The sequence below is a fragment of the Podarcis melisellensis genome, assembly GCF_964234715.1.
Source record: "Podarcis melisellensis genome assembly, chromosome: 3".
Classification (NCBI taxonomy): Eukaryota; Metazoa; Chordata; class Lepidosauria; order Squamata; family Lacertidae; genus Podarcis; species Podarcis melisellensis.
This window is the reverse complement of record NC_138530.1, coordinates 72,417,023-72,705,380: the sequence shown is the minus strand read 5'-3', so window position 1 is coordinate 72,705,380 and position 288,358 is coordinate 72,417,023. Positions and strand designations below refer to the sequence as shown.

The window sequence follows — 288,358 nt, the reverse complement described above, 5'->3', positions numbered from 1 at the left end:
GCTATCAAACTCCCCCCAATCTGGCTTTCTTTGCTCCAGGTTAAACATGCCCAGTTCCTTCACATGACATGTTTTTTATGCTGTTGACCATTTTTGTTGCCCTTCTCGAAACCTGTTTCAATTAGTCTATATCCTTCTTTGGAGCCTCGGATGACTTTATATTTATTTTGGATTGGCTTGGCAATGGTGTTATTATTTCTGAAACTAGTGGAGGATATTTGACACTCTTCCTTTCCCTGGACTTTTGTTTTTAAGGGAAGTGCATTCCTGAGATGGGCACAGGCAGCATTACTAAAGGGAAAATCAACTCTGCGTCACCTCACCACATCTCAGCATGTGAATCTTATTTAAGTAACTATTTTTTATTTAAAAAATCCCCTATGATTTTAACTTCCCCCGATGGATGGGCTGTATTCTTCTGACTAGGTCTGACTAGGATATGCTTTCAGAGATCTGATTATCTCTGTCACACACATACTGCTTACTTGGGCATCTCCTGGAATTTGAGCAGCAAAACTGTAGAGAATTTTGTCAAGAAGGACTGTCATTTTCGCAGTTGCTCATAAACAATAATATTCATGATGCAGATTAACAGCTCTGCTTAGCTGCTAGGCTAATGGGTTTGGTTGAAATGTGAGATAACAATAATTCTCTAGTACAATCATTTCACCTGCTATTTCCTGGGTGCCAATAGATTCCCCCCCCCCTTGATCTCCCTTTGTTTTCACATGGCCTAGTATGTGACCAGGTGACAAGTGACAAAAGTCTCCTGCAATGGAACTGCATTATAATACAGGTGAATGAATGAATGAATCTTTATTTGCATCAGCCATTGGCCGTAGCAACAAAACAGCAATGCAATATACAAAGAACAGAAATAAAAAGTTGATTATATAAAACACACTTTAGGGTCCTAAATCAGCAGTCAAATTGTGGACCTTATTCTGATTGCCCCAGCTAAAAAACTTGCAACCTTTGCTGTCATCTGCTACTCTTGATCTGCCAAGAGAAAGGACACTGTGGCAGTGGTTGAGTGACCCAGAATGGACAATAAGAGAGGGGCAATAATCTCATTCTTTAAGTCTTTATAAAGAGTGCAAGCCAAAAGGGCATGCACCACTGATTCGGTACTGCCATCTCCACAGGGACATAAGTGCTTTTCGTGTGGAATCTGTTGGAATCGTCCCTCAAGTACAGCCAAGGGCAATACATTCAATCTTGCGAGGGTAAAAGCATATCTATATTTTTGGATTGCTAGGTTATGGAGATAGGGTGCCAGGGAGTCGAAATGGGAAGGTGGAAAATAGTCATACCATGGGCAAAATTTCCTTATTGAGGCTAAGTTGTTCTGACACTCAATATTATTTAAAGGTAAAGGTAAAGGTACCCCTGCCCGTACGGGCCAGTCTTGACAGACTCTGGGGTTGTGCGCCCATCTCACTTAAGAGGCCAGGGGCCAGCGCTGTCCGGAGACACTTCCGGGTCACGTGGCCAGTGTGACAAAGCTGCATCTGGTGAGCCAGCGCAGCACACAGAAATGCCGTTTACCTTCCCACCAGTAAGCAGTCCCTATTTATCTACTTGCACCTGGGGGTGCTTTCGAACTGCTAGGTTGGCAGGCGCTGGGACCGAGTAACGGGAGCGCACCCCGCCGCGGGGATTCGAACCACCGACCTTTCGATCGGCAAGCCCTAGGCGCTGAGGCTTTAACCCACAGCGCCACCCATGTCCCTCAATATCATTTAGGCGCTGACAAATTAGACTGTTTGCTTTACTAAAACCCAAGGTGAATAGCTGTTGTGGTGATAAACCACAAGAGTGAAGTTTTTGATAGACAATTTTAGTCCAGGCACTCTTGTGACAATCTTGCATCACTAAGGATATTAGGCCAGGGGGATTTGAGTTTAGGCAAAGCCAAAAGTTAAGTGTCTTACGCCAGATCCATAATTCTGCCAAGAGAAGATTAGTCTCTAGGTGCAATGATGGGACACAGGGTGGTACAGAAAAAAATTGCCTTAAGAACTTTGATTGGACAGCTTCCGTAGATCCAAGGTAAGTGCCTGTCCAAATTTGAGCCCCATATAACAACTGTGCTAGGGGTTTAGCTTGGAACACTTGCAGGACTGAGGGTATATGTCTGGACACATGCCCCGTCTGTTTCCTACATCTGCATTATAATACAGGTGTAGGAAACAGATGGAGCATGTGTCTAGTAAATCCATTAAACATGCAGAATTAAATTTCCAGGTTTCTGGATATACTATAAATATACAGCAAAGACCATGGTGTGCCCTTCAGGCTCTTAATCAAACCCTTTGAAACACCCCCACTGCAAAACAAGATGGAGGGATCCTGCTTGGTCCCCATTCACAGCCTTGAAGCTGCAACAAGTTCTCCATGCCTAGACTATGACAATGATATCATTGCAGGTCTTTCAAGTATAAGGAGCCCAGCCCAGAGCTAATATAGAGTTGGGATGACTGATTTTTAAAAGTAACATTTGAAATCATTTTTAGTATGGACCTGTCTTTCCTTACTTAAAGTTTACACACGCAAATGGAGGACACACACATATGCAATGCTGCAAGAGGCTGAATTCCACCTAGCATCTGTACAACACCTGCAACACCATAGGCGCTATGGCTAAATAAATGAGTAGTAATAATAGGAAGAAAAGGAGGAGGAGGAGCAACTCCAAATTTGATGGGACCCTCAGCAAAGTGATCTCTGAAGGGCGCATTCTTATAATGATGGAACCATTCAGGCTTACCCAACTATGACAGCAGCTGGGAGCTACCACTTTAATTTCCCACAATGCCCTGGAGTGTTTAACATGGGGGTGTTGGGAAAATTAAAATAGGGGCTCACAGACCCAGCTTCCTGATGTGGAGGACCTGGGACATGTGTCCTGCGGGGGCCCAAGGAACAACCCTAGGATGGCAGGTGTTGGTGACCAGCAGGAAGAGGAGAAAGTGCTTCTATTTTCAGCTTTGCTATCAGATTTCAGTGATATTTATAGGAATTACATGAAAGGATGAAAGAGAGCATATTAACCTAGAAGGCAACTATTTTTATTGTAAAGGGAAAGGGACCCCTGACCATTAGGTCCAGTCGTGACCGACTCAGGGGTTGCGGCACTCATCTCGCTTTATTGGCCAAGGGAGCCGGCGTACAGCTTCCGGGTCATGTGGCCATCATGACTAAGCCGCTTCTGGCGAACCAGAGCAGCGCACGGAAACACCATTTACCTTCCCACTGGAGCAGTACCTATTTATCTACTTGCACTTTGACATGCTTTCGAACTGCTAGGTTGGCAGGAGCAGGGACCGAGCAATGGGAACTCACCCCATCACAGGGATTAGAACCGCCAACCTTCTGATTGGCAAGTCCTAGGCTCTGTGGTTTAACCCACAGCACCACCTGCGTCCCTATTTTTATTGTATGAAGCATAATTAGCTAGCAACCAGTAACGTGTGCTTTTAGCCAATGATTGCAGGTAATTCTATCCTAGGCAAAACAGTCAGACTTGCATGTTGAGACCCCGTGTCCACCCCCTCATTGATGAATAAGACACAAGGACACAGATATTAGGTTAATGTTATTGGGGTAATTTAGGCCACAACTTTAATGGTTACAGAATGTGAGCGGTATTGGCTTAGGCATTGGAATTGACCTGACTATATCTGACTCCTGCCCATCATGCAGGGAGTCCAGTAAGGGTCAACCACTGGTAGGGGGAGCCCCGTCGATGCAAACCAACTCGAGCTCCCCCTGGGTTCCCAACGGGGTCGTGGCATGGCCCTAGCCCAGCCCCGGACTTAGGACAAGATCCACACCCCCGGATTCCTTTAATGGAATATCCTTAAGCTTGGAGGGGCAGGTGATGGCCACATCTCCCGCCACAAGAGCCCAAGGCTCGCCGCCAAATACCTCACACCTGCAACCAATCCTTCATGCCCTCTGCAATATCGGCCAACCAGACATCGTTCCCCCAATCAGAAAATGTAAGCCATCATCTCAAAATAGGGTCATCTTGTTGTAAACAATGGTGGGGTTTGTAATCACCCAACCATCTAGCATGAGCACCTTCTGTGCCACCGCATGATTCAAGCGTTTCCTGGTATAATCAGTTGCAGCTGGGCACTTTCTGGTTGAGATCAAGTAAGTCTCTGGCTCAGGTTCCTTTCTGAACTACTAGTATTTGGTTTGCGAATGAACCCTGAGGATGATGGATGTGGACTGTATGGTGGATCTGTTGGGCAAATTCCATGAGACACAGTGGTCTGGTCCACATAGCAATAGCCATCACTTGATGGCAAGCGATGCCCTGTACATTTGTATATTCCATTATATGCTGTAAATGCAGTTAAAGACAACAACTAGAACTTTCATATTATGTCACATATTCCAAACGTATTCCTTTTAAACTTGAAATTTAAACCAGGTTAAATGGTTTAAGGTCTCACACTGTGATGCAGGTCATCATGTCAAGGGTAGAGAAATCACATGAGAAGCAAGTGAAGTACATGAGCATGGATGTGACCAAGCCTACAGCTGAAGTTGCAGTGATCAAGTGTGTCAGTTCATCCAAAGTTTAACCATCTATAGCTGATCAGAATGAATAGCAGTGGCCTATAGTGATGCCGTTTCACAGTCACCTCAGGGTGCCTTTTAGCTTCATTATAGGCAAATGTGACTTTGGCACAGTGTCATTTTTTAGTAAGATAACTGTCTTTAGACCTCCATGCACATTGTGCTAAATCATTCCCTGCTGTTTCATCAGACTCCATCAGATTACTCAACGCTGTATAAAAGATATTAGTCACTGCTGCCATCAGACTTTCTGTGGGATAACCTCTGTTCTCTACGTCATAATCCCCATTTTATAGAATGATCTGGAAGCTTGTTTTTGCTTGAAGAGCCCTGAACAACCCCTTCCTCACTGTTCAACAGTGTAAAAAAATCTAGTATTTCACCACCTCAAGGTTATGCATTCCAGACAAAAAAGTAATCCGTATTTACAGGAAACTGAATAGTTTAATGTTCCCCACTTTGATGCAAAAAGGTTACTCAAAAGAAAAGTTTAGTGTTTCTTTCTATGATGCTGCTCATGTCTTCACTGGATGCCACTGGATGTCAAACTTAGTTGATATCTTTTGTCAGCTTCTAGGGTCATACTGTTCAATAAAGACACTCTGGCCCCAACCCTTTTATTTCATCTCTGTGCAAGGTCTTCTTCCCGCTTCTAACAGGAAGTAATGAAGCTATTTGTTCCTAAGTGGGTAGGGAAAAGACTCCCAAACTGTTTTTCTGAACCTTCAGGGGGAAATTATCTTGAGTTCTACCATTTTTTTTTTTTAAGAACTTCAATACCTTTTGAGTTAACCCAAGGGATGTTTTGGGAAGCTTACCCATTTCCAGTGTATAGCATGAAAGAGAACCATAGCTTTTTCCTTGTGGATAAACTGCTTTGTTAACTCAGTTGTCAAAGTAGCTTGCTGTCAGGCTTCAGTGAATCTGATCCCTCACACGGTGGGCCGCCAAGAATCAGATAAACAAGAAGAGTTCTTACCAAGTCTTTGATTCAATATTCACAGAGAGAGGCTTAGTAAGGTGCCTCTATTTCAGTAATTGCGTTGCTCCGAGTAAAGCCCCATCCCCGCCGTCTCTCCTATTATACACCATCCCTGTGCTGGCTGATCTGTGCTTTCTGCCTCTGAGCTTTCTGTTCTCCTACTTTCAATGCCCACTGGGGTTCTGGGAGGAGGGGGGTCTGGAATGCTTTTAAAGACACTGAGTCTGTCAGCTGTCTCTCCCCTGGTGCTTCTTGCACGCCTGGAAAAAGTGGACCATTTGGATCCCTTCCATTCAGGATTCAGGCCTCATCTTGGGACTGAAACTGCCTTGGTCGCACTGGTCGATGATCTCCGGTAGGCTAGAGACAAAGGTGAGAGCTGTTTCCTAGTTCTGCTGGATCTCTCAGCGGCTTTTGACACCATCAACCATAACATCCTTCTGGACCATCTAGAGGGGCTGGGAGCTAGGGGCACTGTTATGCAGTGGTTCCGCTCCTTCCTCCTAGGCCGTGTTCAGAAAGTGGTGGTAGGGGATGAGTGTTCAGACCCCTGGGCTCTCACTTGTGGGGTGCCTCAGGGTTCTGTCCTCTCCCCCATGCTTTTCAACATCTACATGCGACCGCTGGCAGAGATCATCAGGGGGTTTGGGCTGGGTGTTCATCAGGATGTGGATGATACCCAGCTCTACCTCTCTTTCAAATCAGAACCAGTGAAGGTCCTGTGTGAGTGTCTGGAGGTGATTGGAGGATGGATGGCAGCTAACAGATTGAGACTGAATCCTGACAAGACAGAAGTACTGTTTTGGGGGGATAGGAGGCAGGCAGGTGTAGAGGACTCCCTGGTCCAGAATGGGGTAACTGTGCCCCTGAAGGACCAGGTGCGCAGCCTGGGAGTCATTTTGGACTCACAGCTGTCCATGGAGGTGCAGGTCAATTCTGTGTCCAGGGCAGCTGTTTATCAGCCCCATCTGGTACGCAGGCTGAGACCCTACCTGCGCACAGACTGTTTCACCATAGTTGTGCATGCTCTAGTTATCTCCCACTTGGACTACTGCAATGCTCTCTATGTGGGGCTACCTTTGAAGGTGACCCGGAAACTACAATTAATCCAGAATGCGGCAGCTAGACTGGTGACTGGGAGTGGCCACTGAGACCACATAACACTGGTCTTGAAAGACCTACATTGGCTCCCAATACATTTCCGGGCACAATTCAAAGTGTTGGTGCTGACCTTTAAAGCCCTAAATGGCCACGGTCCAGTATACCTGAAGGAGCATCTCCACCCCCATCATTCTGCCCGGACACTGAGGTCCAGCGCCAAGGGCCTTCTGGCGGTTCCCTCACTGAGAGAAGTGAAGTTACAGGGAACCAGGCAGAGGGCCTTCTCGATAGTGGCACCCGCCCTGTGGAATGCCCTCCCACCAGATGTCAAAGAGAAAAACAACTACCAGACTTTTAGAAGACATCTGAAGGCAGCCCTGTTTAAGGAAGCTTTTAATGTTTAATAGCCTATTGTATTTTAATATTTTGTTGGAAGCTGCCCAGAGTGTCTGGGGAAACCCAACCAGATGGGTGGGGTATAAATAATAAATTATTATTATTATTATTATTATTATTATTATTATTATTATTATTATTATTCCTGCTCTCCTCCCAATATTTCTCAGCTTCTCGCCTCTGAGCTGTGACCTCCCGTAAACCTCTGTTGTAAATCTATATTGTCTCCCTCTTCTCTGGCCCAGTCTCTGACTCTTGCTCAGAAGATAGAAGATCCTTGAAATGAGTGCTCATGTGCCATTTGAGTAAGTGTGGCTTCAGGCTTTGTAGATTATATGTGTATCCTAGTAGTGGGAGGTGGGGAGCACCATGGCAAACCACAGTTGTGCCTTTAAGGCTGGCTCCTTGTTTGCAACCAATCAAAGGGCCACCAGCAATTTCCAGAATCCCTAGTAAACCCTTCACAGTGGGTTTTGAGAATTGTAGTTTTCTTGGGCAGGAGCCAGAAGGAGAATTAATGGTAGCCTGTGGAGCTGAGAACAACAACTCTAACAATGCAAGGCAGCCACCAGGACCCCATTTGCTTGCCCAGGCAACTTTGAAGGTGCTGGCCATGGTTTGAAGAAGCTGCTGGAGGCTGGAGACCATGAGGGAGTGAGGCAGTGGAGAACAGGAGTCAGATAGCAAGCTCTCCTCTTTTTCTTCCCTCTCTGGGAGCCCTATTGTCTGTTCCAAAGAGGAAGGAGTAGAGTCAATTTGCAAAGAAAGATGAATGGAGTTGGGAAAGAGGCATCTGCAAATTTTTATACATTGCTTTTTCTGGGGGTATGCAGGGGTACACATACCCCTAAACATTTTGTGAATCTTTGTACTTTTGTCCATTTACTGTATTTATTTTCCCTGATTTGAACTAGAAAATTGTGATATATATTTTTAGTCATAATGAGAGTACCCCTAAACATTTTTCTTTAGAAAAAAGCACTGTATTTATATCCCTTAACAAACTATGAATCTCAGGTGGAGATGCCATTTTCTGATTTGCCTCAGATACCAAAATATCTTGGGCCAGCCCTGAGGACAGCAATTGGATGGCAATGTCTTGTGGGTGCCCCATAATAAGCGAATGACTAAAACATATCAATTCCACACTAATATGGAAGTAGCTAGTAATGTTATGCATTGTACCGACAATACTTGTTCTCCAAAATCACTGAACTAAATTGAGGAAGTCATTTTCCTCTTGTTTAAGCTATATTTAACATTTCTCCAACTGTTTACTTCAATAGTCTCATCATGCTGGGCCCTAACCAACCAACAAAGAAGAAGAGGGGGGAGCACATATAACCCACACTCAACATCCTCCTACATTTAAATGAGTGAAAACTTTCAGAAGGTCTCTCCGTCATGGTTCATGACTGAGGAGCCACAGAATGTATTTCCTCAGGAACAAAGACACTTCCTTGATCAACAGGAACAAATAAACAAAGTGAGTCAGCTATAATTGGAAACAAAGGTTATGGTCTTCAATTAAAGCTGATTATCATTCATAAACTCTGATTCAGTTTGCCTGAGCTTGTGTTCTATAAATGCTTTTCAAGTCCTTCCATCTAGTTAAATTTTTTTCAAAGGAGAATGATTAAGAAGGCTGAAATATTGCTTCACCTCACACTGTTACCATACAAATCTCTTTAGTCAGGATAATGACAGAAACTATTCAGGGACAATCATACCCTTAAAAGTTGCAAATGATGGCGGTACAACTTGACTATCAAGTTTTGATGCTTCTTAGGGTATGGCAGTTGTATCACAAGATTGCTCAGAGTTTCCCTTTAGCTACCATCTCCTACCTACAGCAATCTGGTTTTATGGACAGCAGTACCTCAGGCTACCATATGCTGGTGTTTGGACCTGAACCAGGGATTCTGTATGAAAAGGAAGTGTATCTGAAGTCTGTATGAGAAGGAAGGGAGAGAGAAAAGAGGTTTCTTTAAAAAATAATGGTGTTCTTGGTATAATTGTGGCAATGTGATAAGATCATTGGGCAACTATGAAAACTCGTGGAATAGCAGAAGCAAAGACAGCAATAGGAGAGGAAGATTTCCCTTCTTAGGTCCTGCTTACTCCTCTTCCTCATGATCTGATAGTATCAGTGCAGCCTCTCAATGGTAATATATGTAAACCTAGACCTCTTGTTTCAAGAGGAAGATTCTGTTGTTGTGCAAAAACCCGTCTTGGGGAGTAGCCAAAACCCAATCTGGAGTGTCATAAAGAATAATTATAGAATAAGGATGGAGAACCTGTGGCCCTCCAGATGTTGATGGACTTCACCACCAACCATTCCCAACTAGTATGGCCAAGCATTAGGGGTGATGAGCATTATAGTCTAATAACATCTGGAGGACTTCAGGTTCTCCATCCTTGTTGGAGGACTTACCTGCTTGGGCCAATCCTGCCTGGCTTACTTCCAGTATCAGAACTGAGCTTGGTAGGGGGACTTCTTAATAGCAGTGGAACATAGCAAGCTAGAAGCAGCTCTTCCTGCTTCTTCTTTGTACTATTTCTTGCCTAATGAATGGACTTTCCTACCCCCATTTATATCTAGGCAAGGAAAGCATTTAAGATAGAGGTGATTGTCCCATATATCTGCTGTGACCCCTTGTATGGTATGGCATCAATACAAATAACATTTTCTCATGTACTGTTGAAGATTATCCATTCTTCTGCACATGTCCATGGTAAACACTTGCTTAATATCATTACATCAAGCTGACTAAATAGTTGTGAGGGGGGAAACCCATCAAAAGAAATGAATAAAGAAATGAAAACGTTGGCTTTGATACTCAAAATATTCTCACCACAAGACGCATCAGCTGGAATCCTGAAAGTGCATACACATTTGTCATTCCCATTGACTTTAGCACACAATTAGTGGACTATTAAGTATTTTTGGAGAATTTTCTTAGCCTCCAACTGATAAAACAAATCAGTGTTGCAAGATGTGCTTCTAATGTTTATTTCTTTTCTTTTTTTAAAAAAGAAGCATATGCACAGTGGTTGGAACAACTGGATCTGGTTTCCCACAGTGCTTGCCATGTAATTAGACCAGCAGTTTCATTGCATTGCTTGCTTGTCTTCATATGATGTGGTGATGTGCTCTTTCACTTTGTTTTGTTGGGTGGCCTGGTGGGATTGCCACCCCAGGATTTCCCATCTGTCTTGCTGTTGCAGAGTTCATGTTGTCTACCAAAATATAAGCGATTAAGAATTTGTATTCTTGGAGTCATTGACATCCAAAGAAAAACTGTGCATGCTGAAATCCAGTAGGGTTAGTCATGCTCTTTCAGAATACCAGGAAGAGTCAGGTACTGTGTTCATATTTTTCAGGCCTGATACAGTAACAAGAAACATCCACGCAAGGTGCATAGAAGCAAGTGTATAAATAACAGCTGAGCTTTTATATTCATTCATTCATTACATATAAAATTTCAATCTAAGAAACACAGTAAAACCAAGAAAGGAGAAAGTAAAAGCTGATTGGCAAAGAAACTCAGTTTTGCAACATCTGTCTGGATAATACAGCTTTTTGATGATGTCTAAAAATGGGCAACGATGACTACTGCCAGACTTCTATTGGCAATGAGTTTCACAGGGCAGAGATTGCCACACTAAAGGCTCAGCCTCTGGTAAAGGCCAGGCATGTGGGACCACCAAAAGTGCCCTATCAGAAGACCTCAGGGACTGAAGCAGAACATAAAGAATCAGGCAGCCCTTCAGGTATTTTGGGCCCAAATTGTATGGGCATTCAAGGTGTCAGTTTGCTGGACCTGCACCATCATTTCAGGTAGTCCTGGCTCCATTATTGTGGGACTTCTAGGCATCAAGGAAAGAGGATACAGGTGAATGTTATTTTCAACAACAGCATTGCCATTGAAAAGTATATTCATGTTTCAAATGTGGCTTTCGCCTTTGTCCTTTTGATCCATAGATAGGATTTACCCTGTTTCTTACTTCATTACTGAAATCCAAGCTGTAAGTGCAGAGATCTGCTGCCATCATGTTTAGTTTTGCTCTGAAAATTCAGAGCATTGCTTTGGGTTTTTCTTACTACTTATTTAGCTTTTTTTCTGCACTGAAGTGGAATATCTGCCACTTCAGACAGTTTACATTTGAATCATCTTTCAAAGCAGAACTATCCTTTGAAAAGCTGGCTGAGGTGGAACAGGGGTGAGGAAAATAGAGCACAATAATGTCAATGAACACAGAGACCTGATACATTTCTTTTTATTACACGTAACCAGAATGGAAAGAGTGAAAAAAGACCCACTTAGGACGAGTGACAGCCATGTGTGGCACAAACGTTCTCTGGGGCTGAAATGTCTGTGCTGGGGGAGGAGTGCATAGGAGACATTGTGCCCTATTGTTGGAGACATTGTTGGACTTCAATTCCCATCGTGTGTGATTATTGACTATGCTGGGTGAGGGTGATGGGAGTTTGAGTTCAACGTTAGGAAGGGCAAAAGTTCCACACTGGTGGAGGGAACTGTCATTGTGGCAGAAGGCAGTTGCACAATCCTTAAAATGGCTGTAAAAAGTCCTGCATGTATATCTGAATGTGGGTACAGATCTCTTGGTGATTATTAGGAACTCTGTTTTTAAAACTTTTTTAAAAAGTCAAGAGTCATTTCACTGTATTCCTGATGTGTCAGGTATTTATCTGACAAAAGCTCTTAAGAAACAAAAGAGTGAGCGCCTAGCCTGCTTAGGAATGGGTTTGGTGAGCCATGAACCTAGACCTTCTCCATTGATTTTAAGAATGATTTTATTTGTGTGATAAAATTGATAAATATGTGTCACATGAATCCTTGCTATTCTTTTTATTTGGAGCCTAGCTGGAGACAGCTAAACACTGGAAATTATTGGCAGTGTTTACAAATGATGCTTGGCTGCATATATTATGGAATATAGCAATGGCAGATAAAGGTATTTTTGCACTGAAAGGAGCCAAGGGAAAGCTAAACGACTGGACTTTCACACAGTCTGGCATCCATTTATGGATTATATCCAAACACCTGGACAACAACTGAGTATATCACAAGCTTTACTTTAACTGTGCTTGTCTTGCATTGCTACATACAAAACTCAATTTTCTATTCATATCCAGGTTGGCAAAATAGACATTACATTACATTTCATTACATTACATTACATTATATGAATCATTTAGAATGAGGGCTGCTGCTGGTGGGGTGTTACCTTAGTTTGTATTATACAGTTGTTCTTTTTACCCTTGTCTATGTATTTTTAAAGTAAATTTTTATAATACAGTTTATTTAATTTGATTTTTTTTAAAAAAATGTTATTATATACAAAAAGGATTTGACTAGGGAGCTGTCAGATTTATTGTCATTAGATCATGATAGTGCAGTTTCCTTTGACCTTTCTTATGAAGATACAGGAAAAGTATTCAAAAGACATGCTAACATTAGTGATGCTTTACACCTAGTCATAGACAAGAGAGGTGCCTTGTAAATAATTACCTGTTTCCTTCAATGTACACATAGCTTCATATGCCACAGCAGGAAAAGGGGGTGGAGACTCACGATGCATCAAGAGGCTTAATACTGAATCATCTGGTCCCAACCCTAGAGCAATTCAGCACCTAATAAAATTATTAACACCTAATAAAGAGACTTACTTGAGCTTTAAAGCTAATGATTGCTTTTTAATCACATATTTCTTCCAATTTTATAAGGCAGTAAATATTTCCTTCATCTCTCTTTAAAGGGAACATGCGTCTTGCATTTCAGTGGAATCTAAGAGTTTTCTTTGGTGATCACTCGTAGCCGAGTAAGATTGTCTTCCATGAATATGGTCTTAATGGTGTGTCCATAAGTGACTTTGGACGCCAATCCTGGATCCACACATCCTTCCACAGTCGGGACATAGGTTTCCGGGTGAGAGTTGATCTCAATGAGGATTTGCCAAACTTGCCTTCCTCTTAGCTTGTTTCTCCCTTTCATCCTGAATTCGTGCTTCTTTAAAGTCCATGACACTTTTGGTAGAGGCTATTCTCCAATTGGGGACGCGGGTGGTGCTGTGGGTAAAACCTCAGTGCCTAGGACTTGCCAATCGTATGGTTGGCGGTTCGAATCCCCACGGCGGAGTGAGCTCCCGTTGTTCGGTCCCAGTTCCTGCCTACCTAGAAGTTCGAAAGCACCCTTAAGTGAAAGTAGATAAATAGGTACCGCTTTATAGCGGGAAAGTAAACAGCGTTTCTGTGTGCTGCGCTGGTGCTGGCTCACCAGAGCAGCTTCGTCACGCTGGCCACGTGACCCGGAAGTGTCTCCGGACAGCGCTGGCCCCCGGCCTCTTAAGCGAGATGGGCGCGCAACCCCAGAGTTGGTCACGACTGGCCCGTACGGGCAGGGGTACCTTTATTCTCCAATTGGAGCGCTTGGAGGCCAGCGTTTCCCAATTAGCCATGCTTATACTGCATTTTTAAAGATTTGCCTTGAGAGTGTCTTCAAATGTCTTTTGTTGTCCAGCAGCATTTCACTTTCAATTCTTAAGTTTGGAATAGAGCAGTTGCTTTGGAAGACAATAATCAGGCATCCAAACAACATGACCAGTCCAATGAAGTTGATGTTGAAGAATCATTTTTTTTTTTTTTATAAAATTTTTTATTCATTTTAAACAGTATAGAAAACAAAATAGACAATAAAATAGAAAAAGAAAAAGAAAAACATACAAACAAACATACATGACTTCCCCAAACCTTCCCATCACTGCACCCTTATTTTTTAAATTAGCTTTAAGCAATCCTTCTTTCAATTTTAAAAGAACAACTTTCTTTAAATTTTCTTAAGTTTAGATTTTAACAGCTATAAATTCTCTAATTTCATAGCCCTTGACATCTTCTCATTCCAAAATTTTACAAAAATTCTTAAGATACACTTTAAATTTTTTCCAGTCCTCTTCCACCGTCTCTCTCCTCTGGTCGCGGATTCTGCCGGTCATCTCTGCTAGTCCCATATATTCAATCACCTTGATCTGCCATTCTTCCAGAGTAGGTAGCTCTTGAGTCTTCCAATACTTTGCTAGAAGAATTCTTGCTGCCGTGGTTGCGTACATGAAAAAAGTTCTATCTTTCTTTGGAATCGTTTGATCGACCATGCCCAGGAGAAAGGCCTCCGGCTTCTTTGCAAATGTCCACTTTAGGACCTTCTTAATTTCATTATAGATCATTTCCCAGTAGGCCTTAATTCTTGGACAGGTCCACCAAAGATGATAAAAGGTTCCTTCACATTCATTACACTTCCAGCACTTGTTATTGGGCAGATGATATATCTTTGCAAGCTTGACTGGGGTCATGTACCACCTATAGATCATTTTCATTATGTTCTCTTTTAAGGCACTACATGCCGTAAATTTGATGCCTGTGGTCCATAACTGTTCCCAGTCTGCAAACATAATATCATGTCCGATATCCTGTGCCCACTTAATCATTGCTGACTTTACTGTTTCATCTTGAGTGTTCCATTTCAGCAACAAATTATACATTTTAGACAAATTCTTAGTATTGGATTCCAATAGCTCTGTTTCTAACTTTGACCTCTCCTTCTGAAATCCTAGTCTCCTGTCTTGCTTAAATGTCTCATTAATTTGATGATAATGTAACCAGTCTCGAACTTTAGATTTTAATTTCTCAAAGCTCTGTAATTTAGGCTTTTCACCATCGTATTCTATAATTTCATAATATTTTGGCCAATCTGATTCCATATTAAGTTTTTTTACCGCCTTGGCTTCCATGGGTGACAACCACCTGGGGGTTTTATTTTCCAACAAATCCTTATAACGAATCCATACATTATATAATGCTTTTCTGACAATGTGGTTTTTAAAGCCTCTATGAACCTTTACCTTGTCATACCACAAGTATGCATGCCAGCCGAAGTTATTATCATATCCCTCCAAATCCAAGACATCTGTATTCTCAAGAAGTAGCCATTGTTTCAGCCAGCAAAATGCTGCTGCCTCATAGTAAAGTCTTAAGTCCGGCAGAGCAAAGCCCCCTCTATCCTTTGAGTCAGTTAAAATCTTAAATTTTATTCTGGGTTTTTTGCCCTGCCAGACAAATTTAGATATATCTTTCTGCCACTTCTTGAAACAGTCCATCTTGTCCAAAATTTGTAGTGTCTGGAACAGAAACAACACTCTCGGCAATACGTTCATCTTAATAACAGCAATTCGGCCTAACAAGGAGAGTCTTAGTCTAGACCAAATGTCAAGATCTTTCTTCACTTCCAACCAACATTTCTCATAATTGTCCTTAAACAGATTCATATTCTTAGATGTTAAATTCACCCCCAGATATTTCACTTTTTTTGTTATTTCCAAACCCGTTTCCCTTTGGAAGCTATCTTTTTCCTCCATTGTTAAATTTTTTCCCAACACCTTTGTCTTCTGTTTGTTTAATTTAAAACCTGCCACTTGACCAAATTTTTCAATAAGTTCCAATACCCTTTTTGTACTGGCTTCTGGTTTTTGCAAAGTCAAAACTAAGTCATCTGCAAGATGTTGAAGAATCATTGCTTCAACACTGGTGATCTTTGCTTCTTCCAGGTATGTGTGGATATGTGCGCTTGCTTATTAATAAAATATTCACACTAAGTTACTACTTTGAATCTGGAACTTCATATAGAAGACAACACAGTGTAGTTGTTATAATGTTGAACTATCTAGTCTCTTAGCCTACCCCACAAGGTTGTTGTGATGATAAAATGAGGAAAGAGAGAATCATGTATGCCACCTTAGCCTCCTTGGAGGTCATAATAAATTGTATTTCCTTTATACAGCAGCAACTCTGAAGGCCTGTAACAGCTTTATTGTTTTGATTTTTCTGGGACTGGTGCAGGTTGTAAAGTAGGGAGTAACAGGGTTTATTTTCCCTCTCCCAAAAGATTATGTCAAGCCCTAAAATTAAATTGTGAGCAATGTGGACATAAGGAAAGCAAACGCAGAGGGAACCAACATTCCTCTTCATGTGCAAAACGGGGCAAAATGCTTTTCCTTTTAAATATTCACACATGGCTTCAGTGCTGCTCTGTGGTCCATATGCTAAGGGAATCCTTTGTGCGCAAACATCACCCTTTATTTGCTGTAGAGAAGGAAGTGAGGGGCAGCCTTCACAGAACAGCCACCCTCTTCCTCAGATTTTATAGTGAATTTATGTGGTATGGGAAGATATCCAGTGTGGAGAAAATGGGGTTGAGGAAATGTGCACTACACACACACACAAACACACTTTCAATATCTGGAAGACATTTGTGCATCTTGAGACTGGTTGTTCACACATCCAAGACCAAGTGCTATCCCTCAAATAAAACAAAGATGCTCTGAGTCTTGAGGAGGAGGAAATCCCACAGATGTTTCTCATGCATTTCCCACAGAAATCTGAAATTGAACTTACAGTTGCAGATTGGAATATTACCATCTCTGTTTTGCACATGACAGAAAAGAGAGACCATGGTCCAGGGGCTCTAGTTTGTGACTTCACTACTGATAAATGGCTTGATCCACTTTGTAAACTATTGGGTGTGCAAATGCATTGGTTTCACTTACTGATTTATACAAATGGCTTCTGAATTTGCAAGGGAAGGGGCTAAAGAAATACTGTATTGATCAAGAAATGTAGCAAGCAAAGTTACTTCACATCGTCTTAACTCTGCAGTGGGTCAAACTGAGGTTATTTGAATTCTGTTTGGAACACATGAGGCATTTTACATGGTCCAAATACTAATAGAACATATTTACTCAATTAGCTGGACAAATAAAATATGTCATCCATTCCTTCCCTATCTAGAAAAAGATGTCATCAGTAATGTTGGGTTTTGAAACAGGAGACCCAAGTTCATATCCTTCCTAATTCAGGAAGCTTTTTGGGTGGCTTTGAGTGTTTTGCTGATTGACAGTCTGATATACCTGACAGGATTGTCATGAGGCTAAAATAAGATACAGGTGTATTGTTGCATGCTTTGACACTATGGGACAGAGAGGAATAATAGTAAATAAAATGTATTTGTCCCTTACTCTGTGGGAAAGTTATGCCAAAGAACACTTTAGTTTATTTATGCTTTCAAGGAACTTCACATTCTGAGTTTGATCTGCTTGGTCCATTTTGTACCTTGCTGAGTATGGGGTACAAAGAAGTTTGTTTATGTGGTGGGCTTAGTCCATGACCAGTCTGGAGGTGTGGGTTGTTGAGCTGCATCAGCCTGTCCACGGAGGACTCCAAGGCTCTCTGAGCAGGCATAGTAAGAACATAAGCAAAGCTCTGCTAGATCAGACCAAAAGCCCATCAAGTCCAGTTTCCACAGTGGCCAACCAGATGCCTATGGGATGTCCCCAATTAGAATCTGAGTGCAACATCAATCTCCTCATTTGTGTGTCCCAGCCATTGGCATTCAGAAGAATAATGGCTTCATCACTATGAACTGAGAACCTACCTGCAAGAATAAGATAGCAGTGAATGAGCCTCTGAATTATGTTTAAGATATCCCTCCATTGGGCTGTAATCCTGTATTGAGTTTCCTGGGAGTTAACCCTACTGGATTCAATGTTACGTCGTTTGGGATAGGCACTGGAGTGAATACATTGTAAGAGACTGTTAATCTAGTAATTGAGACTTGCTTCCACATAAGATTGCATCTTGGGTATGGTACTGCTTGGATATGGTTTATGTTTATTTCTTTTCTTCCATCCCCAGCTTGCTGTCTTCCCTGAGATTAAGCCTATATTTACAGGATTAATATGATCAATCCTATATTAATTTGACCTCCTTCCCCCTTCTGTTCAAGCCCCACCTCCTGCTACCCTGCTTTCACATTGATGCCCCAGTTTCCTGCCCTGGGAACTCTTAGGTCAGTTAGTAATGTCAGCTGTTATATTGGAAATAAAACTAACAATTTGTCTATCTGAGCTTTAACTTTCATTTCAGGATTTTAAAATAACATGTCTGGCCCAGTCTGTTAGTCCATTGTAGCATTGGTTTTCAGGATATATTGCAGAAGAGTGGAAGCAAAAGGTGGAATATGTAGTGGAGATGGCAAGTATAGGAAGGGATTTTCCATTTCCCTGAGCTCCCCTATCAAGCTTGATGGTCCCAGGGTATGGTCTGAAGCTAAGCTCAGTCTGGTCAGTGCCTAGATTGGAAACACAAGTGTGACACATTGGATAGCATGATGGAACAAAACTGTATGAAAATAAATACTGCTGGTGTTCAATAAAAGATAGAAAAAAGAAGGGGTGGGAAATAGAAAGAGAAAGAAATTTCAGAATCTCATGTACTTCTTCTCTGGATTTTAAAAGCAACAGATGCATAAGAAGAAAATGCATTCTATGAAATCTTGATTAATAAGTTATTGTAGACCTAGACCAGGGGCCCGATCTACTGCTGGCATGATTATTTACTGATTTGAGTGGGAACATGCCCTTTTGAGTTAACCCTTTGAGGCAATGCTGTACTGGCATCTTCTTCTTTGCAGGAATGCCTGCCCCACATGATGTTGGTGCTCAGCCAACACTGAAGTTGACAGAGAAGCCGGTTTACACAAAGCAGTGGATTTGGCCCCGCATTCTTTCTGGCTGATTCAGAAATCCTGGTCTTACAAATAAACAACATGTTTTTTGTTTGTTCTTTTATCGATATCTGGCTGCAACATATGGCGACGTTGTTTTCCTCTTGCTGGGCTGCCAACATGCCATGAAAAATGCGCTCGTTGAAATGACAGAAGAGGCAAGATGTACAGCAGAAATGGTGTGGTCTGTTGCAATAAATTACAGGTTTCCTTTTCATGTACAGCACGAAAGGCGGCACTGATGCAATTAGCTACAGCTGGTTACAGAATGAAAACATGCATCTGTAGCTGGGGCAGGGATACTGGAGGGAACAAACTTGTACTTTCTGGAATGTATCACCGTAAAAAGGATGATAGAGTGGGGTGGGGTAGAAAGAACTGTTCTTTTCATTCCTGGGCACAACAAGCCTTTAATAACCTTGATTTCTCCTCATGGAATTCCAGGGCTGTGAAACCTCCATGCCCTAATAAACACTTTTACTTTATTGCCTAGCAATTAGCAGGTACGATCAGGTTGCAGCCGTTCCGTTTAAGGGGGGGGGTGGCGGGAAAGTGGGGAATAAGTCATTTCATAGAACAAGACTAGCAGCTGGAATAATGGCAAGATGTTACAATGTGTTTGTTTCGTACCTTGGGGCTGAAACAATGTGTTTCCGTTTGTATTCTGTGTGAAGCACGTAACAAAGAAATGGAGCGACCTTACAATAGTCCAAAGAGTATATAGAAGGGAGAGCACCAGGAAGCAAACAATTCAGATGTTCTCAAATGAAAAGCTGAACTATATAGGTGTGTCTGGATACAGACAATGGTTTTCAAGAACAGTTAGAAGTGTTTAGAGAGAGGCATGTATTTCTTTTGTTCAACCTTTGTTAAACAGGTACTGATGCTTTGGGGAGGAAAATATGAAACCCTGCAAAACCTGTTTACCAAAGGCAAAAGTAAGGTGATGGTTCACACAATCCGCTGTCCTTCTTCACATCTGAAAAACTGACATTTCCTTTCTTTATTGTTAGTGTCATTCCCATATAACACGACTATCCCATTTTCTGCTTTGCATAAATTAATTCCATGATGTAGAATCTTAGGTTTTCCATGCAGTGTGGCCTGATTCATAAGTGGCCTGGTGAAACGTTATTTTGTAATGATTCTCGGGAAACCACACTCTTCTCATTGCTGTCTCCAGTAAATAGTCTTTGTGTCTTATTTGATATTTCAAAATCTGCCACACCCCTTTTACCAGAAGCAACAGGGGAACAAACCAAAGGTGTGTAGATCATAGGAAGTGATACTTCCTTTTGATCACTTTTAGCTTTCTTAAAAACTATTGTCTTTTTTTCCATTCGTGAATTATCTTCATGGATACTGATGGTTCAGAACCCAAAGAGACATATAACCAGTTCAATGCTTTTAAAGAGTCACAATTATTACACTTTTATGAGCTGAGGAGACAAGTTTAGCCCAGGGCCTTATTTTTCCACATATCATTGTGCTATTTTATTAAGCCCTGCACTAAGTCACTGTGATCCCAGTAAATGTCAAGATTTCCTAACCTGACAGTTCAATACTAGCATATAGACCTTTGCTGGAGTGCTTCAAGAGCAAACATTTGCACATCAGTTTGGACTTAACTAATGAGGCTGCATGGGTGCCCTCAGATTAAATATCAGGTGTGGCCACTGACAATGGGAGGTTGTGGAAATGGGAGACCAACAACATATGGAAGGCCACAGATTCCATAGCTCTAATTTAGGCCTAATATACATTGCTTCCGGGGGAGAGTAAGGTAAATGGAGGTTCTTCCTCCTTTGCCTTCCTTGTCACTGCTCCCACACTTGCAGCAAACAGGTGAACAGGATGTGAGAGCAAGGAGGAGAAACAGGCTCGCCAGGTTTGCAGGGGACCCTCTACTGTGATGTCGGTCTCAGCAGGTGACTGACAATGCTCACTCCTGGCGCCAGTTCTGACACCAAGGGCAATCATATCACTCCTCACTCTCTTAAAAACAATTGTCAACTCCAGTCCTGGCTGACTCACACAGTACAAACATATAAACAAAATGCTGCTTGGTGCCAAACCAGCAAGTTCTGTTCAGGAGGAACAAAATCATTTCTGCATTTTTATTGGGTCTTTCTCCTCAGCTGAACTAAATAGCCAACAATAAATTACCTTCATCCTCTGGCAAGTGATTTTGTTGCAACTTGCCATATTCCACCTGAACAGAGGCTAGCATGATTAATGTTTTCCTGTGTGTTTTGTTTTTGTTAGACCAAGACAAGTTACCAGCTAATTTGGGTGGTTCATGTTGTTTTCTTCTTAGGAATTTAGAGCTAAATCCTTTAATCCATGTCTGGGCTTCTCAAGCTTAGAGAGGGAAAGAGAGAGAGAGAAACATGCATGGTTAGATCTTGGTAAGAGGGCCCTTGAAAGGCATTTAAACAAATATATGTTGGTTATTTGGCTTTCCTCAAAGTACAGAGCTTTCTCACTTAATCATTGACTCTCCCATGACTAGCAGATGTAAATAGCTACCTGTGGAATGAAGTAAATGAAAGATGAAAATGTTAAGGACCAAAGACCCTGAAACCAAAAACATTTTCCTCCCTTGCTTACAAAAAAAAAAAAAAAAAGTTAGGAAGGTCTGCATTGAGATTTCAGCTACAGATCCAAGTCACAAATCCACATACAGTGGTACCTCGGGTTAAGAACTTAATTTATTCTGGAGGCCCGCTCTTAGCCTGAAACTGAGGTACCACTTTAGCTAATGAGGCCTCCTGCTGCCGCCTCGCCGCTGCTGTGTGTTTTCTGTTCTCATCCTGAAGCAAAGTTCTTAACCCGAGGTACTATTTCTGGATTAGCGGAGTCTGTAACCTGAAGCGTCTGTAACCCGAGGTATCACTGTAAGTTAAATGGGCTTCAGATCGTTTGAAGGATTAGGGTCCTACTTCACTATAGTACTTGATTGTATAGCTCTGCAATATTTGATTCATTGGTTGATTGTTTGACTGGAATTCCCAAAGCAGCCTACAATATTTTTAGATTCATATAACAAATGCAATATAAAATACAACGCTTTGATACAATATTAAATGTTTAATACAACATTAAACATTTTTAAAGTAGTAAAACTAAGCTGGCGTAAAAACTTCATGAGAGAAAACATTTAAGACAGAATAATTCCCGGTAGCCGGTAATTTGCAAGCACATTGAAAGGGACCTGAGGCCACCATCAAAAAAGTCCAGGGTGGTGTTCAACTAAGTCCTAGTCAGAAGAGGACCACTGAAATTAAGGAGCCTCAATTAGCCATGTCTATTAATTTCAGAAGTGGTGATGGGTTCTAGGATAGTGGTTGTGACCCCACAGGGACCTGACACACATGGGGAAAGGCTTAAAGTATGGGCCAGTTAACAACTCCAGTACAGGTCCATCTTCCCCTGTGTCTCATCATATTCTCAAATTTAATTTCAGATAAACAGCACCCCCTCACAAATGTCCCAGGAATGTGCAGAAACTGACACATGGCTCATAACTTGCTGGCACTTAAGTGAACTTGGCAGCACTCATTGTGCACATCAGAGTTCCAATGCATGCAGCCTCAAAATTACCATTTATGTCACTGCCATGCAACTTAGTGCATGTGTACTACTGGATCTCTCTCTCTCTCTTTCTCTCTTTCTCTCTCCTTTTTTCTTAATTTAATTCAATGGCTAAAACCCGTGCTCATGCACTTTCCATCTGAGGACCGCAGATGTCTTGATCAGAGCATATGCCTGCAATGAAACACCCTGGAACAGGATTAACTTGAAATAAGCTAAAGTTACTTCATAGGTTCAAACTATCTTTGTTATTCAGGGTCCTGTGGTCTTCCTTCATCCATGACATATACCTGTGGCAGTTGTATGTGATGGCCTGAGGACCAAACGGCAGAGGAAGCAAGCAATATACTAAAGATGGAAGCAAGGAATAACTCTGATACTAAGAACACACAAAGCTACCTTATACCACGTCCAACCCATCTTGCCCACTATTGTCTACTCTGATAGGCACTGGCTCTCCATAGCTTCAGAATAAGAACATGACTGGCTCAGAACTCTGAAGCATCACAACATACTTTCCTGCTGTGATTCACATGAAAGAGATATTTCAGTACAAGTAGCTTGGGCTGCTTTTCACAAACTCAGTGTGCTTTTCCAGTGAGATGGCTACCTTGGATCTACTTTTCCTCTATGGAAGGTGCTTTTGAAATTATTCTTACATATATGGAAAACACAATGCAAGAACTGGTCATTTCTTTTCCGGAAGGGATGAACAGAAGCTGGCAGGAATAGAGTATCCTGTCCACATACCTTTCCTGCAAAACCTGTTCATATTCCATCGCAGGAATCCGTCCAAAAACACTTCTGCGGAGGAAGATAGTGCATTGAAACCAGCCTGTTGTCTTTGTAAATATGTCGTTCCTAATGACAGCCAATCTTTAAACAATCAGGGCCACTTCATACATTACATTTTTTCCTACCCAGAAATAATCTCAATGTAGGAAAAACTATGGAGACAAATGAGGGAAATGGACAGCATACTTTACCAGAATTCCTGTCACGGTGATATATGACCAGTTTTCTTCACTGAGTGATGAATGGTGGAGAATTTTTCTCTTTCCGTGGGCGTTCCACTGCTTTTCTTATATCTGTATGTTGCTCCCTCCTTTCACCTAAGCCATCATGTCTGAAATGCAGTTCAGGAGCTACTTTGCCATGTGAACATGCAGCTGGGTTGGATAAGACCCCACAGATACTGTCTCCATGTGGGGGGAAATATCATGTGTTCATTGGCCTTCACTGAATAAATTTAAGAATAGAGCATGGATGTTTTACAAACAAACAAACAAACAAACTTTTCTTCTTCTTCTTCTTCTTCTTCTTCTTCTTCTTCTTCTTCTTCTTCTTCTTCTTCTTCTCATCTCCTGCTCTTTGGATTTTGTTTTGTAGGTAGTTGGAGATCTGGTTTACTTTAAAACAGTGAAAGAGACAGAATCCCCCGAGGTAATTCATTGAGTACTGGGAGGTCTTGGTGACACAATTGAACTGGCACCAAATCAATAAAAACAGAACAGAAGAGAGAGAGAGAGAAAGAGAAAGAAATGTAATTAAAACATTATGTTAAAAAGAAACCAAAGACATAATTAAAAGATGCAAACTGTTGTTTTGCTACACTAATTGTGTTTTAATTCCACAATAGTTAGCTGAATGGCATAAAAGCTGAATGGTACAAAACCCTCCAGAATTCCCATCTCATCGGACTCCTGCAACTAGCGTGATAGCGGTTGATGTTTATGTTCTAGAGCAGAATGCACTCTGTGCTTTCATCTCTGTGTGGGCAACAGAAACTTCCTTGTAAGATAACATGAGCGGGGGGACATTTTATTGGTTCCTCTTCTGGTGAGGTCAGCTATAAACTGATGTGTGCATGTGCACAGAGACATGTACATCTGGATTCTAAATTCACCCAACTTGAGAAGCTTGCATTCATTTTGGTAGACATTTTTAAAACACTAGTTCTAGGTGTACTCTGCTATCTTCAGGGCTACTTTCAACCTAACCTTCTGCCATACACAGAGTAGCACATTTGCAGAACAGGATGAGCAGACTGTGAATTATGCCAGTCTACTCACCTGGAATGAGAAGATACTTCTTAGAGAATCAGAACTAGAGAAAAACTGTAAGTCACCATGGATGTATTTAATGCTATTAAGTCTCTGGATCCCTTTTGAATGGAATTGGTCATGCCAGGTACAAAAAGAAGACAACCTTATTTGTTTTTGTTTTTTAAAAAAACCTTTTGGTTTCTCATGCATGGAAAACATTCACACCCAATTAATTAAATGCTGGAGTAGCATGGAAGCCAAGTGATGTGGGCATTTGAAGTGACTATGTCACCCAGAGGTTCCTTCCAATAGAGGTTCCTCAAGGAGCATGGGATTGATCACTCTGGCAATGTAGAAACCAGGCCTCAATTAATTAATATACTAAAATAACAAATGGACAATTCACTACGTCCATTACCAAACTGGAACTAGATGTTCTCTCTCTCTCTCTCTCTCTCTCTCTCTCTCTCTCTCTCTCACACACACACACACACACACACACACACACACACACACACCTGCTGATGGCAATAGCAGCTTTAAATCTAGTTCATCTTCCCTCTCCAACTTCATAATATACTGCAACCTGCCCATGTCATCATTAATAATGATTCTTCATAAAATGCGAAAAAAGCAAGACACTGGACAAAATAAGAGCAACAGTAGGCCCCACCTAATGGACTTACAATATTGACGTCTAGACATAGTGCATTTACTCATTGCCTGGCAGTTAAAGCCAATGATGTGGGGTGGGAATATAAAACCAATTATGTAAAAATAAACCAACTTAGTGGCATAGGTAACTAGTTCTAAACCAGGGGTAGCAAATGTGGGGTCTTCCAGATGTTGCTGAAAGTACAGCTCTAATCATCCCTGACCATAGGCCATGTTGGCTGGAATGTATGGGAGTTGGGATCTAATCATATTTTGAAGGCAGCAGGTTAACTATCCCTCTTCTAGACATTACACATCGAAAAGGGGGAAATAGGCTGGTGTCTCCTGGTGTTTGGGGAGCTGCCTTTCATCTGAATTTAGTTTGTAAGGTCAGGAGCAGGCCTCAAATCCTGTGCAGGTTTGTGCTGATAATAGGCATATCATTGTGGAAGCTTTTGCTGCAGGCCACCGAGAGGACATCTCGTCCTTGCTTTCACACAGAGGAACATTGCGAACAAATGCATTGTCTTAAGAACACAGACATTTGCTAATGATGCTACAATAGGGCAGAGAGATTCAATTAACAATAAAGGTTACACAGTAAATAAATGGCAGAACCAGCCCCAGAACCCAAATCTCTTGTTCTTGCATCCAGATCTGGTAGATTCCCACAGTCTCAACAAAGACTTCAATTAGGACTAACAACAACAAAGAGAAAATGTCCTCTCCATTATTTAGAGGGGAGGGGGTGTCCCTGCAGCAGATTGTGTCCTTTAGCATTTACTATAATTAATAACATTACTGACTTCCTAGCACTTCAACTTCTACATCTGTGATGAAGTGGGATACTAGTAGCATATTAATAGGAGTCAAATAGTAATATTGATTACAAGTTGGGCCCTGGAACAAAATTTTGCCAAGTGGAATTCTTCTCCAAGTTCTCAGGTAGGCATCACCTTTTCTTCCATGGAAAGGTCAGATCAGCTTACATGGGCACCCACTAGTTTCCTGTCCAAGCAGTGATTAGATCCACACTTATTTAGTGAGTGCTAAAGAATCAGGTATTCCTACATCATCCTCTGGACTATCTGAAACGCAGCCGATTTTCTCTCTGAAAAAGGCATTCTGTGAAAGATTATTCCCAGAGCACAGATACTTAAAAGTCCAACCGTTTAAACTTCTCTAACACTGAAAAGTGGTCTAAGTTACTCTTCTGTCTCACAATTGGGGGGGGGACATATTTTTCTCAGTTCCAACTAAGCTGTGCCTCTGTTTTGTGGATGTCTGATTTGGTTAATGTATGTTGTCTCGTAAAGGAAATGTCACGCTCTTAAAGAAACTAGCAATCTACCATATGCCATGAGGGACAAAATGTCTTTCCCTTTAAGTGTTTTGGAAATGAGAAAGGGGTTTATAAGTGCAGCTTTTTTCACAGAGCCAAGGCATTGCTAGGCACTTAAAAGACTCAGGGTGCAGGTACCTTTTACTTATAACATTTGCTACTGCTAATTTACATGTTTAAATTAGCTCTGCAGATCGTGAGTGGACTCTGCACTTTGCAGCATGCCCAGTAGTCCTGTAAGTAGAGTTGGTAAAGTTTTTTAAAAAGGAGTGGAAGGGACAAGCAATCTGATGCATAGCTAAACATTGGGCGGGGGGAGAGATTCAATTCAATTATCGTTTAAAGGCGAACCCTATCAAACCTACACTTTCTAAAACAATATGCGCACAGCTGTCCTTTGAAATCTGCAAATTTTCCAATGCAGTTCTCCAACCAATACTTATATTGGGAACGCATGCATAAAAATTTATATATTTGTGAAAATAACATATATGCATCGTATCAAGGGGAATTGCTTGCAAAGATGTGTACCTTAGTCAAAACTACATACGAAACTGTGTTTATCGGTGGGAAAGTCACACTAAAATGTTAATGAATTTTCATCATGAATGGCAAATAGCTCCAGAAATATGAAGAACTGAATATAAGATTTGAAATACGAGTAAATGAGAGCAGTGGTGGAGGAAGCCGCTTGGGCGCCTGGGTGGCGTACCCAGGGGTGGGGAGAGCCACCCAGAGGGGTGGGGCGCACCACGGGGCCTCTGGAGTCTGCCTGCCCCCTCCCACTCAGCTGTCCTACAGCTGGGGAGGAGGCAATGGGCAGACCATTTGGGCGGCGCAGAGCCTGCACACGCACAAGCCACCACATATCTCCCAGGAGAGATGTGTGGCTCGGGCGCGCTGCAGGCCCTGGGGTGAGTGCCACCCGGCATTTTGTCACTCCCCTCAGTGGTGACACCTGGGGTGGACCACACCCACCGCACACACCCCTTCCTCCACCCCTGAGTGGGAGAACTGAAATCCTTCCATTCCTATGTGCAGCACACACAAAAACCCAGGGCTTGGGTCCCCAGTCCACCCCCTAACAATGCCCCTGCACTGGTGTGTTGCAGTGGCCAGGAAGCTGCCCCTCAAATATCCTGTTTTGTGCCTCCCAAAAAGTTGTAAGCCCTGCCCCCTGTTGGACTATGGTTACCTTACCAGACTAGATAAGGCATTGCGTGCAGAAACCAACTTGCCCATAATTCATCCCCATGACAGCAGTACACTTAGTGCTCAACGTAGAATGATTTCTCAAATACAAAATATTTCAAATTTGGAAATATATCTCGGTGTTTCCTGGATCTGCATGATGAATGGGCCAACACTGTTCTGTGGCAACCTGAGCTATAACATTTATGTCCAAGGAAATGTCACAAAGTCATGGGATTACCAGGAATGATCATCAACATTCCAAGATCTTGACCTGGCACTCAGATATCAAGACAGCACATCTAACTAGTATGAACATCTTTCTAAATTTAGTAATAGTCTTAGTTACGCCACTTGCTGACATGTATGATCCACTCCCATTAGTTCTATAGAAGTCATATTTGAAGATGTGCAGTTTGGCCAAGAGCAAAACACACACACAATCCATGTTGCAGCAGCAGATACTGTATTATCAGAAGTAAAACAATACTTGGCATGACATATGTGGATTTTATTTTTAATTATTTATAAGCTGCTGTTCATAAAATATATCAGAGGAATTTTCCAATTTAAAATCCAATTAAAACAATAAAATAGCATTTCATTGACACCAATCCAAAGAAAAAAGGACGTCAACAAGTTTAGGGTGCATTAGTGCTGGGGGAAATGTGCTTGTTTCTTTTTCAGTGCAAAGTTCATGCAAAAAGCAAAGGCACTTAACTTTCAAGGAACTATGACTAGGTTTTTATAGATCTGATGGGGACCTAATTGGCTTTGCTATTTTCACAACTGGTAAGAATTATTTTGCCCAGTTCTGCTGCCAGTGTAGATGTGAACATCTGTCCTCTAGAATTTATTGTACTGAAATACTGTGAATGAACACTGAGCAATGCAGAAGCCATCATATAATGGATGCTTTCTATCTTTAAATTTCTGGAGGCATGACGGGCGTTTATTAAGCAATTTAGTGTGTTTAGAAAAGAACAACCATGAAAACAATGTAGCAGCTCCAGACCATGTTCTCTCCCTGTAGCAATTTCATTGCTAGTTTAGCAGATTTTCTCATACTGCTATGGACCTGTTAATGGTAGCTACCATGGCTGGACAAATGCTTACAGGTTCCAGGTTGACCCTAAACAATCCCTCTGGCTAAGAGCTACCCTTCCCTCCAAGACATCATGGTTCCTCCAAATAAACAAAAATCAGTGTATTCACCTTTGGTTTTGAAAGATGCTCCTGGGACATGGCAAGGAAAGCTTCATACTTGTGAAAAAATATACCTGTGTTACTGTAGTAGCAAAAAAAAAGGGAGGCTAAGTTTTCGGCAGAGAGAAAAAGCTGGTATGTAGGTTGCATATGCAATGGGGAGTGCAACTAAGTCTGGGGCTCCAACACTTTCCTTCCCATGCATACAGCCATCAGTGTGAACTGGGCTTCCGCCTGTAGGCCATGCTCACGAGAACATTTTGTGCACAGTATTCATTTATATGAATACATAAAACTTTCTTATTCTGAGTTAATTCATTGGTCTATCTAGCCCAGTATTCTCTACGCTGATTTCAGTGGCTCCCAGGGTCTCATCTCAGGTGGAGGTTGTTCTCACCACCGACTATTTGATTCTTTTAGCCAGGGGTGGGGAATGCGTGACCCTCCAGATCTTAGACTGCATCTGACATTTTCTCTGACCATTGGCCATGCTGGCTGGGAGCTGGAGTCCAGCAACATTTGGAGAGCAACAGGTTAATTACCCATGTTTCAGGGGACGGTGCTAAGGACTGACCTTGGCAAGGTCTTCTGCATGGAAACCAGGTGAGCTTGACCTGTGGCTCTCCAGATATCGTTGGCCTCCATCAGCCCCAGCCAATATGGCCCCTGGGATACAGCCCTGGGATACAGTCATTCCCTACATAATGTGAAGGCTTAATCTGTGTCCTCTGCCATGTGCATGGGAAGCAGCCTGAAGTCCAACTTGTTCACATCCGATTCATATCAAAGGCAACGAATACTGTAGACCTTGACTTTTTCTTCTTCTTCAGTTCCTTCCAAAGCACGCTTTTCTGTCCCTGCCACGCATGGGGACTTTAATTGTTTTTTTAAGGCCCACCCCCTCCTCCCTGCAGCTGTCAGATGGTAACCATTTTCATCTGCTGTTGATGTCAGTTGGTTTTGAACTTTTAATGCAAACAATGTCTGCATTGGGGAGGCAAACACTTTGTTCGCTAGGGAAACTTCAAAGGGTTTCAAAAACAACTCCACGCTTGATAAAGGAGCATAAAACAAAACAAAAAACAAACAAACAAACAAAGCTGGGGAAAGTGAAAGCCAAGCAGAGAACAACTGCAGCAGCGGTAAAACTAAAAGAGTGTGGTGAGCGTGTTCAGAGAACAGAAGGCGAGCCCAGTCATAATGTTGGTCTGCTGTGCCTAAGAATTGTTCTTGCAGATGAAGTTAGCTATGGAGTTAAGAGATATTCGTATCAGTATTAGAACCCTGGAAAAATCAGGCGGCCAGGCTAGACAAACAGGACCTATGAATATAGCAAGATTCAGAGGCACGGCCACAGGCTAACAGAAGCCTGAAAAGCCCTTTGACCTGGTCTGAATACTTACACTTTGCCAGAAAAGAGGACACCGACCTGGGTAAATATGACCATTTATATGTATAGATGTAAATTACTACAATTTACATAGAAATGCAATAGGTCTGACCTTAGCGAGGAAGATTTTGTGCCTGGTCAGGATACTGTCCATGCGTTAACTGTTGATGAGAAAGCTCAAAGCCTTTGCTCTGCCTTGTTTTGATTCCTTACCTTGAAATGGACAATCCCTCAAATACAGAATATCTTCCAAGAGATGGTGTCCCTTCAAACAGAGGACTTTTCTCTGTTTGACAGGGTGCAGGGCCACCCTCTTGGTTTTACTCATGAACCCCAATGATAGCTTTCTGGGCACGCTTAGACATGACACAGGAGAGTGGCAATTTGCTTTTAACTAATTAGTGGCTCTGTGCAGTTGCTTTGAAGGGTGGGTAATTGGCACTCTGGGAGAGGGCATTTAACCCTTCTCTCCTCAATCATCCACAGGGGCAAAAAGAGAAGTTAGGCCACCCTCCATCCCAAACTAATTGTAGCTGGTGGTGCAATTTAGACCAGGAAAAGGATATGGGAGGAAAGGGTTAAACACCCCCTCCCAGCACACCACCTCCCTGATCTTCAAAGCAGCCACACCATCCTGGCCATTAAGTATAAACACACACAGCCTAAAAAGTGGGAGAGCCTAATCACATCGTCCTGCAAAATTTCTACTTTGACTTTTATAATGCTGGCCAAGTTGGATACATAACATTTGGAGTTCACGGGATGTCTTTTCAAAAGTGACATATATGGGTGAATATTACAGGAGAGCTGGCTATCTATGCAAGATTTCTGGGAGCGGAATTCAAAAGTTGGCACCCGAAAGGTTCTTACCAGAGCACACAAACAATGCACTGGATGCTTTAACTAGCAATTAAACAGATCTTCAGATGAACCATGGCAAGGGAAGCAGAACACTGAAACCCTTTTGCCGTTTGGGAATCCCCGGGATGGCTGACTCATTGGGATGAAAATAAATTGCTTGACAGGCTGAATTACAAGAAACTAAATGCACTGGATTTGTTAACTACAGTCCTTAGGAATTTACAGAAATTGCGCAGATTGATAACAATCTCTGAATAGACTGCTCCGCTCCCATCCACCCCCGGGTTCCTCAGGAGCTTGTCCTGTCAGCTTCAAGTGAATCCATGACTCGGTATTGACTGTAGTGAAATTAACATAATCAGCCCCTAAAAGGAGAAAGTATGACACATTGGGCTTCTTTCGCTCTTGCAATATTTGTTAGCTCTGTGCCAGGCAGACTTTTCATCTCAATCAATTTAAAAGGGTGGCCATTTTGGGTGCAATTTGTGTAGGCGTATGAAACCCAGTTGCTTTCACAGAAAGGAAAGTTTCTGAGACATATTCCCTCTCAGAGTGGAGGCCATGGAGAACTGGCCTGCTATCTTCTGCCTTCTCCTCAGAGACAGCCTTGAGTGGACCTAGTTGCTGGCCATAAACTTGGGGTGAGACAGTGAAATAAACAGAAGTGATAATGTTTGCATTTCATTTCAGGCTCTTGCGGTGGGGAAGAGTGGATGGCAGCAATTTCCCAGGCTCCACAAATGGAAGGCCACTTCAACATAGCACAAACAGTACTAGACACCTTCTAAGGCCCACTATCCAGCAGATTGGCCTAGCATTATGAATCAGCTGCAAGCTTATCTCCCATTTCTGTGGTGCATCTGAAGTGCCCATAGGCAATGTTGCCATTTTCCCCCTGGAATCCCACTGACTTCAGGTCAGAAAGTCATTAACTAATGGGGAAAATCACTACATGCAGTAATCAGGTGGCAATATCCATTTGTCATGAAATAAGTTAACCCTTTGAAAACACAGATTGCAGTCGATCGTGGATGCATCTCAAGTTGGAGTCACACTTTGTTAGTAGAATCAGCTACTTCTATACACCAGCAAAACATTTCTTTAGAAGAAGAAAAATTGGTTTCTCCTATCTCCACTTTTTCAGGGATGAACAAGGTAGCCGCAGAATCTGAAAGATCATACCACAATAAACTCTGGCATAGCCTGCTTTTGACTTACTCTCTGATTATTTTTATCTAGGGGCTGGCCCAGCTGTGAGTTTAGCTTCTGAATAAAATTGATTATTCTAATCACTTCCAATTCAGAAATCCAACGAAAATAAACAAACAAACTAGCCATTGTTAGAAAAACCACTGCATTCCTAATGGGCCACTGGAGAGGAATTTAATGTGCTAAAGAACTACTGAATTGAATGAAAAAGCTGCCAATTTTGCAAAAAGCACATCAGCATAGGGTGCAATGAAATGGGAAGGAAGCCTCAAGTGGATATTTGTCTCCTTGACCTCTCAGAATGTTAAAAAGGCTGATTTGAATTTGAACATCTATTCGATGTTCATTAATATTTATATGTACTATGGCTTGGATCCAAAATTGCCATAGTCGGCACACCACTCATTAAATGTTCCTGCCAGAGGAAAAGGGGGGTGGTGATTTTTTGCCAATTGTTCCTCTTCCATTCAGTGCCTTGAAAAGCTGCTCCAGATGGTTTTGGGATTTTAATTTAGCAGGATCCTCCGCTGGATCTCAATCTCTTCTGTGTATGAAAGGACCCTTTCTGTAAATGGAAAGAGCCCTTACCAATTATAATTTTAAACCCTTTGCCTCAGTCTTAAGTTTTGGGGTTGTTTGTTATATTGCATTTTGCCCTGGGTTTCAGTGTTATTCAACAGAAGCCAGCTCAAGATGTTGCAATGCTTTTGAGATATCACCATGTTCTGATTCTCAGAGGAGGTGCTTGGCAAGCATCCCTGGGCAACATCCCTTAGGCGTGGTTTTATCTTGCAGTATCACCACACCCGAAACTTTCTTACAGGGAGACTCAGAATGGGCATAGTGGTCCATTCCTGCCACTCTTACTAATTATGAGTAAGATCTGGGGACCAAATGTGTAATGATGCAGTATCTACAACCTAGTTACACCAATGAAAATCTCTTCAATCACCGATTTGGAAATAAGGAAACAATTGCTATATTCAAGCTTAGATCTACACAGGAGAGTGCAATTAGTTACCAGGAGTCCAACTGCACTTTAGGGCATACTCCTTAGATTTCAAAGTGGATATGAACAAGAAGGGGGGAAGATACTCAAGGCTAGAGTTGCCTAAGGCATCTGTAATTTGCTTAAACCAATTAAAATTTGGATTTGGATTCCCCCAGAATACAACACTTCTGGGTGTGAACCTGCAAAGTGATTGTCACACAATATGGTTAACTAGCAACTGCTAGAGTTAAATGTGAAGATTTGAGTTATACTTACTCTCCTTCAACTGATACCTATGGCCTCCACTACACTATAGCTATGTTGCTGCCACTTTTAACATTTACTGACATGAGCATGCATGTGTGATCATTATGACATTTTACTAGAGTGCAAGAATTTGGGGCAACAGTATTATGAGAAATTGATAAGATCTTAAACTACCACATTATCCCAACTTCTCAATTAGCCTTTTCATCTATATTTAATGAGGGAAATCAAAATGAATGTGCACAATAAATTTGCACCTGTTTATAGCAGTAAGAATGACCATCACACAGTTTGGGAGGTGGAAATAGATCCTACTACTTGGTAAACTAAAGTGTGAGATATTGCCCTGCTGGAAAAACTAATGATCTGAGAATTTTTAGGCAACGAAGAAATAGGACGATTTCATACCTGTTTGGTCTGAATTTATTTCATTTGTAAGCAAGGAGGAGCATGGCCAAAGACACCCTCAGGCTACAAATTAATATGGCTACTTCAACGAATCAGGGCATCTGAATACTTTATTTGCTCTCCTTTGGTATAATAGGGTCCTTGTTTTGTAACCCTGTCTTATTTAACTATTATGTCTATGTTGTTTCCAGTCCACATTCTCAAATACTCACTTCTGAAACCGCAGAAGGGGACAGTGCTCTTGTGCTCAAGTCCTGCCTGCGGGTTTCCCACAGGCATCTGGCTGACCACTGAAAACAGGATGCTGGACTAAATGAGCCACTGGCCTGGTCCAGCAGGCTCTTCTTCTGTTAACATTTTTTATTGAATGCATTTCAATAATAAAGAAGAATTAAGGATATTTACAGCATAATCAAATGCATGTCTATGCAGAAGAAACCCTCAGTGAGTTGAAATTCTTGTATCCAATTGAGTTCCTGCTCTCCTGGAAGGCTTTCCAATCTAGTGAAGCCTTCTGTTAATGAAGGAGAAAGGTGATTTTCACTGATTCTCTCTTCCTTCTGCGGTCTGCCAAATCTGCTTCTAGGAGATTGAAGAATGCCTTTTGATACCAAGCCGTGTTATCTCTGACTGTTTATGTACTTCTTGTCTGCAGTTAGTATTCTTTCAAGCTATGTCTGATCCTCTCTTGCTCAGACAGTTTAATGTTAAATAGGTCTGTCTCTTGCAAGATTTTCAAAGCTTCCTGGGATTTACATATCTGTGAATTACAACAAAGAGATTCCCTCTCCACCTGTCTACACAATCTGTCTGGGGTATAATTAGATCAACGATAACCTGTCGAGCCCTTTCATTTTTTATTCTGCTATGTATTGAGCTGTCTCTTTAACTCATAAACATTATCCCATTGATGTCAGTATGAACAGAAATAGAAATAAATCTATTTAAAACCAATGTTTACATTATTCCCTCTGGTCTATTTTTGTTGTTGTTATACACAGGATAATAAACTTCCTTCCCTGAAACTGGACAAAGTTGTGCTATTGATTCAATTGACTAAGCTTTTGTCCGTAGCCTTTGGCAGAACTGACACTCATTCCATCCACTACCATTGGGAGACACCATAGGCCTGGCTTGTTCTGCCAGACAATTTGCATTTCTTCCACATTAAGGAACATGGTCATGCAGCTGCCTGTGGACAGTTTGTTAGAATGAAGCAACAGCAGGACAATGATGAAACACAGGGTGAAACCATTGCTAGTAAGTAGACTGCTGCAGTAAAAGATATTGTTATGAGTTTGTTGATGCCAGATTCCCCTGTGTTCCATATTTCAGACCCCCCTGTGCTATGAGTTTCTGGGGGCCAGACACTGAACCCTTGGTTTCAGCAAATGTTAAAATATAAGCCAGGCCAGTTTCCTGATGAGGAAATTGCCTGGGAGATGAGCCATTAGGAAAACAAAAGGAAGGTGATGAGCCAAAGAGAGGGGACTCTGTGCCAGGCAGAAAATAGGAATGGCCCCTCTCTCAGCTCAGGGTTAGTTAGAAGACAAAGGTAGAGTTTGAATGAGAGCTTTACGGTTGACCGGGACATGACATGGAGGGGGAGAAAGGTAGCAGACTGGTCAAGTCAGCAAGCTGGAGAGAGAGTCAGAGCACGATGGTTGATTTCTGTCTGGAGTCAAAGCTGTGCCTATGGGAAAAGCAAGACCCTATTAGAGTGTTAATGCTGTGAACCCCTCCATTGTATGCTCAGGTTGTATATATGTGTAAATAAACTATATATCCTAAAGACACCACAGACTCCACTGTACCTCATTTCCAGAAGGAAACACAATCCCTGGGTAAGCGCCTAGAAGCCCTGGAATCTTGCACCACTCAGAGACTGGGGTGGCATGCAGTTAGGCCAACCGCCTCAAGGCTCTGCTGAACACAAGGATAGGTTTTCCTCATGCCCATCAGGACTTGGGAATATTACATTTGCACAATAACAAAAGTCCACACATGAAACAATGTTAAAATTCCACAGTTTAGCCCAGAGCCTAAAAGGTAGGTGGGTGTCTGTCTACATGCATGCATGTACTTGCATGTTTTGCATGGTGTAAATGTGGCGTCACCCACTACCAACTGGCATGTGGTCCTTAGAGAATGTAGTTCTTGGGGCTCAGAAAGGTTCGCCATCACTGGCTTTAAGGAAACTACCTAGTCTGCAGCATGCGAATACATAGGACTAGGTTCAACTACCTTCCATTCTGCTAGTAGAAGGCAGCATAGGGACTCCCAGTCACCTTGGGCCAGTCACACTTCTTTGAAGTCTCTCAGCCCCACTCACCTCACAGAGTGTTTGTTGTGGGGGAGGAAGGGAAAGGAGAATGTTAGCCGCTTTGAGACTCCTGAAGGGGAGTGAAAGGCGGGATATCAAATCCAAACTCTTCTTCTTCTTCTTCTTCTTCTCCCACCAGTGCAACAGAGCTTCCCCCTTTTCATCCTCCCAGGCCCCCTCACACCTCCCCCAAATCTGCTCTGGAGGTGGAACAACCTCCTTAGCGCTACGTTGAATTCCACCCAATACATTCCTTGTACCCTTTGCTGGAAGACAAGCAATTCAGTTGATTAAAGCTGTGTATCTGGCTTTATGTTATTCAATTCAATATGCACGAGTGATGCAATTATGGAAAGTTACAGGGCAAAGGAGAGAGCATGCCAATGGATGGACAAAGAAGGCACAATAGTTGAGTCAGTGGAAGGTCTGTGATTAGATCTCTCACATTGTGTCTTTTTTTAAAATAGCAAATGCAAGGGGGAAGAGATTGGGATGATAATCCTGGGAAAGGCACAGTTAAAAGCTTTTCCCAGGGCCATTTTCCTAGTGGAAGTCCTCTCTCCCCAAGGGATTTGTTCAATGCAGCCAAAAAAGCACCTATGTTTTGTGCTACGAAACAAATAGCATCTGAAGCAGGAGACCATTTTTAGCCACAAAAACTGGAGCTGGGTAAGGTCAACACACCCATTCCTCTGTCTCAGTGTTGTGGTCCCAATTCAAATCAGCTTTCCACCACCAGTGGCTGCATTTGCTCGATTCTTTGAGGTCGTGTGCTTTGTGTATGTATGGTGTGTGCACAGCCACAGGCACAGATATCCCTCCATTTAGTTTTATTTGAATGAACAAAAGCTCATCAATAAGACTGAAGTTGCTTCCCAGTTAAGCCAAATCTCCCTGAAGAGGGAGAACACAGTCCCTCAGAAACCCTTAAAGGAATTATAGGAACTTACATTTGTCCCTATTGAAATTCATTTTGTTAGGAACACATTTCTTGTTTGAGTCTCAGCTGTCAACCAAAAGGTCTAAATGCGGATTTAGGGCTCTGACCGGGTCCTAGAGTCCTCCTTCCCAAAGTCAGGCAAGCGCTTACCAGGCTTTAGGAAGGAGGTGGGAGGGCTCTAGGACCCTGCCAAAGCCTTGTGCCTCCTCCCCCAAACCCACCGCTTTGTTTACCTGGCTTAAGCTGGCACCATGAGGGCTGGAGGGAGGGCATCAAATGTTGGCCTCACACAGGGTGACATATTTCCAAAGGCCGTCCCTGAAAGGTCTGATTTGAAATAGCTGGAACCAAGATGGCTGTCAATTGCAGTAGGCCTGCCTCCATGATAATGAGAGGTGTACAATTTTTATACAAATCTCGCAAACTGTAAATGCATTTAGCCTCCCAATCCACATAATGGTGAAAATTTTCCACATTTTTGAAGTTCTTATGTTCTAATGTGCGTTTTAGTGTAGAGTCATATGAAACTTATTGTTCAGCCCAGCATCTCCCATACCCTAAGCAATGGATTTTCAATGGCCAGGATGCTGTTCTTGCTAATCTTTTTGGAAGGGTGGTGCTCTCAAACCAGAGGTATCATTGTATATTGTAGCACCCACCCAGGGAATTGGAAAGTCCCCTTGAAGAACACATCACTTTCTCTGAACTGACAGTGTAAACTTGAGCATTGTTTTTTAGCAGCCTCTGTTTACATGGATTCATGGTTTGTAGATCTGCTTCTCATCATCGGTTAGCATTTCTAGTTGTTCTAAGGTTAGGAAGCTCTGTGGCCTTAAATTTTTACAAATATTACCCCACCACGGCTCTTGTATTTATGAAACCATATGTCTTATAGTAATGAAGATAACTGCTCACATCATGAAATCATTAGTTTTCTTTGAAAAGAGATTGACTCTTTTTTATTTGAGAGGCTTGGATTTTTGCTTTACTTTTATTTTTTGCATATTCGGTGTTCTGGTGAGACTTTTTTCTTTTTCTTTTCTGTTGCACTTATAAAAGCATATTGTTTTTTTATTGAGAGTCTTGTAAATGCTTCCACAATTTACCTCCCTGGTTGTAACAATACAAAAGATACTTGAAAGTAAACCTCCGCCCCCCCCCAATAGATGAATTTGTTCTTCCAAAGTCTCACGTGTGTAGGCCCAAATGAAGAGTGTGCACATTTAGAAAAGTGCGAATGGGGAAAAAACACACACACAACCTGATAGCTCCTGACTGAAGTCAAATTCTACCAAGAACTTTCTAGCTCATAACAACTATTTGACTTTTAGAAGACATCTGAAGGCAGTGCTGTTCAGGGAAGTTTTTAATGGTTGATGTTTTATTATGTTTTTAATATTTTGTTGGGAGCTGCTCAGAGTGGCTGGGGCAACCCAGTCAGCTGGGCAGCATATAATAATAATAATAATAATAATAATAATAATAATAATAATAATAATAATTCCTTCTCTCAACCGCTATATTATACCACATCTCTAATATTAGCTGTGTTCTATAGATTTACATAGATTTCTGCATTGCAAAGCTCTGCTGAAGACACAGAACTAAGGCTGGGGTATTGTTTTAATACCAAGTGGTGAACTTCTGGCCCACAGGCCTAAATTAGGTCAACCAGGTCACTCCATTTGGCCCATAAGGCCATTTTGGCAAAGCCATGGTCACTACACCTGAAGTAAAATATGATGTCAGGTATGAAACAAGCCTCAGCCAAAAGCATGTTTGCAAGCACCATCAGTCAGCTAAACGGAGGTGCCTGCAAAGCCGCATTCAAAGCTCTGTGAAAACTAGTGCTTCAAAAAAGATTTGTGAAGACTTTTGGCACCTGATGTCATAGTGACTCCACCCACCTGTCAAACCTGACCCATTAGGGTTGGACTGAAAAGGTTGCCCACCCCTGTTTTAATTGTCCGCCCTGAATAAGCAACACAATCTTCTTCGTAAATACCTGCAGCAGCCTGGGAACCCTTCCCTGTGATGTAATCTGACACTAGAGAGCGTATGAATATTGCAATTGCCTGGCTTGAGCCAATCACGTGAGTCTTTACTCCCAGCACCATTCTGACCAAGTGGGAAATAGCAATGCATTTTCTGCCACATCAAAATCCCACTCCTTTAAAAGGGTTGCAGGAGTAGCCCTAAAGGCTCCTTACACCTGTGAATATTGCGCTACTCTTCTGCTCTTCTGGGTGGGGATATCTGAGAAAAGATAGAAGAACCACAAGGAAAATACAGAAGGACCATGATTGCAAGGCAGTGCTGTCTGAGTGCCCCATAAGAAGTGAATGAATGAAACATGGAAATTCTACACTAAATTCCCAGTGTGATGCACCCCAAATGATGGGGCACTGAGTGATGAATATACATGTGTGAATCAGCCTTCAGATAATAGAGGCTTCTGTTGTAAGTTTACGGAACAATGTGCTCGAAACTGACGCAAAGATGTGATGAAACAGATGCAGGAAATATAGCGCTTTTAGCAAAGCAGACTTTTGAGGCCAATTCAGTTTATTAATGGCTTGTATTATGGAATAACAAGTTGCAGATGATCATTAAAAACAAAAACTTATCCTTAACAGACATTCATCGTACATTCATCTTTTGTTGTTTCCAGAGTAGGGGTGGAAGAACCTCATGGAGCTTGTGGTTTTGAAAACTTCACTCACTATTCTTGTGTTCCCAGAGTTCAAGCTCACAAACCTTCTTTATCCTGTAATTAAAGCCCTTTGAAAAAAGGATGACATAACATTTTAAAAGGGGGTTCTTTATTGTTTTTGCTAAAAAGGAAATCCTGTGGCCTATTTCACAGAGAAGTACCCTCTGGACAAATCTCTTCCTCATCTACCCAACTCTCCATCTTCCCTTCCCTTACTTAATTCCTTGCTACTTCTTTGGGGATATAAAAGCAAGCATAGGAAGGTTGTTTTAACAATCAAGTTTACTGGCTTTAATCAAGGATGCTGAAAGAAATTCACTGATTTTAGTATTCTAAGGGAATGATCTAAATAAAGGTAGGACTGTTTAACTCTTCCATTGACACTGATGGTACTTAAATATGCTTTATCATCAAATAGTGGATGAGCCTTACTGAGTAAACAATCTTGGGAACAGAGAAAGAGCCCTGTTGGATTAGACCAAGGGCTATCTAGTTTGACATCCTGTTTCCAACAGTGGCTAGCACGATCCCTCTGGAAAGCTCCAATGACTGTCCTGAGCAGGGATAGGAAATCTGTGGCCCATCAGATGCTGTTGAACTCCAGCTTCCATTATTCCTGACCAGCCATTGACCAGGCTGACAGGAGCTGATGGGAGTTGCAATCCAACAACTTCCCTGATTTAGAAGTATACTGTCCATGAGACCCCTTGGCATAGGCGGTATATAAATTCAAATAATAATAATAATAATAATAATAATAATAATAATAGTTTAGCTGTCACAACTTAGCTAACATGGCTGATTACCTTTGATTATTATTAGATATATACTCCAGATTTGTCCAATCCCTTTCAAAGCTAGCTTAGCTAGTGGCAGCAAAATACATAAAATAACTGGGCATTGTGTAAAATAGCACTTTCTTTTGTCTGTTCTGAGCTTATTACTTATCAGTTACCCTGAAAGTGTTAGTACAGAGGAAGGAAACTGCCTCTCTTTCCACTTTCTCCAAGCCATACATAACTTTATAACCTCTCTTATGTGCTGCTTTAGACGTCCCCCACCCCCCAAACTAAAAGTTCCAAACACTTTAGGCTTTCTTCCTAAGGGAAGTCTTCCAGACCCTTGTTCAGTTTGATTGCCTTTTTGTGTACTTTTCCCGGTGCCAAGCTACCCTTTTTTGAGATGAAAGGTAAGCAGAACTCTACACAGAATTCCAAATGCAGCTTGCAAAGTTATATAAAGGCATCATGTTACTAGGGGAACTTCTAGTCCTTCTGAAAGCCCCAGAAGAAACTAAGCAACTACTTGCCACAGCCCCTCATAAATACTCATTTCCAGAAAGAAGCACAACTGCTGAAGAATGGCTTAAGGAATTCATGCCAGGTCCTACTGACTCTGTGCCAACTGATCATGATAAACCAAGTTTACAGCTACTGGAAGACCTGGTGGGTGTGCCTGAGATTGTTCAGTGGCCGCTCATTCAGTAATCTTTCCCAAATTGGAAATATTTGAATTAGCCCTTAAGGTTTATATCTGTCATAGAAAGGTCACACATGAGATTTTCATTCTGAGCAGGGAGCATATCTGGCATCCTGAACTTCCATAAAGTAATGCTATTTGTCCACCCAGTCCAGATCCAAGTTCAAGTTGGATAAAAAAAATGAGTTGTTTGACTTGTGAAGTGAGTCACGGAGTCATTGGGTGGGCAGAAAATGACTCCAGATGGCAAGAGCTCTGCTCCCCAAGCCATTATTCACCCTTAACAGCTTCAACAGGCAACTCTATATCAATCAGAGGTGGGTAACCCACAGCCCAAGGGCCACAGATACATCATGGATGGGGACATAGGCAAAAGTGGATGTGACACATACTTTGGAACACTCCAGGCTACATTCCAGGCACATGAAAATCAGATGCTTCTTCTCACCCACAACCTTCTCTCCATTCAGGCAATGAAGAGGCATTGTAACAGTTCAAAGCCACCTTCCAGATAAGCAAAAACAATCTAGGAGTGCATCAAGCAAGGCCAGTAAGGGACATAGCCTCCAAGTTAGGTCTGGTAAGGGCATGGCTTTGTGAGAGTCCCAAGGGCTCTCTCAAGCCCTAGGCCTCAGGCCTAAAATTCCCCATCCCTGACATAAATGCTACAGCAACAGTGAGGAAACATCTGGGATCAATTGGTTGATTTCAGTGCAAGTAGTGTACCCCTCGAATGTTAATAGTCTATTCTCCTACCTCAGCATTCTCACAGTCTCTCTAAACCTGAAAAACAGCTATCTCTGCCAATAAAGGCGCAGGAGAGGGCAGAGGACTGCAACAGCCAAGGAAAGTATATCTTTCCTTCACTCATTTCTGGTATTTCATGTCCAACATCCTGAGAGCAGAAGGATAGACCTCTGTTGGTCAAGAGCCAACCTTGGGAGCAGGCCTCTGTGTACTGTTTACATTTAAGTCCCATGGAACAAGAAGTCTGGATGGGGTCAGCACTACCTTGGGACTGTATCTCTGGCTACTTTCATGGAATAGGAACCTCTGTAGCATGACTCCATCTGGAGAAGACCAAACGGTGGCACCTTTCCTCATCAGTGTTGCCCAAGTTTCCAGGAAGGACACCCATCACTGAGAAGACCTACAGTAAGACTGGGGAACCTGTGGCCCTCCAGATGTTGCTGAACTACAACTCACATCATCCCTGACCATTGACCAGGGCAGCTGGGGTTGATGGGCATTGGAGCTCAGCAACATCTGGAAGGCCACAGGTTCCTCATCCCTGACCTGGCCTAGGACATATGATATTACCAATGGAGGAAAGTGTGCAGCAGCCCCTAACTCTACGCAGGTGACCCTTGTTCCTTAAGTATTTTAAGTAATCTGAATATGGCACATATACACTTCCACTGAAACTGTATCTCATCAGTTTCACTTTATACACTGCCAGTTTCTCCCAGGAGGTTTCTCTGCCTTGTCACGAGGGTTGCCACCCACCCAGAATTTTACAGGCCTGAGCAGTATTTTATCCTCTTGGCTGGTTGCCGGAGCAAAGGGCGTAGAGCCAGGGATCCTTGTCATTGGTACCCATGTGTTTGCTATCATAACACATGTCTGTGCACTAAGGCATCACATGGCTGTAGCTGCTGCATCTGTATCACAGTGCAGATGTGAAAGCTGCACGTTGCGAATTCACAACACATGTAGGCGATGCCACACATGGAGTTCCATCCTTAAAGGGTGGCAAGTGTTTCGTTGAGTGCATTTGGTAAGACCGCCTTTGAGTGGAGACGTCAGCCCACTCTGAAAAGTTCCAGCAGCTCTACAGGATGCTTAAGTAAATAAATCTTTGTGAATTCTGATACAGACTGATCTGATCTATATGTCCCAGTATAATGTGCAGATCAAAACTTACCTATCTACTAATGTTTGCACTTTCTGAATGTACCAACACAGTTCTCGGCTCAAAAAAATAAATAAATCATGATTCTTCTTAAAATGCATGCTCTGAGGAGGGGAAAATGTTATTTAAAATTAATAATTTTCACACAGATTGCTCCAGGCACACTAAATTAATGAACCCCATGTTCTTCATGGCAAAGGAAGAAAGGAAGGGAAGAAGGAGCTTTCAGCTACCCCACATATATTGACTTTTTATCAGGCTTGTCAGTTCACGCTGATCTATGTGGGTTCTTTTGCTTTCCATTTCTTTAAAGGTAAAGGTAAAGGGACCCCTGACCATTAGATCCAGTCGTGGCCGACTCTGGGGTTGCAGCGCTCATCTTGCTTTATTGGCTGAGGGAGCCGGCATACAGCTTCCGGGTCATGTGGCCAGCATGACTAAGCTGCTTCTGGTGAACCAATGCTGTTTACCTTCCCGCCGGAGTGGTACCTATTTATCTACTTGCACTTTGACATGCTTTCGAACTGCTAGGTTGGCAGGAGCTGGGACCAAACAGCAGGAGCTCACCCCGTCGCAGGGATTGCCAACCTTCTGATCAGCAAGTCCTAGGCTCTGTGGTTTAACCCGCACCCTAATCTGGTTTACACAAAATGCAATGGTGGACTGTTGTGGCAGGTTCCTGGGCTGTGCCATTTAAGACTGCATTTTTTAACTGGGTGGCAGGGAGATTGCCTGCATGTAGTAATCTATAGCACATTAGAGAAAACTTCCAAGTGAAGATGGCGATGAATAAGGCTGCTTGTCTTTGAGCTCCGTGATCTGTTTTAATTTCTTTTTACTTAGAATAGTTTTAAATTCTGTTGGCTCACCTGATAATGTTAATTGCAACATACAGGCAAAGAATAGATCTGTTTTACTTTTACTTTTGCATGGGCTGAAAAGCCATGTGTTTTAATTGAAGGACAGGTGCTCCGAGAGCAGCTGTTTTGACTCAGTGTTTTGCTGATAAGGAATGTTTAGAAGTTCATCTTGACCGAAGGAGGCTCTGCAGTTTTAACAGTTTTAATATGGGTACCACACGAGCACAGACATGCAGTGCTTCAGATAAGTTGTACGGAATTCCATTGCCAAATTTAATCCAAAAATCTATGCTGGACCATTGTGAATCAGCAGCTGGAGCAAAGAAAGTGAAGGTAACTGCAAAACAACTACAGCAAGATGCAATTTGTCTTATATGGGCAGCTCTGGTTCTTTACATGACAAGTATGCAAGAAATGAGGCTGGAGATGCCTTATCATAAGAGGTTTTGCTATATATTGCTCTAGTGAAAGCTCAGCTAACTGGTCAATTGAACTGGACTGTTAGGAGCTGATGCATATGCTCCTATAGCACATAAGAGAGAAAAAAAGGTTCAGCACTAGAGACAAGATCCTCTACTCACCTGAGGCAGTGAACCAGAGCAGGGTCCCTCAGGAGCAGCCATGTGGCAACAAAGAAAAATGGCTGTTCAGGAGAAACAAGTGGAGGCTGATGCTACTGCCCCTTGCCACCTGTTATGGTTTTCTTACTCTACATAATCTTAGGGCTTTCCTTGCTTTGTATGTTTATGGTAACCATTTTTATACTAATGATACTATACTAATGATGCTGAGTTTCCAATCACTTCATGCTGGCTACTCCCACAATCTGATTATTTCATTATTATTATTTTATCTTTTTAAAAATCAGTTTCCTTGTGAGATAGCACACTTGCTACCACCCCACATTTCCATATGTTCCAGATTCTTTTCCAGTTAGGCCAGCTAGCGTTCCTGTCTTTGGGAAATCTGATTTGCACTGGCATCCAGTACATTCTTTTATTGCAAAAAGACTTGGCACTTACACTCTGGGTGTCCTCGTTCTGGGGGGAAATGAATTCCACTGCTCTGTGGTGTCGTGCTAGATGAAGGTTTGCCAGATGTCAGATTCTGACTTGGAGAGTGTGGTTTTGTCTGGTTTTCTCTAAGGTCGGGTGCTAACTATACAGGACTGAATCTGGCAGAATCCAGCAAAGTCAGGCAATTATTGGTTCTAATGGAAGAGGTGGAGGCCAGCTCTTTTGAAATCAGGATGTTATTCCTTTATAAGAACTATAACTGGCACGGTATCCATTGCAACACAGAGGACATGTAGAAATCACTACTTTTATTTTCCTGAACTTTGCCACATAGGTCATAGGGCAACATAAGCCTGAATGGCAGGTTGGCCAAGCAGCGCAGTGTTCTTAACAATGGCCCATTGCACCATGTGCATCGCTGTGATGGAATCCTATCCAGAAACACCATGGGAAATGCAGTTTTGTACCATTTTTGTTGATGAATAGAAACAGATGTCTTGCGTTTCTTTTCCATGATATCCCAAGCCCCCTGTCCTTTTATTATGTGTGACATATGTTTGCAGTACGTTATGTCTCTATATCACAGGCAAATAAAAGGCAACTTTCACCATTTGTGTGGGATTCATTGATAATGAGGACCTTACTGCCCTGCTATGTGGTGCTGCCTTCTGCAGATGTTGACTGTAGGTTTGCAGGAACCATCTGGAGTCATGTGCTAAATTGCTGTTACGTTGCACATGTGTGAGTCTCTGGCATGTGCATGGGCTGAGTAATAAGGAAAGGCAACAGCTTCAAGCATCTCAGCTGTGTCAGCTAATGTAAAAAAAATCAGGGCACAATCCAGAAAAGGGATAGTTGCAGTGAAGTCGCCTTAGAAGCAGTACTTCAGATTTCAGTGGCTCTTCAGCCTCTTTCAATTGTTATGGCTCTTTTCCATTTGTACAATGAATGTGCAGATAGTGAGTGGATTTGACTCCCTGCTGTCCATACATTAAAATGCATTTTCATGGTTTCCATCACATGAAGTTGTGCTACCATGCATATACTTGTATAAATATAGCTTTACTTGCAGAATGAATTTCAACATGCACACTGAGGAGAAGAGAGGACTTTAGGGTCTGTAGTAGAGCTTCTACTTGCAGAAGATCCCAGGTTCAATACTTGGCACCTCCAGGTAGGGCTAGGAGAGACCCCTGTCTGAAATCCCAGAGAGTCACTGCCAGCCATAGAAAACCAGGTCTAGGCAGTATGGTGGCGTCCAAGTGTTGTAAGACTACAACTCCCATCATCTGGAGTTGCAGTCCAACAACATCTGAGGGAGCTCCATGTTGGCTGTTGTTGACTGAGCAATTATTGGACTCCATATGCAGCAGCTTCCTATGTTCCTAAGAAGTCTATCACCACCCACTCATACATTGTACATATGAAGTCCCTGAATTAGGCTCGAGTCAGAGCTATACTTTGACTTCCTGTATATGTGATCTGTAGAATGAAGCCAGGAATAGTGTGTGTGTGTGTGTGTGCGCGCGCGCGCGCGCGCACGTGCGTGTCAGTCAGTCAGTCAATCAGTCAGTCCTGGTTAAGGTAACAGCCAAATTTTGGAAGGGGAGATGGGGGTGGCAGTATTCATCCTCCTTCACAAAAATAACTGTTTCCCATCGGCTTGCTCAGAATTAAGGCCCTAGTGAGTGGGGACAGGGGGCTTGACCTGCAACAAACCAACCCACCCCACAGTCCTGATTAAAATCTATGCCTCTTAATTGTATCGAGAGCATCTTTCCCAGCAGTAAAACAGGCACAACCCTCCATTGATAAGCTGCATAGCCCCAAAATCATTGTTACGGTATTTATTTTACGAATCTAAAGCCCAGAGGTCTGTCGAGTTATCTGAGCATGTGACTAATAACTTGGTGCCTGATATTCCATGAGACCACACACATGTATTTGTGTGGTTTGCTAAGCTAAAACAAAAATAGGCACAGGACAGTATGAGATTACAGCTCTGTTAGCGGAATAAAGGAGAAACTTAATGAGGGCTGGCTCACACATGTATGTTCATCGTTTAATGATTGCTACATCAAGTAGTGACTTGCCTGTGAATAAATAAGCCATCACAGATCAAGCACCGCTGATAAAAGATTAACATGGTGCATAATTTTATACGCCCCTACAATGTCCCTCTTACTCACCTTTTGCATAAACTGAAAAGCCCCAAATGTTGTAACCATTCTTCATAGGGCCATTGCTCATGCCCCTTGATCATATTGCTTGCCCTTTTCTGGACTGTTTCCAGCTGTAGAATATCCTTTTGGAGATTTGGTGACAAGAACCACACAAAGCAGATGTTTTCAACCTTTTTGAGTCCACGGCTCCCTTGACCAACTACATTCTTTTTGTGGCACTCTTGTGGAGCCCAGGTATGTCAACACTTGCCTGCAGAGCTGGCAGCCTCTTACCCAGGGGTCTGCAAATTTTATCAGCAGGGGGCCAGTCCATGGTCCCTCAGACCTTGTGGGGGGCCAGACTATATTTTTGGGGGGAGAATGAACGAATTCCTATGCCCCACAAATAACCCAGAGATGCATTTTAAATAAAAGGACACATTCTACTCATGTAAAAACAAGCTGATTCCTGGACCATCCGTGGGCCAGATTGAGAAGGTGATTGGGCCAGATCCAGCCCTCATGCCTTAGTTTGCCTACCCATGCTCTTACCTTTTCTTGAACCCCCTCCCTTGTGGAGTGTTCCCTCAGCCTCCTCTCCTCTCCCCTCTCCTTGGCAGTCCTCTGGGCTTCCACTGCTGCTGCCCCTGGTCTCTGAGCTCCCCCCCCCCCCGCCGCCCCAAAGAGTGGTGCCTCCTCACGCTGTCCCACAGGGGCCTAGGATTTGTTTGTCCATTTCCAACAGCAAGGGCTGGCAGACTAGCTGGCTGGGCTCCCTTTCCTCCTTGCTTGCTTGCTTACTCTGAGGCTGCTTCAGCTCATGCCAACCAGCATCCCCTGGCCAGCCCCAGAGGCGCAACTTAACTACGGAACTTGTAGCTAGGGCTGCTGCCAGAAACAGCTGTGCAAGTCTTTGGGAGGCAGAGACGCAAGAGGGCATCAGAGGAGGGAGGCAAGGAAAGAGGGACAGAGGCCAGTGATGCCTGCAGCACCACTGGCCACCATTCAAGGCACCCCAGGGGTGCCACAGCACACTGGTTGAAAACCACTGGCACAAAGTATTCCAAGTGTGCTCGCACCATAGATTTGTATCAAGTCCTTGTAATTTTGGAAGTTTTGATGCCTTTCCTAACACAGAATTTTTCACTGGGAGCAGATCCACAGCACACATTTAAAGCACATTACTTCTCCCAAAGAATTCTGGGAATTGCAGTTTGCTAAGGACGCTGGGAATTGTAACACTGTGGAGGGAAACTACAGTTCCCAGTATTCTTTGGGAGAAGTCATGTGAGCTGGATGTGCCCACACCCTCTCAGTGGCTTCTAGCCACTGAGGCACACTCACAGACAGTATACCTCTGAGTACCAGATGATGGCGACAAAGAACAGGAAGCTTGCTGCTATTTCACCATGCTTGTAGGCTTCCTAGGTAGGTTGGTTGGCTAGCTGTTGTCACAAACACTAGTGGTGAGCCTTTGTTTAGCTCTACAAGGTTCTTCTTATGCCCTCTGAATTCCTCCTTATGAGTAGTTTCTTTGATCCAGTGTATCAGTTTTTTGTTCTCCTTCTTCAGTGGAAACTAGACTGCTGACCTGAAAGTAACCTGAAATGAACTGGCAGGCTGGATTGCCAAACATGCTCTGATATGATGTAGAAGTGTATGGCCCTCTGGGCAATGCCATGTGTCTTCCTGTTCTCCTGAATGCAATGCATTCTTCGGGATTTTCAAAGGACAACACAGAAACAAAACAAAAAGCACTTTCGTTCATTCCATGATTCACATTGTGGTCAGTAGCCAAGCCCATTCTGAGGGTAGATAATTAGCATGAGGCAGATTGTTTTCATCTTTAATAATACATTTGTATGTAGAAAAGGGTGTGGATATTTACGGCAGTCACTATCGTGCTAGAGTAATCGCCTCATGGGTTTCACTATAAGTGCAGGTAATTTCCAGAATGTCTATTATTAGGTTCAATAAGGCATAGTCATGGGCATAATTACAAAATATCAGAAGGAAGGCAGTGACAAAGTTCTAGTGCATGCTGTAAACAAAGAGAAGGAGGGCTGTCTTGCCTCAGCAAGGTGCAAGTCAAGCAAAATCTTTTGGGATTCCTCACTTCCCCCTTTGCACAATACCCTTTGTTACACAAATGTAGCCAAATATGTTGTTGCCTGCAATGTGGCTTTTTACAAAACAAACAGAAAAATGCCTACTGTGTGGGGCTCCAACAGGATCAGATAGCACTGAGCCTGCTGTCCCATGACTGCAAAGATTTCTTCCTGCACAACAGAATGTTCTCACCCCCTCAACACTCTTTGTGCCCCCTCTTTTTCTAGGATGCAGGGTGTACGCAGGGGAAGGGGGGATTTCTGCTACACAAGCAGAAAGCCTTGCGTTGATGGGACACAGTAGTTGAATACCACCCACAGCTTCAGCTGTGCAGCAGTAAAAACAGTTCAAAGTAAGTTCCTAAATGAATCACAGGTTAAAGACGATGTCTGAACAAAAGTGCAACCTGTTCCTTTTGCTGTTGGAAAGCATTTTTGCCATATCTTGAGGAACCCTCTTGTTTCAGGCAGAATTAGTTACAAGTTAGCATTCTTAACAAGTGGCTTCAAGTTGAACATTCTAGCTATCCCTAAAAACATTACCTACCTAGTAGAACATTTATCCCCAAAGGATAGCTGGGTAAAAGTCAGGAAGCTAATGTCTTACCACTTGTCTTTTATTGGCAAGCCCTGCTAAGAATAAGGGACACGGGTGGCACTGTGGTCTAAACCATTGAACCTCTTGGGCTTGCCGATCAGAAGGTCGGCGGTTCAAATCTGCACAATGGGGTGAGCTCCCGTTGCTCTGTCCCAGCTTCTGCCAACCTAGCAGTTCGAAAGCATGCCAGTGCGAGTAGATAAATAGGTACCAGCGTGGCGGGAAGGTAAACGGCATTTCTGTGTGCTCTGGCTTCCATCACGGTGTTCCATGTGCCAGAAGCAGTTTAGTCTTGCTGGCCACATGACCCAGAAAAGCCATCTGCGGTCAAACACCGGCTTCTTCGACCTGAAAGCAGAGATGAGTGCTGCACCTCTCCATAGTCAAATTCGACTGGACTTAACCATCCAGGGGTCCTTTACATTTTAGCTTTTCACCTGCTAAGAATATGACTGAAGGTTAACATAGCAGCAGCCCAGCTCAAGACCCTTTTCTCTAAATTTAGCAGGGGATCAAATACTTTCCCCCCTCACCATAGATAATTCATTTTTTGTATTTATTCTTCTTATGCCTCACTAGATACATTACTGAGTAGAGGAGCAGAACCTTTTCAGCCCAAAGGTGACATTTCCTTCTGAGGGCCGCATGCCAGTGATGGGCAGTGCCAGAGGCAAAACTGGTTGGAGTAACAAATGTATTTTGTGGTTTCTGCACACACCCCTCTGCATTCTCCATCCAGACATTGCAAGAGACATTATCAGAGTTCAAGGGCACATTCCAGCTTGGGGGGGGGGGACACTCAGGCTGCAAAGCAAGACCACTGGGGAAAATTCCAAGGGCCAGGCAGAAGCCTTGGGGGCCACAATTGAGTCCTGGCCTGAGGTTTACATACTCCTGCATTACAGTACAGGAGAGTAAGATTGACTTCAGCACATCCCTGTGGAAAGCAGCTCATTCACTTCTGTTGCCACACACATGGGTGACCTGCGTCTCATTCTAATTGGGAAATGCAATCTGCCTTTGTTGCCAGACCGGTACTTAGAATTTGAGATAATTTCCGAAAGCAGATCAGAAGCAGGTTTTCAGCTTGACATCCAAGAGTGCTCAATCTTCCAGGATGTTGCATAACCGACATTTCAGTCACCAGACAAGATTTTACTGTATGCAAATCTACAGAACAGATATATGATGAGTAAACTTAATGCAACCAACCAGCTTCATTCCATGTGTTGTTGCTGCCATTATCAACATGACTGAATTCTGCTTGTAAATAATTAAAGGACTTGCCCCCACCCTGTCATCAGGGTGTGTCTAGAGTTGGTGTATCCCACTATAAATTGCATATTATCTGGACGTGAAGAAAATGAGCCGGTGCAATCTTGGTCTATGGATGTGCAAACTAGATTGTGCAAAATGAGTATGGAATGACAAAAATCTATAACGTCACAATTTCTGGGCTTACTTAAATCCTATCCTATGGATTCACACTGAGCTGTGGAGGAAGAACATTGCTCCGGTATTAAAGGACAGGACAAATTGTACAAAACTAGTTCAACCAGATCAGGGCAGAAATTTACCTCAGTCCAATGTGCATAAACACAACACCATATCTATATATAAAAACATGTTATGCCTCACCTAGAGCAACCCAGAGACATTTCACAGAGTGATTGCATAACTTATTAATTATGTCGAAGGGCCAGGCTTTGGTTATGCCCTATTTCTTAAAAAATGGCTGTAAAAAAGATTTGCAGTGTTGTGCAAATCACTACCTGTAAACAACCTAAAGCTGTCCTTTATTTCTTTTGCAACACATGTAAATTAAAATTCCCAGCAGTATCTTAGCATATAATGACCTTTATAACTATGGCACATTAACAATTCAGCCATAGGCATGCTCACTTAGAAACAAGTTTCTTACATTCAGATGAGTTTACTTTCCAGGTATGTGTGCTCCGGATTGCATTTGAAATAATCTAGAGATGGGTGAGTGGCAATAGTGTTCTTGTTTGTCTTTTCCGTTGTCAGTAATGCACACTCTTGTGCTCCACATTTGTTGACTTGAACTGCACATTACTCTCAAATTCCTGACACACCATCACTAACATAGGGCTAGTCTACACTTGAGCATTATTTAGCTTTTAATCCATGTTTTCCTCATTTGAATTAGACCAGAGTTGTCCACACCCAAACATATTTGAATCTGTATATGAGGAACAACCTTGGCCATCTCCTTTAATACCAGTAGATTTTCCCTTTTGTGTTTCCCCTTGCCTTCTCATTTGTTGATTTTATTATGCTAATTAAGTACCAAGAGGGCATGCAGGTAGATAGTTGTGTGCACACCTTGTTGTTGCTGTTTGAAAAAATCCACACCCAAGAAGCTTGCAAAAGCACACAGTCAGGCAATTGTAAATGTGCTTGTGCAGTTTTGTGGGTTTGTGCAAATCTGAGATATAAAAAGAAAAAGAAATAGATAAAAGGCTCAGCTCCTGACGCATTCTTGCAAGCACGCTGGAAAGAAATGAAGGCAACTATATATTCTCATCACACACTTTTCACATTGCTGCTCAATGTATCTGGTGCAGAAATTTCTAATGTGATTTGCTTGTGGAGTTTTCCTGATTTTGTGGAAATCTGAGGGATCAAAGCAGGAAGGGAACACCCTCCATTGAGAAGCACACCACAAATAGTTATGAGCACAGCCAGAAAAGAAATGAAAACACTGGGGAAGTAGTGGGCATGGAAAGGGGAGTAGCAGAAAGTGATAATAGTTACACCCACCCAGGGCTTTTTTTCAGCTGGAACTTGCAGAAGTTCAGTTCTGGCACCTCTCAGGTGGGTGCCATTGCCATTATAAGAGAACAAGGGATACATTCATGGTGAATTCTGGCACCCCTTTTTCTAGAAAAATAGCACTGCATCCACCCAAAAAGACTGAAATAAAAGTCATCTGCTACCCCAAGTGGAGCAGTTTGGAGCCGGATATTCCCCAGTTTGGAGCCAGATATTCCCCAAGTGGCGGACCTTGGCATCTCAAATTTCAGCAGCAACATGTACAACACCAAATTCCTTCCCACTGCCTCTTGCCTTCCCCTGGACTTCATAGTTGCAAGGCCTGCTGTAGTGCCCCAGCAGCTCCATCAATTGAAGTCGTTAAGCTACCCTAGATCCACCTTTGCAGGTAAACAAAGGGAACAGCATTGAGATTGGTGTTTGACTGTAGTGTCATGTGGACTGTGCAAATTAAATAGGAAAACCAACAAGTGCAAACACACTGCAGACTTTGGCCCAGAAGTTGGTATTCCTTATTCACCCACGTATGAGCATCACTGGAGGGGATGATTTCAAAAGTGAAGACATTTGGTCCTTCTCCAGAACACTAACAGGTAGGGTGGTCCCTTAAGTATCATCCCCAATGAGGAAATGTATCACATAAAAGAGCAAAAGATGGCACAGATATATACTAACGTAGACAAATAGATCCAAATTTAGAAAAAATGGCTATAATTTAAATATAAATACAGTGGTACCTCAGGTTACATACGCTTCAGGTTACATACGCTTCAGGTTACAGACTCCACTAACCCAGAAATAGTACCTCAGGTTAAGAACTTTGCTGCAGGATGAGAACAGAAATTGTGCTCCGGCGGCACAGCGGCAGCAGCAGGAGACCCCCATTAGCTAAAGTGGTGCTTCAGGTTAAGAACAGTTTCAGATTAAGTACGGACCTCTAGAATGAATTAAGTACTTAACCCGAGGTACCACTGTACATCTCACTGTAGTGAGAAAGCCTGTGACCAGGTAATGTGTGTGTCTTGTTCAACTTGCTATCCGGGCACAAATTGTTGATCCACAACGTCAAGGTCTCTGCTCTCCCTTCTTATTTTCCTTTGTTTTTAAACTGGACAGCCCTTTGCAGTATTCGGATCTGAGCTCCTTAGGAGGAAAGGCAGGATATGAATTTGATCCATCCATTCATGCATCAGGATTGTCATCTAAAGCTTTTGGAGTGGGAGCCCCAGGAAGCCCATACCCCTCGATTGCTCTGATAAAAACAGGACATCCCATTTGGGGAGGCTGCGCTCTCAAAAGTATGGTGCCCCCAAAAGCAAGGTTTAGGGGTCATGCGGATCACTTAACTTTCCTGGGAGCACAGCCCAGAAGGTGTGTGGCCTGTTTTTTGGCCTGGACCTGTTGGAGGTTATGGAAGCCCAGTGTGCAAAAAGAGAGAACTAGGAACTTTGTGTAATGTACCACCCTCATAGTAACCCAAATATAGCACTTGAAACTAGAAGGACTGAATTATAACTACATCTCTGCCTTGCTGGTTGCAAACCTGTCACCTTGCAAAAGCTAGGCCTTTTTAGCCAGAATGAAGAGTCTTTGCGAAAGTGAAACCAACAGCTAATCATCCTGTTTACACATGCTGGATCTTTCCCCCTGACTAATTTCTCTTGTAGTGGGAGTAATTAGGTTTATTAGTAACAGTGAGTGCATTGTTACCTCCAGGCAAACACTGGAGGAGTTGGTAACTAACAGAGCGTCACTTGACTTATCTTGCACTGTTAACTCCAATCTTTGCTCTACAATTAAATTTCTGCCAAATATCATCTGTACTGTCTTGTTTCCTTTTGAAAGCAACACTATGGTATGTTAGCTGTGCAAAATTTTCTGCCACACTGTTGGAGGGCTGGTACACCTGTGGGTGAACCTGTCAACACTCTACATGTGTTCAGTCACAAGGGTGCATTGACAATGAAATACAGTGCAAAGGAAGTGATGTGCAATGCCCATAGAGCCAGTGCAGAATAGGGGTTAGAGTGCTAGACTAGGGCCTGGGAGACCAGGGTTCAAATCCCCATTCAGCCATAAAGCTCACTGGATATCATTGGGCCAATCACGATATCGCTCAGCCTAGTCTACCTCCCAGGATTTTTGTGAAGATAAAATGGGGAGGGGAAGAACCACCTATGCCACCTTGGGTTACTTGGAGGATATAAAAGATGGGATATAGATGTAATAATAATTACATCTATAACACATCTATATGTAATAATACATCTTAATCCTCACCTGAATCAAAGGAAATAAACCAGGATGTGCCGGCAAATGTGAGACTTTCAGTTAGCATTGGAAGATACACTTTTAGTTCTGTGTAAAAAGTAACAGTATAGAAGTCAACAGGTAAAGACAGGTAAGGAACCACCATTTTCAGTGTGCTTCCAACTAACTACAGTACAAAGAAATAATAACGCAGCAACACTAAAGGCTCAAGTGAGAGGCAACCTAGGTCTGGTTTGAGAGAGCTGCATACTTGGAACAGCAGCTCATATCCAAAAGTCCTCAAAATGACCACAAGACTGTGTAGGCAGAAAAGATGAGAGTTATGTCTGTGACCTAATATCTGTGGCAAGTGCTTTCAACACTTTGGCAACCACCATCATACTGATCACATTAAAAATGATTGGGGATGTAAAAATTCTGTGGGAGGCATAAGCATGTTCAGTGCAAAATATGAGTTTTGTAGCCCTCAAAATATCATTCAAAGGCCACACACAACTTCTCCTTAATCTAATTCATTGTCTTTCTCCACAGCTACTTTGGTACTATTTTTAAACTAGTGTTCTTCCAGAGGATTTCATCCTGTGCAAGAAAGGATCACATAGCTAGGATTATTATTTCATAATGCAATATAACTAATTTGATTTGGCTATATTGTGACATTAAAAAGCCAAATCAGAGTGAGGGCAATGTTCTCTGACATCTCTCTTAATAGGTAAGCACTTTTGTCTCTGTTCACAGATCCCTCTCCCCTCAGTAACACACACAAACACTGAAAGAAGAGGTGTTTTTCATGGAGGATATTCTTAAGGGACAGCTTAGAAAGTATAATAATAAGAGTGCTTGCCTGTGGGATAGGAATCATTTTCTTGGCAGTAACATATTGCCCTTTTGTGATCCAGGGTGAATCAGAAAAGAAACGCTACCTGGAGAGATGACATGTGAGCAATATCAAAGCCTTTGCTGTGCAAGAAACTTATAATCTGGAAAAGACCCTTGGCTCTGTTGCAACCATACTTATTCATGTAGCTAACCAGACATGCCTATAAAGCTACTGTGTAAACAAGTCAATGTCTGCAGGAGAGCTTGAACAATCGTTGCGGACTTTTCTCATCTGTTCCCTCCACCCCCAACTGAAAGCATTAAATCAGAATCTGTTGAGCCAGTGAAGGAATATGCTCCTTCCAAGTTGATATCAACATCCAAAGTACTTTCTCCCATTAACACGGAACACAATAGAAAACTGGATCTCTTGGGGATGAGGAAATATGCATACAGGAAATGGGGTCACATACCCAATTATTACTTGGAATTACAGTATACCAAGTGCAGCAATATTTCCTTTAGATCCAATCAGAGGAAAATAGTCAGGGGTGATGTAAGTATTTGTGAACTTATTCTGTAGGAGGAAGGGCTTGGCTGCCACATGAAAGACAGCTTAGAGGAGGTGGTAAAAGAAGACAAGGGAAAGGAGGGAAAGGCTTTCGTTAGGGTGTCTCATCCAATGCAGTCATTGCCCTTGTTTCACTGCAACCTCCACTCGTTTCAATGAGGCTTCTGCAAAACTAGTAGGTGGTGTGCTTGCGCATGTGCAATGAATCCCCGTTGCGTCCCTTCTTTGGATGAAGCAGGAATGAAATGCAGTAGATATTTCCTGTTTCTATTTGTTTAAGAAAGCAAACGCTCTAGAAGTTACTGTTGCACAGTTCGTTTGGTGGTGGATTTTTCTTTTCTTTTTTGCATTGAGTCATAGAGTTGTAGAATTGGAAAGGATGCAAAGGGTCCTCTAGTCTAACCCCCTGAGATGCAGGAACCACAGCTGGGCTATCCAACCTCCATAGGCGCCGACTCCATGGGGCTTGAGGGGGCCCGAGCCCCCTCAAAAATTCGTTTGGGGGGGCTCTGCCCCCCCAATAATCTCCGGCGCCCCTCCAGCAGAGCGCCATCGCCGCCCCTTCCCCAGCCCAAAATGCACAGGGAGGGGCGGGCTGCATGCCTCCTGCCCTCCCTCCCGAGCAAAAGCTCCACCCAATTTCCTTAGGAGCTGATTAATAGGCGCAGCACACTCTCCCCTATTCGCTCACGAGGAGGCGGTGCCACTTTATTTGCATATTCATGAGCTTATTTATTATTCATGAGCTTTCCCGGGCCCCCCCAATATTTTTTATAGGTCCGCGTCCCTGCCAACCTCTGTTTAAAAACCTCCAGTGAAGGATAGTTCGTGACCTTCCAAGCAGTCCATTCCACGGATGAACATCTCTTACCATCAAAAGATAATTTCTAATGTTTGGTTGGAATCTCCTTTCTTGTAATTTGAATCCCTTGATTTGGGCCCTACCCTCTGGAGAAACAGAAAACAAGCTTGCTGCATCCTCCATATGACAGCCCTTTAGATACCCACAAAAGGCAGTACCTCTCCCCTAACACCCCACCCAGGCAGAATAGAGTGGTACTATTACTTCCCTTGATCTGGACACTATACTGCTGTTGATGCAGTCTAGAATTGCACTAGCATTTTTTGCTGCTGCTGCAACACACTGTTGACTCATGTTAAGCTTGTGGTCTACTAAGACCCCTAGATTTTTTTCACATATTCTCCTGTCAAGCCAGGTGTCCCCCATTCTATATTCTGAGGCAGGAATAATCAGATGCACAAGAATAGAATGGGGGACACCTGGCTTTGGTCCATTTGAGCTAATGACAATAATACTGAACCTTCAGTTTGTAAAGGGACACCCCACCCCCCTCATTCCTCCTCTCCTACACACAGTTTTTTGTTTTTTGTTTTAATATTCAAAGGGATTGGTCCTGGTGCATTACATAAAATCATTGCAGGGTTGTCAGGTTGCAATCCAGAGATTTACTTGTTACCTTTAAGTACACCAATGAAGCAGGAAGCAAAGCATTCCCCACCAATCCTTTCATCGGCATTTTTTATCCTTCCTAGGCAACATACCAGAAGATCTGATCACTACAGTAGGTGGAGAGGGTGGGACAAGGAAAAGGAGCAGGGCATACATGGAGAAGGAGCTGTGGCTCTTTTCTCTCCCAATTAGATGGTGGATTTAGTAGTAAAGAATGATTCACCAGGTGCAACCAGGAAACCTTGCTTGTTTATTTTGGATATAACTTCCAAAGCTGCCCCCCTCACACTAACCTGAGAAAGGGGCAGACCTAGAGGAAATACTGAAGGTAAGAAACACTTTCAAAACACCTTCCCCTGGTTCCTCCCAATGTAAGGACAAAATTATCTGGCCTTCTACAGATTCGGGAGATGTAATCCCAATAAGATCCCTATCCCCTCCACTGTGTAGGAATCGGTACCTGCAGAACCAGGCAAGGGTTCTTCAAATCACTACAACTCATCTCTCGAGGAGGTAAGGCTTCAGATGCTTTCAGTTCTTGTCTGAGATAATATCCTTCATACCTCAGCCAAGAGGGCCCACTGAGAGCTGACCAGGGTCCTGACCTCCTGAGAGAGACTTACCGGTACCTTTTCTGGATCTGCCTTTACTAGGCCTGCTCGGAAAAAAAGCTCTAGTTTATTTCTTCCCAAGCCCAGCGGAACCTGCCTGGCCTTCCTCTGTTGTTTTCTCTCTGATGAATATTGACTTCAGTATGGTGTGAAATGTGCTAAATATGCTTTCATGCTTGCAATCAGGTCTTTACTGCCTTTATCAACCTTCCCCTGAAACCATTTCGCACCAGATACCATTATCTGCAATATGACAATGTAGGGCGCAAATTTGGGAGAAAACAAGTGGGGAAATATTCACCACATTTTTCAAGGCCCAAGGGCTTTGGGATTGGCTAGGTGCATCACAGGAAAACTATGACAGAAATGTGCATATGTTAATTTATATGCAAATGCAGAAATAATTACCAGAATTTATTTTTTTACAGAATGCAATCCAATTAATTTCTCCTAAAAATAATTCTCCATTCAATAAATCTACTTAATTACCCACACAGATCACACCATATACATTCTTCAGATCACCAGATTAATAACCAGATCAGTTCTGCAACTATTTTATATCCGTTGATATTCTACCCAGATCCTGCTGCCGATCAGTTATCCCATTCATCATTAAAGCTCAAATCATCTCTAAGAAAATCCCTCTTAAATTACATCATCTCTCCTCCCCACCCCACAAAAAAATCAACATCCTGCCCAAATGATGGGAACTTTCAAAGGGAAAGAAGAAAGCAGAATGATTTTAGGGAAGAGATAGAGTCTCTAAAGTGTTTATTTTTGTAGTTTATTTTACATACTTCCTTTACTTTCAGCAATATAAAATGTTATATTGTATATTTTTTCCTGTATGTGTATTCTTTTCTGATTAAATGACTGTTACTTATCATTTTAGGGTGCAGTGCTGCTGTGCACCTTGAAAATGGACCACAAATGTCCCTGGGAAATAATGGTACTTGATGGTGTACTGTGATTTCCAAAGCCATTGTTTGGGAACTGATGGCTTCTTTTCTTTCCCAAGGGAATACAAGGGAGTAGCAGAACAGAAAATAAAAAATTCAGCTAAAGTCTTGCTAGTGCAGCATATAAATCATAAACAACCATTTCCCACCCAGCACAATCCAAGTTATGAAACTGCAAGTTATATAATTAACTTTCCACATCATTTGACTTTCCTGTTCTGGAATCTTTGGTCTCTTGTTCCTACTTTTATACGACATAACCTCAAATTAGCTCTTTGGTGAGCAGGATAGACAGCTACTTAAGTGTTTCACAATTTCAGTATCAGACAACAGTGCTTACCTGTGCCAGGTTTTATAAGCCGAGTCTGACAGCTGAAATTCATTGTTTTGTATTTTAAAATTGCCAGACATAATCATGGTGTAATCGCAATGCTACTTTTGGCAATTCATTTTGTAACACCTAATTCTAGACATGTCTGCTCAGAAGTCCCAGTGAGTTCAATGAGATTTACTCCCCGGTAGATGTATTCCAAGCTTGCATAAACTTTGTATCCCTGGCTAAGTACTTGTTTCAATTTGGCAAAGGTGAGCTAATTTCAAAGAAAAATAATCTAAATCAAAAGCTAGCCCAGTTCCCTATGAGATGTGCAGTTGAGCCTTACCATGTACCCCCAGAAAAGAGTCCCATGTTTAGGATTTCAGCCTAGGATCATTTTGGATGAGAAAACTATGCTTATTATTTATTTGTGGTTCCTTTGTTAAATCTGTTTCCCACCTTTCCACCAAATATGGTTGATTCTGGAGCTTGATAATACAGTACGGTTGAGCAAAGTGAGATAAAGCTTAGGATTCCTCACAAAATAACAAGGAAGCTGCTTGAACACTATCCAGCACCATATAATTATCTCTCTCTATATATGCAGTGGGTTGCACATGGATTCAAGTACCATATCTTGATTTGTTTCTTTTCTGCCTGAAAGATTCCTATTGGCAGCTTAACCAAAACCTCATGAATGTGGCAGATCTCATAGTTATCCACTGTGTACAAACAGGTCATTGTCTGAAGCGGTCATCATCAGATGTAATTTCAACATGTAATTTCAACATGCATCAGATTTGGGCAAAACCTGAGGTGAAGAGAGATGCCTTGTGAAGTATCTGGGGCTGGTCACAGGTGAAGTAGGATTTCTATGAGGTGGGCACATCAAATCATAGATTCCTGAAGTAATTTGTGGCACCTCGGTGATCAAGACATCAAAATAATGCTGCATACAAGCATCTGTTGAAAAATAAAGTCATGCCTCTAAATTTACCATGGTGGGATGGTGGGGTAAGGAACAGAAAACACCAAAGTGGGAAGATGGCGTGGAAGAAGAGGTTCATTGTGACTGACAGGTCTAGCTTGAATCAGAAGAACTTATGTTACCAATATTGTTCAAACCCAGCACTTTTGGAAAGGGGACAGAGAGTGAAACCTACATCTCTAAGCTTAAGGATGGAGGAAAAGAGAGCTTCTTCATGACTAGCAGGTCTAGATTGTCACATGGGTGAAGCCAGCTAATCAGGATTCATGTAATGAAAGGATGATATCATACAGCCAATCAGCTCTGGCTGTGTGGTGACAACTCTAAGAACAGGTAAAGTCAATTGAGAGTGAGAGCAAGAGAGAAAAGTAAATGAAGTAAATTGAAAGAGTAGCATTTGTTTTACTGTGTTAATGATTTTTGAAAAATAACAGTGAATAGTCAAAGTTCAGCCACAGTTGGAAGTCACTTTAAAGCCTATCCCTGGAATCATGCAACAATACAGGGAGGCCTAATATTAAGAACTAACCATAACAAGACAACTGTAATTTAACATGGTGGTTTGTTAGCAATGCAGATTTTGAACTAATGCATAATGATGTTATAAGTTGGCCTTTGCCCATCCCCTCACCTGCACTAATTCCATCAGTGTGGCACCAGGAGAAAAGTGAGATGATCAAAGTGCACAGGCATGGTGCCAGATTTGGTTGCAGGCATGCCATGTATAATCAGTCAGGTCATGCCGGCCCCTTCTTAATTGGCTACACACCCACAAATCTGGTATAAATTAATGTATGGCCATCTGAAGAAATGTCATTCTGTTCTGGGTCAAGGCAGTCATTTACTTCATAGCATTCGGTATACTAATTTGCTTGATGGACTTGTTTACCTTCCCAAAGCATTCTTCAAATATCTGTTTCATTCACAATGATGCAACTTCTGACCATGCTGAAATACAACTTACCCACCATTTATGATAGCGCACCAAGGACTCAATAAACCTACTTTTTCTGCCTTTGCCTAACTAGTGGGTTGTTATTCTTTATTTGATTTCTTATCCACCCTTCACCATAAGGTTTCAGGGCAGGTTACAGCAATTAAAAATACAATATTAAAAACAGTTAAAAGAGAGTATAGTCATATCATATTGTTGTATTCAGTAAACCAAGCCTCCTGTAGCCTGGGAGGGGCTGCAAGAGGCATATATTATTTTAGATAAAGTTATTTTAGTTATCAGCATCTATGTGAATCTTGCTTTCAATAATAAAGATGCAACAGACAAGAAACCTGAGAGGAATTGCCATATGTCTGAAAACAACTTCTTGAGTCACAGGTTGTACAGACTTGGTTAGCTGGAAGCCATTTGTAGCACTCTAGGAACTGGTAACTTTTGACCCAGGGATCTTATGCCACGTCAGCAACTTTTGGCTCTCTTCTTGCTAGATAACTGGAAAATGGAAATGTGGTGAACAACTTCATAAAGCAGGCTACAGAATCCTCCTTCTTGTTCATCACATTAAGCAGCTCTGCCTTTCCAGATAGGGATACTTCATTTCCTTCTTGAAGCATATATTTCTATGATAGAAGTATGCACATGCATATAGGTGCTTGCATACATGTAATGATATGGTATGCATAAATTTAGGAAGATATTCAAAACAGGACTAGAGGTATATTATGCATCAACTCAGGCTATTATTGCTACACAGCCTACTTATTTCAGGAGGAAATGACCCCACACTAAGGCATAAATATATATAAAATTATGCATTGTATACATTATAGAGTATATTTTGGATAACTGACTGGTAGGGTGGCCAGGTTCAAGAGAGGACAGGACTCCTCCTGGCTGTGTATAAGAGGATATTTCAGCAGGTATCATTAACATGACACACTTTGCCAGAGAGAGCTTTGCCAGATGAGCAGCACAGGCTCACTTCAGGCGCCAGGTGGGACCATAGATAGCTGTGGAGTATGAATCCACTGCTGACAGTTTTTTCACCGGTTTCAGGCCCTGGTAGCAAGCCAGTGGTGAGATCTTCTAATCAGAAAAATCCTAGGGTCACCCCTTCCTCAGTTTTATAACTTGAACAAAGTTGTGCTTTTAATGCATTTGCTTCTTGTCCTGTGAGTTTAGCATGGGTCAGATCAGTAAAAACTTTACGAATATGATTCTAATGGTATATTCTCAGTTCAGTAAACCAATAAAGAAGCATCCACTCTTTGAAACTTTCAATGTATCAGAGTGCTCTCCTGAGAATTAGATGAAGATATTTGCTCGTATTCACCCTCCTCTTCATAAATATAACCTCATTATATTCCCAAATGGGCAGGCAAGGGAGTCCTGAGGAGAGGGGGGAAAGAGATGCTTTGAACATCACCAAAATTCTTGAGGTGTTTTTATTCAATTCTTGAGAACATGACATAGTCCTGGTTATCTCTTGCTGCAATGTAGCTTCACATCAACCAGAGCCAGGGCCTTTTCAACACTGGCTCCGGCCTGGTGGAACGCTCTGTCTCATGAGACCAGGGCCCTGCGGGATCTGATTTCTTTCTGCAGGGCCTGTAAGACAGAGTTGTTCCACCTGGCCTTTGGCTTAGAATCAATTTGAAATTAATCCACAGCAGTAGGGATCAAAGTGCGTTATTGGACAAGGCTTGAGTCCCATTGGAACCTGACAACCCACATTAACTGAGGGGACTATTTACCTGTCATAGCTGTTCAGCCTATTTTTTTATTATTATTTATGAGAGTGAATGGAGTGTAGTGGTTAGAGTGTTGGATGAGGACCTGTTCAAATCCTCACACATCCATGCAGCTCACTGGGTGATTGTGGGTTGCCTTTAATCGCTTCTACATTTGTTTTGTTTTAAGCTGTTTTAATGGAATTTTATTGTTGTGGATTGCCCTGCACACCCTTTTGGAAGGATGGGCAGGTTATAAATGTGAAGCAGAATAGCAGTGCCTAATCTTCCTGGCAGGGTTGTTGTGAGGATAAAATATGGGGGAAAGGGAAGAGAGCTATGCATGACACTTTCAGCACTTTGGTGGAAGAAGAGTTATAAACTTAACAAACAAACAAGCAAATACATAATAATGATGGGTACATAACTGCTATAATCAATTGTATTTTATTCAAAATACATTCATATTTCATATGGCTTCATATTTGTACATGTATAACTTACATATACAGCCGTACCTTGGATCCCAAAAACTTTGGTAGTCAGATGTTTTGGCTCCCGAACACCACAAACCCAGAAGTGAGTGTTCCAGTTTGTGAACGTTCTTTGTAACTCCAACATCCGATGGGGCTTCTGCAGCTTCTGATTGGCTGCAGGCGCTTCCTGCAGCCAATCAGAAGTTGCAATTTGGTTTTCGAATGTCTTGGAAGTCGAATGGACTTCTGGAACAGATTCTGTTCGACTTCTAAGGTACAACTGTATAATGGACATCTACAGAGGGTCTGTTCATAAAGTGTATCACTTATTATTATTATTATTATTATTATTATTATTATTATTATTACTGCTACTACTATTACTATTCTTATTTATTACCTGTCATTCACCATAAGGACTGGACTGACCCAGCAGGGCTCACCTTATATAATTCACAATTCTTTAGTTTACTTTATCAAATTTGTTGATTGTTTTCCACAACCAGAGAAAATCCCAAAATAACTTACAGAACAAGAATCAAAAAGAAAAAGAAAGAAAATACAGTATGCTGTTTGCAGAATATTCCTCTACTGTTGGTGGCCTTGGACTTATGAGGATCTTGAATGCCAAAAGGTGGCAGGGAATTGGCAGAACACAATGTGCTAAGGAGATTACAGTTCCTGGTCACAGGTTCCAAGGTAACAGGCTAATTCTTAGAAGAAACCAGAGTTGCAGTTTCTCTAGTCCAGCTAATTCAAATATGTCAATGTTGTCATCATAATCGTCATTTCTCAGTGTTTTCCAGGTAAATGATGTACATTTTCTAGTTAAAAATAGTTTGCCAATGAGTCTGTACATGAAAACTCACTGTGGAATCTGGGAGTCAACATGTGTTGCTTGTTTCCCTGTTGAATGCCATCCACAAGGTTATCTGGAACAGGTTGCACCTAGCTAGATGCATGTACAGTTTTAGGCTTCTGGCCTTTCCTCTTAAGGCATTACCACACTTCATTGCAACCTAGATTGGGCAGTGACCTTTCTGCTTCCTCTTCTCTGACTGGTGTTTCTTCAAAATTAATCTCCAGGCTTACTGATACCGTCACATCCCTACATGTTGCCTTCTCTCCTTTTTGCCTTTCCAGAAGCCCATTAGATTTGACACTTTGTTCCCAAATTTCAAAAAGTAATGTGGGCACCTGTTTTAATCATGTTGGAGCCCCATTTAGCTGTTGTTATTGCAACTGACGAAAATGCCTTGTGTGTTGTGTCATTCCCCTTTCAGCCATAATGCATATGGGCTGCAATAGGAACTAAGAAGGACCCAGGAATGCTGCAGCCACACCCTACCTGGAGAGCTGAGGGCATCTCAGTCCACTTCTTAGTAAAGATATATCTCTAAGAGTATATCTCACAATCTCTTGCATCCTTTGCAAGCTCTGTTGTCTTTTGAGCATTGCATGCTCCACCCATCTGGTTTGTTCTCTCAGTCTATGTATTATTTTAGCATTATAAACCCCTCAAGGCAGGGTTCTGGCTTATTAGTTGTTCTAAATAGCACAGTTCAGCATTTTCCACCAGCATTCAAATCACTGGGAGGATTCCAGTGTGTATTTCTACATGCTGCCCAAGATCAGCCCAAGAGATCTGTTGTTGCGGCTGTTGATTCCTGTCATTTTCGCTTGCAAAGAATTACTCTCAGCCAAAAAGTCAACAGCTTGGAGTTTTCCTATTACCTTCCTGTTACCTTTTGAAAATGCGATCCTGTCTGTATTTTACACCCTCAGTTGTTGGAGACTGGTCTATTGGAGAAAATGGCGTACAGCCCTACCAGCTCCACGCTGCCTGTCTTGCTACTTGCAGCCAGTCCAGGGGGCCCTGGCTCTCAGCTTTCTCCACCTTAGTCTCAATGTTGCCATTATAGAACTCAACAGGGAGGAAGATGGGGACAGAACTAGAATTCGTTGGATCATTTGCTCATCACTGGCTCTGGCTCCACCTACTGCTGACCTGTCTTTCACCCTGCCAGTCCCGATGGGCACTAGCCACCGCTGCCCAAAGCCTGGGCATCTTTCATTAATCTTACACTGGCAGAGCACCATGTCACCCAGGCAGGGTAGCAGCAGTTCCTTTGTGCTGGCTTCTGTTGCAGGCCTAAGCCTTATGTCCATGAGACTTTGCTTTCAATTAGAGGGTGGTGGAGGGGTGTAATGGGGGAGGAGTATGCCTTAAACAGACTCTTCACTCTGCAGAAGAGGTGGTCTAAGTTAGCACACGTCCATTGAACTAAGTGGAGAACCAAAGGGTTGTGCCCCAAGCTCTACTTCAGACACAACAGAAAACGGGGTTCTGATAAAAGCCCTCATCAGGCATTTCCCCCGTACATACCCTGTTTCCCCAAAAATAAGACAGTGCTTTATATTAATTTTTGTTCCCAAAGATGCGCTAGGTCTTACTTTCAGGGGATGTCTTATCTTTCCATGAAGAAGAATACGGTACACATACTGGTATTCCGGGGAGGCCTTATGTTCGGGGGAGGCCTTATTATCGGGGAAGTCTTCTTTTCGGGGAATGCCTTATATTACAGTGAGAGGCAAAACTGGAAGTAGGTCTTATTTTCGGGGGATGTCTTACTTTCGGGGAAACAGGGTATACATGTATATAATGAATGCATTGCCCACAATGATGACACAGCCCCTTGCTATCAGTGTGTTTTTCACCGGTCTATAGGGAGGAGAGAACTGGGGGGATGCAGTTGTTCCCATACTGTGTTGTGACAGATTCACCTGTCCATATCAAAACCAAGATGAAAATGTAGCTGCACCTGTGGGCATTGTGCTGTTCTTCCAATCTTCTCAAGAAAGTGGGACTTGCTGCAGCAATAAGAAAGACAGAAGCAATTGAAAGACAAATGGATGATGATACCCCACCCCCACCCCATGACAAAATGCGACTGAATGAGGCATAGTGATTCCACACTGAATGTCCAGTGTGGAAGCAGCCTACACTGGAAATTATTTCTGCAGCTGTTGTGCTGTTGACGCTGCAGCAGGTTGAGCATAAGTTTGCAACAATGTTATGCCAGCAGAAGTCCTAGCATAGCAGCCGCCTGACATACTGGAACTATAGGGTTACCCTGCCTATCAGTTTGCCAGTCACTATTAACTCCTGCTCTATTCTGCCTCCAGAGTTGCTATGTAGGTGTCGCTGATCATTGTCGATGTGTTTGTACAGTGCCTCGTGCGGCCATCTCCATTCTAAGCAAGGCTAGTAATCTCGCATATTTATGTGACCGACTGCTATAATAATTATAGGGTGTTTTGAGTTTCACTTTAATTAATGGTTGTGAGCGACTTTGGATTACTTGCAAAAAGAGAGCTATGTGAACATGAAAGTCCTGAAGGGCAGACCTTCCAGAGTGTAAGGGGAGGCTACTCCAAAGAAGGGGGAAGTCTTTGCGAGAGTTCATGCAAACCTCTCCCTGAGCCCCCCCCCCAACTCCTTTTAGTGGTTCCCTTTTAGACCTGATTGGCCAAAGCGGGTTGGGGAGAAGATACCCATCCATTCCTTTCTAGTCAATCAGTGGGGGGCAGAAGCCCCAGCTCCTTAGAACCACTCTTACTGCCTTGGAGCTGTTAAAACAGCAGAGTTTTACCATCTTATTATGATCCTTCCCTTAAAAAGATTTGGGTGGCTTTGCCATCACATTTTAGTTTTCCAGGATAACATTTGTTCCAGGAAAACTGACAAAACATCTGTACAGCTTTCTCCTCCACAGAAGGGAAGGGAAGGGTTAAACTATAGGTAGGCAAATTAAGGCCTGGGGGCCGGATCCAGCCCAATTGCCTTCTAAATCCAGCCCACAGACGGTCCGGAAATCAGCGTGTTTTTACATGAGTAGAATGTGTGCTTTTATTTAAAATGCATCTCTGGGTTATTTGTGGAGCCTGCCTGGTGTTTTTACAAGAGTAGACTGTGTGCTTTTATTTAAAATGCATCTCTGGGTTATTTGTGGGGCATAGGAATTCGTTCATTTTTTTATTCTTCAAAATATAGTCCAGCTCCCCACAAGGTCTGAGGGAGTTTGCTGACCCCTGGGTTAAACTCACCTCTCTTCACCCACTGTGATCCTGGTAATGTTCAGTGTCTCCCACTATGCCATGAACATTTGCAAATATATGTTATAGGGAAGTTTTTAATGTTTGATGTCTTAGTGTGCTTTGATTTGTTGGAAGCTGCCCAGAGTGGCTGGGGCAACCCAGCCAGATGGGCGGCATAATAATAATAATAATAATAATAATAATAATAATAATAATAATAATAATAATAAAAACACCTAGTTTGACCTTTCACTATACTGGGGATGCCTGAATAGTTTCTTTTTATTTGGAGTGGCTCACACTGTCAATGTTTATGAATTCCTACTATAGAAGTTTCCCATGCAACCATCCTTTCCACGTGGATTTGAATCAAGTGTGGCGAGAAGGTGACAAATCAATAATACCAGTTCCTACAACATGAAATGGATTTGGCAAGAAGCCAAAGCTTTAAGCTGTACATCCCAGAGAGTAGGAGTTCATTGATTCTTATTGACAGGTTATAGAGGAAAATTGGCCGAAGGACCGGAATGCTATTTTTGCTTTCTACATCCCTTGAAAGCTTTGGACCACAGGTGAGATGGATAGTGCAAGTATTTTCTCCTTGCAGCTCAGCTCACCCTTCATCAAAATAGATTTCAGGGTGGAGTACAACACAAATTACATAAAAAGTGTCACGGGTCCAGCTAAGTCATACTTGGAGTTGATTTCAGTGGATGTAATCTGAGTATAAACTGCACTCATGAACTATAAAACAATACAACCAATAAGAGCAAATAAAAATTACAAAGTAGGTTCTTTCAATCCACAAAAAGCCACAAATCTTCACTTAGCACCAAAATGCTACATGTGTTGGCATGCAAGCATCCTTCCACAAATGGATGTCTCATGTCTTTGTATAAGGCACGTCCCCTGAGAATGGTACATGGAGTCAAGCCTCCTTTGAAGATCTAAAGCCATAGTAGGGCATGGCAAGATGACCTTTAAAGATCATAACATGTTTATAATGCAAAGCATATTGGATGGTTACTTCCTCAAATACTTTTCTTCCATTGTCATAAATAAGAATCATCAACAGTACACTAACCACTGGAGTTTAAATTTGGATTGAGGTGCTGTTGTTTTTGCTTACACCCAAACTAAAATGCATGTTGACCTGTTTCTGACCCCAAGAAAAAGGAGGATTATTTTTTTCATTATGCAACACTTTCGACCAGCTTACATAATCTGAATTAAAAGTATCAATGCTCAGCAAGGCAGTTCATTAAGTGCTCTAAAGCAATGCCTTGGCTGTTTCCAGTGTTTTCACTTCCAGAAATGTGAAATTTCTGTGCTGAATATAGCTGCAGTTCTAGGCAGCTAAAGTACCGGTATATAGAAGCCTTCCACACCAACTGCGATGCTGATTTGCTATTTCTTTGACTTAAGACACTAGCATTGTAGGCTTTCCATGTATTTGCATAATCAGAAGAGAAAAGAAAGGAAAGGAAAAGAAATATTTTAATAGGTTAGTTTCACAGTACTGCTATTTACTCAGTATTCCAATACCATTAGTCATTTAATCATAGGTCCTAGGGTAAAAAAAATAACAAAAGACTATGGCTCTGCTCCAAGGCGTTTAACACACACACAAAAACCTTTATATATAAAACTACTCTTGGTCTTCTAGGATAGTGATTGCTTTCTGAGAACATTTCTCTTCTAATAGAAATGATGGGAAAGCATATAGTGGAGACTGAGTGTCACAATGCCCAGGGTCGCCCTTACCACTGCAAGCAACACCACAGAGGGATATACTGTAGGAGCAAAGGCCTGCCCAGAAAATTTTTGTCATGGCCATAACAGTATGGCTGGGGTCCATACTGGTATGCTAGGGCAGCCACTAAGGCCCCAGTCTTTTGCAAGGAGCTGGTGTTGAGATCTTCCCAACATTTCCCCCCAGTCCAAGACTATGAGCAATGCAAGGATCTGACCTCCTTTTTCCGACATTTCCAACCTAGTGTTACTTTGGAGCATTATGGGAAATTTAAAAGGTGGTTAGACCCAGCTGCCCACAGCTGCTTGGAGTGCCACCACTGCAGTTCGGCCTACCGACAGAGCAGAGGCCCACCACTTTGACCCAAGCTCCTTCAGATCCAGAGGCAGCCCCACAGAGCAGAGTTCCATTCCCAGCCTTGTTTATCTTGACAACTGCCTAGAACAAGCCTCCATTGGATAATATCAGTGGTTGATGAGTGACGTTTCCTGCATTCAGGATGGTAGCTTTATGCTTGTTGGACTTTAACTCTCATCAGCCTCTACCAGCATAACCAATGGTTGGGGATGATGAGAACTATAGCCCAGTAACATCTGGAGAACCAGAGGTCCCCACATCCCTGAACTACATGCTACCTCAATTCCAGCCAGTCAAAATGGGTTCCTCTCAATGCCTTCTGAAAGCAGCTAGTTTTCAGATGGCAGATTTCAGACTGGCTTTCCCCGCTCTCAGTTCCACCTCTCTGTCTCATAAATAAACAGGCATAGACATTGGCATTTTGATTTTTTCCTTTAGGTCCTAAAGAGCCAAAGTGCATGTTACCCTAAATGCTTCTTACACTGCAGGTGTGGGTGTGTTTTAACTGCAGCTCATTCATTCATAATTTTATTATGATCAAAGACCAGCTCTCAGGAGGCTATCCAATCCAGATCTAAAGACCAGTGGTGTGGAAGAGGATTCGATCCTTTGTCCCCACACCTTGATTTCAGTAAAATCCTTCCTGCCATTTCACACCCCCAAATAACAGCTTCCCTTACAGGTCACATGATAGCTTTGGGGAAGAAATTTCCATCAGAACCATGATATGGGCATAGACTGCTAAGTTCAAACCACTTCCCCCACATGGGTGGTTGCTTTGAAAAACAAACACACAGGCGCAATTACAAAGACACATTTAATGTGATGAATAGTTTGGTGAGATCTATACTGTGACTGCCACATAGATGCCACATAGTGAAATCCTCCCTGCCACACAGACTGTTGTAAGTATAGCTGGATAAGGCAAACTGCATGTAGTATAGAGGAAAAGATAGGTGTCCACTTTATATTAGTACGTACTCTGTCTAGCACCTACAGCATTCTCTAAATGTCATAAAGGTAGCCAATAATCAAACTGTCCTCTTATCCCAAATCTCCTGCCTTTAAAAGTAACAACATCAAATTCACCTCTGTATTGGGCTAATACCCAGCCAATGTTTTGACATTCAGAAGTGCTCTGTGATGAAGGTAGACTACTCCCATGCTTTGATGAAACTCCATCACCCTGTGGATAGCATCAACAGTATCACAATAGATACAGCGAACTGAAATGGGTTCCATTTTATTGAGTAGCCAGTGTAAGTAAATAAATGCAACCAGCCCTTCCATGGAACTTCACTCTTTATGTAGCAAGAAATAAACATCCAAGGTCACTTCCAGAAAACCTGTTTATTGAGTATTCATCCTAATTTGTTTGCACAAAGTTTGCAGGGACTGTTGGCTATTTATTGAGCATTGATTGTAGTTTGTTTGTGAAGCAGTTAAATGAAATTGCTTCAGCTAATGTTATCCCACACTTTCCAGTGCGTTTCCCCATCACTTTCCTTATCAGAAAGGCTTGGAGGGAAGCAGGATCATTGTGCAAAAGCTCCAAGTCAACTTTAATTACACAACCTGTATTGGCTGGTGTGTCGTTAAATGCGCCCCACCTGAAAATGACAAGACTCCAGCAAGGAGACCCTGAGAAACATGAACCCAAGCAAGCAGATTCACTCTTCCAGCTCTTCTGGCAGAACTGCAAGGCCCGTAAAGAGAAACAGCTGGCCCTCCAGATGCTGCTGGACTGCACTCCCATCCTTGCTGATCACTGGCCCTGCAGGCTGGGGCTGATGGGAGTCCAACAACAATGGGAAAGCCGCAAGCTCCCTATCGCTTCTCTATAGTTTACCACCAGGTCTTTTTAAAGCTGCATTGGATTATAGTGGACACCATGACTGAGGCTGCATTGAAGCAGCATTTTATTCTGTTTTCCTAATGTTTCCTTGGCCTGATAATTTCCATGTTTTATGTGATCTTTCACAGAATGTAAAAGTCACTTTTGGAAATCTAGTGGAAATTTAGCACTCGTTTCTGTGCTAATTGTTTGCAAGCCAGTTAACCCAGAAAATTGTGAGAGTTTTAAACTGTGATTTTCATAGTCTTCAAGGATCATCCCATGTGGTAAAACAAATAAAAAAGCCGCTGTTCCATAATGCAGCAAGTATTGCAGTTAAAAGTAATGTTAGAAACCAGGACAGAAATGCTATCTTTATAACCAGGAAAACTAATGCAATAATCCCTGTATCTGAATGCACCCTGAGTGCAGTAATCACCTACCTTTCTGCAGGGGGTAGTTTACAATGGACTTGTGCAAAATCTTGCACAATTGTTTCTTTTGTTGATTACAAAGAGGGTTAGCTGTAACCTCCTCCATAGGAAAAAGAAGAAGCAGTTTTGCTAGTGCTACTATCCCACTGTAGATGCAGAAAGTATCACTGGGCCATTCACTAGTGATTTGCTGAGGAAAAAAATTATCTGGGGCACATTGCAAAACAGGACAAAGACACTGGGCTAAATCAATAAGAGGAATGCTAAGCAAGGGAATTCCCTTCCATAACCAGGAAAAAGCAAATCTTAATGCCTCTTCCTGCTAGAGCTGGAAAGACTACATCATTCACCTGTCTATCATGCTAATGCTTTTTATATACTCCTTATAAATCAGCTCTAAAAGCTTTCTATAAATGCCAATTAGCAGTTAAGGCAGAGCACAAATTAATCCTAGCTTGAGGACAGCATAGGGAAAGTCAGAGCATGTTCACATTATTACATTTTTTTCTACACGCCTTTGAAATGCATCTTTGTGAATATGCACTCACAGCCAGTGCAGCCAACATTCATAATATAAAGGTGCTGGTACCCTTGCATCACAGTGTTTGAATCCATCCCAGTTTTCAGTGAAATAGAAAGGGTTGACTGGCTAAAAAGCAAGTGAAGTAAGAAACACTAAAGGCTCAACCAGATATGATGACGAAGATCTGTGGTCCAGATCTACTCCGTTTTGTTTAAGAAGCTAATAGCCTTCCCCAGCCAGGTCCCCTCCATACATTTAGGGCTACATCTTCCATATTCCCCAACCATTGGCTATGCTGGCCGAGACTGATGGGAGATGTAGTGCAAAACATAAAAAGTGAACAAGCTCAAAAGCTCACTCTGAAACTCACCTACAGGTGGTACCTAACACCAAGAAAACTAGCACTAATACGCCCAGGAACCTCACCAAAATGCTGGAGAGGGTGCACCTCCACAGGCACATACCTCCACATGTGGTGGGAGTGACCCAAAATCCAACTATTCTGGACAACAGCCATACAAGAAATATGTAAAATAACTAGGCAAGTATTAGACATCACCCCAGAATTGGCCCTACTAGACATCTTCCAAGACGACAATGCCCATTTACACCACAAAGAACCCATAACCCACCTACTTTCAGCAGCCAGAAACACCATAACCAGACAGTGGAGAGACCTGTCAGGAGTTAGCATGGACCAATGGTAACAAATAGTATGGGAAACTGCCCTACTAGAAAAATTAACCAATAAACTGAAACTGACATGGGGACAAACAGAAGAAGACGCCTTTACCCCAGTATGGCTACCCTTTATCACATACAGAGCCCAACAAGACAATGACAATAATCCACCAACAGCATACAAATCAATATGGCTAACCTGATCCAAAACACCTACCCACCCCATTCACACATGAAAACAAAGGGACAGCCAATCACAAACAAACAACCACACCCTAGGCCAACCCCAACCTCTCTCACCACCAAAGAAACACAAATGAACAGCAAGAGCAATGCTGACACCAAACCCTACATACATTAAGCAAAATAGAAACATTGCCACCTGACCCCACCCCCCCACCCATCTTCCCCCCTCCACCCCTTCCCCCCCCAATGTCTCAACAAATGAAACTGATTTGTAAAAAAAGACCAATATGAGGACTAACTGGGCCACATACGAACAACTGTTAATGAAAGAGGAAGGAAAGTGGAAAATGAGGCCGTATGAGCAGGTCAAAGACCAAGTTTATGATTGGCTCCATTACTTCCAGACAAATGATATGTTTAGGAAAGATTTCAAAGATAAAGGATACGTTGACAAAAACTCTAGATTCCAAACTGAGATCCTGGAAAATAATACAAAAACTCTGTCTAAAATGTACAATCAGTTACTGGACTGGAACCTAATTGACGAGGAAGTTAAGTCGGTAATGACACACTGGGCCAAAGATTTTGGCCGTAACATCTATTTTGAAGAGTGGGAAAAACTATGGAAACAACATCTTAAGTTTACGGCTTGTGTGTCACTTAAGGAAAATTTAATGAAAATGTTTTACCGCTGGTATATGACTCCCATCAAACTAGCCAGAATGTACGGATCCTGTAACAAATGCTGGAAGTGCAAGGAAAGGGAGGGGACATTCTACCATATGTGGTGGGAATGCCAAAAGGTTAAAGGGTTTTGGGAGAGTGTGTATAATGAAATAAAGAAAATCTTAAGTTATACTTTTGTTAAAAAACCCGAGGCATTCCTGCTGGGATTGGTAGGAAAGGAGATAAAAAGGAAAGACTATAAGCTGTTCCAGTACGCAACAACGGCAGCAAGGGTCCTGTTAGCCAAAAACTGGAAATTAGAGGGTTTGCCGACAATAGAGGAATGGAGATCAAAATTATTAGACTACGTGGAGATGGATAGGATGACAGGGAAAATCAGATATATAAAAGACCAGAGGTTTATAAAAGATTGGGAAAGTTTTACGGAATATCTGGAAAATCTAAGCGATGGTCAGATAACACTAGTGGGTTTTAAGGGAGCTCTGTAAGAAGCAAAGGGTACTGTCTAAAGGAAAACAGAGGAACCAGAATGATCAACGGCACTACAAAAGAAGAAATGCGGAACTATTGGCTTTTATTAACACGGATGATTTGTGGAAAGGTTGAAGGAAGTCACTTTGTAAACTATGTAAACATTAAGTGGAATATTATAGTTTTGTTTTGTATTTTGATCCATGCAAATCAATAAAAATTATGTTGAAAAAAAAAAAGAAACTGATTTGTAAAAATGTTACATGGAAAAAATACGACATTACACATACTTCTGTAAAACAAGAAAACCTTTAATAAAAAAACAGAGCTCTGAGGAGGAAAGAAGAGCCCTGATGCTGAAGGTGAAAAAAAATAAAAATAAAAATAAAGAGTGAACAAGGTTATAGTGCTGGATTTATGTATAGGCTAAGTAGGCTGAAACCCAGGGCCTCTAAATCTAGGGGGCCTCACCAGCCCTCCCGCTCCCCAGCGAGCAGTCTCCCCTCTCCCAAAATTGCAAACCCAAGACTTCATGCGAGGGCAGGGCAACTCGGGCCTCTAAGTCTAGGGGGCCTCACCAGCCTGTCCTCTCCCCAGTGCTGCAGTCTCCCCTCTCCCAAAACTGTAAGCCCAAGACTTCGGGCAAGGGCAGGGCAACTCAGGCCCAGCAACTAGACTCAGGGCTAGCCTTTGGGGACAGTTTGAAGCAGTGGGGCACAATTAATGTCTCCCCTCAGTCCCTCCCCGCAGTCTCCCCTCTCCCAAAACTGTAAGCCCAAGACTTCGGGCAAGGGCAGGGCAACTCAGGCCCAGCAACTAGACTTCAGGGCTAGCAATTAGACTCAGGGCTAGCCTTTGGGGACAGTTTGAAGCAGTGGGGCGCAACCTGATTTTTATTTTTATTTTGTAGGGCCTCAGTTCACAGCCAAAGTCTGCAAAATCTTATAGATATAAATAAAATCCATCTAGATTGCCCTGGTGCAACCTAGGGCAATTGCCCTGGGCCCCCCTTATGAGAGGCCCGTGGAGCCCAATTGCTCCAATTGCCTTAAGGTCAGCCCTGATGAGACTGCACAAGGGTTGGACTGACACTACACTACAGCATGGCCATAAACTTGTACGTTCAACCGCTGAAATATACACCCAATATGTAGCAATGGAGATTTCTGTTACTGCTCCAATCCAAGATAGCCCTCTCTCTGATACAGAAATCTGTGGGTGCAGAGGCAAGCTGTATACCTACTTTTAAGCTCACGAAGCCCATCACTTCACCCTAAATAATTGGGGCAATGGGGTGGGGAGTTGGCTGTAATAGTGCAGCTGAACTATATGCAGTGGTGGAACAGATTTTGAAGAATACATTACAGATGAAGCCCTAACCCAATCAACTCCAAGGCAGCTTTGCTGTCAACTTGAAAAGAACATGAATTATAACCGAGACAAGCAATGTGGCCAAGCAAGCGCTGCTGGAGGCAATTCCATTTTCAAATCAGAGAGCAATTTTTTAATTAAGCAGCTTCAAGGTTGCATTAGCATGTTTATTATACTGCTTGAGCAACATCACGCATTTTTAAAAAATGCTTTTCCTTTCCAGAAGCTTGAACAGAATGCATAACATCCTGTCTCCTTGTTTCCCTTTTTCTTTCTGTTCCTCTCCAGTCTCTACACTTGAGCTCCTTCCAAAGAATCCTGCATAGCATTTGAAGTCCCAGCAACCAACTGGCTGTTGGAGCCTCAAAGTACTGCATCACCTGATGTCATTGTGACCTCAGGTAATGGACAGGTGAGGTGCCATGCCCACCTATCAAATTCTGATGAGGTTGAGTGAGATAAGGATGTGGCCCACTGGCAATATCCAATCCCCACACCCCACTCTACAGGATTGTTCCCCACATTGGATTATTTGTATTATGCAAAGGCACATATGACCATCCTGGTGCCTTATTTTTGTGTGTGTGTTTTTGTTTGTTTGTTTAATGCTCCTTCAGGAAAAGGCAGTTGAGATGAAAAGGCTGGGGAACAGCATAATGCTTGTTCATAATTTTCACAGCTCAAATACCACCTGGCTTCAGGACTTCTTCTGCAGAGTTTGTAAACACATGCAAGCAAGTGAAATCCTCTGGGGGGAGGGAGGCAATCTGGAGAGAGGAAATCTCAGGTGGGGAAAGGGATAAGCTCCTGAACCCCCACCCCACCCACCCCACATACTTTCAAGTCAACCTGTTCTGAAGGTTTCTTTGGTACGTATTGTCATGTGCAGTCAGCTCTTAACTCAAGACCAGCCAGTCTGAAGCATTAATACCACTGGACAGGGTGTAAATCTTAGAAATAATGTATCTTAGGACATTAGCCAGTTACTTTTATCACTGTAATTTCAAAGCTTATATTGGCATTTTGCAATACTTTGAAAGCAATTGTTTAATATTAAGCATCAGTCCTCAGAGTTTAAACAGTTGCCATTGATCACTAATATGGAAGGCTAACGGCCTTAGATTCACACATAAGAACATAAGAAGAGCCTGCAGGATCAGGCCAGTGACTCATTTGCAGATAAACTACATCTGTGATGGCTGTGTTGTACTGGTTAAGAGCGATAGACTCGTAATCTGGGGAACCGGGTTCGCGTCTCCGCTCCTCCACATGCAGCTGCTGGGTGACCTTGGGCTAGTCACACTTCTCTGAAGTCTCTCAGCCCCACTCACCTCACAGAGTGTTTGTTGTTGGGGAGGAAGGGAAAGGAGAATGTGAGCCACTTTGAGACTCCCTAGGGTAGTGATAAAGCGGGATATCAAATCCAAACTCCTCTTCTTCTTCTGTTGGATGCTGTTCTCAGAGTGCCAACCAGATGCCAAAGACAAGTCCACAATCAGGACATGAGCTCAAAAGCACTCCCTCTTCCCACTGTTTCCAGCAACTAGTATTGAAATCCCCCAGGGATCTGTCCCCCAGTGAAATGTTTCGTGTCATTGCCAGCCAGGTATCTTTACTAGACTATGACACTTACCTTCTGTCTGGCTGAAAATGGGAGCACAGGTAATCACAGGCAGTTAACATGGACAAACAACAAGTGGCTTTCCCCTGTGATTATTCCTTGTAGAGATAACTGTGTTATCTGTTTTTGGAAAATGAACTAAGCTACAAAAGAAAAGTGGCTTCTCAAATGAGAACCAAAAAACCCCCCAACCCTGCTGGATATCGTTTCGTGTCACCCGTACCAGTAAAAGTTTGAATGAAGACAAAACAAGAGTTTTTACAGCATTCCTTGTTTTTATTCTAACATTTGTGGTGCCATGGAGTCTGCACACCCATCTCTCCCCCAGGGCTTTTGCAACACTTAATGAGAGTTCTGAACTCACAAATGATATGTACCTGTGATGCAAATGGATTCCAATTGGTTCAGCATCAAATTATCTCCACTTAGGTCCTCGAGAGGAGGATTGTAAATATGCATCAACTCAAAACATGTAAACAGAACCAGTAGTTCAATATGCTTGTCATCTGATATTTTAAGAGAGGTGAGGCGGACCCTCATTTCTCGGTGCATACTTGCTCAAAACTCCTCTGAAGACAAACTGTGCCATGCATCATGTATCATTTATGGTGCCTGTAGTTCTCATGTTCCTCAGCAATTCTGCACGTAAAGAAATGTCAAATATCTAAGGCCTCCATGTCAGGAATCTGGCCTTCCCTTTCACTGCAGCCATCGCTGATAAACAGTACATGTGCCACAAAAGGCCTATTGGAGAGAACACTGGACATGATCATACATGGGTACATTCAACACATGTACAGCTGTCCACCCAATCTGTACCCCACATCAACTTTTAAATCCACCATGCGTTCACATTATTATTTCTATGGACTCTTTGTACACGTGCAAAGCATAGCATTGGAGCAGCCTTATGCACTCCTTTTATATGGATGAAGTAGAGAAGAAAGCAGGTGTCACATGTTCCCTTCTCCACCCTTGAGTAGCAGCCTGTGAGGCAGGTTGGTGCTGCTCACCTGGCTTCCCAATGCAGACTTCACTGCTGGTATCCAAAGAGGGGGTAGGGAGGTGGCAGGGAAGTCAGTGTGGGCAGAGCAGCAGATACAGTCCACTGCTCCTGCCACTGCACCTGTGCCACACTGACCTCCCCACCACCTCATCACTACCCCTCTCAGTTACCAGCAGTGGCTTCCACAATAAGAAGTAATGCAGTCCCACCATGGTCTACCGGCCACTACTGACTCTTTGAACCTTGTGGGGTGAGGGTTCTGAAATACACAAAGAGTCTATACAAAAAGAGCAGACTCTCCACTGCACAGAGTCACCCTCCAACTTGGGATGGGAGAGGGAGCGGGTGGGGCTGGCATGCTCATCTTCACTTACTTTTCCATACATCCATGCATCCAATTTAGTTAGTTAGTTAGTACACCAAACTTTATCCGAAGATCTCAGGGTGGTTCACAGTGTAAAAATACAATATAAAAACACAAAATACATAATGAACACAAGAACAATACAAACCAACAACCCTCCCTCCCACAAACACGTGGCTCTGACCAAACCAATTCCTGCATAGCTTCTCCAAGGATGTTGCAACCTATGTGCCTCCATGTGACCCACGGGGGTTCTCTGCAGCATGGAAATCTGATTCTTAGTTTGCTACACACATTGCTCTACACACACACACACACACACAGACAGACACACACACACACACACACACACACAGCTCTGTTGATATCATTTTAGTTAAAATGGGAGCCTAACTCTCCACCTCTTTTAAGAACTGGATATGCGGAAATAGCCACAGGCTGGGGCATTTTGGCATTGTAATCCTGTCAATCCATTTGCACTTTCCAAACATAGCTTTATTGTGAAAGTTAACAAACAAAGCAGGCAAGATGGGGAGGGGAAAGTATGAGCAAGAATAGAAGATTTCAGCAGGCAAACAAAGAAACAATGAAAGGGTGTGTTCTCCCTCCTGAAAAAAGTCCTTCAAAGGGTGTTAGCTGCAAAGATAATAACACCAATGCCTCCCCTTTAAGGTAGTAAGTCCTTTTGTTCAGCAAATAACATGGAGATAACTCATCCCTCAGTGTCACTGTTTCAAACACATTTAAATTAACCCTTCTAATGCCACCATCACCTCAGAAGTGTCTGTGGAGGGCATATATTGATAGAAAATGTATTGTACTGTAACTGTATGAATAAAAGTTTTCTGAATTTTTTATTTAAAAAATTAACCCTTTAAAGGCATCAAATTGCTCTCATATTCACAATTCATCAGTTGCAACTCCTATATCATCACCATTAGTTATAACAAAAAAAAAATTCCTTCCAGTAGCACCTTAAAGACCAACTAAGTTAGTTCTTGGTATGAGCTTTCGTGTGCATGCACACTTCTTCAGATACACTGGTATCTGAAGTGTATCTGAAGAAGTGTGCATGCACACGAAAGCTCATACCAAGAACTAACTTAGTTGGTCTTTAAGGTGCTACTGGAAGGATTTTTTGTTTGTTTTGACTATGGCAGACCAACACGGCTACCTATCTGTAACCATTAGTTATAATCACAATTAGTTATAATAATAGTTTATTTTATTACATTTATATCCTGCTTGATTGTAAAAAAAGAAAAAGCAACCTCATAGCAGTTTACAAAAATATAAAGCAATAAAATTGATAAAAACTTAGAACAATACTTTAAAACATACCAAATTTAAAACAGATAAAAATTATCTCAGTTCAATAATAATAAACACTTGGTTGTCACCTTTGTACAGAAATCCTATACTCGGTAAAAGGTAAAGGGACCCCTGACCATTAGTCTAGTCGTGGACGACTCTGGGGTTGCGGCGCTCATCTCGCTTTACTGCCCGAGGGAGCCGGCGCTTGTCTGCAGACAGCTTCCGAGTCATGTGACCAGCATGACTAAGCCGCTTCTGGCGAACCAGAGCAGCGCACGGAAACACCATTTACCTTCCCACCGGAGCAGGACCTATTTATCTACTTGCACTTTGTGGTGCTTTCAAACTGCTAGGTTGGCAGGAGCAGAGACTGAGCAATGGGAGCTCACCCCATCACAGGGATTCGAGCCGCCAACCTTCTGATCGGCAAGTGTTACGTATATAGATCAGGTCATCAGACTATGATTCCTACTGGATTTGATAGGAGGAAAACACGGTGCTGTAAAAGCAGCAGGATTTGTGCTTGGGGAGTGATTCGACTTTTGCTGTAGTCATCTTTTCCTAGTTTTTCAGTGATTATTACGTGGAATACTCTCAGCTCACATCCTTAGGATGAAATGGCTGACTCATGTTCTTATTTATCTGAGTGTCTGAAGAAGGGAGCATTGTGGGAGGATGGGAGTCTAGTCTCCTTGCTGGGTTAGCATTGTCTGAGGAGCTCATATGTCTTTCCCTGTCACAAATACGTTAAACAGCAAATCCAGGACCAGATGCCCATCACCAGACCCTGAGTCTATAAGAGGACCATTTTATCTGTATAGTTGCATTCTTAGGTTTTCATTGATTGGTTGCTATACCTGGTTTTGTTTTTGTAAATCCTTTTTGTGAGGAAAGTGACTAATATATTATTGCTGTTGCTGGTGTTATGAGAAGAGGAGGCAGAGCAAAGCACTAGCCCCTTCTTCCATCTCCCAGAGTAGATTGCCATTAAGTCCTGTTCAATCCCCTACAATGCAGGAATCTTTTGCCCAATGTGGGGCTCAAACCCACAACCCTGAGATTAAGAGTCTACCAGCTGAGCTAGCCACAGAATGTTGAGTCATCCTAGATGTAGGGCAGTGCAGAGCTTGCCCTATGTCTATCACTGTCACTGCATTTTCCATTGTTTCCTCATTCCTTAGTCATTTTGGGCCTCACTGAGGAGCTGCTTAAGAGATCTCAGTTGTCTACATGTGTAGCTCATCAACTGCTTTGTTTTTAATCTGTTGGCAATCTCAGTCCTTTTTGCTTTGATGTGACAGTACACAGAACAGCTCAACCAATGTAACTAGCTCCAGGTTCTGTTCTTGGGAGTAGCCAGTGTGCTACCCTCCAGATGTTTCGGACTACAATTCCAATAAGCCCCAGCCAGCATGGTCAATAGAGAGGGATGATGGGAGTTGTAGTACAGTAACCCCTGGAGGAGGTTGCACTGGCTACCCTTGGCTTCCCTACTATGCTGGCTTGTGGGTGTATTCTTAGCATATTAGGAGCATAGGACTATTATCAACATAGCTGACTGTAAAGTACATTTGGGATGGGAGACAGATAAAAAAAATAATCTGAATAAACTATCTTCCATCTTCATCATGCTTCCATATTCAATTCTACACTGTGTGCATTGTTGTACACAGATTCTTTTACAGAAGCAGGCTGCCAGGGCTTAATTTATGACCCAGAAACATTGTGTTAAAAAAGGGGTGTGTGGCAGAGTTGTGAAATGCTGCTAAGAATGAGCCTTGTTGGCCTCCCATGACCCCCATGAATCTCCTAGCAGGGTTGCTTAAGGTCATCTCATGATGTGTCATTGTCTTAGGAATTCATATTTCTCTCAGGTCACAACCCTTCCCCCCTCTACTGTTGACTGTCACAGACCTAAGTAAGGTGAATCTGCACTGTATGCCTCCAAACCTTTTCATAGCTTGCCTTGTTCTCTTGCCTAGGAGAAGTGGAGCAGCTCAGCTCACTGGTAGAACACAAACACTTAGCATGCAAGAGGGCCCAGGTTCAATCTCTAAGCTTCGGTCTGCAGCCATGGAGACCTTTTGCTGTTTGCTGTTGACAATACTGACCTAGATGCATCTGTTCCATGAATTCCAGAGATGACCGTAGATTAGCAGTAATTATTTAATTGTCTAAAAGTGACTGCATATAACAGCCCTAACAAACTCGCTAATGCTGACCTTTCTTGTGTTTCAGTTCTACATGTAGGTTCACTTTCTATGCCATACTATACTATATAAGGCATCATCTATATATGCAGGATCATATCTTACTGCAGCACTATTGGTCTAACTTCTTTTTTCAGACAGGAAGCTATGTCCCTAAGCCTTCCATGGAGCATGCGGAGGAGGTTAAGGAATGGGTGGGTGGATCCAACTCTATTTTGTATGTTGTTGTTGCTGCTGCTGCTGCTGCTGCTGCAAGGGCTCTAGCATATTTCATGAACCCAGGAAGATACCGAGAGGTAATTTGACCCAGATAGGCTTTGTTGAAATAGGCCCAATGCAAACTGGAAAGGTTGCACCATGAGGCTACCATGATCTTCCATTGTTGCCTGACCAGGTCCAGCCTGAGGAAGAAGCTTGTGCAACTGGTAGAACATGGGCTGAAACTGTTCCAGATTCCTTCACATTAAAAATAGGCCTGCACTGTGTTTTCACCAATTAAAAACAACAACCACATCCTCATTTGCTTATGATTTTCATGCATTGTTCACCATTTCTTTTTCCAACATGCTGCTTGTTGCACTATACGTTTCAAACACTGGCTCCTACCAGAGGTGATCCCATCCAGCCTGGGGTCCTCATAGCTGTGTCCATACTTTGTGTGAGAATAATTAACAATGTGTTCACATGCTTCAAATATGTTGATAACCCCAGCTGAGACTGTTGGATTTCCCCTGGTAAGTAGTTTATAAGTACACAAGGACGACCTTAAAGGGCAGGCACTAGCAAAATACACTGAATACTGTACTTACTATTGTACTGTACATTCAAAACATCAGGTCATATAGACAACTTCCAGAACAGTTAGCCCTAAAAATTTAATAGTCTAGTCAAACATATAGTGTTCAGTGCAAAACGACAAGTGTCTAGATTAATCTAGAAGCTGTCTAGATTAACTTTATACCAAGGAACTTATTTTTAAACTATATCTCTCCTTGTGAATGCTTAGAAGAATATATATACATCACACACACACACACACACACACACACACACACACACACGATGACGTGTAACCTCTGGGAAGGTGATACAAAAAATAAATAAATCTTTTGAATGACTCATTATATTTCAGACAATCCAATTAGCATTCTGTACTGTCTTTAATATTTCTTATTAACTCATTCATTCAGTTCTGAAAGATTATCTGCTCATCCTACCAGCTACTACTTTTAAATTAGTTCTGCAATCTCATACACATGTGCTCATAACCCTAGTCATGATTTTCAGGAGGAAACCGTCATTTTGCTGCTAATATGCTTGTCCATACCTGCCACAGAATTTCCCATAAATTCCACTCACTAAATGTTTATGCCATTCTGACTCCAATTTCACAGCATATTTGTTCATTTTCCAACACTTACATTTTTGTTTTCAGGCAGACAGACGTCTCACTTACCAGAAATTAAACGCTTCATTTCCCTGTTTTTCATTTAATAGGCATGTGTGACAACTGGCCAGTTTTTGAAATGCAAAACATAATGTCAGCAAAAAGAAAGGATATGTCTGATGCTGCTGTTGGTCTGACTTGGATTAACTGCTCTTCCACCTCCCCCACTACATGTTGTGAGAATGAATGTCCACAGTCATATTTTCTGACCTATATACACATTTACTTCTTGTAGGCAATAGATGAATTTGTCAAATTTTGGTTGATCTCAGTTTCTCATTTTTTACAATCTTAAATTCAGTTTGCAATTATTGTTATTTTTAGGTCCTCATGAAAACCCATCAGCATTTTAGTGCAAATTCCAAATCCAAAAATATTTCCACCCACTGCTAAAAAATGTACAGGTTTTTTTGTATGTAGTTTTCACCAATATGCAAATTTTTGCAAATATATATCTGTATCTCCCAAAACCAGCATCCATGGGTTGAAAAAACTGCTCAGAGAGAGGAAATGCCACAAAAAATCTTACATAGGGGAAGTGAGTGGCAGCCTCTCCTGTGGCCTTGAATGAACTTTCAGGCCAGATTGCTTCCTGTAGTTATTTGGGGAGGTTGACATTACTGGGCAGTTTGACCCTCAGTGGTGACAATCCTGCCAAAAACTATTTACTTTCCTTTTAGGAGGAGCTTTGACAGGTAAGAACTTCACGCCTTTCATAGTTCAGAAGTGGAGAGAATGTTATAATTTGTGAGACTGTCATTATATGAAATTATAACCTGACAGACCTGTTGTGACATTAAAATGACTGGCAGAGCTTGTTTTGCTTCTTTTGCAAAGAGCAATTTCACTTCTCTGTCCCTACATGATCTATAAATCTCACTTTGCGAGATTCTTCAGTACCACACTGTTCACTGTGTTAAACAATAACAAACTCAGGAGCAAGAAAAACTGATTGCTATCACCTATAAACATTAGGTACACATGGCATGAACTTCTTTATTCTACATAATTTCTTCTTCTACTGCTAGTTATTAGGAAGGGAAGCATATGAAGACTAGGCTCTCAGCTGATGGAAATGCAGCTTAGCTTCTCCACCACCCTGCATGCAATCTCTAAAGTTTTAGCTGGTATTGCCCATCTTCTCAACCAAAATGATATGAAATTCCTTTAACAACAGATTTGTAAGGCTGCTGAATTCTGCATCCAAGTATCGGATTTTGTGGCTGTCCAGCACAAGCACAGAACTGCATGGAATAAAATACAAATTTTGGTAATACGGGGTTCATGAAGCTAGATGGAGATTGCTCTCCTCAGATCACTTCCTGTGCATACCTAGTTAATTACTGCGGGTGGTGTTTGTTAGTAGCAAACTTACAAACCGGCACCTTGCTTTGCTTATTCTGAGCTCCCATTTCTTCCCTGGGAAAGGAGAAGAGGCAACATACAATTCTAACTAGTTTTCATGCTGGGTTTGAAAGGGTGACATGCGACGTCAGAGTCTCTCTCCACACAGACAAAGGGAGTGGCCACAGGGACGGCATTCTCACTTTGTTCAGAAACACACAAGAAGATCAGAAGCAGTGTTCGTAGATATAATCCAACAAGCAGGACTCGTACCTAGGAAACTATTAATTAACAGCAAAAAGAGCATTTGCTGAAGAGCTGTAAATAAATAAATAAATAAAATCTGGAGATTTTCAAATCCCCCTCCTCAACTTTCAGTCTTAAAAAGGGTCTCCAATGTGGTTTACGGGGGGAAAGAGAAAAATACCACAAAACAAAGTATTAAAAAGCAAAAAGAGCAGAATTTTAAAACCCAATCTAAAATAAAGAACCATTAGAAGCCAAGCAAAATAAAAATGCTTTTGCTAACTGCCTAAAAGGAATGGGGTCAACCTAACCTCCTTAGGGAGGGAATACCATAATGGGGTACTGCCACACTTTGTAACCTATTCTCCAAACCCTAAACTGTGGCTAACGGTATCTACAGTTTGTTTAAACAAGACAGCTTCGTACTCCATGGATTGAAGTTGACTCATTTCAGACAAACCATAGTTATCATTCACCACAGTTTGTTAAGTGCAGATAACACAATCAGCTTTGGCATATTTAAAAATGGATACAAAAGATTCCAAAGTTTGGCTCTGCTAGAGTGTGAGGTATCGCCCTGCTTTAGCATGACTTCTGACCCAAGGCACTGTCTCGTCATGTCCTGTTTTTAATGACATAGTGAGCTGTACTCCAGCTGGGTCTTGGGGAAAACATGCACCGTTTGTAACCCAAAGGCAGCTAACTAGCTATGCATAGGGGCCAACTAAAGGCTCGATAACCCATGGCTGTGTTGCTTGACTGGAATTGCCAAAACAGGGGTGCATCTATCAGGCTTGTGGGCAACATTCAGTCTCATGGGGCCACAAGTTATTCAGGCATGTGTGAGATAGTTGAGTTCAAAGTGCTCCAAGTCCCCCATGCAAACTAGCTAGTGGTGACTTTGATAGATTTCTTCTTTTATCAATGGCTACATCAAGAAACAATTAAGCTTAGGTGTGTGGGTATTTTACTCTCAGTTTCCATGTGATCAAAAGTTAAGCACATCTTTGCCAAAGGCGCTTCTAACCAGGGCCTTTTCTACTGCTGTTCCCAGGTTGTGGAACTCTTTCCCTAGATAAGTTCACCTGGCTCCCCCTCTCTGAAGCTTCAGGGGAGCTCAGAGCTGCTAAGACCTTTTTATTTCACCACGCTTTTACTACAGGTTAAAGTCCTGTCTATTTGGTGTTTTTTATGCTGAATTGTTTTGTCCTGCTCTTGGTTTTATTGCATGAAATTGATTTTCATGATTTGGACTGTGTTTTAGGTATTTTATGAACTTTTCCTATGGACTACTTTGAGTTTCTTTTATAAAGGAAAACAGAGTGCGATTAAAAAAACAAATCTCACATAGTGGTCACATCCACACCATGCATTTAAAGCACAAGGCATCCCCTAAAGGATCCTGGGAACTGTAGTTAATCCCTCACAGAGCTACAATTCCAAGCACTCCTAACAAACTATAGTTTCCCGGGATTCTTTTGGGGAAGTTGTGTACTTTAAATGTGTCTTAAGTGTACGGTGTGAATGTAGCCAGTATTTGCAGAAAAACTCAGTTTTCCTCTTGCAAGTGGGAATTTAAGGTTCCCTGCAACATCTCACTTCATGTATCCGGCATTATTCTCAAAGATAACTGTGGAAATTAGCAATTTAAGCTTTGAAGATTCTGAGTTTTCTGCTTGCTGTTCTTGAATTTGAGGTGATTAACTTGTTTGTGTAACTTGTGGTTGGCTGTCTGCACATCACATGAGCTACAGGAGAGGAAAGAAAACATCTGCTTCTATTTTAGTCAAAGCTGCCAAAGCAAATGAGGCAAAATGTAAAGTCTATTGTCAGTATTCATTGGCAGGTGTGTGTGTGTGTGTGTGTGTGTGTGTGTGTGTGTGTGTGTGTAATATTCAAACTTGGCACAAGAATATGAAAATACTTGGTTGCTTTACACCAAGGATGGGGATCCTGTGGCCCTCCAGATGTTATCAGAGTCCACCTTCCAGCAGCTCCAGTAAGCCTGGCCGATGGTGAGAGCTGGAGAAAGTGGAGGGCCACAGCATTTGGAGGACAGCAGGTTCCCAATCCTCACCTTTCACTTGTAAACAGGGATGCATAAGAATAGCACTAGACAAACATTTTCAAGAATAAATTTGGTGGCATTGTACGGATGAAACACACTGCCTTTCTGACAAGACTACACTTGCTCAAGTTATACCAAGACAGGAAAGGTGAAATATGGGCAGTGCAGATTTCCTGGATGTTATTATGCTAGGAAGGTTTCTTGAACAGGAATTCTATTGTTCTGTGGCACCTTTAAAATGCAAACACTCACATCTTTCTGTGAGGATATATTTTACTATATTGTCCCTACCTTGCGGATCATAGACACCATGAATCAGTGTGTTTGCTTTGCTTGCATCCTTGCCTGTACATGCAGTGTGGTAAACACCTGCTTTTCTTGCATAAGGTCCAGTGTCAGGCATCTTAAAAGAACTTGGGTAGGAGGGGTGAGATTCAGCCCTTGGAAAGATACTGCTTGTCAATGGTGCACAGTTTTGGGATACACAGACCGATTGTCTGAGCAAAGAACATAAGGACTGTCTAGTCAAGAATCAAGTTTCCTACAATGGACAGCCACATGAAAAGCCCACATGAGGACACAATGCATTTTTGCATTCCCCTAGGCACATTTCCAATGTCCTCGTGAAGAATATGGAAACATCCTTCAGTTCTGTCTTTGGAGAAATACTGATATGGGATCAATCCCCCAGTTTTGTTCCGGCCACGGTAAAATGCAGTCTAGCTTGGTTGCTTCAGCAAACTGGCTAGCTTATTATTCCTTTACCTGCAGCCATGTGTGTGAGAGAGAGGGACTGACTTGTCTCCTCTTCCTTCTGCGCCCTGTAACAGATATAATGTAAGCTGATAAATTAGATATTCAGGTCCTTTGCCAATGCAGGTCCACATTCATTCAAACTTTATATTTCTATGGACCACTGCGCATGAGCTTTTAAAAATAATTTTATTTATATAATTAATTTTACAACATACAAAAAAAATTAAAAAGATAAGCTTGAAAAGCAAACAATTTATCATATATATCTTATTTCGACTCCCCTCCCCCTCTTTCTGTGGTTCCTTGTTTATGCAATACTTTACTGCATTTCCAAATTAAACCAATTTATTATTTATACCCTATGTTCCATGTAGATATTTTTTTTACTAACATGCTTATTTTTAATGCGATAATTTGTACACCCAAATGTCTGTATCTGCAGTGGCATCTTGTAACATTTTGACTTGGTAGTGCTGCAATTTTTAACTTTGCTGTTTTTATCACAGAAGGACTTGTACAGCACTTTTTTTAGGAAGGTGGATAGATTTCTCAATGGCTGTTAGCACTGGTAGCTAACTGGAAAAGTCCTGAAGCATTATGCCAGGGAAAAGAAACCTATGGCCTTCCATCTGTTTTTGGACTTCCCCTTCCATCACTGGCAATACTGGCATGGGCTGATGGAAGATGGATTTCAATAATTTTTGGAAGGCCACAAGATATTCACCGCCTTTGACTACTGGACACAAACATGGCATGACCATGCTGGGAGGTACTAAAAGCATCTATTTGGACATTGTGTGACAGAGAATTTTGGTCCTGGTAGGCCTTGTTCTAATCCAACAAACTAGTGTTTGTAGTCATTGTGCTTGAATTGCTCTAAGCAGAGTTATATAAATGTACCAAGTAAATCAAATTATATCTTTGTGTGTAGCTGCAATTTTGCTGTTGCTTGCTAGAGTCAAAGAAGACAATGTCATGTCAAGGGCGAAAATTGTTACTGAATTTGGCAGCAAGATAAAAGCATCAACAGGCCTCATTCCTAAAATAGTCAAAACATTTCCATCATTATAAGTCACCAGACTTATTTGTCAATGGAAAGAATGTGTTCCTGCACAGATGAGAGAGAAATAGAGGAAGCTAAATGCAGGAAGGCACAGGGATTTCAGTAAAAAAACATTCCAGACAGTGTCTGTTCCTTATGGTTCCCTCAAAAGGCAAGACCTTACAAGTCATTGCCATAAAGTAAGAGATGGAAGGACATACTGTGCAGTCCATAACTTGGGTCAAACTACTAAACAAACATTTATCCTTCGAGTCCAGTGGGACAAAACACATACCTGGGGAAAAGAGGTGCTTCCCCACTCAACTGCAGTGGAGACTGCTTGGTCCATGCTGTCCCCATCATCTGAACCAGTATGTATACTGGTTGCACACTGAACACCCTTCAGAAATATTGTGCAGGTATGCCAGTAATGTTTGATCCTATCTTGTGTCATGCATGCTGATAGCAATGGGACTATTTCCCTAGTTCCTTAGTGCACATGCACCCACAGATGTTTCCCCTAACATCCACAGGGCCCTTTCCCTCTACTGAAGTTCATCTTGAAAGAAGTGTCCTATTGTAGCCAATAGAATAGGTTGTGGTGTGTGCTTGGGGTGGGGGGTTGGTGCCCACAACAGTTTCTCCGGTTTGTAAATGTGCCCACAGGCCCCCAAAGGTTGGCAACCTCTGCTTTTGTATCTGTCATGTGTTGTATCCACAGAATATAAGACTGTAATCAAAGCAAGTAGAAATATTACTTCCTTTGCCTCGGTAGTACATACCAGTATGTGCAGGTATTCCTAACCTTGTCAATAAACCAGGACACTGAACACAATGAGAGAGAGTTCAGGGTCATTTCAGGTAAACAGGGTTCTTCTTGGTTTGCTATAGGCTTTTGTGCCATAGGACATAAATTATTTCCATAGAGGAGGAACCTTTAAGTGAGGCTGTCTGCCAAAAAAATGATCATTGTAAAAAAAACAAAAAACTTATGTTCCTGGGTGCTCCTTAAATAGCCCTTCATTGCTGTCTCACTTGAGCTTGAAACTGTGAGAAACAATCTGTATGGTCTTCACAGCCATCGTTTACAAGGAACTTAATGAGTCACTGTCTCAGGCTGCTCCCTTGCATGCAAGCATTTGTTCTTTTCAACTTCCTTCTTTTTGGGGGGGGAAATTCTTAGACACGTATTCCAAAATGTACTACTTTCCTTATGGAGAAATAAACATTTCTGGGGCATTAATGAGGTACACGTATCCAAGTCAAAAAAGTTTACTGATGATGTCTCAATAGACAAACACAAATGAAGTAACTCCATGCAGAATGAAGATGTGTAGCCACGTGTCCCTGTTCAAATGTCCCATACTTATTATTCAATAGCATAGAATCATAGAATTGTAGAGTTGGAAGGGACCCTGGGGATCATCTAGTCCCACCCCCTGCAATGCAGGAATGTGCAGCTGCCCCATACAGGAATTGAACCTGCAACCTTAGTGTTATCAGCAAGAGGGAATAGTTTCAACAAAAGTTTGTGTTCCATTTATGAATATTATGTGGATGTATGAGATGGGAAAATTCAGAGAGATAGTCATTTTAGTCTGCTGCTACAGAAGCAGCAAGAACAAAATGTTGCATCCAACTAGGTTTTAATCAGAGTAAACCCCTAAAATTGATGGACCTAATTTATTCAAGCCCATTAATTTCAGTGGGTTGTATTCAAAGCAGCTAAGGCCATTGGTGCAAGCATTTCTCTTTGTACAACAGGATATTCTCCCTCTCTCCTCCCTCTAAATCCCTTCTGGGGTTTTCCCCAACTCTCCAGAGAATTTTTGGGGACAGTGAAAGGGAGTGGAGAGGGGGAAATCCCCTTGCGTAAGGATTAATCCTTGTGCTAGCATAAAAACTAGTTGAATACCACCCAGTGGGTTTACTCTGAGCATGACTAATGTTGGATACGAGCTAAAAGAAGATTGTGGCACCTTAAAGACCAACACATTTATTATGAAGCAGATTAGAGTCCAGTTGTTTTTTAAGTAAGAAGAGTACAGCTCTTGTAGATAGGAATTTCAATCCAGCAAGGGTTGTTTTGTGTGCGTCACCCTGTTGGATGCAATCTATGCTGCATGCAAAGAACTGTGAAAGTCCACATAGCAGTTGTGGGGAACATGTGACCATCCAGATGTTGCAGGACTGCAACTCACATCATCCCTGATCATTGGACATGCTGGCTGGGGTTGATGGATATTGAAGTCCAATAATATCTGGAGGACCACAGTTTAGCTCCTTAGTGACAGAGAAATCATCAGGAGTGAGAGTAGCTCAGTCAGTAGAGCATGAGCCTCTTAAGCTCAGAATAGTGGGTTCGAGCCCCACGTTGGGCAAAATATTCCTGCACTGCAAGGATTTGAACTAGATGACCCTCATAGTCCCTTCCAAATCCACAATTCTATGATACCTCATTATTCATGTGCATATTTCACATATGAATAGAGCCATATTATGGAAGCCACTATGCTAGGGTTAATGAACACCAACTACCACTCCTACAGCACCTCTGAAAATATGTTGCTACGCACTAATCACAATGTTGCCAACAACACCCCCAAAATAAGTATGCACCAGTTAATGCCTGGCAACTACTCCATCTCAGTATACATATACACAGCATCCAATGAGGCAGCCAGTCAAAACCCCCAAGACTACCTCGAGAATCAGCTACTATAGTGCTGAGGGTGGAAGGCCTGCACAGATATCCCAAAAGCTTTCCATAAGAAGGAGGCTTGCTGTGAAAACAATGGCTCTGTGGCAATCCACATTCCACAAAACACATTTGTATCACTGTCTCAGTAAAAGGAAGAAGTTTTCACAAGCAAGTGCAATAAGGGATATGAAAAAATGGGCACCGCCACAATGGTTCCCATTCAGTGAGGGAAAGGCAACACAACAGAAAGCAGAAGGTGTGGGTTTGAGTGGGATATGTATGGGATGTGGCAACTGTTACAGAGAGTAACATGCCAGCCAAAGACAGGGCAGGAAAGAGCAATGCTAAGAGCATCCACAGTCACCAGGGGCCAAGTAGTGAAGGTGCTAAAACAAATAATGCATTGCAGGATCCGTGCATGGGGGTTGGGAGGACACCAAGAACAAGACATGGAGGGAAGCAAGGGGCATAATTCAGTCTGGCAAGCTGATATAATTGCTCAGATGGAACACTTGAAACAGCATGATAGCAATTTCCACCCATAAAGTCCTGGCAAAGAAAACATAAAGGTCAGGAAGATTCTTGTAAGTCCACATGCACTGTTGTAAATACACATTATCAGCTTTAGATTTCATGAAGTGTCAAAGTTCCTTCTCCCACCTGCTCAGTCTTTCCATAGATGTTTATGGCAGGGAAAAAGGTATAATTGGGAAGAAGCAAATGGATCTGAAAACAATGATTGGCTGAGTAGCAACAATAATTCTTTGGCCATTATTCATCTGATGGAAGCCTATACTTGCAGTTCATAACATATCTGAATTGCCCTGCTGACCCAGCTGTTTGATCTATCTAGCCATTGTTCTGCATTTAACAATTACCAGAAAATGTTGGTGCAATTTCTGCCTAAAGCAGTAACAGAAATGAACAGGTTACCATTGTTCTAAAGTCTGTCTTCTCAGTAGATATGATGTTGAAAACATTGACATCATGACACAACATATTTCTATTTTAAAAATTGAATGAGTCTTTTCATATTGTGATCTGAAAACAATCTGAAGACATGCACAAATTTTAATCTGGGAAAAGTAACCATATGAATCTATCTGTGTTACTGAGCAGTATTTAATATTTATACTACCTTCTCATTATTCAACAGGGTGGTATCCAACAAAGTAGATCCGCTAGAACAAGGATTTCCATTTGCACAACAGAAGGATCCCACCCTCTCTTCTCCCCATGTGCCCTCATGGCCTCCCCAAATCTGCTCTAGAGGTGTTGGGGGAACCAGCATGGTGGGGCGGGGAGAGGAAACAGGAGAGAAGTTCTGTTTTCATTTTTGACCAATTAATAATCATTTTTGCAATGAACAAGTGGTGGGAATCTATTAAAATGTTGTTCTCCAAACACATGATGGATTTTGCAACCATTTTTTAAATTACACACAGCTAACCAAACCTTTGCATCTTGTGCAAATTATAGTAGCTATATGTCGGACTACTTCCTTTGTTTTCCACCATTTTGTCACTGAAAAATCATTGCTCATTGAGGGAAATATTGGTTGCATGAAATATCCACCCACACTTCACCCACAGCGATCTTTAAAAGTATTTATTTCAATATAAGAAACTGCACTCTTCCCTAATTCCCAGGAAAAAATGCATACATGTGCTACTGCTTATTACTGTATATGACTAAAAGTGACAACACGGGTGAATTACTAGTATAGTTTGTGAAGCCTGAGTGTCAGTTTTTGTTTCAGTTTTCCCTTATGTTTTCAAATCTACTCTTTACTTATTTAAAATAAAATTTAAAACAAAACAAACATAATTCTAAAAACAAATCTGAATAAAGCAATAGGAACAATTATTTTATGCATTACTTTGGGCATCCATATAGTTAGTGAGAAACATTCTGAAAAATTGCAGAATGCACAACTGGAAAGACCTCTTCCATACATTCAGTTTTTGCTCTAGTCATTAAAACATGAATTGATAGAGCACATAATCCACTGAGGCTGCCCCTGCCTCTTAATTCATGCTGGCAGTATGTGGAAGTTCATATTTTGCTTTCGTACAGCCTGCAGCTCTCTTCTTTCGCTGTCAGTGATATCACTACTGCAGGTCTTCACCACTGAGCAAACTGGGGTCACCCAAACTGCACAAAAGATGGAGTGAGAGCCAGTTCCCATGGCAAATTTGCCAGGAATGGAGACTGAGCATTTGACTTGGGGCAAAGATGTGGCAACTTTGGACTTATCCACACCTCCATTTGCCTTACTGCTTTCCTCCGAGGAAACCCAATCTTTAGGGTTCCTGCCTAATTGCTGTTTGTTCTGATTTAGCACTAAAGAGTGGGTTTTCTAGGGGAAAGCAGCAGGGCAAAAGTAAAACCTTTTGGACCCATGCCTAGAAAGTGCAAGACAAGCGGGAAACCACTCAGACCTGTGCTTTCTAGGCATGGAATAAGCAGGTGAGCTCTTGGTTTCAGAAAGGGAACAGTGTAGAAAGCAGCCCAAACTTTATCATGCCTCCACAAATGTAAGCCAAGTGGGTCATATGCTGCAGCATTCAGATGGCATCTACAGTCTGTACTAAACTCTGCACAGATTCCCTTTAACTGCATTCCAGCCACAACTATTTTGGGCAAAACTAAATCCAAGTTCAATTATTTGTGTCTTGCAGTTTGGCAAGGTACCGTAAATAAGATTAGGACTCTGATCAAAATCAGTAAGCCTTAAAAGTACTATGGTGGATCATGTGCAGTGTCATATGTGAGCCTAAACCTCTATTAGTTGAATTCTGATTTTGCATGTTCACACGCTTAAATCAGCAGGAAAGAGCTCAGCTTTGGCTTGAGTCTACATAATCATTATGATCATCATCATTATTAAACGTAGGTGAGTGACCAAACATTTTATTTAAAAAATCTTCCCATACATTTCTCAACACCCTCAAATTAAAGAGCTTGCTGGATCAGGCCAATGGCTTATCTAGTGCAGCATGCTGTTCTCACAGTGGTCTGCCATATGGTATTGCTTCTCCCATAGCCTCAGCCTTGGATTCCAACAGAAAATCAGGCATGGCTCTGACTCCCTGGCTTCTGCCTGCTTCTAGCCTGCACTCTATTTTGGCCTTAAAGGTAAAGGTAAAGGGACCCCTGACCATTAGGTCCAGTCGTGACTAACTCTGGGGTTGCGGCGCTCATCTCGCTTTATTGGCCGAGGGAGCTGGCGTACAGCTTCCGGGTCTTGTGGCCAGCATGACTAAGCCACTTCTAGCGAACCAGAGCAGCGCACGGAAACGCCGTTTACCTTCCCACCAGAGCGGTACCTATTTATCTACTTGCACTTTGACGTGCTTTTGAACTGCTAGTTTGGCAGGAGCTGGGACCGAGCAACAGGAGCTCACCCCATCACGGGGATTCGAACTGCCGACCTTCTGATCAGCAAGTCCTAGGCTCTGTGGTTTAACCCACAGCGCCACCCGCGTCTCTTACTTAAGGGCCCTTACTTAAGGCCATTACAGTACCAAGAAGTTGACCTGGCTACTTCAACAATTGAATCCTCTGTTAGATTTTAACCATTGCCAGATCCAGAACTCCAGGGATTAGAAGGGATTAGGGCATCATACAAAGTACCGTAAACCCCACTCCCAGCAAGATCACAACAATATATATAATTTGTATGTGCTCCTTGAAGTAAGGCTTGGGGTACAAGAGTGGCTATTGAATTACTGCACTTTAAAATCAACCACTACACCACTGGTAGCACCTGGGAAGCAGGCCTTGAGAAGTCAGAAGAAATGTCCTTAAAATGGAACCGGGCAGGATTTTTGCAGCGTTTCTGCATCCTTTCCTGATAGTTTTCCCTGTGGTTTCTTCAGAAGAAAATGTGTCCAAGCATAATCACCCACATAAAGACACTAAGTGCCCTGAGGTTAGATTAGCCCTACATGCACATGTGAAATTGATGAGGCTGTTTGGCAAGAAAACAGAAAGTTTGGTTTCCTGTCTTCTCAAAGCCGTGTCCTCTGGTATTTACGGAACTAATAATGCTTGACTTTGGCTGGCGGGAATCAAGAAGGGGTGGGTCAGTTTTCACATGCAAATCCTGGCAGTTCTTTGAAAGCTTGCACCACAGAGTCATCTGGTCTGGCTGGTATCTTGTGTGTGACTGAACAGAGATAGGACCAGCTTGATAGCAATTGTGCTGGATCAACCAATCAGGGACATCCTGCAGGTCAAGTTAGATAGGACACATGATCTCTGTGAACAGAATCATACACACACCCACACCACTTGATTGCCTTGCCACATTTCAAAGGAAACATGAATCCTGGATCAGTGCCTAGAACTCCTGGAATCTCATACTGTTCAGAGATTGGGGTGGCATGTAACACTATGAAATGCATTAATGGACTGAAGTGACTAGAAACCCTTTGGGCTTTCAGAAACTTTAAGAAGAGTCAACATTTATTGTAAATTATGCTCAAAATTCATGTGTCACAAATTAATTATTCACACTTGCGCAATCTGACAGGAAGCTTGTGAAAAGTAAGAGGAGATCATGCCCACTCCATGGCAACTTCTCAGGAAGCACTGCACTTAACTCGCAAGCTTGCTGTTCTTGTGAAACAGCATGAACACAAGGAAATATGGACAGCAGAACGCAGTCAGCACAGAATGGAAAGGCCCTGTTGTTTTTGTTGTTTGTTTGTTTTGTTTCTTTGGGTTTTGTTTTTAGAATAACATGTACTAACACAGGATAGGAACAAGCTTCTAAGTGACCCTCTTGGAAGAGCCTGTAGGGCAGGACAAACTGTTCTAGCGCAATAGGCACAAGCCACCACCCATCTTAAGTGCAGTTATAAACTGTCGATATAAGAAGACCACAGGTCCAAGCTAAAGACTAATCTCAGCCAGTTCAAAGCCATGAATAGGCTTTCTTCAGCTTTTACAGACTTCCAAAGAAAGTGCTGAAAGCTTTGCTTTTGCAGCCACAACTTCAAAGGCCTGAGAATAAGCCTGATCCATAAACCTCTAGGCGCATTTCCAGCAGTGCTTTGCCTGAATCTGCTCCTGCTCTGGTCTATCCAGTTCACTGGTGCTGCTCCTTCCTCTTCCTTCTCCCACCATATATGTCCGAGTAGCACCTGGGAGGCAGTCAGCTGGCCACATCTGAATGTTGGTGAATATGCCTAGTAGGCAGAGTTAGAACAGATGGCACCAGGGCTTCGCAACTTTCCCTTCCCCCACCCTGGGCCTTGATTGCCTAGGCCTCTGCTACTAAAATCTGTTAAGTCTAAATAGCTCTCACTCCTCACTTATCTTTTCCTAATATTTGCAGATGCCTTGTCTGTGCACTTTGACCTTATTTTGAAATCTCAACAAGGACTTAAGTGGTACAATTGAACTGGCTTTCGTGCAAAGGAGTGGAGTCAGTGAGTCAGAAGGATGACTCATAATACAGACCCGATTTTTCATTTACGCCAGTTTAAGAATGAATAACTTCATTTTGTTCCTTTGGCTTTAAGGGTACTATTAAGAACATGAGGAGAGCTTTCTGGATCAGGGCAATGGTCTATCTAGTTCAGCATGCTGTTCTCACAGTGGCCAACCAGATGACTATGGGATGCCTGAAAGCAGAACTTGAGCACAACAGCCCTCTTCCCACTTGTAATTTCTAGCAACTGGCCTTTTGAGGCATATTGCATCCAATGGTGGAGATATTTTGCATATTTTTTATTCAGCATGTTATGTGCTACATGTGAGAGAGGAGACTGATGTTGCTGTAGTAACCCTGTGCAAAAGTGTCCTGGCAGGATTGTTGCATCAATCTAGTGATTTCTCATTCAGATACACAAATGAAGCTTCTTCAGTAGTAAATATTATTAAACTAGAAGTGCTTGCAGACAAAAGGGAAGGATTGTGGGAACAGGGGAATTGGGAGGGGAAGGTCTTTCTACCATTCTGAGAGTTCAGCAGCGCGAAACCGGAGGCTCTCCAGATGTTGGACTCCAACTCCCATCAGCCTCAGCAGCTTGAACAATGCTCAGGGATGATGGGAAATGGAATCCAGCAATGCTTGGAAGTCTGCAGGATTACCCATTCCTGGGAAATTGAGTGTAAGAGCAAAGTGTGCCTTCTATTTTTAATTCAAAGGGAAAACAGGGGCCCAGGTATCAAAGCATTGGGGAAGGGTGCTCTAGAATTTAGAACAAGATCAGCTTGCCTTCAGCTGTGTGTTGATCCTATCTATCCAAGGGCTTAATCTGCTTTTCAAAGCTTTACAGCCAAATGACTGGAATAGGGCTTCCATACATAGTTGATTCAGGTTGAGCTGGCTATTTTTGTTGTTATTTTAAAGTTTTGTGTGGTTCTTGTTGTGCATTTATTATATGTTCATAGATTAGCTTTGAGGGCTGTTGTCAAAAAGTGAGACACAACCACTATGCAAGTCAGAAAACAAACACAAATGCTATTACCATAGTAAAAATACAGACAACAGGAAATCTAATATCATGAAAGTAGTCTGTCACCCACCCACATTCTTTTCTCTATATTCAATAACGTAGCATTGTAAGAATTAAGGAAATACCATCCTTATCAAAATGAACTAGATTCATTCTCCGTAATCCCCATTGATAATCTTTTGTATTAGCTGTTGAAGACTCTTGCAACATTATGATTCATCATCAGTGTGACATTTATCTACCACAGAGGAAGACCTGTTACAGATAGGTAGCCGTGTTGGTCTGCCATAGTCAAAACAAAAAAAAATCCTTCCAGTAGCACCTTAAAGACCAACTAAGTTAGTTCTTGGTATGAGCTTTCGTGTGCATGCACACTTCTTCAGATACACTCCTGTATATGCATGGATAGCTGAGTTGCTGCATGTATTTTTCAGGAAGCAGCTCCAAACAGGATTCTAGGTTCTTTCCAACTTCTGTTCAAAGTCTGTGTATTTCTCCTTGGAGAGAACTGCAGAGTCTCACAAGGTCTGTCAGTAGCTCCGGAATCTAATATGAAAATTATATGTGAGCTGAGAAATCAAGTGTTAAGAGAATGGCTCCACTTACTGTCAATCAGAAACTTTCAGTGCCCCTGTACTCTTGTAAAATGAACCTACCCCATCCATCTGCACTGTCTGTGTATCAGTGCCTTAGTTACTTCCCTCTGAATTGTGTTTAACTATTCAGTTAGCCATGCTAATGCATTGCCTTTCCACTATTTTAGTCAGTTGAGGTGGGTTAAGTTAGACTTCTTCAGGAGCTTCCATCTCTACCCACATTTTCTGCCCCTATATTGCAACATAGATTAGCGACTACTACTGGGCTTTCATTTTGCCTCATAACTGACCAGGCTGCAGTTAATCCAGCCATACCACTGCCATGAAAAGCGCCAAGCAAGAGGCACTATCAGTGTTCAAGAGCACATTCCAAGCAGGCAAAAATACCCAAGGAGGTGTGAAGTGGAGATGGTGAAAGTGCGGCCTAAGGAGAGGGGATGTGGCTGGAAAAGGACTGTGGTGTGAGCAAGAACAAGGTAGGGAAGCCTGGAGATCCACATTTGGTTCCTGGATCCATCCCTGATTTTCAGATTCCACCAACCCTGCTTCTCCATTTATACCACTATTCCAGCACAGACAACACTGAGACAGATTCTTCATTCTGACCCAAATGCTTCATGGAGCATGAATCTGACTGCTTTGCCCTTCTCAGCCACATACAGGTAGAGAAGAAGGAAGTGGCATGTCTTACAGGCCCCTGCACCTGCAAAACGATTTTGGAAGAAATTGGAAGAGAAGGAGAAAGAGGTCATGGTTGATGAATCCAAGCAAGATAGCAAAATGTGACAGAAGGAAAGAGTATGCCTGAGAGCTCTCATCACCAGAGGACACTGGGGACCATAGAACTGGGGTTTTGAGACATGGCTGGGGATTTGGGCAGCAGGTGAGGCTTGTGAAATAAATGGTCAACGTGATTATGAAGGTCGTGATGGAGCCAGAGAGTGCTTTGGGCACATTTGTGACTGAGGCAACATATTCGGTTATATGGAGTATATGAAACCTATATGTTTTGGGAGACAGGAAGATATCAAAGTATTACTTACCATGTAATACTACCCTTGATGTCAAGTAGCTATTGAATGTGATGGCGATGGTTTTGATTGCATGCTGTTAAATAGGATTGGACACACTGCTATGTCCCGTCCATCTAATTTTGAAAGTCCAAGTGAAAGAAAGTAAGAAAGATTCAGCTAAATAGTTGCCCTAGCAGGAGCCAGCACAATAAGTCCTGCTAGCACAACAGGGCTTTTCTTCCTTCTTGTCTCCACCATAGCCCACACAACCCCAATCTTCTCTGGGGAATCAGGAAAACCCTCCGAACAGTTGTGGGGAGGAGAGAGGAACTCATTCCATCAGGCAAGCAAAAATGCTTGCACTGATGGAACGATGTCTTGAATTCCATCCTTTCTGTTGTACCCAGTGTTAGTCCCACTCAGAGGAGACCTGTTGAAATCAATGGGCATGTTTAGTGCTTTAGAGCTATTACTTTCAGTGGTTCTACTTGGAGTATGACTTAATTGGCTATAACCCTTTAAGAACAATTCATTGTATGTATGACATTAGCTTTATTTATTTTTTAAATCCAATAGTTACACCTGTCTTACAAAAACAATTATGACACTAGAGGAAAATGTCATGGGAATGGAAGTTTGGCTGGATACATATTACAAAACCCTTTGGACTTCCCGAAAGTATTCTGCTTTACATAATTCGCAACAGATTTTTAGATTTACAGGAAACATTCTTCTAAAACACATCAGATTGCAATATTTTTCCATGTCGACAATTTAGCGTATTCCCCAAAGAGCCCTCGCTTTGCCCACCACCCCTTCCTTCAAGTCGTCTTCTCCCAGTTGCTCATAGGATTCCATTATAATTGGCACTGAACTGCCTTTTGCTTCAAACCACTTTCCCCTCTGGCAGTGAAATCGTTTTGTGAAGTTGACAAAAATGGAATTTGATCTGCCACAGTGTGTCTGCATTTTCCTAATGCATTCTGGTAAAGCAAGCAATTGCATCATTACAAACCTGCAGTCAATTCAAATGGATTTTCTCAGCTCTACTTTACACTTTGAGACTTCCTGAAAAAACACAGGGCAAGTTCATGTACAGTACATGCCAGAATTTCCCTGAAAGTCCTATTACTTTCATAATTCCAAAGTGGAATTAAAAACACTTGGCCAAGCTAGGCTAACAGACAGCTGCTTGCAATTAGATGAGACATTACATGCAGTCTCCTAACCAGCTTCCCAACCTGAAAAACTATACCAGGAACAATAAAGGATTATAATTTCGAATTATATTTTAGCATAACCTCTTTTATCATGCTGCATACTCCCATAGGTCTTTCTTTATAGGTAACTCACAGACCACTTACATTAGAATAACCACATTCATGTCACAAAACTATTCTCCCAAAAGATACAACATAGAAAATTCCTATAATACAATCAGAAGAAAAATTGCTTGTACTGAACTTGTTTGTACTCATTTCCATGAACATAGGATGGATTTCTGGTCAATTGGAGATGATAAAATAAACTTTGAAAAGATTATCCCTCCTGTATCCTGTGAAAATCACTTAGAGTGAACATTACCATTCTTTTAGGGGAAGTGCTGATGTGGGACTCTGAAAAGGATGACTTTGGACATAAGACATATCACTCCAAAGTCTTCAGTTTTTATATGATAGCTTCTGCAGATACAACTGTATCTCTACTATAAGCCCAACCCACTCCATAACACACCAACAACCGCATCTAATGACATTAGTTTTTATCCCTTCAGAAAAGGAACCTACAATCTATGTTTTGCAGTTTAGCCAAGCCTGGGTAGGATCTGTGAACAGTGCGATTCCTGTCACAAAAGCCTTTCTCTACCTTAGATGCATCAATGACATATTTGTCATCTGAAGTTATGGCTTCAAAGAAACACTTGAGCAAGCCCACCATTACTTCAATTACTTTTACCCCATCATCAACCTGAGCCTGGTCCACACAAGGGTTTCATTTTCTGGATACTTCAATGAAACTTCAATAACAGACATATAAAATAACCATATACTGTACGTAGGAAACAGACTGATACACATCCTTCCAGCTTCCATCCCCTATGCACTTCTAAATCTATTGTCTACAGCCAAGCCCTATAATGCAGTCTGGTCAGACACATCAAACAGAGGTTCACAACTTAAGAATCTGTACCAGGCATTCCTCAAACTACAATACCCACCCAATGAAGAGGGGGACACACCAGCAAGGTCAGACTAGTGCAAGAGCAAGCTATAAACAAATTTTATAAATATTTCAGGGCAGACACAGGGGAAAAATGACTGGCCGCTTGTCACTTATCCTTCCCAACTGAATCTATTCAAATATATCATCCATAGCCCATCCTGAGTAATGTTACTTGCCTCTCACGCACCTTGGGTGATAGGCCTGTAGTTGCTTACAGAGAATCTCTTAACCTAAAAGAGCTACTCATCAGCAACAACAGGACACATAGCAGGGAAATGGACACTTGGAGAAACCCCTGCAGAAGACCCAAGTGCCAACTCTGTTCCCATGTCTATTCTGGCATACCAGAATAATGCCTTCCACAGCTTCCAATGTTTGTTCACCTGTTCACCTTCCAGTGTGATATGCACGCAACATCTACAGTCCCACAGGGAACACACTGGCAAAGCAGACCCCTTCAGCCAGCAGGATTGAGCCTTGTGTTCGCCAGCTGGTAAGCAGAACATACAATCCTGCTGGATGCTCCTTGCCAACTTGTTCCCTGCAGGGGATCCTGAATAAAATAGTAGATTCTCTCAGACCTCTAACCAGCACTGCACATGCCAAAGCAGCAAGCTTTTTACATGGTAAGAACCAAACTAGGCAAGACACTAATGTGGAATCAAGTCAGGGTTAAATAAATAAATAGTAAGGGGGTGGTATATGAGACATTTGAGACACTTGAGGATGATTTGATTATGGATCACAGCACACAAGAAAGGTGGGTTTGACTCCTTCCTTTTCTACCATGACTCTGATTAAAATTGTCCCCTGAAGCCAATCTTATCCCCAGGAACTTTCTTTGGTTTCTAGTTCAGCCCTAATTTGCACACCAAAAGTTGTCCTAGACCTAGAAATTTATCTTACTAGTAATCTGATTTTTTTTAATGCCTTGGTTTTAAATATATTCCTTTGAACCTGCATGAGCTTTCAAATAATGCTAAAGAATAAAACATACATGGGCATAGCCGGGGGGGGGGGGTAGGGGGCAGTTGCCCAGCCAAATCAATAAAAATACATAACAAACTAACTAACATAAACAAGTTATTTAAAATGAATGTGGAAATGGCTATCAATTTGTGGCCTCAGCAATCCAATGGATGTGGTCTTTGGATAGGCAATATAAAAAGATGACACTTGTTCATATCTATGGATGCCATTCAGCTATGTTATACTCTGAGCAGGTCCATTAAAAATAATTAGCATGACCAAGTTAGGTCCATCAATTTCAATAGGACTACTCTGAGCAAAACTTCACTGAACAGTTACCCTAGGACTTGATTTCAATGTGAAGGGTCAAGTGACCTTGAAGTATTGTTTGAAGAAATCTTTTTCTGCACCAGACTTCAGACCTTACCACAAAACATGATCTGTGGTAGCATTGGACTTTTCATCTGATGCAACAAAGACTTGGTTCCCAGACAAAGGCCTGGTTTCAGCTAACATCGACACCACTTTCACCTTCCACTTTTTAAAGAAAGTGCTGATCGGCCAAGTTTCATTTCACACACAAAAAAGCCACTTTCCTTTAAGGGTGGAGTAGGGTAGATGGCAGAATTGAAGAGGATTTGAGATTCAAACAAGCTGGGCTTGTTGCAGCCTTTGTAAAGTGAAGCTGTTCACTTCCCTAATTCAAACAAAACCACAAGATGATATCAGCAAAGCAGTAATGTAAGCAAATCCACAGTTCAAAAATCATACTTGCTTTCAAAAATACAATGTCACCCTAAGGTCTTGTCTTCTCTTTCTTTGTAGTAACCAATTCAGATCTCGTGTACACAGAATTATAAACAACACATGGTCTTGTGGCACCATAAAAACAAATAGATCCATTGTGGACTCAGCTTTCATAGACTAGAGCACACTTTATCAGCTGCATAAAATGTTATTCTTATTTATTTATAGAATTTTTATCCTGCTTGTCTTCATTTTTTTGTTTTGTTTTTTCAAAAGGCTCCCAGCTCACTAAAAATCACAGGCTTACAATCTTAAAAAATTACACAAAGGAAAATGTATTGGGAGGTAGGAGGGAAAAACTGACAGTAAGAATTGTTCAACAGTGGAACAGTCTCCCTTGGGTTTCTGCCTTTGAAGGTGTTTTGTTTTTGATTTTTTTGATGTTGAAAACTAGTATCAATGAAGATAGCATTTTTAGTTTGTAAAACATGATATTTGAATAGAAAACTAAAAATTAATTAAGTGACCTTCCCCTAATGAAAGTTGTATAAATATTTCATATATAGATAGCTGTGCATTAATAATTGGAGACTACAGTACTTAGTTAATTGGAGTAAACTGTAATTTTTATATTCAGTTGTTTTAATTGAAAATGCATTGGTTATGCTGGAAATATTAGCAGTTTGCCTATGTTTCTAGCATCTCTGCTGGAAAAAAGTATTTCCTAATGGTATATCTGTAACTCCTTAAAGCAAATTCCCAGGGGGCTTTTTATGTTACTCCAAATGTGGATACTAAAAAGATGTTTATCAAGTTCAAAGCTAAGCTAGATACTCTCTCTCTCTTGTCATGATGTTCAGGGTATGAACCACAACATCTGATTTTGATTTTTTTAAGCTGATAAGTTTTTTCACATCTTTGTAAATGAAATTGCCACTCCAGATATCTCAATTTGGGGGTGGGGATGGGGATTTGTAGCCCTTTCAGAGAAGGAAAAACACCGATAGCTTATTCAAAAAGCTTAGCCCCCAAAGCCAGTCTAGCTAACTAGGGCCTTAGAACCTAATCCTTGAAAACTCCATCTGGAAAATGTCCTAATTCCATTACTTACTCTTCGCAAGCATCCGTCTTTTCATTTTCCCTATAACCATTAACTGTCCTCCTTGGCTTTCCAACTGTTTGACCCCAATATGTTTACACCAAATTAAGCCTCATTGGTTTCAGTGGGACTCACTTTCAAGTACTGTTAAATGTGTCATGTACTTCACTTCCTGAATTGTCTCTTAAGGCCCAAACTAGACATTATGTGTGCAATTTGTCATCTTCCCACATAATTTTACTCTCCTGATGTGGGGAAGAAGTCTGATGTGCATCAGGGCTGCAGCACAGACAGCATATACCGTGGCCCCAATCCAAATCCCCTCCTTTGAGCTGTTAAACACAGATAGAGAAACAAAGAGGTACGATGCTAGCAAGAATTATCTACTAGGAGCAGAGGAATGTGCCATAGAATGTTAGGCCATAACATACTTAGCTCAATTTATCTATGCTAACTAGAACTCCTGGGACGCAGGTGGCGCTGTGGGTTAAAGCCTCAGCGCCTAGGGCTTGCCGATTGAAAGGTTGGCGGTTCGAATCCCTGCGGCGGGGTGCGCTCCCGCTGCTCGGTCCCAGCGCCTGCCAACCTAGCAGTTCGAAAGCACCTCCGGGTGCAAGTAGATAAATAGGGACCGCTTACCAGCAGGAAGGTAAATGGCGTTTCCGTGTGCGGCTCTGGCTCGCCAGAGCAGCGATGTCACGCTGGCCACGTGACCCGGAAGTGTCTCCGGACAGCGCTGGCCCCTGGCCTCTTAAGTGAGATGGGCGCACAACCCCAGAGTCTGTCAAGACTGGCCCGTACGGGCAGGGGTACCTTTACCTTTACCTTTTAACTAGAACTCCAGGATTTCAGGCAGGAATCTTTTCTTAGCCAACCTGGTTGAACCTGGGGGATGAAGCAGAGACTTTTTGTGTGTGATTGGCCACTAAGTTTAGTGGAGAACCTGCGGGGCCCAATGTGGCCTCTCCAGCCACACCCTAGAACTTGGCCCAAGCCATCTATTTCACACACACACCCAAGTTCTTTTGCCTGGTTAGAACATAGCTTTGAGCTCTGGTGATGCTTCCTGCAATGGGGGATTGAGAGGGGTATGTAACTGAGTGTAGAAACTAGCCTCCCGTACAAAGGTAAAATTTACTTGTGTTGCTTTGCCCACTTTCACCTCAGGCCCTGCCCGCCACTAGCATGTGGCCCTCAGAAGATGGCTCAGAAGGGAATGTGGCATTGGGGCTGGGGAGGAAATCCCTACCCCTAGACTGAGCAAATGCTTATAAACCATAGTTATACTGAGGACAGTCCTCACTCCTGGCTTATATTGCTTGCCAGCCCCACCTATGTTCCTCCATCCCTACTTTACCCAAATCTCTGCTGTTGTCTAAAACCACCATTTGAAAACCTGCCTTCTCTTTTGCTCCCCTCCTCCACCCTGATGTCATGCAAATCCAGGATTGGGATGAGGCACTATAAATCCTCCAGTTCTCTGACTTCATCTAAATCAAGCTTTGTGACATAGCGCAACAAATGCTCCAATGGGGGCTGTGGAATGCAAGTCTTACATTTTTATGTCAATAGGAATACAAGTTTATGGAGAGTAGGAACCACAATATTCAGTAACAGTATACAGTATCTTTGGAGAGCATATGCTGTCCACAAATTACAGGGGAGCACTGCTTGTCAGCTTCCATACCCTGAGGCCTCTGAGTCACCTTTTGTCAGATTTAGCAAGGCAGTCCTTCTGTTTGGGCAGCATACAACATGTCTGTTTTCTTGTGTGCGGATGTTCCCTCAAAGCACTTCCAAAGCTTGACAACAAGAAGGAATGATATTTGGGTATATTCATGAGTCAAGGGCTTATGGAGCTGAGCAGGTGCTTAGGATTTCTCAGCATACCCATGTTTGACTAGCAAACAAGAGATGGATACAGATTTTACCCATATTGAGATCTCGGTCCTGGGACAGTGTGGCAGTGGTACCACTTCTGTAAATGAATGTTGTTACATTGGAATTCCCCTGAAAATACTTCCCTGTTGAGTAGGATGTTGTTGTTGTTAGTGTTTTATTCTAAGGGGATATTTTGTATATGCTATTTCTACAAGGTAAGAGTGGTGGAGGGAGCCTCCATTGCTCAAGGCACAATCCTACACCGAAATACACCAAAGTGTATTCACTAGAATTCTCTCTCTAATAAGTAAATTTCGGTTTGCAACAGCTAAGACAAATCTTGCACTCTCACGGGGTGAAACTAATTGAAACTTGCAACAAATGTTGTCAAGTAGACTGTGAAGTCAACAATGCCCTTGTGGCAATGACACAGTCACCCATGGCTGTCAACCATATAAGGCCCAGTTTATTTATCAGGACTTTGGGGGTCCCCAGTGCAGCTCTCATCGCCCCAACCATATTTCATACAAGTTACTAAACATGTAATACAGAGGCAAAAGCTAACTTAGCAAATGGTTGACACTACATGTCCCAGCATTCCCTGCTGTTAAATATTAATCAGGCACCACCTCTGCTGTCTTTTTGGTCCCTACTGAAGGCCATCATTTTTCAACAAGCCTTTTCTAATACCTCTCTTAATAATTCAGTACTGGGGGACTCAGCAACTGAAACCCCTAGTGTGGCAGACTGATAAAATAAATACAGACATGCTGCTTCAAAACAGAGAAACTAATGAACCATAGTGGTTTTCCCCCCATTTCCCAAGGGCACTTTTTAAGCCTAGTGAAAGTTGCACAGGAATGCACACAAATCAGATTCCAAGTCCCTGCCAATTCTCTTGACTGTTCACTTTTCCAAGTAACTTATGACTAAGTGTTTGGTTTTCATTTGATAATAGAAGATGAACATACAACTGTTTCTCTGGTTAGGAATCTGTTCCAACAGAGTTCTTAAAACACAAAATATTAAATTGTTGCTCTTCTTAGAGCACATTAGTCTTTAGTTAAAATAAAGTGTAATTTACAACTAAAATCCTCCTTCTTTTTTTTTGAGAATTCAAAAGAGGGCCACACTTAAAGAAACAACAACCAGGTAGATATTGAATAAATGACAGAGCTATCATCTTAGCCACTGTTACAGCTAATGACAGTAAGCCTTTCTGAGCAATATCCAGCATATCTTCTTCACAAGGGAATCTTATCTCGCCATACTTTTCAAACCCTTTGAGACTGTCAGCAAACATGTCATTATGACTAATCCATTAAAGAAGCCATTATATACCGTACTAAATTTTCACCAAAGGCTCATAAGAAAACTTAGCACTCATGGGATAAGAGGACGGATTCTGTTATGGATCAGTAACGAATAGAAATGTTGAAGGTAGTCAGAACAGAAAGTGAGTGAGCATAAAATGTTTGGCTTTAAGGCTACCATTCTTCTTTATGAATGCAGACTTCAGTGGTGGGGTTTTATATGCAGGGGGCAGGGGACACAGAATATAAAAATGCAGAAAATCAGGAATTACATTGAGACACTAAATAAAGATAAATTATTTTGTCACGCTCCAAACAGTAGAGATTTCAGATTATCTAATGAAATTTGCAAAAGGTTCAGGGCTCAGAGAAATGACAATTCATGTTGTACACCAACTTACAGAATTTGGTGCTAAAGCGCCACCAGCAGAGTTCATTTCCTAAAAATCTTTTGACAAATTGTATGCTATAAATGTCCACACAGCTATAGCAGCTCCAAATAAAACTTCCACAAACTGTGCATAAATTATATCTCTGATTACCAGAAACTGAGGACTATATGGAGCTTTGCTAATTTGCTATGACATCCTGATGTCCTTGTGGGCACTTTGCCATGTAAATAGGGAAACTGGATTGAGTGGTTTGAAGCTGGAGACCCCACGAAGTGCCCCCATCACCTTTCTCCAGGTGCAATTTGCTTTTGTGTACAAACCATCTGAGCCATAAATCAAACCTAGTGGAAAGTTTAAAATGTATTACTATTTCTAAATGAGCAGATTAGAATAGCTCAAAGCATTAAATTAATCTTACAGTGACTATCATTCTTTATTTAAAAAAAAACTAAATAAATGAGAGGTGCCAATTTAGACATGAACTTTACTGACAGGCTTGAGAAACAGCAATCAAGCTAACCATGTTTCTAGCTAAATCAAAGTTCAGTATAAATTCCTATTGACCTATACATTTGCAATCAATCTGGCCAAGATTGTTACCAATGCACAGCTGTTTATAGCTGGTTTATAATGATTGGTTGGCCACTCCCTATGTTGTTATTCTAATGGGGGGGACACAAATTACAGTTTCAATAGCTTGAATATGAGTTCATCTGAAGTTCCGACTGGTTCAAATGAGCATTGTGGATTTTATTACACTGACAGCTACATTTGTATCTATTAGCAAATAACAACCCAAAAATAGAGATCAAGGTCTATTATTTTTTTCCAGTTAGTGGCCATCCTTATACTGGGCCTATTTTGGAAATGAGTCATCTTTTCTGCTTCACGCAAGTGTAAATTTAGTATTGCTTTGGCCTAAATTTCCAGTAATTTTAAATATGAAACTGATTCTATTATGCATGGGAGGTGTTCTTCATTTGAAAACAATGAAAAATTATCTCCCTGACACCCAAAATGCCACTTGCTTTAGTACCTATATAGGTGTCTCTGTCTTTATCATCACAGCAAAAGCACAATGAATTGCAGCATACATTTCTAAGAAGGTTGAAGTAGATATCTCAGGCCACAGGGCCTTGAAAGAACTTCAGATCTGGCAGTCCTTCTTTCAGGAACCATTGATCTCTGGCATAACTCCCATAAATTATATTATGATATACACGTTATGATGGAAATGTAAGATGTAATAAGATAAAATTAATTTGTCTATACAGTACCTTTAGTGATGTATGGAAGAGGAAGTGAAAGCTGGACCATAAAGAAGGCTGATCGCCGAAGAATTGATGCTTTTGAATTATGGTGCTGGAGGAGACTCTTGAGAGTCCCATGGACTGCAAGAAGATCAAACCTCTCCATTCTTAAAGAAATCAGCCCTGAGTGCTCACTGGAAGGACAGATCATGAAGCTGAGGCTCCAATACTTTGGTCACCTCATGAGAAGAGAAGACTCCCTGGAAAAGATCCTGATGTTGGGAAAGATGGAGGGCACAAGGAGAAGGGGACGACAGAGGACGAGATGGTTGGACAGTGTTCTCGAAGCTACCAGCATGAGTTTGACCAAACTGCGGGAGGCAGTGGAAGAAAGAAGTGCCTGGCATGCTCTGGTCCATGGGGTAACGAAGAGTCAGACATGACTAAACGACTAAACAACAACAACATACAGTACAGTACCTTATAAGGTATTCCTGGATGGAACACCTTTGGGCAGGGACAGCCACTTAGAAACAACTATGCTGCCATTTTGAGTTCTAGAAAATTTTCTGTATTATAATAAACCTAATGAATGATCTTTCTCTCCAAAGATGCCTGTTCCATGCATCTCTGTTTAGATGTCCTGAGAACATTCCCCAATACATTTTTGAAGGTAAATGTTCCTTGGGCCTGTTACAAATGGACAAATGCTTATGGTAGTTTGGTAATCTTGTTGCAAATAGCTTTATAACATCCTGTGAAATAATGCCTGTGCTACTTTAACTCGCGTTGTTTTGAGGCATATTTACAACTATTCATATCCCTACTGTCATACACAAACAACATTCAGGTAGGCCAAACTTGCCTTAGCACATTCTAAAATAATTCCACCTTCAAATGAACTTAATGACAAGTATTGTGCAGCTTCAGTAGTATCACAGATCTCCAAAAACTGCTGCATTCTGAAAGTAAAATGTTGGTTTACACAACTAGACAGTTATGTTTACACACTGAAATGTTAAGAAACTTAGCTATGTCAGAGTTTAAAATGTCAAATGGCAGGTAACCTGGGAATCTACTTATTAATTTATCAATAGCTTAACTGTTTAGGGGTAAAAAGAACTTGTAAATGTAAACAAACAGTTGCTTTAACTTAAGTGAGAGCCTCCTTTGCCCCCAGGATCAGCTTCAGGACATTTGCTGGGAAGCTTTCTTTATCTCCTGACAGTGTGAAACACTTTACCTGCAAATTGACTTGTGTGTAAAAGGAAGCCATCATTCATGCTAATGGACCCCCATCAGCTTGCTTTCACTATATCATGATACCCTAGAGCAGAATTGTGAAGCCTTTTAAGCCTAGGGCTTAGCAAAGGTTTTAACAACTCCAAAATGCTAACCTTCATTTCCATACACATTTCAAGCCACTATACAACACACTTCTGTGTAAACTATTTTTTAAAGAGTTTCTGTTGCAGGCTTGTTTATGACTAATGCATTGTTCATGTCTTTTAATAGCCAAAACTCAAGAAAATGCAGATATGTTTGTTTTATATAAAATGTGTTGGAGTTTTCTAGAATTTGGCACCTTTATACTTGTTCATACTAACCATTTATCAGAGGAAACCTTTAAAAAGGTGTACTGTCATGTGTAGTTTTTAAGGATTATGCAAAGAAATCATCCTGAATTTTAACAATTAGAGACAGGGTAGTTCTAACTTCCATGATGCTTTCTACTATAGTTAAAATATTTCAAGGCAGATTGTTATTTAAAAATGGGTAGTATTAGAAACTGATTAATATCTGGAAAGGTAAATATTCAGCTTCTTTCAGTTCGTAGTGTACTAATTTAGAAATCTGATGCAGTGGTCAGAATCAAATGTAAATCACAGCCTGCAGTGCAGTTTTCCAAGAACAAAGAGTAGCAAGAACTTTTGCAATGGCAAAACATATAAAAAAATTGTCCAGTAGCACCTTAGAGACCAACTAAGTTTTGTGTGCATGCACACTTCTTCAGATACCAAGCAATGGCAGACAAACAAGATCACCTTTCATTCCAGAGGAATTAATCTGAATAATGTCCCACAATAAACACAGAAATAATGGGTGTATTCAGCTATACTCTACTCAGGGTAGACCCACTGAATTTAATGGACTTAACTTAGCAATGTTCATTAATTCAACAGGTCTACTCTGTTGAAATTAATGAACAACTGGTTAATTACTTTCAACAAGCTGTGTTCCCTGGGGAGAATCGCAGGTCAGACAGAGAGCACTGGGGGGCTGCATTCTGCCTGTGGGCCCGAGACTCTCCACAAATCCAGATTGGGGGGATGCAGGTGCCTTGGGGAGCAGGTGAGGCAGCAAACAGACTTAATTGGCCAGCAAATTTTAAAACCTTTTTGAATTGGGTTGCATTTAAAATATTTATATGCTACTCTCCCACTTGGAAATCTACATGGTGGTTTTGCAAACAAACTGCAGATTTAAATAAGCTGCAAATGAGAAGTGCCAACTTAAAAAAAAATCCATTTCCTTCTGTAGAAAATAAAGAATGCACTTTCTACCATGATACTTGTTTGCAACATCTGCCTGCATCATATAATGACAGAGTATGCCTCCCTGGTGCTAGTTTTGTAAAAGGTTGTGTCAAAGTTTATTTACAATTGGAATGGGGACAGTGCAGACTTTCATCCCCTATGGCATTGGTTGCTGTAGAAGAACCCAGATTCAATTCCCTGCATCTCCAGAAAAGGCGAGGAAAGAATATGAAACTCTGGAGACCTCCTGCAGGTCAGTTCCAACAGTACTTACCTAGATGAACCACTAGCCAGCTTCCTATTTTGCTGTATGAAGAAAGTGAACAACATGTGAACATGGCTTTGCATGGTCATTGTGAAGGAAAGCAGACATCACAAAAAGTATATTTTGCAAATTACAAAAGTAGTAGTAGTTTGTATCTATGCTATTTGTCTTAATAAACTCCAAAGTAAATGAGTCATGGACTGCAACCCAAAACTATGCATTTTGTCCTTTTCTATACAATGAGTCATTTTATTTTTATTGGTTTGGGCACTACAGAACTGCTGTCATGGATTAATTTATTCCAGAAGTGTACTTCTTAGATTCATTTTCCAGAATGAGAGTTACTTAAGCCACTGTTGGTGCAATCCACGTGTCTATTCAGAAGCAAGCCTCACTGAATTCAGTGGGACTTATTTCCAGAACGTATGCAAACAAAGCCAGTAATGGTTACTAACATGGTAAAATATGGTCTGTTTTCCAATAAGTTGTGAAGATGGACCTGTGCAATAGCAACAACAACTGGGATGATAAGGAACATTTGGGATTTAGCTTTGAGCTTATTGCACCTGTATACTAAAGTACAAATCACCAAATGGTTGCAAAATCAGATAAGGGCTTAAAAACAGTGTATTTTAATAGTTTACTGTCTAGAAATTGTGTCAGAAAATAAAATGTGATATGGCAAAGGGAAATACAAATCCTACAGGGGGAACATGCAATTAATTCCCTGTATTGACTTTCATATGGTTTTTAACATTACTGGAAGCTTACACTAGAACTCTTTTTTCCCCTTTGTAAGCTTTGGTTTTCATATTTGCCTTGATTAAATAGTCCCTGTGTTTTCTTTTGCATCTAATCTCCATGTCATAATTCTCTTAGTAATATATCTCTGGTTTCAGTTTTCCTATTACAGCATATGGATTTATCTTGTGAGAGCAATAGCTACTTCAGATGTGAATTATGTTGACCTGAATTTCAAAACCAGGCAGTGCACAGTAGAGACGTGTTTGCACTGTGTCTCTGGAATACTGTGAGGACACTATTCTCCATGGGTGGAATCCAATGTTGCCAATCAAAAGTTTGCATAACAGCTTTTGATCCCAGATAAGCTGATGCCTCCACTAACATAAGAGGAGAGGAAGTGATTTCTGCCGTTTCCCCCTTCTCTCTATAGGCCTGCTGCAGCACCCAGAAAACTATTCTAGAGGATCAAGTCCTCCAGAACGTGGAAGGTGGCTGCAGGAGGGAAAGCAAACCAGAGAACGTTGCCTCTCCAACATTATGATGGCATAACCGCCCACTGATCAAAAGCCATTATGCAAGTAAAAAAACAGCATTAGATTCCACCCAATTGGACAAGCCCAAAGATCAACGACTTTGCCATTGACAATGGCAGTGATTGACCCAGGTCCTTCTAGCAAGAAAACAATGCAACCTGGCAAAATTCTGGGTCAGCTGCCAACATGCTGTAGGTGTTGCTTGAAAAGGTTTCCCACCATTCAGGGCTTAGTGAACTGTAGCTCAGGTAGGTTTGTCATATATCCATTTGTGGCATATGATAGACAACAAGATTCCTACCTACAGTAAAAGGTAAAGGTAAAGTGATCCCTGACCATTAGGTCCAGTCGTGACCGACTCTGGAGTTGCTCATCTCACTTTATTGGCCGAGGGAGCCAGCGTACAGCTTCCGGGTCATGTGGCCAGCATGACTAAGCCACTTCTAGCGAACCAGAGCAGCATATGGAAATGCCGTTTACCTTCCTGCTGGAGTGGTACCTATTTATCTACTTGCACTTTGACGTGCCTTCGAACTGCTAGGTTGGCAGGAGCTGGGACCGAGCAACAGGGATTCGAACCACCAACCTTCTGATCAGCAAGTCCTAGGCTCTGTGGTTTAACCCACAGCGCCACCTGCGTCCCTCCTACTTACAGTAGTACATGTTAAAAGAAAATTGTGTTGCTTTTATTAGACCTCTTTACATGCTCATGTCAAAAGCAGGTAGTACACAAGAAGTATGACACCACTGAAGGAAATCTAGGGCATTTTCACATCTGAACCTTAACTTGAATTGTCTATTAAAGGTCCACTGTACACTATAATTTGTGTGGCTTAGAGTGTTAAGCTAAATTTGGTTTAGAATATAGCTTTGATTTGAGAAGCCCAAATGCTATTTGTAATATTATGGCTGAAAATTGTCCACAGTATAGACAGTTCTATAGCATAGTTGCACACTACCCTGTTTGATAGTGCATCAGTCACCATTTGATCAATGGGAAGCTGAGGTTGGGAGAGAATGACCTGTGTGATACGCTGAAATGAATAAATAGCCAAAGTGCAAATTATATTCCATTTGCATCCAAAGTTCTCCTGCTGGAACAAGCTGACTCTTACCTACTAAAAGTCCAATTATGGTGGACAAAATGGATGGGGGGGGGGGAATACTACGGTATATGAGTGAAGGTTGGTACCAAAAGCAAAGTAGGAAAGGAAACATTTGAATAGCTATCTAAACATAAATCATGCAATGAATTCAGAACACAAAATTTATATTTAACTAGAACCAGTATCATACAGTATCATGGGGAGAGCATACTAACAATATGTGCATTCAGAATCCTGGTCACCCATGAAGCCTAATAGATTACCCTGAGCAAATCAATGTCTGTGATTTTCTTGACAATCTGTGAGGTAGGTTAGAATGAGAGATAAAGATTTGGCCAAGGTCACCCAATGACCTTTATGGCAGAATTAAGGATTTGAAAAGGAATGAACACCCAAGTTCTATCTTTCACACTCCAATGACTCTAGTTGTAACTCTGAGAACAGCATATTTGGAGTGATCCCATTTGACAATATGTGAGGTAGGTTAGAGAGAAATTAGGTAATACCTTATATGCTGCTTTTTTTAGTTCCTTGGATGAAGGGTGAGATACAAAGGGGATGAATAAAATATAGTGGGACCATTATATTGTAAATTTGAAGGATACATGAAGATAGTCACCAAACGGTTAGGATTTTTCCCCTACCAAAGAAATAATACACTTTAGGTACATATATTTACTACTGTAAATGCAACATGGATTCGTTCTCAGTTTTTTAAAAAACAGGGACATATGGCTGGATGTTAATGCTGGGATGAACCCTATTTAATATCAGCATTAACTCTTTAGAAGCAGTTGCTATTGTAGTGACATCTGGAAGAAACCTTTAAATAGATTATTTTCTAACCTGGATGAAGGATTCATCCAGCATTTGTATCCAATACAAATATTGTAGTTGTTGTTGTTTTTAAAAAAAGCATTAGTTTTGTGAATATAAATAAAAACCATAAACAACCATTCAGGGAGTAAATAGTCCATAAGTAAGTAGCAGAAAGCTACTTACATAAATGCCATCTTTATTCATACAAGATTGGTTGGCATCCATCTGGAAGAGTACATCTTCGGGGGTGAAGTCAAACTGTTGGAGTTACAGTGCTTTCTGTGGCTGTAGAGAATGATCCGGGAGAGACCTGTTTTGTTGCAGCTGGGCAGGTGAAGGCATCCAGTTCTGATGATCCCAGTGTACCACGGTGTTTCTTCTTTCTGCACTCCTCCCAGCGGTCATTCTTCCTCACACTGCTGTGGTTACATGACCTGACTGGTTGTCTCTAGGTGCTGCAGTTGTCACCAAGGGATTCCCAGCCTTCATATCACATCTGCAGACATCTCTGTAATACAGAGTTGGTCTGCCAATTGGCCTGTTGCCTGAGGCTAGCATGTGCTTGGGGATCCTGCCATCTTCCGTTCTGTAGACATGACCAAGCCAGCCTAGACGTCACTGTGACAGGAGTGCAAACATGCTGGGAATGTGTGCTTGGGAGGCACATCTGTGTTTGAGACTCCATCCTGCCATTAGATGCAGTGCAGGTGGAAGGCACTGATACGTCACTCCTGGCAAGTGTAAGTTGCCCACGACTCACTTCCACAAAGCAGTGTGCTTGACATTCAAGCCTGGTAGACCTTCATCTTGGTATTGGTCATTGGCATTGCAGTCTCTCATACGCTTTTGGAGAGACTAGCCATAAATTCCCATGAGGGAAAGACAGGTGAAAATTATATTCCGTTCTTGCAGGAGAGGTAATAAAGCTACTCCAGACATAAGATATTACCACCTGAATTCAACATATATCAGTGGCTTCATTTGGGAACATCACAATAGAAAACAAGAGGAATTAGTTGGGGGGGGGGGAATTATGAATTATATGTTCATTGGAACCATTAGAAAGTTTAATTAAAATGTCTTGGCGAGAATATGCCAGAAATCCAGAAAATGAATATCACACACAAGAAGCCAAGATCAGCCATTGTCTGACAAGGAACAGTTTGTGCTCTCAGTTCTTTGTCTTTTAGAGCTGACAGTGGCCACAATCAAACACAGAGATGCTTAACCTCAATAGTTTTCTTTGACTTAAGAGTGCTTAACTCTGTGTTGGATTGCGGCCAATGCAGCCTCGCAATTCACATTCTTCTGTGAGTTAAAAACTGTGCCCATGCTTTTAAGAAGGAAAAGTTCCAGTGCAAACTGGATGCATGTTCCAGTTTCCCTTTCTATAGGCAATTAGATATGATGGTCTCTCAAACAGCAATAGGTTCTGGAACTATATGGAGCTAGACCAGGGGGTAGCCAGATATTACTGGACTACAACTCCTGTCATTGCTCACCATTGAATCCATGTTATATGGGTTGCTATACCACCTGGGGCTGGTGGGAATTATAGTCCAACAACTTCTGAAGAGTACCATGTTTGCTACCACTGGACTATACTGTATTTGCATGTCACAAAGACAACTTCTTCTGAACAAGAAAAAATAGATAAAAACTATTTTCAGCTACTGCTCAGCATTTCTTTGTGGCATGTACAGAAAATGTGGGTATTCGTCTTACACATTACATCAATGAGTGTATATTTGAGAACTGCAGTGAACTTCAAGAGGTGACAATGGCCTGCAGTACTGAAGACCTTACCATCTAAAGTGAGGATCCAAGGCGTGTCTGGCATCAGGGGTGGGCACAGGGAGGTAACGGCTGAGGCCAATAGCCCAGTAGAGGGCTCACTACCAAAACTGGATCCTGGATTTGCCACTGCTCCTCAAGGCTGTTGCAGCCTCTCCAATTGCTCTCTCCGAGTAATCTCTACACACTTTGTCCACCCTCTGTGTGTGTGTGTGTGTGTGTGTGTGTGTGTGTGTGTGAGTAATATCTACACACTTTGTCCAGCCTCTCTCTCTCTCTCTCTCTCTCTCTCTCTCTCTCTCTCTGTGTGTGTGTGTGTGTGTGTGTGTGTGGACTGAGCCTAGAGGGAGAGGCAATAGGCAGCAGAAATTTTAATGAGTAGGAGGTGTGTGCCCCTGGGTTAGAAGGCCATGAGAGCAGCTTGATGAAGCTCCCCCTCCTCTCCCCCCAAAAACTGGAATTGGGAATGATCCCCCAAACCATGCACTAGTTATGTGGTCCCAAGGGGGTTTATATTTCTTTTCCTTTAAGAGGGTGTTTCGGAAATTATTTGCGAAATCTTAAGTCCAAAATCCCATTGAGTTATTGCAGGTGCCTTGCAGGAGTCTAAAGAGCTCTTGGGATCCTGGCCCAAGTACTTTTTCCTGTTAATAACTGTGTGTACTGAAAACGCCTTGCTATCATCAGCCATCTTCAAAGCATAGGATCCTTTCACACCATTTCATAGGTTTCCCCTTTCCAGCAATAAAAAAAGGATGCTATAAAAGTCATGATTTAAATGATATATCACAATTTTATAGACTTGAAAGTTAATTTTGCCTAGAAACATTTTATGGATGTTGGAAACAAAGAGCAGGGGGAAGTAAGGTTTGCTGAGATCAAAAACTTTCTTTCCCTAGAGATTTAAAGCTCCCTCCTCTCCTCCCTCCCCCCCCCTTCTTTGCTATGGTATGTTGTGAGCACAATCACCCCAAGATGAAGTCTACAATATCGAAAGATTAACAGGGGGGGGAATGCTTGTAAAGGGATGGATTTTAGCTTTTCCGTGAATAAAAGAGATTATGTTCAGTTTCTACTAGAAGGGAAGTATAGGAGCAGCTAGCCGAGCTGTTTTGCTTAATTAGTTTCATTACAAGATGCACTAAGACTATTAGGTGAATATTAGGCTGTTTCCAGGTTTGAAATGGACAGATGTTAGCAAGATTAAATCAAAATGCTCTTCACTCCCATAAAGGCTTTTATATGCTCAAAGGAGCTCAACACTTCATTTTCTCTAGACATTCCCCGGTTTCTAAACATCACTATAAATCTCTCTTACTGGGAGTTAAATTGTGCTGCTCATCTCATTGACTTAAAAGGCCTCGTTGGTCTCATTAGTCCAACAAACAGGATTTGCTCCCCCTTGTCTCACTCTTAAAGTCTGGTCATTTCTCCTCTTGAAATGTTTATTTACCTAGTTCCCTGCTAAATGCCAATCTGATTTTCATCCTAGCTGAACTGTGGCTATTGCATAAACATTACAGTAAAATATTTGCTACACTCCATAGAAAGCGGAAGATGATTGCTAAAATAAACATGAACCATATGAAGTTGTGAAGGTTGCTCTTTGTATTTTTCCCTCCCTGAGGAAGATGGAATTACAAATGTAGAAAAACTCCTGAACTTAAGAGGTCAAAAAAGAAGAAAAAGAAGAAGTAATCAATAGTAGAACTGACAAGAATAAATATGTTCCTTAGAATTATGATATTACAACATATAAGGAGTTTAGCTTAATATGCCTTCTTATCACTACCTCATCAACTTTCAGAAAGGTAGCTCTTCAATGAAGTATCAGCATATCAGCATTGTGAAATACTGAAAGCTTGAGGTGTCAACAGGAGAAGTAACTCAAATACAATGTAATCACTGAAACATTAACTGTAAGCAATTATATGCATAAAGTTATTGTATCGTACATGCCGCTTTTTGCCATTATGTGCAATTATAAGTAGCCTTAACCAAACAAAAGTTGGCAAGTATTTGCTATAACTAAACACCATACACATTTGAGTGAATATGTATAGGATTGTTTTGTAAATGTGCAATCCTAAACACACCTAATAACACCATGAGACATGTGTTTAGAAGACGTCTCTATTCAGAAGAGACAAGCAAACAACTTTGCTGCATGGGTCTTCTTTAGCAATTCTTTCTTCTTTTTTATCATGGCTGCTGTTTTTCCCTCGTGTTAGGAATAATCAAAGAACAGTAAAACAAACCACCGCCACCCCAAGAATGGGTAGATTACTGTGAAGCCAGCAACCCTTAGAGCAACACAATTCTAATCACTTATCCAAATGAATAAACAAATAGGTTTTTTTAAAAAAAAATAAGCAGAGGTTGGTTGGCCATCTGTCATGTATGAGATTCCTGCAGGGGTTTGGACTAGATGACCCTTGGGGTTCCTTCCAACTCTACGATTCTATGAAATTTACATTAGTTAGAAAATACTGTAGTGTGAGGGAGCTTCTATCACATCTTCTTTAGCTGTATACATAATAAATATATACCAATCTGTTTTAAATGTTGATCGTTTCATTTCAAACCCCTCTCAAACTTTAGTTTGTTAGTCATTTTTTCTATCAAAGCTAACTGCCTTACAGTATTTTTTTTAATGTCATCTGGCAATGAATGCTGCTTTTACCTTTACCCAATGCTGCTTCCAGAAATGTCCAAATACCTTTCTACTACTAACCTAGCTGCCAACAATAGCTGGCCAATAAGATGTTGGTAGCCATGGTGAAAAATGAAGCAGGCTAGTTTTTATTTCAGATAAATTAATCCAGAATACCTTTTTTCTTTGTTACCACCCATCATGAGCTCTAGCTGCACCAGCAACTGGCATGCAGCTCATGACAGACTATTCCTAAGATAATGTGGCCCTCAACAGACAAAAATGCTGCCCTTGCCTTTGCTAGAAAATACAGATTTTAAGTTTCAATACATTATTGCATTGGAATGTAAGAAATCTCTTAACTAAACTGAGTCTTCTTTTCAGCTCACCCTAGAAATAGAGATGGATTTTGGATCAGGACTTAGGGTTGAGTAGATTTGTATTTAGTGAGTATTTGGCTTTCAAGAATGTTTCAAGTGTAAGGTGACCGAATAACACCTTGTGGTCTTGGGGTGCAAAGCAGCAAAACAAATAAACCCAACTGGTAGCAGCTAAAATGATTATTAACCTATTATTAACCAGCTGTCATTCACATGAAAACAAAACAAGAGGAGACACTAGCATATTGTAAGATAATTGCCTTGAAAAGTAAGCAAATGAAAGATGTGGAATTATCAGGCATGTTTCTTTTCCTTTTTTGCATGTTTACACACACACACGGCACATTCAAAATCCTCCAGTGAAATACACCATAAAAAGCTTAAAAATAATTTATGTCTGTGCATTTTAATAAAATATAATGCTTTGAAAGGATTGGTTACATTTTGCCTAGCAGAGAGTGTGGTGCAGTGACCATCAGGTTTTGTTAAATGATTAATGCTATTAAATGATTAAATCTTTTGAAGTACCAATTCCTGCTGAGTATAAACAGAAGGTGAAACACTTTTAAATCAATTACCTGATGATAGTGGAATAATCTTCTTACTTTAATCAAAGCAATTACTGTATGTCAAGGCTATTCATTTAAAAGGTTTCCAGGATCAGACCCTCTCTTCCTCGGGTGCTCAAACTCACACTTTCAGTGATAAAATAAACATTTTCTGTACATTTTCTACATTATGTCTGAAAATAATAAGTGATATATTACAGGGAATAGGATATCAAATGTATGAGTTCATCCACCACTAGCCTGGTTGAAAGTATTTTAGCCAGTGTCAAAAGAACTGTGAAATTAGTGCCTTAAGCCCAAGGGGGATTTTGACACGATGACATCCACCCACATGCCACAGGAAAGACTGATTGTGAAACTGAAATAAGTTTCAAAAGCACTTTTGAATGTGGCATAAGTGGAATAAACTGGTGCATTGAGAAGACTGCAAGGCTGCATACAGCAGCTCACCCACTCATACTTGGGTCAAGTTACCAACAAAATTCTGGCACTCTAGACAGTTTTCTGTGAGCACAATCAAATGATTAAATATCCTAATCAAAATAAGAAAGTTTTTTCCTAAAAAACTGAGCCCAAGCAGTTCTTTATTATAGGTATTCCATACATCAGTGCACGTAAAGCAGAGGTGTAGAATCAAGTGGTGCTGCTGATGCAGTTTAAGAGTGAGAGCACAATGCAAGAATTACCAGCAATGAATTGCTCATTAGGTGATATGTAGGTGGGAAGCACAAACCAAAATATCATGATGCTCCTACCACTTTTCCATAACTATACATAATGACTTATAATGCAACTGGAAAATTAGCGTAGAGCACTGAGCACATTATGAAGTTCTTATTGCTTGCAATAAATTGCTAACTAACTTTCCCCTGTTGATCTCTTTTTCTTTCTCCCAGGGATCTTGACAAATATTGCCGAGAGTGTTCCTGTTGCTAACTTGTGCTATGGGTTTCTACAGGGCACTGTTTTGCCTCCAAGTATATTTAGCAATTTATAAAACAATTTAATCCTCTGTGAAAAGGCTCACCTCGAAAGCATCATCATTAGTGTCTCTTCAATATGACCCCAGTATTTTCTTTAAAAAGCAACTCCTTTAAAAAAAAAATAAAACCATGAAGTGAAGAGATTCGCAAGTGCTGAAACTCCCTGATCTGCCTGCTCTCGCTCATCATCACCTGTTATAGCCTGAAGCATTTGTAACATTCACTAGGATTCTCCCCTCCCCCCCCCCACACACACACTGCCAATTACTTACAGGCCAGGCCAGTTTAATAACCACCTGAAAAGAGAAGCGGCCTGCCAGAGAGGCCAGTAACCTTTCACCTGCAGAGCCCTTGCTCCCCTGTCCACCCTGAACCATTAGCTCTCCTTAGCAGAAGAAAACACAGGGGTATATTGTATTCTCCCGAATCCATTCATCAAAGGCAAGGTGGGTTCTCCTCTGAGAAGTGAGGTGATCTATTCTTCTTTCCTATCTCTTACTGTAACCATAGGAACTGCTGAAGAAGTTATTGCGGCAGTAAAATGGCAGGAGGGAAGGACGGGAGTTTCAGTTTCCCAGTTCCTATAATAAGAGACTGAGATCACTGAGAAAAGCAGAGGCCAAACATTTCAAGATCTGTATCTGAACTACCAGTGGTTTCTTGGCTGTTTGCAATTAAAATACTGTAAACCTCTTCACTTGCTCCTTCTTCCTTATTTGCAAGCTTGCTTCTGCCGGCACCTGGATTGCTCTTTGTGGCAGATGGCAGGTGGAAGTTCCTGCCTCACTATGTGAGAATGTGGTGGCTTTGACAATCTTCCAGTCCCTTCCAACTCTATAAACACCACGCTATACATAGTGTGTATAGGCCTGTAGCTTCAGTTTGCTATTTTATCCTTCTGTCCAACCAGCTTCCTAAAATCATTCCATATTTTATTAACATTCACTCTCTTCCCTTTAATTACTCTGCACATTCACCCAAATGAATGACAATGCACTGAGAGCAAGATGCAGCACTCTCTGTTTCAAGAGCTGGGACTGACAAGTTGGCTAGCAGCATGTAATGCACTTTTACAGCTGAAAATATTTTGGAAGTTAACAATCATATGACAAAAATGTACAAGTCTATGAAGTTGTCTGGAAATTCTTTGGCAGGACACATTAGCAGACATGTCAGAAATTCTTTGGGTTTTCTTTGCCAATGGACTTGCTCACTTAACATGCAAATCAGGCCCTTTTTACACAGGTTTGAGATGTCTGAACAATTTGGATTTACATTGCAATATTCATGCAGGGAAATTGCTATCAGGAACATGTACTCTATTTGCTTAGACTGCTATTTACTACATCGTCCAAAATGAGTTTTTAAAATGGTATAGGCAAACCACTCTTTCTCATAAAAAGTAATGCCCATCAGCTGGATCCAGAGGTTGGAGGGCAGATTCCACATCAAGTGTTGACTTGTAAAAAAAATATAAACAATCATTTTCTCAATGACAATCTACTTACCAATGGTATGGATGTAGCCATATGGTAAGCCAGACATCTGCAGTCTCCTACAAGTGCTAAGGAACAGCTCACCACACTTCGACACCTGATTTTAAATTCAGGGAAGCAAGGGAAGTGGCAAGGCAAGGTTTTCTCCCTACTTGGCAGAACAAAACAGTAGTAAAATACTGTAGTAGTAGTAAAATAGTTAGGCGTACACATGGCTCCATCTGTATGGTTGCCTGTATTCATTCACCCTTCTTTGTGGGTGATAAATATTCTCCCAGAGCCAATTCACACCACAGAATTGCAGACAAAAGTACGTGGGTTCAGTAGACTGGGGTGAAGGCAAGGTTGGCAAGGCTGCGAAGTGATGCTCAATAAAGGACCCATGATAGCGGTCTGCCTCAAAGGTTTGTTATGGATGAAAAACATAATAAAGAAGACTGACTTTCTCTAGCCATAGCTCTGTCAAGAGTGCACATCTGATGTGTGTTTGAGGTTTTTAATAGTGAATTCTGTACTGTATGTTCAAAATGAGTAAAATCCTATGGTTGTGCAACTAATGGGGAGGGAGGGGAGCTCCTCACGCTCCTTTAGCGAAAAGGCGCGATCCCAAGACTAAGCATGGCAATCTCTCCGCTCTCCACCGCCTCCGCTCCCTCTAATCCTTGTGAGGTGACAGCGCGCCTTTTCCCGCCTGATTAAACCAAGCGTTCAACTCGCGTTGTCCTTTATAAGGGGGACCCGCGTGCTCTTAAGGCCCCTCAAGTCCGATTTCCCTCCAGGCAGCGAGGCGCCCCTTGATTGGCCGCCCTCGACCAAGTTAACAAACCTTCATGCCGCTTAGCAGAGCCGTTCGCGTCGAATCCCTCTCGGCTCTGCCACTTACGTTTCGCGCGAAAAGGTGAAAGGGATTCTCGTCAGCAGCAGGCGGTGAGCGCTATAAACGCGGCGGCAGCTCTTCCCGCCTCCCACAGAAATCGCCCCGGGTCGAGCGGGTCTTTCTTTCCACCCCACGAGCGTAGAATTTTGGCCGCTTCGTGTTTGCTCGCCCCCTCCCTAACACTATTGGTATGAATGACACGGGGCGCGTATTTTCCGTCGGAGGTTTGGACCTTCCTCCGTTTACCAAGCGCGCCTCGCTGTGTTCGCGCGTCTTTTTCCCGCCTGTTCTTAGGAAGGTACGCGGGAAGATTTTCTCGCTTGGCAGGCAATCGCTAGATCAACTTTTCATTGAAAACAGCAACTGCTACCAAGCCAAAAGGCGTTCAAATAAAGCTATTAAAATGATGATGATGATGAAGATTGGGGGAGGTGCACCGCCCTTTCGAAGCCAATAAAACACCAGAAGCACCACCGGGCTGTGGCCCCTCAGGCGCTAAACAGGCACCATGTGATGTCAAGGCTGGATTATAATGATGCAACCGAAGAAAATGGACCAGGCCTGGGTGTGCCAGCGGCCCTCGATCATCGTTGTTTCTGTTCAGTAGTGGGTAGACATGGCAGACGACACAGCGATTTCTCCAAGCAGCTCTTTATTTTGTAAACTGGAATAGAAACTGAACAGCAAACAGCTCAGCCGGCCTGCTTTTATAGGCAGCCGGCTGTCAACAATGTAGCAACAACAACCCAGCGTTTCCCGCCTAAAATAACTGACGTGGACCTGAGTGAAAACTACATATACAATACTCCTGGTGGCCAGGGTGAGAACTTCAATACATAACACCCCTCCCCACCGAGATAAGGCGTTAGTTACAATCGTAATTGTGTCCTTATATACAGCACTACACCAGTTTCACCCTCCGGTGTCTCAACCGCGGGTGGGTTGGCCGGAAAAATAGCCCTTGCCACCTCACTGACAGAGGAAGGGCTGGTGTTCAGTCTACCAGATGAGATGACCCTAAAGGCTGCGCCCCACTTGTCCCGGAGCAGCGCCGCTGCGATCCTTCTGGCGTTAGACTTGAGGAGATTCCAGGCTTCGGAGATAGAAACACCGCGTGGCCGGCGCGCAGAGGCGACAGTGGACCTGGGGAGACGGTGGACCAAAGAGGAGGCGGCTTCATCAGAGCACTGCCAATACACTTGCGGGGAAGGGGGGACCTACCGCGGATGTAAAGCAACTTTCAGGCTTGTTTCCTCATCCCCTGGCGCATCCCGGCCACGAGGCTGAACCAAGGACCACGGAGCCTGGGCGAATCATTCCCACTGAGCAATATCGTAGGTCCGAGCACGGGCCTGGGGGTGGGCGCAGGCGCGCCCCCTAAATCAAGTAAATAATAAATTAAATCAAGTTAAATAAAAATACTTAACTAACTGACCAGTCGCGTGGCAGATAGCTCGGTTCTGCCCCCTCCCCATACCCTGGCTACGCCCATGGGTCGGCCGGCGTCCCTTGAAATAGACGGGCTTCTCTCTTCATTTCGGTCCCCTTTAAGAAGTGACATTTCAATGACAACCGTTGGAGTCGTCAGATTGCAAGGGCTTTTGTATTCGCCACATGTTTATCGAGCGCTGTCGTTTCTGTTGCCTTTTAATTAGACGCCAAAGAGCAGGCTGATAGAATGGAGTGAGCTCCTTTTCCCCTTCTCCGCCTCTTTATTTATCTATTGTATATGGGCGGGGGGAGTAAAGAACGCGATATAAATATCCAGGTTTCACCCACCCTCCTAAAGGCGCCCCAAGTTTCTGGTTGATTTCAGTGGAAAAGGTTTAAGCAGGTGCTCCGCTCTCTTGTGAATGGGCCGCTGTGCTTGTGCTGCAAACATTTAAGCTTCACGTTGAATAATCCCAAACTGCACCTTGCACATTTCGTAGCCGCGCTATTTAACCCCCACCCTGTATATAAGGGGGATGGGGACGAGAATAGTATGCACATTTCAGGCATCAGATAAACTGATACATACTGCGAAACTTTTGGCATAATACATAATTTAAGAAACCACAAAACACTTTCAGTGCAATTCTAGATATGTCTACTTAGAAGTAAGCCACAGTGAATTCCGTGGGAATTACTCTCAAGTAAGCGTGTGTAGCGTTGGTTTAACTCTCATTGAAACTGATGGGACCCCACCTTCTCACTATATAGAAGGGTCTGGAAACTTCTGTTTCAGTGTATCTGAAGAAGTGTGCATGCACACGAAAGCTCATACCAAGAACTAACTTAGTTGGTCTTTAAGGTGCTACTGGAAGGAATTTTTTTTGTTTTGACTATGGCAGGCCAACACGGCTACCTATCTGTGATGGGACTTTAAAGTGCTTCAGTTTGACAGGATGCCCCAGATGTAATATTTATTATTTTAAATATATATGCCACAACATATGAGAAGGAATAGCCCTACCAATGACTACTCTCCCCGTCCAACTTTCCCATCTTGCGCCAGACACCTGCAGGCCATGAGGACGTTTTTTCTATATCGCTGGCAGTGAAATGGCATCCTTTCTGTCCTCTTCGGAGCAAGGCAAGAAGTACAACAGCGCAGATTAAGTGGCTGTAGCTTTCTTGATGTTCAACTCCTCATCTGGCAGGCAGAATGGGTTTATTCTCGGCTATATCTGGGGAATACTGTAGTTGTCCCCAAGTGAAATATGTTAGCCTGCTACTTGTGTCCATGGAACTATCTAGCAAAAACCGCTGTAATAGTTACATTAAAAGACATTTCGCTTGGATTTTCTTTTGCTGATGCAGAGTTCTGTCTGTGCCACTCCGGAGTATGTGTATCCCAAATCTTTAAAATTTAAAAGATGATCCGTGAAAAGATTAACCCTCCCCAGTTCTCTCTCAGCCTGCTTCTGGCGAAATAGTTTTTTTCCCCTTCCCCACTTGAACCTAAGGCATATTTGTTTTTCTCCTAAAATTGTTTTAGTATAATCAGGGAAGTTTATAGGATGGGTGGTTCTGCCCTTTCAAAGCATGTTTACGGGAGAAGGGAGGGTTTTAATCCGGTTTAGCAGGGAAGTGGGATACGCGGGGCTTCTTCTGGGTTATTAAGCAATGCAGAGTCCCAGGATGTGATCCAGTAACAGGGATGGAGAATCTCTGAAGAATAAACGCGAACGGCAGAACGACCGTCTGAGTGAAGCGACAAGCAGATACTGCGAGGAGGAGATCCCAGCAAAATAAAAACCAACCCACGCTTTGAAGTTTATCGTATTCCCTCTAAAGTGCTGCCACTCAGCATTCAAGAATGTTAGCAGTTTAAATGGAAACCGTTTCTGCCCGTTATTCTGTTATTAAATCGAGGTGGGGAGACGCTTTGCAATTTCAATAGAAAGGAAGATTGAAATGGCGGGGGTGGGGAGAATCTCGTAATACTGATAAAATTATTAGATAGAATTATTTGTGTGGAGCATCTACTCGCGTTGCAGGGGGTTGGACTAGATGAGCCTTGAGGTCCCTTCCAACTCTGCAGTTCTATGGTTTAGAATTTAAATTCTATAGCACTTACAGTGCAAAACGGCTACCTAGAATTTGAGGAAAGGGGGTGAGTATTTGTGTAAATTTATACGTACGGTATTGAATTAAGGAATGGAGCTGTGTATGGGCTAAATATATTTAGAATAAATCTTTAAAGAAGGTTAGAAGCTGCAGTATATGTAAACTTTATCGGGAATAAATCCCACGGAAGTAAAGATTAAGATACAGTATTTATGGAACGGGCGGGGGGGGGGGTAAATTATGCGGTCGCTTATGGAATTGAGTGTGTTCCTACCTAGTTTAGTAGTAAGATTACCTTCTCAACTTCCTTTGGATGGGGTCCCTTTAAGTCATTACGTGCTTAATTACAAGTTACGGAGCTGTAAATTTTGAACAGTGTCTGCAGCAAGAGAGACGGAGAGAGAATGTGTCAGATCACATGACTGGATGGAATCCCAGAAGATCCTGATGGAGGTCGGAGTCCCGGGAGAAGCCAGGAAAATCCAGTTTTTGGATGCTGTTGCTGCCAGTACCAAGTGGGGGAGGGGGGAGAGACTGCATTCAGCAAATCGAAGGGAAGAAAAGAAATCCAAAATCTTATTCCTGTCTGCATAATTAAATAAATAAGATGCACAGAAAATCAAACCAGGCAGCTTCCCTGTGCGCGCAACTGCAGCATTGTGAACTGGTTTATAAGCACTTTTTAGGAAAGGCGAACGTGCATCTACGTCTACGATGACTGTATTACAATTAATGGTGTGTGTGTGTGTGTGCGCGCGCGTATGTTTTGGGTTGTAATTCCCTTTTCAGCCACGGACCTTTAGGACAAAGAATTACATTCTGGCTTCATCTTCTCTGTAAAATGGAAATTTGCTATTGTTAAATAAGAAACAGGTGCGCCGATTAAAATAAACAAATAAAAACCAAGGCACTGTTCGCACAGCTGTGTAGGAAGCATTATTAGGAATACTACGCTGGGAGAGAGAGAGAGAGATCGCATTCTTGTGAGATTAAAGATATTGTCCCAGCTAAGTAGAAAGATTAGCCTGAATAGGACGGGAAATGTGGGGAGAGAAAAGGCGTTAAAAGGTGGGAAGTCCCGAACCTCGCCTCCGCCCATGTGTTGGGTCTTCCTCTAGTCAACTGATCCCTACGAATGGTGCGCGCCATCCTGTCCCCTCCGTCCAGGACACGCGCCGAGCAGCTGTCTGCAGGTTACCTGGGAAGTGGGCAGCGGCTGGTGTCATAGCAGTGACGTTATTCCATTCCTCTCTGGGAGCTCCTTGCCATTCTTTGCAGGCTAGATAAGCTTTTTGCTCAGAGAAAAACGGGGGGGGGTTGGGGTTGGGGGGGCAGAGACTTCAGCAGAGGAAGAGAGAGGTTTGCTAAGAATTGCGAGGCTACAGGTTAGCGGTCGCTCTTCTCTTTGGAAAAAGGCCTTTTTATTGCGACTAAAGGAAATGTCACCAACTGGTAAGCAAGCTTTCGAGTCCAGCAGAACTCTTAAACCGTTTGAGTGCTGAGCATCAAGCTGAGCGGGACAGCTGGGTTGGCATTGAAGCCACAAGTTCTACGGTGCCGGATGGGGCCTGGCGATGGAGGTTGCGATGAACTGTACCTGGAGCTTCAGACTTTAGGACTGGGAATATTCCCCACCCCAACCCCCTGTTAACCCCCTGGGGCTGCACTTTGCCTGGGCTCCCATCAATGGAATGCACAGTCAAGTATTTACCTACACCATATTAAACCCACTCTTTAGTGTATATATAATAAACTGCTTGCAGAGTGGCTTACAAAAACCAGCAGTGACATCCCCTGCCCTCTGGCTTGAAATCGAAAAGGCACAAGAAGTGGGGAGGAAACAAGCTGAGGCCACAGTTCTTTAAAAGCTGCGGCTTTTATAAGGACTGGCTGGGGTGGAGACTGCATACTGGACCATCCATCACTGGTCTAGGGAGGTGCATCTGTCAGAGTAATGTGTGAACACTTTCTCTAAGTTACCCGTGACAGTTTCAACAGGGCCAGCCACACTGCTGCTTTGATCCTGTGCCCTCTCGGATAAGTCTTACAGTGCTCAATGGGGCTTCCTCCCAAGTTCGTGTGCATATGGTGGCAGCTCCGACACTTAAGCTGATTTCATCTGGCGCGAAACCGGCTTTAACTCTACGCAGCTTCTGCGATTCGAATCGAGAGAAGAGTCAGGTATAAGAGATCCCCCGCCGTACCCACCACAGTGGAATTTAGCAGATGCTGCTTCTGCTGCCTGCAGAGCACGCTGTTCACGGCATAGTTGTAAAAGCTGAACTGTAACTGGCGCCAATTTCCCATTGTAAAGGCTGTTATGGCAGTGGCCTTTTTTTTCCCCCTTCCTCCTCCCCCCCCCCCCATTTACTGGTAGAGGAGCGGAGCTGTCCTGCAAAAGTTTTATGCGTTTATGGTTCTGGAATGGCAGACCGCAAAGAAATTTCTCTCTTGGTCTGGCTGGTGAATCAACCAGTTTCTATTGCAGAAAGAAACAAACCGGCGCTGATGTCGGGAAGGTATATAAGAAGGAATCCCTTTCCTTCTTTGAGGTTTTGCTTTAAAGTTTTTTTTTTTTTTTTAAATCTCTTTAAACTTCTATCAAAAGTGCATTGCTATTAACCGGGAGAAAGAGAGGGAGGGAAGAAGCAATCAAACAATACCTTCTTTCAGGGGTAAATGTGGTCAGTTAAGCAGTCAAATAGAGTAAGTAAAATGGAGCTGGAGGAAGAAAGTCCATTCATCGCATTCACTCTGAGTCCATATGACATATTATACAAATCCAATTCCCCGCCCAGGAGCAAAAGTTTTTGAAAGCTATGGACTGTGTTGACCTATTTTTCAAGGCAAGACTTCATCAGGAAGAACTTCACACAGTTATTTTCCTACAAGTGCTTTGCAGGATTCCTAATACTCTGTGCCACTTTTACTAATGCAACATTAGAGCCTCCTTTATTTAAATGTACAGAATAATAGCAGCATGGGCAAATGACTTTAAAATGCAATGGAGGAGGTGTGAATGGCAGCCAAATGTCTGTAAGCTGACTAGCATCTCTGTCAATGCACACCTGTGAACTCCTCACCTCAGAAAGGGGCTGCAAAAAAGTGCAATCCAAATCATCAAGGGGGTGCAGCAACACCCGTATGTGGAAAAAGTTTACAGTGTTTGGAACTCTTTGGTTCAAAGAAAAGGCAAGTAAGATGTAACATTATGGAAGTTCATAAAACCATGCATGGCATGGAGAAAATGGATAGAGGAATATTTTCTCACTTTCATGCCCCACTAGAACCCATGGACATCCAAGGAAATGTTGGAAAATTCAGGACAGAAAACAGAAATTACTTCTTCACACAGCACGTAGTTAAACCATGGTACTGTGAAACTATGAGGATTTGTGGAGGACAAGGCAATCAATGGCTACTGGCAAGGAAGGCTAAGTTCCATCACTGCAGTGGTGGAACTTCATGCTCCGGCACCGGGGGGTGGGGCAGAGAGCAGGCGGGGTGGGCCTGGTGCACGCCCTGGAGGCGTGGCATGCATCCTGGGGGCGGAGTGTGCCGCCTGTGGGGGCTTGGCGCCCAGTGCGGGCAGGGGGGCAGCCGTGATGGCACCCCACCAGGATCATGCTGCCAGGGGTGGTGCGCTCCCCCCGCACTCCTCTTTCTCCACCAGTGCACCACTGCTGTTAGCAGTGTTCGAAACTCCCATTGTTCTAGGTGCATTTTGCAACAGGGAATTTAATTAGCGCAAGCAGTTTCTGAGCTCTGGGCGCAGTACTGCACCTAAGATTTCAGATTAAAACTGGAAGGAAAGGAGGACTTATTTTCTGCCTCCTCACTTCCAGCTACTGTCTGAAGACTGGAGAAGAGGCCCTCCTAAGAATATTATCGGGATGGACAGGGGAAGGACTACACCATGTGAAAAATGAGCATAATATTTTAGCTGCAGGTCATTCATTTTCAGCTTTGTATTCTTGTTATAAAAAAAGCGTGCCTAGACATTCCATTGTTGCGCTCGTAACCTTGGTTTAAGGTGCCATTTAGCTCCTAGCTTTCATATCTGTTTCTAACACTGGCTGTCAGAGACATTGTGCCTCTGAATGTCAGTTGCTGGGAACTGCAGATGGACAGAGTGCTGTTGGGCTCATGTCCAGCTTGCAGGCTTCTCAGAGGCAACTGGTTGGCCACTGTGAGAACAGGGTGCTGGACTAGACGAGACACTGGCCCGATCCAGCAGGCTCATCATGTTCTTCTGCCATGAAGTCACTTGCTTGTTGAATCTAAGAGAATTGTACTTCTAAAGGGAACTACTGTAAATTGATTTAAGCAGAGGTATTCTTGTATGATTTAACTTGTTAAAGGTTTTTCTGTGAATCCCAGTCGTAATTGCTTAGCAGATCTGAAATGAGAGGCAGTGTTTATACTGTTCTAGTTTTTCTCTTCTCAGACTTTCCCTTAAATTATACAGAACAGGCAGAGCTTCATTTATCACTCCTGAAAATACCATCATCCTTGCCATAAGCCCTAAGGGAAGTGTTAAAACAGCAAGTGTGTTTCCTCAGAGTTGAGGTACATGACCTTCTGAGTTGCAAAGCTTAAATGGGCCACTTTAGCAAAACAAGATGAAACTTGTTTTTTTTTAAAAAAAAACCTACTTGCTCATAGAACCACAATTCCTTAGAGTTGCACCATTTTGCTGCATCCACACTCCTCTGCTGGATATAGAGCATTTTAACTGCCATAATAAGTGCACACACGAACCTCTGCTCACTCCCTTAAGAGGGGTTTTGCTGAGAGTCCTAGCTTTTCGGAGGGCAGCTGAGATGTCTGTCTTGTTTTATTTCTCCAGATGGGACAAACGCTTTGGAATATTTTGCGAGAACCATTTCCTGTCTTCCCTCACACACAAATATGTATTTTATAACCGTTTAACGGCAGATACTCTGGACACTCTGTATGCTGATGCAACACCTTAAATCTGGGAAACAGATAGCTCAGCTAGGCTTGATTACTTTATTGGAGAATTTTCCACTCGTCCCACCTTGATCTGTTTTTGCTCCTCAGCAAAAACCTCCCCCCCCCACCACTTTTTACAAGCTGTCAGGTATTACACTAGCAGCTCAGCTCTCCATGGGAAACACCATATTTGCTGAAAAATCACTTCGTATCTATTATTCAATGATGTTTTGTATTAGTATTTAAACAGTGTTTACCGCTTTAACACTAATCCAGAAGGAAAGTTGTCTTGTGTTTATCAGGAAATCAAATGATGGCGGCAAATAGTATTTAGAGCTACTTCAAGTTAATTTCATAATAAGTAAATGGGTGATCTTAAAAGAGATGGTGAAGGGAGAGAAGTAGACCCTATCTTTTCCTCTGTGACAAATGGTGACCAGCAGACTATGGTGGATAAAATATTGGTCAAAACTGAACACTCTGCCCTGAAATTCCACTCATTCAACAATCAGCCTGTTGGCCAGGAGGACCAATTTGCTAATCCATCAGAGCCCTGCCCACTTCAACACTTAGTCTACTTAATTTTATTTTTGATGCAGCCACAAAAATGTTCTGAGAGGCTGAATCAGGCACCCAAACTGTGGGTTAGCCACCCCTAGTTTAAAATACTTTAAGGGGTGTAAAAGGCCCCTTAGGGTATCCTCCTGATATCATAAATTTGTTGCTCACATGATTACTTTTTGAACTGCCCCCCTTCAAGTGTGCACACATGGAAAAGTTATGTCATAGCTGGTTATTCATATGCTGAACCAGAATGTGGAATGCAGAATGACTGTAATCTAGGAACAAAATTCAACAGGATCGTCCAAATCCAACAAAAAATTCTACATGATCCTGTTTATGGTTGGGAGTGATTCACTGAATTCCAGCTGTTAGTGTAGCATCAACATTAGCCTAAAGATTTTTGGACAAACACAATGATAGTATTTCTTTTTTAAAACAAGGTTTTCTTGCACTCATTGTGATAAAACTAAAAAAGACATTGGGATTCTATCCATACAGAAAGCAGTCGTTCTGTACACAACCAGCAATGGAAGTGATTCAGCATCTCTTTCTTCCTGTTACACAAAACTCTGAAGCTCACAAATATTGCATTAGCATTCATGCTTTGAAATGGTTATCCACAGATATAGTTGTAAATGTATTCTAGCAGGGGTCAGCAAACTTTTTCAGCAGAAGGCTGGTCCACTGCCCCTCAGACCTTGTGGGGGGCCAGACTATATTTGGGGGGGAGGGGGGAATGAATGAATTCCTATGCCCCACAAATAACCCAGAGATGCATTTTAAATAAAAGCACATGTTCTACTCATGTAAAAACACCAGGCAGGCCCCACAAATAACACAGATATGCATTTTAAATAAGAGGACACATTCTGCTCATGTAAAAACACGCTGATTCCCGGACAGTCTGCAGGCTGGATTTAGAAGGCGATTGGGCTGGATCCAGCCCCCGGGCCTTAGTTTGCCTACCCATGTATTACAGGGGCAGAGCTACTTCTAAGATACTTATTGCTATCAGCATGTGGCAATTTCAGAGTGAACTGGTCCTGAAATGTACCTGAACCAGCAAAGCTTTTTACCTCTGAGGGGATTTCTTGGTTGTAGTGATCCCTGTTCTGGTAACCTGCAGACTGGACTACTGTAAGATATTTTATGTACAGCTTCCCTTAAAGACAATTTGAAAGCTGCAACTGGTGCAGAATGTAGAGGCTGGCATCAGCGGACAGGCAAATATTACACTAATTGTTAAAGGTCTGTACTGGTTGCCTGTGTGCTCTGAGGCCAATTCAAGGTGCTTACATTGACATGTAAAGCCCTACATTAAATTAAAAAGATAATGTCATGTCTTGACTTTGCATTGGCATCAGTGCTAACCTTAAGCATCTTTGCAGTTTAAAAGGCAAAATATCAAAAATTAAACACAAATAAATTGTTGAGGTGAGGAAAATTCTGTTCTTCTGAGGTCTGCCTGCAGATGTGTCACTTTTCTCCATGCTGAGAAGCTAACCCTGAACCAGTGGAACTGGTTAAGCATGAGGGAAATTTGTTCCAATTAGCAGTCTGGAAACATTTTTTTTTTAGTCTCTAGTGGTCCTAATTCATCTGCTGTGAATTGCCCTGGAATCTTTAGATGAAGGGCGGAAAACAAATTTAAGAAATAAAAATAAAATAAAATAAAGAATACCCAAATCAACTAAACATTACTTTCGCTGGGTATCGCCCACAGTGTGAAAAGTCCATCCAATATCAATGGTAAGGCAACCTCTGATAAACAACTACATTTCAATTTAACATTTCCAGTCTCCTGTTTTCCTAACTACACGCAAACACACACACACACACACACACACACACAAAGTCAATTGTAAAAGTTAGTCCATAAAGCATTCTGACAAGTATAAAATGGTGTGCTCGCCACATCTGAGAGGAGTCAAACTTTCAGTGTGACAGCACCTGTATCTTGGACCTCCGTGCCTATTAACATTAGGCAGGCATTGTCACTGGATTGTTTCAGATACCTGCTAACCCCCTGTTTGTTTCGGCAAGACTATCTGGATATATAATCTAGCTAGGTTTAATTATTTTTAAAACTTCTTGTTTTTATTTGTTTTATATTATTTTTACGTGCATTGCTAAGAGATTTTTTTTTAATTAAGTGGTCTAAATAAATAAAAATTATTATTTTCCAGATTTTTTCAGAAAAAAAGCCTAGAAAAATTCTGTTCCTATCAGTGCTGGAGTGTTCTGTCTTTTCCTGTCTCAGGCATTACAGAACATGCCTAGACAGATTCATATACTACGTTATCAAATAATGTAAGCCAAGGTTCTCTATTGTTATAACCAGGTGTCAGTTCTCCTGAAAGTCACTCCTCATTATATTTTGTAGAAACAAACACTTTTAACTTTTACCATATGGAGAGCTCCCACTGAGACTTTTAAAAGAATATCCTATGTATAATAATCCAGTGTGAATAGTTTTTTTAAAAAAATCTAGCCCTTCTTTCTCCAGTGCTAGAGCCCTAAAATATATTAAACCACCCCCAAACTCTTCACATGATGCCAAACACCCAGCACTTTCGCAGGTTTTGGAAAATAAGGGATTTACTTTCATTCTGCACATCCAGAATCAATGTAACAAGCTGTGAACTGAACAGCCTTCCTTCCACCCACCGTGTGTGTGCACCACAAAAGCTACAGGCTTTCTTTGATGTAATCCCTGCATTACACACTCTTCCTAAAAGATACATGCAGAGAAATCCTGTGTAAGTGAGCAGTGGTGCAGTGGAGCACTGGAGCAGGGAGGAGAAAGTATGAAGAACCACCACTGATTTCAAAGCAGCGACAATGCTATCATCTCCTAGGGCATTTTTTGCCAATCTTTCGCATGCAAACTAAACCCTTCTCACCAGATAAGCTAAGCAGAGAGAGAAGCAGGGTTAACATGCCGCTTTTATTTTGAAAAATTCTAAAGTCTCTTTATTATGACCAACCCAAAAGTCAGAAAATAGGAAGCAAGCTTTTGATTCACTAGAACTCTTCATTAGGCTGGATATTAAGCAAGGGGCAGCGGGGAGGAGAGGGTTTCTGGAGGGGAGGGTAGAATCTGGCATGGTACTGAAACCATAAAGTCTGGATTGGTTAGAAAAATATATCCATTTTTGTTGCATTGTCTTAGAAGGGGTCTGTCATGAAGAATGCCTGCACTTCAGAATTTACAGCACTGCTGGTCTGCACAATGTAATGGACTGTTTTTGGCTGAAATCAATAAGGAACATCATCACTTGTTTTGAGTTGTCCTGGCTTATGCAGATCTAAGATTCCAACATCTACTCAATCATAATCTATGCCTTGGCCTGAAAAATATTTCAGATAGCAGTGTATAAACACTTAATACAAACTGGCATTCATACCTGGTAATATGTGGCCATACCTGGTATTTTTGGCACCAGGTGCGGAAACCCTGAGATGGGATGGGCTAAATCTGAAAATCTGTTCTTTTGCTCTTGTTGTTTTTGTCTGCTGTTTTAAGATTTTATTTTTAATTTTTAAAGGATCTCCTTAATAGCTTGGGTCCAGGGTACTTATAGGACTGCCTTCTCCCAAATGATTCTGCCCATGCCTTAAGGGTCTGATCGAGAGGCCCTTCCTTTTATGAGCAAATGCTAGTTCAGTTGCGTTACATGAAACTGTCCTTTGAGTTGTGAACCTCCACACATGGAGGTGTGTCTGGCACTGCTCTTAACTTTCACTGCTAGACTTTTTCCTAACCTTTATAGTTTAATCTGCTTCTTTTTAGTTAACTAATAACCAAGCCATTTCTTTGGTTTGGTTTTGCTTGGGTTTTTTTTAACATCGTGAAGCAGCCTGGGGCACTACTTTGTTAAGTGGGTGAGTGGAATATAAATTATTCTGATAAATAAGTAATTGCAGTAAACCACTGGGAAGTGTTCTCAGTGAAAGGAGTGTATACATTTAATAAAGAAATAAATCACATGCGTGCATTTCTACCATTGAAATGAGTGAAACCTAGAAGAGTTTAACTTTGCCTGGATCATGCCCTTTACATTTAGACATGAGAAATATAGGAAAAGGTGCAATGGCTCAGCAAACACCATAAAGCTGGCCTACTGGGCACTTGTATTTAAGGGTGTACTTTTATATAACAAAAGGACATTTGAGAATGTTCAAGTTAATGGACAAATTAACAGTTTAAAGGGAATTCTTGTTCATGCAAGACATAATTATTGTGTGGCACTCCCTGCCACAGGAGACTGTTGGAACACTATAGAATCAAAAAGAAATTAAAAACATTTATGGGTAGGACTTTTTAACTGCAGTTTCAATAACTACAGGATATAATTTAAGTCCATCAAGCCTCAGCATTCCTGACTTCAGAATGGCCAGAAAAATTATTCTATAATAAAGCATTACAAAACGTATGTTGGCTTTTCTCTCTCCCCCCTTTTAACATGTTACCAGAAGCGCTATTGCTGGCAGCTATCACAGAAACGGGCAATTTAAAAATCCTCTCCTTGTTGAGAGCCAAGGCTTTTTACTGCCTTTGTGTGTTGTACACTACTCTTTTATGTAATGTTTGTGGAACCTCAGAGATGTCTTATTAGCTGGCATTATGATTGCCTAGTGTCGCTTTAAAAAGTAAGGAGAGGGGAAATGAGCCACACTTTCTTATGTGTCATCTCTGTGCTGTTTTGCAACATCCATAAGCCATGCTTAGCAAGAGATGACGCAGGCTCCTTCTGACTATAACTGCTGTTTTTATTATGAGATCCCTGGGGAATGTATGTTGCTGCATGAAGTCCCGTTAAAACCAGAATCGTGAGAGGTGCCATGCCTGACCAATGCTATTTTGACAGAAGGCTAAGGCTTATTGAAGCAACTCATACTCATGTAATTGTACCCGTTCTCATTGAACAAGTGAACCTTGGCATCATTCAATTCATTCTTCAGCCAGAATCTTGCAGGGCGGAATTAGACCAGCCCCAGCTCACTATCTGTAACATGGGGACCATGATACTGGCCTTATGTACAGTTTGGCTTTCAGGACAAAGGCCTGTCTAAATTTGATGGCTGCCATCGAAAAGTCTTCAGAGACGATCTAGTCTTCAAAGTCTAACCACAGAGAAGACCAAATGTACTTCAGATGTTGGCAGAGAAGACAGAAGGATCTTACAATACAGGCAAGCACTTACTGGAAAATGCAGTCTTCCAGATAACTTGGGCTGAAGCTGTGTAGATCAAAATCGGCTCTTTGAGCTGTGCCCAGAAGTCACTACTGTATAGTGTTGTGGGATCTATTCAATATAATAATATTGTTTTTCCTAGCCACTCTGGGCGGCTTCCAACAAAATATTAAAATACAATAATATACTGGCTTTCATTTCTGAAGTGCAAGTCATGTTGTTTGGAACTATGATGTTGAAACCCTTTAAAATTGGGTCTTTTTCAAAAATAAAATAAAATGCGGAAATCTTTTGAAAAAGTTAGCAGTTTGTAAAAACAACTTAGATGGAGCAATGATTTCATTAGTTATATAAGGTAGCACCCTTGCATTCTGTGTGATTTTTTAAGCGTATCTCATGCAATCCAGCAAGGCACTTCAGCTTCTAAATTACTGTATATTTATCACACCCTTAGGGCATATTGTTTGATAAATTACTCTCCAAAGGTAAAGGAAGCCTTATCCCTATCTGAAGTGTGCATGCACACAAAAGCTCGTACCAGTAACAAACTTAGTTGGCATCTAAGGTGCTACTGGAAGGAATTTTTTAAAATTTTGTTATCCCTATCAAGTTGGTCTTATTTAAAAGAATTAATTAAACTTCCCACTACTAACTTGTCCGTCCCCCTAGCATTTACAATTACTGTCTACCAGGCTCTAAGCCTGGGTTTTTAAATGTTCATTTTCTGTCTGCATTTGGAATACAGAACATTCAGCCTCACATATTGACACTGAGTAAAAATGCACACATGCAATCACGCTGGCTGGCTCAAGGATCCTAAGTAGAAATTTCAGAGGCATTGTGGAATATATGTACTATCCTGCTTCACACAGGTACACTTCTATAAGGTGGGAAGTCCCTGCAAAATCTGAAGCCTTTTCCAGAGCAGGCAGGACTATATACATCTTAGCTGTATACCTTGTAAAAACCCACAAGGAAAAGGAGGGGAGGGGAGATACAGAGATATGGGAGAAGGCCTAAACTATTTCTGACACACACACACGTTTGTCAGTCGACCAGGACAAGGGGTTGGGGCACCTCGTGAGGAAAGCCGCTGCGTGCCCAGCGGGGGTGAAGTAGTTCCCCAAATACAAGGCGAGCGGGTCACAAATGTCTCAGGCCTGAATGAAGGCTTCGCTCCTCAACAGCCTTGGCAACCAAAGCTCACCTCGACGTACCACAGATAGCATTGAGGCTTATTATGTAAACGAAGACCTTCCCCACGCCCGTTTCTTTCCCAAGGAAAAAAAAAAACTGCAGTGTCATTTCCCCAGCGAAGGAAACCAACCCACGCCCCCTCCCCCCCTTCCCCCTGTCTGAATTCCCTCAGGATCAAGCCTGACGAACCAAAGTGAAAGTGAATGAATCAAGTAGCTCTCCCCCCCTTGCTTCCCCTAAACAGGAAAGCGGGGGGGGGGGGTTGAAGAGAGTGGCACGTGACAAACGGGAAACTGCCCAATCAGAGGGGGTATGGGGAAGGAATGTGGGGAGTGTTTTTAAACTAAAAGGCGAAAGAAAAAAACCCAACAACAACAACACCACACACACACACTGTCAATGTTAAGCTGCCGGGGCGAATAGCTAGCTAGCTGGGCGCGTGGCTGGTGCTGCGCGAGCTCGTCCGCCAAGGCTCGCAGCTGCGCCTCTGCCCCTCTTTCCCACACCCCCCGCGCGCACCAAAAGGCGGCTTTGAAGTGCCCCGCTTGTGTGCGTCGCCTCGCTCTTCTCTTCGCCACGCACCCACCCAGCCACCCACGAGGCTGACGCTCGCAGGGGTCCTCTCACGCACGCGAGCACACGGGGGCGGCGGCGGCGGGGGGGGGGGTCTTGTGTGTACGAGCGAGAAAACCCGCCTCGTCAACTCGGGAAGCAGAAGGCATGAGAGGGAGCCGCCGCTCGGAGGGAAGCTGCCCCTTCCTCTGAGGAGTTAGAAGGAGGACGCCTCATGTTCTCCACACAAGTCTGACTGGGGCTTCTTCCAGCCACTCTATAACCCTCAATAGCCCAGCAGGGAAGCGTAGGGGCAGCACGGTGCCCACCTCCTGCTTCTCCTCAGCTTCGCCCTTCCCGGCCCGCGCGCGCGCGCCCACCCTCCGCCTCTCTCCTCGCGCGCCCCGGTCCCCGTCTGCGAGCGCGGCGGGCTGCGGGAGAGCAGCGGCTGCCGGCGTCTTGGCGCGCTTTGTGCGCGATGCTGCGTTTGCCTGCTAGGGAGATGGGGCCGGGGCTTCCTGCTCTTGGGACACAGCCTAGTGGGAAGAGTCGGGTAAGTCGCCCCGGGGGCTGCTCGTGTGGATGCGTGGTGATGCTGGCATTGCGGAGTGGGGGGTTGGGGGGGTTGTCCAGCGCGTCTGATCCTGAAGTTAATCGGGAACGGAGTGGGGTGGAAAGGCATGGGGCTCTGGGTGGAAGATGCGTGTTTATTAGACTTCCTGTTCGCACGTGCCTGGGAGTTCCATCAGGTTCACTCCCGAGTTTTACGGACGGGCTGCAAGAATTGTGAACTTAAATACTTTCTGCGCACGTGTGCCTTTTACTTAATTTACCTGGGAATAAGAGGCTTGCTTCCAATGGCGCACGCTTAAGATCACAGCCTTCCTTTTTATTTTCACGTTTTTGGATCATCAGGCTGGGTGTGGGGGGGGGTTGGTTTTTGGTTTTTAAACATTTTCCCAAAAACTTTTCCTCCCAGTATGTTTTCGCGTAAAATCAGCACTAAACCTGTCCAGGGTTTATGGAAGTGCCTCTTTCCTTCCCTCATCTTTGTCTTTTCTGATTTTTTGGTTTCTAAGGAACCTCTCTCCAACCTGAGTGAAGGTGTGTTTGTGTAACCAGACACTGAGACTTGCTGTCTGATAGAGAATTAACTCAGACCCCACCAAAGCTTACTTTGAATTCAATAGAGGTGTTTGTTTTTCAGGTTTAAAGCTCCAGACCGAAGGGGGGGAGGCGTCCAAAGAATTCACCTGAAGAAGAAACCACCGGGAAGATCTTTAATTCCTTTCTTGAAATCCTACTGCATTTTGGAGCAGGTGGGATGTTTTCTACTGGAGGTGGGGAGCAGGGAAGGGTTATTTTTGTTAAAAAGAAAAAGAAAGATTGATTCAAATGTATTTCACGTATCAGATCTGTTAGCTTAGGGCAGTCAATCTCTCTAGGATTAACGTGAGATTTTTGAGGAACCGCTGTTGCTCAACCCGTAAATAAAAGTGGAGTTGGTGACACTTTCGTCTGGCTTCTGGTAAAAAGAGAACAAAAACATTTAATTCCTTCAAGGCACCATCCATTCCTGCAGGAGGGTGGAGCATGTGGGAGAGACAAGGAGTTTAACTATTAACCTTTATTGGGAATTTATAAATGAATTTGAGACTTCTCTGGCTTTTCCCATTTTTGTTTGCTCTCCTTGTAAGATTATGGCAGATAAAATTAGTGGCCGTGCTATTTAGGAAATGGAAGACTTTACTGTTGACCAGTAAAAATAATATGTCAACAGGAAACATCCTGTTTGTATTGTTCAAACAGTAGGGAATTAACTGGTTTGAAATGTGAAGTGGGGGCAGGGGGGGACGGACTGCAAAAGAAAGTGGCTGAGTGAAAATTATATTCTGTTCTATTAGGATTCTGTTTGCTTTTCCCCTTAGATCATTTGCTTGAAAGCACTAAAAAGAAGATTTGGAAAAGGTAAGAAATGCTTTAACCAAAGATTAAAAATCAAGGCCATGTCATGTGGCTACTTACTATCACTGTTAACTTTCTCTGTTTGTTTAGCTGATCTCCTGAACAAGATGATGCATTTCATAAGAACAAATTAGCTACAATGTATTTAGCAAATATGTCATTTCCTTTATTTATACACATTTTAACACAGTCTATGAGTGCTACCCTTTTCCATTTTTTTTTAAGAAGGACATAATTGACAAATGGAATGAAAAAGAACACATATTGATTATTGGCATCTTAATTAAAGTGTCCATCTTGACACGTAGTAGTTGAAGTGAAATAAACTTTTCGTTGTGGTGAAAACTTACATGCTCACTGTCTTCAGTATCAGAACTACTGAAAGCTCTAGAGCTGTTCATCAGGGACCAATAAATCATACTTAATATATTTTAATACGAGAGTACTTAAAATAGTTGTTTCTAATGGATTATTCAATGGCTGCAGGCTTGTGTGTAGTTAAGCTGCTATTGTCTGTCAGTGCATAGGACTGTAGCCAAAAATAAAGTGTCTAGAAAGGTTCTTTAGTAGCTCCTTTGTGTCCTAGTGTGGCAAATCATAACAAATTACATTGTTTATTGTCAGTATATACTGTAAAGATTATCTGTTACATTTTGTTCAGCTGCAGTTAAGTTTCATTCATTTAATTTTGCCTTTACATGGCTGTAGCTGCCAACAAGTGGACTCATTTATTGAGCTGAATCAGATGGATAATATTATCTATCAAGTCTTTATCATACAGTAGTTGACTTTAATAAGCTGAGGCTGCAGCCCTGCCACACTTCCTTGAAAGTTAGTTCCATTTAACATAGTGGGACATCCTTCTGAATATATATGTGCAAGATTGGGCTGTATGTGACCTACAATCCTATGTGTGCTTACTCATAAGTAAGTCTTAAGAGTTCAATGGGGCTTACCGATTCATGAGTAGGCTGCAATCCTATGTACAATTGAGACATTAGCTCAGTTCTAAACTGTCTGCTCAAGAGAATTCAGCTGTAGGTGAGAGAGAAAATAAATTTAGTCTTGGTGCTGTAGCAGAAGATTGCAAAATTATTTGACAAATATGATCTACATGTGATAGTCAAAAAGTAATTTATACTGATGTCAATTTGATTCATTATATTTCTATGCCAATTTTCATTAAAATTAATACCATTTTCAACACTTTTTCATATTTTAAAAATTATTGTTCATACCTTTATAAATATTTGCTTTTGGAAACATTTCCTCCCCCTCAAAACACTATCCTTAATAGACCGATATAGAATAGAGCAAACAATTGAATATTTATTAATTTGACAACTTGGTGAATGGTGCAGAATATATAATGGTATAAATCTTATTTAACTGGAATGAATAGCAAAATTCCACTGTTTCAGGTTTTCAGAAATTAAGCATTATTTAGGACTGTTTTAATACAGGAATGCATGCTACAGAAATGTTACCTAAAACGATTATATAAAAGTTTCTAAGTCACACTTTGACTGAAAAAAAATGTAATGAATTACCTGCTCAGTTTCATTGAATACATAGCTCAGTTCCCTGCAAGAAGAACATTAAAAAAGTTGTTGTTTTTCTAAATTCATCTGAGTAAACACAATCAATTTTAATAGTTGTAAATCTTTCAACATTGCTCTAGAGATTGTATTACGTGTGCAAATGTGCATTAACTTGAACAGATTACTAGCAAGTTGCAATGAGCCAATACTGGGCTAAATGTCCCATTATTAATCTTTGATGTGACTAGGAAGTAATTTTATTACCACCCAACTCAATATGATGTGGTCAATCAAACGTAACAATATTTAGTCTAACACACAAGAGTGAAAACTTATCAAAGATCTGCTTGTAATAGAGTACAAATAAATGAAGATGTATAGCTGCTTAACAGGTTTACAGTAGATTTTTATAGTAGGCCTGGGAGTAAAAATGTTTTTTTTTTGTTTTGCTCTTGTTGTTGTTTTTTAACAAACTCATATACAGTGCCTGATGTAATTGGCACTGAAATGCAACCATGTAATCACCAAGGCAAACAACAACAAAAATCCATACAGGGAAATGTAATTGGTATCGTATAGCAGAAGTATTAATTTCAGACCCTGGTGCTACAGATTAAGAGGTGCAATCCATCTAATTTGGACAAGGCTCCAGCATAAGCCCCTTTGAAATGAACAGAGTTTGTGGTCGGTAGACTTTTCTCTAAGTGATTCCATCTGATATGAATATAAATATCTGATAACTGTGAGTGTAAGCATTGTAAATCAACATAATTTATTTTCTTGGCACTGGAAGGTTTAAATAGCATGTCGATTATTTTCCATCGTTTTCGCTACTTAAAAATAAAAGAGAAGTAACCTGTGGTAAATTGCTGTCACTGAGTATTGGTTTTACAAGTTGAGCAGTGCTTACTGCTCTGTATCTCTTTTTTCCCCGCAGCCTGCCCACCCACCTCCTTTCCTTTTTCTGCTAGTAATCATCTCAGTTTCTTTAAAATTGGTGCCTTTTCCTTCTTGGTTTGAATGCTAAACAAATGTTTGCTTCTCCAATTATTCTGTGTTTGGGTTGCCTTTTCAGTCCACAAGAGATGTGCCTAAGCATGAAACAAGATAGGTGCTGCAGTAGTACTGATCCTTTGCCACAAGCCCTAATAATATTTAAACAGAAGTACAATATACTTCCAGATGATCATGTTAATGGTCTCTGCCATAACAACTTATTAGATTAGCATTGCTCTTAGGAAAGCATTCCTATAAAATAAATTATGCTACACTTGATTTTTCAATTGCAGTGTAGAGATTACACATTACAGTACATAGCAGACTTTTTTGGTCTCATCACAAACTGCTTTTGATGCTCCCGTTTGAATTTCAAAAGCAAGTTGGTACCAAACAAAACGAAAATGCCCCGTAGATCACACAGGGCTGATTTTTACAAGACATGGGAAATGCAGAGGTAAAATCCATAAGTGTACATGATTCCATGTGGCTGATGTAAAATGTTCTTAATTGTGGTGCTAGCCCATTGGTTCCCAAACAGTTTATCCCATTATCACTTGAAAATTGCTGAGACTCTTGGCAAACCACGTAATGATTTTTCTGCCTGTTGCAGCAATTGTAATGTGCTGTGCAAAATGCTGTATGATTTTTAATAGTATTATTATTGCTTTTCATTCCTGATATTGAATTCAAATAGCAACACAATAAAATACCATCTAAGAAGCAAAAGAAGTAATACAGTTTTAAATCCATAGGAATATTTAATGCCAACATGTGCCACATTCCACCTGAAAGCATCTCATAAACCACAGCTTGGGAACTCCCATTCTAGCCTCCTTGCATGGTGCGTTCTGCTGCTAGCCATTCCTGGAGGGAAGCCTTGCCGATGCTTAGCCACTGCATGCCAAGCAACCTTCAAAACCTGCAATATAAATTTGTTTTGAATGGTGGTCCTATGTCCATAGTGTGCGTCTTCTCCTTTGGGTTATAGCTTGGTTATAATTAGTAAGGATCACAATTTAGCAACAGATAGCAAATTTTTCAATAACCATCTATTATGGAAAGTTGAAGAGGATTAGATACTATGAAAATGAAAAGCATACTTGGTAGCTAATGTTTACTTGATGGGACAAGAACTGCTGGGATAATATTTACATTAACCGCAGTAGAAATTTTGATTCATAAGTGAATTGTTTTTCGATTGGCAAGGTGCACTGTAGAAATCTTGGACTTAATCCTTGGTTAGTATCAATTTTCCTAGTTTCATTGGAAGCGATGTATGTAGAGAGAGACTAATATCAGAGTAGGTTAGCCTTGTATTTGTTCTAGGATTAAACTGTTTTCCTTTAATGTATTTGCCAATACATTAAAGTTTTGCTATGATCTTTCAATCTGCATTCCAGAAGCATACAAGCATAAAAGGAGGATTTCCATCTCCCCTCCTCATTCACCTTACCTATGCAGTCTTTGGTTGACTTTTGTTTTAGGCTAAGGCATATGTTGCATTAATCATATCTTCTATAATCCCCCTAAAAGCCATTCAAAGTTTGTGCCCTCCTTAAAGTCAGACATTTTTAATCACACCTGAATAGTAGCTTCTATATATTTAGAAGCGCTCCAGCCCTGTCTAGTTTACCAGATGTAGGTGTGTTATAAGTGGCTTCCTGATAATACTGTGTTTGTGATTAAAGGTTCCTAAACACTCATGTTGGCAACCCTCTTATTATCAGCTTGTTTGATGTAATGGAGTTTAGGGACTGCCCAGTACATAAGCCTGTCTCTGCAAAAAAATTGTCTGTATTAGTTCAGGAAAACATCCTTTTTGAATTGTCACAACCACTATGGGTTAAAATAAATCAATACTCCCAATTTGTAAACCTTCTGTACTAAGAAAAGTATAGGTCAATAGGAAACAAATGGAGGCATTATTTATTTCTGTTAGGTTTTGAGCACTTGTGAAAAGAATTGTGAAAACCAGTCTTGGCAGTTTAGGATATCTTGTGTTATCTAATTAATGCGTACTTTGATAAATTTACTTGAACAATGTTAATTAGGGGAAAATGCAAAAGAGAAAGGGTTTTGAAGGGCAAGTGTCTTCTGGGAAGGATATATATATAATGTGAAAGCAGGTATTACTATCTGCCTTCCTTTTTTCTATTTATCTGCTTTCCTAATAGTAAGTTTTCAGTAAAACTGTAAAAAGGAAAAAAATACAGTGTATAATATTACTGCTATTGCTGTACCTGTGTTTGAAAAATACCAAGTGGGCAATTTCATGCATTCTTTAAACAAATTATCTCTTTTTGCTCTTCTCATTACCTCCTTTCTCTGTTCTCTTACCTCTTTTATAGCTACACCAAATACTGTCTGCAGTCTTATATATTATTATAACAATCTTCCATTAAGTTTAACATTTTGAAATTTTGGAAAATATCTGCAAGAGGATTTCCCAATATTTGTGGAGTTGCTCTGTTTATAAGGGGGGGGGATAAGAAACCCCAAACAACTTCCTGCTGCCACTGATTTTTCAACAAACAATTGAATTTCTCCTAGCCAAAAACAATAGACCTATAACTACATATGTCCTGTTGCAATGAATGATACATGGCAAGAGTCTGTTTTTTATTGATGTGGTAGATTGTTTTAATGATAAATAACAATATAGACTTTAATGATAAATAACAATATAGACCCACACTCTTGCTTGTATATTCGTTGCATTCCTTAGTTTATTGCACAGAATATAACTTTTCTGTGCAAATAAATATTTGCTTAATTCATACATGTTGACACTGATGATGTTTCAAAAAGATACTACAGTGGATGGAATCCACTTTCTGCCCATTCAATGAAGGTCTTTCAATGCAACAAAGTGTCTTCTAGTAGAATAGGACGGGGGTGATTCCCCTCCCCTCCTTCCAAGCCTCCCCCAAAATCAGCTTGAGAGAATTGTTGGGGAACTTTCAGGACAGGATGGAAGGTGGCATGAAGGAATACCTAAGGAAGAAGGAATTGGCAGTCAGTTGCTTCCCCTCCTCTGTTGGATTAAAAGTGCATTCATGACTCCAAGGGCATAAACTGGAATCCACCCATTTTAAGCATAGTGACTGTCAGAAGGCCTGGATCTCACAGAAACAAAATAATACATAAAGGATATAAGCTTAACAGATTTCCCTTAACCATATGATTTAATATCCTCACAATGGGAGTTCAGATTTCTGGATCCGGTTATATTATAAGGTGTTTGAAAACATTGTTTAGTTTCACTAGCTACCTGCCTAGTTGTGGCAGAGATAAAGGTGGAGAGATAAAGCCCAGGAGCGCAGAACTAGCTTCCGAAAACTCAGCATTGTGTGACCATTTCCTAAATATTATGTTCACTTCATAAATCCATGACCTTTTAAAAAAGCTGAACCATACTCATCTTGAATTTTTATTTAGCCTAGCAAACTGCAGTAATGTTCTGGTAATGTAATGAATGAGTACTGTAGTTTCACAACTTTGTTGCATTTCTAAAAACCTGTTCAGTGTTCAATATCTCTTTCTCTCTCTTTTCAAACATCTCTGACTAAAGAAGACCATATGAGTTTAAGATAAGTGGCATGGATTTATATGTTTTGCCTATCAATATGCCTTTTGACAAAAACATACAGAACATGTAAACTAAATTTGACAGATAATATAAACCATTTGCAATGCTGCTTGCAAAAGTCTTCAGCTGTGTTCACACATCGTGTTATATCACTTTGGGATGTTTCATGGGAAGTGATTCATAAACAAGCAAACAAACAAATGTTAAACAAGTAAAAAAATAGATGCACAACCTGTGCACTGCTCATTCACACTAAGCCATAGTTAAACGTGACCTGCAAACTAGGCCTCCTAACTAACAGAGTAATTAAAAAGTCTGTTTTTATTCATATGGTCTACTTTTAATAAAATGTATCTATATAAAAAGGTGTCAGTGTAGTTTACTGATTGTTTTGCTCCTACAAACAAACAAGATACATTTAAAGGAAATAAAATTTCTATAAAACAGTTTCATAATTGTGCATTTATAAAAAATAGTAAAGTATCACAAGTTTATATTGTTTATAGGAATGAAAATATTAAAAGGTCTAAAAATCATAATTAAAACAAACAAAAAATACAATAACAATATACCACTGCCTGAAGGAATCTCTGAATGAGGAATATGGACCTAAACTTCTTTTTTCAAAGGTGCAAACAACAGCAATGTTGTGTAAGTGTTGCAAAAAGATACACCAGAACTTTTCCATTTTCCACTCAACCAGTCCCATAGGAAGTTGGATGGAGGACTGGTTAAGAAAGGGATGCATGTTGTTATTAATTTTAATTTACAGAAAGAAACACCACAGTGTTTCACACAATAATAAAATGGAACAAATTAAATATTTATTTTCATGTAGTATGTGCTTTTCATTTTAAAATATAGATAACGCCTTAGATGTGCTTATTAAAGTGGTTAATGCAACAAACAGCTTATTTGTCAGACTGAGCTGCATCGCTTTAATTTTGGTCAGCCTTCTGCAATGAAATCCAGCTTAAAAGTGACAATGTGCACAATATGTTCTTAAGTTGGCCAGGATCCAAAGAACCAACAACTTTTGCATGCTCACGCATGGTTTCAGCTTGTGTTTTCTGAGCAGCATAACTTGCCCTGCTTGCCCCACAAATCCCCACATACGCAGCGCAAAACACTTTTGGAACTGAGGGGATTTTCAAAAACAGTTGGTGATATAGGTGTATGGATAGCTTATTTTGTGCCAACCTGGAGCCAAAGAAAAAATCCATAAAAATATGTGTTGTCTTTAAGGTGCCACAACTCTCTTGCTTGTCTTTGCTTTTCCCAGGGGAGGGGTGGAAGACAATAATACAACAGGACATGCTCAAGTGCTTGAGTGTGCCTAAAGTATCTTTCTGGATTCCAGCCAACTCCCCCACCCACTTGACAGCAGTGAGAAACTGATTTGGGAACTTGCAATGAATCTCAATCTGTTTTTCTAGGGGAAACGTGTTATCTAAAATCTGTCTTAACTAAAATACGACAGCTCCCTGTGTGTCTCCTGGCCTGCCTGTCAAAATTAGCTTTATAAATCATCTTTTTATATAGGTTGTGTTTTATAAAGTGACTTAAAGTTGGTGGATAGGATTTCCCAATGATTATCCGATGTTAAATCCAGGTACTAGCTTTCTGTCCCCTTTTTGTCATTCAAAGCTGAAGGAGACAATAGGTGCTGTTTGGAATTAGAAGCTGCCGGTCTAACCTAAGTGTTTCTTCAAACGCCTTAAGGCATTGTGGATTTATGCAGATTCCTTTTTTTATATAAAAAACATGAAATCCCCAAAAATAATAGGAAGCTGCTGTTTGATTAAAAAAAATTAAATTACCAAAAAACCCCCAAAAATTACATCTCACCTAAGATAGTAAGAAATGGGGATGACTGTTTCTCCACCGATATTTCTACTTTTTAATTTTCTGGTTAGGCCATTTATCCCTATTGTATTTATAATAAGAGTATAAACTACTATCCTATTTGTAAGCCTTCAAAAGAAAAAGGGGGAAAAGCCTGACCTTTGTGTTAGGGAAAAGTCATATATTCTTTTCTTTCCATGTTTTTATTTAAAATATCCATTGCCTAAAACAGAAGACTTATTGCATGAGTCTTGGAAAATATGCTGTGTGCTGCTTCTTCTTTTTCAATAGTTTGCTTTTTATGGTGGTCCAAGGAAATGGAAATTTACTGAACAATTTTTTTCCAGGGGAGGTAGTTTCCAAAAATATTTTCAGTTAAAGGAAAGGGAGATCCTAGTTATATAACTATTTTTGGTAGTGTGCATATATTGTACAACGTCCTACACCGAAAGAAATGTTGAATCAGATTACTGCACATTCAAAGTAAGAAGCGTATGTATTCTTTGTGGGGAGCCTGTGGTGCTCCAGATGTTCCTAGGACTGTCACCACCTCTGACTGATTGCTGTGCTGACTGGGGCTGATAGGAAGTTCAACAACTTCTTGAGGGCGACAGGGCACCTTAAGGCAGATATGGGATTATAAAACCCTGCTCCCCACCCCTTCTTGTACTGGGTTTTAAACAGGCATGCATGCAAGCTTTGCACCAGGGCATTACAAGAAAAAGGAGGCATGTGTGCACCTCTCATATCTTCTCCAGTCTACCCTTTCTCCTTGGTCCCACTAACTTCCCTTCTGTGTGCTGTGATGCTCACTCACATGAACAAATTGAAGCAAGCGGAAGGAGCAGGCGGAAATAATTTGTGTTATGAATGAGAATCTTTCTATTTATCAGCACTGTCCTAGCACTGATAATATATGTGTAGCAGTAAAAAGGTAAAAGGTAAAGGATGCCTGGATGGTTAGGTTCAGTCCAAGGTGATTATGGGATGCAGCACTCATCTCATCTCACTTCAGGCTGGCTGAGAGAGCTGCCATTTGTCCACAGACAGCTTTCTGGGTCATGTGGCCTGCATGACTAAACCGTTTCTGGTGCAACAGAGCACCATGACAGAAACCAGAGCGCATGGAAAGCCCTTTACCTTCCCGCCGCAGCAGTACCTGTTTATCTACTTGCAGTGGCATGCTTTTGAACTGCTAGGTTGGCAGAAGCTGGAATAGTGCAACAGGAGCTCACCCCATCACGTGGATTTGAACCGCCAAACTTCTGATCGACAAACCCAAGAGGCTCAGTGGTTTTGACCACAGCGCCACCCGTGTCCCGGTATACTGTACCTGCTACAAAATGTTTTGAAATTAGTCCACACTTGGCTATGCACTTTGTCTATGCATTTCACATGTGAATATTGAGTTTGCTGTTGATGTACAAGACATCAGGCTATGTGCAGCTTTTCTATGAATTTGAGGTAGTAATGTATAGCATCCTTCTCCCTTTTTCTTTTTTGGTCCTGCCACAGAGTCTAGTCATACAAGTTTTGGCACATTTTTATATTGCTTCAAGTGAACATCAGAAAAATCAAAACAAGGCCTGGGAATTGGGACTAGCATTGCTGCACTAAGGTGTGAGGACATTTTTGGTATAGAATCATAGAATTGTAGAGTTGTTCTAAAATAATGTGTGTTCAGGTAGACCTTTTAAAAGAAAACCTGTATGAAGTGAAACATGTTACAGTACGCTCTTTGAATTCCATGGGACTGAGAGGAGAGGAGTTCCAGTTAAGATGCATGGAAGAATCTTCCCCCCACTGCAGAAAGCGTCTGCATGTTTCACACAAGTTTCAATATGTTTGTATAGTTACCAAGCTACTCATTGTTCATTTGTAGTTCATTGGTCCACTGATAGCAGTAAAACAGAAATGAGTTCACGTAATTCTTGCAACAATGCTGTAAGTCAGTATTGTTACTGAGGCTGAGAGATAGTGCCTTTCCTTTGATTGGAACTAGAATTTTCCTGATTGATAGCTCGGTTGCTGAAACGATACTCTACACTCTGTGTTATTAGTCAGGCAGTATGTTTTTATACAATAAGGTATACGTTGAGTTAAATCCTACCAAGTCATGCTAGCAAGTCTATTGATTTCGATAGGTCTTTGTTTATGGCTTTGCTGAATTCAACCATATGATTATTTGTTGCTATAGAAAGAGAGAAGGGAATGTTTTTGCTGCAGTTATAACTATTTTAGGAATGCACACCTGTGAATCTATAATGCAGAAGTAGTTTTTCGTGTATTTTTATTCTCAGTAATTATAGACAAAGCCTGGAAAGTGTTGCTGATATGGAGGGGGTGGAGAAGGAGAATGGGGCTACGTAGCTTATCCACCCTGACCTTTCAACTTTTCTCATTGTTAGCAAGCTTTCACTAAAAGATGGTCATAAGCAGAAACCAGTTGTGCAAGGATTTCCATCCCCCTCCTCTTCAAAGTTCTATTATCTAGCGTGGGTTTAATCAATTCAGGATGGAGTAGACTGACGCACGATAAGAAAAAAAGAAAGGAGAAACTGGAAATGAGTATTTCATAATCAAATTCTTTAACTGGCTAATCTTTCAATCAAAACTAATGACATTGAAAAGGTTGATGAGTTTAACTAACTTATATTGTTAAGAGCATTTTTTCTTTTATAAAAGTAGACCTAAAACAAAACCACCAGCAAGACCACCCCGCAAAAACCCAAACAGAAACAGATGATTGCTTTCCAGTTTTCTTACAGCTTGCAATAAAGCATATTGTGAATCAGTAAGGCTTTTAGCACTCCATGCAAAGCCTTAATTAATCACAATGCTCAGCTTATGTATATGGCTATGTTTAATATATGGGGTGGGGAGAGAGAATGCAATGGAACACAAGCAAAACTGAATTCAGAACTATCATAAACATCATTGTAGTATTTTTAAAAAAATTAATCACAGAGGGTATTTGTCCTTTTTAAACAGTGTCTACTTTTTCATAGCAATATAAGTTCACCTACCCACCCAACTCTAACACACATTTTGCAATGGCTTTAAGGCCACTTTGAATCAAGATTTTTTTATGGGATGCAAATGGGTGTGGTCCCACAGAAGTCACTGTGAGTGAATTGTCCCCTGATGTCAGCAATAATTTTGTCCTCATTCAAATGCTTCATTTTTTCATAAATAGACATTGTACTTAGATCAACACTGAATGCATGGGGCCACATTAAGCACTTGTTTGCATTTGCTTTTTTGGGTGGAGGGATCAATTCCAGTCCAGGCTGGGGAAAATAATTATAATTAAAGACTAAGAGAAAATTATTCTCCAGTGACTCAAGGTATCAACTAATAGTTCTAATTCGACAATATTTTGGATAATGACAAACTATCTGCAGTATTCGACTATCAATAATCTATTTCCTACTTGTCACGTACAAGAGCATTCAGCAACACTCTAATAATAATAATAGGACATGGTCCTTTAACAACTTTCTCTTTCCCCATGGATAGTTTACGTTGCAGACAGGAAATAAAAATTCTTGTTAGTGAGAAAAGGCAACTGTTGCTTTTCTTTTACTGAGAAATTATTCAGACTGACAGAATCAAGATTAGCAATCTGGTCTCACTTTTGTTCACCTACTTTCCATTGAGTGATGTCTTGACTTTCTCTTGTATTACTTGTTTCAGTCAGGACCAGTCCTACCTTTAGGCACACTGATACCTAATGGTAGGAGGAGCAGCACAATGTTGGAGGACAGAACTATGTGTGCCACATGGCCTATCCTGTATCTCTTGCACTATTCTTCTTCCCACAAGTGTGGTAGAATATGCTGTCCTGTCAGCAGTATTTTATAAGATATTCAACTGCCAGCCTAGTCAGCTTCTGCACATGGAATTGGAGAAGGCTGCCACCTTGTCTTTGACTTCAGGCAGCAGCAAAATGTCTTCAGCTAGCTCTGGTCTCCATTGGGCAATTTTTCACACATACTATGTACTACAAGTGTAGTTGGTGGCCATGGGGCTCTTTTTTTTAGTATGAACATTTAGAAGCAGACAATTAACTGCAAAATTGTGTTTGAGACATTATTGAGCATAGTTCAGTAGTCAACTGTGCTTTTATGCTCTTTCATTTGTTGTCTTTAAAACTGGTTTTATTTTAAACTGACAAAGTGACCTAGCCTGATACTTATTCAACCAACAACTCTAGTAAGCACTAGATTCGCAACAGATAATATTTGGGCAGATCACCTTGCCTGTTTTCATTTTTATTGGAACTCTTTATTCCACAAGGTCCAGGGGTCCTTTACCTTTACCTTTACTGAGAAAAGCTTTAAAAAGCTTTGAGAGCTTCACCTGCAAGTCTCAAGAGGCCCTGGTGCTTGTCTTATCTCCTTGTATTTATACTTCCATTTCCCTGGTGCATCACCTGCGCCTAATTCTGTGCACTTTGCTCCCTGGAGAGTCAACAGTTTTGCAGCATCAGACGCTACAAAACATTGAGTGTCTCACTCTGATTCCTCACACTTATTAGTATTGTCTGAAAATGAGCTTTCCCATTCACCACTAGACACCTGTACAGTAGTACCTTGGGTTACATACGCTTCAGGTTACATACGCTTCAGGTTACAGACTCTGCTAACCCAGAAATATTATCTCAGGTTAAGAACTTTGCTTCAGGATGAGAACAGAAATCGTACTCTGGTGGTGGAGCGGCAGCAGGAGGCCCCATTAGCTAAAGTGGTGCTTCAAGTTAAGAACAGTTTCAGGTTAAGTACGGACCTACGGAACGAATTAAGTACTTAACCTGAGGTACCACTGTACTTTGTTTTGTGGAGGAGGAAATGCAAGAGTTTTAGGAAAGGGAGCACACTGGATCAGGCCCACCTAATCCAGCATCCATTTCTCAGAGGGACAATCAGATTCTGTGGGAAGCTCACAAGCAGGATATGAATGGAACAGTACTCTGCCCAACTTCAATTTCCAGCAAATGGCATTCAGAACATAAAGCATCATGACTAGTAGCCATTGATAGATTTAAAATTCACAAAGGGTAAGGCTATCCAAGTTGGTAGCCATCATTGGGAATGTATCCCATAATTCAACTATGCACTCATAAATGCAGGTTGACCGTAGGAATTCGTTTTCAGTACTAGAACTGATCTGAGCTTGTAATCTTTTCTCACAGAAATCCAATCTGAGTTAGCCTACTTTAAAATTTCAGCAGCCTGGTTTAGTTGGGAAAAGTCATTTTGTTGATGCTATCATTAAACAAATAATCCAGAGACCAGTTGATACAGATCCCTCTTCTCCCCACCCTTGGTCTAGGTAGGATATGTTGAGGTAAAGCATGTGGAATTCTCTCCTCCATATTGTCTACCACCTACATTCAATCATTCTTTAGTATATTGTTCGCACAAAGCTAAAGTCTGTCAGCTTTTCCTCAGCCCTCTACTGGTAAATTTCCTCTCCCCCACATTTTAAATACTTATGTGCGATTTTTCTCTCACAATGTAAATGCAGTAATCTTTTGGGAAAAGTAAGAAACAGTCTGTAATTTGCTATGAGTCAAAAAGGCTCTTTAACAATGAGTTATTAAAGACTGAGTGCTATCGTCTCTTTTTATCTTTGCAAATGAGATTATATATTTGATTGGAACAACTGGTCTTTAAAGTACTGGCTAGCTGTGTATACTTATCCAAGCCTCTTTTGGTACAAAAAAAAGTAGTTGGTTTAAATTCTATTAATTTAAAGTAGTTCCCTCCAGTGGTTTTAAATGTCTAAGAATCATAGGTTTGTATACTCTCTTGATCTAGTGCGTGGAAAACATCTGAAGGCCTGAATTGGGAAAATGAGACTTTTTTACTTCCTCTCCATGAGTAAGGGTATGTCAGCCTTTGCCAACTGATGCACTCCAGATGTTTCAGACTACAAATCTCATCATCCTCACCACTATGGATGTCCTGGTTGGAGATGATGGGAGTTGTAGTCCAAAACAACTTGAGGGCACCAGGATGATGAAGGCTGGCAAATATGTTGTTAGGAAAGTCAAGTAATATTACAGTTGATAATGTAAAAACCAAAACCAGAATTTCTCAAGTTAAATAGATGGGAAAGCCCCAAAATGAAAATGAATATCTAGTATTAGAAACAATTTAATTAAAATCTTTCCATTTAATGTTTACATTTAATCCTTTTTCTGAAATATTTACTGTTTCCAAAGAAGTCATTCATAATAAGTTTAAAGCTTCATAGTGAGGGTGACATTGTGTGCAGGATATTGACATTCATGTCTCTGTATCTCTTGTTTAAATAACTGAAGAAGACTTTTGGCCACTTTTCAGCACACCACCTTATCAAAACTCCATTTCCATGATTGATGAATCTCAACTCTTGTTGGGAGAATGAAGTGTTCAATTACCTTGTGTTCATGTGTTAATGAAGCAGAAAGTGGCTTAAGGGGGTTTCTTTTCACTACAGACGCCTGTTTGGTTATGCACATGCTGCTTTCTTACGTTTTTTTCTTCTATGTCTCTGTCTACACTCAAGCGGAGGAGCCCTTAATGGGTAACAGTGGCAAATCTGTCTGCTTGACAACAAGCCTATCAGCCTTCTTCAGCTCAGCAGGAACAGCAGTGGCCTGTAATTAGTGGAGCCATCAAGCAAAGTGTTTGGTTTAAAGTGATTTCTTTCTCTTTCTTTTTTAAGCAGCAGCTTTATATAAAAAAACCAACTATGTTCTTTCTCATTTCCATTAAACTATCATCAATGCCAAACCTGTTAATAAACCAAAAGAATAGTGTAGTTATGACACTGATATTTCTAAGGCCTCACACATAATAATACAAGTTACAAAGGCATGATATTCTTAGTATTTTTTGTTGCAGTTTATGAAGAACTCAGCTGATCAGATAATCAAATACTCCTAATGTCAGGAAATAATAGTGGCTCTGAAGAATGGGCATCCTTCAATATGTGATAATGGCATTTGTGATGGCATGATCTTCTGCTGAAAAATGTTCAGAGTATATGCAAACACCTAGTATCATATTTTTTATTTTTAAATTATTATTACATTTACACCCCACCTTTCCTCCAAGGAGCTCCTGGTGACATACATGGTTCTCCTCCACCCAATTTCATCTTTAACACAACCCTGAGAGATAGGTTATGCTGAGAGGCAGTAGCCAACCCAAGATCACACAGTGAGCTACATTTCTCTACCCAGTGAGAAATTTAGATCTGTATGTTCCAACTGTTTGTTTGGTTGTTTTGTGCTACAGTTTAAATATACATGCTAAAGAGTAAGTTCCATTGAACACAACTGAGAGTTACATCTCAGCAGAAGCAGCGTCTACCTATCAATCGCCTGATGTCATAATGGCACCGGGTGAGATACCTGTCAGAGTTCAAAGCACATTGCTGTAACTGCCTGTCAGCTGATGTATGATTACAGCAACCGCCTTTGAAGATGAGCTTCCAGCATCAATCAGCTGATTGGTTCAGAAACTTTAGCTGGTGCAGAATTCAGTGGCCAGGTTGCTTACTAGGGCAAAAGGTTTGAGCATGTAACATCAATCCTGGCCTGCCTGCACTGACTGACAATTAGTTTCTTGTCCCAATTCAAAGTGCTGGTTTTGACCTATAAAGGCTTAAATGGCTCAGGACCACGACACCTCAAGGTCTGCCTCTCTACATACAAAATAACCCAGTGGTTATAATCTGAGGCCCCTCTTCATGTGCTGGACATAAGGTTCAGAGGATGGCAGCATAAGAGCAGGCCTTTTCTGCAGTGCCTCCCTCTTTGTGGAAGGCTCTCCCCAGGGAGGCTCACCTGGTGCCTCTGTTACATATATTTAGGCACCAGGTGAAAACATTCCTCTTCTCTCAGGTCTTTGGCTAATTAAACAACCTATGACCTTTTACACTTGGGGAGGATATTGTTTTTGGTTTTTTACTATGGTATGCATTTTTGTGTTTTTATATTGTAAATGACTGTGATCCTTGGATGAAGGGCAGTATAGAAATTTAATAACAAGCAAGCAAACAAATATTTCAGTGGGGTTTGCCCCATTAGCACAAAACAGTTCGCACTGAAGTGCCTTGCTAAAATGGTGGGGAGCTCTGCTTTAGCAAGTGTTTCAGTGCAAACTGCTTTGCACAAATGGAGCAAGCCCTGTGAAAGTGCAATCTGCCAGTTGACAGTGGGCATTTGTCTTGAAAGAGACATGCTCTTATTAGTCCAAAGCTGTTTGCATTGATAATACTTGCTAAAATGGAACTTTTGTTTTAATTTGCAGAGAATAAAGCTCTGTTTCTGCAAGCAGTGTCAATGCAGACTGCTTCAAAACAGAAGGGGGGAAGGGGACTCCTTAGTGTAGATGATCCCCCTGTCAGCTGACTAGAATCTCCACCTGCAAAAGAACAGTGAGGAACTCAGTCTAAGCTCCTGATTGTTCAGTTGAAGCTGTATCCATATCTGCCCCACCCTGACATCAGGTATGATGGCAGGTGTGCGGTAGTTGGGTGTGGTTTGGGGGAAATGTAATCATGGGCTAAATTAGGACATCTGCCAACCCTAATTAGGACCACTGGCAGAAGGTTTCCCACCTTTGCTATAGAGCAGGATCTTACTGGATTGTTCATAAGCCTTTTGTGCTGGTCTTAACTGGTGATTGCTGCCCTATGGAAAGCAGTTCAGATATTCAGGATGTTAGTGTTGCTGTAAGTAGAGAGTATTATGTCAACACAAAAATCAGTAGTAGCAGCAAATATCACAGTCTTTTTAAACTCTGGCCTTGTTTAATACAAAAAAGTTACCCCCCCAGCACTTCCCTGAGTTTGTTAACATTTTAAAAATGACTCTGTCAATGCTACTGCAGATAAGGTTCATAATTATTCTACGCATATGACAAGGAGTGGGGCTATGGCTGAGCCAATGTGGGTTATACAAGCCCTGCAAAGTAAACCTGTATTGTTATACAGTGGTCCCTTGGGTTTACATACACTTCAGGTTACAGCCTCCGCTAACCCAGAAATAGTACCTCGGGTTAAGAACTTTGCTTCAGGATGAGAACAGAAATCGCACGGCGGCAGCGGGAGGCCCTGTTAGCTAAAGTGGTACCTCAGGTTAAGAGCAGTTTCAGGTTAAGAATGGACCTCCAGAACAAATTAAGTTCTAAACTGGAGGTACCACTGTACTCATTTTGCTAGTGGGAGTTGGGAGTTGGTGTAGTTTATGATAACCTCTAAATGAAATCCTCTGTTGTTAGCCTAGTGTTTGTTTGTTTTAGGGTTTCATTGAGAGTTTCAGTGGTGAGTAGAACAACATTGTCTGGATGCCAGATCTACCCACTGAGAAGCAACAGAGTGATAGACTTAGAATACAAGTTTTTTTTAAGAGGCCAGGCCTTCCTGCCACTCAGTCACCAAATCTAGCAACCATCAGAACTGTTCTCTAAGCCCTACTTGGAAAGGAAAAACAGAGAGCTTACTCTAGTTATGTTTGCTTATTTATTTACTTCCCACTCCCTAGAAAAAATATTGCCGACACCCATGTTTACAGTGCCTGCTCATTACTAAGTTCCATTGAGTTCAATGCAATTTATTGTCAAGTAAGGGTGTATACTATTCTAGCCTTAATCAATCTTCCTCCATTCGTTTTAGCAGCAATTGTGGGGAAAGGCCATGACTTCATTTCTTTGATTTTCAGGCAGCTGATACACTTGTGATTCTTTTGCTTTCTATAGAAAAAGCTGAAACAATAGCAAAGAAAATAAGAGTGCTTTTGAGAACTGGCAAACGCTGCAGACAGAAGACTAGCAGAGTCTGTGGTGCTGCTGTTGTTGTTTTTTAAAAAAATATTATTGCCTTGAGTGCCTAAGCAGTTGTTTTTCAAAATGTTGAAGAGAGCCTAAGATCAGAGCACTGTCTGACTTATTCTCTTTTATAAAGTAGTCATCACTAGATATCTATCTGATTTGGATATAGTATCTGAAAATTGTGAACCAACTCCCAACAGTTTCTAATAACTTTATTTAGAGTGAGCCATTATTTAAACATGTAAAATAGTTTTCCACATGGCATATATACTTTACCCAGTAACAGCAAGTTAGTTGTTGTTACATCCAACAGTGTTAAATTTCCCTTAAGATTCAACCTGTTTCTTTCACTGCTCTCAGCTCCCTCAATCAGAATCGACATGAAGACAAGCAGTGATGGTTGGTACTGTGTTTTGTCTCTTATCTCCTTTAAAGGACATGTGAGAAGTACTTCAGCTCCCTCAGCTTTTGAAGCAGACCCAACCTTGTTTGTTTTCAAATGAAGAGTTCATTTTGCCTCTTTCTGCTTCTCTGTCCACCCCCCACTACTCGATGAGTGGAAGAAGTGCTTGTTACTTAGCTACTTCCAAAGCAAAACATTTGAAGTGAAAGATAAGATTTATTGTAACCCATGCTAATAACAACTACGCATGCCCTCAGTTTGTGTGTGTTTGTGTGCGTGTGTTCATGAGTTCATTCTGGAATTGACTGTAACTACTGTGACTTCAGTGACCTCACCTTCTGCCATCCCCTTCCCCCTCCTCCCAGCAAAATGAATCATTTTAAGAAGCAGCCTATATTTAGCACAAAGAGTACAAGGAAGTTCATAGCAGGCCTTCTTCGCCACTAGGACCCTGTGCAAATGCCCTCTCTGGCCATGGTGATGAATGGTACAGCATCTCTGCTCAAGCCGCTTTTTGAACTCCAAAGGTCACTTGCAGGCACACATCCTCTCTTCAGAATGAGACCCTGAAGGGATGTTGATTTAGTGACATCTTGCAAGGAATGACCCTTCTGATCAACACTGATACTACTGTAGCAAGGGTGACATTAGGAGAGGGTCACTGGATTTAAATGAGAGAAAACAATGGTTGAACTTCATAAACTCTCCTTAGGCTAAGGATGCTGATAGCGCCTGGCAGGTGTTAAAAGGCGATTCTGGATTGCATATATCATGTCTACAGCAACTCCATATCTCTACTGTCTCACAGAAGTTAAAGGTTCTGTAGCGGGTTAGTAATGAACCCGTTGATACCAAAAAAATAAATAAATAAATAAATAAAAATCCCCTGGTTTACAAATATTCTCATTATAGCTAGGACCAGATTTCAGGAACCCACAGCACAGCAGCCCATGACATCCAAAGAGCAGCATATGTTAGGGGTAGCAGGTCTGGCATTAGCTCCTGGATCAGCATGAGGATACTGGAGCACACCAGGGTTGATGCTGGTCATCGCAGCATCTTCTCTTCTCTACTTTGTAATTTTCCTTATTTTTAAAATGCCATTTAAAACAAAAAACAAAAACAAAACATGGGGTACAGGGGACTGCAGGGGAGAAGGAAAAGTGAAATGCTGGATACAACCACAATGTACAGCTGAAATGGAGCCAGTGTGGTGTAAGTGGTTAAGAGCGGTAGTCTCCTAATCTGGGGAACAGGGTTCGCGTCTCCGCTCCTCCACATGCAGCTGCTGGGTGACCTTGAGCCAGTCACACTTCTTTGAAGTCTCTCGGCCCCACTCACCTCACAGAGTGCTTGTTGTGGGGGAGGAAGGGAAAGGATAATGTTAGCCACTTTGAGACTCCTTAAAGGGAGGGAAAGGCGGGATATCAAATCCAAACTCTTATTCTTCTTCTTCTTGAAATATCTGCCCAACCTGCCCTTCCCATTTACTACAGTTTCATTTCCTTCTCCTTCCTCTTTTGTTTCTCTTGTATCTGGTTTTTAGATAGAAATGTGGTTTGGATAGGGACCTTTCAAAGTGCACTGCTGCAGCAGCATTGTTCTTAATGGTGTTTTATTGTTGTACACCACTCTAGTACATAGAACTGCAGTCTTTTTGTTTTTTTTAATGCTTATAAAGCTCTGCCTTTTTTCATGCTGTGCATATATTAAAAGACAAGACAGTCTCTGCATATAGGCTCACAATCTAATGGACATACTGTAAAAAGAATGAGGAGGAAAGACTTGACGGATAGGACCATTCTTCCTTGACCTGATGTCCATCTTGAGAGACAGGGAATACAGTCCCCCAGCACCTCTAAGCAAGCTCCCTAGTAGGTGCCATTCTGCAGTCCTAGGCAATATTTATTTTTTTACTTCCTTCATTTTTATTTTTATTTTTTATTTCATTCATATCACCGCTTAGTGTAAAAACAACAACCCTCAGTGGTTTACGAAAAGATAAAATAATAAATATGCCTTTATACAGTGAAAAGCAAGGTGGATTCTTATTTTCCTACAAAAGGGTTATATCTCCAATATTAAAACGAAACCAGTCAGTTCATCTGACAGCATCTGTCTAAAATATGAGGCAGATATCTTGCCACCTAAGGTCTTTTAAACTCAGAACTGAAAATTGGTCCTTTTGCAAACAAACCAATCAATCTACTATGGTGGCCTTCATTCCAGTGTAATGATAGACCCATCCCCATTTGGAAGCAGTGTAACTTATTTCAGAGTAAATATGATTAGAGTTGGGATACATTATTCTTAATTGCTTTTTTATAGTGTTACACAGAATTCTGTGAAGAGCCTATGGGGCCTTTGGCCTGTGAATCATGAAATTGGCCTAGAAAACTGCAATATGCAAAGGGAAAGCAAAGACTACCATGGGCTGCTTTGGGAATGGCAATTACCGTAGTTTATAGATTTCCTATTGTTACACATGTGGTTACCTTTACATGGATTGCTAGGGACAAATAATAAAAACAGCATCTCAGGAGAGATGCACTCAGACCAGTAGAACACAGTACTTTAGTTTGTTGTCCCATCAAGTTCTTTCCTTTTGAAAAAGATGACAATTTGTTGTTCTTAAGCATTTGTATCTAAAACAGATATACGTGCCCTTGTGATTCACCTGTAACAAATGCAAAACAAGGAAATTAAGTAGGAGCTCAGAAACGAGAGGATAAGCAAACAATTCACCACATCTGTGGGAAAAGATGAAAGCACGAAGCTATAATGGGGCCAAACCGAAGAATCTAAACAAGATACATCTCAGAACTGCAGTAAAAGTAATTTCAAAGAACACAATGTTCGCAGCAGACGTCACGACTGAACAATAAATTATTCCTCAATATGACTCCCACAGTTTTCCAAAGTCCAAATCTTATTCCAAAGACGAGTCTCCCGTGCCCACGTTCAGCAGTGGACTTCTTACAACTGTTTCAGTTCTCATTAAACTGATTTACTGGACTCGCTGGTTCTGTTCAGCTTCAGTTTATTCCTACTTTGTTTAAAATTCGGGAAGTGCTGGGGAGGAGGGCACAGGACACTAATGGCTGCACTTGTGCAAATGGAGTGACAGCTGATTTATTACAAAGGTTATAAAGGAGAAGTATTAAGTGTGTTCCATTCGGCATGGTAAAAGACATCCTGCACAATGTCCAACAAACCCTGAGAGCACTGTTTTGTTAAAAGAGAGAGAGAGAGACGACGGTGAAGGGGGGGGCAGCTCCAACAAATATGTGCTCTTCTTCTTTTGAGCAATAATTAAGATTGTAAATCACAGGCAACATGAAACAACTGTATCCGACAGAACACGGACAGTTCTGGAGTTTTGCTGTGCTTGTGTGATCAGTCTGAATACCTACACTGAAGCACTAATGGGAGGGCAAACTTCAAAGAGGTATTTTGGCATGAAGGGGAGGCCTGTGAGACCATTACATGGATAAAGCTGTAAAATAAACTCCTCCATGCAAATTGGGCAGGGAGGGGGAATGGGAGGTTGAAAGGTTTGTGAGGATCCAGAGATTTTTCCTCTTTAAAGCACGTAGTAAGTTCTATATTTATTAATTCTTTATTGTAGGACCATCTTTATTACAGTAAGGAATAGACAGCTGAGAATAAAAGTTGGGTTAGGCACCTTTGAAATTAAGTTGTTCACTCAGGTAGCCTGATAATTTAATGACTTCTAAAATATTAAAATGTTTATCTTGTTTATGTTGGTTCATCAGTTACTTGACTAGAGGGGAAATATGGCCCATTTAAAAAAAAGGACAAGGCCTGTTCTATCAAGAATCACTGGCTGAGTTAAAAAGAAGTCACAATACTATACGTATATGAACCATGCTGTTGACAAACAGCAAGCACAGTGCTACGAGCAGTTAATTCAGATGCAGCTTGTTTTCCAGAATGGAATATTTACAGCATTAGATGCAATCTCCTCTTTAGGTTGCCCATTTCTTTTCGTTCCTTTGGATGCTTACGATCTGCACTGAACGTAACTTCAGACGCAGCCCATAGTACTGGGTATTGGGGTTAGTTTTGCTTCAAGTGGAACATTCTGTCATAACAAAGATGTTCTCTCTTTTGTTTTGTTGTACCGTATGTTAAGTGAAGGAAGGGGAGGGGGAGGACAATTATAAAGGCAAATAATTCATTAAAAATCTGGAATGATTTATGGTTACTGTATCGAATTTGTGGGTTATTCACTACATGCACTCACAACCACTCTTTCACTAGGCCTACTTTGTAGTTCTGTCTCCTTTAAAGAGCCACACGACACCTTTTAATGGTATCTGTTGAAGAGTGCAAGAATCTCTTAAGAAGTGCATAGGGTTTGACGTGTCCTACATTAGCTAAATAGCAATGTTTTGGGTATGGTTACTTTCTTAATACAGGTTTTTAATTCAGGAGTTAGAGCAGGGGTCAGCAACCTTTTTCAGCCATGGGCTGGTCCACCGTCACTCAGACCTTGTGGGGGGGCCAGACTATATTTGGGGGGGGGGATGAACGAATTCCTATGCCCCACAAATAACCCAGAGATGCATTTTAAATAAAAGGACTCATTCTACTCATGTAACAACCACGCTGATTCCCAGACCGTCCGTGAGCGGGATTGGGAAGGCGATTGGGCTGCATCTGGCCGCTGGGCCTTAGGTTGCCTACCCCTGAGCTAGAGTATGCCATGGTTTTGAGGATCAGGAATGTGCCACAGGTTCCTTATTCTTTCTATATTATGTGCGAATTCCTCCATTTCCATGTTTTCTCTAACTACACTTTACCTTTGTTTTCAAATTAGGAAGATCATAGTTTGCAAACCTGATTTCAAAACACAGTGTGGAGTTTAGCATTAACCAGAGTGTATATCCAATTTAGATGTTGTCATGAATCATGGCTACTACAGATGAAACCAGGAAATGAAAAAGAGAATTGGTTTGAAGGATTGGAACATAATACCTGCATTATGTTAATGTGTTGTCTCATTGCGCTACCATAATGTAGCAGGGTCTCCTCCTTGCTGCCTGTGGGCACCACACTGCCCTCTGCTATGCCCTTCTAAATTTTAAATTGAAGATGCATTACATTTTATTTCATTAACAATCTCGGTGGAGGAAAGGGGAATTACATACCTACTTTTCTACTTTTCTTACTTGCTTCAGGAAGCTTCCTTTCATCAAAGTTATTCTTTCTTGCTAATATTCTAGATTCTTATCCCAAGGAGAAATGCTTTATCTATATGTCAGAAAAAGGAAGCTTTATTTGATAAAGAGAGAGAGAGAAATACTTGTATGTGTAAGCCTACAGAGGCTTTATTGGAATACTATGATGAACTTGTGATTTAAAAAGGGAAAATGAAAGTCAGTCTCCTCTGTTTCTCAATACTTTGCAAAAGAGGCACAACTTTACCAGCAACCCAGTTTTAGCACTTTATTTGTTCTGGCAAGTTTGTTTTTATGCTAGCAGTTTTGCACAATAATGATTGTGAGAGTAGGGCTAGTATAGAAAGTAGATATATATGTTTTTAATCATTTGTATATATGCAGTGCCTTTTTCTGGGATGATGCAGGGGTATGCATACCCCTAAACATTTTGTAAATCTATGTTTGGCTTCATTGAGGGACAGTATTTCAATATGCGTAGGAAAATGAGAGTACCCCTAAACATTTGTTTTAGGAAAAAAGCACTGTATATATGTACAGGCAAATCAGATAAATGTAGTGCGAGATATTTTCAAAAGAGTTTGGGGTGATGCTAAAAGTGCTACCAAGCTGCAAATATAATTTCCATTAATAAACAGAAGTTTTTTGGTGGGGGCGGGGAATGCCGGATTTAAGGTTGCTGAGTACGTAGAGAGAATCATCCTTCTGATCCTGTAACATTTAAAGGTTTTTTTTTTTGCCATTTTTATCAGCTTTGTTATGTCCGTTCTTCATACTCCTTAACCAGTACATCTTGCAGTCTCCCAAGTTCTTCCAAATGAAGTCAAGGGAACCCAGCCTAATCACTGAGGGTTGCTATGTTTTGTCATCTGTACTGTACAATTATTACTTTAAAACTTCTCAACCAAGATATTCCCTTTGTGCCCAGTGACACACAATAAATGAGCTAAGCTCATTTGGAAAAAAGCTGGAAGAGAATATCAGTTCCGCACTTGGTTGCACTGCCTTTGCTTGTAATCTGTTTGCCAGTCTTCAGATGCTAACCAAGCCCTTGTTTAATCTATTTCCCTAATGGCAATTAAGAAATGTTTTCATTTCGCTGGCAGAGGATTGTCAGTGAAATCCCTTGGCTGTTTGCACTCCTTCTCTCTGGGTACTTAAAGGTGCCCAAGTAATTTTTCTCTCTCTGCCTCCTTCCCCTTTCCTCTCACTTAGCCTTAAGGCATCCAAAGCATTCCCTGTATGTTTAAGCAGCAGCATGGAGTGAGGAAGAAATGATTAAGCAGCTGAATGTTTAAAATCCAACTAAATGCACCGATTATTATCTGCTTAGGGCTTTCTTATCTTGCACTGTGTGGTGCTTAATGGCAGGCCCATTGTCTTCAGCTCAAATGCATTAATGAAGTAATCAGGGCAGCAGGCTGATGTCATTAGGTGGTTGAAAGGTGACCTGTTGGACCGATTTCACTTACTCCACCCCTTTCTCAGATTTTTCCAACTAGTTCAGTAGGCGGGTTAGTATTTTAAGCAGTTAAAAAAAAAAGTTAGCTGCGTTGCATTTGTGTGTCTGGTAAAAGGATTGAAGAGGCTCCTAGATATCCTGCTTAAAAGATGTACTCTGCTTCTGTTCTACTTTCTCGCTAGATAAAGACTCTTATCCGCTTCCAAGTAGCTCAGTGTGAAAGCAGTCTGCCCTTATTCACACCTGTGGTAGCTGCTGGCCAATTATATCCTGCAGCCTGTGCCTTGACCTGTGTAGAAGGTGAGGTTTGGTTTATGTATTGTCATTTTGTTGTAGATATTTAGACTGCAACCCTATGCCCAATGAACACTTAGATCCATTGAACTCAATGGGGCTTTTGAATTGCACGGTACACTATACAGTAATAGATGTTAGAACTTTGTGAAAGAACTTGTTCTGTTTTAATGAGCGTTTTCTTTCTATACCAGTAGCTGAGATTTTAAAATAGTATTTGCATAATGGTTAACTGTAAAATGTTCAATATTAAAAATCTGACTTGATGTAAAATAATATTTATTTAAACAGCCCACCATCATCTGTTTGTCTCTGAGGTTAACTTGGCACCATATTATGCAAATCTACATAATATGCCAAATCTTTAGTCGAATAATTTATTATGTTTCAGTCTTTTAAAATCTGTTGCTCTTTGAGAGAGATCACCATCTCCATGTTTATAAAGATAGGCATTATTGAAAGTATTGTTCACTCTAATTTACCTTTAACCCTTACTTGTGGCCTAATAGAATACTGTCTTAGCTCATGTGAAACAAAATGCCTAAAGCTTGATATGTAAAGTGTTTTGTAATGTCTTTCTAAATGAAATAGGCATGAACATATTGATTGGATAAAACACAGCTTCACCTGCATGCTTTTGAGTGCATTATGTGAAACAAAAACTGTTTCTATGGTTTGGAACTGAAACAAAAGTTAAAAACTGGTTCTACCTCCAGAAAGACCAGGTAGCAGAATGTGTGTGTGTGTGTGTGTGCGCGCGTGCAAGTGGATATTGGAGTAGAATTAAAAACATCCTTTTTGCCTTTGAATGAGAGAGTTTCTGTAGCACACATTTTCTCTGTCTTTGAAACATGGATCTCAGGCTCTTCTACCAAAAGGAATCCACAAGGATTCATTTTACAATCTCTATAAACATTTTAAAATCTCAAAAAGTATTCAAAACTTTGTTTATAGCTTGCTTATGTGATTTATAATAGAACATATGGCAAATAAAGTATTTGGGAGTTATGTCAATTGCTGCAATTGTCTACATTCTAAAACACGGTTTTATATTAGCTCCACTGATTCATTCCATTCATTTCCCCCATGCAAACTTTTAGATTACTTCTATGGTTCTGCATTTGAAATCAAATGAAAAAGCTATATTTACTACAATGTACATTTTAATTTAAAAATATCAGAGTTCATCCCTCCTAGCATATGAGAGAAACAAACCATAGCTTAGCATTATGGACAAATTGAGGATTGTGATTGTTTTTGTCCAATGTCAAGAACAAACCTCGGCTCCAGATCATAGTTCATAGCAAAACAAACCACAGCCCTTTGTTATTTCATAGTGCTAATGCTCAAAGTGTTCACTTTGGATACAATAAATTCAGATTCAAATTCCTGCTTAGCTCCACTTCATACTACAAGTGTATTGCTATGATTAAGGAAATTGCAGCAAACTTTAGTCATCTACATTTGTTTCGTTCACGTGGTATTTTCAGCTAATGACAATAGTGCAGAGAGTAAAATTAGCCACAAGTAATTATTTGCATGCTGGAGAACAATACAGCAGCTTCATATATTAAAAAAAGAAAAAGGCTGAAAACTGTGGGACGTTTATAGCTTTTCAAGGGTGCAAACTACTACTGCTGGCTCTGACAATTTCCTTTTGTTTGTATGGAGTAACTCTCAGGCAAACTTAGCTTCTCTTAAGTTAACATTTATTTCCTTGCCATTCAAATGAAAGGAAGATAGCACTGATCAAATCATGTGATAATTTGAAGGGAAAAGTGCTAAGCTGCCCCCACCATCACCCCTTCCTCATTTGTCCTGATGTTGATTGTGAGTTAAATAAAAGAGTGTTGACACTGAAATTACTTTCAAGTCTGGAAAATTTAATCAGCAAAGACCTTGGTAGCTATAAATTTGTAGTAGCAGTCCCTAATTTATCTTGTAATTCTGTGACAGGACCTGAATTGCCTGTATTTGGCCAGATCACTTCAGCAGACAGTTAATGAAAGAAGAGAGGGAACATGAAGGTCAAATGCACCAAAATCTTTTTCAACGTACCAACCGCCCCACTCTTTCTTTCTTACTATACCACATTTTGATTTATATGGGCTTGAATCAAAAGATCTATCTGCTATTGGGGGGGGGGCTGTCCACCAGTTTATTTCCGTCTTCAGCTGCAGCTATCCTTTCTGCATTGCATACTGTTCTTAAGGATTCCTGACCCTGGCTGCAGCCCCCAAAACAAGTGTGAGCAGACGTGCTTCCACCTATGGGGGGGAATTTAGATTTTAATTTACAGTTGCTTCATGCCCAATTGGTTTCCACTAGAATGCTTTGATGAAATAGTGAAGTAAAGTTGAAAATTTTTAAGCGTTGCTTTTCATTTCTTCCATACTTATTCATTCAAAGGTACTAGGCAAGACCCAGTGTTTGCTAGTTTGTTGCCCATGCTAAACATGAACGAATGGTGGGATTAGCATTTTGGTAGCAAGATGTTTATCATATTCACTGTCTAGTATCCTGCTACTTATGACTGAGAAGCAAGCATGAAACAACTAAAAAATGCTTACCGCTGTGTTAGTAGGTATGGGCAGGTAATCTCTTTCTGTTGTTTTTTTAAATCATGGACAAGGCAATTTGGAAAAGAAAAAAAGGGGTTTTGCTGCTCTTGAAAGGAGAAAGTAAGGTTAATTAAAGATCTAATGCATTTATTGTCAGTGCTGTCAGTCTTATGATTGAAGTGATTATGCCAGCTTCTGAAATCAGTAAAAATATACTATTGTGAAGTAGCTGGTTGCTGCCAACAGACACTACTTTCACACATTATTCCTCAGCAGGACCCTAATCAAGTTTTTCAGAAGCAGTTTTAATTTAATTTGACCTTCCTAGGATGATCATAGGCCTTGGTAGAGAAAGTAAAGGTGATGCTTGTGTTGCTGTTTCTGATGTAAACTGCTTACAGTAGTTTGAGGCCGATGGCATTATGGTCCCAAGGTTTCCTAAGTTTCATTTAGCATGTCTGAAACCACAGATGTAGAATAGCTGCACTGACTTTGAGAAGACCACTGTGGAATAAATACTTCTTTGGTCGCTGAAGTAAAATAAAGCTCTTTTTGCTTGGGAATATTCCTCAGCCCCTACTGAATCATCAGTTCAGGTGGTAGTAGCACAGATCTACAATTCTGCTGTAAAGGAGCAGGATGATATCTACATTTTTCATCAGTTTGCAACTTCACTGCCTTAATTATTGGCCATGACCACTAATACGCTGTCAAGAGAGAGAAAGACAAAGGGCCATGTGTCATGTGACCCTTATATTGCTATTGACACAGGAGACTTTAGGATCCACATTTTAGAGTGAATAGCCACTGCACTGCAAAGAGAGAAGCATTTGCTCAAATGCACAGTTCTCAATGAACTGGAGTTCATTGGAAGCTTTTTAAGGCGGGGACGTATTTAATGCTTATCAATCAGGGGAAAGGGAAGGAGGAATGAAAGTCACTGCTCTTCCTGATTTGATAAAAGGGGAGGGGGAGAATATCAACTTCCTGGTGTCCAGGTTGGATTCTTTAATGCAACATTGTTACATTTTCTTCTCCTATATCACATACACTGTAATAGATTCTCATATGACAGTGGGATACATTGGAAATAAGCATAGAATGGTACTGCTAGTGCACTTTTAAAAAGACATTGATGGGTACTAAATTGGTACACATGCATCATATATTTGTCTCATCCACTCCCTTTTATACATAGTAGATGGATGGAGTTCTAGTGTAAAAAGAAATATACAGGAGCGAAACAAATGGAAAGTGACTTTTCAAAGTAGGCATTTTCTGGCATAAGTGGAATTCTTTGTTTGCTAAATGTAATAACACAAAACTCTTTTTAGTATGACTGGAAAGTGGTAAGAGCAGGGCATAACTTGTGGGACCAAAAGACAGGGAACCAGTATTGTGGTTTAGTACTGTTTAAAATTCCTTTTAACTTTTATTCTGGATTGAAGGTCTGCTAGCCAACATTCTTTAACGTATGTAAGCAAACAGGGGGTTTTTAAGTCGAAGGTTTTTTTTAGGAAAGGTGCAGATATTTCTATGTTTCATAGGATTGCTTTTCTAATGCAGCTTCTAAAAAAAAGTATACACACATCAGAATAATTTTTTATGCTGCACATGTTTGCCTGGTCCATTTTCTGAGCTTGAAGCTGATGTAATGTCTTCCTTGGTGTCTGAATTAGTGTTTCCAGGTACTGTATTGTTCATTTATCAAAAAAGGACCACCCTCAAACCTTTGTTGAATGAGGTGTAACTGCTGCTCCACTGACAGAAGGGTAGACCCACTAACAGGACAGCACTTCAACTGCGAGTGGCCCATCCACATATCTGTTAGAAGCTCCACAGGTGTAGATCTCCTGCCAGTATTCTGGGAGAGTATGGCAGGGCAGCTGAAGATCTGCAGGGCCCTAAGCCCTATCAGTTTCCCCAAAGTATTATGTTACACCAGCCCTGAAGCTGTTATTTTTAGTTCCCTCCCAATGACTGCAATGAGCCAGCAGTAGCCCCTCCACAGAATCTCACTACTGGAAGATTTTATGGCTTTTTAACACCCCAACAGTATATCTATTTCATAAAATAAATAATAAAATAAGATTTCTTCAGTTAGGCAGCAGCCCTAGTAATCCCTGCTTCAAACATGAAGGTATATTTCTACTCTTCACAGGGAAAATTGTTCTTCTGTGTGATTCCTGTTTCACCAGCCCCAAGTAGTTTGTCTGAAAGGTAGAATTAATTAATGCCCAAAACAAAATACAACTGTACATTACTCATGCGTTTTGAAAATGTGGGTGGTATTAAGTACTTCAATTCAACCCCCCCCCTTTTTTTTGCCTGTATCAAAATAAATTACAGTATATTCATTTGCTGGGGAGACCGTACGTGAAAACAACAAATGAATCTCCAGCTGCAACTGATGATTCTCTCCTGTCCTGTATATGCGCCTCTCATTTCTTTGGATCTCATCCAGTATGGCCTGTTGGCAAAACAAGAATATTTCCACACTTCACATTCAGTGTTCCTATCTTCTTTTTAACTTCCCCAATTTTATGGTAGTTTCAGCTGAGCTGATATGGATATCCTTGAAGCAGACAAGGTGTCTTCAGTTTGAACAGTGAACCCAGCTGTAAGGAGGCATGTTTGGTCAGTATAAAGTTTTATCTCTAGAGAAACATGTTTTATTGAATGCACAAGGGTCAGAAGGGTAAGAGAGGCAAAAGTATCAGAAAATAAGGCTATTAACAAATTTACTCTTTGGGGAGGGATGCTGGGGCAGTAGGCTAGTCCAGATTTTTTAGTCTATTTTTGGAGTTTTCAGGATCCCCACCCCCGTTCTGAATAGGAAGACTTTTCTATGTTTATAGAGAGGTGTATGAACAAGAACAGTGTTTCCATTTCCCCACTATTGCACATTTCCTTTCACATCATGGGAGCATAGGAAGCTGTCTCATTCTGAATCAGAAAGTTGGTCAATGTTGCTCAGTTTCCTCTACACCGACCAGCCATGGATATTCATGTTCTGAGACAAGGGTCCCTTCCAACAGTATCTAAAGATCCTGGGGATTGAACACAGGGCCATTTGAATGCAAAACATGTACTTACTACTCAGCTAATCCCCCACCCCAATTTGTTATGGTCTTTTATTGAATTTGGGGAATTAATTTTGAAGCAGTGTCTGGATGGGTGACCACCTGGGAATAACATGTATGTCACCTCAGGCTCCATGGAGGGAGGAAATATTGAATATCAGTGTAAGAAAACAAACAAACAAACAAATATCAACTTACAATACAGGGCAAATGGCACACAGCAGAACTTGGATATTTTAAACTTGCGCTCCTTCCTCTAGCATGAAATCATTGGGCCAGAAAAATTTTAACATCTGGAAAGTATGTTGATGAGGGAGGGGAATTCTAAACTCCTCTTGCCTCTAAGTTATGACTTAGGCTTTTGTCCAAAAACACTCAATTATGATCTTAGTCAAGCATATGTAAAGTTATGCTTTGGCAATTTAGAATTATTTCCCATTAATAAATGTAATGTAGGGTTGGTTACATATATTATTTCTGAACAACATATTTTGTTCCTTGTAAAGATACAAAACCTATTGGCAACACTCCATAGGAATGCCATATGCACAGTTGCATTTAAAATCAATAGGATTTTAACACTTCCCATGCATTTAAGTCCTATTAATTTCCTTGAAATTTGGTGCACCTTAACTTTCCAAACATTAGACCACAGAGATATTTCTGAACTTAGCAAGATGTAATTTTGTGATTCTGATATTTTGACATATATTGAAACAGGATATTTAATCAGTGTAGCAATACATACCCATTGCATTTAGGAACTGGAGTAATATTCAGGGAATCAAGTCTTGGCTTTGGTATAAAATTTCTGTGTAGTTACACCAGTTGTGATCATTCTGCTTTTACAGCAGGGCCCAATAACAATGACAAACATAGGGGCAGCTTCCAAAAACATAACTCCAGCATCAGATTACTCCTCATCTTTCCATAACGTGCAGTTATAGAAATGTGTGATATGATGTCTTGTTCTGCCCCTATAGACTAGTGTTCAGCTGCTGCTGAAATAATCTGTTGGTTCCCCCCCCCCCAAATGCCAAAGGTTCAGCTAACACATCATAAGTATTGTAAGCAATGGCAGTCTAGTTATATTTTCAGTTCAATATAACGTCACTTAATCACTTGATCTGTGGTGCCCATTAAAGAGTTCCTCCCCACTTCAGTGTAATGTCCTTCTGCCCCAGGACCTTCATTTTCCTGAGCTGAGAGCACAGGAGTGGAATCTCACATCTCACCAAGTACCTCTGGATTTCTGAACTCTTCCAGAACTTTTAGCTGAGGAAAGAATCACCCAGGCTTTGGATGAGTTTAAATAAACAGTAGTTAAAAATTGCCTTGCTGAAGCAGGCCAAGGGCCATCTCATCTAGTGTTCTGTTTTTCGACCATTGGTGAGCTAATGGTTTCTGCAAGGCTCTCATAATGGTGACAACCATTGTCTGCTGTTTGACTTTACTATACTGTTAGTAAATTGGCTATCATCATCACCATTCTTTTTAAAAATTATATTTCACCTTATTTTCAAAAACAAAAAATTAACAACGTACAATATTACAGCATATGTTCAGATGTAAAAGATAAAGGTAAAGGACCCCTGACAGTTAAGTCCAGTCGCAGATGACTCTGGGGTTGCGGCGTTCATCTCGCTTTACAGTCCGAGGGAGCCAGCGTTTGTCTGCAGACAGTTTTTCTGGGTCATGTGGCCAGCATTACTAAGCCGCTTCTGGTGCAATGGAACACCGAAACTAGAGCAGTGCACGGAAACACCGTTTACCTTCCCGCCAAACCAGTACCTATTTATCTACTTGCACTTTTTGGCGTGCTTTCGAACTGCTAGGTTGGCAGGAACTGGGACCGAGCAACGGGAGCTCACCCCATCACGGGGATTCAAACCACCGACCTTCTGATCGGCAAGCCCAAGAGGCTCAGTGGTTTAGACCACAGCACCACCCGCGTCCCTGTGTTCATACATAGTAACCCCCAATTCCAAACCCAGTCATTGAGCCCTAACCCACTCATGAAATAAATTAGAACAGCTAGAATACAAGTTAGAACACCTGAGGCCAAAAATTAGGCTACGTTGTTGGTGTTTTTCTATGACAACACAAATTAGTCTGGCATAGTTTAGGCGGAACATTGGACATGGGGGTTGATATTCATGCTTAGTGCAGTTTTCACTTGTAAACCCTGCCAGAGTGCCTTACTTGATGCATTATATCCGGGGCAGGTAGAAATAAATTATTATTATTATTATTATTATTATTATTATTATTATTATTATTATTATTCTCATTGTGCTCCTGAATAGAGAATGGGTAACCCTGATGACAGGCTGCAGTAAAACTGCGCAGGAGTTGGAAAACATGTTAACGAGTATGTATGGCAAGAGAAATTTAACCACCATGAAGCTTAGTTAACGATTAATGCTAGCTGCTTGAACCTGTGCTTCTAAAGCAAACATTGCCAGTGTGGAGTTAGATGAGCAGTGTTTTCCCCTGTGCTCAATGCAGGCTGAGATGCTCTGTGTATATCTGTCATCTTTTGAGAAAGAGAGAAAACAGCAGCAGTGTATCAGAAAGTCTTTTGCTGCCTCTTCAAACGCATGCAGGAGGCATCATATTACTAAGACTTGCTATTTTCAAATGAAGAAGGAAGGGTGGCCTGGTGAGGTGCCCATTGTATATGTCTTGAGGTTCATAGGGTAACTGACCTGACTTACCCAGCTGTTGTTTTGCTTGTTTAACTGACTGTTGCCCGAGCAGGTGCTGGTGCAGTGAGAAACTGCTTAGGATAGCTTACATACTTTTGCTTTCACACTTCAAGGAGGAAAACGAAGAGAATGCTAGTCGAGTACATACTTCATACAGACAGTCACTGGCCCAGTTTGCACTTCACGTTAAACTGTAGTTTAAAATGAGCTGTGTGTGTATGTGGTGTTTTTTTAAAGATGTTGCACTGCTGGTACTTGACTCCTCTTTGTCTATCAAAAGATAATCTAATGTTTGCTGGAAATGTGGGGCAAGCAAAGTGGATTAGATACATGTATAGTGGACCTGTGGGAAAATCAGAAATTTGAGGGGGGGAATGTTAATATAATGATTTGAAACATTGTAATTTAGTGACTGAATGAAGCCAGTACTAACCAAATCGCATACTCAAATAATTCCAACCAAGCAGGCAGGAGTGGTTTAATAAAATATGGTATACAGTGGAACCTCGGGTTGTGAACATGATCCATTCAGGAGGCACATTCGCAACCCGCAGTGCCAAGTCTACGCATGTGTGTGTACTTCGGTGTTTCTGCGCATGTGCTAGCGCCGAAACCCAGAAGTAACCCATTCCAGTACTTCTGGGTTTGGCACGTCCGTAACCCAAAAACGCGCAACCCACAGCATTCACAACCCAAGGTATGACTGTATTTCCATGGTGCCTTACTTGCTTACTGAGCTTACAGAGGTAGTATGATTAGGAAGAAAGATGACAGAGCAAAATAACAGTTTGAGAGAACATGGCCTCCCTTCACTGTTTTCATGAAGCAGTAGTTTAGTCTGGAACCATTTATAACTTTTTCACTGCTGGTATAAATCTGAGACTATATAAGATGTGAATGAACAGTGTGTTGCAGAATGCAGCTCAAATGTTCCTGGGGTTTCCTCCTGGTGCTGCCATGCTGGGGATGAAGAAAAGCCAGTGCTTGTGTTGTTGTGTTGTCTGAAAGCAGGCTTGTATTTTGTTTCCTGAAAATAAACCTTGGTTGCTATCATGGGTTCTTTTGGCAGAAACAAACCATGAGCCCAGGTTCAAACTACACAACACAACAGCAGCAGAAGAAGCAGGCAAGGAATACCATGGGAACTTTCCAAGAGCATGCACCAGCATGCTGCATTTTCACACCAAGCCAGTTTGTTTAAAACTCTGCTTTCATGTGATATGTGAACCAGACCACTGTAGATGACAGGGAGCTGTGGAACAGGTGCCAGAGTGTTGACTAGAAGCCTATCAACTGGAACATAAAGTGCCCAACTTGTAGTAACTGAATTGGTTGTCTGTTTGTATCAGAGCCCAATTTGAAGCATGGTGTTTAACCTCCAAGGGCATTAACATCTAGGACCAAGATACTTTGGGAACTGCTTTCTCACCAAACACCAGCCCAGCTTTTAACCCTAACGTTGTACTGTCCTCACCAAAGATTCAACAAATTTAGGTATGTACTCCTTGGGGAGTGACATCTTCCCATATTCAGATGTGTTTTCATCTACTCATTGGGTAGATATGCTTTGGAAACAGGCTTTTAATATTTAGTGGTCAAGGTAAAGGGGGTTCAACCTGATGCTACTACTCTATTGTTTTAAATGATAGGATTGTTAATTCTTATTTCTTCATTTAAGTTACACTCTACTTTTCTATAGTCCTTTCATATTCAAAATGGGCTTACAAAGCATGGTAAGCAGCATCAAGCAATTGAAATAAAAGATAAAAATATAATTAATGATCCTACTATCTAAAATGATTAGTGTGTTGCAGTACTCAACAAATTTAAGAGTAGATAATAATGATAATAAAAATTCAAAATCACTTAAGGCAGGATGCAAATATCTCTTTTAAGCATACTCAGTAGGATTTTTTTATACTTTTTGTCCCCATCATTTGCTTTTGATTGCAAAGAACAAAGTTTAGACTATCCATGAAAATCATTTGGGGTGAAAAGTTACTTTTCTAACACTTTTATGACAATTTTATCAGTTTCAGTGTACTTCCAAATATTTACAATGCTTTGCCTGGGGGGAAAGTACACATGAAATCTCAAACTCTCATAGCTAGAGTATTAATGCCAAAGACTGTCTGGAGTACAAAGGTTATGAAGTGCATGTTTAAAGAGTCTGCAGAATAGAAGGCCAGGGGCCATGCTGCCAAGTTGTTAGATTCATGACAGGACAGGGGCTTCGTTGCAGTACCTAAAACTGAATAGAAAGAGAGTTTCAACAGACACATTGGCCTGGTTAGCACATAATGCTAAACCATGGTTCATTAAACCATAGCTTAACATTATGACTTAGATTTATGCGTGAACCCAGCCCAGCAGATTACTTATGGTTACTATGATTAAAGGCCATTCATTAACCAACATTTGCAGTTGGTTTATAAATCTTAGTTAACACTAACCATAGCTTAGTATTACTAGTGAACCAGGACCTCCATAACTATGTTTAAAGAGACATCATCACCCAAAAGCTACAGAACTGCAAATAAAAAGTGGCAATTAAAAAAAAAATCAAATCCAACTTCCCTCTGGGCTTGGCTGCTTTCACTGATGCTCTTAACTACTGTATTCTGTGACATAATTAACTAAGATTTAAGTGATCATCCACTAGACACCTTAGCTTTCGCTATGGTTCATGGTCAGCTTTAGCTGTGGTTAACATTAACCATGGTTTAGTGTTAAGTGCAGACTAGGCCATCAGCTACCATTATAATATGCAGCATTCAAAGACCCTGAACATGCCGATGTTAGCATGAGTCTCTTTGAAACCATGTAATTTGAAAATGAAAGTAATAGAAGGAATAATAAAGATTTGCCCTTCCTTCTTTATCTTCTTTATTATTACAACATATATATCCCTTTTTTTTACATATAGGTGTCCAAGGTCAGTATAGCTCTGTTACTGAACTGATCCCAGAGGCAGGATTTTCCATAACAGAATATACATGAGGCAGCCCACGTGAAAAACATTATGTCAGAATATAAAACACATGTGGCTTCTGCAGAAAAATGTTATATTGTTAGAAGGAACTTGTTATTCACATTTATTTTTAGTTAAAAGCTTTTTTCAGTTTCAAGTTTTGAGGAAACTAAGTGTGCTGGCCAATCAAGGACTAATTCTCAAGGGGCTGCTTTGTGTCTCCCAGAGACTGCCAATATCTGTTTGTTGAGTGATGCAATGGTTTGCTGATTAAACAGCTCACCATAGGGTTTGGGGCAAAAACTGTGGACATTTAACCAATTTGAACAATTTATTGCTGTAATTGAAGGCTTTAGTTGGTGTTTATTAACTAACCTTCCTGCTATGTTTACTAACTTATCATGAGAATAACCCTTGGCCCTGACTTTTATTTTTTAGATTTTCCATAGGTAGTGTGGATACTTACATTGTCAGTAGTCAAGGTCGGGATTTCATATAATCCTGTTTTTTCAAATTCAGAAGAATTGCTGGCTTTCCCCCTCAGTGGGAAATACATAAATATTATAAGATATATGTTGCTGCAAAAAACTTTCCTTTTACTTTTAGAAAAGCTTGTCGTTTTTCTTTCTGTCTTTCTTGACATAGACGTGACATCTGAAGGGTAGTCTAAAACTCACACTGTGCCACTGTGTTTTCCCTTTATATAAGATTTGTAACCATTCCTGTCCTAATCATCGTTAAAATGGACTCGCAACTGGAAGAATGGCATTATTGCTGTGTTGTGCAGCAGGAGCTCCAATGAAATCTCAGAGGCACACGTCGCTTCTAGCATAGGTCTATTCAATATAACAATGTGTGCTGGTGGCAATACCAGCCTACTTTCTCCCTCCCTTCTTCAAAAGCTGTTTAACTAGAACTAATTGACCATTCCTAAAGTGCAATTAGCAAGGATATTAATCTATTTTTGACAGGTGTGGAAATTGGTTTCTTCTTGCCTATTCAGTAGACACTGAATCTGAGTAACCATGCAAAAGTCTGAAATGTTTCGCCTTTTACATTCACACTGGATATGTCAAAACTGAATACTGTAGACCATGTTTGTCTGGTCTGATCAGCCATAGAGAATCAGGCCAATAAAATGAATACACTTGGAGTTATCATAACAGTTGAAATAAAATGTTTTCACTCACCATTTGGAAAGAGAATAAAAATATTAAGAGTTTGGGTTTTCTTCGTAAAAAATTTTCAAACATTTTCCAGTTTTTCCTTTTGGGCAGGGGGTGGGGGAAGAGAGAGACAGACGTTCCTCAGTTTCCCATGTGTTCTCTCACCCTGCTCCCGCAAGCATCCACATCTCAAGAATTTATCCTTAGAACTAGACAAGGAAATTTGTATTTCCTCCTTTAATTACAAGGAACTTTCACAGTACATGAATGAAACGCAAAGCCTACCCCAAAGACATACATCTGTTTTACATAAGAGGAATGCATTTAGGAGTGTGAGAAATTGCTTAAAGATTATCTTGATACTAAGAATATGCAGTTTATTTACTTTATAATTATGCAGGGTTTGCTTTTGAGAAGCCCTCTATAATTTTCACTACTTAGTCAAAGATGTATAATAAGACATCAATTGCTATAGGCACCCACCCCAGAAGGAAGACATGAGACAAGTTATGGACTGAGCTAGGCCAAAACATAATTAAACATCTGCAGCAGTGGTATTAACAAAGGCCCCCTAAATATCCTGGCTTCCTATGTAGGCCAATCTGTTGTTGATCCTCAGAGAAGGAGGAAAACCATGGAGTCCTCCCACTCGTATTGTGAGTTAGTCTACCTGGCTCAGAAAATGAAACAGAGCTAACACCCCCATTTAAATTTCCTTGAAGTGGTTACACCACTGAACTGCTGTTGCTGAAAGACTTCATTATGTCCAGGGGTCCCCAAGTATTCCAGATCCAATGAGATTGCTTTTAGGATCTCTATTTCACACATACACAAAATTCAGGATACTCATTAATGACCCAACCTTCCCTAACTTTGCAGAGTTTCTGTGTATATGTGTGTGTATGCATATATGTGTATTTATTTTTTATTTTTTTTAAATATTTTTTATTGAGTTTTCACATTTTATAGACATACACACACACAAACACAAAACACAAAACAAAACATATATAATGTTCATTACCCTCTTTCCTTGACTTCCCCACATCTCTCCTTCCCACATTCCAATTTCAATAGTTAATTCAGCAAGTTATTTCCTCTTCTCTCTATTATATTGTTGTCCTCTGTTCTTAATATTTAACATCTCTTATTAGGCTCAAGTTTACTTATCCTATTTTTACACATTAGCTCCTTTCTCTAAGGTCGACCTACCCTCTCTCCCACGAAATCCTCCCTTTTTATTAAACAAATCATATCAAAATTAAAAAGAACAAAAATTCATAAATTTTTACTATTCTACTCTCCCCCTCCCTCCCTGGCCCGGTTTCTGTCCCTTCCCAAATCACTATTCTAAAAGAACAGTTTCAGCCCGGATTTCTCACATCCGAGGCTCTCAAGCCCCAGTTAGTCTTTCTCCGTCTGTTTTGTTGCTTATTGGCCTTCAGTTCTCGAAGGAGTTGTGTCCCAAGTTCCATCTTCTTTCCTTCCACCAAAGTCAGTAGCAATTGCTGCCAAGGATCTGCCAATCTCCCATGCTCAAACTTAAAGAAAAGGTCCCAATCATGCTTGTTCTTTCCTTCCACCGAATCAGTCAATAGCAATTGCTGCCAAGGATCTGCCAGTCTCCCATATTCGAACATGAGGAAGAAGTCCCAATCATGTTTGTTTGTTTTTTTGTATTCCAGTATTCCAGATATTCCAGGGGCTTCTTCCTTTGTCCTTCTCTCCTTTTGCAGATTTACGGTCCACTGGTCCTCTTCTTCAGTTCCTTTGTTTCCTAAAGCTGCAGGCTTTTGGTTGGTGCTTTCCATCTGAACATCCTCTCCTTCTTCTTCTTCTTCTTCTTTTCCCCCCATTTCCAAAGTTGTCTCTTCTTTTCCGGCTGCCAGGTTTTTTCCCAACTTTGTATCGTCAGCAGAGTTGCTCAATTTCAGATTCAAGGTCACAAGTTGTTTACTCATATCTGCAGTCTGCTCTTGTAAAGTTCCCACGAGAAAAAACATCCTTTCTATCTCTGCCCATAATTTTCCTTCTGCAGCCATTGCAGTATCCTTTGTTCCCTCCAGGGGGATTGCCAGTCCAATAGTTCTTTTCCGGCAATTCGTTACTTTGTTGTTCAAAATGCTTTGTTTCCAATCAGTTCAGATACAATATGTCACCTTTAATCCAAAAAGAAATTTCTAAATATCACAGTTCCAGCCTCTAATCGCCCGTTTGACAGCTCTTTTGACAGCTGTCAAACTTTCTTTCTCTTTTTCCTCAGGCTCACACGCAGGACACTCCCGGGTCCAGAATGGGGGGGGGGATTACACAAAAGCTTCTAATATTCCTCTCTCCTCTCCAGCACAATAACTTTTAATCCATTTCGTGCAAGTTGTCTTTCTAAACACAAAAGTCTTTCCACCTTAGTGCTCCTCTCCTTGCTTGAATCTTTTTGTGGGGGGGGAGTGTGGACTTCCTTTTAGCACATCCCCCGGTCGTACTCCAATCAAAGGTAAAATTTTAGTGTCGAATTTTCATTTTACTCACGGGTTCTTTGTTTCAGTCCAAATTTCAGGAAGGAAGACAGCGCTCTCCGGCCATGGCTCGCGGCTTCGCTCCACCGAGGTAGCGATGGACTCTCAGCACCGCGCCGCACCCCAGTCCACTCCGCAGCCTTTAAAAAGGCTCTTCGCGGGTCGGGGAGGGCGTTTAAGGTGCCCACCGAGTCACCAAGTCCGCAGGCTTCAGCGCCTGCGGTTTTTGAGGGTCCCCGTGTCGCCGGCACGGCAAGACCCGTCCTCTGCGGAGCCGATTCCCTCCGGAGCTCGGAGGGAATCCGCCATTACCGGATCGCGCTATCCCGGAAGTCCTCGCATATATGTGTATTTAAAACAATTTTTAAAAAGAGAACTCAGTGTTGTTATATGGAGTGCTCCAAATGTTATACATGGCTGATGTATACTTATTAATAATCTCACATACTATAAATAAACCTGTTCGCCTACACTTCACTGCTTTGACTTGCAAAAGCTACAATGTTGCATGATTATTTTGACAATTGAGCCCCTTCAGTAACTCCAGACCACTCCTGAGGAATCAAGGCCAGCCCCCAAATTTGTCCTCAGCACAGTACAACCTAAGCCTGGCTGCCAACATTCTAGTTTATTTTAAAAAATACAGATCCTGCTTGCTTTATGTGAACTTCACAATATATTAATTACAGTTGAACCTGCCTGACAATTGCTATTTGTGTTGGAAGTAGAATCACAGAATTGTAGGGTTGGCAGGGACCACAAGTGTTATCTAGTCCAACCCTCTGCAATGGTACTAGTCTTTTGTCCAACATGAACCCACAACCCTGTAAATCACCCCATGGATGGACAGCTGTCTGTTGAGGATGATGTACCTATGAATTTCCTGCACTGAATAGGTGGTTGGACTAAATGACCTGTGAGACCTATTCCAGCCCCATGAATCTTCAAAACAGGGACACTGACAGAATAATGGAATACAGCAAAATGCACTCTGTGTACCACTGGGGGAAGTAGCTATTTGCTGTAAAAGTAAGAGGTAGAAGAAGAATCATAGATTCCTCTGTCTTTCATTTTGCAAGTCAAGAGGAAATGTCAAAAAGTAAAAGCAAATGAAGATGGATGAAACGCCAAAAGGGTAAGGGGATTCTCCTGTACAGGGATCAAGAATTGACTCCTGGGTCACTTCAGCTGTTCCTGCTCTTTGTGGTGTGTGTTTTTCAAAAGGCATTTCCAGAGGGCCACTTCCTGATGGTAGCTGAGGCAAAGACCTTTAAAACTTTGTCTATAGGTCATTCAGAGGTCATTGTAAATCGAACCCAATATCTTTGATAGGAGGGAAGCAGAAAGCTCTAGGGAACAAACCTATTTTACATATCATGTTATTTTTGTAAAATTAGTTGGGTTGGTTAAAGCCAAAATGTCCTTACCAGGTAAAGGAGGACATAATTGGTACACTTCAGACCAATTAGCAACGAAGGAAGCTCAGTTAAAATCTAGTTTTCTGCAGGTTGCAATAGAATAAGTTGGATAAAATTATTCTGTACATGGTTTACAAAACAGGAAAAATGTCATCATTGGAGGAAAAAAATTGTCTTTGAGAGAGAAAGAACAAACTGGTGTTTAATGAGCAAGCTCTGCCTCATATACCAAAAATTTCCAAACACAGGAACATAACTATATTTCACGCCAGCACTCTAAACATACTTACTACAAAGTAAATCACACGTTTCCATAATATATACATCCATTCAGTTAATCTCAGATTGAATTAAAATACTAGTGTAGATAGTGTGAGTGTCTGAGGGCCCTGCTCCTTCCTGCCACTTACCACCTGCCCCAGGGAAGGGCCTGACAGGCCTCACAGGGACGGTTGCAGTCACTGCTGCTGCGGCCCAGGGGGATCTGAAGGGGCGCAGAGTTCTTTTAAAAATGTTTTTAAATTTTCCTTTTCCTTTTTATTTATTTATTATTATTATTTGTATATGCGGGGATGGGGTGGGATGGATGTTTAGTTGGGAATTTGTTTGATTTTGATGGATTTGTAATTTTTACACTTTTTTATTTGTATTGTTTTTTGTTTTCTCGGGTTTATTTTCTTTTGTTTTGTTTTTATTGTTTTAAGGTCTTATTTTGTTCTTAAGGGGAGGGGTCAGGGCTGCCGGGGAGTGGGTCCCAGCCAACAAAATGGCTGGGGCATGTTCCACAGAGGGGGATGTGCTGGGACAACCGATCTCAGTGATCACGGGTAGGAGGAAGAGTTACGCTAAGACCAGACCATGTCATTACAGAGGAGGCAGGTTTAGTCGTTGTCTGAGGACTATCCCTGCCTCCGGGTCTGGTCCTGATCGGACGGATACTAGAATCAGCAAGGGATACCCACATGACCTGAAGGTGCTGCTGTGCAATGCCAGGTCAATGATTCATAAGACCACTGCCACCCATGACTTGATCATGGATGGAGGATTTGACCTGGCATGTGTAACAGAGACTTGGCTGCTGCTTGTCCACCAGGTTTCTCTTACGCACAGCAACCCAGGCCTTGTGGGCGGGGAGGGGGGGTTGCAGTGATTTTTAGGAAGTAATTAGTTTGCACCAGGCGTCCTATTGGGAAGACCCAGTTCTCTGAGTGCATGTTCTGGAAGTTGGGCAATAGGGGCAGTACAGGATTCCTTTTGGTGTACCAACCTCCCCGCTGCACCAAGGATTCCCTGTCCAAGCTGCTTCAGGTCGTGGTGGATGTTCTCCTGGAGACACCTAGTTTGGTTGTCCTAGGGGATTTTAATATCCATGCCGACAAGACCTTACAAGGGGCCGCTCGGGACTTCGTGGAAAGCATGGCCTCCATGGGGCTGTCCCTGAATAAGTTTGGCCCAACCCATAGCCATGGACATGCCTTGGACCTGGTGTTTACCTCTATGGATGTTGGTGATCTGACACTAAGTAAAAGCAAAACGAAAGAAGTGCCATGGTCAGACCACTTCCTGGTGCAACTTGACTTCTCCATGACCCTTCCCCTCTGCAGGGAAGTGGGACCGATTCGGATGGTCCGCCCCCGCCACTTAATGGATCCAAATGGTTTCCAGAGAGTGGTAGGGGATGCTTTATCCCATGTTGATGGCCTTTCAGCTGATTCCCTGGTGGCCCGCTGGAATGTGGAGTTAACCAGGGCTATTGACTGTTTGGCTCCGAAGCGCCCTCTCCGATTGCATGGAGCCCAGACAGCCCCGTGGTTTTCCACGGATCTGAGGGCAATGAAACAATCGTTGAGACGGCTAGAGTGCCGGTGGCGGATGACCCATTCTGAAGCTGACCGGACACAGGTTAGAGCTCAATGTCGAGCATACCAAGTGGCGGTAGCAACGGCGAAGAAGACTTTCTTCACCGCCTCTATTGCATCTGCAGAAAACAGCAGCAGGAGACTTTTTCAGGTGGTCCGCAATTTAGCGGAACCACCTGCTACATCGGGGCCCAGTACGGGCCACATGATCTCCTGCAATGATTTTGCAAAGTTTTTTTGCAGATAAAGGCGCTCAGATTCGGGAAGAGGTAGATGCCACCATGGGAGCAGGAACAGGGCGGGAGAGTGCTAGAGTCCTGTCTAGTCAAATTATGTGGGATCACTTCCAATCTGTTACCTCCGAGGATGTGGAAGGCTGCTTGGACGAGTGAAACCAACCACCTGTCTCCTTGCCCATCCTGGCTTATAAAAGCTAGCCGGGAAGGGCTGGGTGATGGGCTTTGTGAGGTGGTGAATACTTCCCTCCGTGAGGGAGCCTTCCCAGACCCGCTGAAAGAGGCGGTTATTAAACCGCTTCTTAAAAAACCATCTTTAGATGCGGCCACAATCGCCCAGTCTCAAATCTTCCATTCTTGGGCAAGGTGATTGAGCGAGTGGTTGCTGAACAACTCCAAGCACACCTGGAAGAAGCGGACCATTTGGATGCCTTCCATTCAGGCCTCATCACGGGACTGAAACTGCCTTGGTCGCACTGGTTGATGATCTCCGGCGGGCTAGGGACAAAGGTGAGAGCTGTTTCCTAGTTCTGCTGGATCTCTCAGCGGCGTTTGATACCATCGACCATAACATCCTTCTGGACCGTCTTGAGGGGCTGGGAGCTGGGGGCACTGTCATACAGTGGTTTCGCTCCTTCTTCCTGGGCCGAGTTCAGAAAGTGGGGGGGTGAGTGTTCAGACCCCTGGGCTCTCACTTGTGGGGTGCCTCAGGGTTCTGTCCTCTCCCCCATGCTTTTCAGCATCTATATGCAGCTGCTGGGAGAGATCATCAGGGGGTTTGGGCTGGGTGTTCATCAGTATGCGGATGATACCCAGTTCTACCTCTCTTTCAAATCAGAACCAGTGAAGGCAGGGATGGTCCTGTGTGAGTGTCTGGAGGCGGTTGGAGGATGGATGGTGGCTAACAGATTGAGATTGAATCCTGACAAGACAGAAGTACTGTTTCTGGGGGACAGGAGGCGGGCAGGTGTGGAGGATTCCCTGGTCCTGAATGGGGTAACTGTGCACCTGAAGGACCAGGGGCACAGCCTGGGAGTCATTTTGGACTCACAGCTGTCCATGAAGGCACAGGTTAAATCCGTGTCCAGGGCAGCTGTGTACCAGCTCCATCTGCTACGCAGGCTGAGACCCTATCTGCCTGAGGACTGCCTCGCCAGAGTGGTACATGCTCTGGTTATCTCCCGCTTGGACTACTGCAATGCGCTCTACGTAGGGCTACCTTTGAAGGTGACCCGGAAACTACAACTAATCCAGAATGCAGCAGCCAGACTGGTGACTGGGAGCGGCCGCCGAGACCATATAACACCGGTCTTGAAAGACCTACATTGGCTCCCAGTACGTTTCCGAGCACAATTCAAAGTGTTGGTAAAGGTAAAGGTACCCCTGCCCGTACGGGCCAGTCTTGACAGACTCTGGGGTTGTGCGCCCATCTCACTTAAGAGGCCTGGGGCCAGCGCTGTCCGGAGACACTTCCGGGTCACGTGGCCAGCGTGACATCGCTGCTCTGGCGAGCCAGAGCCGCACACGGAAACGCCGTTTACCTTCCCGCTGGTAAGCGGTCCCTATTTATCTACTTGCACCCGGAGGTGCTTTCGAACTGCTAGGTTGGCAGGCGCTGGGACTGAGCAGCGGGAGCGCACCCCGCCGCAGGGATTCGAACCGCCGACCTTTCGATCGGCAAGTCCTAGGCGCTGAGGCTTTAACCCACAGCGCCACCTGCGTCCCAAAGTGTTGGTACTGACCTTTAAAGCCCTAAACGGCCTCGGTCCAGTATACCTGAAGAAGCGTCTCCACCCCAGCACCGGTCCAGCACCGAGGGCCTTCTGGCGGTTCCCTCACTGCGAGAAGCCAAGTTACAGGGAACCAGGCAGAGGGCCTTGTTGGTAGTGGCACCCTCCCTGTGGAACGCCCTCCCACCAGATGTCAAAGAGAACAACAACTACCAGACTTTTAGAAGACATCTGAAGGCAGCCCTGTTTAGGGAAGCTTTTAATGTTTGATGTATCACAGTATTTTAATATTCTTTTGGAAGCCGCCCAGAGTGGCTGGGGAAGCCCAGCCAGATGGGCGGGGTATAATTTTTTAAAAAAATTATTATTATTATTATTATTATTATTATTATTATTATTATTATTATTATATACAGAATACAAATGGTTTGAATCTGGACTGCTCTCTGCCCTAGCCTCTTCCGGCTCACTAAATCCTGTTGCCTCTTCAGCTACTGACACCTCCTCCTCCCAGTCTGTCCCCTCTTCTCCCTCTTCTCCCTCTGACCACTCATTATCACCTCAACACAAATCCCCTGGCTCTGAGACACCTTCACTTGGGGGTTCCCTTCGGGATGCCCAGCTGGTGCCCCCCCCCACATCCAGCCAATCCATGACAGCTACAGGAGAAAGGAGGGCATTTGCAAAAATTGCTTGCCCTCCCTCCTTTTGCTAGAAACAAATATAGAATTGTTATTGCTAGAAAGAAATTATAAGCTATGATATCAACTGTGTGGTCTAACAAGTGGATTTTTTAAAAAAGTCCCTTAATTTTCTACAGTACCTTGAATTTAGGTACAATAACTTGATTTCAATTAATAGGGGCATGGCTTGGGTGCGGGGGCCACTGCGCTGCCGGCGTTGCTGCCACTGCTGATGGCAGGCGTTGAAAGGGGTCACCAGAGCAAGTCCAGTCAGGTGGGTGGGTGGCCAGGCAGAGGAGATGGCAGACAAGGGCAGTGGTGCCAGGGATGGTTTCTAGATAGCCACGAGTCTGGCAGAGGTAGCGAGCTTGACGGCTACTTCAGAGCAGGGGCTGCGCCTCATCCTGTCCATTTTCATGGGATTTCAATTAATAAGTATGAGGCCCATATTTCTAATATTGCATAATACCAGTGACAGACTGGTTTTTGTTACTGAGGGCAGGGGTGGGGAGATGAAAGACTAGAGATACTGTCCTGACTAAAAATAAGGGTTTTTAAAAAAAACCAAGAAACATTTGGCATCAACTGGAGGCTGGTTTAGGGGTTATTGTCCAGAAGGAGACAATACGTGTGATTGTTTTCTCTCCGGAAGCCATGCCCAGGTGGTGAAAGTTAAGTATTGTTGCTCAGATAAGGTCTGAAAGCAGTTTTCCTGGATGTCTTCCTTGCCCTTCTGTCAAATGGTCTCTATGAATGCAAAGCTGTGGACAGACATAGTCCAGACCTATTGACAGCTTTTGGAGGTGGAGCAGCCAGGACTTTGAGCCTGCATTTTGGATACGACACTACTTCACATTTCTGACGAGAAATCTAAACTGGAGATGCAGAGATCACAAGAGACAAGTGGCTTGAATTAGGAAATTGCCTTTACATCTGTAATACTGAGAGCATCATTCCTAGCTGCAGTGCTTTTTCTAAAAAAAAATATATTTAGGGGTACTCTCATTTTCCTACTCCTATTGAAATACTGCCCCTCAATGAGGCCAAACTTAGATTCACAAAATGTTTAGGGGTATGCGTACCCCTGCGTAGCCCCAGAAAAAAAGCACTGCCTAGCTGTATGTGAAAGGGAATGGATTTTTTAAATCTTAACTTTAAAACTAGAATGGTTTTTAAAAATCTTAACTTTTATGTTTGCTGCTGAAGCAACATGTATGGGGAAACAACTGCACACAGCAAGTCTCTTTAAAAGATGGGGGGGACCTTGTTTATATATCTTTGGCTTTCAGTATCAACAACAATTTACATGTACAGCTCATAAACTGTGAATAAATCTGCATTGAAAAATATGATAGAACTTTTTAAAATCATGCCTTCTACCTTTCAGTCTACTAGCATTATATTATATCACATCACACATTTCAAATTGGAAATGCTTTAACCAGCCTTTATAACTGACTTGACAGCATAATTGTCCCATTTTTTATGAGAAGGAATTGTTACCTAAAAAGATAACTGCTGTGCTCATATTTGCATTTCCTTGTCACCACTGTTTCTGAGTGAAAAAGTATTTTTTCTATCCACTCTTTTTTCTCATAGTGAAAATGAAAAGTGTGTGGCTTTACCAAAGCTAGGATTATATATAAGTAAATATGGATTATGATCACCATCATCATTTTATAGCTGAACCTAATGATGAACAGGTATTGTTCATATCCTTATTATAAACCTGAAATTAAGATAAACTTCATATTTTCAACAGGGCCCACTTGAATATCTATTTTTTCTTCTCCCATTTGGCTTTATTGAAAATATAATTGTAGTATTTAACACTTCTGAAAAGAATTACAATTGAAAACTTTCTCCTATTAACAGACAAATAGTATAAATGCAATACCAACAGAGGCTTCTTTCCCCATGTGCTCTAGGCCTTTTCAAATTTCTGTAGCACATTTTCTGGTTTAATCCTCTTGGGGTATTGAATGTTCAGTTTATTTATGATGCTATATATCTCTGATACATATTGAATACTTAAAGGGGAGCAGTGATATTTTTAAGATGATCCCAGAGTGATGAATAATACACCCGTTTGCTAAATATTTGTGATCTGATTTTTATATTGAGTACTAATAGTTATTAAAATTGGTTCTTTAAAGAGCATGTGATTACAAACCTCAGGAAAACAAATATTTTTGTTGGGCCTCCTGCCCAATAATCTCTTCTAAATATCATTGCAAATGATTACTGTGTGTGTGTGTGTGTGTGTGTGTGTGTGTGTAAAAATGAAACAAGCCTTCAAAAAGAGGTTATAATAAAGAGAGATTGTAAGAGTTTATTATTTTTGTAGTTTTGAGACCATGACTTCCAAAATCAAAGGCCTGCCCCCCAATAATCCTAATGGATTGACTTCCAAAATTCCTTGGATTTGTAATGCTGGACTTGTTTCTCTCTAAGGCTTATCTGGATTCCCTGCAGATAGATTTTCAGGTTTATAAACTGTAATACCACTTAGTCCAGCTGTAAATTTGTGGTGAATGACTTGATATAACATTATAGGAAGAGAGCAGTTTTACCTATAAAAGTCCAGTGTATCAAATACCAAGGGAGCAGGAACAGGGAACGGACTTTTCAATTAGTTGGCTGTGTGGCCTGATTGAACAACTGCCCTGTGGCTAACAAAGCTTTGTCTGTAGTATCGGCTTGCTCCTCGTCCAACAGGGCAAATAGAGCGATTCTGTGATTGGTCATTAATGGGCTAGTCATCGGGTGGAGGTTTTGTTCTTAAATGGGGGCTTTGTCTTATCCCTGCTGTTTAAGCCCCCTCCAAGCACTCCTCACCTGTCATATCTGTCATACATTTAATTCATCACGCTCTCTGGTCAAAAGCTACACTGATAGTATCAAAAGCAAAAGAGGGGGATTCTTATAACTTTAGCGATCAAAGGAGATTACCAAGCAAATAAGATTTTAATGAAGAAGGAAGGTTTGTGGAAGGACAATTTACTGCATTGTGATTCAACAACTTGCATGTTTTTAAAACTCATATTATTAAAACTCACCTGCAATGGTTCAAACATCCGATCACAGATAAATCTGCTGCTGCAGAAAAAGACATGTTTGTGTTTTCTTTTAGACTTGCAAATTTTGTTTGCTGCTAAAAGAAAGAAGTCTGTATACATATTTCAAACACTGTATTTAAATATAACAAATTTGGTAGAGCTTGCCTTATGCCACATATTTATCTCAACTCTAGATTAAATAAACCCTACTGGGGAATTATTTGAATGCCAGTACAACCCTAAACACTCAGATTTGTAAAATCATTTCAGATGCAAAACAGATGGAAATTTGCCAGTTAAAAACATTGATTGATTTGGGCACAAGGTTAGTATCAAGAACATAATACTATGGTGGACAAAAGTCCACTATGCCGTATTTGTAAGGCTATATATCGCATAAATATTTATTGGGTCAGGGCCTGGTTAAAGCCTATTTGCTTATTTGTTTACAAGAGAACACATCCCCAGTGGTGGCGCCTTGTCTTAAAATTTAATGACCATTGCACTAATTCAGTTTTCCAACTGCATTTAAAAAGAAAAGAAAAACACCAGTCTGAAGAGTAGAATGCTAACAGTTTGGGCTTTTTGCTTTTTCATTTGGCAATTTCAAAACCATTGATGGATTATCTGCAACAGATGCTGGTGCTGAGAAGGCTGAGTGCAGCCCTGAATTTTCAGAGTCATTGGGGGGGTGGGGATCAATTAATTGCAAAGATATTAAACATAAAGCACAATACAGAGATTCAGTAATTATTTAATCTCACTGAAGTATCATTCCAAATGTGTGTGTGTGTGTGTGTGTGTGTGTGCAAAATTGTATTTTATTTTATTTTTACCTTAAAGAATTGCCTTTGGGGTTGGAGAAAATGATCAGTTTTGTCTATCAGACTGTAAATATTATATCACCACAAATTTGATTGTATTGTGGCAAGTCACAAGTATGAGCTGAATCAACAATAAATGGGTGACAATCTTCAATCCTGTAGCTAGATTTCACACATCCTATCATTTCGCCCCAACAGAAAGTCAGAATTGGACAGAAAATGGGTTCAGAGTAATTGTCTATATAGCAGAACTGAAATATTCCATGTCTGAAATTAAAACCTGCAGGATTACTGTCCCTGCCTATAGTGCATAATGGCAGATAAGGCAACAGGTGACAAATGGTATAGTGTCTTGGATGTCTAGTATCAGCCATTAGCACAAGGACAGGGAACTGTATGAGGGCCACATTTCCTTCTAGGCAACCTTCTAGGAGCCTCATGTTAGTGATGTGTAGGGCCATGAATGTTAATTCTACGTTTGCACAGTAGGATTGTTTCTACACACACTCCCATGTCCGAATAGGCAAGGAAGAAACAGTATCAGAGTTCAAGGACACATTTGAGTCAAGCATAAATTCCCAATGCAGAAGAAAAGCAGGAGTAATGGGGAGAAGCAACAGATGGGGAGCGGGTGTGGCCTGACAGAGAGGCCTGAATGCTGCATTTTGCCCTCAGAACTGGGGTTCCCCATCCCTCCATTAGTATTTTTGTGCGCACAGAATATAAGCAAGATTTATTGGAAATATTAAGTGCAGTTTTAATCAATCCAAAGCAAATTTTATTTTAGCATAATCAGAATAGTGTGAGAAATGCAACAGTTTGTGCCCCTCCTGTGACATTCGGTTAACACTGGAAGGTCCAGGCTCGCCTTCCCCAACTTGGTGCCCTCCTAGATCCTTTAGATGACAATTTCCATCAGCCCTAGCAGCAAAAGCCCTCCTTGCTGGAGTTCCTTGGAGTTGTAGATCAAAGCATTTGGCTGGGGAAGGCTGACCTAGGTTATATGAGAAACACCCACAATATGGCTCCTTTGTGCACCAGAATTGCAGTATTTCCTAGGAAATGGTAATTATTGAGAAAATGTGTTTAGCTTTTTTGATTTGACCTATTGCATAGTTGAGTAAGATGGCAGATAATGCTGGTCCTGATACAGAGATGCAATCAGAAGACAGCGAAACCGCCGACATTTTCAAGAATTTCCTCTCCCCACCATTCACTGCTGATCAGAAGGATAGTATTTCGAGAAGGAAGGGGAGAACAGTGAATCATGCATGCCTACCTGAGTCCTGCATTTTGCCATCCTTCCCCATTTACCCCCAGCACTTTAATGACTGCAGTGCAGATGAGCTTAACGTGCTGAGTGGTATCTTGAAATTATATATATTATTACAGAATGCCACCAATTCCACTAAAATAGCTTGCTCATTACTGTGTTATGTACACTTCATTCACTTAACTGAAAGAAGCATACCTCTTCATTTAACTTAAAAAGCATCCTGGAGGTATAAAGTATAAACTCAGGAAAGACATGCATGCATGCACAGTATTGAATTGTAGCTGGTTAGAAGCTCTCCTATTTAATGCTGGCGAAGCCTTCCTTTATCTCTGTACAATATGTATAGTAGCACCATCTGTTGAACTATTAAAACATCATCCTAGCTTCTCACATTAAGAGCTCAGTCAGTGGAGATACAGGGTGCTTCCCGAACTGCCTTTTTAAAAAAAATTATTAACTCTTTCCGTCTTACTTGCCAATACAAATAAAACCAGGCCAGTCAAGAAGCTAGGAAATGTCATAAGAAAAACAAAGGAAAGCCCATATAAACACCCTGCAGTCACAGGACAGAACAATCCACCTCGTTTATATCAACAAAGCTAAGTTTAGTTTATTAATGTCTAGTGGGAATATGTTTTCAAATCACTAGCTCTTCTGTGAAAAGAATCTTTGCATAAAGTGAACGGTCCCTTAAAAAAGAAAAAGAAAACCCTCACATGAAGTAGTGTACAAGACAAGCTAAGCTTTTCTAGGGGCAAAGGTTTTATTTCAACAGTAAAGGGAAATGTCTACCTTGCACAGAATAGCGCCACTGTGAACAAACCTGGTAACGTGTCGGCTCCTATTTCAGGCTGTACTTTTTTAACTGTAGGAGATATTTGATAAAGGAAAGAGAGGGGCGGGGAGGGGTGGGGGGTGGAGAGAAAGAAAAGAAGCAAGCTTTTCAGTGACGCGTGCGAAGCACGTGGAAGGTAAATCCCCTAATTCATTCTATTCTTCCAGCATTCCTTGGCGGGTAGCCAAGCTAAATATTTCTGCTGGATAAAAATGTGCTGTTGTACGCAGCAGCCCTCTCTTAACTGGACAGCTAACTGTAGGAGAAGGGGGGCTTCTCCAAGCAGATGACGAGCCAACATGTGTGCCCCTTTATCTATTTATTTATTTATTTATTTTATTAAAAGGCGAGCTTTATGGGCTGTGATTGGATTAACAGTGAACCCTGGAGAAAGAGGAAAAACAAATTGGGAAACGGGTTTAGCACCCCCACCTTTTTGTCATCTTCTTTCGGGATTTCCTGGCTGGCTGCCACCTTGAGTCTATTGAATGTTCTTTAGATAAATCAATTAAAAAGGCTTTAATATTTGGGTGATTGGAGCGCAGCATATGGGCTGTGGTGCTGGTGTCATGCGGTGCTTGCCGTTAATTGAAATGATTAATAGAAGTGTTATTTTCCTTAAGACTAATTGACGAAAATAATGTAATTGAAAGCGTGGTCGGCTTCTCCTAAATGCTGTCGAATCCTTCTGGATAACTCATGTCCATCGACCATTTCCTGAAACTAGCAAATAATAGAAGTTTTTTTTAAAAAATACACAATAATTGTTGTTCTGTTTAACAATAGACCTAAAAGAGTGGGTTTTTTGTATTTCTGATTCAACGAATAATTCCTAAATTGACGTGCATCATGCATTTAGTGACTTTTAATTAATGAAATTAATAAATCAGTTATATGGTTTGCTAGCATCGTGCCAACGAAGACTGAGTTTTCTGTGGCAAGCTAAGTCTTAACATTCCTGTTTCAGTAGTACAGGCCTTAGTGCTTATGAAGCCACTGCTATTATGTCATTTCCTAGCTCTGCATTTCAGAAACTGCCCCCAGACAACAATTCCGCCTTTGAAATCTCATGTCCTGGAAAATCCGGACGCATGGCAGCCCTACATTTCCTGGCAGCTTAACATGTAGGCCAGAGTATTTCTGCTGGCCCTTAACCTCTCTGTCATGCATTACATCAGCATGGTCAGTCCAGTCTTTTTGAACTTACTGCCAGCTCCACAGTGTATGTCTTGCCTTGATTCAACATTCCATTGTTTGCAGTTTGAACACTTACATGCTTCATTTACCCCTAGTGTAACAGCACAAGATATCGGCCAAAATCTGCAAGCATTTCTGCATGGCATTTCTGCAGAGTTTTTAATTGCTCCTTCTCAGAAGCAGCTGCTTTTTCCACCCTCTCAAAACTTTTGCTTCATAAGCAAATTTCAAAAACAGTTTTTGATTGGCCAGGGGGAGGTGCATTCTGTTCCTGTTCTATGGTTTGTGTATGTAATATTCTACCACTGTTAAAAGTTTAGGAATGGGGTCTAATGCCAGATTTTTTTCCAATCTGGCAACAAAAAACCCTGATTTTTTTGTGCTGATAAATAATACTATTCAGCTTGTCATTTTTCCTGTTGGGGAGATCAAGGCAAGAGGCAGAGTAGTGAGGCATCTTTCTCAGCTTATATGCTAGTGGTCAGGCTTTGCAACTTCTCCTTGAAATATCCTAACCCTTTTATAAGTGATGGTGTCCTTATATACATATGTGCAGAGGAGGAACAAACATGTGATGTATCTGCTTTCCTCCTCTGCCGTAATCTAGATCCATGTAGGAAAAACGTTGTGCATGATAGAGATCTCTGAGGAGCTGTCGTCCAAAACACCTGGTGTGCGCTTCTGTATGCTATGATGTAAGTGCAGAAGCCCAGAAACTATCCGGTGCATAGTTAATACAGCAAATAAAATATATGAGGAAAGAGTTTTCTTCCTCAAGGCTTTACCTTCAGAACTTGGGAAACTTTTGTAAGCTTGGCTCAGCTGAGGAGCAGGCATGCCCTTTCAGGCACCACAAAATCAGCCAATGTAATCCTTTGTTACGAAACCCAGGCAATTGTGTGGTTTACATGATAGTGTCGGTTTTAAAGACTTCCCACACATTTCCAGTCTTTTTTTAATTTTTGGTTTAAAGAAGCTTTTGTATCATCAAAGGCTATAACCCCGTTGAATAATGTAGCCTACTTGAATGACTGAAGTGGACTGTGGAAGGAAGTCTTCAGGTTAGTGGTTGTTCTATGCAACTAATTCTAGCTCCAGACTTACTTGCTACCAATTGCCTGGCTTGTGGGAAGGTGCAAGTAAGAATATTATGGTGCACTGTACTTTTCATATAGGGAATTTTGGGGGGAAAATTGTATTCATAACATTATTTCAGAATATTCAGCATGCACTAATATACAATTGCACACTATAAAATGTTTGCCATAAAATTATTATTTTTAATAATTTATTTTATTTTAATTAGGTTTGAGGGTTGGAGGATATTGTGTCTGTGTGGTGTCCCTCAGTCCTTGTGGGGGGCCGGACTATTTTTTTTTGGGGGGGGGGAATGAACGAATTCCTATGCCCCACAAATAACCCAGAGATGCATTTTAAATAAAAGGACACATTCTACTCATGTAAAAACACTCTGATTCCCAGACTGTCCACGGGCCGGATTTAGAAGGCTATTGGGCCGGCTCCAGCCCCCGTACTTAGTTTGCCTACCCATGGTATAGACGTGCTACTGAGGAACTGCTCTGAGTTAAGTTAGTCGGACTTACCCTACAGATTTCATTTATTTATTTTATTTCTGTATATAATCATTCTGTCGTATGAAGCAGTCAACATTATAGATATAAGCAGCAGCGTAACTAGCCATTCAGGCAGCCAGGGTGGCTCGTTGGCATTGTGCTGGAGAGAGCCATCCATGGGGGCGAGGCAAGCTGCCCATTGGGCAGGGCGAGCCGGGGCAGGGCTCGCTGTGTGGAGCCTGTAGGGTGGCTGAAGGCGAGGGCAGAAGCAAGCCCCACGCTGCCGTTTTGGGCAGTGCAGAGCCTTCAGGCACCCAAGCCACTGTGTCACTTCCAGGTAAGACATGGCTCGGGTGTGCTGCAGGCCCCACAGTAAGGGCCGCCCCCTATGGTGTGGCGTCCAGTGCTCCCTACCCCTCCCATCCCCCTAGCTACGTCTCTGATATATGGACATATGTCAGCTCATTGTTTACTTTAAAGCCTTCATGCTACTGGATGGAGAGGCAGGGTAGAAATAGAAAAATAACAGTTAAATTCTTTGGACATGACATGGCTTTGCCCTTCACATTCTTATAGCAGCACTCCAGCTCTTCAGAGGAAAGTGCCTTACCTTCTTTGTCCTCACTCCAAAGTTGTTTGAGTAAAGCAGAAAGCTTCATGCTCATCCCTGCAATTCAAACACCTCACCTTACCTGAGATGGCCGGTCTGACGAGGCCAGTATCTTTTTAAAGCAGGATGGGGCACCTGTGGTTCTGCAGACACAGGTGCCAACTTAAATGAAATATTGGGGGGCCCAGGTAAGCCCTGCCCTGCACAGTCACAAGATGCAACACACACCATTTTATTGGCAATGCCCATCAGGTTTGGGGAGGAAGCTAAATTATTGTATGTATGGGGGGGGTGAAGGGACCTCTGCCCCTTGGAGTTGGCTCCTATGCCTGCAGATGTTGCTAGACTACAACTCCCATCATCCCTGACCATTGGCCATGCTCACTGGGACTGACTGGAGTCCAGCAACATCTGGAGAGCCACATGTTCCCCACTGCCGTTTCCCACTTAAGGAAATTTAGTCTTCCTTGCACATTCCCTTTTTCTCCCAACAAGTTATCAGAAAACAGTGCATATGGTTTGTATATGAGCAACGTATTATTTATTTCTGCTAATATACATATCACCTAACGACAAGAGGGAACTGTTGCAGATTGTAGATATACAACACCAGCACCTGTTAACACGAATCTCTGAACATTTTAGGAGAAATGGGGTTGCTGTGATCAGATGAATGTTATATATGTGCAAGTGTGGCAGTACACACACAACTTTCAGCTATTGCAGTAGTGCTCTGGATTGGGGTCTTTACGTTTTAGGTGAACTGTATTGCAGAAACAGAAAGTTGCCACAAACAGCTGATAGTTTACTGACATTTCTATCAGTAAGCTAAATCCATTGATACTTGGTTTTTGGTTTTGAAACAATTCCCATTGGTCCTGAATCCAATCCAAAAGTCAGGGATGAAACCAAAGCCCATATTTTATTCAATCAATGTACATCTCAGGTAACTTGAAAAATGTCTTTATTACGTAGGAAAGGCACCGAGTCTGTATAGGAACACAGTATATTTATTAAGGATATTGTTTCATGATTTTTGTACTTGAGTGTTGTTTTTTTTACATTGATAAATAAATGAAAGATTTAAAAAAATCACTCAAGTCTGTGTTTTAATGTCATATTATTATATAATGGAAAATTAAAGCAGACAAAGTTTTTGCTGGTACCTTCCTTAAGTTATTTGTCAAATGCATATTCTGCCTTTCAAAAAATAAAACACTTCCTAAGGTGGTTTACAGGGGTATATCAAAACGCAAACAATAAAATGCAATAAATACAATTTAAAACATTTTTATCATCTCAACACATTATTTATTTTGCATTATTAAATTGTCCTATGTTATTAAACAATTGCAACTTTTCAGTAAAATTCAGTAAAATATAACATATTGAAGCCACCAGAATGAGATCACGCTATCCAATCTCCAACCAAACTGCAAATAATTGCAATAAGCTGTGGCAGAAAAGGTGGGTTTTTAAAGCCCCTGTGAAAGTATCTGTTTAAATATTTTTGATTATTTCCCAAAGGTCTTGGTAATCAGAATTATCAGACCACCAGCCTAAGCAGAGTTTATTTTGTTAATTGCTCTTGTTAAGCCTAATTACTGAATGGGGTGGAGTAGAAAGAAAGGGGTGGGGGAAATCTTCTCACAGGAGGAAATTCTAAAATCCAAGGCTCGGCTCCAGACAGGGTTAGAGGAGTGTCTCAGTGTGAGAGGTAGAGAGCATGTGTCCTGCGTGTTAATGTGTGCATGTGTGCGCGTGGTGTGTGAATGAGTGAGTGAATGAGTGAGTGACAGAAGACAAATATACGGACTAAAACCCTGGGATGCATGAACGAAGATTGGAAACCTGTCCTACATGGCTATTCAAAGGTACTGCTAAAGAATATACTGCATTAGATTAATATTTATGTATTAACTGACTGTGGTTTTTCACGTGTATTTTAATTGTCTTACAGTATACCTTTTGCTATGTTGTTGTTGTTTTACTTTAGTTTTAAAGAAAACCTCTTGTGTATGCATTCCAGTTAGCTTTGGCAACCTGCGTTTGTCTGTTTTCATAACACTATTTCATAACGGAAATTATATGCAACTGTTCAAAACGAATGTCTTTGCAAAGAAAAGGGCCAGCATTTTAAAAAAAGTTTTCTCTTTTGTTCGGGTACAGTCCCAGTTTCTAGCATTTATAGCACTGCATTGCATTCCTCTTTTTTTGGTACCCCTCCTATAACATCAGTTTACTTCAGTAAACAGAAGTGCAAAACATAGATGGAGGTTTTAGTAGGTGTTACCTCATGTGTTTATGACCTGAAGTTTTATTGCTTTGAGATTAAAATGGTAGGAATTTGCATCTTGCCTTGTTTAACCACACTTTTTGTGTGTGTGTGTGCTACTAAAACCTTTCAGTGCTATGCATTAAACAACACTCCCGTTGTACGCAAAAGAAAAATGCTACTGTTCTGTGACAAATGAGTGTTTGGGTGGCACGGGCAGTGAGTTACGTGAGTGATTCTTCTTCTGGCTAGCTGGAGATACTGAATAAATGTGTTTACTTTCTCCCTCCTCCCGTGGTATTTATACTAGTTAATGTGTTGCGCCAGATAAATCTGTTTCCTGAGTCCATCTTTCAGCTCTGTTCTTTTCCTTCCCGGTTGACAAATGGTTTGAGTTTGACACAGTTTTATCAGCTGGGCCCCTGCTGGGTGCTGCTTGCTTTTCCTTTTATCATGGAAAGTAAATTATTTGCAATATTCTAACTAGCAGTTGGCAGGTCCAATTTAAGTATGAACTGCCTCTTGTCTTTTCTTTGCAAAGCCCAGTTGTTATCCTAAATGGAAACAAAAGATCCAGGACATTCTCTATTACAAGCTGTTCCTTCCCCCCTCCCCCTTTTTTATTATTATTCGAAAGCACTTCTTCATTTGTTTAGTTAACTAAAGCTTCATATGTTGAAATATAGGCTGGGCTGTCATTTCTAGTAACCTTATCTATAGTCTCCATAATTTCTTTGTTTAAAAGTATTGTTGTTTCTAGTACAGAAGTGTGGTGGTGGGGAGCTAGACTAGGATGCAAGTGAAATGGTAAACATAAGTAGGTTTCTTATTTTTATTTTATTAGTAAGCTTCTATTGAAATAGAGAGAGACTACTGACTTAATTTTAAAACATTATTTAAAACAAATGGAGATTAGTACTGTAAAAACATTAGGGGTGATGCTTTCCTGCCCGTCTGACTTGGACAACTGAAAGAAGCCAGCAAACGGCATTACTGACAGCTTGACTGGGGCAGCGTAGTGGAACTCTCCACTCTCTGCACATGAAAGTATTCCTGGTAAAACTGTAAATGAAATGTTTTGAGAAGCCTGTGACAATTAGGACACCAGTCCAAGAAATCCAACAACAAGCTGTTGCAAAACATTAAGCCATGCTGCATGGGGAAATAAAATAGAAGTCTCTTCTATCAGCTCTGCTAGCATAAGAAGGTGGAGGAAGAGGCACTTAAGAAATAAGAGGGTAGAATGCTGCAGATGTAAATAAATTTATAGAATTTTTAAGAGCAGTAAGCATTCCTACAACCATATTTTCTTATTCCTGTGCTGCCAAACCCAGGCACCCTGAAATTATTAATTGAGCTCTGCAAGAGGATTAATTATTCTGTTTTGAATCTAGTAGATGCAGATATACAAAGTTTCCTCTGCTATTATGCACACAAACAATCATAAATAATTACCTGTCTTGTGAGAACTATATGAAAGGCCTAGGATTCAATTTGCTGAAAGGCAGCACTCCTAGCTCCACTTACTGGGAGTAAACCCCATTTAAATTCAGCACGTCTTTCTTCTGAGTAGGTATGGTTAGAACTGCAGTGTTTGTTAGCATAACAGTATTCTTATGTATATCGGAAGAATAATGCACTCAAAAAAACCTATATAATCTAGCTGAACACACACATACCAGTGAATGGATAGAAGTAAAATCTCAAAGTGTGTGGGTGGTGTATGAAAACACACACACACACACACACACACACACACGAGTGTAACGTGCAAGTTTGGCAGCCAGTATTGGTCAGACAATATGGCTTGTCATTGTGCATGTGCTCCACTTGTTGAGCTTTTAATAACAAAAAGTACAGTTTAATCACAATTTTGCCAAAGTGGCAAAATTGGCTGCTGTTTGCAGATTAGAATATTGTTTGGTGTTACAGAAATATTATCCTGGTGCTGAGTTCTGATGTTTTCTCTTTTCCTCTCTGCTAACACTCCTCTGTGCTTTTGGAGGAGGCGGGAAGGGGTGGAGAGAGGTCCAGATGGGAAGAAAACAGGTCCTGAAAAGACCACATAGGAACTAGGTCAGGTACTCTGGAGATTAAAGAAGCATGCTTCATCCCTGTGTGCAGGAGGCAGGGACAAGCAGCACACAATTACAAGGAATTAGAACAGCAACAAGTAGTTCAGATTTATCAGCTTTAATTGTCTATTGTCAGGACAGAGCTGCTCTTGTAGATCAGGCTGCTGCCAGTGCCTTAATACCTCTAATGGACTCTCCATTGTGGGATTATCTCTTCTAGGGGACAGTGTCTTTCTTTAAAAGTTGTTGTTTTGGGAGATGCAAAAGAAGTAAAAATAAAAAACCAAAACAGGCCTGGCCTTTTGGTAGTCTCCAACACATACACACACACACCACTTCCTTGACATGTTGTCTTCTTAAGGAAGTCAGGATGAAGACCCTTGTGATGCCTTTCTGTCAGCAACCTGTATTCTTTTGCTGGAACTGAGAAACACCTATTTGAACATTAACCTTCCTTAGGTCAACCTTACTCAATGAGCCCCAGTGGGAAAACAATAGCCTGTTGATAATCGAGCAGATAAGCAGAGATGCATCATTATAAAGGGGGAGTGGGAGGGAAGGAGGGCTCTTGGTTCTCTTTGTTTTAAAAGCTTTCCTGGATTTTGCAAAGCAAACATTTACAACATTTGGAAAGAAGGATAAGGTGTCAGCTATTTAACGAGAACAGATGAAATTTTTGTTTTTATACATGCCAGTTTGACTGGATTGAAAGGGTGCAACCACCATTGTCAGATAGGTAGGAAGTGAAAACCACCTCTCCAGAGAATGAGGAAAAGGGATAACTTTCTCAGAGTAAGAAAATGTGATCAATGTTAATGGAGTGCCCTTAGGAATTAAGGAGTATGTTTTGTTGTTTCATTCTGCTTAAGGATTGGTTTTTAGGAGTAAGTGATGTTCATAAGTGCATTTCAGCTAGGAGATTGTATAATGTTATTTCAAGAGACACTAAGGCATGCACTTACTTAAAAACAAATAGCAATTGCAAAACTCCTTAAGGTCACCACTTATTACTCACCACTAAATGTAATGCAGCCACACCTCTTCAACCATTGATCACACTTTTAGTTCTAAGAAGTCTTTGTGCCTGTTCTCTTCCTTTGTTGCCAACCCTGTTTTAAAACAAAATGAAACAAAATGTACGGTATAAATCATCATAACATCTTCAATTAATTAAGTCAGTTCAATGGATAGAAACATGTCCTGAGTTCAAATTACAGCTAATGCATGTACTTTGCAGGTGGCTTTGGAAAAGCTGCCGTATATTAACTTTGATTCTCTATCTGTAAAGGGGGGCGAATATTTGATAGAAGAAGCTATAAACAAATATTAAGAAGTGTATGTACATTGGTATGATTAATGACTGATTATATAGTCATTACATTAGGATCCCTAATGCCACATCTGCTTGTTCATCCAGTGGACAATATTGAGAAAGGAGATACAAAACTTTACCTGTATTTATTCAGAGCTAACTGGTAAACCTAAGCATTTTCTGTTAGTTATTTGGTTTCTAGAATCCCTTTAAGAAGGGAATGAATGTTAAACTAAGTGGAATTTAGCTAGTACTGGGTATTCCAGAACAAGTTACAATGCTTTGCACATTCATTTAGACTCACAATGAGGCCGGAGAAGGATCGTATATATTATAATAAAGCTAGCTCTCCCCCTGGATTGCTACCTCTGGGACATTTAGTATCTTTCCATGGGTGGAAAGAAAATAGCCAGTAGCATTGTCCCACAAATGCTTGCATGCTGCAGGCAACATCTATTGTTGCATAAGTGGACTTGCCCTTTCTCTGCCCCCCCCAAATCAGCTCCAGAGGGCCCCACAACCCTGGTGGTCATCCTGCATGATTTGATTTTTCTCATGCAACCCTTTAGCACAAGGTGTAAAAAAGCAATTCAGTGACATCTTCCACATCCAGATGGCAGCCTCTGACTTCAACATATGGCAAGGAATAAGATAAATAACGTAGCACCATGCACATTTTTTTCTTTCAAAAATGAGGTGGGTGTTGACACTGTATAATACTAATAATAAACCTTAGGTAAATTTGGAATGCACTCTTATTCTTCATCTAAAAAGCTGCTTTCTCAAGAAAGCATCCTGGAGTACTATTGCTCTCAAGCTGACATTTGAAGTGTGCAGAGCATTTTGTTGTTGCCAGATTTGGTGGGGCCTGAAGTGACCAGATTAATTTTCCTCATGCAAGGGAACGAACCATGTACACTACCTTATAGTCCTTAGAAGAAAAAATGGGATATAAATGCCATAATAAATTGGAGGAGAGTACATTAGGATTTGTTTTTTAAGCATGTCACATTGTAAAAGGCATGCATCGGTGCCTTTATCCTCATTTTTAGGATCATGATCTGGTTGCCTCCCAAATGTTTACAGCCATAACAATGCCAATATGGAGGAGGAGGAAAATGAAGGGATTTCTTGCTTCTGTTGATGTGTTCATTCTGTCACTGACCACTTTTGTGTAAGAAGGGGGAGGATGTGAAAATAGCTGTGTGTTAATCTTTGGGGCACTTTAAGGCCCCTAAAGAAAGTTTCTCCAGCCATTTTCCAGGTGCATTGCACTCTTGGTCCTGCTACCACCACCACCCCTTTTAAATGATGTATATGCATAAGCATAAAAAAAATGTTGAAGAAAACAGCAGCTGAAGCTGAAGCTTGAGTAGCATCAGTTTACTGTGGAGCTAAGAGTGGCTGATACCATCAAAGGAAGTGGGGTGGGGGTGAAGAGAGAGAGAGTTTCTGACATCAGCGCCTGTTGGAGCCATTCATGATTTGCTGCTGGACTGCAAGCTATTGCACACATACAGAGAGAAAGAGAGAGAGAGAGACCTGTCTCAGAAATGCTGACTAATAAGGTAGTTGAGGTTTTCTGTGAGCAAAGAGGGGAAAATGAATATGATTAAAAAGTCCTTTTTCTGAAATGAACAACACTGAGACTGCAATTTCTAGATGACAGCACCTACTGCTATGAGAGAATCCTATGCAAAAACAAAAAAACTGCCAGTCAGGTCACTCACACCTTGATAAATATAGGTACAAGCACACATTTGTGCGCGCATACAAGTCATGAAATCATTGGCTGTGTGCATATATAAGGGACAGAAGCTATGTCCTATTTGCCACCTTTAATCTGATATGTTTGCTATGTAATGTGTTCATCTTCAGTTCACTTTGTTTTGCTGGAGATACTGATATTCTGATCCAGTACTTTTACTAAGAAGGACCTACGTACATATGAAGCCTGGGGGGGGGGGGATGTCACTAAAAAGCTTCAATCCCTTCTGAACAGTCACAGTTAGTGTTATGCAGTTCTTGCAACTCTCCATGATACAGTGGTACCTCGGGTTACAGACGCTTCAGGTTACAGACTCTGCTAACCAGGAAGTGGTTGCTCCAGGTTAAGAACTTTGCCCCAGGATAAGAATGGAAATCACGCGACAGTGGTGCAGCGGCAGCAAGAGGCCCCATTAGCGAAAGCACGCCTCAGGTTAAGAACCATTTCAGGTTAAGAACGGACCTCTGGAACGAATTAAGTTCTTAACCTGAGGTACCACTGTACACTGATGACAATGTAATCACAAGGCAAAAGGGGCAGGGGGAAGTGGTGTGTCTCATTTTTCATTGCGGCATCACATATGAGCTCCACCTTTTATATAAAATTTCCTCAATTTTTTTAAACTAGCATACATGGTTTTCTCCCACCCGCATTTTAACTGCTGTGGTAGGTTAGTCTAGCATATATTGAATGGCTGAACAGAGATTGGATCCTAAGTGTCCTTAGTCCTAGTGTAACTCAGGTATGTGCATAGGAGCAGTAACTGCAACTGTGCTCTACAATGGTAATTAATGCTGTGCCGGCAGCTTGCTTTTGTACTCTGCTGAATATCATCAGTGCCCACACAATCAATGGTGGGCAAACAGAGTTTAGCCTTCCAACACCCACCGTCATTGTTTCAATCAAATGAAAAGCAAAATAGCTATTTCATGATAGGCAAGAAGAATGACCATTCTTTTTTAGTGATGGGCAGAAAAAGCCTGTGTTGAAAAGCTGTTTGTTAATAATTTGTTTTTGTAATTTCTGCTTTTTATTTTTAAATTACCAGGGACCTAGAAAGCTCTGAGACATATCCATGTCAAAGTGAGACTTATATCTTGGTATAGTGGGTGGGGTAGACAGCTTCAGTATGACTACATTGTTTTTCCACTCCATGTGAAGTGACTCAGGCCACTTCATGTTACATGAGTTGCATGTTCACTGCTTCTGTACGACAAGTTCTGCTGCTTATTAGCAGCAACATTTATAGGAAGCTGTCATGCCAGTTGCCATGTATATCTGAGGTTGCCCATCACTGTAGGACAGTGACATGGTGGGAAGAAACTCTGTCAGTCACATGATTTACATGATATGTTCCCACAGATGTTATGGGAGCAATAGACAGAAACTGATCTCTGGCCACCCTGAATTAAACAGACAACCATCAGCTGTGGGGTGGTCATTTTAATTTATACTCCTGATTTGGAGAGCTAGCCATCTGTAACTTCCAGCCATGTGATAAAGCTGAGGTTATAAAGATCCCTCCCCAAATCAATGTATTTCTGAGTAGCTACAGGAATGTGTTGGTGTGTGGGTTACCATATATCTATAGGCCACAGACTTACTATGTCAATGCTGAGTATGTTTTTAAGTAGCCTCTATTGTTGTCAATAGTCCTCTGATTCTATCTCAGCATCAGTTAATTACCCAAGTCAAGGTGGCCAGATTTCTTTGCTTTAAACAAATGTTTCTTCCTACTGCATATCCAATTACCTTTATACCCATCAGCGTGATGCCCTTACCACCTTTCTTGTGGAATTACGTACCAGTAACAGTTAAGCCAGGACACTTGTTTGGCGCTGTTGTCCTACTTATGTCCAACGGTATGAGTACTTCTCTATTAGAAGATGCCAAAGGTCTTTACACAGATATGTACTATTCTCAGTACTGTGTCACCTAGAATGACATATAATCCCTTTCACCTTCTTCTGCAAGAACTTCAGGAGGGTGGTGGTATGGTGTATGCATCAGACAGAATGGACATTTCTTCGAACAATGCAGATTTCCATATAGACAGGTAGTTGTGTTTTGCATTTTTATAGCAAGTCAAAACAAGTTTCTGCCCACGTAAGAGGAAAGGCATGATGATGATAATAATAATAATAAAAACATGTCTGCTGATGTGATGTAAAAAGGAAAAGTAGGAGACTTGTCCTTTGGTGAACTGACTGGGTGATGTTTGTAATATTGTGAGTGACTATAATTGGAACTATGCATCATCATAACTGTTGTGAGCTGAAGGATTCCTCAATGAAGGACAAGGACCACTGAAGGAAGTTAGGCATCTGGTTTGTTTGGTAATGAGAAATAGGAATGCAAGGTCTGTGCGCTTAATAATAAACAAACAGGACACTGTATGCCATCATCACAGGATGTCCTTCCTTCAAGGCAATTCACTAACAGGGAGAGGAGGAAAAAGAAACAGCACATGTTCCTCTTAATTATATTCACACCAATACTTCTTTGATCAGCAACATGCTCTTTAAGTGATTGTGTCTAATGAAAGCATCACTGATGGAACTTTTCTTTCTGTTAGCATATGACCCATTCTCTCTTAAAGCAGGGACAGGCTTAGTTTCCACTTTGAAATGATGCACTTTTAAAATAGTGCAAAGTTAAGGCTGAAATCTTACATTCACTTACCTTGGAGCAAGTCCTGTTGGACTCAGTGGGGCTTGCTTTTCAGTAGACATGTGTAAGATTACCTTGTAAAATATAAAACTACTCAGAATTGTAAGAAAATATGCAACCTGGAGAACAATATTGTTGTAAATACACTTTTTTGGAAATTGTAAACATGTTTGTTCGAAAAATGCCCAGTTAAAATAAACAGATTTAAGCACTAGGTCATAGTTTCTAGTGTTACACCACCAAATGTTTGTCCTTTTGCATGTGAGTTAAGCTGGATGCCAGCAGAATGTTAGCAGACATACGTGTTAACAGGAAAAACTGTATTGGTGTGATCTGCTGAAAGGAAAAATTCCTTCTGACTGGATCAGAGTTTCATTGGATATACCTGTGTGAGTTACAGGTATAGCCCCACCCCCTGCTCTTGGCAGCCGTGACTGTGAGTAAATCAGATGAGTGGCTAATAGGAAACCTGAAACAGGGAGGAGAAAGGAAGAGTCTGTTTGGTTAACACAGACTGAAAGTATCGTAACATTCAGCCCTCCAGTGTTTCAAAGAAGTTGAAGCAGTAAGTGCAGCAGCACCTGTCTGACAGTAAAGACAGAGCCAGAAGCAGAAGCAGCAGCAAAAGAAGAAGCTAGCTCTATTGGTATTACTTGAACCCGGCCAGTGGAAGAAGTAATGTTTACTCTGTAGATATGTGTGAGACTTACCTGAAACGTCGTGCTGCCAGTTGGAATTATTTGTGGACTGTACCTTGGTAAGAAATTTTCTTCCTACTCCTGTCCGGGAGACAGATGATTTTAGAACTCTTTTGAATGGAGACGGCAAACCTGTTAAGGTTCTCCTTGGAGACTTTCTCTTTTAAGTTCGAGAGACCTTTGTTTTTATGATGATTAATTCTTTCACTGCTAGTGGCAACTGCCGGTTCACTGAGTTTCAGTATTAGTTCTCTTGTCATAGCCTACAAAGTGGTAAAGGTATTGTTCAGATTGTACTAAGGTTTGATCTCATCAAGCCCATTAAAAGCACCGTATGAAGAACTATTAAATCTGCTCAATGCTGTGAGGAAGTGTGGAATTAAGTTGATAACTTTGTTCTTCCAAACACTTCATCTTCTGAAAAACACTTCTTTGAGTTGGAAATATGACCCTGCTTTACTCAGATACAAATGAAAATCTCTGGTAGGATTAGCAGTACAATGCTGGAGCCTAAAGCCTTTGTTTTGGAAAATGCTGTAGTTTAATCCAGTAACTTTATACCTGGGGAAACAAAATGATATGTTAACATTATCTTTTTAATGGGTAAGTAAAACTTAATTCTGCAAGTGTGTTCTTCTGATATTTAGTTTTTCCACAGAATACTATTACTCCGCTTCTTTTAAAATATGTTCTTTTCTGAATGAGAGTAGAACACAAATAGTACGTGCTAACATTTATAGGAACCCTAAAAAAAAAGTATTTTCCTGATATTGTAGACGGGAAACTGAAGCAGAGGGGAGGCTTGCCTGTGGAGAGTACATGGCTGAGGTTTGAAATAGTGAGCCAATGCCATACAGCATATCTAATGCAGTTCAATCCCTATACTGATGGTAGATTTTGCACTTTGTATTTAATTCTGTTGGAAGGCACAGAAAACAATACTACTGTATTTTTGTCTCTTTCTGATCCAAGTGAATATTTCTAGTTATTTCAGACTGGCTGTTTTCAGACTGATGTTGGTAGGATACAGTCTCCCTCAGCTGTCTGTGTCAGAGGATAAGAGGATGTCAATAGAGGGGAGGGGAGCGTTGTTCTTGAAAGTTGTTTGTGTGTTAGAAGCCGGTGGGAAAGTTCAGCCTTCCCCATTTGGAAAAGGCAAGCCTGTGTTCCGCTCGTCCAACGTGCACTTTCCATTTTTAGCCCATTCAGACGCAGACAGCAGTTCCTTCCTTTTCCTTTCCTTGTTTATGACACTTTTCCAAGGCAGCTTTTCCACAGGCTCTTTTGCACACAAAGCCTTGAATCTGCAGATTCATCCCCCCACCCCTACCGTTCAGATACTGAGGGAAGGTTCTAAAGAGGTGTGCACAGGTGCTGTTCTCAGACATGCTTTCCCTATTACTTTTTGTGACTCTGTTATTTTTACCAGCCCCAGCTCTTGAAAGCATTCCTTCAGGGAAGGCAGCTCAATTTATAGGGTATGGGGTATATGGTGTCACTCCTCAGCTATCCCACTAATGCCATCTATTTGCCAATAGACAGCATTTAGGTCACCATGCTAGAGGTGCTGAGAAAGGAATGGGAAGTAAATTTTCTTTTCTTTTCCAGGCTGCCACACTGTGTAGCTCGTATATTGTGAATCCCAGAGCAGTGAAGAAAAGGACCAGAGTTGATAATGAAAATGGACATGAAGGATGCTGACATGACTCTATGGACAGAGGCTGAATTTGAAGACAAGTGTACCTACATTGTAAATGATCACCCTACGGAGCCCAGCACAGAAGGCTGCAATGTAACCCAGGCTGAGTCTTCCTTGCCAAGGAACTTGATTTTCAAATATGCAGGACATGGCAAAGAGGTAAGAACATGTTTGCAAAGGATGATTCAAACCTGGTAGCCAGATCACATTGTTCTTGGAAGTGGGTTTGTCTTCTTGATTTCTACATTCTTTAATGTTTGGGAGTCATGGCTTTCCAAGGTTCACCCCTAGAAATACACCTGGAGAAAATACCTTCTGCACAGGAAAGCACAAACATCTCCAATCTGCCGTAAATCGACTAATGTCTGCGTTGCTAAATAGGCAAGAATGTTACTTAATTTAGGAATGGATTGTATTCTAAAGGTTGTATTGTAGATCCGGGTTCTAATCATACCTATCTGTAGGAGAGAACAACATTCTCTACTCCTGGATTAGGTAGTGAAATACTATGGTTGCATTGAAATGGGTTGCTTTTCCTTGAATTATTAGACAAAGGTGTGTTTTTTAATAGGCTTATTGTATCAGTTCTTTATAGGGTTCCAGGAAGAAAGGATGATGTTAAGGCCAGGTCATTAAATAAGTAGCCTGTATTTATGTGACTTGTTTATCTAGGGCAGTGCACCTTTATTTGTAGCTGGACGCACAGGTATATTTCAGTCCATGTCTCTGGAGTGGGTACATTCTTTGTTGTTGTTTCAGAAGGGCTGGAAAAAATTATACCGGATGAGCAATTGGTTGCCTGTTTATTCCTTCATATAGAGTAGCTATTATAGCTAGGCGTGAAGTTCAGCTAGTTAATAATGGTAGGGACGGCCCATCATTTTTGTCCCTGTCCTGCAACTTGTGGTGGAACAGCTATAACCTGTGCTGCTACTGTGGCTAAATAAACTGACCACGGAGCTAAGGGAGGGTGTAAATTCATTCCTTTCTAGTTATTAAATGTATCCTCCTACAACAAACAGCATGGAAAGGCTTGTATGTAGAAAGGGGACCAGAACTTCAACTGATATAAACTGGATCCGGATGTCACAGTTTTGGGGAATGACCAGGAAACTTGTAATAGGCTAGTTATCTCTATGGTCTTGCATTATTTCACACTCCCATATATCCCAATTAAATGATTAGCTATGAGAAACAGAATTAGAAGCTTTAAAATGTACCTAGTACAGTATATACCATGCATATGACTTAGGTGGGGATACTGTGAAACTCTTGACAAATGGCACTTAATTGATCAGCCTGAGCATCAGCTAATATGTAGGAAGCAGCTAACATCATTTTTCTGTGCTAGGGTGGCCTCGCTTGCTTGGTTTGATCTTCTTTGCCACATTACAAGCTGGCTGAAAAAACTTTTTTAAAATTGCCGGCTTTGTATTGGCAAACATAAATATGTGTAAATAATGGATTGGATCCAGAGTTAAGCACAGAACTAGCTGACATTCCTGCTTGCCGTTACAACCCACCCCCCTGCCCCCAAAAATGCTTCACCAAGAGCTCTGAGCCTCTGCTGAGTAGGATGGACTGTGGGAGAATGGGGGTCCCCCAAAAATCAGGCAGAAGCACCTTCCACCTGTGGGAGTTCCACTTATGGAAGGTACCATGGAATGATTTGGGGGGGGGATCCACCTTCCCTCTTAGTCCATTCAGCAGAGGCTCCTAATCCTCAGTAGAGCTTTTTGGGGTCTGGTGGTTTGCTGTAGGGAATAGGAAGTCCAGCTCCCATTTACTCTTTTATATACGCTTAACTCTGAGAATACTGGGTTGCATATGTCTTACTACACACAGGTCTGGAACTACTGCCGAGGCTGTTTTGAACAGTACTTTCAAGTTCTTGAAATGTTTGTGGTTGTTTCTCATAATTAACTACTTATCTGGATTCTTCTAAGGAATTTGGATAGCCAGTATCCTCATTTGATTTCATTATAGTCTCCTTTGTCAAGTGAAAAGTTAGCAGAAGGAAATACTTAATTCTTCCTTGATTCCATGCCCCTCACACTCCCTTTAGAATTGAGATATCTGTAACTTTCTTCATTATGTGTTGCCACAGATTTAACTCTGCTTTGCAGCCTTTACCGTGTTCCTTTTCACATTCTCATAATTGTCATTTGATCGGCAGGGTGGGGTGGGGGGCTAAGATCAAGAGATGGTGAGTTGCCCAATCTTGTGGCTAGCCCCAAATCAAAATCCAATAATCAGTTTACTGGTCTGGATTTCAGCTGATTCATTAATGGAAAACAAAAGAAGAGAAACTAGCTCTGCTTTCAAGAATAATGCCAGTATAACTCAATAAATCTAATACTTACTCCTCATTTACAAAGAAATGGTTGGAGAACAGCATCTTTTATACGGGCATGGGCTAAACAAAGCTTTTGGTAGATTTTGGTAGGCTCAATTTGCACAAATAAACATTCTCTGTCATAATATTTTTGAGAGATTACTCAAATATCACCTCATGTAATTATGTAAGTAATGAGCTGATTTAATGGAGAAAAACATGCTTATGAAATATTAATGCTGTCATTTACAGCTGTAGTTAGAGTAATGTTCCAAGATACACCTGTGTTGCGTATGTGCACCTGTATGTGCTTGGATTGTATTTTTTTACCAATCCTAGAACCTCATCTTTCCATGAAGGCTTGTCATATGCTTGGAGATTATGTAGTGGTATCATTTTAAAGTGACTGACTTCAGTTCTTATTTTTTGAGGCTTTGTTTATCTATATAGAAACATTCACTGTAAGGTATATTCAGCTGTTTGATCACAGCTAAATAATTTAATTCAAGTGAAATTGGATAAATTGTTGGACATATGATCTGTGTTGTAACTACTCCTAAATCTTATTTATTTATACTATTTCTATGACACCTTTTGGGTGAATCTCCCCAAATTATTTCTGGTTGTTGTTGTTTTTTTAAAAAGATCAACGATAAAATACTGAAAGCAGGCTAGGGGCGGTGGAAGCTAATACACATTGAAAAGCCTGGGTAAATAGGTGTTTGCCTTGCCTGTAAAATAAAACAGAGATGGGACTAAGCAGGCCTTCTTCAGGAGAACATTCTAAGCCAAGGCTGCTATGACAGAGAAAGCTCTATTGAGGGGTCATCATGAAGAACCTACAGAGTAGCTTCCAGTGAGGACTTTAATACCTGGATAGAATCATGTGGGAGAAAGCATTCATTTGAGTTATATTAGGTCCCACTATTTAAGGCTTTAAAAGTCAAAGCCAGCACCTTGAATTGGGTCCAGAAACCACTGCAGCTATTTTAAGAGTAGTGAGATGTGTTCCACATGCATTGCCCCAGTATATTCTAGTTGCTGTATTTTGTACTAACTGCACTTTATGAGCTGTCTTCAAAGGTTATCCCATATAAAACACATTTTATTTATTACATGGCATTTACATCTTACCTTAGTGCACATTGTTCTCCCACTCATCATTTAATCCCCACAACAACCCTATGAATTAGGCTAGGCTGAGAAGCAGTGTTAGATTTTTATATACATAAAATTTATCAAGGTGGCTTGAAGAAAGTCAGTATTTAAACCTTTATATAACATAGTATGCTGACCCGTGAGCTAGACATCCATCACTTACGTGCCTTCTTTATGTATAAAAGGATAGCTGCTAATGCTGTTGCTATGTGTATTTGTGAAAAGGAAACAATAAGAAAACATTTCCTCTCGCTCCACCCTTCTAAAAAGAATAAATTATAGGATGTAGGCCCTCTTTTCAGCTGCATCATTCTTTCAGTCACTGTAGCTGAAAAACAAAAGAACGAAAGTTTTCATTGTTCAAAACAACATGCTAAGAGAACAAGTCATCATGGTAATACTGGGGAAGTGGAAGTTAAATTAACAGGGAGTTAAAATTAAATCATTCTTTCTCAACACCTGGCTGTCAATCCAGTTCCTACTTGTTTGGTTAAGTATTGTTTGATTCAGTATTATGTTAGGGCCCACTGAAATAGTAATAGCATGTGTGTTTAACTACATACATACTGCTCTTGATGGCAGTTATTTCTAAAGCTATTTTTAAGAAAGAAAGAACTCTTCCGGAGACATATTCCCATTTCTTTCTCCTTAAAAATAAAAAAGAATTGGAGAGAAAACTATGGGGTACCATTTCTTGTCCAGAGGCTCTCATCACGTCAGGTTGTGCTCTATGGCACAGGCTACTGACAGAGACAAATGTAGTGAAATAGCTGAAAGGTCAGGGATGCCCATAAAGTATCTTTGGAAGTGGCTTCTGTCAGGACAGATGAAGAACGAGAGAACTGAATCTTTTCAACTGCACACTGAAGTGTTTATAGAAGGCATACAGTAGCTCCGGCAATAATTCATTAGGACCCTGGTCAGTTCCAACAGTTGTTTTCTTCCTGAGTTCCGAAAATGTGTCATCTTTTTAAAGGGCCTTTTAAACACCACTTGAGTAAAGAAGTAATTCTGTAGCTTGTATACCTGAAGTACTAGTAAAAGCACAGCAAGGATCTTCTTACAAACCAGGATGAATTGGAATATTAGGGGTCCTGTTGCTTTCTGATAGTAAGGAAACAGCTGCCTCTCTCTTTGTAGTTGGCTTTCAGCTGACTGTCACAGGATGACGCTGGTATCGTTATGCCACATACCATGTTAAACTCACTAGGCAGGGAAACACTTTAACTCCACCTTTTAGTGCTACGGAACTCTGGCTTTATATACTTCAGGTATGTAATTCCTAAGCACTGAGGGAATAATTGGGTAGTATTTAAGTGTAAAAATATTTCGTTGGGAGAGGTATGCATGTTTCCAGGTGTTGATGTCGCGGCTGTATTTTTAGAGCAAGGATAAGGAAACTGGCCCTCTAGATGTTGTTGGACTTCAGTTTCCATCAGCCCTAGCCAATAGTTAAGGATGATGAGACTTGTTGTCCACTAGGATCTGGAGGATGACTAATTCCTCACCCTTGCTTTAGGGGGGGAGGAGAAAATGTGCTTATCTGTTATCATTGTAAGGTAATGTTAAAGTGTAACCATGTAGTGAACTTAAAAAAATATATGCTATAACGATTGACATGAGAATCTGGAAGAAAACAGATGCTAGAGAGGGGTTTTTAACATTCATAAGAGCCACCTATATAGTTTTTACAGGGTCTGTCATATATTTGATGTTCTCAGTTTGTACAGTGTCATTTATAAAACAGGTGTGCCTAATGACACCTTGTGGACAAGTGTGAAATGTCAGTTTATGCCTGGAGTAGCCAATAAGGCCTAATTAACTTCAATTTCTGTCTTTTGGTTTGTAATGGGAGTATTTTTCTGGTGTTTGTGTACAACCTAAGGCCTCTGTGATGACTAATAACAATAATATGGTCATGAAATAGGCCAATTCATCACGATATGAACTTTCTTGTGAACCCCAGCCAAAGACTTTTCCCCAGTTTGGGCAGAAACTTGGGTGTATACAGAAGTACTGTAACATTCAGAATCTCTGTTTTAGTACTATAAGCTTTTCCCTGTTGTTAAATCCCTAGAAACCACAATTTAGATATAGCTGTTCTAAAATATATTTGTTAAAACGTCTGCTTAATTACTGGTTAATGAACTATGACAATATTCTGCATATTGTGAAAAAGGTACGTGCTGTTTACAGTAAATATTGTGGTAACAAGGTATCACAGAAGCTAGTAAAATAGGCCTTTGCCGACAAGACATTTTTCATGCATCTTTCTGATGCACACTTTCCCAGCCCTGGATACACTTGTACAGTGGTACCTCGCAAGACGAATGCCTCGCAAGACGAAAGGGTTTTTCGCTTTTTGCATTGCTTCGCAAGACGATTTTCCCTATGGGCTTGCTTCGCAAGACGAAAACGTCTTGTGAGTTTGCTTCCTTTTTCTTAAAGCCGCTAATACCCAGCGAATCCGCGCTCCGCAAGACGAAAAAATCGCTAGACGACACAACTCGCGGAACGAATTAATTTCGTCTTGCGAGGCACCACTGTATTGCTTTTCCCTCTCAGAAAGCACATCTGATGGTATTGTCTTGCCTTCTGGAATGCCATGCAACTGTAAAGGGCACCTGCTGGTTACCGCCCTTGAAGTGAATGGCAAAAAGTGACGTAGCTTTCTCTCTCTCTCTCTCTCTCTCTCTCGTTCTACCTTTTCTGCTTCAAGCAATAATCTACCACCTGAGAAGCTTTTATAGGATGGGATTTTTTAAAAGGAAAAAATCTGGGAAGGTTGTGTGTTTCCTTTCTGTTTAGAGTTTGCATCCTTCAGGCAGTATGGTCTAAATTGGCAAGGGTTCTGAGCAAGATGCAAACATTCTACTCTGTCCTCATTTCCCTTGCCACCAATAGGCTTAACTCACCTATTTGCTGCCTATTCCCTCCTCCATATGCACACACTATGGGAATATGATATCACACAGTCATTTTTCCAAAGGGCATAGTGCAAAGTATAAAATACTGTTGGGGCATGCAGGCTTTGAATGACTGTACAAAAATCCCCAAACTGTTTCTATTTGACAAGTTCCAAGTAATACTGATTCCTAGACGTTCTGAAAACCTCAGTATACTTTGAATTAAACTTAAAAGATATCAGTGTGTGTGTGTGTGTGTGTGTGTGTGTTAACTGCATTAAGAGCAAAGACCTATCTTACGTTCAAACTGCAAGTACACGTCTTATGCTGGCTGTGAACTTTTCTTGAAAGTTTAACAGAATGTAAATCAAGAAAGATGGGGAAAGCAAGAAGAACATCTGCCTTTTTCACCTCTCTATGAAAAATGCACGGGAATGACAAAAATAAACACAGTCATTAGGCATGTTTCTACTTGTTTTTGAAAGTCCCTGTTCATTCTGTTTTCAGTGCAGATGCACAACTGGTTTGACTTTAAAAAAAAAAGACTTTGAAAACATACATGAAACAATAGCTACAAACTCTCCAGTCAGAGTCATGGCAGGCAGAATCCTACATTTCAGTGTTTGTTCTTGTTCTGTTCTGTTAAGGGTATTTCCACTCTGCCGACGTAAACTGCTGTAACAGAGAATGCTAACAATTGTAGTTTTGCAGGAAGGGCAGGGACTTTTATCAGAGAAGTCTCAGGCATCGTGCAACTACAATTCCCATAATTCTTTGAGAAGCCATACCAGTAAAATTATGTTTCTGTAGTAGAGACAGGGCCTCAAGAGTTTAGCTGGTAGACTGTGGAGTATTTAGTGGGGTGTGTGTGTCAGCACAAAGAATTGGCAAAGCAGGAAGGTTGGCAACAGTATGATCTGTTGAATAATGCTAATTATAGACTCAAGCAGCTAGATGTCCTTTATCTGAAAACGTTTAGTGTAACATATCTGAATACTTAAGAGATGTGTTCGTTTCTGAATAAGTTCTTCAAAGACCAGGTGGAAGATAGTTACAGGCACGGGAAGGATGCAGAAAGTTAAACCTTTGCTGCCTGCCCATGAAGCAATAATCCTTTCTATAAATAAAAATAAAATAAAGCAAGAGAGTTGCCTCCGGTCTTCCAGTATAAAAACAGTAGATAGTAACTGTGGCTCAAAAGCTAGTTAATTTTGCAAAATGTTGAATATATTACATTCACTAATAATTGCACACTGTAATTTAAGTACTGTAGACTTGAGTAAAGGGAGAGGCCATACTGGGATGTTACATTGCAGTTAATATGCCTATTTTCAAGTTAAGTACAGTGGATCCATAATGCAATTTTGTCCTTTCATTATTTTGGCAGACATAATGAAACTAGTTAGTAATGTGAGAAGAACATGACTCATTAGCTTTAACATGAATGTTTACTAAGTCTGTGGAACAAATGTCTTATATTCATCCCCCACTTTCCATTCAAGCTGCAGACACCAGTATTTTGAAGTCCTTATTCATGTTTCCTAGTTTACTGACTCTGTTGGTATATACAATATAGAGAGCAAATTAAAATTTAGCAGGCTTAGTGGAGGTGAAAAGAATGAGAGGAAAGCCCCTTTACTTAAGCACTGTATTGTAAAGGAGATACTGACAGGCATGCCTTTCTGATAAATAATGACCTTATTCCTGTTTTGGGGTGCATGGTTTAATTACTGGTAAGGAGGAAGCTGAAGTGCTATTATATTTTACACTTCCCATAGTGACTCTGTTTTTCCTTGATCATATCCACATCAAGAAAGTTAAAGATCTGCATCCAAAGATGATCAGTGACTATACTATTTAGATTTAAGACACATTTGGTGTAAGATTTATTTATGCTCACTGGGTAGAGCACATTTTTTTATTTCAACATTTATATACTGCCTTTCACTGTAAAACAACAAGGAGTTTATAAGATAAAAGCAACAAAACAAACAGACATTAAAACAGAAATACCACTGATATTTAAGAAATCGCTTCTCGGAAACGACCTCACAAATAGATATATCTTCAGGAACTGGTAGAATACCACCATTGCAGATGCCCACCATGTCTCTAAGGAGGGGTTATTCCACAGCATGGGGGCCACTGCAGAGAAACCCTTTCTCAGGTCACCACCAGATGCATTTCTAATGGGCACAGTGAAATTGGAAGGGCATCCTCCTACCATCTCTGTGAACGGACTGAAATGTGCGGAAGGAAGGAGGCACTCTGTCAGAGATCCTCATCCTAAACATTTCAGGGCCTAACAAGTCAGTGACAAAACCTTACATTTGGTTCAGTAGTGAATTGGCAGCTAGTGCCTTTTAGCACAGATGCAATGTGGGGAAGCTCCACTAAGTATCCTAGCTGCCACATTTTGCACTAGCTGCTGATTCCATACCAACTGTAAGGGCAGTTTCATATAGAGCACATTGCAATAATTCAATCCAGAGGCTACTATTAGTGCATGGGTGACTCTGTCCAGGAAAGAGCATAGCTGGTACACGAACCAAAAGTGGTAACCAACACTCTGGACCAGCAAAGTCACCTGAGCCTCCAGTGACAAAGATCAAGCAGCACCCCAAGCTATAAAACATCTACTTCAGGGATGTGCAACTCTAGCCAGGCCCAGATCCTGAATCCATGAACCACTCACCTGCAGAGCCTCCATCTTGTTAGGATTCCACTCCAGCTTTTATTGGCCCTCATCCCGCCCACCACCGCATCCAAGAACTGGTTCAGGACCTGCACTGTGACACCTGACTCAAATTAACAGAGAAACAGGGCTGGGTGTCATCAGAATTCCAGGACTATAAACATAAATATGTAACTAGCAAGGTAGATTTCAAATGTCATGTCTGCAGGCTTTATTGGACTCTTATTTCTCCACAGAAATTTCATTTTTTAATGGGTATTATAGCATGTGATAATTGCATCTCAATGTCGCATTCAAGTTCTGAGTTCTTCCATGCAAAAATCAGGCAGTTAGACCATTGGTCACCAGTGTTTCTCAGTTTTTTCTCTCTCTAATCTCCTAAGGCCACTTTTATAGTTCATTCACCTATAAGTTCTTTGAGAGTGAGCCAGTACTCATGTCATACTGTCAGGTGATCACAGAAACAGATAAACAAATTCTACTCACCTTTGCAATGCTTTCTGGTATGTGCTATTTCCAAAAGATTATAGTTTTGCAACATCACTAAGTGCTGAAATAAATCCCACTCTAGAGAAAAGAAGGGTGGGGGATCCCTTGCCTTTACATTGACTGCTTCCCTGTAATAACAGTGTAGGGCACTTTTGTATCAAACTGTTTTTCCTGTGTGAACGCATAAACTTATTTAAATGGTTTGACATGTGCTCTTTTCCTTTCAGGTTATTGGAGTTATTAGCAAAGACATTATCCCCAAAGGAACACGCTTTGGACCCTTGGTTGGTGAAATCTATACCAATGGCACAGTTCCTAAGGATGCAAACAGAAAGTATTTTTGGCGGGTAAGTAGGAAAAACTAATGGTTATGCGTAAATAGTTCGTTAAATAAGCACCACTGAAAAGAAACCACACTTCAGTGTTGACACCTGCTTAAGTTGTGATGGTTGAGGTGGCAGTATGTTAACAGAAATACAGCTGAACTGAGTGAACATACGCTGAGTGAAATACAACTGAGTGAACTGAGAATGATATAAAGCATCTTTTTTATTTGTCCTACAATACTTCATTGTTAGATCAGATTTTTTTAAAGCTTGCTGATTCACAATCCTATACAGTGCCAGTTGTTGTTTTTTTTAATCATCTATCCCTTAATTTCACTATGAACCTTACCCTAGAATGTTTCTCAGACTAATTAGTAATATTTCTCAATCTCGTACTCTGTGATGAATTACTTTTTGAGGTACTGAACTATTGCAATTGTCTTCCATTGCACAAGTTAGTAGGGCCACTTCCTAAAATGCTGCCAAGCCTGTTGTCTCAAGATGCCCTTATTTAATAGTTGTGATAAAGGGAAATAACACTTCCTGGCTGGAGTACTGGGCTTGGACACTCACTGACCAGATAGATTTGAGCAAGGCCCTGTCTCTTAATCCAGGGGAAGGCAATGTGGTACCCTTCAGATATTGTTGGACTTCCATCTTCCAAGAGCTGCAGCCAGCATGACCAATGATGGGAGCTGTAGTCCAACAATATCTGGAGACATAATGTAGGCTACACCTGTCTTCATCTAATTTACCTCACAGGATTGTTGTAAGGTTAAAAATCCAGAAGTTGTTGGACTACAACTCCCACCATCCATGACCACTGGCTATGCCAGAACTGATGGGAGTTAGAACGGAAACACATCAGAAAGCCAGACGTTCCCCATCCCTGGGCTAAAATATCAGATACAGTATGTGCCTCTGTGATGCCTTAGGCAAGATGTCACTTCTTAGCGCAATAAATATTATAAAAAGAATTTAGCTTTTAAAAAACAACAACACACATCATTCTTTTTTTAAAAGGCTGCAGGAAGAAAATTACCAAAGACACGAGTGTCTAATGTCAAAGCTGTCAGGTTTCTTCCATTCTAGAGGCTTACTAAAGTATACCAACTTCAATCCACTTTACCCAACCCAATCCTTCAACAAAAGGGCTGCATTCCAAGTACAAATAAGTTTTAATTTAGGATTCAGGGTGGGGGATAGTTGCATAGCTTAAACCTTTGTGTGGCGGCAGCAGGAAACTGTCCTGCTGCATCTGAGTGTCTGCCACGTATCAGATCATTCCAACATCACATGTCATTGTGAAAGCTGGCCGTTTAAACATTGTTTCCATGTTTTCCTTTGTTACATCTTAATGATTCAATAGAAACAAGTGTGACTTGATTCTCTGTTCTCCTTTCAATAAAATACACTTTAAGGAATCTCATGCACTGGGAGATGCCAGTTGGCATCTGTCATCAAGTCCTTTCAGGACTCACATCAGGAGAACTAAAGAAGGGTGCAGAGCTGGCCCTACCATTAGACACAGTAAGAGAGCAGCCTTAGGCGGCAATTGCTAAGGGGCAGAGAGCAGTGGTGAGGTGTTGAAGGGTAGACTTTTGTATGCCATGCGTCAGTACATGGAATGGAGTAGGGTGCCATTTTTTCCTTCATCTCAGGCAGGAAAATATTGTGGCCTCACCCTAGAAGCATGCATGCTTTCAGACTAGTCATTAGCACATTTAAGTAATTAAACAAATCTTACAAGAGGATTCTGACTATGTAACAGGATGTTATTCCAGACTTTCATTGAGGAAGCTAACATCATGCTTGTGTTATGTGCCTTCTGAAAAGTCTTGGTATTTACTTTTGTTTATTCTTTTGCTTCACACACTCTCCAAGTAGAAAAGGTTCTTTCCTAAGGGCCTGAAAACAGTCTTGCACATGCAAAGGAAATTGTGGAAGATAATTTCCCACATGTCATATAAAAGACATCCTGATTTGGCTGGCAGGAACAGGAACATCTGTTGTATGTAAGCATAAATGTTCCATTCAAAATATACCCTCTAAAAAGAGAAGGCATGAATATGCTGTGCAAACTCCAGGGTGATGTCATTTCTTGTAATTGCTACAGTATGACTCAGCACATTTTTAATCTTCCACACGATACACGGAAATCTGGTGAGGTGGCAAAATAAAGTTTTATGAGGCCATTCGATCTTACTGCAGTGAGATGTGTGTGTTTTGAAGAAAGCAATACAGTAAATTCTACTAGCTCTGGAAAGATGACTGGAAGTCACTTGGTCTAACTTCGGAAAGTAGTTTCTATCTGTAATAGAAGTGTACATCAATGGAACTCAGTTCCTGGAAGCTTGCAAATCGGAGCTAACAAACTCCTCTTGAGTGCATAATTCTTCAGGCTTTGTTCCATCTTTCTCATAACAAAAACACCGCAAAATCTCTCAAGCTTCTTTGATGAAGCCACATGTATTTCCTCAGCCTCAAATGACAGGAAGTAAGAAAGTGATTCTGGTGTTTACTGCCTGTGTTAAAAGGCCAGCTTTTGTTGCTGCTTTTTTTTTTAATGACTTCTCAGTCGATTCTTACATCAAACAGCATTCAGAAGAAATTGAACGTGCATGTCAAAAAGCACAGGGAAATGGTGCAACATTGCATTCGGACATGGGAAAACCAAACTGAAATTCTATCTCAGCCATTACACTAATCTATGACACTTAACTTACTTCATGGGGATTTTATTTTTAAGTAAAATGAAACAAGGATGCATATTGTCACTGGCCCAGAGCCCTTTGGAACAAGGCAGGAAAGAGGGGAAAAACAAATATTTCCTATTTGAACATGATGACTGGTGAAACTTTTTTTAAAAAAAACCTCACAACCTTATAGTTACCAGTTAACTATAGTTAACTATGCCATAGTTTCAGTGGTAAACTGAAAGCAAGGTTACACTAGTCTACAGGTACAGCTTTGTCAGGGATTTTCTATATTCACTTTCATGTTCTCAGATGCACACTGGAAAACAAGGATATATCGAATCAGTACATTATTTGTTCTTCCATCAAATGCTGTAGAGTTATATTTTCTCAAACATACCAGCTGAGAGAGAAAAATATTTCTCTTGCTGTCACAATCTGGCCCACTTCCAGATCTCCTGTTAGATATACGAAATACAGTTCACTTTATCCCACCAGCCCTTTAACAAAAGGGCTACATTCCAAGTATGCTCAAGTGTCACTTTAGGACTTTGGGTGGTTGATATTTGCGTAGCTTAAAGCTTTGGGTGGTGATGGTAGGAAACAGCAAGTAAAGAGGCCATAAGGGGGGGGGGGGCGGGAAGACAAGGGCAAGGAATTGGTTGTGACATAACCATGCTAATCAGTCTTTACAAAAGTGACTCACCACATTATTGCAAGCACACAGTCAGACCTTAAGTCAATAATACCACCCACTTGTTGACCAGCAGTCCAAGAGTCTTAAAGCAGAGGCACTGAATACTGAATTTTTAAGTAGCATGCTTTCATTTGAATGCTAAGCATCAAAATAACACATGGCATCAGAAAAAAGTTACAAAGCATATTCCATTTGGATGATCTCCTACATTCTATAAAGGGTACTTACCATCCACTAGTATATTTCATTGCCTTTTTTTTAAAAAAAGGGTTCTTTTCCATTTATACCTTACATTTCTATCTTCCATTCTTTCCAGATATATTCTGGTGGTGAGCTTCTCCACTTCATTGATGGATTTAATGAGGAAAAGAGCAATTGGATGCGTTATGTAAACCCAGCACATTCCGTTCAGGAGCAGAACTTGGCTGCTTGTCAGAATGGAATGGATGTCTACTTTTATACTATCAAACCCATACCACCTGGCCAGGAATTGCTCGTGTGGTATTGCCGGGACTTTGCGGAAAGGTTACACTATCCTTCCACTGGAGACCTGGTGATGAATATAAGTAAGTAGATTACAGCAGACTTACATGCAAATAATGTCTTTTGACAATGGGGTGTGTGTCTAAAATATGCATTATACCTGCAGAATAGGCCAAACTACACACAAAATTTATCATGAAGTTTGCTATAATTTAGGGCCTTGACATGAGAAGATAGTAGCTTTCCCCCCCTCTGCAAATTGAAGGCTGCAAATTGGGGGCCTCTACCTGGATCAGGACCACAGGGCTGACACCCTCCTGGTAACCAGAGTAGGTCACCCAGCACACTCATGGTGGTTCTAGATCATGGCCAAACACCTCAGCAGAATTTGTTGTGAACGTAGTTTGTTTCTAAATGGGTCATGAATGATGTAACGATAAACATCATCTCCATTCTTAGCTTGTCTGGAAATTCTTTTACCTCAGAACTTCTAGGTTCTCATTCATCTCACAAAACAGGTGCCTTATTTAGAACAAAAATGTGAATCAGCATTATTAAAATCCACTACTCAAAATGTTCAGCAGCATTTACTCAAGAAATTACTCTGCACGCCCACAGCTATTTTTCAAGGTCTCAGGGGAAAGAATTAGAATTAAATCTCTCAGGCAACTACTAGGAGGTCCACAAAAGAAAGGTTCTTTAAACTAGATCTGGGCAGAAAATGATTCACTGTACATTTGCCATTTATGTTGTTTCATTGAGCACTAAGTGGCTATACTGGTAAAAATGCCCCTCAGATTGGGTGTAACTTGTGATGAAGATATGCTAACCTTACAGTTGATCTGTATGTATTAAGACAAGGAACAGTATTTTTTTTTGCCTAGAGTGAAAACTCGTAGAAACCATGGCTTAAATTTAGTTTATGAAGTCTGTGGAGTGCAGGAAGCAGGTGCTTTTTATAGACGAGGATGTAGGCTTAATAAGGATTTTTGCACAAATGACGCTGAACTTTATGTTGTGAAGGGACCACAAAAGCCTCACTTCAGTACTTCACTGCATGTAGCGTGAACATACTGGACCAGTATGTGAACCAGCAGAAACGTGCTCTGGTTCCTGTAACTTATCTAAGAGTGTTGTGTTTCTCTCTGATATTTATCTTGGGGTAGGTGGGTGGGTGGGTGTGTATACCACCACCACCACAAATGATAATTTTAACTTCTTGCCTTTCTGACAAGACTTTGCCAGAAGGCTGATAGGACCATGGCAGACTGTCTGTCTAATAGCTCCACATCGACCACTCCATTCTTCTGCTATGCATGTGGGCATACACACATCACTTTTCATCTGTTCCTCTGATATGTTCCTCTGAATTTTTTTCTAAGTTGCTGGCTTAATGAAGAGCTAGCTGATCAAAAGCAATAAAATAAAATAAAATAGGAAGATAACTCCCCCCCCCCCAATGCTTCTAGGAAAATGTGGAACTAGCAAACTCTAGACCAAGTGTTGTGTAGTGGTTATAGTATTAGACTAGGGCATGTGAGATCAGGGGAGACCAAATCCCCACGCAATCTTGACGTTCATTGGATGAACTTGGGCCAGTCACTTACTGGCCCACAGGGTTGTTGTGTGTATTACTAGGTATGAAGCCTAATTCAAAATGTTAGATTTTGGACAAGAGTAACAGTAACAACTGAATCAAGTAGTTCAATGCTACCCCTTTTGGGGTTATATATCACACTACATGTGTTAATTAGTTTACCAGTGACAGTATATTTGAGAATGGTATTTTTTCGCTCACTACAAGTTTTAATGTAGTTAGCAATGTTGAAGCAATTATCACCAATCTGCTACTGTAAAAGGTGTGCCTACTTAATATTTGTTTAAGCTCTGATTATCACTGATTGTAATTTTTGCATCTTATTACCATTCAGTTCCCACCTTTCAATTTTCTCTTTTATGTATACCTGCCTAGTAAGATTTCATTTCCTGCATCTGAGGAAGTGGGTATGAGTCCACAGAAGTTCATGCCACAATAAATTTACAAAATTATTAGCTAAATCAACAAAGTCTTTAAGGAGCTACAATAGTCTTTTTTTTTTTTTTGCTTTTAGTAGCACCTCCTGTGTGTCTCATCCATAGTTCTGTTATTCATGCCTGATTGCAAGGCACTCAGTCACCTTTTAAAGTGATGAGTGTTGAAACTTGTTTGTTTTCGTTAGAAGCAGTCGAAGGAGCTGGAACAGCCAAATCCTTTTGCCTTAGAAAGGTATATAGTAAGCTGCCTAGTTATCTACAAAGTATGCATCAGGTGCTACTGTGTTTTCTGTAATCAGTTTAATCCAGTAATATACAAGAAAGGTGAGACTAGAACAAATGTAGCAGAAATGAACCGACTGGATCATGATAATCACCCAGGATTTAATAAGTAGCTACTGAGTTTATTTCTGTTGAGTATAATGCTGTGCTAGTCCTCCCACCAATGCAAATACCTAGGAATGACTATTTATATGTGTGTTTTAAGGCAGAGGCTAATGACCAATGTCTGTAAATTGTCTTTATTGGCCTTAAAAATTCATTGCCTTGTTTTTATATTTCAGCACAAAGCCATGTTAATCCAAAGCAGCCAGCTAATGACAAAGATGAACTTTATCTAAAAACTGTTCCCAGAAGAGAGCACAGTGTGAAGGAAATCCTGAAAACTGATTCCAGTAATCCCAAAGGAAAGGAATTATTTTATAGCCACATTTATCCACATACTCAAGAAAAAGACTTGGAGGGCTTGAGAAAAAATTGTAGTCCTGAAAAGCCTTTCTATCCTCGTATTGTCTACCCAATCCGACCGCCCATCCCTGAAGATTACCTGAAGGCTTATAGGATTGAGAGGCCAAGTTACATTGCCCACTCACCTATCCAGTCTTCTACCACACCAAGCCCCTCAGCAAGAAGTAGTCCAGACCAAAGTTTGAAAAGCTCAAGCCCTCACAGCAGCCCAGTTACAGTCTCACCCCTAGCTTCTATGACTCAAGAGCACAGAGAACCTTATCCTTACTTGAATGGACTCTATAACTCAGAAGGATTAGGGGCATATTCTGGGTATGCACCTTCAAGCCATCTCCCACAAGCCTTTCCCTACCACAAATTTTTGTTACCACCATATGGCATGAGCATCAACAATTTCAACCTCTTTCCAAGGATGTATCCTTTCTACAGCAGCCTATTCAGTGGAGGAAGCATCCCCAATCATATGCTGAACTCCTCTCCAGGACTTCCAAGTTCCTTGCCATCTGATGGAAGCCGACAGCTGCTGCAACCTGACCATCCAAGGGACTTCCTCATCCCTGCACATAACAGTGCCTTCTCTATCACAGGGGCAGCTGCCAGTATGAAAGACAAGCCATGTAGCCCAACTAGTGGATCGCCCACAGCGGGCACAGCGGCCACTTCAGAACACATAATGCAACCTAAACCTACCTCAGCAGTGTTGGCTGCCACCAGCAGTGAAGAAGCCATGAATCTTATCAAGAGCAAGCGAAACATGACTGGTTACAAAACCCTCCCATACCCACTGAAGAAACAGAACGGGAAAATAAAGTATGAATGCAATGTCTGCTCCAAAACCTTTGGTCAGCTCTCTAATTTGAAGGTAGGCGTTTGAAGGAAAATATCATTTCTAGACCTCATGGATAAACAAACAAACAAACAAAACCCCAAACCAATCTGGTTACTGTCTCTCTGGAAAGTCTTTCTTAAGCACCTGTTTCTTCTAGGCTTTAATCACCTATGTTGGTTTTAGTATAGTATCTTGATATTGTGGTAATAACTTTTGAGGTTTAATAAACCTTTGAGGTTTAATTACCTTTTGACATTTTCAAATGATAACTCCCTGCAACAATTGAACAAGTTGATTTTAGCATGTAGTGGACATAATCTTTTCATTCTCATTCCTTGTGGGGCTTTTGTTCTGATAACTGCTAAGTGAGAGCATCCATGGAATAGCCAGATTTAATTTGTGTTCTTCGTTGGATCATCAATAAGTGTAAAATATCCCTAGAAACTTAGAGAACAGTTCCACTGCTGCATTTTTAAAAAACGTACTTTTTAGGGAGCCTTTTTTAAAGCCTATCCAAGTTAACTGTATATTGTGCAACTTTGGGCAAAAGTAATAAAAGCAACAGTGCCTGGTATTTTAGATACTCAATAATTAGATTAGGATATTTAACACACTATCTTGGAAGCTATTACGAAAGTATAATAAATGTTCTGTTTCTTAAAAGGTTCACCTTCGAGTACACAGTGGAGAAAGACCATTCAAATGTACTACTTGCAATAAAGGATTCACTCAGCTGGCTCACCTCCAAAAGCACTATCTGGTACACACAGGAGAAAAGCCCCATGAATGTCAGGTATGTCACAATTAGTATATAATGAGATCATGACTTGGGTGCAAAATAACATTGAGGCAGACTTGAGCACACGACTGGAACACACAACTGTTTGTTGCTGTCAGTTGTGGTTTTCTAAATGGAGATAAATGAAAAAGTAAAAAGACTGGATGACACTTTTTCAGAATTACTTATGCATTTTCAAAGAGCAACCTACCACCTTTCTTCTAAGGTTCTCATTCTCTCCTCCCTGATCAGGTCTGCCACAAGCGATTCAGCAGCACGAGCAACCTGAAGACCCACCTGCGGCTACATTCTGGAGAGAAGCCTTACCAGTGCAAGCTTTGCACTGCTAAATTTACCCAGTTTGTGCACTTGAAACTGCACAAACGGCTCCACACCAGAGAGCGCCCACACAAGTGTATCCATTGCCACAAGAGCTATATCCACCTTTGCAGCCTCAAGGTCCACCTGAAAGGCAACTGCCCTGTTGTCCCTGAACCCACCCTTTCGACAGAGGACCTCAACCGGATCAATGAAGAGATTGAGAAATTTGACATTAGTGACAGTGCAGACAGGCTGGACGATGTTGAGGACAACATTGACATGGCATCTATAGTAGAAAAAGAAATACTTGCTGTGCTTAAACGAGAGATGGAAGGAGCTACTCTTAAAGCATCGCTGCAGAGGAACCTGGGAAATGGGCTGGTTTCCTCAGGATGTAACCTTTACGAATCATCAGATATGTCAATTGTGAAGTTGCCTCAAGGTCATCCACTACCTCGGGTACCTATAAAGGTCAAGCAAGAAGCAGTTGAACCAATGGACCCTTAAATGCTGTGGGGTGTGCGTGTGCGAGAGAGAAGTGTGTGTGTGTACACATGTGCATACTTGCATGTGCATTCGTATGTATGGCAAAGTGGTTTGTGTTGTTGTTTTTTAATTTATGACTTGGCAAGTCAGGGTGCCTGTAGCAATTGCTTGTATATAGTGTCAATGCTGCAAAGCAATCTTGGCTTACAGTAGTTTATCTTACTCCATTTGAAAGAAGGAACTCCAAAGTTGTATTCTCAGGGCATGAAAAGAGGCAAGGACTGTGTATTACCTCTGCTACTTCCAAAAAAGACAATCTTTTATCCATAATCATTTTCCAGTAATAATTTATTATGCAATTTACCATTAACAAAGCAATAGATAGAAAATATTCACAATGATAGGAAGTTTCATTATAAGGTTGAATATAAGTGTTCATATATATATATATATTGTCTTGTGGCCATTCTTTGTATAATTTCTTCCTGTGCATCTGTTTAGCAAATTAAAAACCAGCAACCTAAGATTGATGGGGAAGCAAAGGGGGGGAATGTTACATTCCTGATTTAGAAATTAGGTTTTTGTTTTGCCAAAGGTAAATACTAGAGTTTCCTCCAGTTAGAACAGTGCTGTATAACTGAACAAAGTGGGTAGAACTGTGAAATTTCCCCAAAATGTATGCAGCAGCCAAGAGGAAAACGCCATACTGGTATAGGGATAGAAAAGAGTGATGCGGTGATTTTCTGTCTACAGTACCTCAATGTCTAAGATGAATAGGAAAGTAAAATCATCTGCCAGAAATAATCCATCAAATAGATTTTCTAAACAAACATGTTGCATACCTTGACATTGAGAGCAATAGTATTACAAAATCACTTATTTTCTTCTTCTCACAAACTGTTTGTATACATATGCAAGGAATAATATCCCAAAGATGCTGTCTGAAAGGAGAGTATTGCTGAGATTTTTGCCAGTGAAGTACTAGGGGGGGAATCTGATTCCTAGGCTCCCTGGGAAAGATGTGCCAGATCTCCCCCAACCCCATTCCCTCTATCTACTTTCCTTGGGTAGAAGTCCTTTCTTGGCATACTTTATTGGCTCCCCACCCTTTCCCTATATGACTCAAGATTTTGCTCAGTATTTGTATTAGTACGTTTTGTGGTTAATTTAATTAAAGATAAAAAGGGCATTGCAAAGTTGCTGAACAACAGTTACCTCATTGAGTGTGTCCAGTGGTGCAGAAGATGTTGTTTTATCTAATGCTTTGCTACTTTAGAGAACAAACCAAAATGTGCAGAGGAGAAGATAGAAGGCACATTCTTTTCTTTTTTGTAAATCTTTTTTGTTTTGCTAAGCCCAAAGATACCATGTCGGCATACAAGGTGTAGCAAAGAATACATGTATATTTATAGATATTTATGCCAATATACCATGTATGTGTGTGCATGCGTATATTTTATACCACTTAAGTTTGTGAGACAAACCTTATAATGAAATCTTACTTGCATAGCTTGCTTCACCTTCCAAAGGTATGACTTAACAGCCTCCAGCCCATGCTACTGTGCTAAGGAAATCAGTAATTGTAATTCCGAGTCTTAATCCTCCAAACCATTACTCACAAACTATTTGTCCACATATTATAAAATTCCCACAGAATTCTGTGAAGATTATGTGGCTGAGTCTTCTATCCCTCCCTCTCATATTCTTGCAGAAGACACGTCTGTGGAGGGGGGGGGGAACACTTTAAGAAATCGTTGCTGGGGGAAAAACAAAATCTCACTCACCTATGTATGGTATAAATATAATACAGAATGGTAATTTGTTTTTATTGTGCAGTCTGTTGACTGGATCAATAAATAGATTGATTGAGATAATACAGATTGGTAAAGGGTAGGAAGAGCTGTTTAAAATGTCGAGTGAAGTCTGCCATTGTTTCCTCTGCTTCTTAAAAGGTGATCGCGTGATCACATGTACGTAACGGAGGGAAAAAATAACAGCGTTGTTACACCCTGTTCTACTGTGTGTATGTATATACATTCCTATCTCAACATAGTCTTAAAGAGTTAGACTGTTTCAGAAATGATATCAATCTAATGCCTTCTTATTTAAGATACCAAACATATCTCTGGTCTAAAAGTAGCTCAAGGAAAACTTTTAAATATAGCTTTTTTGAAGGAAGGGCTACTGTTCATTACATTTCTGCTCCCGTAAATTGTGAGGCAAACATATTTAAATGTAGCAATGTTTCATAAATGTAGGATTTAACTGTAGGATAAACCAAAGTACCACTACTATGACTGGACACACTGTTGCTTTTATTAATTGCCTGTAGTGCTTTCCTGTATTTGATACAAAATTTTACAAAGATTTATATGCATCAGCTTTAAAATTTGCTTCCTTTATGTCCAATCTTCTCTCAGTTTAGGACCTTTACATGTGAATGTAGCAACAATCAGTGTTGGTTTTTTTAAAGAACAGGCTCTGACCAAAGTTAACAGGCTTTTTACTTTGCTAGAACAAACTATCTTATGTTTACGTACTGGTTTACATTGTTATTTATGTGCAAAAATGTCAAAATGTAAATTAAATATAAAATGTTCATTGCTTTACCCAATGAGTCAGCTCCATTTCTTAGATAACTTGTGGTATTTCATTTCCACTTCTCAGTAACATAAGGTATATGACAGGTTAAGAACGTTTCTCAGCCGGATGGTCACATTACCTTGTGGGGGAACTTCCTGAAGCCACATGCCAATGGGTGGATGAGACCACAGACAAAAGTGTGCAAAACAATGGATGGAACCTTTGCCCTGTAGCAAAACTTAAGAGGTTTCCCCACATAGCTCTGCCCAGGCAAACAGAAGGCATTGTTATAGCTTTTATCTCCCTTCATTTGAAGATCACTGTGTGGTTCACAACATAAAAATACAAAATGAGAACACAAAATGCATCACAAAACAAAAGAAACCAATAACCCTGCTCCCACAAACACATTTAAAAGGCCATAGAACATTAACCAGCTAAAGGCCTGGTTATAGAGAAATGTTTTTGCCTGGTGCCTAAAGATATGTAATGAAGGCACTAGGCGAGCCTCCCTTAGGAGAGCATTCAACAAACGGAACTGCTACAGAAAAGGCCTATTCTGGTGTTGCCCCCTTCTGGGCCTCTGGACGGAGGCACCCAAAGAAGGGCCTCAGATGATAACCATGTTGGTTTATAGGGAGTGAGGTGGTCCTTGAGGTATTGCAATCCTGAATAGGCTCCATTAAGTGGGCGAGGGTGTTCAGAGACACTCATGTCAATGACGTGAGCCATTTGGATGTTCCAGAGATCGACCAGGGCTTTGACAGAAGTGCCAGTCATATCAACTGGAAAATCCCCCAGAGCCATCTGGAAGCCCACTGGATCTCTCAGCCCCCACACAACTGGACAGAAAGCCTGAAGAGAGAAAATAAAATTTCTATAGACCACAGCAACTCTCCCTCCCCAACCTTCAAGTCTAACAAAGTTCTGAGTACCCAGGTGGGCATAGCACTTGAGTTTGCTATTAGTATATACAAGGGAGAGCCGGAACAAAACCTTGCACTGTGGAATGAGCTTCCACTCAGACTTTCAGCCAGCAAGCTATTTCCTTTGTGAAGATCTACAATTCCATGCCCTCTCACTGCTTTTCCATTCTCCCCTGCCGCACAAAAGACATTTCGGGATTTTGTGTGTGTGTGTGGCCATTGAACATGCTCTGCTCTTGTTAGGCTGTATTTGGGTTCCCTGCCACCCACCCTCACCCTTTATGGGCTTTGGTTTTCTAAAGCATTTTGCATGACAAACCAGTCTTCTGATAACTTTGCTCTTGGGTATGCATTGTGCTTAAGTACTATAGACTCCAATGGGCTTTCAATATGCCAAGCGTCTTCAAAATTGTATATTTTCCTTTGAGAGGGAAACATTTGGAAGTTGTTACATTAGACACCTAAAGCCTCTGTGTCTCTCTGTATTGCAGTTTGGTTTCTACCTGGACAGCAATAGTCCCATATTCTGCATGCCAGACAAGTCCTGATACATTTTAAAGAAATTAGATGTGAATACAAGCTAAGTCTCAGAGAGTCACGAAGCATTCTTACTTCCTTCCCTCTGCACCAGTCTCAACTGCATAATAAACGGGACTTTTCCCACAAAGCTAATTCCACATTTGCTATTTCTATCAGCTAACAGCAGATCTAAAACAGGATAGGCCATGTGGCATCCTTTCCTATCTAAACTGGTAGAGGAATAATGTTCCTTTTCATATTGAGACACTCAACTCCGTATGATGTTTTAAAAGTATTCCTCTGTCCTCTTAAATTCATTTAAACATCTGTCTAAGGAATTTGAAAAACTGCCAACACAAAACTGTGGAGTTAAGAAAACCAGAACACCTTTGTCATAAATGTGCCAAATGGTGCATGTTATACTCCTATATTCTACAGGTTTTTTATATAAAAAAACAACACACACACATACACAGGTACACATACACACACACCTTAGATTAACCATTACCACCATAAATCATACTTCATTACTTGGCAAAGAGAGACATTAGTGCTGGAGAGTTATGTCCTGGGGTCACTTGTAAGCTTTAGAAGATGTTTCATAAAACACATTACAGTCAAAAGGCAAAGTGTATTAGAGCCAGCAATCTCATCAGGCTGCAATGGGCCAGCAGCTGCTGCTTTTGCTGTTCTGTCAAAACTGAAGCCAGAGAACAAAATCCACTGCCCTTCCTAAGATTAAAAGAAAGCAATTAATAGACTGATTGGACTTGGACGGAAACACCCAGTATAAGTAATAAACACCGCTGATAAAATTAAGCCCTGGCATTATCAATTGCCTCTTAACACTACTGTAGGTTTCTGCAACTCTCATGGAAGATTCTTTAACACAGTGCTGTAATAAAGATGCTTACTGGTTTTATAGATGCTCACTTGTGCTTTGCCAGTTATTCTTTTTTTGGAAAGGAGTTTATATACAGAAGATCTGGGTGCTGTAAGATGGAAGGCTGTTGAGCATACATGGTGTCCTCAAGCCCCCTTTTGCTGGAAATAAGCTACAGATCATTCCTGCCTAGGGAGGAAATGGAACCCACAATCTTGCTAGAACAAAGAGGACCGCCATGCCAGCCCCTACTAAACAAGTTTCATACACGAGTGGGATAGTAATAGTTGAGTTGAGTTGAGGGCAGGTTGGGAACACAGGGGTGTATCCAATGCTGGCTGTACTTAGCAGAGCCATGGAAATGAATGAACATGATTAATTTAAGAACCATTAATTTCAATGGGTCTCTTCAACTGGTAAAACTTAACTGGAGAAAACCAACAGTATTAGCAAGGCTACCAGACCAGCAGCAAATTTGTAGCAGGAGGAGTCATCCATATTAGCCACCCTCGGGTTTCTTAAAGGGCAGCTTCTAGATTTTTTGGACTACATCAGCTCCAAAGAGCATGGCCAAAACATTTAGAGAGCACCAGGTTCAGGAAGTCAGTTATAGAGTATCTTTCAGTGTAGCTCCTGAGAAAATGAGAACTTTCTTTTCTACTGAGGTAAAGAGTACCACAGTTGCTTCATTGAGAGTTTGCTTAATGTTTATCCTCTTTCTGTACTCTTGTCTATCAAATGGTCAATGCAAAATGAAGCCAGGCAGCCACATGAAGCCTCGGTGCTCCTCTAGATATAAATAACTGACAGAATTTGCCTCATTTTTAATCAGCTTCCCCATCACCACCAGTAAAACACAAACACACAATTATTCAAGGCCCATCTGAGCAGTCTTATTTGGCCCAGTTAGAAGACATTTGTTTTCTCAAACTGTCAGCAAATTTGAAAGGTGGAAGGGTACATTTTTTATTATTTTAAAAAAGTGAAAACTGGGCTTATGAGCAAGCAGTTAAAATGCTGTGTGGTCATGAGGTTTTAAAACACTCTTTGAGTCGAGTCATATGGAGAATTGCTTTTGCAGGACCTTTGAGCTGGAGTGAGAGGCTCGTGTTCTAACCTCCCTTTACAAAAATGAGTGCATGTCGTCTCTGTGGGTGTGAAGTATCTTTGCTCTCCCCTACTGGCAAGTTTCATTTTGATTTGCCTTCAGAAACCCTGAGGACAATCTGTGCTTGACTTATCACCACAGAATATTGACAGCATGACTTCATCACAAAACCTAAACCCAGCAAAACCTAAAGTGCCTTTCTACAATAAAATTAAGTGAGTCAATAAAGTCAGTCAGTTTGCCAGAAGCTGCCTTGGAAGGTGAATTGTAATATGGAACCAAAGTGCCTTTTTAGTGCTCTGCCAAACTTCCAGCAATATTCTACCTTTTCTCTTAACATTGGTAACAACCAAAGATGAGTAAGGAAACATCCTAGTAAGCCTTGTTATCGCCAAAACTCAGTGTATTTTTCAGTGGGCAGGAATGGGAATGCTGCCCTGTGCACTGGGCCTTAAGACATTAGTAGTAGTTGTGGTGATTGTGGTTGGCAGCTGTCCATCTGTCTCAGGAGACAATTGAAAAGTGTGCCTTCAGAGTTACGGTGCCTGCGGCTGGGGCAGATGAAGGTATCTGGTTGCTGCTACAGGTGCACCATGGCATTTCTTCTTTCTGCACTCCTCCCAGAAGTCATTCCTTCTCTGGTAACTGCTGTAGATACACAATCTGACTGTCTCCAGGCACTGTATTCGCCTGCAAGGGATTCCCACATAGTGGGGTTAATGTTGCCAGCCTTCAGGTCACGTTTGCAGACATCTTTGTAAGGTAGATTTGGTCTGCCAACGGGCCTAATGCCTGAAACCAGCTCCCCACTGAGCTTTAAGGGGGAAGTTTGCCATCATCCATTCTGTGTACATGACCAAGCCAGTGTAGACATTGCTAAGACAAAAGTGCAAACATGCTGGGAATGTGGCTCAGAAAAGCACATCTTTGTTTGCTGTCTTGCCAGGTGATGCCCAAAATCTTCCTGAGGCAATGCATAAGAAAGGCATTGAGGTGTTGCTCCTGGCGGGTGTAAGTTGCCCACAACTCACTTCCATAAAGCAGTGTGCTCAACATGCAAGCCTGGTAGACCTTCATCTAATAATAGTAATTTCCATCATCTGCTTCTCTTTCAAACTGAGGTCCCTACACTATGATTCATCAACGATTTCTTTATCTGGTTACTCTTCTTCACATTCTTCCAGTTCAGGAAACCACCAGTAGGTTCACTTTATCCCAGTTCTGTTGATGGGAACCAGTGGCACTTGAGATGTTTCTTGAGTTCCAGTTCCCAATAGTCCTAGCCAGTGTGGCCAATGGGTAGGGAGTTGGAGTTCAACAACATCTGGAGGGTCAGAGGTTCCCCATGACTGGGATAGGGAGAGAAATAGGAACATGTAAGTATTGTCTGTTTCAACCTGCAAAGGTTTTGACTCAATCAGATTGCTCCAAATTCAATCAGTGCATCTCCCATAACTTGCTGCTGAAATCCTGTAGCTTTTTAACCTTAGGTGTTTAGTTTAGGCCAGGGTTTAGTTTTGTCTTCTTGTGCTGTAGTCCCTCCAGATAGCAATAACGTGGCAACACTGGGAAAGCATCACAGAAGAAACTAAAGCAGAAGGAATCCACCAGCAATGTACCAGTATTGTGCCAAGAACATTTTGCAGAAGATACCTGCAAGAAAACACCAATCTGGAGGGAGCCCTGGACTTCTTCCGTACAGGACAACTGCTGCTAGACTTCTTGGGACTCTTAAGCAAACTTTTCAATGCTGATTGAAGTGAATATTGGAGAAGATTTTGACTCTCAGGCAGTGAACTGGGTATTTTCATCTTTTTTAGTTCTACATATGGGCTCCAGGCTGAAACAGACACTGTCCTCCCTCCATTCCTCCACCCCTCCATCACTTCTCCAAAATGCATTATCTTCACATCAAAACTACAGCTGGTCCTACAACTCATCCCAGAGAAACTTATTATCTCTCATCTGTTGCCAGAAATACTCCACGCCATTAGAGGGCTGGAATCTTCAAAAATGTGCTGAAACCAAGTGGCCTATCACTTCATGTAACTTAGGAACAAATGGGTATTGGACTGGACACTCATCTTTGTTCCTGCTTCAGATCTTGAACCACTCAAAGAAATAAAAGTTACATTTTCTTCCCAAACCAGAGATCATAGCACTGTTCTTTGAGAGGATGATGAAAGGGAAGCTTCTTTTTGCATTACTCGATTTTGCCTGAACATGATATAACGAAATTGGAGCATCATTCTTTATTCCTACATATATTTGCCACTCTTGATGATTTCCAAATGCAGACACCTATGCTAATTTATTCACATGTTCATTCTGCATTCTGCGCCTATGAACTTGGATTACTTTTCTGTTGCTTTGCAATCCTTCCACTTCACAAAAACACACACAAATAGAACAGAAATCTCACATTCCTGCAAAATTGGAGAGGCGGTATTTTAAACGAGCTCTTGCTGACAATTCTAGCAAGCAGTTCTTTTGACAATTAGAAACTTCCTCTCCAGTCATACACCCTGAACAGCAAAAGCAAACATCCCAGTTGCCACTCATCAGCTTTGGAACTAACTTCCTCCAATTTTCAAAGAAGCCAGCACAATGCAATGTAATATGCTTTTACTTGAATGCTGGGAAAGTATGTTGATGATGCATTTGTGAATGTTATGTACCCTGAGCTTTTAGGAATAATGTGTGCAAAAATCCCAAATAAAAAAAAATACTGAACAATAACAAAGAAATGTAAGGCAATGGTAACGGCAATGGTAACAACAACCATTACTTGCACGTTCTCAAAGGCAGAATAACTGTGTGTCAGACTGGCTCGATAAAACTTCCTCTCTACCTACCCTCAGCATTTTGTTATCTTCAAACCAAGTGTGTGATTGGTGAGGCAAACAGAAGATGACCACACATCTTGTTCTCTCACATTTGAAAAGCAATAACTATCAACCCTAGTTCTATGCTCAGAATCTCTTAACTTCATTCATGAGCTTGTATTGAAAGTGTGAGGGAAGCTAACCCTTTCCCCCACTCTTGAACAAGCTCACTTTTTGAGGAAGGCATGGTGGTTAAAGTGGTCTAAGAGCCATCTAATCCAAGTGAAGTGATCTCAAGTAGGTGGCTTCAAAGTTGCCTTTCCCCACTCACTTCAATTCTTTGTTTCCTGGCCTTTTACAAACTGATGTATTAATACAAGTGGCGCAACAACTCCAGTCATTTATCTTCCATTAGTTTATCTTGCAAGTTTGACCCTGAAGTAGGACTCAGGAGTAGAAATATTACACATGGAGATTGCACCCATTTAGCACCATTTGTTTTCTTCTCCCAGCCTCACTTGCTCACTTCACTTCTATGTGTGAGGGAGAGGATAATATAAACAGAGTGGAGCTCTTAAACAGATAGGTGCTGTGTTCACTTCTGCTCCAGGTGTTATTGCAGTGACACACAGTGAGTGTTACTGCATTAACTGTCAGTTGATTCCCTGTACACCCACACAAACACAAATTACTCCTACCATGGTGACCTTGCCAGTATTTAGTAGGCCCTGGTGTTTTGTTTTGTTTTGTTTTAACATGCTTCCTCGTTTCTTCCATTATGTCTCTCCTGACTAATTGAATGGGCTCACCTCTTTCTCTTCCAACGCACAATTTGGTAACAATGGAAATTAAACTTTATACATATATTGGTTGCTGTTAAGAAGGAAAGTCCATTGGGGTTTATGGTGCAAAGTTATTGTTTTAGGGGTGTCTTTATCTTTTTTTCCTTTATTTTCCTTTTTTTTGGTGCAATTATATCCAGAACCCCTGGCCTACCTGGCAGCAAGTCAGTATACCAAGCCCAAGGTTCAAAGTCCAAGGGTCAATCCACACAAGCAAAGTCCAACAGTCAGGAAACACACTTCAGGGTCAAGCCAATTCCAAAGTCCAGCAGTCAGGATAGAGTCAGTTCCAAAGCACAGCCCTGTAGGGGTCCAAGAACACCCAAGCCAAGGTTCATCAACATGGACAGCAGACACAGCCCCTCAGCTCTGCTCCCCTTTTGTACTTTGCTGATTGCAGCAGCTGAGTTTGACGAGGCAGGTGACCCTCACCTGTTCCAGACCTGCTCCAGCAGAGGAATCACACCCCTCCTCCCAGAAGTAGGGAGCTGGGCTGTGGGTCCTTGCTTGCCTCAACCTCCTAGAGCACCACTCCCACGGCTCCTCATACCTCAGGGCCCACTGTGTTTGTGGGGACTGGGCCCCCTCTGGCTCTGGTGATAGGTGCTGCTGCTCTGGTTTGTGCGCACTGACCTCCATCCCCTCATCATCCTCAGTCACCCTGTGAGTACTTCCTTCCCCATTCCCTGCTTGCCCAGTCTGCTACACCCCTCGCAGGGATCCTCTTCCTCCCCTCTGTCATCTTGCCAGTTCATGACAAATTACAAAATGTGCACGCTTTGCACATGTGTGCTTTGCAATTACAGTTTTTAAGAAGCAAACGTTCATTTTACACCCAGGGCATTGTTGGGATGTTAGGCCCACAAGGCCTAAGACCCAGGCCTTTTGTGCCAGGCCTCAGATTGCCTTCTCCCTCTTTTTAACTTCCTTTATCTTTTTTAAAAAAAATTAGGGCAATTGGGAGTGCTACAAAGTGAGATGCATGTGAGACTTTAGCTATCACACACCCTAGGCTGTGTACACACATTTGAACCCTATCCTTCTCAAAAACTCTAGGCCACTGCAGCTTGATAAGCTCTGTGAGAGGTGAACTACAGTTCACCTAGGATTCTTTTTTTGGAGGGTGGGGATGTATGCTTTAAATGTATGTTGTGTATGTGCCTTAATTTGCCCAGAGGCCAAGGCAAGCTGCAGAGAAACAGTCAGGACATGCCCAGGCAGTTCTCCAGCAACCAGCCTGCTCTGCTGCCACTGCTGCTGCCCACCTCTGTGTGAGACAGGTACTATGTGTAGAGAGGGGCAGGGTGGGAGTTTGGGTCAGCTGTAAGGTGCTTGGCAAAGTCTAAGGGGAGTGGCAGGGAGCTGGTGAGGTCTGGAGGGATTGGCGAGAAGGGGTTCAGCTACTGGTAGTTTTAATATATATATAAGATCTTCTGAATAGGTTATGTGGGGTGGGGGTAGAGGGTCCACTCAACACACAGCCCCAGAAAAAATGGGACATTCTGTATTTTCAGGTGAAATCTAGATAGCCATTATAGGTGCAGCACTCTCACACCCCGAAAAAAGTGGGGGGGGGCAAAACGATGCCCAGGTCATGTTACTTGCCCAGGAGCACATCTTGGAAGGCACATGGCATTGGAAAATGTTAGATGGTATGACACAGTGCACTCAAACCAGAAAATCTTGTTGGTCGCCATATCTCAGAATAAGTCCTGACAGAGTACGTTTTGCCCTATGACAGTCAACCTAAATGTGCATCTATAAATATAAACTAGCACATGCAAGTTTTAATGGGCATTTGTACAGTGGGCCTGTACCCCAAGTGTTTGAAGTAATTTACCACACAGTCTCCCTACTTTATACCTTAAAACCGGGATTAACCATATATTTGAATGGGGTATATATGCATACTCCACTCACCCCTATGATGGAGAATACATGCATACAGAACCAACACCAGAGATAGGACTATGGCAAATATTTTTACCTTTTGAGCCACAAAAAAAACAGGATTTTTACAAACCATGATGAAGCAAGGAGGGACAAATCATTCCTTAGAAATGAAACAAAAAACCTGTAACCTTTCCTTAAGGAAAGGTATCCAAACCGGAGACAGAGATGTTTACCAAGCACACTCTCATCCATTGGGCTATACAGCACAGGTATAGCGGTTAAAGTTGACTAACAGAAAGACCAAAACCTGCTTCATGCCTTAACTGTCTCTGCCTCTTAAAGAATATTTTCACTCCCATTCTACTGGTCTACTTCTAGTATAATGGATGGGCTTGAGATGAATATCTTAAGGCAGTAGACTAAAGGGGTTGGGCTTAACTCCAATACCCATGGTCCTCCAGCTGTTGTTGGACTACAACTTCCATCACCCCAAACAACTGGTCATGCTTGATGGGGATGATGGGAGTTGTAGTCCAACAGCACTGGGTAGGCCAGAGGTTTCCCAAGCCTGTTTTAGTGTTAAAGAAGAATCACCTCGCCCTCCACTTTTAACCAAACTAACAACTGCTTGTCTGGTTTGTCCTTCCATTAAGTACTCAGGCAGATTACCAATCTACCAGGTAGGTAAATGTGAGAAAGCCTTGACACTTGATAAGACCACGGACTTTTACCACATATAAGAATGTGTGGCAGGAAAAACACCCACCCGCACTCTTATGTTTGTACTAATACAAGAAAGCAAGTAACCACATGGCAGAAAACCTGACCACATGACAGATTAGTTGTCAGTGTGTTCAGCCTTTGTGACATGACAGTGAGGCCTCCCAAGCTGTATATGTTTTTTTTTCTCTTAAAACTTTAATTAGCCTCTGGTAAAAGCAAAGTAAAACTGGTTGTTGCAGTCAACAGTTTCCTCACATGAATTAAGTGTTGGGGCCAAATGGGCTCAGCAGCTGCTCAAAAGGAAGGATGAGTACTTGTCAGTCCCTTAAAATAGAGCTGTCTATCAGGTTCTGCCTCTTAATTAACACGCCCTTCCGACAGGTTTAGCCAAATTTCTGCAATTAGACGTTCGAGAGGAAGGCCACTATATATTATTAACTTTATATGTAGGGTGTGTTCTGACTCGTGCCTTCAGCCACACTTTGGCATTCAGGCCTTGCACAACAATAATTTAACAAGTCCGTCACCACATGACCTTCTGCGCATCCCTTTTACTTTGTGCACATTGATGTTGTACACAAAACCTACACCTAGAAAGCTTACCTGTCCTGAGATGGAACAAGTCATACTAGGGATGTCAATCAATTCAAAATGTTGTCATTGATCAGCCACAGGTGGCTTCTTCTTGTGCTCAAGACAGTAGTACTACTTATCTAAGCTTAACTTAGCTTAACTTGTCTTACAGGCACCTCTGGAGGAGCTCCATAAAACTGCAGAATCATAAAATTATACAGCTGGAAGAGACCCCAGGTATCATCTAGTCCCAACCCCCTGCAATGCAGGAACCTCAGTTAAAGCATTCATGAGAGATGGCTTAAGAACCTCCCATGAAGGAGAGTCCACCACCTTCCTTCATGAATTGATTGCTCCTGCTATTTTCGTAAGTCATTTAGAGGTGTTAGTAAGCTCAGAATACAAGAAATGTGAAGGTTTTTGTTGCAGTGGTGCTTTATGGAAGCAGCTTTGGAACTTGTTGGATTTGGTTACATCCATGCTGAGTGTAGAATAAGAACAAACCAACCATAACAAGATGGGTCACACAACACAGATAAGCTTGGTCCCCCCCGGATTTTTCCAGAGAGTTTTGTATTTTAATACAAAGTTCTTGATTTGCCCAAGGAGTGTCTCCAAATGCTATGCAGTTCTTACAACACAATACTTTTTGACTCCTTGTCGACAGTGCCAGAGTCTGGCCTGGAGATTCCATAGTCTGGCTCTTCTCCAAATAGTTCAATCACCTCTTAACCGAGAACCAAAATAAAGAGCTTGGAGTGAAATGTGTCAGATTTAACAGTGATTGTTTTAAATCTTTTAACCCACACAATTGGCTTATGTTATATTCAGGGTCCAAATAATCTGATTTCTCTGTTGGCCTTGTATTAGAAAGCAAGGGCTCTTGACAGTGAAGTCAAGTCAAAGATACAATTTAGTCACCTGCACCCCAAAATTATGGTGACAGATCAAAGGATACACGCCAACATAATTTTCAACTCTTTGGAACAAGACAGAATCAGCATCAGTCCTGCTAATCCTTAAACGTGGCCTTAACATCACACTCCCTCTTGGGCTTCTCCATCTCCCTGTGGCATATGTTTGACCCATCTTATTGCTCCTTGTCCTAGATTGGTGCAGTGTAATTCAGTGGTGACAGTCTGATGGCCATCACACCACACCCAAAACACTTCTGGGCTTCGGCTGTAAAGCCTATTAGTTAAGAATCACCCTCATTCCTCATTCTCTTCTTTTTCTTTGCTGACACCATTTTGTCTTCCCATTGTCTCTTCCCATTTTTGTTTTCTAATAACTAATCTACAACACAAACACTTAGAGTATATGCATACATTTAATAAAAATGAGAAGGAATATAAATCGGGAGGGGAAAGATTGGGAAGGTAAAAAGAGGTGCTGGGGAAGGGGGTGATGGTGGGAGAAACAGAGTGCCTAGTGGAAGGGGACTGCACAACAACCAACAAGGAGGTGGAATTGGCATTCCAGAAAAGCAGGAAAAACTGCAATGCTATACACAAACACTGGGGAAGAAGGAGGAAGTCCCATTGCACCCAGTCCTTCTGTGTAAATATGCATAGTGTCACATATGCTGGGGGTGGGGAGAGACTATTTGCCCGCCCACCCCAAGATGTTGAAGAAGTGCAATTCCCCTTAGTCCAAGCATGGCCAAAAGCCAGGGATGGTGAGAGTGGTAGTTCAGCAACCTCCAGAACATCAAAGGTCCCTCACAGCTGAACTATATGCCTCTGAGCACAGGTAAACATGGAATAGCTAACAGGATGGAAATGCCATTAATCTAAACATAAAGGTAAAGGGACCCCTGACTGTTAAGTCCAGTCGTGGACAACTCTGGGGTTGCAGCGCTCATCTCGCTTTACTGGCCGAGGGAGTTGGCGTTTGTCAGCAGAAGTTTTTCCAGATCATGTGGCCAGCATGACAAAGCCACTTCTGACGAACCAGAGCAGCGCATGGAAATGCCATTTACCTTCCCACCGGAGTGGTTCCTATTTATCTACTTGCACTTTGACATGCTTTCGAACTGCTAGGTTGGCAGGAGCTGGGACAGAGCAACGGGAACTCACCCCGTCATGGGGATTTGAACCGCTGACCTTCTGATCAGCAAGCCCTAGGCTCGGTGGTTTAGACCACAGCTCCACCCACATCCCTTTAATCTAAACATAAAAATCAATAAATGGGCAGAGCTATCCAATGTGTCTCTAGCAGACACAGGAGCCAATTCCTAGGGGTTGAGGTCTCTTTGGCCCCCAATAAAATATTTGAGGGTGCCAGCCCCCCCCCAAAGATTATGGGTATTGCCATTCAAATGTTGGGTGTGTGTTGCATCTTGTGATCAATTATGTGAGGTAGGGCTTACCTGCCCTGCCAATATTTTATTCAAGTTGGCTCCGCTGCTAGTGGAGGAACTGCTTACTAGGCCCTACTGGCCTCATTCTGGACAGGGCAGAAGGTGTTGGTGCTTTCTGTGGCAGATTCTGCAGTCATACCTAGAAGTTTGAGGCTGGGGCTCCAGACTGTGTGTCTAAGAATAACTTCTGTATTTTGTAACAGAGAATACTTTACCTGTGTTGTTTTTGCTGTAGCGCTGAACGATGCATGAGTGAGACCTGTGATTACTGTTAAGTGAAGTATTTAAACTTACTTAATGTTGTAGTCAATTCACTGTGAGAGGGGTAGAGGCGGGAGAGCTCAATCATGAGGGTTTAATACTCTAACAATCTATATTTCCCACACTGTGCAAACAATGCACGTATGTCTCTCTTGATTAGACAGTGAGTCAACCATCGCACACTTTTTTTCTTTTAATTCAGGCAATCAGGCAGTCACGCACACACATGGAACATCAGGATTAACTAGTACTTTCCAGCAGTTTCCTCCTCCCCTTTCCCAGTTTTTCTGTTTTATATTTTTACTCCAATTGGTTTTAATGGAAGGGAAAATAACTACATGAGTTCCAGCACTGGCATTGTTTTTCCTCCCTTGTCAGGGGCATGCCAACGGCACAAGACCATATTTTAATTATCTGGATCCAACTTCTTTTCCGATCTGCCACTCACATACCCAGCACTTTTTCTTCTACCATTGTCACAGGAGGATCAGCAATATCCAACAGCCCTCAGCTGCCCTCCTAAGAAGCTGAGAATTGCTTCCAAAAATATCCAGAACTATTAACTCATCCTCCCTACAGTCCCATCACCTGCTCCCTTTACTGGCATCTACAAACTCAGCAGAGACATCACCTTGCCAACAAAGGTCTGTATAGTTAAAGCTATGGTTTTCCCAGTAGTGATGTATGTGATGTATGGAAGTGAGAGCTGGACCATAAAGATGGCTGATCGCTGAAGAATTGATGCTTTTGAATTATGGTGCTGTAGGAGACTCTTGAGAGTCCCATGGACTGCAAGAAGATCAAACCTATCCATTCTTAAGGAAATCAGCCCTGAATATTCACTGGAAGGACAGGTTCTGAAGCTGAGGCTCCAATACTTTGGCCACCTCATGAGAAGAGAAGACTCCCTGGAAAAGACCCTGATGTTGGGAAAGATTGAGGGCACAAGGAGAAGGGGACGACAGAGGACGAGATGGTTGGACAGTGTTCTCAAAGCTACCAACATGAGTTTGACCAAACTGCAGAAGGCAGTGGAAGACAGGAGTGCCTGGTGTGTTCTGGTCCATGGGGTCACGAAGAGTCGGACACGACTAAACGACTAAACAACAACAAAAAACTCATCCGTCACTGGCCTCTTTGTGACATCATGTCCTTCCACTCCTGTCTCTCTGCCGCACATGCCTGGAACCACTGCTGCTCATGAAATCCTTTCATAAGAACACCAGAAGAGCCTGCTGGATCAGGCCCAAGGGCCATCTAGTTCCAGCACTCTGTTCTCACCATGGCTAGCCACATGTACCAGGAAGCCCACAAGCAGAAGCTGAGAGCAGCAGCAGCACTCCCCCCTCCTGTAGTTTCTTGCAACTGATATCAGAAACATATTGCCTTTCACAGTGAGGGCAGTACACCCTTATCATTTCTCCCACTTCACTGTAATTTACCCCATCCCTACTACTAATTTCTCAAGCTCCCTTGTCTCCCATTTTGTTGCCCACTTAACACTGATTGGAATTACCTCTGGGAAGGGACCATGTCACTTCTAGCTCTCTGTACGGCAACCAAGCTACAAAAAATCCTGAATATGAATAGTAGCAATAGCTGTTGACTAACTCTCACACCAGGTTTCAGGGCGCCCTTGCGTATCTGCCACAAGGTGTAACATCCTACTCATTAAAAGTGAAGTTCTTTCAGCATCTGCAGGTGAAGGGTCACTACTCATTTGAAAGATTGTAATTAAGTACAGTAATAGAGTTTCTCTTAGTCGTGATTATGATTCATTTCCCCTCACACTCCACCCCGTTTTCACACAAACACTTAATGCCAGAGATGATTCCTGTTCCAACTGCATATACTGGTAAGTCAAGGAACAAATGGAAGTCTCTGTTCTGTAATCACTTCTTTAGAAGAAATGTGTTGTAGTTGATCCTTACCACCCTGACCCCCCACCCTTTACAGTTTGGCCACAATCCAACCCAAATTCAACACTTTTGTTTTAAAAAATCAATCACTTTTTAATCCCATTCACTTTAATCAAATTCATAACAATTCCATCCGCTTGACCACTGTGAGAACAGGATGCTGGGCTAAATGGGCTATTGGCCTGCTCCAAAAGGTTCTTCTTATGTCCATATATATATACCGGTAATTTCAAAATTAAACAAATAAAAGTGTTGTGCTATAAACCACCATGGAGCATTTAACTCCCTATGGGTGATCTAATTTGCATAGAACATACACTTCTCAAGCTTGATTTGGGAAACCACTCTACCCAAAGGCACAGAAACACACCCTTAATGGTGCATTGTTCTTTTGGGAGAGGGGGAGGGGACCCCAGAAAGTTGCACAAGATCTATGTGCTTCATTCAGAGTTGCTGCCTGCCATTTAGGGTTAGGTGTTTATAAAGCTTTCATGTCAGTGTAGGTGGAACTACACATACTGTCTAATACTAAGGTTGCTTAAGCATTTTACTCTGCCTTTAGGAGGAACAAGAATTACTTCACTGAGTACCTTTTCAAAATTAATTTTTTATTTTTTAAAAAACTTTTGTGTGTGTTAGTGACAAAATGACCCAGAAAAGACACACCCTTCCAACAGCCTACAGAAGTGAACCAGAAACAACATAGCCCACTTTTTCATACAGAATATGAAGACAAACTGCAGGAAAGAAATTGGAATAGACAGGCCTCATTCACATGACATGCACATCACTTGATTTATGCATGTTCATTCAGAAGTACAACTGGTGCTATTTTTCAAGAAATGGAGCTGCCGGAACTCACTATGAACACCTCCTCCATTCTCTTAGAATGGCAATGACGCCCACCTGGGAGGTGCTGGAAGTGAGTTCATGTGAGTTCCAGCTGAAAAAAAAGCCCTGATTATAATCCAGTGGTTTCCATGGGGTTTACCCCCCAAAAAATGTCTTTAGGATTGCAGGCTTTCAATGTGATTCTATGCATGTCTATTCAGATGTAAGTCCAGTTGCATTAAGGATGCTTACTCCCCAGAAACTGCAGCCTAAGGTACCTTTTACATTTCCTGATCACAGGGTGGCTTGTAAGATTCCCGTCAGACCACATCATTGAATGTGGCAAGGTTGGAGGTGATGGAAGGGTTTGAGAGCAGAGTTTTCCCCATGAGATGATTCTATAGGCAGAAGAGAGGAGTAGCAATTTCTGCCACTTCCTCCTCTACCTAAAGACTCCATGAAAAGCTGATCTGGAGTGTGACCCACTGGAACAGCGCGGGAGGTGGTGTGGGCGATGGCAACAGGGGAGGCAATTGACTCAAATCCTCCACCCATCCCCTTCCTGCAGCAGGAAAACGGAAGAAGTGCTTCCTGGAAGGGTATGTCTGGATCCAACCCATTACTACTGACAGCTGAACATGTGAACTGACTGTTCAGTTGAAAGCACAGCTTTGAAAGCAGAGTGAGGGATGTGAAAGCTGTGTCCAGTGTTGTATCTATGGAGGTCTATTTGCATAAGGAGCTCCAAGTTGCACTTATCATATCTTCAGCACATGTTATGAACCCGCCTGCAGAACAGAGAATCCAAGTGTTATACATGCATGTTTGAACCAGTCTTGGAAAATGGGGGACCAAATTTAAGGGATCCGATTCTGATAAAAGCTTTCAGTACTTTTCCACATTTTACTGACAAGTGAAACATACATGTCCTCCAGATTCACTTGGAATTCTTAGTTCCATCCCTTTTCATACTGGGTGGCACCAGGTGATAGAAAGAAAAGTGATAAAGAATCATAGTAGCTGAGCAAACCCTTCTCGGTGATTTATAATTACTATGATCTTTTTTAGAACCATAGATGAAAATTGAGAATGACTTTCCATAGCCCTTGATGTTAAGAGTCATTTCCTCTAACATAAAAGACATGAGCTAAAAGGGAGCCCTTGCTTGAAGTGGCATGACTTGAAAATCAAACTCATTCACCCCGGTGAGTAACAACACTACATCCTTGGCTGCCAACATTAAATTTACATAGGCAACTTTCTATTGTACGAAATTGATGAATCACAGGTTCTTCTATTGTACCTTTTTTTCTTCCATGGTTATTATGCTTTCCTTTTCCTCCTCTTTTCAGTTCTTCTGAAATATGATTAAACACTGATTATTGTGAAGACTCCACCCCACCCCCTGGCCACCAGTCTCTTCCTGATATCCTCTTCCACAGGGTTTGCACTGAAGTAGGAGGCCTGAAAAGCAAGCATGCCTAGACATATAGTTTCCTGAGGGCAAGCCTTAAGATGCTCCAGAATGTCAATTAATATAAAAGAGAACCTTTATGACCACCACAAGGCTGTTATCTGCCAAAGAATAGAAAAGTAGCCGTCAACCAGCAAAAGAGGGTATCATTAGAAAAACCTGGGAACAACTAAGCTTGATTAAATTGTCAGCAATGTTAAAGAAAAAGGATAATTACCAAGAATAAATTAAGTCCGTTAACAGCCTATGCAAAAAGAGAAGCCATTACTTCTTTACATTTTTCCAGTTATAGTTGCAATTGTTACTTTACTTCCCCAAGAGGATGTCTTAGACTGTCTTCATATGACAAACAGTGTAGTAAGAGTTATGTCTCCAGCATGAGTCTTCCTGGAATCATCACGCTTGTGAGAGGGGCTCCATGCCTTGATGCTCACGCATTAGTTACCCTCCCCTTTTATTTAAGAAAAACCACATGCCAGCCACAGCCATTTGCCTACTCAGCAGGGGGTAGCCCTCGGTTTCCCCAGCTGAAAACAAATCCCACCACTAGCAACCTCAGCCTTATCGGAATTTGGTTTGATAATCTGGGAACGTGGAGTTACAGGGCTTTGAATTAAAACGCCCTCTTAAAATGGTTTCTGAAATCTGCTCTATTTACGAGTTGTGAAAAGTTGCCTCATACTGTCTAGTCATAACATTAAATGCCAGAGACAAAATGCAGAAAAGGGAATTCCTTTCTTCACAAAAACACTCGCTGCGTGCTTCTGACAGGCCAACTGCTTTTGAGTTAGGACATGAGCTGGCATGGCACTTTTTGTTTCAAAGGGAGACAGAAAATGAAAGGGAATTCAAAATGAAGCAGAGCAAATTTATGTTCTTCAATGGGGATACAGGAATCTGTGCATGTTTAAAGCAGGCTTTAGTGCCACCATCCTTTGGAAATACTGTGTGCGCATTATCTAAATGATACCGAAATCCAGATGCAAGCTCTCAGAAATAGAAAACCAAACTATTTTGGAGAGCGTGGGAAGTTAAGAGTCAGTTGTTCCTATTTATTAGTAATTATTTTCAGCTGTGCTGGCAAATGATTAAAACAAATTGCTAGCCTTTAATGATACGTTGTATTTCCCTCTTTTTCTTCAACAATCAAATGGAAATTATTTCATCAGTAGAAAAGTGATATACTGTACCTGATGCTGGAGAATATTGGGAAAGGAAAACAACATGCAAAGTCACCTTTTGGCATTAGGGCAATTTCCATTAAATTTTTGGGGCAGGAATTCAGCAGCTGATGCAGGCATGACTTGCTATTTGGTTATTATATTCTCATTTACATTCTTCAATCACTACTGTGTTTCGGGATGGTTTTCTTTTTTTAAAAAAGAAAAGCCGCAGAGTTATCTGAGCAGGGGGAACGCTGTATAACTAGAAAATTGTGTCTGGCCTTAATTTAGTTAAGGAGATAGGCAAGCTTGCTTCCGTGCCCCATGAGGAATGGCAGGCACAAATCAAGAGTGCCTCTGACTGCACAACTGAGGCAGGGTGTTTATTCTAACATTCCTATTCTTTTGTGCTAAAATGCAACAAACTCAGCCAGATTATGACTAGGGATAACAGTACGCTTTTCAAAGTCTTGCTCTGAACCCCTTAGTTCAAATAATGTGTAGCTCCAACACAACTGTCTCATTACAATTACTTGCAAAAGATGTTAAGGAATCCATAAAATAAATTCATGCAAATCAATTATCTCAGAATTACTTTCTGAGAAACTATTTCAGTATTTCCATCAGTTCACAGAAGTAAACATGCTTGGAAGAAACATAGTATTCCATTCATTGTAAATACAGAGGAACAATCACCTTGAGGCCTAGGGGAAGTACTTTTTATTACAATGGCAGCAGAATGGTATTTACATTTTCCTGTTTGTACAATGACTCTTGCTGCTTTGCTTTATCATTATCAATAGCAGTCTTTCATTAATTGCACAACAAGCAGATAAAGTAATTATTAATCTTCCATTTCCAGACCATATTATTTATAGGGCCTTATTTTTGTTGTGTTAGGACACAGCAAGACAGCATTTATTTATTTATTCTAAACAAGGCCCTGTCAGAAGGCTTACAATGCAAAGAGTATCAGTCAAACTTAATATAAAAGTCACCATACATTTGAAGAAAAAACACATTCAAAACCACCCAGTTTTTATACTCTGTGACTACGATCCTATGCACTACTTTACTATTATTATTTATTGAATTTATATACTGCCCTATACCTGGAGGTCTCAAGGCGGTTCACAGAACAAAAATACTTTAGGATATCTCCTGGGCTTGTTTACATTTAGTAGGATTTTTCTCCAAGTCCATTTTAAACAGGAGGCCCTGCCTACAGCTGCATGGCATGTCACAAAATGGTTTTGTCAATTTTTCCGAGTTCCACAAGACTTTTTAGCAGGCAGCAAAAGTAGGGCATCACATGTGTGTTAGAGGTGAAATGCATACTAGATTAGACTAGAACTGCTATTCTAATCTAATGCACATAGTTAAAATAACAGTGATCTGAAAAAACTTTTTAAAAACCCTGCTCTTTACACGTATTTATACTTACTCGAAAAATCAGGGGTGGGTGTGTATATTCGTGTGTGTAATATATCAGGAATTGGCACCTGCTTGAATTTCCCCATCTCTTTTGTTAATCTCACGTTTGAGATGTGATAACGAGTATATGCGAGTTAAATTTCATTTTGCTGTTGTATAGTGTAGGGTGAAAGTGACCACTAGAGTCTTGAGCTACTGTATTAAGTGACATCAGTTATGGCTACTCTGGTTTAAAGTATCATGCTGAGGACTCCAAGAACTATGCTCTAGAAGGACTCAGGTTTTGGGATAAAGTTCCATTTATGTTCTGATGAATAGGCAGTTGCATTTTTTGCTAAGCAAAATGCCAACCTAAAAGAGTCAAATTTCACTAGTTCAAAACACTTTAAGGCAAATGATGGAAGGAGACACACACTTTTAATCTCATTAAAACAGATGTTATCCTCCAAAGCATTCTTAAATCATGAGATTGTGCACACGTGAATTCAGCCACCAACCATCCATTGGTTGCGCCATCAGGTGCAGAGCATTTTCCTATATGCAGATACAGCTTGGAACAGGCCAACTAAATATACACCATCTCAAGCTTACACTAGACACATAAAGATGCAAACAGGACTACATGGGAGAATCTTCCCTGAATGTCTACAGGGAACAAATAAATTGCCCTTGGTATGACACCGAAGCAGAAGGGGTGTTACATCCTATTTCTTACTTCTAATTTAGTGAATAGCTGGCACTACGATATAGCCAGAAAAAGTGAGCTACTGCTTTTCTTTTTTTTGCATTCCTGCTTTATTAGAATATTTAGACTCAGACTATAGTACACAAAAGCAAGCTTGATTAAATTCAGGCATCATATCCCACCATGGCTGAGGAAGCTGAGCTACATTTCTTAATGGACAAATTAGCATTTGAAATTGGCAAGCAAACAATAAATCAAAAACTATGTTTTAAGTACAGTTCTTTGGGGCTAGCTGTAGTTTGGTGTGATGCCTGAATTCACAAACCAAGTCTCATCAATTACTCCAACTCCAGAAGATTCTGTAGAATGAAAATAATGCTAAGCAAATAGAAAATTAAGAGCAAATGAACAGCTTATAACCATGGTGTGACCATTGTGTGTTTAATGCTCAAATCATTGTTTAACACCTGAACTATGATTAGTTAAAACAATGGTTTGGTGTGGTGTATGAATTAAGGACTAGAAATGCCTTTCTGGTGCTAGCTTATACAGACAAGTTTAGTTTCCAGGAGTATCTGCCTAATAGACACAAAGCTTTTTCAGGCATTCAAAATCTGTGCAAAGTAACTGCACAAGGGAGGTTACAGCCATAAGTACACAAGCTCCACACACCCCTCCACTGTTTTAGATGCCCTGCATATGCTGAATAATAATTTTCTGAAGCAGGGAGCCCACCCTACTCATCAAAGCATTCCACATCAAAACAGTTGTTTTATGCCCAGCAACTATTTCCTTCAATTATCTTAAATGTTAATTATTATAAATGAGTAAAGCAATCCGTAAACCAGCCTATAAACATCTGAATAGGATTCAACAGACTGCATATTTCCATTCCACTCAATTTAATCAATTATGAAGTCATTTTTGCTGAACTGTTGAACTGAAATTTTATTTGACAAAATACTAATTCTTAATATTTGCCATTGAAAGGGTTAAAAAAGAAGTAACATTGGTACAAAAAAGGGAAAGTTTAGCAGTCATTATTTCATTGAAAGCTTCGTACACCCAAGTTACAGCTTAAGGGCCTTAGGGAAAAAGACATGTTTAGACGGCTGGTCCAGAGTAGGGCACAACAGTTATGTAAGAGCTTAGTATAAAATTGGCATTGCCAAAAATGCAACTTATTGAGTGGAACCCGATTGGGGTCACTTTGCTGACAAAAGGCATCCACCAGTAGAACAGGGAGAGAGGCCTTTATTATTGATTCTCAGCTTTGCAGTTCCCTGTCATCACCAAATTTGTCCTGAAGGCTTAGGGGTTCACCAGGATAGACATGGGATGAGGCACTGCCACTAACCATCTCCTTCCTCATTCCCCTGTCAGCAAATCCTTCTCTCAGCAGAGTAACACCAAACTAGCTTTCACTGATTGTTGCTTATTTTACTAAAGGAGATTAAAGACATTAGACCACTATTGACAGAGTTGAGGAACCTGTGGCCCTTTGAGTGTTGTTGGACTAACTCCCATTATACCTGACCGGGGGCCATGCTAGCTGGGGCTGATGGAAACTGAGACCCACTACTATATGGAAGGCCACAGGTTTCACAGCCTTGCTTTACACCAAAAATTTCTTCCTATCTACCTAAGAGTATCACATCTTTCTTAAGGATGCTGGGACAAGTGCAAGGCAAAACAGTGTGAAGGAAACTCCAGTCTTTTCAGCATTTTGTAAAGATGCTTTACAGGCATACTTTTAAAAATGATTTAGTTGTAAAATAACCCCATATTTCCTGTTAGATTGTTTCCTGTTAGATTAGTGTAAAGTAGAATCCTCCTTTGTAGTCTTCGTTTTCCTTCTTGTAAAATACATCAGTTCATCTACCCATTTTTCTTTGTATTTCTTTCTTTTTGGTTTTATTAAATTCTATTTTTCCTTCCAAGGCCTTTCCATTTCCCCCTTTGCATGGGCTCCAGCTGGAATCCTTGGTGAAGAAACCTTCCTTAGCCAGCAAGAGGGCAGGATTCACGGAGCAAAACTTTTCTTATAGTGCCTTCAACCTTAAGAATTAGACAGCAGCCCTGCCTTGGCAAAATATGCCAGATCCTTTCATCCTCTAGAGCCAACTCTGCATTATCAACTCTTAACTTATGCAGGGCAAGTCTAGTATCACAGCATCATTTCCTCTTGTTTTATGACAATTTCACAGAACTACTTTGCTGGAGCTGCCACAAAGCAGAAATGTAGTGCTAGGAAGTGGCACAACACTGCTTCCAACAGTTGAGGTTTTGCTTCAATCATTCTTTGGGAGCTTGAGACAAAATTTAAGACCCATCCCCCTAAATCCTCCAATCTGTGCAGATAATCTGGCATGAGGGAGATCTTCACATGGAGCATGCTGCTGTTCACAAGAGTCAATATATTTGTTTGTCTTTTTAAGAATATATTCTAATAAAGCTTTCTTATACTATTTTCTGACTTAGGACTTGCTTGAATAAGGCATACATTTCAGTATATTCAGTGGCCATCTCCATATAAATTATGCAACAGAGTCCAATCATATATTACTTGAAACTTAGTCATATACTGCAGTCACCAAGACTTCATTTCAAGTAATATGATCAGAATATAATTTGTGAAATACAAAACATACTGTGATGATTATTTTAAAAAATCAATTTCCTAGTATAAAATTTAAGAGACATTACTCCAAAGTAAGGAGTTTAGCTTAGTTTCATCTTTTTATAATGGGTTCCTGCAAGTGATTATTTATACAACTGTTTGCATACTTCTCTATAATAAAACAGTGTTTTCACTGTAAAGACAAGCCATTGCAACATTAGAAAATACCCCTGTTTATTTATTATTAAGAAATACAAAGTGGCACTTATTTCCACTTATTCCCCATGCTTTCAGCTTCAATTTTTTAACGAGAAAACAGAAGTCTTACAGCAGCCTTATAAAGTTTCTCATGTCACAGCTGAAGTTAAATGACAGCAGTGGAGAAAACACGGGTGATGCAAAATATAGCCTGTCCAATTCCTCTTATCACATGATGGATCTTTCTTCCTGTTTGGCTTGCAGCAGCAAAAGTTTTTGGTCATGTCACCCTCATCAAGCCTGACACAACTTGAAGTTGACTTTGTTGCTCCAATCAAAGGCTGATCCTCATGCATACCAGTTGACACTTCAATCTGCAGGCTGTGGGATAACACTGATGTGAAGAAAATTATCAGGATAACTCATATGTTCACTTAGCCATTGTACTGGCGTTTCCAACATCGGTTCTATGCCATGAATCACCACTTGGTTCTTCTTTTCACCATCTAATTTTGAAACAGACAGATCACTTATCAGACACTCACAGGCAAACACATGGTTGAAGCAAAGTACATTTGGTTTCATTACATAGTGAAATTCTGCAGAATCCGTGATTTGTAGTTTTGATAATCATCTTAATACTTCATATTTAACTGAATGATCCCTCATGATAAATGAAAAGTTAATTCTAAAAAAATGAAATATCCTCCTATATGAATCATAAAATGATTCATGCACCATTGTCTTTTTTTTGCAACAGTTATGATTTTAATAAGGCTATCAAATAGATTTACTGTTTTCCCCACCATGTAAATTGAATGAAATCATGTCATATGAGCAAGCTTCTGCTCTCTCACCAGGACTTTTCTTCTCCTCACCTTGCTGCCTTCACTCTCCACCTCCAAAATCTGCTGGGGGTGGGGGCTACACAGCAGGGGGGAAAGGAAGCCCCACTGTGCAAACAAGAGTCTCTCCATTCATGCACAGGAACCATTGGATACAACCTACTGCATGTATTCAACTAAGTGTTACTCAAAGTACATATAGTGAAATGAATGTTTACTTAGGTTTGAGTGGAACTACAAAGTAAGTGCACAATAATCACAATTAAATAATAATAATTCACAAGGCACAGTGGGAGGGGATTATTTTAAACATTTCTATATAGGCCTTCATTTTAAAAGATTCCAGGTAGATAATAAAATAATTAAAACCTAATACAATGCACTTCTTGGTAGCTGCTCCCAAACTCCCTCCTTAGAGAAGTTTGAACTGGCTCCCTCCTTGTTGTCCTTCTGCTGGCAGCTGAATGCCTTCTTATTCCAGCACTTTTGGGAACTGACTGATTTTAATGAAAGGGCTGGTGCCATGCTCTTTTTATTGTAGTACTCTGTATATTTTTAATAATTTTAAATATGTATATATAGTTTTAATTTTATGACTGTTTAATTGTTCTTAAATGATGCAACTCCTATGTTTTTAGCTGTTTCTATTTAATTGGTAGGCCACCTTGAGTCCCTGACAGGGAAAAAGGTGGGGTATAAACCAACCAACAAACAAACTTATAATAATACAGAACAAATAACAAATAAAAGAATTAAAAATTACAAAGTACACTGTGAGATAATTAGAAGAATGAGCAATTATTCAAATTAAAATACGTTGGTAAATAAAAATGTCTTAACCTAGCGCTGAAAAGACACTGGGTATACCGCTTTAGTGAGGGCTTTCAAAAGTTGGGGCACCACCACCGAGCAAGCCCTGTTCTTTACATTACATACCTCCACTAGCAAAAGCAATTAGAATAGGCCTGAGTGGAACATCTTAAGACAGAAACAAAGGTGGAAATCCTAGTGGGGAGAGTCCACTAGTTGGAATGGTTGGATGTGTGTAAGTATAGGGTACAATCCAACTGGCTCCTTTGTGATCATGGAAGGGCCTTGGATCCAGTAGAGCCACCCACTAACAGAAAGGAGTGTTGCTGTTCCCCCTCCTAGCCGCTGTCCCCCCAAAATTATGAAAACATGAATAGCTCTAACAGCACACTTTTTACTTCTATGTATCAGTAAAAATCCAGCTAATTGAATCCAAGCTGTGAAGAACCACATGCCTGGGGTTTGCACTGCATACATCATGCTGAAGGATTTCTGCCTCAGACACTGTGGTAATAGTCGGTGGGGTCAGGTCAAAGAGGGTTAAACTGAGTCAGGATATAGCCAGCCAAAAGGAATCCATCAAACACTGACTTTAAAAGGGCAATTAATCTTAGGCAGAAAATGCTTCCTGGGGAATGAGATCTCAATCTTAAGAGCACACTACATGATGTAGCAGTAAAAAAGTACATATACAAGCTTAGAGAGCTTTTATCCCATGATCACAAACAGAAGGGGAGTGCTGTTTGTAAGAAAAATACAAAGCTTAATACTTTAAACTTCTTCCGGGCTTCTATCTGTGAGAAATGAATAAAATCATAGCGCCTACAATGTATGCCTGGCTTACTTAAATATTTAATGAATTTAGGCAGAATAAAATGATTTAAGTTGTGAGCCCAAGGCACAGGGAATATTCTGATAGAGAGAAATAGTGGCAATATGTACACAGTAACATTGCTACAGAATACATTTCAGACTGAAATGATGGCATCATACCCATGCAGTGTCCTATTCTGACAATATGAAGAGTGGGTAGGTGGAAATGAAGCCAACATCACCATCTAGAAGTGCTTCACACTGTATGACACTCTGCAGATATCTATTATCTGATCCAAGAAATTGCCCAACTGGTAAATGATAGGTCCAAAGAGAGAGTATTACTGAGGTCTGCCACTGTCACTAGTAGTGGGCAGATTTATCAGAGTAAGTATATTCTTGAAAAATAGGTTTTCTGATGCACCTTTCTTTAAAACCAGACACTAGATATACTTAGCATGCAAATCTTAGACTGCATCATTTTAGTAACCACTGATAGTGCTAACCTATTGTCCTAATTTTCAAAATGTTCAAACTTAATTCTAAATTAACCCAAATCTATAACAATTAAGGGTTGCCCAGCCAAGATACTCAGTACTGCCCAACATGCCTAGGATTAAGTTCAAGCAACCCTACTCTTTTTCTCACACGTGGTGCACTATTGCAGATTCAAAAATGCATGGTTTGCTACATCTACATTTTGTAGAATATTTTCAGTATAATTGTCTTTCAATTAACTTTTGTATCTCAGTTATATTTCAAGACTGAGACAACTTTAACTCTGCTAGTAAAGTATGTTTAAAAAGGACTGTAATTGATTTTACTACACAGCAATCCAGCTGATCAAATAGCAGCTGATCAAAAATCATTTTCCCTGGAGCCTACAAAGTACAAGCGTTATCATATTTTCAGTTAATACCTTCAGGATTAATTGCAGCAGGACAAACTTCTTTTAGGAGATCTCCCAGTGTATGAAACTGTCCATCTACAGCGACAGGACGAAACAACTTCTGTATAAAAGGTCGCTCAGTTGTGGTCTAGCAGTAACAGTAAAAAAGTAACAAATAAGCATCTATATGTAACTATCTTACGTCAGTATAATGGATAAAATAGGCTCACTGTGAAATACTGCAAACAAATTGGCTCTGCAGGTTACAAGAATCTCTAAAACTCAATTTATATGACTTTCTTTGATACTTTATACACAGGAATTTTACTGACAGTAGTAGTAGTTGACATTTTAATGCTGATATATGTTGGACTGGGCAATAGGAAAGAAAGATGAAGGTGGTGATCAGAGGAAAGGTGTCATCTACTCTTAAGTTTACTCTAGTTTGCAAAGAGTAACTGCTGTATATAAGTCTATGGAATGGTTCTCAAGCAATGCTAAACCTTGCTTTAACATTAAAAGGATGAGCATAGGGTAACCTCAGGCTTGCACTCTGGCCCCACCAGCAAAGCTGTAAGTAGACTGGAAGCCTCCATTTCCAACTAATCACAGTTCAGCATTATGTCCAAACCCTAAACTATGGTTAGTATCAACTACAGTTTTGTAGAAACAAGCCAGCTTCTTAAACTACAGTTTGCTGGGTTTGATAACACAGCTACTGGGAATTAATCAGGAACAGAAGTTAAAGGTTCTAACCTTCTCTTTGTAGTGATCCCAGAGGAGGGAGCAATCATAAGGCCCACCTGTGGCTCATTCTCATAAGACATTTCTATGGTTTAGCATTACATCTGGGTGAGCCATGTACCACATCAAACTTCATGTGTGAGGTGGGGCAATAAATTCATTGTGAATTGAATTTTACCTACTTTGTACTTATGTCTCAGCTAGAATTAAAAACTGGGAGAGATGTAGTAGTTAAACACGGCAGAGTGATCTTAAACTAATATGCATAATTATAAAATATAGGTCACTCGCAACTTGAACAGGTGTTACATTAAGGGGATGGTGTGTATATGCAAAAAAGGTGTAGTCAATCCATCCCCTTGGAACAGCTCCCATGTGAGCAATCTTACCTTCCAGAGCTGATGCGCCAAATTGGTCTCACCTCCCAAACAAGCAAACCACATTTAAGCGCTCGGCCTTGCTTACTGTGCTCTGGGACGAAATTTTGCAGGATGGTATCTGTGGTCTCCTGAGAGCCTCCCAGAGCCTGGTAAGCCATAGCTGTCAACTTTTCCCTTTTCTTGCGAGGAATCCTATTCGGAATAAGGGAATTTCTCTTTAAAAAGGGGAAACGTTGACAGCTATGCTGGTAAGCAAGGCAGGGCACTTAAAATCTCTTTCTGTTGAACTCTATGCTTTCTGTGCATTTAACCTGTGTGATTTCAACTGTAGCTTTGTTCACAGGTATCTTCGACTAAATATCACCAAGTCTTCTTGGTAAGGACATTGGCTTACATACATTGTTTAAAATCCAGTTAAGCCAGCAGTTTATACAGGATGTAATCATAACATAAAAAACACAACCCACAAATTATAATTCAAGAAAGCCAACAGACTTACTAGTCTTTACATCTACATAAAAGAATGGGTTCTCTAATTGTATTTAAACCACTGCAAATTACTTTACATGTTGAACCCACACTGTAACCATATTATGATTTCCATATGTCAACAGCTTAACAGTATAAGAACTGTAGTCCTTCTTTGGATATATCAGCATGCAACCCCCCCCCCAAAAAAAGACTCTAAAGAATAAATTTAACAGAAGTATTTCATAATTTAACCAAAAAATAATAATCCCAAAAAGTTTATTTTAAATTAAAAGAGAAATTAATTTTTTTGTTATGTTAATAAATGTTCTACCCATTCATACCGTGAATTCCTGCAGTCAGTACCTGCTTCGCATGCTTAAGTTCATGACATCAAATAGAGGTGTGTATATATGTGTGTGGGTGTCTTTCTTCTCTCTCGCACGCTGAAGGGCATCAAGCCCACTGTCACAGTGGTGAGGATGAGATTGATATACCCCGACAACTCATTGTGGAGATGATAGAGGGCAGCAAGAAGGAAGGTACTTCCATCTTCTCACACCAATCATGCCACCACTGTAGCAATGTCAGCACTATGGTGAAAATGACTGAGGCGATGAAGTGGAACCATGACATCCCACACCAAATGTGTTGCCTCATCATCTCTCCAACTCCAAAAAGAGCCTATCAAAGTTGATTGGGAGGGGGTAAGGGTGTTTTGCTTTGTTTTGTTTAAATTATTCAAACATTTTCCACAGTTGCAATGACTGCTAGAGGCTGGCTGCTCAACTGAGATGTTATAAGCAGTTTTGTCAATATACGTTTCTGTAAGACATTACTCCATAATCTTTATTGCTACAATTTGAAATACAAGACACAATCACTTGCCACAGAGGCCCATTACTACAACTAATCCCAAATAACAAAACCTTCACAGCTTAATGCAACCCCTGCCCCTCAAAAAAGAACACTACTCCCAGAAATCCAGGTAAAGAATATTTACATACACATGGGCTCATACCAAGTCATATCTGAAAACACATATATATTGTAACTATACTGTGTCTTTCACCTCCCCTAATCCCTTTTCTACTGTATCCAGCACTCTGAGTGCTCACTGTCCAGCTGAGGCATTTAGAAGATTCCTGGAGGTAGAATATAGCCAGTGATAGACTTTTATCATCTATAAATTTGTCCAAACACCTTTTAACATCACTAAATTGGTGGCTATTGACCCATCTTGTGGCACTGAACCCTTCAGCTTAGCAATGTGCTTATATTTTCAACTATTTCAGCTATAATATTTGCCAACAATTGGAAATAATCAGATTTCATGTCATCTGCAAATACTAAATTGCATACAACACACACACTTTAAAGTACGATTTGCTGAAAGCTAATAATTATATAGTTCTTAAGGAATTTGAAACAACTATACACGTAGCACACCCATAGCGGAAACCTTTAGTTGTCATGGTCTGTTATTTCCTAAAATGTTATCATTATGTCTACAACAGTATCAAAGTAATGTCAGTGATACTTAACCTAAATAATATGAATGTCTCAAAGACTGTGGTTGAATTAAGGGCAGCCATTAGAATTACACACACATCTGGAATGAAGTTAGGACTTATTTATTTTTATACAGTAATGTTTATTACAATTTTGTCTAGACAATATAATGCTGAAAAGATTTTGGTCACAAATAGTTTAGGGACAATTTTCCTAATCATATGTGGGCAACAACCCATGTCTTCCTCATATCCTTTCATTTGGCAGGATATGCTGTAAGGAGTAAATGTAACTTTCTGATCTCCTACATGATTAAGAGCAGCATTATTTCAAGAATTGTGGATAAATTATGGCAAATGTTTAGACTGAGTATCCCACACAGTCTGCTTACGAATCTCCTACCCACCTTCTTCAAGATGCCACCCAAAAAACCTTAATTTTACTTGCAGTTTGTTCAAATTTCTTGTATTCCTTCAATAACTAACACAAATTACAATGGTTGCAGTGTTTATAGAAAACTGCAACTGCCTTGGCATGGCATAGCAAAGCTTATGCAGGCAGCTAAAATGAGGTGTATGAACATAGTTCTGGCTTTTCTTCCTTCTTGAATGGAAAAGTATTAATCAGCATAGGAAAAATTAAGTTGGTTAAAGTACAATTACATTAGGCAGCTACAGCCATTAGCTTCTTTGGTATCATATGCTGGTAGAACCAATGACAGCAGAGTGATCACACAGACAAAACTTGGAAAACTTAGAACAGACATGGTAAAGTAGGGACCCAGGGTACTTAACGACTGTAAATGGAATCCAACTTTTAAAACTGTGGTTGCTGGAGACCATGGTCTGGGTTGTAAGACAAGTTAACATAAGGAAGCCCATAGAAGGAAAGTTTCCTGTCCCCTCCTCCTCCTGTGATCACTTGCCGCCACTCTGAAAAAAAAGTCTCTTCAGAGGATCAGGAGTCCTATTAAACTTAATAGTGCTGCAGAAGCTGGATTAATTTGGGAACAGAGGGGAGGTCAATATTAGATTGTTATTGGTATTAAGCTTATTACATTGCATTCCCCAAACAAACACTATTCCTGCTAGTGTTCTATAACTTTCCGAAACAGGAGGAAAGAAACACAATAAAATTACCTAATTTGAACTAAATCCTGAAGTTGTTATAACAACACTTCTCACCACTGTGGCAAAGGGTAAGGGAAGATTGCTGATTGCAAGAAAGCAACAGGTATAACACAGGGCTATGTATGCCCAGAGTCTTGTGTGACTGAGATGTGGAACAAGGCACATAAAAGCCAGATGTCTACTCAGACAGATCAGGCAGGCTAGCTGCACAAGAGAAGAGTGCTGACATGATACCTCATCAGGTGAGGCAATGGTGATAGCAGGATGCAACAGCTGTAACATCTAACTGGGGCAATGGAGTAGCCACTTTACACCTGCCTTCCCCTCCAATGGGAATGGGCTACCTCTGACCAGGTATAACCCGGGTTTAAGCTAGGGTACCAGGGTCAAATCACAACTGGCATCTATGTCAGTCTGCCTGAACAGTTCAAAGGTAGGGGTTAGAGTTACCCACACCTTCAAATGGTCTGAACAGAAAAGCATGCATGGCAGATCCTTAAACAAAAGTTATGCCCTGTTTAATACCATTTATTCATGTTTGCCTCTTCCTTCTTCCCACAGCAAAAGGTCTCAACAAATATAAGAACTGGTCAGCTTTTCCAAAATAGAAAAGACTATGCAACATGTATGTGAAAAATGATTTTTTAAAAACTTATCCTTTACCTGATATATTCTAAATGGGATGTAGCGAAATCCACTATCTTCTGGAGGGTACTCCATGAGTTTTCGGTTTATAGCCCAAAATTGATCAAATTTGTCTGGGAAAAAATGAAAACAATATACTTATGCGATGTTTTTATAGAATAGGGCATAAGAAAATTTCTATTTATTTTGTACTGTTGCAAGTTGCCTACAGAAAAGAAATAAAATGGAAGTATCCAAACACTAGGGTTGCCATTCTCCCCAAAGTGATTTAAAAAAAAAAATCCCCCTACTTGTCATATGTCTGTGTTTTCCTGGACATTTTGCGGCTTCAACAAAAATTGCCATTTCTCTTGAGCGATTCCTGGACGTGTTTTTACACTTGTGCATTTTTCTTATATGCTTCTTCATTTACAAGCTGAACTGAGCCCTGAGGGATAGCTCAATCAGTAGAGCATGAGACTCTTAATCTCAGGGTTGTGGGTTCAAGTCCCACGTTGGGTGAAAGATTTCAGAATTGCAGGGACTTGGACTAGATGACCCCTGTGCTCCCTTTCCAACTCTATAAACCTGTGATTCTGTGATTCTAATGTTACATGCTACCTCAATCTCAAGCGGTACAAGGTCCAGGGACATATACAGGGCTTGTGTTTCCTTTGGAAATGAGGCACACTGGAGACTGTGGGGCCTTTAGGATAAACAAATTATTTACACATATATACAACCTGAGCCTACAATGGAGGGGCTTCAAGAGGGTCCTGCTTCTGCCATGGCCACAGTCCTGGATTCAAACTGTCAGCCCACATGGTGCTCTGACATCCCACCCCACCCCATTTGAACAGTAGCATTTGGCACTGTATTGAATGATACTTGCAGAAGCTTTATTGAATCAAACTATTAAATCAACTATAAGTTAAACCCAAAGTTGTTATGGGCAGGACGACAAATGCATGTTTCATAGAAAAAGCAACTTGCAGATGTATCATTAACTATGAGGCAGTTATCACAACTGCTACTCTCTTTTCTTTTTGTGGTCATGAATTTTGTTTCAGAAAGAGGTTTAAAATCATCCCATCAATAATGAAAGCCATAATGAAAGCAATACTGAAAGATACAGCATGTATTTTAAAAAGTTCTCTTGGTTTCATAAGTTTTTCTTATTTCTCTTTTACTAAGGCCTGAAATATAAAATTAGTATTTGAAAGCTTTCAAAACATTATCTGTTGGGTTCCACAGGTGCAGTTTCCAATGACACACAGTGAAACCTGTACAACCAACATTTCTAAGCAACCTCTTATATTGGAACAACCACAGTGTTGTCCCAAACAAGCCAAAATAATCTTAAGATTTGAAGTAGAAGTGTAAGTGAAGAGAATCTTTGATAAACTGATTAAAGAACAGAAACAAAACTTTAAAAGTTCCGATTTCTATTTTTCTGCCTTTAAATGCTTTGAATACTTTCCATGATAAAGCCCAATCCTATGTGATTTTTTTAGTCTTCTGCAAAGCTATTATTATGTACTCCAAAAACCCTTCCTCAAGACTGCCTGCATGGGTTCCTAATCAACAGGATCAAATGAGGGACGTTAACTTCTCACATCTAGATTGCCATATGTGGCTACTGCTGTGATGGAAAGTTTACAATTTTCTTTTACCACCCTCTATGAAACAGATCACACATCTGAACACTTGAACAAAAAGAAACTGTGTCAACATCCAATAACAAGAAGAAGGTTAGATAGTATTTAAATAACATACAGCACTAATACAGTGGTACCTCGGGTTAAGAACTTAATTCGTTCTGGAAGTCTGTTCTTAACCTGAAACTGTTCTTAACCTGAAGCACCACTTTAGATAATGGGGCCTCCCGCTGCCGCCGTGCCACCACTGTGTGATTTCTGTTCTCATCCTTAAGCAAAGTTCTTAACCCGAGGTACTATTTCTGGGTTAGAGGAGTCTGTAACCTGAAGCATCTGTAACCTGAAGCGTCTATAACCCGAGGTACCACTGTACTTAAAACAAAAGGGCTAGAAAATATCATTTAGTCATACAACCATCAACTAAACTCTAAGCAGATCCAAAAGGTAAAGCTTCTTAGTTGTATAACACTAGCTATATCCACACCTCATTTTTTAAACACTTGACATTTTAAGTATCAGTTATGATTCACATTCAGCTAAAATTATCTTAAGATAAGCATTTATCATTAGCCACTCAAAAAAGAAAAATGACAAGCTATCATTTAAAAAATCATTGAACTCAGTGTGCTAAAATAAATACTGCACTTGCACACAGTGACAAAGCATGGTTTACTGCTACATGCATGAGCTGGAATGAGTTTCAGAAAACCTTTGGGCTCTCATGCTACATCCTCCTCTCCTCTTTTCCCATGCAATTGGGAAAAGGACCTTTCCTCTTTAGTTGCACTTTTACAGATTCACGCTTGGCATACAACTCCGTCTGCTTTAGAACAAGCCAAATTCAAACCATGACTTATTCAAGTGGCCTGTTTTAACTAATCAGTTTGTGATAAAAGAATGATCCCTGGCTTCTAACAAATCAAGATTCTGTGAAAATGAAACTAAATGTTAAGAGAAATATTTCTCCATGCCACATTATTTCAACTCAAGCATACAACAATAAATCATAGTGAGTTGTATGCAAGCTGAGCCAAAGACTTAATTGCTTCACTTCAAAATTGTTTCTTACCATTCTGTAATCCCATCCAAAGTTGCTTATGATCCTTTTTTTGCATCTCATTGATAACTTGACTCTTATGTTTCAAGGCATCTGCTTCTTTAATACAAGCCATGAAGTGGGCTTCAATTGCATCCTTTGAGGGACAGTGTAAAAGATCTTTTTCTGGAAAGTTCTAAAAGAAGTACAAAATTATGATCATCCAAAGGCGAGCAGTTTATCAACTCAACTTTTATTTTAGAGCAACAACCAAGACAAACCATGGTGAATAATTCCCAAGGGTTCCCAAGAGAACTTTAACTGTGCAACTAAAGCTGCTTTAAACTAGGAAATGTATGATGCTCCAACTCCTAATACAGTGGTACCTCAGGTTAAGTACTTAATTCGTTCCGGAGGTCCGTTCTTAACCTGAAACTGTTCTTAACCTGAAGCACCACTTTAGCTAATGGGGCCTCCCGCTGCCGCTGCACCGCCAGAGCGTGATTTCTGTTCTCATCCTGAAGCAAAGTTCTTAACCTGAAGCTCTATTTCTGGGTTAGCGGAGTCTGTAACCTGAAGCGTATGTAACCCAAGGTACCACTGTACACGTGTCTAATGGTGAATGGGAAAGCTCATTTTCAGACAATACTAATAAGTGTGAGGAGGTAACCCGAGGTACCACTGTATAGTTAAAGGAAAGCAATAGCTTTACTAGATTTCTCTTCTCCATTCTGCACCCTGTGTAATAACATCAAGCAGATGTCAATATAGTTCTCCTTTCACCTTCCTCAGACAAGGCAGGCAGACATAGACTAGCTTTTGAATTAGTAGAATAGAATTATTTTGGTTTTAGCCTTTAGTAGAAATTCTCCACATAGCTCAGAAACTGTACTCCGAGACCTACCTGGTATCTTATACAGAAGGCATTTATAAAGAAATAAAAGTCAAGTGTTCTGATACATATAGGTCCCGTCCCCCCAGCCAGAAAGCCAAAGTGAGCTACTGTGGATCATGGCTCTGGCTTGCTTGTTCTATGCAGACACAATGGTCAGCATGTGACAGGCTGCTTGAAAGGCTTCCAGATTAGAACCCATTCTGCATTTCAGTGAAGCTAAACTAAATTCATGGGGTTGGATCCAGAGTTCCAGCAGCTGTGCCATTCCAGAATGCTGTTGGAGGTAATGCTGGGTGTAGGGTGAGATGTAGGGGGAAGTGGCAAAAGCCTTCCTGTAGTGGGGGCCTCTACCAGATTGCAGTCCCTAACCACAAATGGAAAGAGGCCTTTTGTATATGGAAGAGCAGGTATGGATACAAGCCAAAATGTGAAAGAAAATAGGGACAAAGTGGTAGGCAATTCTTGACAGGCAAACTTGTATACATTTATATACCACCTTTTTGCCATAAAAACGGTCCTCAAGGTGGTTTACAACAATTTGATCTTTACATTTAGAACTGTATAGCTGTGGCTCCCAATTGGTGGTCCATGGACGCCAGGGGGACCAGATAACCCACCTAGGGAGTCTGTGGCACCATTCACATAACAAAAATGACCAGAGAGATATCAAAATTTTCAAAAGTAGGGGGTCCATGGCTTGGCTTTTGAAAAACAGGGCCCCCACAGTACTTAGCTAATGGGGAACCACTGCTGTAGAGCATTAAACCAAGTCAACATAAAACAAACCCTCAAACAGGCAGGATTAAAATACAGTAAAAATTGGCAGAGTAAGAATGCAATCACCTAAAAGACAAATGTCAGCGACAGAAAGCAGGTGCAAAACCAGCAATCCTCACTTGCTGTCTGCTAGTGCTTTCCCTTTCCCCTTCACTCAAGCATATAAGAAATTATGATTACATGAGCTGCCTCTGCTTTTGAAATGTTGAACAATTCAAAAGATGCACCATAAACATACCTTAAAATGTACTGTTATGTTCCATGGGAGGGCTGTATTTGAAGCATGAAGGTCAAAAAGCAAACCAATAGGATAATGCCTAGTAACAGAAGAAAACATTAAAACCAAATAAATGACCATTTCATACTTGAAAATTTGCATTAAAAAATATTGTTTCTATAAAAAATTAAAAAGCAAGCATTTCCCCCAAACCTTCAGAAGAAGCCTGTTAAATACAAAAGCCATTTCTCAGCAAACCTCTTTACATTCATCACAGAACTTTGTTGAAGCCATTGTGCATGACAATAGCAATAGTACTATAGCAAAGTTTAAGAAAAATACATGCTGGTTACGTGTTATATAATTTTATAGTCTGTCTATCTGACAAAAAGCACTCTTAAGTGAATAGAGCATTACCTGAAAATTTGATGCAGAATAAAAAATATGCTGTGAATCAGTCCTACATACAGTCGTGCTGCAAAAGATAGTGTGGCATAACTTTCTTTGGAGCGGGTGTTTGCCAACCCAACACATATGAAGGCCTTCACTGGATAGCTCAGCAGTTCAAGACTCTGAGACGGCATTTTATTTTTTTTAAGGTAAGTCTTTAAGCCCTTCTGGGAATAACACCTTGGCAAAATGTACATGCACCCTTCTAAACAATTTCCGTGAAATGAGCCAGCCTGGCTGCTCCCACCTGTAAAGTGTTTTCAGCAAACTAGTGAAGTCAAGAGCTGTGACTGAAAAGTGAGTTTTTTTGGTCACTAGGTAGTAGGAATCCCTGCAGTCCTAAAGAGCTGCTGTTTTCCCTATCCTTTTAGTGCAGTTTACCTGCTTCTGTCTCAATCTCTGTAGCTTGCCCTTCCTATCCTTCTAACAACCAGGATGCATTTTTTCCTATGGTGGGGTCTTCTGAAATCAGATAGCTATTTTCTGCAAATACTATGACACAATAAATGTGTGTGTGTGTGTGTGTGTGTGTTAAAGATTCCCCTCCCCCCCCCAAAAAAAGCAAATGTGAAGGCTTTGCAAAGAGGCTTAGCCGTATCTCCTGCTAAAGACCAAACACATATACAAGTCTACTTAGAAGACTGTATGAATTTAACAGGGTTACTCCTACAGCTGGGTACAGGATGACAACCTAGGCTTTGGGTTAGGAGTAGCATTGAAAGTTCTTGTATCTTTAACAGCTGTATGACAGGCAAAAATTCAACAGGTCCAGTCTTTTCTAGTATGGAAATGCAATTAGGGGAAGATGTGAAGGATCCACCCGTTTCCTGCTCTGCTTGTTTCTTTTGCTGACTGAGCAATTTGGAACAGGCAAATACTTGAGTGACTTTTTTAAAAAAATGTTGGCTGGGGAATAATAGCAAGAATTGCCTGTTACTTGTTTTGCTGCCTACCAGTCATTGTGGAATAGGCAACTGCTGGAAGAACTTTTTGAAAATGGGACAAAGGGAGAAGAAACATGGTAATCCTCCTGTTGCTGCTATGCTTCCTGCCGGCATGTGGAGCAGGCAGCTGCTTAAAAGAGGCTTCAGCTGAATATAGGTGTAGCATCTAGCAACTGTTCAGACCTTTAGAAAAACAACACTTGGAGGCTACCCCCACAATACACCATCATTAAATAGGTCACAGAAAAACTTTAAAGAATTTTTTCTTAAGGAGTCAATAACTCCTTGTTATACTATGTCAAAAACTCTTAGTTAATGAACCTTCATCTTTAGGAATGATTCTAACCTGTATGGTCCAAGCAGTGGCATATGTAGGGTGAGTGGAAATTAATCCCCAGGCACAAACTTATAAGAAGTTTACCTGGTACAAAACTCAGAAACCAGGAAGGAAAAATGTTCATAAATAAGACAATAAACATGAAACTTCTTACACATCTGGTTCTAGCCAGGTGAGCACTAAGATCCTTGTCCTAAATTCATTCCATCTTTCATAATAATAAAAAAGTCATCAGGCATATCTTGCCTCACCAAGAACAAAGAAGGGAAACATCAGCCTATAACTTCTTAAGTATTCTAGCACTGCAAAAGAAGTTGTGCTTGTATCTCTGGCATGCAAAGAACTCTACATCATCTAAATACCATTTCAGATCCTCTTAATAGACAAATACCTGTTTTAACTGGAATGAAAGACCAACCAGCCTTGAGCATGAACCACTCCCTATTGGCTAGCTGACGTGGGAATGACACAGGAACAAAGCAATCAGAGTTAATTATGACATCATGCTTACAGGAAACACAAATTAAATACTTTGGAATCACTGAATGATCACCCCTGCTTTCCTAACACAATCTGTTGGAATAACAGACATTTAAATTTACTAACAGCATCTATTCAGCAAGATAAAAGGGGGATGTGTGAGATAAGAGAGGATTTGAAGGTGTCCACATGACTCCATTTCACAAAGGGAATTATATATGCAAGTGTGTGCACATGGATGCTCCTCCACCTCAGAAATAACCAGTTCTCCGTTGAGGTTTTAGACAAATGCAGCTAGTTTCCATCACAATAAGGATCACACCCTTTGCCAGTGAAAAGAAATCTCGCTGGACAGGGGTGCAAGAAAAATCAGTGGAAGCAACAGCCATGGCAGCCTCTAATGTAGCTCCATCTAGGCTATGTCATAACAACTCTCCCGTAGCAGAGAACTGTCTATATACCACAGTGGGGCCTGTGACTAAGTAGCAGTTATGGCTGCACCACTGGCTGAGCCATCTTGCAAGTCCCCTTATGCTACTTGGCTTGTGTGAGCATTTCTTCCATTTCTGTAGCAATGCCAATGTATATATTTTATAGAAATGGTTTCCACTGTAGTGAGCAGCTAGATTAACATATTTTACTACTCAATAAAACTTCAGGACTTTCGAAGCAGGAGCATCAAGCTCTCTCAGCTATTATAATCAGGTAAATGGAATATATTTATATTTCACTATTAAATTGCCACCAGATACAGATGAGTGCTGTAATGCTGAATCAGCTATGAATAGATAGGAAAACAGAGTAATACTACTCCAGCCATGGTGGAAACAAACACACCATTAGCTTTTCAGCATCATTTAGTCAGAAATCACTGCACAAAATCTGCTCTGCTGATTTTTGGTAAAACACAAGCAGTACTGATTTGGTTGTTTCTGTCTTATTGGACTCAGTCTTCCATGAGCCAATGTAAGAGAAAAATAGATCAGCAGTAGGCTGATAAAAACCACTACCTAGAGTTCTTCTCATTTGTGCTCTTCATTTCCTTACTCCTAATCTTCTGAAAATATTGCTACCACTCAAATCCCAGCAAATCCCCTTACAAGTTTTCAATTATGCAGGTGGTAATGCTGGATTTATAAATACAGATTTATAGAAGACAAATAGACATACATTTTTAGCAAAAGCTAGAATCCTCTACATACACAAATTAATAATCCCTCTAATTTTAAGGCCTTGTTGAAACAGGTCTCTTTCTAAATTAGTCAGTCTTCAGATCAACAACTTTCACCACACCTTCACCTGAGCCTAGAACAATCCATACAGTACATTCACTTTCTGAACACTACTGTGCACTACATGGTAAAATGTAAGCACCACCGTATCAACACATATCTACATGCATTTTGCTTTCAGATAGAACACATTACAAAATCCACTATTTATAGCCAGGTCCCTGTGATTCAGCTGTTTCTATACTGACCTGCTTAAGGATTTTTAGGCTACAGTATCAACACTCAAAGAACTGAACACCCAAAGAAATGAATACACAGATCAGGTCTAGACCAGCATCCAGGAATCTTCTACTATAGGACAGATGTAGAAGAGAAACTGACAAACCACTTGTCACCACTTCCAGCTCCTAGTTGAAATCACTCCAATGTATCAAATGTATTGCTCATGCTGGGCAATAGTGCTTTCTTCTCAAAGCCTTGAATGGTAGGCCACTACTTTCTTACAGACAGCCCCTACCCTAAACAGCTCTTCATAAGGAACTCCAGGAAACCCTAACAGACCATACTCTGTAACAAACCCAGATACTGAATCTCTTCCCATATCCACTCAAACAACAGTATTTCAGGACCTAATAATATCAGCCACAACACCAAGGTGTCATTCACCCATTCATCTTCCAATATATGTGCTATCTTCCAGCATCCTGACATCAGCAAAGAGATTAACCAGAAACTAGTAGAACATTTCAGTTTAGCAGAATGCCGTTATTGACCTTAAGGTGCCAACCTTTAACAAAGGAACTTTAAAGAAAACTCAAGTGTGAAACTGCTGAATTACAACTTATCAAGAAATTCAATTCTTAGCAGAGATAATGGCTTTCTCCTACGACAGTGATACCTTGGTTTACGAACTTAATATGTTCCGGAAGTCCATTCTTAAACCAAAGCATTCTTAAACCAAGGTGTGCTTTCCCATAGCAGCGGGGGACTCAATTTACAAATGGAACACACTCAACAGGAAACGAAACATGTTCTGCTTCCAAGACAAAGTTCACAAACCAAAACACCTACTTCCAGGTTTGCAGCGTTCTTAATCCAAGTTAATAGCAAGGTGGTGTGCTATCACTGATTATTGTTGTGAAAGTTTTACCATTCTCATTCTGCATACATTTATGCAGTAAGACTGTACTGTCTGAACCTGACCTATTTCTCAGGTTACTTCTGCTGCATCACATTAACATGGCCATTCTTCTGAAAAGGCCCCCTTGCAGATGATTTATTTTTCCTTAATATATTCAGAAACTGGTCAGATAAAAATCCCAACACATGTCTAAACTCATGTTCTGACAGTTTGGTAGCTCTTGTCAAATTTCAAGGCTGTTGCTGACAGAAACTGAAAGTAGTAAGTAGTTTCAAAGTGGGGACAGGGGCTCTCTGAAAGTATGAACCACATACTATTTGAAATGCTTTCTATAGTAACAGTCTTTTTTCACCTCTTCAATCATCTAACTTTTATTCTGCTTACAAGTATCTCAGCAAATGTTACAACATAAGTCTGAGCAGCCCATGATGAGTAAATGCCCCCTGCAAAGAAAGGGTAAATAGTTGTACAAAATTATAAGACAATATAATATTTATATGATAGTGGTGAGAAAATTTCACACTCACTTACAACTTTGCAATAATATAACTCTGTCAGTAAGCATGTATTTTGTCAGATGTTTCATAGAGATTGTAGAGGATTTTTGAGACTATTACAAGAGTACGAACTTCATATAATCTTTCCAAACACTGTCAGGCTCCACACATAGGCCATAAATAGAACCATGATTCTCCCACTCAAGCCAGTTACAAGGGGTTAAAGTAAATGTCTAAAGTGGTGGCTGACAGTTAACTGCAACAAAATGCAGGTTAGAATTTGATTCCAAAGCTTGGTGTAAATATTAATTTTACTGCATAAGTTCCCTTTAATGACTGCAGGCTAGCAAAACAGTTCATAGTTTTTACTTGTTTTATTATCTATGAACGGAAGGACAGGACAAGCCAAGATATGTGTGAAGCTGCAATATGCAGTTACTTAGCACCATCTGCTGGTTAGGTAAGCATTATGCAGTAACTTTTAAGTAAACTGCTGAGGCCACTAGATACAGAAATTTGTAATACCCAAGATTACTACTAGTTGCTCTTTCATCACAGTGTTAAAAAAAAAAAATCTGTTAGAGACCTCTTTTCAGAGCCTGGGAAGCAGCATGTCACTTTGGCTGAAATCCTGTATCTAATTATCTATAAGCCACACTGAATTCAATAGGAATTACATTGAGTGGGCATGCATACATTAGAGGATCTCACTGTACATATTTTCAAATTCCAGAAAAGTAACAGCATTAATCAAAGTTAGCAAAACAACCTCCAAGCAAACCATCTTTCAGCTTCTCAAAGAATAACTGATTTTGTACAGCTTAAAGTAAAAATGCCACAATATATGTTAGTCTTTCAAAACATGTTACAAGACCTTTGTGTTTTTTTAAACACTGGGATTTTAATTCCCATGTCTTCGGGATACTGAAATTAACACAATTAACAACATTCCTGGCTTTAAATATTGCAGATAAGCCCTTAAGACCTATAATCACACCATTAATTTTAGAGCTAATGAGAAAGGATATCACTCTCCATTTCATATGTTTTATCTAGGGACTCAGCTAGACTGGTAAAGAAAAAGTGATTTATATGGGAAGAAATGGAGGCAGTGAGAGATTTTACTTTTTTGGGCTCCATGATCACTACAGATGGTGACAGCAGTCACGAGAGTAAAAGACGCCTGCTCCTTGGGAGAAAGGCGATGGCAAACTTAGACAGCATCTTAAAAAGCAGAGACATCACCTTGCCAACAAAGGTCCATATAGTTAAAGCCATGGTTTTTCCAGTAGTGATGTATGGAAGTGAGAGCTGGACCATCAAGAAGGCTGATCGCCGAAGAATTAATGCTTTTGAATTATGGTGCTGTAGGAGACTCTTGAGAGTCCCATGGACTGCAAGAAGATCAAATCTATCCATTCTTAAGGAAATCAGCCCTGAGTGCTCACTGGAAGGACAGATCGTGAAGTTGAGGCTCCAATACTTTGGCGACCTCATGAGAAGAGAAGACTCCCTGGAAAAGACCCTGATGTTGGGAAAGATGGAGGGCACAAGGAGAAGGGGACGACAGAGGGTGAGGTGGTTGGACAGTGTTCTTGAAGCTACGAACATGAGCCTGACCAAACTGCGGGAGGCAGTGGAAGACAGGAGTGCCTGGCGTGCGCTGATCCATGGGGTCACGAAGAGTCGGACACAACTAAACGACTAAACAACAACAACATGCATTGTATGTGTGATATAACATTGTGCCACCAGATGGTGACATGGAGTCCCATTCTTCCCTACCTTTTTTCCCTGTTTAAATCTACAGTGCTTTAAACTGAAACACTTCTTTGATGTGGGTGATTCATTACCCATAGGAATAAATGGCACAGCCTAGGAACACTGTTGCAAACAAAGCCAAACCTGCTCCTCCTTTCCGCACCCTCTCAGATACTAAATGGCTCTCACTGACCATGTGTTTTATTTTGAAAACTGGGCTTTGGAGAAAATGGTTAAATGGTTTTTATTTTGTACAAGACATATAAAAAAACTATTACAGGATCATTGAGCCATCGGTTTTTAATTTTAGCCTTCAAGCCATATGTAGGTGGCTGAGACATGGGGAAGGAAGGATAAAGATAAATAAGCCATATCATTGTTGTAAGTTTGCAGGCACTTCGTGATATTAAATGTAAAATGGAACACTGAAGAGTGTCTTTTAGCTTTTAAAGAATGTACTTTATGAGCCAGATATGCTAAACTAGAATTTGAGCCAAGAGGAAGAAAAATGTAATAAACTTTCTCTCTGAGGCAAAAGGAAAAGAGGGTGTCAAGCAACCACAAACCCTTCATGAGTTGCTGAGAATAACAGTTTGTTATGGAAGATGTTTAATCTTGATTTCCTCAACCACGGAAGTTCCTAATGCAAAAATAAAAATAGGCATCTCTAATATGCATGTGGTGTGCAGTTGCAGAACATCTGCTCGAGGATTCAAATACTCGAAAATGACACAACTAAAAACACTATCATAATTAATTTTAAAATTTTCCAACTTTTTTAATACAAAAACAAATTTATGTACAAATATTAATTTAAGAACATCAGCTTGAATGCTATGTCATTGCTTTGTAAATACCATGTATGATCAAACTTAAAAGAATTCAAATATCACAGAACTATTGGGGGAAGTTTTGAATTCTAATTATCAAGAGCTATTAACACGCTTGAAGGTTAAGGCTATGTCCATTTTAAAGAGAAACCAATCAATGATTATTTTCAAGTACTGTATTTTAGTTAGCAGAATTCTGATGTTTAAACTTATGGTCATGATTTCAGAAGACATCACTAACTAACATTCATATATTCATAAAAGTAACACAACGAAACTCACTCAAAAGCCTGGGCACATTGGAACCCATTATGTGCACCAACTAAAAATACTAATTAGGGCCAACAAATTATATTGCTTATTTATAACTGATGTCACTGTATGAAGGCCTCAAATGTAATTAAGGTGGGTAACAGATCTCTACTTGAGAAGAATGTAAATTGGGGTGGGATGCAACAAGCTGCTTATGACTATATAAGCATTTGTGTAACTAGGACAGTTTCAAATCTTAGGTATGCAGGAACCCTTGACTTTGCAATTAACATCTCCAGCAACACTTAACTTAACCCTAATTATTGTATTGTATTATTGAAACCTAATAAGGGCCTATTGAAGATGGACTTGTCTAGAACTAACTTTCTGTTAATAGTGACTATACAGTCGTACCTTGGATCCCGAACGCCTTGTGAGTCTAACGTTTTGGCTCCCGAATGCCGCAAACCCGGAAGTGAGTGTTCCAGTTTCCAAATGTTCTTTGGAACCCGAATGTCCAACACAGCTTACACAACTTCCAATTGACTGCAGGAGCTTCTTGCAGTCAATCAGAAGCCGTGCCTTGGTTTCCGAACATTTTGGAAGTTGAACGAACTTCCAGAACAGATTCTATTTGACTTCTGAGGTACCACTGAACATTGCTTGCAACTATACGTTGTTTGCAACAGTTCTAACAAACAGACTTAAATACATTATCAGTCCTTTCCAGGCTGTGCAGACATATAGCGGACAGATTCTGTTGCCTCTTTAGTATTGTAGACTGCTGTGCATTCTTATGCTGTATGTTCACTGTATACCCTGGGATTTCTGTAAAGTGGGGTGCCATTAGAAAAACCAATAAAGCTATTTTTTAAAATTATATAAAATAAAATTGGGGTGAGGATGGAACACAGCATGCAATTCAACTGTTAATACCAACACTTAAGCCCAATTAAGGCAGGCCCATGAAATGTGAGCTCCAAAGGTGGCATGGAGCTTTTAATCCTCATAGTTCACTCCTGAGTTCAGCAGTGAGCGAATTATGTCTGCACAAGGCCATAGCAGCTCTACACCTGTAAACTGCAAGTTGATTTAATGGAAAGGAGAACCCTAGTTCTCAAGCTTATGCAATTCTCCGAGACCATGTTTCATGTTGGACACATCTGAAACTAAGAGATCACCATCATTTTTGTACTTGCAGAGACAGAATGGCTCACAATTGGAACTCTGTGCATGCACTGAGAAAGCAAGGGGGAAAGCACTTTAATCCTAATTGTGCAAAACAGAAGGTTATTTGGTATATTGACGTCACTGAGGAATTAATATCTTTTTTTAAAAGGTTGCCCACAATCTTAGATTTTGATAGGGCAACTCCAATTTGCTTAGGCTTCCCAAGAACAATATGCAGTCAGGAAATATAGATGCTAATACTCTAAAATACTCAAAAAGTTAAATAACTCACCATTTTAGTGGTGTGCCTTCATATTCGAACCATATTTCTACAATATCTTCTTGTCTCATAACCTTCTGAAAATGTTTTTTCACTTTGTCCGTTACCAGTGTCAGGTAACTTATTCTGGGTAAAAGCAGCTGAAAGGAAAGGTACACAGCACACCTTTATGAAAAGAATCACATGTAAAAGTTACATTAAAAATATTACTTGCTTTTCAGTCACATGAGTAGTACTTATAACATAAATAGTATTGGGCTGTTGATATGCAAGTTATGTTCTACCAAGTTCAAAGGGACTTTTATTCAAGTAGGTGTGCTAAGGGCTGCAGTTTGAAAAGTGGTCAAGCTATATTCCGCAAAACACAGCTTCTTCACAAGTTTCATTTAAATAAGGCTTCAGAGAGAATATCGGGTATCATAGAGAAATGATCTTTTAGCATAAGAAACATATTCCTCTTATGGACAAATGGGGCTGTGCCCAAACAGGAGAAAACTACTTGCAGTGACAATCAACCCTCAAGAAAATTAAAGCACACTGTGCTTAAAGAGTGAAGTTTCTTCTAAACAGGATGCTTAGGACTTTGTTTTCCTGCTGAGTATCTGGAAGTCTTAGGGGAAATATTTCATCCTTGTTTTTTCAGGCTGCTGCTATTTCTTGGGAACAGAAGTTGAATCAATCTAATGTAGCAGCAGCAGATTATGGCATAGCAGCATCTAGTCTAGAATTGGAGAGCCAGTGTGGTGTAGTGGTTAAGAGCGGTGGACTCGTAATCTGGTGAACCGGGTTCGATTCCCCGCTCCTCCACATGCAGCTGCTGGGTGACCTTGGGCTAGTCACACTTCTCTAAAGTCTCTCAGCCCCACTCACCTCACAGAGTGTTTGTTGTGGGGGAGGAAGGGAAAGGAGAATGTTAGCCGCTTTGAGACTCCTTTGGGTAGTGATAAAGCGGGATATCAAATCCAAACTCAACTCAAACTCAATTCCTCAAACACATGGAAAAGCAATATTTTTTTAATGGGCAGTAAGGCTGTAAATTTCAAATGTTAAGATTTCCAAAACATTCAAATAATTTTACAAAGTTAGTAACAGCATGGAAATTCATCCAGTCACAAAGAATTTTCTGTAATGGAAAAGCTGAAAGAAGTTCCCTTAACAGTTCTTTGTTTAACAAGCATTATCTCCTCTTTCTTTCTATCATTTTTTCCAGCATCAAGAAGGTCTACATAATGGGGGAAGTATTAGTATACCATTTATTCAAGGAGATGATGAAACACAGTATGTTCCTCAAGTATAGTCGAATACTAAACATCAAAATATGATGGTTCTACATGTGTTTATAATACTTACATAGTAAGGTTCAGCTTCCCTTTCGGTAATCTCATCCTGATATAGGGTAAAACAAGTTGGTATTCGCCCAAACCAAACATCTCTAAGTACATCTTTGTCATCTGTCATTCTTCCAAGAAGTACAGAAGCACATGTAGGCTAAATTATTCCCCCAGAAAAACTACAAAATATAAAAATAGACAGCTTTTAGATGCACATGAATCATATTATCCCTTTAGTGTACTTCCACAACACATGATAACAAAGGCATTTCTTCTTTTAATCTACAGAGAAATGGCTGGCTGAAGAAAGCTAGACAAAATTTTGTACCCCAGTACATTAAACACCCGTCCCCAAATACAAAAATGCTTAATAAATGTGAGGGTTTTTTTCTCCTAGGTTCTTTTGCTGTTGTTCAGAAGTAGGAGCTGTGAGGGACTTGATCCAGATTAGGATCATAGTGCACAGGCAGGGATGGGTTTTGACCCTCCACATCACTTTGCTGCTGAAAATTCTGCCCTTCAATGCTGATATTTGTCCTCAAAGGTACTACAGCAAATGGCACCTTTGGGGAGAAACAGCAGTTTCAGAAAGGCAATTAAGGTGGGAGAGCCAATTGGGGGACAGAAACAATTTGCCTCCCTACAAATTCTATTTCTAAACAACAACCAATATAACAAGAGTAGGAGAAACAATCACACAGCAAACATATTTTTTATTTAGGGACTGTCTACTTGTAGTATTTCTTTAAATCTATGTCCATTCTGATAAATTACATCCTCCTTAGGCTGCAAATCTATACTCACTTACTTGGGAATAAGCTCCACTGAACTCTGTGGGACTTCTTCCTGAAGATGATTCTTATGAACTATTAGTTTTGCTTTTAAAATCATCGTAGGTTCCCCCCCCCCCTTGAATCACTGGCACAGGCCCTAGTGAATATGTATTAACAATGAGAGGTGTTTTGAAAGTTATTCCTATAGGTGTAATACAATCAAGTCAGTTTACAATGGAGAGTGGCTTGCAAGTTACATCAATAAACTTTCATTTACTGATAGTGAAGCGTACTCATGAGCCTTTGGTAACAGACTTTGTCAAAAGCTTTTTGGAAGTTCAGGTATATGGAATTTACTATATAACCCTTATCTATATGGTTACTAATATTATTGATATCAAAGTTTGCAAAGAACTTCCCTTTGAAGAAGCCATAATGTTTCAACCTTGCTCTGTGTTTAAGCACATTAGTTTTAATATCTCTACCAATTTACCTAAGACACATCTCTAATGCCATAATTCAATTCCTAGAAATTGGTGAGACATGTCTATTCTCCAAAACTCTGGCAAACAGGTGGATTTTAATGAAACATATATTCACTGCAATTTCACATCTTAAGTGAATGCCATCTCTCAGTGACTTGCTAACTTAATTGTAGTTTAGCTCTAAAACAGGTTTTCTCAACCTTGGCCCTCCAGATATTTTGAGACTACAATTCCCAGCATCCTAGACCACTGGTCTTGCTAGCTAGGGATCATGGGAGTTGTAGGCCAAAAACATCTGGAGAGCCAAGATTGAGGAAGGCTGCTCTAAAACATTATCCTTTGTGACATCTGTTTGATTGCTGTAATGTATTGTATGTGGGACTGTCTTTTAACTACTCACAAACCAGTTAGTAGCCTAGCAGCTGTATTTTGAATCAACTAGGGCCAGTTGCTGAGAAGAAACCTCTCTGATAGCGAGTAGCAAACAGGGAGAATGTCTTCTTAGTGGTGACATCCGGTTCACATAATTACTTTCCAAGGCTTACCTGACAAATACACTGCTGTCCTTTTGGCACCAGGCAGAAACTTTTTTTTTATCCCGCTGTTTTTAGATTTGCAGTATTTTAACAGTTGCTTTTATCACCATTTGATTATTTTATATTTTAGTATTATGCATGGGAAACACAGAAGAGCAGAATACAAACTTTTTAATAAACAAAACTGACGGCTTCTTACAGATATCCTTCCCCAAAACAATGCCTCAGATACAGCCAATTCAACATCCTCTGCAGTGGGGACAGATAAAATAGTGGCTTGTACTTCTTCTGTACACCTTGGTATGCCTAAAGGTCTTATTGCCTCGCTGATTTCATGTTCCTGATGTATTTACAGAACAAAGAGACAGAGTCTGAACATTGATCCTCCTAGTTCAGTACTGTACATGCTGACTGTACAGACTTCTCTGAGGGTTCCAGAAAGAGGAGTCCTACCTGGGGACTCGACCTGCAACCTTCCCCATACAAACCTTGTGGCGCAACGAAGAACCATGGCCCTTGCCCTACTGGATCAGGCTAGCGGCCCACCCCATTCTCACAGAGGGACCAAGGAAATGCCTATCGGAAACTCGTAAGTAGGACCTGAGGGGAGACAGCCCTTTCCCGCGCTGTAACGAATATATATGGTTTCTGGTGGTGAAATGAATCCTCCCAAGCCTACCCTCAGCGCTATCGGGTGCCTTGAGAACACTCTTCATACACCCAGGCTCACGTGTGTACGTGTGAAGAGGTATGTGGAGGAATAAATCTCTACTCCAGATGATGTCCCCCCCCACCCCCCTCAGGCAGAAGAAGGGGTTACAAGGGCGGGGTGGCAGCCTCTCCTGCCCCGTCCAGTCTCCGCTCCCGCGTCGTATCACCCAACAAACAAGCTTCCCCAACAGCCAACTCCTTTCTACGTCGCCGCCGCCCCCTCCTCCCTGATGGGGGAGGGGACAACGGAAGATGCCGTTACCTGGCAGTTTGTTTCTTTCCTTGGCCGGGCCACCCCCTGAGTGCGAAGCTCGCTCGCGCACAAGTCAACACTGCGCAGGCTCGGCTCCGCCCACTCCGTCTTCTCTCCTCCGCTCCCTCCGCCTTTCTCTCTTGGTCTTTCTGCGACGAGAGGAAGGGAGGGCGGAAGAACGTAAAGTTGTAGGGCAGCCCGACGCTCTCGCTAATTTCAGCCGCTTGGCGAACCGGAAGTGACGACGAGACAACGGCTCCTCTCTTGAGGCTTCGGCAAATGGCGTCACGCAAAGGCGCGCGTCGGATGGGCCGCTTGCTTTTGCCGAGTTCTCCCTGCAGGGGGCGGTAGATTCCAAGAGAGTGAAGGGCTCCGCATTGCCAACGAGATGGCGGCTTTTATGAAGAACCGCAGTTTAGCATAAATACAGGGTTGCCTCTGCTAGGCCTGCTGCTAGTGTTGGCGCCAACTCCAAACTCTCCACAGCCTGTGTAACTTTAACACAAAGGTGGGCCACCGTGTGTGTTGAGAGCCACATGCACTGAGGGTGATCTGTGGTGGGGGTACATTTGATGGTGGGCTGGATGCATACAGGTGAAAAGTGTTTTTCAAGGGGGAAATCCTTAAACTTCTGCACACAATCATAAAGTCATAGGATTGCAGAATTGGAAGGGACCAATCTCAACTCTTTATTATTTAGCCATTCTTAAACTGGGCCAATAGACTCTGTGCAAGGTTTCAGTAAATTCAAACAAATAGTGTTCATTCATATAAAAATCATTGCCTTCCTGCCACAGCCAAAACTTCCCCCCTTCTTGCCTACATTGGGAGTGTTAAATATCTACTTGTTGAGCACAAGCCAATTGAGTAGGAATACTTTACTTCAATGGATAAAATTAGTTGACACAGCCAAATTCTCTTATTTAATTTAGATTTTTCATTGACATGATTTTTTATTGACTTCTATACTATGCCAGGCTAACAGTTGTATTAGTATTGTTTAAAAGCATAATTCATATCGAAAGATACTGCAAAGCTTGGAGAGCCAATCTAATAGATCTTCTGAGGAGATAAAAGGACCATTGGAAGAATGTCACCTCCAGCATTTTTGCAGCAACAAGTATGTACTTTTACCCATATGTGATTCCAATAGAAGGATATTTGCATTGCTTTGAACATGCCAGATATAATTATAAACTCAAGGTGAGGTTCTGTGAAGCTTGGGTGGAACTAAATTCATTTGAAAACTGGACAGACTGGTTCCAAATACAATAAATGAGGCATAAGCTCATTTATACTATAGCAGGTAGGCCGAGTAAATAAAAGGGAGGCATCTAAAAGATGGGAATGCACTGAAAATAACAGTATGCCACAGCAGAGACCAGAAGTTGCTTTAGATCTTCAAACTGAAGATTAGGTAGGATTGCAGCATAGAAGTCAATGTCAAAATGAGGCTGGAAATAACCCATTAGTCTATGTATCCAATGTGTCTATATCTGTGGACAACAGCAACAACATGAAAATAAGGGCTAGGTACTCAGGCTTGGATCCTACAAAAAGTTCAGTGATAATTTTACATTCCTTCCCCCCAAAGAGCCTGTCTGGCAGGTTGGGTGGGTGGGTCTCCTAACTTTGCAGAGAGACTTTTCACGTAGCTTCAGCAGGGAGGATGTGACAAGAAACTTTAATTCCATGAGGAAAATTAAGTTATCTTGTAATCCAAGCTATTGCATCCCATTGAAATGAATGGATATTGTGACAAACGCTTGTACAAATTGAACCTTGAGGCAGGCCTATTTTGTATGGCACAATGCTGAAAATCATAGTTGCAAAGTCCTATGTTCCACCAAAAGAGAGGGCCACCTATCCATCAGCGCACTCTTCCACCCTCATGCTAAATCAGCCTCCACAATGCACAACACTTCTTATTAGAAGCAGAGATGAGATGCAGTGTAGAAAGGTGCTTGAAGAGGAAACAGCTATAAATGGCTCCAGCATTGGTCCTCAGGTGTGTTCCAGGTTCAGGTCAAGATTGCCTTGATGCCCTTGAGCTACACTCCAACTAGGGCTTGGTCCCAGAAAACTTACTCTCAGTGCTGAGGTTCAGGTCCTAGGTAGTATGTGATTAGAAAGAAAATAGTGTATTTGATCAGGCACAGATTTCTCTCACCAGTCTGTCATCACACCAAGTCACCACACAAATGGGATGAGATGAAAGGCTCTCAGGTCATGGCTGTGGCTTCCAAAGAAGTCCCATGGCTCCTCATTTTAGAGTTTAAGTGTTCCATTTAATAACTGAAGGAAAATCAATTGTGCATATAGATTAGCTATTTGGAGAGAAGGGAAAGAAAAAGAGTGCAGAGAAAGGGCCAAGCAGGGGGGAAGAGGAAGGGAGAGTCCCAAAGTGTTGGTACAGGAGGGATCATTCCGTTTGTAGCTTGAACGTTAATTATTTAAGTGCTAAAGTCAAATACTTGAAAGCCACAAGAGAGGTGGGTGGAAGTGCTGCTTAGCAACCAGTCAGAGAGGTGTGATGTTTGATGAGTTATCATATGCCCTAATTGGTTGTGTAGATCTGTATGTTTGCTTGAATGCCTCCCTGATATGTACAAGGCCTGAAGTAAGTAAGACAAAATCTTTCTGTTTCTTTCTCCTCAAATTATAGCCTCTTTGAGTATGCCGAACATATATTCCTCACCACTGAGCTAATAACACATAGAGTCATATTTTGAAGACAGAACCAATCTAGATTAAAATGTTCCACACCTCTTTGCTAAATCTGGCCAAATCACAATTAAAGAGCAAAGCAAATAAACAAAGCAAACTTTGCCACAGCTGACAAGGAGGGCAGCAGCCTGCAAGAGCCCCAAACAGGCCAGAACCTGTGGCAGATGGTGACGGGCAGCAGCATGTCAGAAAACAGGTGCAGGATTAGCACCCGGTATGGGTGTGCTGAGGCTGACACCAGTCACCTGAGCATCTTGTTTGGTCTTTTTAAATTAGTCTTCAGTCATGCTACAGCAGACTCTGCAAAGCCATGGTTGAGCCAGCACCACCCAGCACTTCACTTAGCACGTTATCCGGCACAACATGAGGAAAGGGGCTCATCAAAAGTGACTGTCAGTGCATACCAGATTGTGCAATTAAAGTGGATTAAACTGTTCTGTCGCCCTGGTGCAACAAACCTACTTTTTAAAAAGAAGCACATTTTATTCAGTTAGGAAAGTGTCAGTTGACGGGGGGGGGGGGGTATAAACACCTAGCAAGCAAATCAGGACGAATTCTCATTGTTGTAGAACCTCTCCATAAACCAGAACAAATGCTTAGTAAAAAAAACCCCACAGAGATATAATATAACATCTGTATAAGCATTCCACAAGCAAAACTGGATGAATGCTCAATAAATAGGTGGTTTGGGAGAGAACCTAAAAGGAAATTTTCCTTACTGTTGCCCGTTAAGCTTATGGTAGCAGGCAGGCAGGCAGGCACAGAGAGACCAGGTAGGCAGGGGAGGTGGAGAAAGTTGGGTGAGGCCATGCTGGCTCAAGGCAAGGGCAAACAAAGGCTAACCGACACCTGGGGTGTGGGAAATCGCCAGCTGCGCACACATGCTGCTACGTACAGTGCATGCAAGCGACACCGTGCATGCGTTGTACATAGCAGTTTTCCGCCAGCGCCACCGAAACAGCGTATGGACAGTGGCGGGATCCTCTTCTCGTGGTGGCAGTGGGATCCTCTGACTGTGGCTGTAGCGGTGACGGATCCCATCGCCAACCGTACAGTGCTCGGGCGGTGCTGGCAGCAAACCGCTATGTACAGCGTGTGTGCAGCGTCACTACGTACAGCGCATGTGTGCGGGACCATGCATGCGTTGTATGTAGCAGTTTGCCGCCGGCGCTGCTCAAACGCCGTACGAACGGTGGCGAGATCCTCTGCTTGCAGCTGCAGCCGTGAACAAAGGATCCTCTACATGCGGCTGCAGCGGCACAGTGGCTGCTTGTGCCACCACGCCCGGGGGCGGCGGAGCAAGCACCTCATGGGGTGCCTTCTTGTCACACACACCCCAGACATGGCACCCGGGGCGCACCACCCCCAGCGCCCCTTTGCAACGCCACTGGCTTAAGGAGAAAGTGGGGCAGAGTCAGTGGCGGAGCTGCCATGGCAGAATGGGGGTCCCTGGATGGCCCTTTGGGCAGCACATCCTTAAACCTGGCAGCCCTCCTAGTCAACATATCCCCCCTTATTTCTCCAGAACTGCTAGAGATTTTATTATTCCATTTAAATAAATAAAAAGAATCGGGGCCATGTAATGTCCTAACTGGGCAGCAAACAGCATTTCTAGAATCTGGGCAGAACCCAGTTAAAAGGACTGTATTGCAATTTTTCATAGGGTTGCAAAAGATCATTACAGTACTGAGCTCCCCCCACCCCAACACTGTCTCTGGAGAACCATATCCGTGAAAGTATAAACACAGAAAAAAGTTATAGTTGTAATAACTTAAAACCTTTTATTGTATTGTATTTACTTTGCCTTAGAGAAACTAATTGTGGCTGGTGTATTATGCTGCATTTTTTATTCTAGAACGTTAGCTTTAATAATATGATTGTTTTATTGAGCTGTTTTTAAATGTTACCTGCTGCCTTTTATTGTCACATTTAAGAATTGTATTCTTGAAAGGCAGTATAGATGTTTATTAAACAAATAAGTATCACACAGATTGAAGCCACCTTTCGTGGCTTTTTGACTTAGCAATATTTCGAGAAAAGCCCTGCAATTGCAATGCCATGTTCATCAAAATTCAAACATTCTGCAAATAATTTCAAACTAAAAATAGTAAAAATATTGTTCAGGGTTTTTTATACCCATAGAAACCTTGTACTAATTTGAATATGCACTATTGCATGAATTTAGAGACCAACCTCATTTTAGAAAAAGCAGGCAGCACTTTCTGCAGTATACTGCTACAGTGTTGCAGAAGTAGGGCCTTTCCAGATTGGGATTTTTGTGGCTGGTTTCTCTAATAATGTCTTGACACAACCATAGTGCAGCGGTGGAGGATTTATTTTGCAATAATAGTGCTTTGGTGGTGCTTTTGTTTTTTCTGCAATGCTTCCACATTATTGCTGTCTGGGGGTGGCTATAGTGCAACAAAAGCAGGACAAAAATAAATCACCATTTGTTGTATAAAAGTTTCAGGATTTCAGAAGGAATCACAGAATTGTAGAGTTGGAAGGGACCCCAAGGGTCATCTAGTCCAAACGCCTGCAATGCAGGCATCTCTGCTAAAGCATCCATGACAGATGGCCATCCATTTTGAAGTTATGGTATGTGCACAGGTTGGAAATGGAGCAGTCTCAAAACATTTCCAGGCACAAAAGGTAGTGAAAGAAGGATTATGTGTGGCAGCTGCAATACCAACATGAGCACAATGCGTCATGAATGCCCATTAGAAAGGCCCTTCCAGATTTCCTATCTTAAAATATTACACTGTTGCAACCATACCTTGTCACCACCAGGGGTCAGGGTGTTTCTGTCACTTCCACATATCCTCCCACATTTTAAAACTAGTTGACCAAGTTCTATGACTATTAAAAATAAATGTTACTGTGTTCAGTCGAACAGTTCTTTGGTATGTAAAAACATATTCATATTAAATAACTTCCGCTTTGTATTTCCCCCCCCCCTATTTCCCCTCCATCAAAGGCTCATTGATGTAGAATAATGGCCCCCACTTGTTTAGACATTCAAGAGTAACACAAAATGTCATGTTCAGATCAGTGGTGGGGAACCAGATGTTGTTGCTTCAATTTATTACCCACCCTTCACCCAGAGCAGATTACAAAAATTTAAAATTCAATATCATGTGGGATTACATCTGCCACCATGCCTGACAATTAGCCATGCTAGCCGGGACTGATGGGATCTGGAGTCTACCAGATTTCGGAGAGTCACAGGATCTGCATGCTTAGTATAGATTAATCCACAATTTCTTTGTTGTTGGGAATGAGAATAAAAGTACTAGCCCATGTCTGATTCAGTCTGAAACTGCTAGTGAAAATTTACTATAGATACTCCAGCAAGGTTGCAAACCTGAACACATTTACTGGAATGTAAGTCCTGTTGAATGCATTGGGACACTTTAGAAATCATACATAGTATTGCTCTCTTGAAGTT

At 41.1% G+C, this 288,358-nt stretch overlaps 2 protein-coding genes and 2 long non-coding RNA genes across 8 annotated transcripts; 2 read left to right on the top strand and 2 right to left on the bottom strand.

Moving 5' to 3' along the window:
• The first annotated feature begins 141,641 nt into the window (after positions 1-141,641).
• PRDM1 (PR/SET domain 1) lies at positions 141,642-232,706 on the top strand. Of its 4 annotated transcripts, none has more exons than XM_081904627.1 (9): positions 141,642-141,738; positions 142,393-142,504; positions 143,114-143,153; positions 211,027-211,276; positions 220,928-221,047; positions 224,736-224,985; positions 227,500-228,545; positions 229,177-229,305; positions 229,543-232,706. In XM_081904627.1, the coding sequence occupies exons 4-9, from the start codon at positions 211,094-211,096 to the stop codon at positions 230,116-230,118; spliced, it is 2,304 nt and encodes a 767-aa protein (XP_081760753.1). In that variant the 5' UTR covers positions 141,642-141,738; positions 142,393-142,504; positions 143,114-143,153; positions 211,027-211,093; the 3' UTR covers positions 230,119-232,706. The 4 variants fall into 4 exon arrangements, with proteins under 4 accessions (XP_081760753.1, XP_081760754.1, XP_081760755.1 ...); XM_081904628.1 differs by having other exon boundaries at positions 143,090-143,153; XM_081904629.1 differs by lacking the exons at positions 141,642-141,738; positions 142,393-142,504; positions 143,114-143,153 and adding an exon at positions 200,017-200,494.
• LOC309366183 lies at positions 202,848-207,964 on the bottom strand. The gene is made up of 3 exons (XR_014166556.1): positions 207,856-207,964; positions 203,986-204,079; positions 202,848-202,947 (listed from the first exon to the last, which is right to left on the bottom strand). It is a non-coding gene; the product is annotated as an uncharacterized lncRNA (long non-coding RNA).
• A 7,377-nt stretch (positions 232,707-240,083) lies between the features above and the next one.
• Positions 240,084-251,604, top strand: LOC309366175. 2 transcript variants are annotated; one of them, XR_014166547.1, is made up of 4 exons: positions 240,084-240,449; positions 243,148-243,342; positions 249,417-249,553; positions 249,701-251,604. It is a non-coding gene; the product is annotated as an uncharacterized lncRNA (long non-coding RNA). The 2 variants fall into 2 exon arrangements; XR_014166548.1 differs by having other exon boundaries at positions 240,088-240,449; positions 249,417-251,604.
• Positions 251,605-255,937: 4,333 nt separating this feature from the next.
• ATG5 (autophagy related 5) lies at positions 255,938-279,627 on the bottom strand. The gene is made up of 7 exons (XM_081904675.1): positions 279,445-279,627; positions 278,107-278,234; positions 268,742-268,820; positions 266,865-267,027; positions 264,177-264,271; positions 259,310-259,427; positions 255,938-256,428 (listed from the first exon to the last, which is right to left on the bottom strand). Exons 1-7 carry the CDS (start codon positions 279,550-279,552, stop codon positions 256,292-256,294), a joined length of 828 nt encoding a protein of 275 aa, XP_081760801.1. The 5' UTR covers positions 279,553-279,627; the 3' UTR covers positions 255,938-256,291.
• Positions 279,628-288,358: the final 8,731 nt, after the last annotated feature.

Coding starts and splice junctions, on each gene's coding strand:
- ATG5 (XM_081904675.1), bottom strand. CDS start 279,552: ATGACAGATGACAAAGATGTACTTAGAGATGTTTGGTTTGGGCGAATA. Junction 268,821..278,106: donor GAAGGCACACCACTAAAATG/GTGAGTTATTTA, acceptor TTCTGTTACTAG/GCATTATCCTATTGGTTTGC. Junction 259,428..264,176: donor TCCCATTTAGAATATATCAG/GTAAAGGATAAG, acceptor TGTTACTGCTAG/ACCACAACTGAGCGACCTTT.
- PRDM1 (XM_081904627.1), top strand. CDS start 211,094: ATGAAAATGGACATGAAGGATGCTGACATGACTCTATGGACAGAGGCT. Junction 211,277..220,927: donor ATGCAGGACATGGCAAAGAG/GTAAGAACATGT, acceptor TTTTCCTTTCAG/GTTATTGGAGTTATTAGCAA. Junction 229,306..229,542: donor AAAAGCCCCATGAATGTCAG/GTATGTCACAAT, acceptor CTCCCTGATCAG/GTCTGCCACAAGCGATTCAG.